Below are 288,358 nucleotides of genomic sequence, written 5' to 3'. Positions count from 1 at the left end.
TTATCCTCACCCGATGACATTTTCCATTTTTTGTTCAGGTAGAGTGGGAGGGAGGGAGAGAGAAAAACATCGACGTGAAAGGGACACATTGAGTGGCTACCACCCTCACGACCAACCAGGGCCGGGGACAAACTGCAACCGAGGTACGTGCCCTTAGCGGGAACCAAACCTGGGTCTCTCTGGACCACAGGCCGACGCTCTAACTGCTGAACCAAACTGGCCAGGGCTACATTTATTTCTTTGATAAAACTGTTTTCAGAGTATTCTTCCACTCTCCCATATGTACCCCTTTTCCCATATCTCTGTATATCAAAATATTATTCATCCTTTAACTTTCAGCTCAAACGTTATAGCCTCATGAACTATTACTTCTTCAGTCACTATAAATCTCATTTGTATACTCAAGCATCATGTCTCTTTTATCATACATACCTCTATGTTTTAAACCATATGCTATTGGGTATATATTTTTAAGATAAAAACATACCTGCTCATGGTTATATTTCATCCTTTAAGACTCAGCTTCTTCATGAATATTTCTTTATCCTTTCAGGTTGGTTGGGTGACTGTGGTTTTTCCCACAGTATTTTACACATACCATTTTCCTAGTCTTTTCTCTACGGTGTTATGGCTGTCTGTTTTCTGTTTGTAGATAAAAGCTAGAGGAACTTTCTTTTAGTGCTGAATAGAACATGAACTCAAAAAGTGTATCTTGAATGAGTGGGTAAATAAAAAGAATTTGTAAAGTATAAGGGAAATGACAATTTATTTCATTGATTCTGTTGTTTTCACATTGTTTGAAACCAGAAATGATAGGCAAAAGCTACAGTTAGGTAGCTCAAATGAAACCTCAAATAAGTTACATTTTTTCTACTTACTGTTCCAATTGCTACCAACCTCTTACAATATTCATAAACTCAATAAACGTAGGGATTATGTCTGTTTTGCTGACAATTTTATTCATGGCACTTAGGAGATTTATGGACAAAGTTAGTGCTCAATAATTATAGGTTCGATAATATGTCAGTCTCTAACTGACAAATTTATCCCCAAACACTTAATTTATATAATTGTACTTTGCATTTCTTGGTCTATCTCCCATGACTTCATTATTTTGGAATATAAGAGGAATATTTCCATTCCCAAACAAATGTCCAAGCATTACTCTTCTATAACTTTTATTGTATTTTCTCCTGTCAAACTAGAGATACTAACTAGGCTTCAGTTGTGTTTCAGCTCTAGATCCAGAAAAGCAGAAGTACCCACCAACCACACCCTTGCTAAACCAGATAGAACAATACCATGGCTGACATCAGGACCAGATGCAATGATCAACTACCCCCAACCCTGGCACTCACCAATCAGTAGAGAACACAGCTTTAGCCATTATCCTAACTCCCTTAGTCCCCTATATAACCCTTCCCCTAGAAGCCATCAGAGAGCCAGGTTTTATTTATTTATTTTTTATTTTTTTTATCCTCTCCCGAGGACATTTTTCCATTTATCTTCAGATAGAGTGGGAGGGAGAGAGGAAGAAAGAGAAAGAGAAACATCGATGTGAGAGAAACATACCGAGTGGTTGTCACCCACAGGACCCCAACCGGGGCAGGGAACAAACTGCAACCAAGGTACGTGCCTGTAGCGGGAACCGAACCTGGGACTCTTTGGTCTGCAGTCCAATGCTCTAACCACTGAGCAAAACCAGCCAGGACAGGGGAGCCAGGTTTTAGAGCACCAGTTTACCTGTGACTCTGGGCTGGGCACCATTTCCTTAAATAAACCTTTACTTTGCTACAAACTCCTGCTCACATCTTATTGGTCTTTGATGGACACAGGAAAACATACCCCTTCAGTTCGGTAACAATAATTGAGACACCCCATCTGAGAAGGTAACATTTAAACTAACCTCTGAAGGACAAGTAGCACCAAAACTGGAGAGTAAGAGTATTGCAAGCTTCAATTAACATCACAGTCTCCCTAACAAATTTATTTGCCTTATAATTTACCTCTTCAATTCACCCTCACAAAGCAGTCAGAGAATATCACTGGAATTTTAATCTAAAAGTATTATTACCCCTATTCTAAATCCTTCAATAACAACTTTTAGCTTGGCATATATATATATATATATATATATATACATATATATTTGATCTGTACTTAACTCACCAATCTGGACACTTACCACTCCTCTCTTCGTAACTCTATTTCAACCATATTAAAGTACTTGCAATTGCCCCCAAATGCTCTGATCATTCTTACTCACAGTACTTCTTGGGTCTTTTTAAATGTTACTCCCATACTCCCATTAGCTGGATCATTATTCTATCCCTTACTCTCCCCCACAGCCAATAGTCTTCAAATCAATGTGTTTAAAGTCTTGTTGAGTATTTCTTTCTATTTGAAAATGTGGGGTAAATGATTTCTCTAAAGGTCCAGTTGAAGTGGACTAAAATAGAGTGTCAGACTAGAATTCATTCAGAAAAAAACAAGAAATAATATGCACAGTGATAGTTGAGAAAAGGGCCAATGGGAAAGTAAACTTGATCGACACTTGTAAAAATGATTAGAACTTGATTGAATACTGCCTAGAAAAGTGTTTCAGAGAGTGAGAAGTACACAGAACCAATGATAACACAGGTGACTAAAGGAATATATGAATGAAACCAGTGGTGTATAGTACAACCTCATACCAAGTGGGTAAAATAGGTCATGTTTTGGAGGGTCTTAAAAGTTAAATACCTCAAGGAATTAAATGTGAACAATTGTATCTTTAGAAAAAGTGACTGATAATGATAGCATAATTATACTGTTAGAAATTATATTAAAATTTAATGTTATTGGTAATTATAATGTGTTGAGTACTCTGCTTAGCACTGTACAAGGGGAAAAAAATCACTTAATAGCCATAAAAACATATGGGTTACATAGTATTACTATTCCTATTTTACAAATGAAAAACAAACAAACTGGCTTAGAGACACAAAGTCATTAACGAGTAAGGCAAACAATTAAAATGAACTAAATAAATGTATTGGATGTAAGTTAAAAAATTTAAGTGGTAGTTACATCATTGTCATAAATTGGTTGTGTAAGTTTATGCAACTCAGTTATTCTAAATGTGCCTTGATTAGTTTAGCTCACATCACTATACAATGTTTTAAGCCCAAATCAACCTCATCAAATTATTCTGTCTTATTTTTGGTCTATTATTATCACATTTATGTGCAAAGTATGTCCTGAATAACATTTCCATCTTTCGAGAGTACACAGTAAAATTAGATCAGAGTTGATTATAAAATTCTTATGGACAATCATAAAAATGGAACATAATCCATAATCAAACCGATCTTAATTAATTACTAACCCAGAGTATCATTAGTTTGAAGTTTAATTCCATGATAAATTCTTGATTAGTGTCACTCCTCCCCTTGCTTCTCTGATACTTGATACCTATGCAATAACCAGTGGGAGATGGAAAGTCAAGGGTAGGTATAGGAAATTTACTGTTAGAATAGCAATCATTATATATATATATAATCTGTCAAGTATAAATATTATGTTAAATGTTATACCTAGTATCTCATTTAACAATCAGAATAGCCCTGCAAGGTCATTATTAACAACTTCATTTTACACATAAGGGAAAAAAGACTTACAGGTGAATTATTTGCCTAGAGTTATTGTTTGAACAGAACTGTGCCTCCTTAAAATTCATCTGTTGAAGTGCTAACCCCTAATGTGATTATTTTTGGAGGTAGGGCCTTAAAGGAAGTAATTAACACTAAATGAACTCATAGGGTGGAGTTCTAATCCAGTAGCACTGCTGTCCTCATAAGAAGAAGACACCAGAGATGAGCATGCACAGAGAAAAGGTCATGTGAAGACATAGCAAGAGGTTGGCCATCATCAAGTCAAGAAGAAAGGCCTCAGGAGAAACCAGCCTTTCCCAACTTTGATCTTGAACTTCCAGCCTCCAAAACTATGAGAAATATCTATAGTTTAAGCCTCCCAGTCTATGTTATTTTTTTATGGCAGCCCTAGTAGACTAATAGTCACACAAGTAATAAACACTGGAAACACTCACTGAAGTTAAATTGAACTCAGGCCCATTTGACCTTCCTGCTCCGAGGTCATGACAATAATTTAACTTTCAGTGTAATAATTATCTGTGCTGACTTTATAAAGTATTCAAAATGTCTGTGATTCAAATAGGCAAGAGTGTCCTCTTCTGTCACTCCAAAGGTAGCAATAGAGTAAAAATCTAATTTTTTTTAGAGATGTATAGTGCTGTAAGATTCTTTTTTAATATGTTTTTATTGATTTAGAAAGAGAGAGATGAAGACAGAGAAACATTGATGTGAGAGAGAAACATCGATTGCTTGCCTTGCATACCACCCTTACTGGGGATAGAGCCCACAACCTGGACATGTGCCCTGACTGGGAATTGAACTAGAGACCTTTCAGTGCATGGGATGATGCCCAACCAACTGAGCCATACCAGCCAGGGTAAAATCTAAATATTTTTAAATTAACCAAAATTTCAGTGTGATTTTATATTTATTAGTCTAGTGACTAAATATTATAAATATGTATGTATTTAATGATTAAAATGGCAGCATAAGGGAACACAATAACATTTAGGAATGGTTGAATATATATAAAATGGAGAAAAGAATACATGGTGGGTTTGATTTTCATTTCCTTTTACATATGAAAATATATATTTTATATATATATTTGAATGTATATATATATACACATACATGCACGTACACATGTATACCCTACTGGTTCTGTTTCTCTAGATAAACCCCAACTAATACAGACCTCAAACTTCTGCTGCCCTCAGGGTTCTCTGACCCAGAGAGTTATCATCTTACTGCTGAGCAACATCACCTAGACACTGAGGTCTATCTCCTTTTCCCCTCTACCCTGGGAATTATATGGACCTCTTCCCTTTCTAGGTGATGGCCTTGGGGCACTGTCTCTGGAAGACATACATTTTAAATATATAGAGAGATTTAATATCTGTAAAATATGTAAAATGATATTTTATTTTAAAAAAATACACACACACACACACACATATATATATAAAGAGATTCATTATAAGAAATTGGCTCACACAACTTGGAGGCTGGCAAGTCCAAATCTTAATACGGGCTGGCTGGCTCAAGACCCAAGAGAGTCAGTGGTGGAGTTCCAGTCTGAAGGTATCTACTGGAGTTTTTTCTCTTCATTATTGTAGATGTTGGTCTTTTTTGGTTCTATTCAAGATTTCAACATGATTAATGAGGCCAACACATATTAGGGAGAGCAGCCTGCTTTACTCTACCAATTAAAATGTTACCTTATCCAAAATACACCCAGAAGCAGTAAGGATAATGTTTGAGGAAGTATCTTGGCACCCTATGGAGCAGTAAATTAGACATACAAAAGTAACCCCTATAGGATTTGCTTTGTTTTGGGTGGGGGAGATTTAGTGATTGTTGCTTGTTCTTTATTTTCCACTTGGAACAGGTACACAGTTATGGGTGTCAAGAAGGCACATGGATGGCCGCCTCTCAATTTCCTTTTTTGGTGTTTTTCTCTGTAGGTATAAAAGAACCCAATGGCTTCTGCTTGCAGCAGCCTGCCTAGATTACTAGATTACGGGGTGAGGTGGGGAGTATGGGAGGGTGGGGAAGAGGACAGCTGGGAGGGGCTACAATGTTTGTTGTATCTCTAGTTAGCAGAGGTTGGGTACACTTCTATGAGATATGTAAAACAGGCTATACATAACTTAAAATGTGCTATTTGAACTATATCTAAAGCAATTCTTTTTTAAAATCCTCACCCAAGGATATTTTCCCATCGATTTTCAGACAGAGTGGGAGGGAGAGAAAGAGAGAGAAACATCAATGTGAGAGAGAAGAGAGACACATGGATTGGTTGCCTCCCTCACAACCCCCTACCAGGGCCAGGGACTGAACCACAATCGAGGTACGTGCCCTTGACCAGAATCAAACCCACGACTCTTCAGTGAGTGGCAGACGCTCTAACGGCTGAGCCAAACTGGCCAGGGTTATCTTATATAACACCCTGAAACTACCCTGTTTTCAGCTTTTCAGACAATTTTCACCCTGTTAATGAGGTAGCATTGATCACAAATGCTACTCAACCATATATTGATAATCAAAGTATTAGACGGACCTTTCATTCTCCTTGCGTTTCACAGACATTTGGTATTGTTGAGTATTGGAACAACTTGCTTTGAAAGTCAGCTCAAAAAGGATTACCTTCTTAACCTCTTCTTGGTCCTTGCAACTTAGTGAGGCAGTTTGGTCACTAAATATGGCTTTTTCAAGAAAAAATGGTCTCCTCTCCCTGGATTTTGATCTGGTGAAAGAGGTAGTGGATCATAAAGATCTATCTTGAAAATTAAACTTCTTACCCTAATGATTCCTGACATGATGCTTTTTTCTTTCTCTTAATAGCAACCTTAGGCCAAAATTAGGCTTGAAGGCTTCAAGCTTAATGTTGGTTCAGCAACCTGGATTCTCTTGTTGGATTGACTTGGCCCTTGAGTACAAGGATAATAACCACTTAGCAGACTACACTTCTTGTTGAGTTCCTGCTCCAGTTCATTGATTTATGGATGTTGAACGATCCTAGCCATTTGACATTTGTTTTTATATTTGTCTTAGACATTTGCTTATTTACCTTTATTTATAGTTCTAATTGCTATGCTACATTTTGTTAATGTGCATGTTCTTAGGAAAATGACATGAATTTATATGATTCATCAAATAAAATGTAGCAATTTCCAATGGGAGGGGGAGAAAAGGTGATGTCCAATAGGTTCTACAGGACAATTTGAACAATATTTTGTATGTGCTGATGTTTCATTCATATTATATATTTCTGATTCTAATACTTCTTGTGTGTTTTGTGCTCTTTACATGTAGAATTTTGTGATTAAAACATAAAAATGTATTAAAAGGTATTTTTATGATGTGGATAAGGGGGAGAGACAAATAATAATGTCCTGATACATTCTTGCTCTATTAAACAGTGTTTCACACAAATGGTTATTATAGATTTCATTCACTTTTGTAATTAAAAGGCGAAAACAAAGGTGTTGAAAATGTGAAAAAACTTGAAGATAAAAAAACAATTGAATGGTTTCATACGATCAATTGTAATAGCAATAAAAACAAAACAACTATTAATTTTCTCTGTCACACTACGCTTCTGTCAATGTGCAACGTGAATCTGTTTATACCTTGGCAGATGGTTCCTCAGGCAGTAAACATGAGGAAAATGAATTTATAAAGGAGTTTGCAAAACAAAACAAAAATATATCAAGAGCGGAATTTTATGATTTCTCCTAATGCAATTGTAGCTCATGCCAGTAAATATCAAGAGGAGCTCTGGTTAGAAGCAGATATACGGTGACGGAAGTTGATTTGACTCTGGTTGGTGGACACACAAGGCAATATACAGACCATGTATCATACAGAGATCTACATTTGTAACCTATATAATCTTGTTAATGAATGTCACCCCCATTCTCGGAATTAAAAGTAAATTAAAGAGAATCTATAAGAACTTAAAATTAAATGAACGGAAAACCCAATCTGAAGTCGAAAAATTTACTGGTATAAATAAATCTCTCTGAAGGCTTCTGACTGATATTTTATTTGTTAGATTAAAACACAAGCCCTATTCTCTGTGGTTATCCTTAATTTTAAAATATCCGGCTTTAATCAAGTGCCAGCGTAATCCTGCTGCTTCACCTGCCAAGGGCAGGGGGTCCTGACTGAGCCGGTGTAAATTCCAGGGAGAAGAAAGGACTGAGTACGGAAAATAGGCCACATGTCTTTCTTGCTGTTGCTTGCAGCTCCCTTCCAGGCACTGCTGCGTTTGCCTTGAATGGGCATCCAGAACTCTCCTCCTCCCTTGGTGTCCTTCCCTTCTCCTCTTTCATGCTTGTACCCTGCTGCTGCGTGGCCTCTTTCTTTTATCGGTGCCCGAAAATCCTCTTTCGCCTGAATCTTCACATTCTTCAGTGTGGAGCACACACAGGTTTTCTCTATTACAGGGTCGCATCTCCCCCAGAGCCATACTTCGAAGGGCCCCTCCCCCTGCGTTGCGGGGTGAGGGCTGAAAGGGACAGGGGAATGAAAGGACCCGAGAAGGGAGGAGTCCACACCGGGATGGAGTGTTGGAGACAATGCCAACCTGTCCTACTAGCTCTAAGTTAAACTTTTCTGTATGTGTATACTTTAGGGAGGTTAAAGCTTAGAAAATAGGAGCTAACAGCCAAATAAGCTGAGGGAGCCAAGGTCCCAGATTTTGAGATCCTCTCCTGTGATTCACAACACATCTTGATTTTACAGGAAGCTGAAAAATCCCAAAGCCAGTACATAATTTAAAAAAAAAAAAATTTGACTCCTAACAAATTCTTTAAATAGATAGATAAAACATTCATAGGGTTCAAGATTCAAAAGGTACAAAATAATAAAAAATGAAAATTCTTTTTCTCGATTAATTCCTTTTTGGAGGCAGTCAGTATTAACAGTTTCCAAACATTTTTAAAGGTAGAGCAAAGGCTTGATTTTTGAAGTTCTAGCATGTGGGTCTGTTATGGGGGAAATGGAGGTATCCCTTTCCCTGCTAAATGCTGGGGGTGAAGTCCTTATGATGCCTTGTGGAAAATAATTTTCTGAGATTCGAATGGGAAGATGAATGATTTTTATTTCCGTGTAATTATATCCCTGGGTTTCCAAAATCCCGTTTCCCTTAGTGCAGTCCTGGAAGAAGTGTAGCTGGGGATTCAGTAGAGCTAAAAACACAGCCAGTGTCCAGAGTTTCTGTTCCTTGTTGCAGCCAGGTCTAGTTCAGCCTCAGGCCAGTTGCAGTTCATTAGTCCATTGTGTGTGGGGTCCATGTGGCTACAGGCCATATGGGCAAATGCAAGAGAGTCAAGAGAGTGTACCCCCTGCAACAAGAGTTTCAAGAGAGCCAAGATCACCAAGAGAGACCAAGAACATAAGAGAGCGTGTTTCTTTGTTCAGGGAATTAAATATCCCAAACCTTCCTGCACTTGCAGTGCCCATGCCTATTCTGGCCAATGACCTGTTTCCGGATGTGGCTGACAGGCTAGTTCTCCCTCAGCTTTACTGGGCATGTGTCTATCTTCCCTCTGCAGGACCCTTGGGGAATGTAAAGTTGTAACTTCTGGCTAAGCTGCCCAAGTGACATGCCCATGATATCTGGCCTCCCCATTTGCTCCTTTTCTGTTATTAATAACTAGATTAATGGCAATGGTATTAGGTCCATAAAAGTAAATTGTATGCTGATGTGATAATAGGTACTGATTTTTATCACTTCAGCCAGGAGTCTTCCTTGCATCAGGGTGGATTTCTATGGAAGCATTTTATTCCGGAAAGCTTGTCAGGGTATCCTCCGGCCAGCCTATATGCTGCTCCTGGCCCCGCGTCCCTCCCACTCCTTCCCCCTTGTGTGCTCTCTGAACGGAGGACTCGCTTCACCGAGGAACAGTATGAGAGTCACGAGGTTCAACCTAGACTGTCACTATGATGACAGATAAATCATTTTATCATGTTGTCTTCATTTTTCCCTTTGTAATACGAAAAAATATAGCTGTTTTTATTTCATAGGCAATCATGGAGATGAAGGTGATAAAGATCGGAGATAAACTCTCTTGAGTTTCAGAGAAGAAAGACATTACATAAACACCTAGTGCTATATAATTATGTTTACAACCAGTACAGAAGTCAGATGGAAATCTTGGATAGCACTCATATGTCATAGCTTTCGTACTTTAGGAGGAATGAGAGCTCTTCTGTGAAGGGTGATTAAGGGTGTGTAACTGATATCAGGTATCCAACCTCAGAGGCGGAAACTTCTGAAGAATGCAACATGTCTTACAGCTCTTTTTTCCCAACATCTCAGTAAATTTCTGTTACACACTTCATCTCCAGAAGAATCATGGGTTCTGCAAAAGTAGACAAAATAAAGACATTAGAAACTGTAATAGAGATAAAGGAGAAAATAAAAAATAGGAATCTAAGTTAATAATTAGATTATTGCCCTGGCCAGTTTGGCTCAGAGGTTAGAGCATTGGCCCACGGACCAGAGAATTCCCGGGGTTCGATTCCCACTAAGGGCACGTACCTCAGTTGCAGTTTGTCCCCAGCCCCGGTTGGGGTTGTGTGGGTGGCAACCACTCAATGTGTCTTTCTCACATCGATGTTTCTCTCTCTCTCTTCCTCTTTCTCTCTCTCCCACTCTATCTGAAGATAAATGCAAAAATGTCCTCGGGTGAGGATAAAAATAATAATAATTAGATTATCGACTTAGATTAATCATTTCTTCAATCCCAAAGACAGGGATAGGTATCATTTCACAAACTGTGCAGGGAGGAGCGATAGTAACTTGTTATTAGGAATTCAATTTTAGACAACATAAGTAAATGAAGAAGCTCGCCCCTCAAAATAATACATGTTTAGTAATTTAGTTGTCTTTCCAATATTTCTACCTTACAAGTGATTCTTGTAACATCAATATACCTGTGATAGTTTTTGTCAACCTAGAAATTACATTTTTGAATTAACTGACAGAACAATGAAAACATCACTGTGTCAAGCATCTCCATAAAGGAAAATTATTATTCCTTCTAGCCAAAAATAAGTGACATTATAGTGGTAATAGAGTTCAGAATCCATTGTCTTGTCACCTGTATTTAAAAAATGATGCCAAAAGCCCCAGCACAATTTAAATAAGTAAATAAGTAAGAAGTAATTTACATGATCATGTAGTCTCTGTGGTATTCTTAAGGGAATACGTGTGTATGTGTGCACACATGCATGCGTGTGAGTGTGTGTGTGTATCACTCACTTCTAAACAATTATCAACACGAAGACATATAAACTATTTGTTTCTATACTAGGCACTCTCATTATAAGAACAGATTAGTCTTAACCATGTCGGTGTTGCCCAAGCTGCATTTTCTCAGTGGAAAGCATGCCATATTTTTCATTTGCCTCTCCAGAGCACTTCAGAGAATAAGGATAACCAGCGAGGCAGTTAGGATGACTAAGTAATTAATAAGGAATAGATCTGCCATTCTCTGAAACAGCTGTGCAGGATTGTTTCACATTGTTCCAGCAAATAGACTAATACAGATGGAGACACTTGCTCTTCCCAGGGGCACTGCTTTTGACACACTGATTGAACCCTTAGCTGCCAGATATGTTCACATTGATGATCATTTTGAATAGTTAAATATATATATATCTCCAAGAAAAGAAGTCCAGCCAGACTATCATCCAGAATGCTTTGTTACCTGCTTTCCGAGGATGCTGTGACTGTCTCCCTGCCAAAGCCTTCTTTTGCTTCCTAGAGGAAGAAATCACAGTAACGAACTTGGCTGTGCCAACTCTGAAAGCAGTCGAGTGCTCTGATAAAAGATGAAGGAGTTCACGTTTTGGAGCATGTTTGTTCTCCCATCATCTCAGTTCCCTTGTTGTCATGGTCACCTCTCAACATAGCAGGGCTCCTGCGAGCACCACCTTGCATTCCTCCTCCCTGTCCCTGCCCCTGTCCCTGTCTAGGCTTCTTGTGCCTCCCACTTTCCCTAACTAGTACCACTTCTCTCCACTTTTGATACAGGGTGACCAAGACAAAGACATTGGCGATGCCAATGAGTTGTTTTGAAACTGCAGGCATGAAACTAAGAGTGCTGTTTTTATATGCATTTTGGTCTTGTGTTATGTAGCAACAAAGGGAACACGCACAAGATTCTGTCTAGCGTCTGTGCTACTCTGTAGGGCTGCTCATTCACTGCAGAGACTGGGCCCTACCATTATAACTCTAGTCATTTCATTATAACTCTAGTTTGGATTATAAAGAGAAATTGAATCCAGTGGTAATCTTATACTGGTTTATACAAGCAGCTGTTTCTGAATATATCCTTCAGGAAAAGAGGGAAGAGATGTGGCTAAGGATAAACCAGGGTTCCAAATATACCCAGTGCCTTATGTCTTCAGATTTCTATGTTCTTCCAGGCAGACAGACACGCAAACTTCTTAGAGAATTTAGAACACTTGAAATTAAATGTCATATAGGAGGTTATTTAGGATGGCTGTAGAGTCAGAAATAACCCAGGAGAAAGTATTAAAGACAATATGTGGCTAAGTTCTTAAAATAGTTCTGTTTCTTGCTGGTCTGATATCACATGGTCTCTTAAAGTGCTATTTGTCCAACTAAGCAAATTTTGCTATTGTTATTTCATCAGCATGTCCTCCTGGGCTGGTAAAGTGATAATTGTTATTTTATGCTGTATTATTGGGCTTGCTAGGGTTTGATTTTTGCTGCTGTGCTTCTTTTAAACAAACTGTCTATTTTGAACTACTGCTAGTTCATTGGACTTGTGCCTGGAGGGTATTTTTACAAAAAAGCATAGAGAACCCAAAAATAAATGAGACTTGCATATTTTTAATGTCTTTGAAGTGAGAGGTTGTAAAGATTAGAGTGCTTTTTTCCCCCTACATTTATAAGAGTCTACAAGTAAGAAGCATGTCTTCTAATAACCTGATTTTTTTTAATTATAAAAAATAAGCTTGTAAGTATATCTTGTCTTACGTTTAGAGCAAAGTAAGGAGACAGCTTATTTTAAAAGGTAAAGTCAGGTTTATCTGTTTATATAAATATTTCTGAAGATTTTTGACTCAAAAGACCAAGGGGGAAGAGATTTTCAAACCATTTGATTTGGCATATTTCTATTCAAGAAATAATAAATACAGCTTTAGACAAATCACTCTCAATAGAGATTACAAAGTTTCTTAAAATCATGATCCTTTGGACAGCAGTACTTTATGAACTAAAGAAAAATGCCATTAAAGTTGTTTTAAATCAATTTTGTCTTCTACATCTTTAGAGAGCTGAGCATTTTGATTCTATTTTCTCTTTCTACTTGTCATTTCTCTTAAAGCAAGAGCTAGGCACCCAGGTACCCTTTAGATCTTCAGTGGAAGTAGAGTTAACATCATCAATGCCCGGCTGGTGTGGCTCAGTGGTTGAGCATCGACCCATGCACCATGAGGTCGCTGGTTCGATTCCCAGTCATGGCACATGCCCAGGTTGTGGGCCTGATTCCTAGTGGTGGGCATGCAGGAGGCAGCCAATCCATGTTCTCTCTCATTGATGTTTCTATCTTACTCTCCCTCTCCCTTCTTCTCTTTAAAAATCAATAAAGGAAAATTTTTTTTTTAAAAATGCTCAACTTTCTTCTAACCTGTAGTCTAGACACTGAAAGTATCACAGACTCACAGAACAATAATCTACATTCATTTCCCCTTGTAATGTAGCCTGGGAATATATCCTCTAATTTTCAATAATAAAATATATTTGCATCTGTGTATAGCTTTATAATAGTTTAAATAACGCCATGTCTGCATGCCTACTGTGCAATAGATTTGCATAATAAATTGACTAAATCTAGGAAAAAGTTATGATGGCTGCTTGAATAAACATACTGATTAGTTGAGGAAAATAGAGTGATATGACGTCTTGCATTAAGGAGAGCAGGTATATATTTTGATTCCCTGATGTCTTTGTTCCCCAATGGAATAGATTTTTCACAATTAAGATTACTCCTTTCTTCTTCAACTCCACACCCTCTTTCAGTTCTACTGTTTCTTTACAATCTGGTCTCATTCACTTGATAGCATTGTGGCTCACAGTACATTACAAAATATTCTTTTCTTACTTTCTTGCCTCCTTAATGCTCTTTGCTATAGCTTTTAATATGCATCACCTGACACCAATTTGTTTTTCAATTCTTCTTTTGAATATAGTCTATTTCTATTTTTTAAAATTTATTTATTTTTAGAGAGAGAGGAAGGAAGAGGGAGAGATATATAGAAACATTGGTGAGAGAGAACATTGGTTGGCTGCCTCTTGCATGCCCCACACTTGGGATCAGGCCCACAACCTGGGCATGTGCCCTGACCAGGAATCGAACCGTCAACTTCTTAGTGCATGGAATGATGCTCAACCACTGAGCCACACTGGCCGGGCTAGTCTATTTCTTAAAAGCACATCATCATAGTTTCCTTCCAAGTGATAAAATCATAGGAAAATTACTACAGCCATGTACACTAGAAAACGTGTCATGTTCTCAAATCTGTTTTGTGCAGTACGTTTCTTTACAAGAGTTTGTATTGGCATAAAAATTTATACTTTATTCTATTATCTTTCTTTAGCGTATGAAAGATTGATTTATAAATGAGCAGGGTGATTCAAATGCAATCACATTTTGTGTATGAAATTGAGCTGATTATTTTTTTTTCTTTAAAATCAGAAATTTGACTTTCAGATCTTCATTCCTTTGTGTACTTCTAGTCTTGGGTAATAATGGAAAGGTGCCACATTCTTTAAAAGATCACTCATGCAAGTTTTCAAAAGTGTTTTCCAATTGCACCTACATATAGAAAGTCAGCCACAAACATATTGGTCTGTTTAGCTTCTATAATTCCTTTTGAAAAGAGTTGGCAGACATATAAGTTTAAGGAATCCGATTTAACTTATTTCTGACTCCATTGATGTTTTTAGGAAAAGGAATATTTCATGGTTTGTCTCTGGATGTCTTGTCTCCAGTTCATGATATGTATTTTTGAATTACATTGAAAATTAATTTTAAATTATTTCTCAAATCTTCAAAATAATATTTCTTATACATACTTTAGCAATGCTGCAAAAATGGAATCAGATAGAAATTCCAATTAGTCCTTAATATCCAAAAAGCAAATCTTACCTATTTGAAACATAACATTTTAAGTTATACCTAAAGACAGACATTACATGGTATATTTCTTCTACAAAAAGAAGTGATTGTAATTTTCCCAAATACAATATTTACACTAAACTTAATTGTTGCCAGCCACAGCACACTATTATCTCATAGGTTTTATTCACATGTTTGTAGTTGTACTTATGGGTGGGCATTTTCACACATGCATGTATGGGACTTTAAAAATATGAATTTATTTTATTGGACTAAACTGCTTTGTAACCTGCAGGAAGTCTAATAGTTTACTTGCAATATTACATTATTGCCATAATAGTGCAGGGGATATTTTGATGTTTCATACAGTTGATATTGCTTTGCTTTAGAGCATCAGACTACAGTACACCTTTTATTTACAGAAGTCCTTTAAAATAATGACTAGACGTGCTTCCTTCTCCCCTCCCCCACAACAAGTAAGGAGCCACTAGCTTTTGAATGATATAAGGAACACAACACACAATAATTTAAGGTATCTAAAAATGTTTATGTTTATTTATCCTGAAACACACCTCTTAGACTGAAGAATTCAGGCTGGTTTTCTCCATTGTCTCACATTCATTTGCCTACTCTTTTTCACCTCTTGCCTCTTCAAATGCTTGTTGTCTCTGTAAGTACTAACTAAAATCCTCCAATCTTCCTAGAGTAGTTCTGCCAAGGTTTTTCCACCACATGTGAACTCTAACACAAATGATATACATTGGACACTTGTCAGCTCTTATAGTTAATACATTTTTATAAATTTATCCTATCTTCTCAACTAAATTATACTGTTCTTTAAGGATTTAGGACCTTTCGTCTTTTACACATAGTGTGATTTGAAAAGATATTTAACGTTTTACTGATTGATCAGATTAAAAAGTCATCCCAATTTATTTCTTTTTAATTTTATTTGTTTACAACTCATAGTTTTTAATATAAATATTAAAATAATAGGCATTATAATTTATTGTTAAACAACATTTAATAAGATACAATTTATACTCTTTATTTTGATAGTAGACGTTGATGTCATAGACATAGTTGTGCAGTACTTTTTAATAATGACATAGAGTGCTTAATTTAACATGTAGTGTATTGGCCTTGAGACTTTTCAGTGCACCAGGAAGAACTCAGGATAGAGACTTAGGAGAAACCCTGAACATTGCTTGGCAGTGTGTAGGAAGGGAAATCCTCTCCATATGCATGTTGGAAATTGGTCTCAGAACACAGTTTAAACAAAAATTATCAAAATTTGTAATTAGAAAATCTTCATGCAAAATTAACTGCATGCATTATAAAGGAAACAGATTTACCTCGTGAGTCTCCCCCATCCTTTCTTGCTCTGCCTTTACTTGGGAGGCATCTCTTAGCCTAATGAAAATGTCAGTTATGTGTGCGTGGTGCTGACACCTACTGGCAGAGCCGGTCGGGAACAGAGTGTGATGGCCAGGCTCCCCCGTAGAGGCCCTCGTGGAGTACCTGGAGGAGGAGGAGTCTTTAAGATTTATTTGTATTTCCATGATTTCTAACATCCTGTAAAGAAGTGTGTCAGATGTGAAGTAAATGGCATTTCAGGATCTGGTCTCTCAATGAACAGAATGTCCACAGGCACATCATTTAACCACGCTTGGTCTAGATGTCTTGTACGACCTTTCCAGCTCTAACATTTACCTGGTTTTTGATAGATTGTTATGGTCTTCATTGTGAGTTTAAAATAATTTACAAATTTACTGGAAAAAGTAATTTTTAAGTCATTAAAATAGACCAAGAACCAAATGGATTAAATTAAATCTTAATTGGTATCAGACTTTCACCTATCAAAGAAAAAGAATTCTTCTAAATTAAAAAAAAAGATTTAGTCAATCATGTACTTCTGAGCTTCAAAAGAAGATGAAGTCTTATTTTGAAAACATACAAATGATAACACTGAAAGAGTGGACTTTTGTTCTGGGGCAAGGCACTTAGCTTCTCTGGGCTTCATACCTAAACATGGAGACAACTTACTTCATAGTACAATCATAGAGATTAAATGATATAAGTATGTGATGATGATTAGTAAATTATAAAGACCCTTACAAATGTAAGAAAATATTATGCTTTAAACTACATTATATATCCATTTTGTACATCTTTATATAACAATAACACCAGATAATTTCATCCTGACTAAAATTGTGTCTCAAAATTTATAAAACAAAATTTAATATTAATAATCTAGTCAATGTAAAAGACCCAGATGTTTTGAAAAGCTCACATGGGCCTAACTTCCTATCCCAAGTTTGACAATATACTAGATGCTAACAATGTGGATTTGCAAATAATCATGTATTTCAAAGCAGTTAGTTTATATAATAAAAACTAATCTCTTCCAATTTTTTTCTATTTTATTTTATTACTATATTTTTACTACTTGGTTGTTATTGAACCTATATATTATACAACTATTATAAACAAGGTATTGAGCTAGAAGCTAAGATCATAGTGAGGGAAGAGAAAATTAAAAGATAAAGATATTGACAACACAATCATGGGTCTCCATGGACGGACCTTCCATGGGAAAAATAGATATTCCAAATGAAACAAATGAAATAAAGGGACTGGGGAGAAATCTTGAGACAATCAGAATACAGGACGAGCCAAACTCAACAGTCTTAAATCAGGAAATGCTATCTTGTTGCCTCATTTAGACTCAGGCCACAGTAGCAAGATTCAGGATAGGAAATCCCTCCTGGAGGTTTGGGCACAGGATGAACAAAAGCAATTATGCCGGGACTTGGCCAGCAGGGAGATAAGGCGAAACAGAAAGGAGAGCTATGGAATACTGAACAGTGAGGAGAGGAACCGCAGACTACTAAAAGGGGCACTAACAATCGGAGACACACAGTTCAGGTAGGAAACAGGCAGGTGAGCGAGTGAATCCGGAACAATTACAAGGTAATGGAGCAAAGTGGCAGAAACTCTGCAGATTGTTGGAATTCAAGTAAAACAACAACAACAACAAAAAGTCCAAAGGTTTTTGGTTTAAAAATAAAAAGTTTGGCCCTGGCCGGTTTGGCTCAGCGGTTAGGGCGTCGGCCTGCGGTCGGAGAGACCGGAGAGACCGGGGTTCGGTTCCCGCTAAGGGCGTGTACCTCAGTTGCAGTTTGTTCCCGGCCCTGTTTGGGTCATGTGGGTGGCAACCACTGATGTGTTTCACGTCGATGTTTCTCTCTCTCTCTCCCTCTCCCTCCCTCCCACTCTATCTGAACAAAATATTGAAAAAATAAATAAATAAATAAAATAAAAGGTTTGAATACATTAATTAATTGATTCTTTATTCATTAAATGTTCATTGAGAATTCTAATCACCAGAACTTGGGGAAACAAGGATGAATGTGAAACAGATCTTGCTACTGAAGAATTTATTCTACAAATGTTTACTGCCCTCTAATTTATACCAGGGGTTGTGGTGGGCACAAGCTCAAATAAATGACAGACATTATTTTTACTTGTGAGGTTTACATCTAGATTACTGCAAACAAATAATTAAATGGAAGTAAGTGTTGATAAAAGCCTATATGAACTGCCATGAGAAGCCCACACATTTAGTAATCTTTTCTTAAAAATTTTTTCCTTTATTGCTTTTAGAGAGAGAAAAAAAGAGAGGAAGAGAGAGAGAGAGAAACATAGATGAGTGAGAACATCAATTGGCCGCCTCCTGCACGCTCCCCACTGGGAATTAAGCCCACAACCTGGGCATGTGCCCTGACCAGGAATCACACTGGCAACCTCTTGGTGCATGGGTTGACGCTCAACCACTGAGCCACACCAGCTGGGCACATTCAGCAATCTTAAAAAATAAAATAAAATGAAGGAGTATGTCAGGTACATGTGTCCTCCTATAGTCTCCAAAAGATACTTCTTGCCTGACACATATTGATGTTTTGCTTTAAAATGTGATCATTTTAAGCATGTAGAAAAGAAAAGTTATGCGAGATGCCAAGCCAACTGGCTCCTGAGGCAGAATGCTCCTGACGCAGGGTTCATTTGGTCTGAGAGAGAAGCTGGTGTGAGCCCGCAGGTGGAGGAGACAGGTAGAAACACCCGGGGGCCCAGAGGGTCAGCAGGCAGGGGGACATATTTGGTGAGGACACAATTTGAGATTCATGACCAGTTTGTCAGCTACCGGATTCCCCCCGCTTTCATTTTCTTCCCCTATGATTACAGTTTAAACACTTTCTTATTGTAAATCACAAGTAGGCTGTTTGGGAGTTTAAACATGTAACTACTGCAAAAATGATTTTTCGATTCTCTTTGCCATCCAATGCATAAAATAATGACTCAGAAAAATGTGCTTAGTACCATCAGTAACATTCATCAAGAAGAGCCCAAGGCTCTCTACCCAGAATTCTTCACAATTTCTTGCACCATTTGTTCAAAGTTTAATTAGATTAGCAAGCAAATTATTGTCAATTACACAGTTTCTGACAAAAGTAATCGCATAAACAGACACTATCTTGAGATGAGTTCTTTATGCAATAGATGATTTTTATTCGTCCACAACTCACTGCTACAATATTTGCAAACTTAAAGTGCCGCACACTAAGCTGAATCACAGTAATGCATCAAGTGTCATTTGCTGTTTCTTCTCACATTTAACTTAATTTTTAATGTCCACAATAGAAATTACTATATACCTTTGGAATAATATTATAGAAATTAATGTATTTGCCTGAGTCCATGATATAAAGTAGAGGGAAGAGGAATCTTAAACAATATTTGATTAAAATATTAGAGAATTTGATCTTCTGAGGCTGAGGTTGAGGCTGAATAATCCCAGATATAAAAATTAAGAATCTGTCATCACAATGGAAGTCCACTTTGGTTTATCTTAATATTTCAAAAATGCTAACATTTTCAGCAGTTAAAACAGGAAGACTAGCCATGATAAACTTGAAAAAATATATACTTAATAGTGTTAGGTGTTTTGGAATTTTATTTATTCTTAGACCAAATCAGCAATTAGAATCACTCACAGAACTAAGAATTTATAAAAATGTTCTCATAATGTTCTAAAGCCATGGTAATAAAGAAACATTAGAACTGGTGTTAAATCTTTCTAATTAATCAATGACTACCCACTTCTGTTAGCATGCCCCTGAAAATCAACCATCAGTGACGCATTTTCTGCAGATGACATTATTCCTCTGAATAATTACTTTGTATTTACAATAGGGACTAATTTTCCAGAGGTTTTTGTTTGTTTGTTTGTCTTTTATCTTTATTGTATTTATCAATGTCTGTTCCACGGTGACCTCTAGGTCTTTTCTTTGTACTACATGTCAGAGATGGTCTGTCTCTAGCAAAATTTCTCTTCTATTTTAAGACTTTATTTTTCTAGAGAAATTTTAAGCTCACAGCAAAACTGAGAGGACTGTACAGAGATTTCCCACATACACGTATGCATCACCTCCTCCATTATCAATATCACTTACCAGAAAGGCACTGTTTCCAAGGATGAATTTACATTGAAACATTAAAATCACCCAAAATCCAGAGTTTACCTTAGGATTCACTCTTGATGTTGTACATTTTATGGGCTTAGACAAGCCTATATGGATCATTATACTATCATACAGAGTATTTCCACTGCCCTAAAAATCGTCCGTACTTTGCCTATTTATCCCTCCTTCCATTTCTGAATGGTTCGTTTTCTTTTATGCCTATCGTCCTGGAAGGCTGCGATAGGGGTATTCTGTGTTCTAATAAAACCTCCATTTTAGGCAAATACCATATCTAAGTTCATCTTCCCTCAGGGAGAGTTTTTCCCTCTTTTTCCTCAGCTGCAAGGGATTTCCAACAGTGCCCTAATAGCAAGTGTTTATTGTCCTCTCAGCAAATTACTGCTCAATAAGGGAGATGGTGTGAGTAGCTCAGCAGTGTTCTCCCCATACCCCCCACTGGCAACCACTGACAGCTGCTGTTGCCCCCTCTTTCTGTTCTGCACCATCGGAGAGAGACTTCCTGAGAAGTCTGTGTGTGCGCGTGTGGATGTGTGTGTGTGCGCGCACATGTGTGTGTGTGAGCATGTGCGAGCACTGGAGTTTGTGGACAAGAATCCTGAAAGAAAGAGAGGGCACCTCTTGGATTTATAGCCTCCAAGGGTTCACCTCTCTCACCAGCGCCCTAGCTGACCCCCTCCTGAGTGTCTGGCTGTGTCTTGCCGGTGAAAGCCACCGCCCCGTCTTTTCTATCCTGCCTGCCTCCTCAGATTTAGGGCCAGCTGGTTGCTGTGCAACGTCAGCACTCAGTTGATTCAAGAAAAATTACGAATTTGATATTTGTTTGACTTTTTTCCACTGCAAGATTGGGAACATCACTCTCTGCAGCTCCCTAACTCTAAATGAAAACAAAATAAATCTTTGTTCTTTGAGTTAAAAAAAAAAAAAATTGTTAGTTTCTTTTAAAACTGCTGCTGTTGACTTGCTATAAATATATAGTCAGACAAATAATATATTTCAGTTAGGATGCTCCAAAAAAAAAAGCAGAGAAAGGTAAATATATTTGAAACACTGAAATAATCATTATTAAGCAAAATTTCATCTTCCCTTTTTCTTTACATTCTAAAGTTACTAAATCATCCACAGACACACTTCTGCACATCAAGAGTGATGTGTAGTCATTTGCCTAAGGGAAATATGTGAACAAACAAATGTTGTTTTACCTACTACTAATTTTTTTTTTTTTTTTTTTTTACATGCCCCTAGTGGGAACCGAACCCGGGACTCTCTGGTCCGAAGGCCGATGCTCCAACCGCTGAGCCAAACTGGCCAGGGCTACCTACTACTAATTTAATAAAGTTTTCCCCCAGAGGAGCAGAAGTCACTTTAAGGTTTTCTAATTTGTTTTTAAGTAGCTTTTAAGAGAGGCAATGATGGTCTTTATCATCTGAGCATCTGAGCGTACACTTAAAGAAGTTGAAAGGAGTTCCTTGCCCCAGGCCAAAGGTAATCAGTAAGGCATTGAAGAGTCGAATTCCTGGTTTGGTGAATTGCTCCTTTCAGCTCCCTCTCTTCAAGTAAGTCTTTAAGATTCTTGAATTTTATCCCGCAGCATGGCTCAGTGGTTGAACATTGACCCATGGACCAAGAAGTCACCCATTAACCATTTCCGGTGGTCAGGGCACATGCTCAGGTTGTGGGCCAGATCCTCAGTGGGGAACATGCAGGAGGTGACCAGTCTATGTTCTCTCTCATCGATGTTTCTCTCTCTCTCTCCCTCTCCCTTTCTCTCTCTCCAAAATCAATAAAGAAAAATTTTTTAAATAAAGATTCTTAAATTTTTTCATTGTGCCTATATATGCAAATATTACACCATTTTTTTCTGTATTTCCATTTCAGTTTTTATAGGTTCAATATTCTGTGCTAAAAGTTTTCTCCAAAGATGTGTCTTCTATAGACACCAAAGCTTAACACTTAGGAGTCATACCTGTGGAGAGGTTGATTTGACATTGCTGGAGGCTAGTTCATCCTAACTTGGTGAGTGATTGTTACCCTGGTTGTGCAGCAAAGTCTTCTATAAACTATGCTTCTCAGACTTCATGTGCATATTAACAACCAAGCTCTTGTCAAAATGCAGATTCCAATTCAGCACATGTGGCAAAGCCCAAGGTTCTGCATTTCTAAGAAGCATTCGGAGATATTGGTCTGCAAAGCACATGTTGAAAGCATTTTTAAATACAGCTGACCTCACTTTTAGTGATTCTCATACTGGAGGTCTGTGAAAGCAGGTTATGATTTGTGGTTCTTAAAAGCTCCGAATGCTATAGTTGATATACAATATATTAGTTTCAGGTGTACAACTAGTGGTTAGACATTTTTATAACTTATGAAGTAATTACCACAATAAATCAATGTCAACTATAATTGAAATTTTTTTTTAAAGAATAAAAAAAACCTGGTTAATGTTTTTACATTGATTACATATTAAAATGATAATATTTTAGATATATTGAGTAAAATATAATTAATGAAAAATAAACAAACAGATAAATAAATAAATAAATAAATAAATACATAAATAAATAAAAGCTCCAAATTTGATTCTGTTGCACAGCTAAGGATAAAAATCATTTTGAAAGTGTTCACAAAGGCTCTTGCAGAGCTCAGTTTTGATACCTAAATTGGATAAAATATATTTTTATTTAGTAAATTCCATGTTAAATTATTGAATTAATAAAGGTCCTTTTTGGAATATGATAAAACATAATAAAATAATATATTATTTTAAATTCAGATGTTCACATATGGCTTTTAACCAGAAATTTGTTTTAGAATTTTTTTCATTGAAATGAATATCATTTTAAATGTCCCTCTTTTGTTTGTGAGGAAAAAACTGGTCTTTGAGATGAGACATTATAAAGTTCTGGTAGCTTAAAAGGCTTTGAGGGTAAATTCTAAACCATAAACACAAAATCTCTGACTTCACGAGGTTCCTACCATCAGGATTTAAGAGAGTTTCCATGAAGCATCCCATCAAAGAGAGATTCTTTTGTTATTAAAAGTTCTGCTCTATCATTAGCCTCTAACCAAGAGGGCCTAATGTTTCCCTCAGCTTACTCAAATTTTTAGACTGGGAAGAGATAAACCACAGAACTTACATGCATGTATGCATGACCAATGAACATAGACAAAAATGCTGAGGATGGGGTGGGGGAAGGGGAGGAGGGTGTCAATGGGGGAAAAATGAGAAACATCTGTAACAAAAACAAACAAACAAACAAACAAATAAATAAATAACATTTTTAAACTGTCTTCTCTCTTCTCCAGGCCCCTGACCTCCCTTATTTTTGAGCATACACTTTAGAAAACCTGTGATTGCAAATTCTTTCTTAACTCTTTTTAGACACACATCTTTTAAAAGACCTCTTGCCATTTTTATAACCCAGGACTATCTTTCTAAAGGAGATCGAGCCCATACTTTTCCAATCTAATCATCAAACTTCCTCCTCCTACTTTCTGGAAGGGTAGGAGCCTAACCTCAGTGAGCACCTGGCCCCAGGTTATGAAACTACCTCCTGTTATGCAGATTTGAGAGCATTTGTTTTTGCTTTGAGTAAGGCTAATTAGGAAATGAGATGTCCTTTGATCCCTCACCTCCTTTCTTAAAATCTCTCCCTCCCTTGTTCCAGCAGAGTTGAGCTCAGGTTGAGCTCTGGCCTCCCTACCTTATTGCAATAGTCTTGAATAATGTCTTCCTTGACTGTTTTACTTTGTCCAGTATAATTTCTATTTTGATACCACCTTGACATTAAACTTCCAAACTAAATTTAGGAATCTATTTCTTTTGGTCTCATGTTTTTCTCCTCACTCTCCCTAATACCCTTGAGAATCTTTCTTGCCCAATTGAACAACTGGTAGGTCTCACCAAAATGCAGGTTCATAGCGCCTACATATGAAAACTGGTTGGGTGTTCTCTACCTTAGTTGACTGGAGCTATACCATAGCACTTACTTAAATGAGCACTAAACTACAGACTCTATAGACTAAGTTCAGACCTCTGAGTAAGCTTTCTAATCATAAATTCCTTTCTGGAACATGATTGATCAAATCCTTTGTGTCAGATTTTCAGATGGGTTTGAATATGTTTTACCCATAAAGATCCTCAATGGGGCTTTGATCTCTCCAACTGATAAGAGGGAAAAGAAAAAAACAGTGGTCTGGCTAAGATAGGTTAGCCACACATTTTTATCCTCCAGTTTTGTGAAGTTTTTTTTTTATACTTATTTTACCTATTAGGCTATAAGTCCCTAAGGGTAAAGACCATCTATTTTGTTCACCATTTTTAAACAACATCTAGTACAGACAGTGCTAAATGTATACAAACAAAACTAAGGTATAGTGGAAACATGTAAAATCAACATTAGAAGTAGCCCCCAAAAATTTTTAATCAAATTTTAATGGCAATATAAATTTTGTAGTGTCTTAAATATGACCCTGTAATGAGAGTACTATGAATTGGTGAGAATGTTTCATGGGAGGTCAGTTCCCCAAAGATATGGAATGTTCGCTGCTTTACGTACTAGAGGCCGACTTCCCCAAACAATCTCAGTTCTAGTCTGCTTTCTAATCTTCTGCCAATAATGTCACTGATCTTTATAGTGCTCTAAAAATTCAAGTGAAATAAAAAGGTCTGGGGAATAAATTCTGCCCCTAGAATTTATATGACCACTGAATAGAGAATCCTGATTTCTATCAATTTTCCTTTGCTTTATTGACTGTTAGAACATTCTATCCCTGGCTCTCCACAAGATTCCACTACTGGCATGTTAAATAATAATGTAACAGTTATTGAAAGTGACTATATTTTAGGCACTATTTTAGTCACATTACATGTGTCAACTAATTCAGTCTCAGTAATAATACTGTGAGGTAAATACTGAGTTTAACACCATTTTACAGATTAGAAAACTGGGCTCAGAAATGTCAAATACCATTTCAGAGGTACACAACTTCGAAATGACAGAGCCATAATTCACAATTTAAACCACTGATGCTTTTTATCCTTTACTACATCATGACTTAGGATATGATTTTTAATCATCTTGTGGAAAAATTATTAATTTATGTAATCAGAGTCAAAATTAAAGTTTTATAAAACAGACTAATTGAGAATAAAACAGGTATAGCTATTTTTATTGATCATTCTAAATACCATTTTCTAGACTTTTAAAAATATTATCTCAAGATTACCATCTAAAATTTCAATAATACAGTTATTGCTGGGAAATATTTGAATATAACTTACTATGATTATTTGTTATAAAATCTAGGCTCTTTGCTCATTATTTATCCTCCTTTATCTAACTACTGTTTAAGAAACATTTGACCAGCAAATTCTTTGACACAGCTGAAAACGCTATTAAGCATTCAAACATTAAACAGAAAGTAGATAATATTCCAGGACAATTTATCTATCAACTTTCTTAGATTCATTTAGTACCAGAAGAACAGTTCAATTAATGTGTTGATCTTGCTTTTTCTCTGCATTGTTACACATTCAAAGATATCTTTTACTTCCAGCTTCTTAAACACACACACAATCTGTCTGTAATTTTGGGATGCCAGGAAGTTGTACTATACCTAATATGTTTATAGATTTCATAGAAAATATACAAGTATCATTAATTAAATTTTTGAGAACTTCATTAAAATTGACTTCCATGTCTAGGACTATGTCTAGTCACCTGTTTTCCAATTCTTTGGTGTCATTCCCTCAGTCATCCTTCATACTCCTGACACAGCAGTCAGCCTACAATGTTCTCTCATCAGCTACTACAATGCAGCTCAAGGCTGGCTGCATAGTGGAATCATCTGGGAAATGTTTGAGATGTACTGATGCCCGGGCTCCACCGCCAGAAGGTCTGTTCTCATGGTGGGCGTAGGCATTTAACAACTTTCCAGATAGACCTAATGTTGTAAACTTAGAACTTGATCAGGTCATTCATATATCAAAAAAACTACGGTTTTTTCAACTGTAGTCACTCTTGTTTTCTCTGAGCACACACCAAGGCAAACTACTTTTAAACATTAAGCCAACCTATCTGCTTTCATGTCCGCCTTCTTCCCCAGCCATCTTCACAAGTGGGCATTGCTCTATTCTGCCTTCTGTCCATAAGGTTAGATTCACAGATATCTATTTTCTTACTTCTAAATTTTCCTCATGCCAATTATTATGCAAAGCCACTTAATGCTGCCTCAGCTTCTACCTTCAAACTTATTTGCCAAAGCCCAAGACAGTGCTCAGCAAACAAGGGCTTGCTGCTACCAGGAATCTTCTCTTACAATTCATTGGCGGTTGTAAACGAAATTTTCCCCCTGTTACACATGTACCACGAGTGAATGGATATGATGGTTCATGCCTATGTTACTACCTACTTAAGTGGCAGAAACTGTAAGATTGCTGAGCTCAAGGGTTTTGTCCTGCAGTGTGCTCATACTAAATTTAGCAACATTATGCCGTACTACCATAGTCTTCTCATTCAGCTGGGGGAAAACTGCTAAAAATAATGCTTCAACTCAGCCATGACAACCTTAATGCACTATTTTTAAAAATCCACTTGTTAAAAAATAATAGTTTATTTAGAATTTACATGTTAAATTACATTTTCATTTTATAACATTTTGAGAATTTATATGCTACCAATTTATAATATTATCACTGAATTATATATATTATTTAATTTATATTGTAATTTATGTTTTGTAATATATAATTATGATTTTCTGTACTTGATCTATACTGTATTTTATATGCATGTATTTGTGTATCAGATATTATATAATCATATTTATATTTGATTTATAATATATTAAATATAGGTTTTGAAATTATATTATGTTTAATTCTGCTGATTTTTATTTGTATATTATGGGTTCTTTAAAATCAAACACTAATATTAATATTGTATTTTGGTGTTATAAAAATGAATACACACACACACGCACACACGCACGCAAAAATACCCCCTTGTCATTCTGTGACAGTATTACAGTTCGCCTGAGGAGTAAATCTGCCAGAATGGAAATAGAACAAAGCTCACATGCAGGTTAAAACACACGTTTAAGAATGACCATTGGAAAAATGAGTATTTTAATATGATTTTCTCTTCTTGGTGCCTTCAGATGTCTCCTTAGATCATATATAGATAAGTCCACAATTTCCACAAGGACCTAATAATTCCTACAAACTACACATATCACTCACTGCCAGGTTTAATCCACCTTTTTGCAACTAAGGTATTATTCATTTACTAAGAGAACAATGAAAAGATTGCAGCTCAAATTGCACTTATATATGTTGTCAACAAAAATATTTGAAAAGATCTTTAAGGAAAAGAGCTGTATTTGGATACTAGTAGAACTATCAAGCAGTAACATTCAAGCCTGTCAGAATGATCTATTTCATTTATCAGAAACAATAAAGCATTAGTCTTTCTAAGAAAGAGAGAATTGACTGAGATAGGAGAAAGATAATATGATAAAAAAAGGGGGGGAGTTCATAAATTGATTGAACTTAGGTTTGCTGACATTTTTATTTTACTTTAACTATGGGCTCTATTACCCCAGCATGTATGTATGTGTGTGTGTGTGTGTGTGTGTGTGTGTGTGTATATATATATATATATATATATATATATCACAATAGCTTTATTTTGTACTACTACATTGTTAATATTAGTAATGACTGCCCTCATTTTACAAGGTATGTTTTAGAACACAGAAGATAACATTATTCCTAAAAAAAAAAAAAGGTTAAAATGAAAAATTGAGAGTGTGATCTTTGTCATTTATCATTTTATGTTACAGTGTGTGTTTCCAGCATTTAAACTGACAAACATAATAGTTTAGGAAATAAATGGGTAATTAATCAATTAATTATAATAAATAAATAATAAACAATGATATTAATGCCTGACATTTATTGAATGCTTAGTATATGTCAGCACAATGCTATGCATTTTTTCATGTATTATTTCATCAAATTGTCTGAACCTAAAGTACTATTATTATCATCATAGAATAGATGAAGAGAGATGCAAAGATATTTGAAATATTTAAATATTTTTTAAACCTTTGTTTAATAGCTTACCATAACTGTGAATAACTGAATCAAAGTGAATATGACCACATTTTTAAATCAATCATGCTTCCTCAAAAAAAAATAATAAAATAACCCAGAACTCAGACACTGTTCATGAAGTTTTGAACAAGAAACATATAAGATGTCACCAAAAAGAGGGAGAGAGAGAAAGAGAGAGAAAGAGAGAAGAAAAAGAAATAAATATTCATTCACTTTGTTAAGGTGTGGTGCCTATATTGATCAAGGGCTCAAAGTCACCCTAACTCTCCACTGTAATATGTAATGCTACTGTCAGCATCGTTTTCTTGATACAGCTTTGTGCACAAGGCTGAGAGCCAAGCACCTGGAGATAACTGCTCAAATCCTTATACCTCTGTGACTGGAGTTGTGATTGTCAATGTAAGGTCACGGGGGGTATGCATGTGGAGTATTTCTTACATTATGGGTTTTTGTTGTGAGGAATCTCAATTTCTTCAAAGAATTTGTTTCCATTCCCTGCCTGAGTAGCCAGGCTGACAGTACTCTGATTTCTAGGCAGGAATATGAGAACCTAATCCTTCTCTGCACAGACATGTGACTAATGTTCTGGTTTTTCAGCCCCTTGTCTATCACCCGAGTTTGGTGTGTCAGGGAGAGTTTCAGGAATGAATCAAACATTTAAAATATACCAAAATAAGGAAAAATCCACTAGAATTGTATTTAGATGTAACAAATGTTATTATTGCTTGGTTATAATTTTAGATCTTTTAAAAAAGTTTTTATTTGTAAATAATTTTAGAGATACCAGAAAAGTTGCAAAAACAATGCATAATGCTCCTATATAGTTTTCTCCCAGCTTCCCCAAAAGTTAACATATTACACTATTATAATACAATTAGAAAAACAGGAAATAACATTAATATAATACCATTTACTATTTGTATTGGTCTGCTGAGCCTGTCAAAACAAAATACCACAGGCTAGATGGCTTAAACACAGACATTTATTTTCTGGTGGTTCTGGAGTTGGGGAAGTCCATGATCACAGTGCCAGTTAGTTGTGTTGGTATCTGGGAGGGCTCTCCCCTCTGGTTTAAGATATCTGGCTTCTCTCTGTGTGCTCACCTGCTTTGTCCCAGGTACAAGTGTGCTTAAGGGTGGAGGAGGAGGGGTCAGAGGGGGAGAACTCCCTGGCTTCTCTTATTTTATATTCACTAGTCTTTTGGGGTCAGGCCCCCCTTCTTATAACTTCATTTTATTAATCACGTCCTTATTCCAAATTTAGTCACTCTGGAAGTAAGGCTTCAACATGTGAAATTTAGGGGGCATATATATTCTGTCTGTAGCACCATTAATCTATAGAATTTATTCAAATTTATTCAAATGACCAATCCATAGTAGCAAATTGCATTCAGTTGATATGTCTCTTTAATGCCCTCAAAGCAAAGCAATTCCCCATTCTTTGCCTTTTATGACCTTGACATTTTTGAAGAATACTGACATGTTATTTTATAGAACATCCCCAAATTTGGGTTTGTCTGATATTTTTTCACAATTAGATTTTGGTTATGAACTTTTGGCACCAATACCACCAAATTAACAGCATGTCCTTCTCAGAGTAAGATGCCTGGAGGTAGATGATATCAACATGTGTTAGTACTGGTGACATTAACTTTGATCATTTGATTAAGATGATGTGCGCCAGGTTTTTATACTATCTCCTTGTGGAAAAATACACTGAGACTATGCAAAATGTCTTCTTTCTCTTTATATTTTCATCTATTATTTCAGCATCCATCTATGCTTCTTGCCTGCAGCAATTATTGCTATGGTGATTGCCCAATAGTAATTTTTATTGCTATCACTCCAAGTAAGAATTTTACTGTAAAGAAGAACTGCCCCTTGTCCTAGTATTCATTTATTCAATTGCTCATTTATATCAATATATGTTTATGGATAGTCATTCTGTTTTGTGAGTTATGATGAACTACCACCATTATTGTCATTCAAATTGTCCAAATTTGACCATTGGACGTCCCTTCAAGCTGACTTCCTATGTCCTTACAACATACTCTCATAATTTAAAAAAAATAGACTTTTGATTTTAGAACAGTTTTATATTTGCATAAAAACTGAGGTAGCATGTTACCACATTAACACCTTATGTTAGTATAGTGCATGTATTGCAATTAATGAACCAATATTGATACATTATTATTAACTTAAGTGTATAGCTTACTCAGATTTCCTTTGGTTTTATCTAATGTCCCCTTTCTGTTTCATGATCCCATATAGAATGTCACTTTACACTTAATTACTATGTCTCCTTAGGCCATTTCAGTTGACAGAGCAGAAAAAACAAGTGTGCATACTAATTAGTTTAGAGACATATATCAATATGCAATAATCTGTATTAATATTCAGCTAAACATGAGTTCACACTGATGTCTCCGACACTAATTCATTACCAAATGGATCTCCTTGCTTATCTATCACCGACCGCTCTAATAGTGAGAAATCTGGCTCCCAATATTGCCACCCATTTATGTAATTGTTGAATTCCAGTATCCAGTATTTATAAAGCAGTATTAGAACTGTGAACCCACACTACTGTGTGAAACAACTTAACCAACAAGACTATAGTGCTGGTAGGTCTGCCTTCACCCTTACAGACCACTCGTTACCAAAGTGCCTTAGGTCATATCTTTCTCTATTTCCCCTTCTTTGAGTTACTTAATAAATTTATAATACAGTCTTAGAGGAACTCTTAATACTGGGTGGAGCTGAAGTTATGTAAGAAGCTACAGCCCAGGCTGTTTTTCATGGGAATGAATGAGATTTCTTATGGTCTTGAGGAGGGGAACTAGTTAAATGCCAAGTTTCTGATGTGTCTTACTTTTGGAGAGCCCAGAATATTCATAGGACACACATTATTATCAGCATTGAAACCACCATCACCAAATTTGGAGAACAGGCAAAGGCTCCAGCAAAAGGATATTCCCAAACCAGTATTCAGCATTGCCTAAGGTGATAGCACTAAATAGTGTCTGAGGAAGGGAGTTTGACATGAGTTTCAACCTCAGTAGGTTCCAGAGTCTAGGTAGTCTCCAGACTCCACTCATTAATATATTCAATTCCAAGGGGAGAAATGCCACCAGTGGCTTATTTACTCTATCTGCAAGGAAAATCAACCTGTGCTTTGTGTCTCTGGTAATTGAGGTACATTATTACTATCTGCAATGTCTAGAACTTTATATTATTGGCATTTCCCATCACCAGGCTTTACTTGGCCTATCTTCCTTTCCCATTCACCATATTCAAAATTCTTGCTGACTTGAGTGTGCCATCTAGCTAGTAACATAGGTCTTCTCATTCCTCTTCTGATAATGCCTCTTGCCGTCGCTTCCTCCTAGAAATGGTTTTTCTCTCATCCCCACATGTTTCAGCAGGATCATCACTTTTAGCAGATTTCTGACAGAAAATAGCATTGATGCTTCTGAAGCCAGTGCCCCAGAAGCACAGGAAGCACATAGGAGTGCAAAGCTGTGAACTTCTGACACATTGCCTTTCCTTGGCTTTGCACCCGAGCTTTGCCTTTCTGCCCTATCTTGTTCTGTGGTATTGAGATATACCTCTGATGAAAGTTAACTAATGTTCTCCCGTTGTAACCTGCTTCTCAAATGTCCCTTCATCTAATACTGGAAGGGCGAGTGCTACTTGCTGAATACGAGCTCTTTCCACTTTCACCCTTTGCTGTCTTACCTAGATGTTTACTTTTAAATTTATTTCTAGATTTTGTCTCATTGGTCCCCTAAGAGTGAGCTCTAGGAAGTCATTGAGTCCAGGGAGAGACAAAAACTAAGAAATATCATCCATCTACACTTTACTAAGCTTAATAATGAATAAATACATGTAATAGATGTGCTCTCATCAAACCAACATTTCACCTAGCTTGGTCTTGCCTTATTATTGTACTTCAGGTTACCTTTTTTTTTTTTCTTTAAATTCTCACCTGAAGCTATTTTTTCATTTATCTTCAGATAGAGTGGAAGGGAAGGAGAGAGAGGAACAGAGAGAGATAGGAACAAAGAGAGAGAGAAACATCGATGTGAGAGGGACACATTGACAGGTTGCCTCCCGCACGATCCTGACCAGGGCCGGAGAGGAACCGCAACGAAGGTACATGCCCTTGATCGTAATCGAACTCGAGACTCTCTAACCACAGGCCGACTCTCTAACCACTGAGCCAAACAGGCCAGGGCCAGGTTACCTCTTAATGTGATTTATTTTTTGCTCTATCTTCTTTCAGAGTCCAAATATCAAAGATGATAATTTTTTTTTAGCATAGGCCCAAATAATAGTTTTACTCTCAAGATATCTGTGACACTTTGAAATTCTTCCAGTATGTTACTCTGATCTTCCTCAACTTTCCTTAAATCCGCTCAAATGGTATGTAACCATGTCACTTATCTGTCCTAATGTTGAAGTAATCGTTTCTACATTGCTGTCATAGTTGTGTAAAGGAGTCATCCCAATTCCCTCTCTGAAAGTACACCTTTTTCTCCTTCAGATTTCACTGGACACCAAGCATGACTTCTGAACTAATAACAGCCAAACCACTATCAATAAAATCTACACTTCTTTTATGAGTAAAGCTATAGATTGGATTTCTGAAGTGCTCAGAGCTTTCATAATTTAACAAATTCAAAACCAACTTGATGTCTTGTGGTGGCAAGTGACACTTGAAACTGTGGACAAAATACATGAATCAGACCCTGAAGACAGGTCAGTCGAATACGGGAAAGATTTTGGACAGCTAATCTATAATGCCTCGTGACATCTGACACTAATAAATTTCTTGCAGACTTGACTAAGTCATATAGTAACACAGAAAAGAATTTTCACTGGAGACTTTTTTTTTTAAAATCTCAATGTAAGCTTTTACTAAGTCTAAAATATGATGTTTTCTTTTACACTGTAGTGGTCAGTACAGCTGTCTCTGCTTGAGGAAAAGTTGTGCCCAATGTCGAGCTGCAGCTACCTATGCCCTGATGGCTGCGCACAGCTAAACAGCCAGCACTTTGTTGGAGCTGGTGCCTTTGTTGAGGGCTACAGGTATACAAACCCAAACGGGGACAGACTGCCATGTACTGCAGTCTTAGGATTGACTTCCATTTGTCCTCCCTTTAGAAAGGTATCACCAAAGCCTAAAGGCTCCTGCCCTGGCCAAGCCAGAAGCTTCAGTTTCTATATATTTTTATGAACTCCCAATTACACACCGTGTCTGTGTCTCAACTATTCAGCATATACACCATATTTAGAAGTTCAAAACCACCAATACAGGGGTGGAAAAGAGTAGGTTTATAGTTGTTTGCCTGGAAAAGGACATAAAATATAAATAAAGAGTACAATGATGAATAAACAAATAATAGCACAAGAATAAATTGTTTCACATACTCACATCTGCAAGCCTCCATCTGCCCCATCCCTGTACATGTTAGTTCTCTTCTATACCCGAGTTCTGAACAAATGGATACATCAAATGAATGGAGAAACGGAAAATCAAAATATCATGTTTATTTTACTGATAAAATTTAAATAAAAAGCTGTAGTTTATAACCGCAGGTATCCGAGTTCCTAATTCTAACTGTTCAAGTTAATTAGTTATCTGCCAGCCCAGGGGGTGAGGGAAAGTAGCCCTCTTCTTCATGAGCATGTTCCTTTTCCATCATAGCAGGAAGCTGCAGCAGACACTTACAGAACTATATTTGTTTGGTTTATTAGAAAAAGAAGGGATGAGAAAATAGGATATGTAATTCCTTATGGTAACTTTCCATCTGTCATAAACTTCAGTGACCCAGGGTAAAAAATCCCTTAAGACCCATGGCTAATGTTAAATCTACCCACACACGTAGTAAAGCAGTTACACTCAACAACATGGGCTGCAACAAACTGACCAGGTCCAAAGGCTTCTGCTAGACCAGTGTCCCCAGTGCGTGAAGCCCCATGTTCTGACTGCCATGAACCTCATCTCTCCGTGTTGTCTTTCCTCTGCAAAACCCCATGTCCTGCTCTCTCCTCAAGCACCAGATAGTTATATTAGAGGGCAATATAACATTGCTCCTTCCCACCTCACTCCCTCATGTTCTTACGAAATTAAAAGATAAAATGAGCCCAGCTGGTGTAGCTCAGTGGTTGAGCATTGACCGTGCACTAAGAGGTTGCTGGTTCAATTCCCGATCAGGGCATATGCCCAAGTTGTGGGCCTGATCCCCAAATGGGGTCATGCAGGAGGCGGCAAATCGATGTTCTCTCTCATCAGTGTTTCTATCTCTCTCTCCCTCTCCCTTCCACTCTATAAAATCAATAAAGAAAAAATAAAAGAGATAAATGCAGATGGAAATCTGACTATCACCTTTATTGCTACTGATGAAACTGCCTTTGATGATTAAGCTAAAGCAGTGAACTAACAATGGGTTTACTAATTTTGAAATTCAGAATGAGGTCATTGTATCCACTCAGGCTGACTCTGCTGAAGCGGGTAGATCAACAGGAGGGGCACATGCACACTTAGCAGTCCAGGTTTAAAGAGAAAGTGGGAGGAACTGAGTTGACTGTATGATTTACTCTGAACAAATTTATAGATCAAATCATCTATGAAGAGGAAAGGGAAAAAACAGAAGTGTTTAGAAAAACCTCTCCTCATGAAAGTCATAATTAGGCAAGATGTATTTAGAAGCCAAGAGTCCCTTTTATTCAAATTCATTGACATGAATCATTTTATACTATTGTCATATAAAAGTTTCTGGAAACAAATGCTGTTTATTTAGTGATGAAGGGCAACACAGCGGTTAAGCCAAAGGGACCTAGGAACACACTGCCTGAAGTCAACTCCTGGCTCACTGTGCAGTCATGGCCAACCCTGTCACCTTGGCAACTATAAACTGACATTAGTAACACTTTTTACTTTGTTAATTTGAGCAAATTAAATGCATTGATACTTGTGAAATGCAAGTTGTTATTGTTATCTGTACATTTTCTCATATTCACTTCTGTTTTGCTCAATTTGCCAAAAGTTTTAATGTTTTTCAAAGAAGTCTGCTACTTTTGTTTTATTAAAATTTTATTAATTCTCTTATCATTATTTACTTCTACTTTTATGTTTTATTTTGTGTTTATCTTTCTTAATTTTATGTGTTGAATAATCATGTCAATATAATTTTCCACCTTTCAAATTAAAATAAAAAATTTGAATAGCGTCATTTAAGATGATTAATTTTCCTCCTAACTACTATTTAGATTAATCCTGAAAATTTTAATATATTATATTTTATTGCTGTTTAGTTTTAAGTATGTCCTAATTTCAACTTCACTTTTTTTAATCCCTGCAAGTCTTATAAATATGATTTTACATTTCTAAATACATGGAGTCATTTTACTTTTTGTTTTCACTCTATTTAGCTTATTTCAAAGTTTACTACTGAATTCAGAAATGGAGGTACCCTTCACATTATAGTCCATGTAATACAGTCAGTAAAAGCAAATAGTTATTTTGTTAAAGTGTTATTTTTTTCTGTTGTAGGTATTTTTATCTATTAATAGAGTTATCACCAATCAGGAGATTTATGAATAAATATATAAATGCATAGAGTTTGTATTCTTATAGTCTTAAATATGAGTGCATCAAATCTATGTTGTTTATATTGCATATTTTTTATCCAAAATAACTAGATTTGAAGACAAAGCCATATGGTTTAAAAAATGTAAAATAGCCTATAAGTGTATTTCAAAACAGATCTTACATTGAATTTCCTAGCATCTGTTTTAAAGTGAAAACAAAATAAAACATTTACAATGAACAGATAATAGGGCTAGTTCAAATTTTTATTTGTATATTTCATTTTATTTCCTCAAATCTCCATATTGAATTGCTTAATAAAAATGCATCTTTAATAAATGTTAAGTATAAAGAAATCTAAATATATTTTTATTTTTTAAATGTGCCACCAATGAGTATATAAAAAAGTAAACTTAATTTTAGATTCTTATGAGAAATTTAAATATAATATACAAATGGAAAATTTAGAATTTTCATGTTGATAATTTTCTCCTTATAGAAGTAGACTAAAAGTCTAAAATTTTTAGCACTTTAATCTTTATAAAATCGGATTAAATTTACCTTCATCAAAGTAGATATAGAAATAAAAATACATACATTTAAAAAAAAATCACTAATGAAGAATGCTGCTAAAATGTAAACCTAATGAGTTTTAATAATTTATGTTTTTAATTCACACTTCTTGCCAAAGAGGATATAATATGATTTCACAAAATCATAGTAGAAAATACACATTTCCCCATGTCTTTAGACCATTTCAAGCATGTTCTTTTTTTGGATTTATTTCATCATTAAAGTAGTACATGATACCTGGCAGAGCACTTTCTCCTGCACACCCCGGGCTCCCTAGCACTCCATTGTGCCTGTCGAGTTTTGTAAATATATCTATTGTCCCTTTTATCGGTGCCTCAGTTGAACTTTTCTATCACATTTGCCCACTGTGTTTCCCAACACGGTGTAGATACCTGGTTGCTTAGCTTGTACTCTGTTTTCTTCTTAACTTCCAGAAAATCCCCTGAAGCACCATTTGTTTCCAAGCCCTCTTGGATATGATTTGTGATTCTTGGCAGTTGTCATCCTTTCTAAATTATCCTTACTGATGTCTTGTTTTGAGCAAGAAATAATTTGTGATCACATTCCATATTTCATGAGCCACTCTGCTTACATAGATCTTGAAAACAGCCCACCTTTATCATCTGTTTCCATAATGCTATCTGATGCCATTTGTCTAGGGGTAAATGCATAGCTGGGGTGCTCAGAGGACAGTGGTTAAGGACAGGCACTCTTCTACTTTTCAGGAAACAGATCTCCTCTGTAGAAAGCTGCGGAAACTAAAGATATTAAATGATTATGAATATTGACTTCATAGTCCAACCTTATCTTTGTCTCTGCTCTGAAACTTTCAGTGTCTCCAAATCTGCGTTTGCAAAACGGAGATAATACACTGTTGCATTAGAGCAGCATTTGGTTGCGAAAACAGTAAGCACTCTAGCTATTTCAAACAGGGTGGGCATTCAGTTAGTAAATTATATGCTTAAAAAAACGATGAATGGCTAGTTCCCAGGTACACTACTAGCTTTCAGAGAATTCTAATGTTACTACTGCCATTGAGGTCAGGAACTGCCAAAAAACAAACAAAAAAACACAACTGATCAGTCACAGGTGTTGAAAGTACCAAACGCGGCTAAGTCTTAGAAAAAGCCCTGTGGGCCCATGTGTCTTCCCACATCTGATGACAGAGAATGATGACTTTTCTTATTTTCTCTCTCCCATTCATTTGTTGAAGAGTATTTGGGTTGTTTTCAGATTTTTGGCAATATAAATCAAGCTGCTATAATCATTCATGTCTAGGTTTTGTGTGAACGTAAGTTTTTATTACCCCAAATACTCAGAGGTAGATTGCTCTGTCTTAAAGTAAGTGCATACTTAACTTTATAAAGAACATGGAAATTCATTTCCAAGTGGTTATATATACCCTTTTGCATCCCACTAGCAATGTATGAGAGTACCAAGTGTTCCATATGTTCATCAGTATATTGGTATTGACAATACAGGGGTGAGCAAAAGTAGGTATACAATTGTGATTATATGAAACAGAATTTATTCTTGTATTACTATTTCTTAATTATTGTATTATTTATTTGTGACAACTGTAAACCTACTTTTGTCAAAATACACACACACATATATATATGTATATATGTATTCTCTTCAACATTAAATTAGTGTGTTACTAAGATAGTTTTTTTTTAATATAGTTTTTCATGATGATCCATAAATCTAAATACGTCAATCAAATTAAATCCTATTTTTGCAGTTGAAGGGAAAAGATACCTTAAGGACACTAGGTATCTCATAGTATGGAAATGACTTTATCAAACTTTAGAAAATAACCAGAATTTACTTGTACAAGATCTTGGGGAATCATATTCACTTTGAGATTTACCATAAATGACACATTACCTCTTAGCAAAAACAAGCTAACAAACACCAAATATCTTGCAAGTTTTCAGTGAAATGTCACCATGAACTTAGATTCAAAGCAAAGAAATTTAAATATTCAAAATCATAACAAGTTAATTTTTCTTAATGTTTTTATCCAGATATATAAGTTCTGCAGAAAAAAAACCTTACAGATGAGTGTGTAATTTAAGGAAAGTCAATAGTTCTAGAGTCTATCTTTTTCTTTGCTTCCAAAAGCACTTTTAAAAAGAATGATTCAGAAACAAAAAGATAAACTAAATGAAAATTAGGTGATAGGTGCATTGAGAAAGTCATAGAATTTACAAACTTTATAAAATATAATAAGATTCATAGATTCTGCAAAGGAGTCGGATGGATTAGAAACACGGATTGGTTGCAAACAGGGACTGATGCTAAATGTTGGTAAAGCCTCACATGTGTAAAAAGATAAGTCTGTGATGTGAAAAGCAAAGGATGAAGGGCAATCAATACTCATTTTGTTGTGGATTTTGAGAGAAATCCAGAAGTAATTGAGCAATATAAAATCCTCAACTGTTTTTTTGTTTTGTTTTGTTTTGTTAATAAAAATAGTCAAATTAATTTGGCCAGAGATCCAGTCAGGATGCCTTAATACGTTTATTAAGAGGAAATATAAATAAATTCAGAGATATGTAGACCTATTTTATGTGTTAAGGAAGCTAGTATTAAAGGGATTACTACTGGAGGGATTCTGGGCTCTCTGGAGATAAGAAAAGTAATTTTAAATATCACGAAGCTAGTTACTGAATTTAAAAAAAAACACCCTCTGTCTATTTAAAGGCTTTTCCAAAACCTTTACAAACTCAGTTTTTCCCTTTAGATGCCAACAAAAATAAATTCAGAAAAAAACTGAGGCAATGAGTGTCCTGCATTGGATTATGATTATTAGGAAAACGTTTTATGACAGTGCAGTGTAAGTGGGGAGTGGAGGGGGAGGGAGAAAGGGAGGGAACAGTGCCCATGATAGTTAAACACAAAGTTTTTAGATTCAGACACGTAGACCAGAATGTTGGTTTCAGTACTCACTACATGCGTGACCCAGTACAGACCATGTAACATTACACAGCAGAAAATCTCAGGTTTTTCATGTGACATGAAAGTACCTAAATTATAGAATGAAGCTAAAGATAAAATGAGGTTTTATATGAATTTCTTAGTGTATAGTAAGTGCTCAAGCAACATTAGCAGTTTCTTTTTTTTTCCTTTTTTTTCTTTTTTTGGTAGGTGGCCCTAGCCACTAGGGCCTAGCAGAAACTGAACCCGGGACTCTCTGGTCCGCAGGCTGACTCTCCAACCGCTGAGCCAAACCGGCCAGGGCAACATTAGCAGTTTCCATGTTGACATTTATTATTCCTACAGATTGAGATAATCTGCCAGATTGGATATTGATTAGTTTCTTATTGACAGGATTACTGCAGGAGTCAAAAAATAAAATAAAATATATACCACGTAACTTGGTAAGCATATTTTACGACAGCACACCTATGCACAGTATACCAACCTGGTACAAAGTGAGAGGCACCAAGATGATCAAGATAAGCTAAAATATGTAACGTCTGTCACCTGAATGTTTTGTTTGACTTTGGCAAACTCATTACACTTGAACCTAAAATTCTGGAGGTTTGAGATTAGCTTTTGTCTTCCACATTGTGCAGTGTTTCAAGTTAATTTTTCTTTAATTTTCTTTCTCTTTAAGAATCTGTTCATCAAATATCAACTTTCCAAGTGTCCTCTGATGTCAGCACCTGGTTTAGGGGCACATATGATATTATTTTTCCCATAAAGTCAACACTTTTGTAATATACCTAAAAGTGTCCTATTTTATATAGGAAATGGGCATTCAACAGGTAGAGAGAAATGTAATGTGAAGATATCTTTACAATAGCCATGTATCAGACTTTGTTGACTCATATTAAAGACCTTTCTATAATACAACAATCCACATTCTTGCATTGGCGAGAGCAGTTTGATGGCAGAAAGATATTTCAGTGGCCAAGGTTCATCTCCAAATAGATAAATTACAGGAAGGTAGATTAAACTACAAGGACCCAAGGGGCATGATGTTTAATCTATTTCTGTTTAAAATAAATTGCCATGCCCTGGCCGGTTTGGCTCGGCGTTTGGAGCATCAGCCTGTGGACCAGAGAGTCCCGGGTTCGGTTCCTGCTAGGGGCACATACCAAAAATAAAATAAAATAATATAAAATAAATTGCTGTTAATACACTTAACTAACTTGCTTATTATCACTAAAACTAATCATATTTTAGGAGCTTTATGCAATGTTTACATTTTGTTAAAATACATTTAACAACAATACAACTTGTTCTTTTTAGGAAGTTATTGTGTTTTTTTTTTTGGTTTTTTTTTTTTAATCCTCACCCGAGGACATTTCTCCATTTTTTGTACAGATAGAGTGGGAGGGAGAGAGAGGAACAGAGAGAGAGAAACATCGATGTGAAGGGACACATCGAGTGGCTGCCACCCGCACGACCAACCAGGGCCGGGGACAAACTGCAACCGAAGTACGTGCCCTTAGCGGTAACCGAACCTGGGTCTCTCCAGACCGCAGGCTGACGCTCTAACCGCTGAGCCAAACCGGCCAGGGCGGAAGTTATTGTTTTAAGATGGCTTAGTCACCACATAGTTCATAATTCTTTCAAATCTCAATTTTCTCTTCAGAGTTCTAGAGCATCTGAAATCAGATTCCTTTGCTTCATTTATATTATAATTCCCTTCTCCTTACAGAATGCTTGACTTGTACTTCAAATTGACATGCTTTCTCACTGGTTGCTACATGTAAGCAATTAAAGGAGATATTTTTTAAGGTAAAGGATGGCTTTATGGCCCCAAACTAAGTAATGCTTGAATCTTAGCCAGTCATCTTTAACCCTCATCCTACCTCCCCTCCAGACCCCATTCCAACGCAAAGATCTAAGAAAGATATTTACAGAAAAAAGCTGCTGAAAAGGAATCAAAATATCACATTTAAAAAGCTACTCAGTAAGGTTCAGACTGACAAACCTCAAAGGAGGGGGTTAGGGGGAATGGATGAGATAAACCAAAGAACTTATATGCATGCATACATAAAAAATGAATAAAGACAACAATGCTGGGAGGATGGGGGGGTGGGATGGGGAAGAGGGTGTCTGGGGGGGGAGAAACATCTGTAACAAACATAAATTCATAAAAGTTGCAAAAATAAGATAAAATTAAAAGCTACTCAAACTCTTCCAGTGTGGCTCAGTGGTTGAGTGTTGACCCATGCACCAAGAGGTCGCTGGTTCAATTCCCAGTCAGGGCACATGCCCAGGGTGTGGGCCCAATCCCCAGTGGGGAGCATGCAGGAGGTGGCCAATGTTCTCTCTCATCGATGTTTCTATCTCCCTCCCCCCTTCTTGTCTCTCTAAAATCAATCAATAATAAAATCAATCAATAATAAAATAAATAAAATAAAAAGCTACTCAGATTTTGGAAACTTTAATGCATACTTCTACCCTAAAACCAAGTTGGGGGTGTAGGTGGCTCAGGGATAAGGGTCAAGTAAGATTTTCTATTTACATTTTACTTACACAAGGTGGGCAAAATGTAGGTTTACAGTTGTGAGCATGTGCAACACAGAGTTTATTATTGTATTATTATCTACTAATTATTGTATTATTTTCCATACAAACAATTGTAAACCTACTTTTGCCCCTCCTTGTATTTAAATCTTAGACCTGTCAGACTCAGGCTTACTTTTGGGGAAAAGAAATAAAGATGACTAATATGCATAGACATGTTCTAAAAAACTACCTCCCTGAAAGAGGGTGGGATGGAAGTGTAACAGCAGGCGCAGGCTAGGTTTATGGTGCCTGCTGGTGGCAGACCTTATGAACAATGAGCGACAGAAGTTGCACTTGGCACTGTACTTTGAGCACAATGATGCCAGCCACCTTAGTTCCAACAGTGTTTGGCATTCTGACCAAACTGGGGATGTATCTTCCTGCAAGTGATTTAAGGAGGAAAACTTGTAAATTTCCTGGAGACACAAAGGCAGATTGGCTGTTTCTTCTTTGTGAATTGTATCAGGACTATTGTCATTGTTTCCAAGTCAAGAATAATTCCTTCCTTAACTTTGTATTTTTAAATTAATTTGAAAGAAGCCAGTTTTTGCTTTTTTTTTTCCTCAAGAGAAATTAAACAACTAATTACATTTTGGAAACTCTGAACCATCCTGCAGGGCAAAAGACGTCAGGGAGATACAAGCCTTTGCTGTTACAGGAGCTCTGTGGTCAACTTGCATGTTACCTGTTAAAAAATAACTCTTATCATAACAGAATAGTAAAATAGTGCTGAGATTTCTAATATGATCATATATGACTCAGGTTAATTTAGTCTCAAACTCCTCAGATATAATGTGCCATCAACATTCAAATATTCCCATCAATCTAAGAATTTTCACATTCCCTACAGAAGGCTCAGGTTTGAATATCTAGTTGTCCAGCTGAGAAAGGTGCTAAAAGGACTCTCATTCCCGGATCTTACAAGGCAACGCAGCTAAAATCCAATTCACTTCGTAAGGTTTTGTTCGTGCAGTAGAGAGATATTCTGCCATTTGACTCATCAGTTAATCATAAGCCAAAACTTAAAATGTCCTAGAGTGAGCTCTGGCCAGTTTGGCTCAGCAGTTAGAAGATTGGCCTGCAGACCGAGTTGTGGGTTCGATTCCGGTCAAAGGCACATACCTTGATTGCGATTCATCCCGGCCCTGGTCGGGGTCATACAGGAGGCAACCAGTCGATGTGTCTCTCTCATATCAATGTTTCTCTCTCTTCCCTCCCTCCCACTCTATCTGAACAAAAAATGGAAAAATATCCTCATGTGAGGATAAATAAAAAATTGTCCTAGAGTGAATGAAAGACTTAGAAGACCAAAAAGAAAGTCTTTGAAAACCCTGAAAAGAGGGGAATACAATTATTTCCTGCTGAACAAAGTATTAGAGAAGGAAAGCAACCATATGGTAGCTACAAGTAAGAAGAATTAAGGTCCTTTACCTTTGATAATTGGAAAACGATCTAAGGATGTATAGACAAAACTTGAGAACAAACTAAACAGTAGTGGCTGGTCTAGATGTGGGAAATGGTAGAAACTGCCAAGTGTAAGTCACAGCAATAGGACGGGGGCAGAGCAGAGGAGAGAAAGCCTGTTGGGTGTGGTGAAACCGAAGGAACTTTCTCATCTAGTCCCACGGGTTGGTGGTGCTGAACATGAGAGATAGGAGTGATCTATTCAGGTAGTGCAAACCAACAGGCTGTGTCTTTGAAGGTGTAGAAGTTCATGATGCACCAAAATTTAAGGAATATCAGAACAGAGAAACAAGTATAGTGTGTTCCTCAATGCAAAAATTCATCATGTAACAGTTTGTCAATGGTGAAGGATGAGGTTAGCGTGTTTTAAAGATTGAGGTCACTCAGAAATTCTAGAAATCTATAGGCCATGCTTATAACTATAATGATTGACATACCATATTTCTTTCCATTAAGATTCTTAATATAACTCTGGTATAAGCAAACTAGCAAGCAACCAATCAATAGTAGAGAAAGAAGTTTAGATAAGCTGTTTTTTATATCCGAGATCCTAAAGATTCAAAAAATGTTGATAGTGTAAAAGGAAGTTTCATTTTATCATTAAAAATAGATTTAGTAATAATTACTGATGTAGGTAATGGATTTTTCTTTGACCCCATTTACTCTGACAATTGCTTGAAGGATACTAATGACTATTCGTGTATTGATATACGATGCATGTGACTTAGAATAAAAACTCACCTTGGAAAAAAAATAATAAAATATACAACAAATTCAGGTTAATAGTTTTATGGAAAAAATTATACTGTAAGTGTTTTAAAGATAGATATAATAAATATAATCTTGCAGATTGGATTCCTTCATCTGAGGCCAAATTATTGATAGTTATTTAAATTTGAAACTTTAATGCTAATAAAATGCTTATAGTTCATACTGTTCAAGAGGCCATATGGCACTAATAAGAGCAAAATTGATCTACAGTTACGCTACTATACTGAATTTAGTGTATGACTACAAATATTTTTTTTTCTTTTCCATTTTTAATATGTTTTATGAAGAATAAGAAAAATCAAATGCCTTAATAAAGGAGGTAAAATAATCTTGTTCTCCCAATATTGCTCTTTTAATTGTTTAAGAGTGACTTGAATCACTCTTGATTAAATCTCTAATATTAAAAAGTCTTATAATCTTCTTGAAACACAAATCATAAATTACAATTTTTTTACAGGAATTAAAGATTCCTTTAATAGTTTTCTCCCAAGCTTTCAATGTCATAATTCTGGCTACTAAAAATATAAAATCTACAATGTATTTAATAGTTTATATTTTTGATAGGTTCCTAATGTATAGCTCAGCACATTTCTTTATGCAGAAATATCATTCATGAAGACAATTTTTGAAAAATAACTTCACTTACTGTGAATCCAGCGTAATGAATTTTATGAATTCAGGATAAAATGCAAATAAATTTTATTGTTTATTTTAATGTCAGGATAATGTCTTTGGTCTGTGCAATATACATTATGAGGTCTACACATATTCCATGGAAATTGTGTTTAGTCCTGGTCATCAGCCTACTCTCTGACTCACAGTAGGCAAATGACCAGGCACCGCCTCCTCTGATTCTCAGACTTAGAAATATTCAGTGATGAGTATGTGAGAAAATCAGAGCCCTCTGGTTATAATACCACTACATGAAAAAAGAACTAATAAGAGATGGAAAGAGAGAGACAGAGAGACTGATGATATTATTCTTTACATTCATTTTAGAAAGAGACAGAGGAAGGGAGAGAGTAAAAACATTGGTTTGTTGCCCTGGCTGGGTGACTCAGCTGGTGGGAGTGTCATTTCATATACCAACAAATGGCTGCAGTTCCCCAGTCAGGGCACATACCTGGATTGCTGGTTTGGTCCCAGGTCATGGTGTGTAAGGGAAGCAGCCCATCAGTGTTTCTCTCTCTCCTTTCCTCTCTCTAAGCATCAATAAAAATATATCCTCAGGTGAGGATTTAAAAAAAAACAAAATACAAAAACACACTGATTTGTTGTTCCATTCACTTTTGCATTCATTGGTTGTTTCTTGTATGTGCCCTGATTGGGGATTGAACACCTAGTAGAAACATGCTCTAACCAACTGAGCTACCCCACCAGGACCTGATGATATCATTTGAGAAGCCAGATTGAGTTTCGTCTGAAGCTAACGCTGCTCCTAGAATGCTCAGTTATGAAAGCCAATGAGTTTTCCTTTTTGCTTAAGTCAGGGTGAGTTCTTTTTTCAATGACTTGCATGCAAGACATAATGAATCTACTTAAAATTTGTTAAGCCTTTTACATGGCAAGCCCTTTATGAGGCATTGAGACTCAAGTAGGAATGATGGAGAATCAGTTCTCTAGAATAATCGTTCATTCTTAACAATATCATCTCAAGAGCCCAGGTATTTTTTGATAAAAAAAATATATGTTGGAAATAATTTATTAGTAAGAGGAGTTACATTTATTTGTGCAAAAATTTTAATAATTTAGTGTTAATTTAAGGACATTCCTTTATATCAGTATTCTCTCTTTCCTTGTAAGAAAAGTGGCTCAAATTAAAAATTGTAAAATAGTATACCTCTGCGTCATATGCACACATCCTTCAGAATACCAGTACTCTCAGAATTCTCCCAGTAGTTCTGGGAGTTCCCAGGTTAGGCTATCGCATAATATTCAGGAAGCAGTATTACATGTTCTGAAACTCAAGACTCCTTGCTGGGCCATGGAAACTACGTACTGGTGCCTACGTCATGACAATGGGACCTAGAAACCACAAATCACTGCACCACATACCCAGTACTGCTAATAGTCATGATAGATGTGTGTTGAGAGGTTCTTGGGTCTGCCATTACCTGAACCATCACACTATGGTATAAACTCCTCAATTTCCTCCCCATTCTCTGTTTTCTGCTGCTTAGGATGATCTAGAATGCTGTGCCACTCCCAGGATTACATATCAGGACTTCTTTGTGCTTATAAGGTATTACAGAGAAATAGCCTATTCAATATTTATTAAGCCAGGCTTAAAGCCTATTTTTGATTTCATGTTAAAACTAGAATAGAGTTTTCATTTGGTTATTCTTATTCTGCATAACATGACCCCTGGATGCATCACTTTTTTTTTATTAAGATATAATTGACATATAATGATTTATTAGTTTCAGGGGTACAACATAACACCCATCACCACACATAGGTATATATTTTTTTCTCTTGTGATGAGGACTTTTAAGGTTCTCAACTTGCACATAAAAAACACAGTATTATTGACTATATCAAACTGGGCCTCACACTACTCTGACCCTTGATGATGATGTTCCAGGCACATTGGCCTTCCAAAGACTAACTACCTCATTCATGCCCACTTTAGACCCTTTGCTCAAGCTGTTCTCATTATTTATAATACTCTTTTCTCTACTCATTTCTTGGCCATTCTTTACTTTTAAGTCAAGTCCCAATTTAATATCACATCACATATTCATGGAAGCATTACTTTGATCCAGTTTTCATATTATACATGTTTCTGATAGCTGTTATTTTACCAAATATGTAGTTTATTATTTGTAATTCTTTATTTATTAGTATAATTATTTCCTTTTTTTGATATTTTCCGATTGATTTTTAGATAGAGTAGTAGGGAAGGAGGGAGAGAGAGAGAGAGAAACATTGATGTGAGAGAGACACTTCGATTGGCTGCCTCCTGCACAACCCTGACCGGGGCTAGGGATCAAACCTGCAACCCAGGTATGTGCCCTTGACTGGGAATCAAACCCAAGACCCTTCTGTCCACAGGCCAATGCTCTAACCGCTGAGCCAAACCATAATCATTTCTTAAATGCTTGTCTGCCTCATTAGAATGGGAATAGCATTAAAGTAAACACTGTATCTATTTGTGTACCACTGTATTACCTGTGCTAAATACAATGCTAGGAAAATACTAAGTATTTCACTTGCATTTACTGGAGAACTAAATGAATGAGACTACAGGGAAATCTAAGTGTCAGAAAGTGTGTTACGTTTAACACTGACCCTCATTGTATTACTTTTGCAACAGAAATTATTCTGGATTTCTTAAGTACAAGAAAACCCAAAACACAAACAATTTCTTATCATAATGAGTATTACAGATTCTAGAGGCAAGGTCTTAGTCCCGCTGGGATTCCTGCTCTAATCCTAGCCTTTGCTCTACTCTGCTGACCCTCATTTCTTCTCTCCACGATGCTACCTCCAGACCAGCTTTGGTTAATATATTGGGAAATGTAGTCATTGGCATCACGTGAAACCTTTGATATGGCAAATGGTGTCTGCTTCTTAGGTCAGAGAGCATTCCCAGAAAAGGCCAAGTGATCAGCGCCTAGATACTTACCTTGCATATACTGGCACTTTAACCTATGGGTTAGATCATTAGAAATAATGTGTGTGACTTGCTAATATCTATTTAAGAGTGATTTCTTTCCCAAGAGGCAGCCCAGGCCCAATGCAGTGTTCAGTGTTCTTCTGAGACAGTGTGCCAAGCTCAGGACACATACACATCATAAGGTTGTAACAGAATCTCAGCAACCAGAGGGATTATGTGTCTTTGAAGATTTGTACCAAGACAAATTTTTAAATATTCCAAGTTTGCTTATATTGTCCCCCTTCCTCTTCCTAAGGCCACAGAGAGTCACATGATCCCACCTCAAAACAGTGTGCCTTGTATGACTTCAGCTGTATGAAAGTTCACCCTGAATAATGAGGCATATAATATGTGTTTAATGGAAATATCTGGATACATCACAATGATCAAATGTTACTTTTAGGCTATGGGTTGGTGAAGGTCAGGGGAACAGATACACGGTCATTTCTTGAATTGCATACTTTATTTTTTTTTAACTTTGTGACAGTTTTTTTGATTTCACATTCATCTTTATTGAGCTGAACATATTTGATATTTGGTCTGGTTCATTATAAATTATAAATCTTTCCTGAATTAATTTGTTTCTCATTCATTTTTGTGCTATTCAATTTCTAGTCATAGTTCTACAAAGTTAAATTAATATTAAGGGTGATATACTAACCTCCAAAGTAAAGAGATTATGATTCAAGGATGATTCATTTTTAATAGAGAACAAACTTGTCACAGTAATACATTAATTTCCTAGAGCGTAAGGTGCCTTTTACTCTAGTACCAACATATATCCATCACTAGTGAGATAAAATAGTCCTTGATGAGCACAAAAGAACACTGTTATGAACTATCACAATTCTACACAACATTAAATGAACTGAAAATAGAAAATCATCCTGTAAATATGAATTTTGTACTCTCCTTATTAAGGTTAAAAAGGTCATGTACTTGAGAACTCATCATGGTTTTCAATGATCCATGTATACTAGGTACTAATCCATTGGAGCCTTCTGAATCTTATTTTATAGAAGTTTATCAAGCAACTGTTCCTTCAGCACGAGACAATCCTAAAATCTTAAAGGCTTAGAACACCATTGGTCCTCACTCATGTTACACAAATGCTGAAGGGTTGCTTCAGTTTAGCTGGGCTTTACTGGGTTTGTTGGTCACACTAGGTCTTACTGTGCTTGGTTCTGCTCCTTGTGTTTTTCTTCTAGGAGCCAGGCGGAAAGGTCAACCACTACTACAACATACTGTTGTAATGGCAGAAGGCAGAAGTTCAAGGTGACTGATGGAAACCTGCAATACTTTTAACAGCTTCTGATAAGATGTGGCATCTATTACATCTGCTCACATTCCATTTCCTTAAACAAGTCACATGGCAAAGCCTCACATCATTGGGGCATGGAATTATATTTCCCCCCATGAGTGGGGGCAGGTGTGAGTTGGTGGTGAATATTTGGTGATTAATTATTTATCACAAGAGATAACCAAGGAGCTGACTTATTTTTGCTATGCTTGGAGGAAAGACAACAATTTGTTCACCTATTAATACACAATCGTTTGAATGTCCACTGTAGGTCATGTCCTTATTAAGTTCTCCCTTGTGACACAAATTGATAACACTCTAAATAAATACAGAAACATAGAAAAATGGTCCTTATTAAAGTGTTTCCATTTTCTTAGGCCAGGGGTTGGCAAATGCTTTCTGTAAAGGGCCCAATATCAAATACGGTCTCTGTGGTGGCTTCTTCTTTCTCTACCTCCTCCTTTTCTCTCTTTTCATTTCTCTTCTAACAATTCTTCAAATATAGAAAAAACTCTTAGCTCTCAGACTGCATAAAATCGGACCACTTGCCAGACCTTGCCCATGTGCTATAGCTTACCATTCCCCGCTTGAAGGAAAGACGACAGGCAACCACTTATATTAAACAAAATGTTATCATTTCAAAAAATTGTGCATACTCCAATTTGATTAACTGTAAGTTTATAAGTCCATTCTCTTTGTTTACTAAATCCCAGTAGTGGAGAAAAATATATAGAACCTCTATATCAAAAAATACTCATAACAGAGCCTATGTGACTATGACAAATATATTGTCCTTAGTTGCTCAGCATATAGCTTAAACATTAACTTAATGCTCAACTTTTCACACTGAATCTGCACTTTTGAGATGGTTTCATTAGAACTGGAAATGTTCAAAATAATTGATTTAGTATGTAAGGGCATGAACTGAGTTCAGGCTCATTTATTAGCTGGATGGAGCATGTCTCTAATGGCAAATGTATGACTTCTGAAAACCCCAATATCTGAGTCATCTAACCATATATTTTCCTCTATGTATGAATTTCCCTGGTTCTTTATAGACAAATTTGGAATTAAATTGTGGACATTTTTATTATTATGTTATGAGACTCTGAGTCTTGTTTAAATCCTAAGTAAAATATTAATTTTTATTTTATTTTTTTTACTAGGCAATTGAACAGGTTCGGCTCAGGCCACTGGTTTCAACTTGCTTTCTGTGGATTCTCATTGCAACATCTGTCAGTTTTCAAAGCATGTGCAGAACTATCTGGATCAACCCCTTTGTGTCACCCAGTGGCCAGTCCTGGAATAAGTAAATATTTACCGTTAGCTCAGTTCTCAAAACCTTCGGTATGCTGCTTCAGGTGAGAACTCTGCACGTGCAGTTTGAAGGTGAGCCCAGCAGTTGATGCCTAATTTGTGGGATTGTTGGGATTTCCTCCTCTCTGTGATCCTCGCTCACCAATACTTGCTACCTCCCTGGGACTTCCCTTTCCTGTTCTCTGGTCAAAAACCTAATTCTCTGCTCTTCTGGGCACTTCCAGAAACTGTGTGTGCCTTCAGGACCAAATGGTGGAGGAAAGAAAGCAATGGGAATTTGCTTCATGCTCATAAAACAATAGTGCCTTTTATCAGAGAGGGTTTCCGTCTCTGATTGCAGAACCCAGCCCGGCTGCCACTGTCATCACTGTGTAGCTGCCACCCCACCATCCAGTACTGCGAGGGCTGGAGCAAGAGAAAATGAAAAGAAGGAAATAAAGGCTATTGCTCCTGCTTTTTCTAAACCTTAGGTGTTCTCAGATCGAGAAGAGTGTTTCTCCTGGAGCTCTTTCTGTCGGAGGGTATGCGTTTACAGGTATGGGATTGCTTTTAGTCCAGGTCTGGTGACACATGACAAAAAGGAATTCAGTGACTGCTGTGTCCCTACTAAGTTGGAAAAACAGAACTTGGAAACCTAAAAGAGTACATCCCGGAACATAAGCTGGCAATGGGTCTAGTACAATCAGCATATCTCCTAGTAAAATCTTCAGGCTCTTAAGACAGTCTGTTGCTGCCCATCAGACTTGATGTAGCGTCAAAAAGAGTGGTAGAGTATTTCGGTCATATACTCTTAACTCTATTGGTGTTCCTTATTACAAATAAAATAACAAACATGCTGTGAGTTACGGGGGTGGCGGGGAAACAGAACAGCAACTTTTAAAAGGACAAGTCAACTAACATGAAGAGAGTAAATGTTAAAATGATCAACAAGTAAGCAATAGCAATGATCAAAATATAAAATTTGGCTGTTATAAATCTGACAATATTCTTTCACAAACATTATCTGGTAATGTCAAGGCATCTTGTTTGAAAGTGCTTCCCTTTCAGTTTAAAAAAATCTTAATAACTAGCACCTTGAAGAATAAGATCTCTATTTCAACATATGTCTATGTCAGAGTCTTTGTGGTTCTTGACCTTCTCTTGGTTACTCTAACTGAGCTGGGGTTCATATGCTATCTATGTCACTTTCAATATTCTGGTATGAAAACAGCTATGGTAATTTTCCCATACAAAACGATTTTCTTCTTGCATGCCCATGCAAATTAAGTGTGAAACTCACCAACAGGACGAGACCTCCAAGGACCCACAAAGAAGCTATCAGAGCCTTAGTCTGCATAGACTGTTTTGTTTTTTGAACATTTTTTTTTTCTTGAGAGAGAGAAACATCGACATGAAACATGAGAAAGACACATCTACTGGTGCCTTCTGCACAACCCCGACCAGGACAGGGGCCAAACCACAACTGAGGGAGGTGCCCTTAACTGGAATCAAACCTGTGACTCAATGGTCTGTGGGCCGATGCTCTAACCTCTGAGCCAAACTGGCCAAGGCTACATAGACTCTTAAAATCCCAATTCTTTATATATCTATGAAAAATTGCTAGTATTTTAACTAAATATTCAATGCAAATTGGTTTGCCTTATCCTATGATACTGTGAAAAACTTTGCATAGTTCTAATTGTTATACTTTTTGTTTACATTTAAACACTGAAGGAATTTACTTCCTTGAATCTAATTTGGTAGTTAAGGTTTCATCAACGCTACTAACACATTGTAAGAACAATTGCAGATTGGTCTCAAAATAATAAAAAGTAAGTGGTTTCTAAAAGAGGATTTGAATGGACAGAAACTTCTGAAGTTTTACCTGGATACCTACTAGATTATGGGGACATTTTTAGAGAATTATCGTCACAGAAATTTCATTTAGACTTACCTTAACCTATCTGCAAAAGTTGTGTGATGTTGCACATGTCAATCGATGCATTTAAAACACTGTTTATGTGAGTGCCCTAAAATAGGACAGCAACAGCCACTTGCCACCTTTATATAACATAAGAGTAATGAACAAATCCATTTATTTGTCTGCATTTCACCTTCAAGTTCTTGCCCTTTCATCATACAGACATAATTTTAAGACTCTAAATTTTAAGACTTCGTCTTCCAGCTACTGGCCAGGAATGGCATTTCCTATTGTCTGTCTTTTTATTCTTCTCTCAAAGATACTCCAAGTATAAAAAATCTGCCAGATGTCACAAATTGCAAGCCCAATAAACACAGTCCAGTCTGAAAAGCAGCTGGAGGTGTCTGAGGCCCGCAGCACTCCGCGGTTCTGCTTTTCTCTGCGTGATTCACACGAGGTGATTATCCGGAGCCCAGATGCCAGTTCTGCAGCTGCCGCCCAGAGCTGCACCTTCCCGCTGCATCCTCTACTTTGTGCGATGAGTGTGAAAACATTTGGGCCCTGCTGAGCATAGTTTTTCTTTCTTCCTTCCTTTTTTTTTTTTATGGGTAGTCAATAGAGAAATGAAATGGGCTCTGAAGATAATGAATCAAATTTAACAGGGATGCAAAGACAATTTTTTTTTTCCTGAGGCCATGTTAGCATTTTGTCTGAGTACCAACAGGAGAGTTTGGTGACTAATTGGGATTCAAATTGAGTCAAAATTTAAGAGATTGAACAGACTTTATTGATGATGGCATTCTAAGAGGTAAACCTTAAAACATAGATCCTCTTGAGAGCAAGAATTGTAGGTACGTCTAGTCCATGTTTTGGAGCCCGATGATTTACACATGAGAACGAAGGGGAAAATGAGTGAAAGGGTTAGTAATGTTTTAAAGGGTAAAGGTGAAAGCTTGCAAAAGGCAGAAAATGTGAAAAATGTGTTGCTTGCATGGCTTTTGCTCAGCCTTCTGTTGAGTATGGATAAGAATTATCTGGATTATTCGCAAGGCAATGCGGCAGATGCAGGACGAGATACCAGACCGGTCCAACTGCAAAGTGGATAATGGGCCAAACAAAGTACATCAGCAGGAACTGCCAGAAACTAAAAGTAGAGTATATAACCTACACCCCAACTGTCATTCGAAGCCGAGCCTTTTTCAGCTCAGCCCACTTGCACCCAGGCACATGCAATAAAGCCATTTTGCTCTACGTTTCCCTTGCGTTATAGATGTGATCTTCCACCGGCTCAGACCTTTTGATGAGTAAATTAAACAGTGCTAAACCAGAGATCCCAGCAGCCAACCAATATCCTAACTGGAGGAATCAAGAAAAGATATGTATTGACCAGGAATGTACCTGGGACGAGACAGTTTATTGAGTTTTCAATATTACAACTTGTTTCAAGCATATAAATTTAACAAATTCTAGGTAGATACATGTCCAGGGGCAGTTTGAGGTTGAAAACAAGCTGTAATTTAGTAGATTTATTTCTCTACACATACTTCCCAGGACACATGTAATATGACACTAATAAGGGAGTGAATTAGATTTGCTAAGCAATCAGCAATTATTTGCTAATTATATCTACTTTAAAAAAGTAGATGACAGATTGGGGGATTAGAGTAAAAGGTAGAAAACCTGCTGACAATCTCAAAGTAACTAACTGTCAATCGAAAGCAAGTATTTCAGACCCAATTACAATGTTTCTTATTAAGGGCAAGGTTCGTGTCTTTCTTGTGGGTATTATGGCTCCACTGCTAATCCTTATTAGGTGACTAATAAATAAATATGTGCTGAATAAGGTGAAACACTAAATAGGCTGAATAAAGTAAAATTATTTTTTTACCAGTACTTCAAGGAGTATTGGGTATGATTTGGCAGAAAAGAATGGCAAAAAAATCTATGTGAGAAAAAGTTAGAAAATTAGATGCAAATTATGTATAGCCTTTAAATTGGCATGTAAAAAATATAGACTAAAGCACTGACTTCGGATTCAAGACCACGAGCAAAGTGAGGTACCATAATTTCTTTAAGTGACTACAGAAGTATAAATGCTATCTAAGAAAAAGCATTCTTGGAGCCACATGTAACCTGAGTTGTAACAGGAATGACTGAAGGTAGAAAAGCTACATGAAAACTGTTGGCATTAGTTGAAGAAGAACTAGTGTAGATTGTGAGAAAGGAATACAATGATCAAACATAGTCTAAGAGAACTGATTTACATGTGAAAACTGAGCAACACTAGACTAGAAATCCCAAGCAGTCAATCAACGTCATACTTGGAGAAAACAAGGAAAGATGTACTGTTGATGGGGAGAGAGTTGGAACAAGACAGCACACTGAATGTTTAATATTACAACTTGTTTCAAGCATACGGATTTAACAAATGCTATAACTTTGCCATATGTGCTTATAGACTTCTCTTTTAAAGAAATAAAACAATACAGATGTCTTTGAATCCCCTTCATTCCATTCATTTCTCCCCACAATCAATGGCAGGTACTAAAGTTGGTTCTTGTTAACAGTCTATGTTTGTATACTTTTATTGAAACTGTGTGATTCTATAAAATATTGATTACGGTCTTTAAAATTTATCTAAATGTTTTATTTTGCTTTTTTAAACTCAGCGTTTTTGGTTACCCATGTAAGTATTTGTGATACAAGTTTTGTTAATTCACTCGTGATTGATTCATTGATGTTGTTTATAGTATCTTTGGTCATACAGACGTTTTCAATTTTACTGTCTAATTTATCCATCTGTTCTTGTAGGGTTTGTACTTTGTGAGTCTTGTCTAAGAGATTCTTCCTTGCCATGAAGTAATCATGTTTCTGGTGTTGGTTTATTTTTTGTTTTAAATTTACTTCTAAAATTGAAGATCTATTTATAGCATGGTGTATGAGTTAGGGGTATAATTTTGTGGTTTTCAATGTGGATAACCAATTATTCATTTATTAAACAGTCGATATTCTCTCCACTTACTTTAAAAAAATATGCTTTTATTGATTTTTAGAGAGAGAGGAAGGGAGAGAAACATCAATGTAAGAGAGAAGCATCAATCAGCTACCTCCTGCACCCCCCCCACCACCACCACACTGGGGAATCAAGCCTGCAACAGGGGCATGTGCCCTGACCAGGAATCGAACTGGGACCTTTCAGTCATGGGCAAATGCTCAAGTCACTGAGCCACACTGGCCAGGCTCTCCACTTACTTTAATGTCACCTCTATCATGTAGAAAGTTTTCTTTTATCTGTGGATGATTTTTTTCCCCCTCACTGATGTATTTTTTATCCTTGCACTAACATGACAATATTTTGATTTGTCTAACATAATAGTAAGTACTGGTAAGATTATTACTTGTTAATATTTACCAAAACTTTCTGGAACTTTGATTTAGTTATGTTGAATTCATAGACTGATTTTGGGGATGTGACATATTTATGGTATTAATTTCCTATTCATGAAAGAATGAATGAATATATTTCACCATTTATTGAGTCCTAATATCATATTCGTTTTTTATTTTATTTTTTTATCAATTTATTTTTGTTACTGATGTTTCTCCTTTTTTTCTCCACTGACACCCTCCTCCCCATCCCTCCCACCCCGTCCCGGCTTTGTTGTCCAAGTCCATCGGTTATGCATACATGCATATAAGTTCTGTGGTTTATCTCTTCCCTCCCCCTCCTCTTCTGAGGGTTGTCAGTCTGTACCCTACTTCCACATCTCCGGGTCTACCCTGTTCTTCAGACTGTTATGTTCATTATATTCCACAAATAAGTGAGATCATGTGATATTTGTCTTTCTCTGCTTGGCTTGTTTCACTTAGGATAATATTCTGAGGGCCCTCCATGTCGTCTCAAAGGATAAGAGATCTTTCTTTCTTACAGCTGCATAGTACTCCATTGTATATGTACCACCACTTTTTTATTCATTCATCTATTGATGGACATTTGGTAAAATTGGACAGCTATTAGATATTGTTTTCAGATCTTAGATATTGTAAATAATGCTGCTATGAACATGGGGTAGATATATTTTTTCTGATTGGTGTTTCAAGCTTAGGGTATATTACTAGAAGTGGGATCACTGGGTCAAATGGCAATTCAATTTTTAATTTTTTGAGGTAACACCATATTGTTTTCCATAGTGGCTGCACCAGTCTGCATTCCCACCAGCACTGTATTAGAGTCCCCTTTTCTCCACATCCTCACCAACACTTGTTTGATGATTTGTTGATGGTGGCCATTCTGACAGGTGTGAGGCGATACCTCACTGTTGTTTTAATTTGCATCTCTCGGGTGATTAGTGATGTTGAGCATTTCTTCATATGTCTCTTAGCCATTTGTATGCCCTGTTTGGAGAGGTGTCTATTTAGTTCCTCTGCCTTAATTGGGTTCTTTGTTTTCCTTTTGTTGAGTTGTATGAGCATTCTATATATTTTGAAAATTAATTCCTTATCTGATGTATCATTGGCAATTGTGCTCTCCCATACAGTGAGTTCCCTTTCCATTTTGATGGTTGTTTCTTTTGCTGTGCAGAAGCTTTTTAGTTTGATGTAGTCCCAGGTGTTCATGTTTCTGTTGCCTTAGGTGATGTATCAGTGAAAATTCTGCTGTGTATGATGTCCGAAATTTTGTTGCCTACATTTTTTTTGTAGGATTTTTATGGATTCATGAGTCACATTTATGTCTTTTATCCATTTTGAGTTTATTCTTGTGTATGGTGTCAGTGGATGGTCTAGTTTCATTTCTTTGCAAGTAGCTGTCCAATTCTCCCAACACCATTTATTAAAGAGGCTGTCTTTACTCTATTGTATGCTCTTGCCACCTTTGTCAAATATTAATTGAGCATAATGTCTTGGGTCCATTTCTGGATTCTCTGTTCTGTTTCACTGGTCTATATGCCTGTTCTTGTGCCAGTACCAGGCTGTTTTGATTACAGTCGCTTTGTAGTATAACCTGAAATCTGGTAATGTGATCCCTACAACTTTGTCCTTCTTTTTCAAGATTGCTGTGGCTATTTGGGGTCTTTTTTGTTTCCATATAAACTTTTGAATTATTTGTTCTAGTTCTGTGAAATATGTTATTGGTATTTTAACGGGGATTGCATTGAATCTATAGATTGCTTTGGGTAATATGAACATTTTAACGATGTTAATTCTTCCAATCCATGAATAATGTATGTGCTTCCACTTTTTTATATCTTCCTCTATTTCTTTTTTCAATGTCTTGTAGATTTCTGCAAATAGGTCCTTTACTTCTTCGGTTAAGGTTTATTCCTAGGTATCTTAATTTTTTTGCTGTGATGGTAAATGGGATTGTTTTTTAGTTTCTCTTTCTGTGAGTTCATCATTGGTGTATAAGAATGCTGTCAATTTCTTGATGTTAATTTTGTATCCTGCTACTTTGCCAAATTCATTTATTAAGTCTAGTAGATTTTTGATGGTGTCTTTAGAGTCGTTTATGTATAATATCATGTCATCTGCAAATAATGACAATTTTACTTTCTCCTTTCCAATTTGAATTCCTTTTATTTTTTCTTCCTGTCTGATTGCTGTGGCTAAGACTTCCAGTACTATGTTAAATAAGAGTGGTGAAAGTGGGCATCCCTGTCTTGTTCCTGTTCATAAGGGAAATGCTTTTAGTTTTTGCCCATTGAGTATGATGTTGGCTGTAGGTCTTTCATATATGGCCTTTATTATGTCGAGTTCTAATATCATATTCTTTAAAAACTTTTTACAATATTCTACATAAAAGATTCCTATTATATTTAGCTAAGGTTATATAGATTATAATTTTTGTTGCTTGTTATTAGATTTTAAATTTTTTTTATTTTCTCTGTGTTTTTTACTGGTTAATAGAAACACTATTGATTTTTTGAATATTTTGAATTGTATTTTATACATATCAAATTGTAAAACTCCCTCAGGTATTGTAAATGTTTGCATTTTGTCTATTTTGATTGCCCATGTAAACAATCCTATTGTTATGAAAATCTGCTATTTTATGAAAAGTATGACTTTGACTCATTTTTATTTACTTATTACTTCAGCTAAAATTGCACTGTATACTATTTTAGGCACCAGCAATGTATGGTCATTTAAATATTTTAGTTAAATTGAAATAAAATTAGTTACTAGGTTTTGCAAATGCTGTAGGGACATTTTAAGTGTTCCATCCCCAGATATGGCTACTGGCCACAGAATAGAACATTTCCACCACCACAGGAAGTTCAGTCAGAGAGTCCCAGGCAACAACCTCCATTAAAGCAAGAAATAGATTATGTTAGGACAGCAGATATACTTTAAAAATATCTGGCTATATTAGTTAGGTATTGCTGTATAACTAATTATCTCAAACTCTGTGGTTTATACCTGCACAACTTTATTATCTCACAGTTTCTGCAGGTCTGATGTTTGAGCACACTGTGAATTCTCTGCTCAGGGTCTTACTAGGTTGACATAAGTTGTGGGCCAGGTGTGCCGATCGCACCAAGAGATTGACATCTTCCAAACTGACTGGTTCATTCATTCCTTTACTATTGTAGGAATGAGGTCTCCAGTTTCCTACCAGCTCTTTTCTGGGACTCTCCTCAGCTTTTAGACATCACCTGCAGTTACTTGCCATGTGACCACCATTGGCAGTTTACAACATGGATGTTTGATTTCTTTAAGGCCCACCAGGTTACATTACTTGTATCAGCTTCTGTAACTAGTAGGTGAAAATTCTGGTTTTTAAAGGAGCCTCATGGCTAGGTCAGGCCTACCAAATTGCTAAACAAGTTAACATAATCATGGAAGTGAAATCTTGTCATTGTCATGCGTTTCACCACAATCAAAGGAGAGAAGATTATATAAGATTGAGGGTCACTATGAGTCATTTTAGAATCCCATCTCCCATACTGACTCTCATATGTTATTCAATGAAATGCATCAGTGATTTGCATCTAGTATTCTAACAATCAAGGTAAAATTTCCTGTAGGCTTGGAGTAATTACCTTAAGGTGGCAAAAGAAATTCTCACACAGTCCTAGTTAACTAAAATTTTCCACAATGAACAACTATTGCATTTTACCAAATAATATTCCTTCTTCTTTGTACTCGATCACATTTGTTTCTGCTTATTTATTCTATTAACATTATAAATCATATCCAAGATTTTCTAATGTAAAACATTATCCCTGGGGCCAATCCTATACCTGGTCACATAGTTATAGATAATAACAACTGAGCTAGTGAGGATCACAAGCCATTTCAGGGTGCATAAATCCCCATTGAGGTTCATGTTTCATTTCCTGCTTTGAGTTCAATCTGACGAGCAGGAGCAGGAGGTGCATGGCTGAGGGAGAGCAGACTCAGGTAGCAGCAGTGTCATCTTTATGCCTGGTCTTGATTAATGTTTGTTTTGGGGAAGTGAGCCTGAAACTTTGGCCCTGAGCTAAGATCCTGAAAAGGGAGTAAAGTCACACCTGACAAAAGTGAGTCTTATAAACCACCAGAGGGAAATATTCTTCTGAGGTGAATTGTCTTCTATCTAAGCACATTAATCTCCAACAGATTAAAATCAAGAAAAAAGCTAATAATTAAACAGACTAAGCACATGATAGAACAAGTTGCTATGACCAAAGGTCATAATAGAAAAGATTAACTGATAACAGAATTAGACATACAAAGATTAAAGAATTTTAAATACAGACTATAGAGCATCTATGTGTAAATTTTTAAAGAAATAAAGAATACATTCATAAGCAATAAATGGGAATATATTTACAAAAATAAAACATCCATGAGAAACATAATTATTGCATTTTTTAAAAACCTAAAGATAGATTAAACAGAGGGCTAGACATGGTTAAATAGAAAATAATAAACTAGAAAGTTAATCTGAAGGAGAAGAATGCAGTACAAGGAAATGAGGTGGAAAAGGTTAGGCATTAAATTATTGGAATAATAGAATGAAAAGATTGAAAACATCATTAAAATTCATCACTGCAGTATTAATAATATTAAATAACTATGATTGGAATATGTATTAATTACCATGCAATTAATTACCACCCTAAACTTAGTGGCTTAAGGTAAGAGAAATTTATTCCCTCACAATTCTGAAAGCTAGAAGTCCAAACCCAGGGTGTCAGCAAGGCCACTCTCCCTCCAAGGCTCTAGGACAGGATCCTTCCTTGCTCTTCTACCTTATGGTTTCTCCCAGTGTTTACTGGCCTGTGACAGCATAACTCCAATTTCTGCCTCTGTCTTCACTTGGCCTACTTTTCTGTCTGTGTCTGTGTGTCCCCTCCCCTTCATACAAGGACACCAGTAATTGAGGACTTACCTAAATTCAGGATTGTTTTCATCTCAAGTCCTTAACTAATTATATTTGCAAAGACCCTATTTCTAATGTTCCTCACACTCTGAGGTTCCAAGCAGACACGGATTTCGGAGGGATATAGTTCAACCCATACAGAATATTTTTAGAGTTCATGAAACATAGAAAACCAAAAGGCCTAGTAAAGCTTCCTGAGTATGTGAAATCATAGCATATAAGAACTAACAAAATTAGAATGTTAAGTATAAATAAATTTTAAACTATTTAAAAAATTATAGTCAACTTACAGAAAACCAAAAACAATGAGATGATCCTGAAAACAGCAATAGGAAAAGTGCTGTATCACAAGTGAGGATTATTAAAATGGCAACAGAGTTTTCATTAGTAATAATAAAATGCAGAATCCAGTGCGTGATTATTATTTCCAGTGAGATAATTATGGTGCAGTTTGAAAGAAAAATAACTGTCAATCAGAATGTATAGAAATAAATGCACAACTACATGTATATTAACAAAATGCAGCACAACAAAGAAAAAGAGATCTTAAGAGGTAATCAACAAAGACATTTTACATAAGAACAGATATATTCATGGCAATAGTCAATAAATAAAAAATTTTAAATGATAAAATAGCTGTCATACTAGAATTGTGTTCAGATAAATTATTAGTAAAATTTTACCGTTGCTTGAGGCATCTTGTGCTGCCTAAATCTGAGGATTTCAAATAATAAATTCAGAATGATCACTTGTGAAATGTTCGCAGCCAATCTTTCTTCGGTTGTGACATCTCCCATACCATTACTATTCTCTCTTCTGAAAGTTCCAGTGATGTAGATGGAGCATTCTTATTTTATTCTACATGTCTTCTAATTTTTCTTTTAGATTGCTTTTGGTGTGATTTTTTTTCTGATTTATATCCCAATTTCCTAGTTTATTCTTCAGATATATCTTATCTTCTAGTTAATCCATTTTTTAAAGTTGTTTTTACTTTATTTTTTATTTCTAAGTATTACATTTGGGTCTTTTCCTAATTAGGCTCATCATATTTGTTGTATCGTATTGATTCTTATGTTTTCAATTCCTTTATTATATTTCTGATTATTTTAACTGTTTTTCCTAGACAAGTTTATTAATACCACAGAGGAAAACAGTCATGGCAGCAGAATGAAAGGCTCTGATTTTAGACATAGATCCTGCTTAAGTTTCAATCCCCTAACCCTGGATTTTACTTTTGACGTTTGAAATATTTTCCTAATTCTTGATAATGTAGGAATACATGAATCAGTATTTATACCCTTTATGTTCCCTGAATGATGGCATTGTGTAGATATAAATTATAATGTATATCTTGTCATTAAAATGTGTTTTCAGTTTGTAGGGTAGAGTCATTGCTATAAAATGTATGCAAATATTCAAGAAGAAACAGTAACAAGATATTTATTTTCTCAAGTTTCTTTTTGGAACCTTTAAAAACACCTGCAGAGTGCATTTTTCTAGGATTATTTTTTCATGTTCACCCATATGAGTTACCATGTAAAAATGAAAGGATACTGGTATTTTCTATTGTAACAGTCTAAAATGCACTCTAATAAATTCTTCTGTGCCTAGGAGCCTTGAATAATTTAGTGTCAGGTAGGAAGATGAATTTCAATTAGAAAAGAGTTCTACTTTTAAAACACCCTCCCAGCAAAGTGGCTTAGGATACATATTTACACAGCCAGGATAACCAACAGCTCTTGTATTACACTTCTATCAATGGCTCTCCAAAGCATTCTGCCTTTGAAATAAAAATGAAACATTTTCCTTTTATGGACTATATTGTCAAAGAAAGAGCTCAGATATCTAATAAAATTTTTCTTTTATAAGCTATAACCAAACTGATAATTCTTTTGTAGGTTGACTTAATAATAACTAGGATGGCCAACAATATTTATTTCTCTAAGTTATGTTAGGTAGAGCATAAATGCATGTGGTATAAATGACACATGTATGTAATATAATACATGATATATGGATGATGTTTTCACAGTTATACTATGCATGCTATAATGTACATACATGCACCAGTTTGCTTAGAGATCAACTCTAGTGTAGTTTTATTTAGGTATAATCAGAGAATATAGAATTTACATTCTATTAATTTTTTTTTGCCTTAAATCTTATTTTTGACTAATATTAATATTACTATATTAATTTTCTTTTTGTCAGCACTTACTTGGTATTTCACTTTTCATCCCTTTACTTTCAATCTTATAAGCAACAGCTGGAATTTATTGTTGTTGTTTGTCTGACAGGGTCTTAGAAAGGATTTTATTCAAGTGTATTATAATTACGTTTCTCATCTTATTTTTTGTTTTTTATTTACCATGACTTTTTTGTTGTGTTTTTTTTTTTCTTTTTGTATTGATAAAAACATTTCTTTAAATTCTCTTTTAATTTACCTCTCTTGGTTGAGGAATAAATATACTTCTCTTAAAGTTATTAATAAATTGTTAACATACATCCATAATTTTATTCCCTTGCAATAAAATCTGAAGTTATTCAGCATGTTTTTCTACTTTCCAGAAAAGATTAGAAAAACAGAATTCCCCTATCTTTATTGTTGTCTAGAAGTAAGTTTCAGATTTTCTTCATACAAATTTAATTATTTTAAAAATTGTTATGAAACATTTAAGATGAAAAAAAGATTTTAAAAATACTTGATGAACATTTGAATACCTACTGCCCATATTAATAAAATGATAAAAATAAAACTGAATCTCACTTTTCACCCTTTCTCTTTCACAATTAAAATGATCACAGCCCTAAATGTTCATCCATCTGGTGTTTGCCATTCCCAGGAGAACATTAGCTCTACATGAACACGGATTTAGTCTTATTAGTGCACTGCTTAAACACCTAGAATTATGTCTGGCACAACAAATATTTTCAGAATTAATGATTTTATTTACATATTTAACATACGTTTTCATCTCTACTAATATATATGTTTGTTATGGAAGATTTTAAGTTTATATAAAGACATTTTAATATGTGTCCTGTGACTTTCTTTCAGTCATTATTGTCTTTGTGAGATTCATCTATTTTTTGCATATATTACTCCAGATCATTGATTTTCATTGCTGTGTGCTATTCTATTATATAAATATACAATAAATTACCCATTATTACATTGATAGACAATTAATTCTTTCACACTTTGGTGTTATAAATAATGTGATTGTATTAAATTAGATTTACCAGTAAACATTATTGATTGTTGTTGTTAAGCATTGCTATTTTAAAATCTATTCTCTCTGGATTAACAGAAACCCGTAAAAGGTAAACTTTTAACTTTTGTATGTTTGAAAATATCTCTTGTTTTATTCTCACTGTTGAATAATAAGATAGTATTGAATTCTTGGTTGATAGTTTTTAAGACATTAATCTAATATTATCTGTTACCTATTATTGTTAAATGTTGCTCTCAAGATACATCTCTTTTTTATATGATAATCTTCAATTTCACACCACTGGTTTAGGTATGGGGTTTTTTTTTTCCCCCTCACCAGAGGACATTTTTCAATTTTTTTGTTCAGATAGAGTGGGAGGGAGAAGAGGAAGAGAGAGAAACATTGACATGAAAGGGACACATCAAGTGGCTGCCACCTGCATGACCCAACCAGGGCCAGGGACAAACTGCAACTGAGGTACATGCCCTTAGCAGAAACTGAACCCGGGTCTCTCCGGACCTCAGGCCAAAGCTCTAACTGCTGAGCCAAACTGGCCAGGGCTGGATTATTTATTTATTTATTTATTTATTTACTTATTTATTTATCCTTCTTTGCCTACTGGCACACTCTTTGGGGACTCATAGCTTTCTGCAGAACTGGAATCTTTTTATATGTTTATTTTTGAATATTGGTTGGCTCAATTTTCTCATTTTCTACTTCTGGAAATCCCGATTATCCCTTCATTCTAGTCTCCATATCTTTTATGGTTTGTATATTTTTTAAATCTATTTTGGGGGCTATATTCTGGGTCAGTTCTATATTATAATATTTCAGTTCACTAAATCCTTTTTATTTATTTATTTATTTACAGATAGAGTGGGAGGGAGAAGAGGAAAAGAGAGAGAGGGAAACATCGATATGAAAGGGACACATCGAGTGGCTGCCACCCGCACGACCAACCAGGGACAAACTGCAACCAAGGTACATGCCCTTAGCGGGAACCGAACCCTGGTCTCTCCGGACTGCAGGCGAACGCTCTAACCGCTGAGCCAAACCGGCCAGGGCGCTAAATCCTTTTGAATTGGTCAGGTCTAGACTTTATTGCATTAGCTCTGTCAAGAGCTGTTGTTTGTTTTAACATTCAGTTAGTCTTTTGGGGGAGGTTTCCAAGATTTCAAATTTGTTCTATTATATATTTTCATTTTCTTGCGTCTTATCTGCCTAATGTGTTTCCTAATTTCTTTTTATTGCTCTATGAATACTGTCTCCTTTTTTATCTAACTCTTTTATTCTCACAGAACTTTATTAAAGTACAATTTACATAAGTAAAACAGACAAAACTTAAGTGCATAGCTCATAAATGTTGACAAATGTATCCATGTGCCACCATCAGACCACTCAGGATGACAATTCCATCACACCTGTAAGTTTCACCGTGTCCCTGCCTAGAAATCCTTTTTCCTTCACATCCAAGTCAGAGACTATCACTGATTTAATTTATGCCATCATAGATCACTCTTGTCTGTTCTTGGCAAATTTGTGGAATCATACAGTATGCACTTTTTTTGTTTCTGGCTTCTTTTGCTCAACAAGCTATTTTGACATCAATCTGAGTTGTATGTCTCAGTAGTTTGCTCTATTTTGCTGAACAGTAGCATGAGTTACCCACAGTGTGTTTGTGCCTCCTCCTGTATGAGCTGTTTCCAGTTTGGGACTATTATAAACAGATCTGCGAACATTCTTATAAAAGTCTTTGGAACATGTATTTTTCTTTATCTTGGATAAATATGTAGGAATTAAATTTCTGGGTCACAGGGGTATGGATGCTCGACTTCTTTAAGCTTATAAACAATCAGTTTTTCAAGATAATTGTACCATTTTACATCCTCATCAGGATTGTATAAAGAAATATTCATTTTTAAATCCTTTGAGAGTGCTCTATTATTTGTATTGCTTCCCCCAAAAAATGTTTTCTAATTAGGAAGCTGTGGCAATAGCTTAGTCAAGAGACAATGAGGGACTTTCTAAGAAAGTCAGTGAGTGTAGATAATAGCAGCAGACTTTAGAAGGCTTTTCTGGGAGAATTTTCAGCATGTCAGTGTGTGGGATTAAGAGAACTCATAATGATAAATATCTAGTTGCTATAGATATTTTAGATAGAAGAGATATCTAGTTAACGTAGCCATTGAATATTTAGTGACACCAATAATAAATTTCTCCAGAGTGTAAATTGTAAATGTTCTAAGTTCCTAGAATATATGTCTTGGTTGAATTGAAACTGAATTTCAAGAAATAAAGAATAAGAAGATGGATGGGTTTTGACAATAGTTATATAGAATGTTTGAAGTCTAGATATAGTCTAAATATAAGAATTGTGGAGGAAACATACACAGTATCTAAATAACTCAAACCAATAGAATAACTAGTCTTTAGTTAACTATGCTTTAAGATGACTAGTGTTCTAACTTTAAATTTAAATATTTTACTGTGCTAAAATGAATATATTCTTTGTTTTTATTAGATAGGATATAAATTGCTCACTACTTATATGTGTAAATAATAAAGCTTATTGCATTACCTTTATACTTTCCTTTTTCCAATCAAATAAGGTTCTATTGTTAGAAAAATTGTTCTCAGAAATAATAATTTGAACACAGAACTGATTATCACCACTATCTTATTTTACTCTATTGAGCTCCTAAATGATAAAGCCAATGTGTCTGTTATATATAAATGCAATAAGTTTCTGTAAATTATTTTAAAATGAACAAAATTGAATACTAAAGTCACAAAAATAAATTTTAATGGTACCACAAAATAATGCAACAATGAATTAAATATTTAAAGCCACATTGTGCCAAAACAACTTTTTTTATTTCTCACCCAAGGACATTTTTATTGATTTTTAGAGAGAGAGAGATCGGCTGCTTCTAGCATGCACCCCAAACATGGCCAGGAATTGAACCTGTGACCTTTTGGTGTATGGGATGATAACACTTCTACCAATTGAGCCATGCTGGCCAGGGCTAAAATAAAATTTAAAAAATAAAAAGAATCTTTTCATTTAAGTATCTGGAAAGTATAAAAATACAGTCATGAAAACATATTGGACTTTGCAGATATATGACAATAACTTTTAGAAATAAATTCCCCACTTAAAAAAAAAATGACATTGCTAAAAACAGTTGTAAAATTCTAGTGGTAAATTTTCTACTACATAACCCCTTGACAGTTTCCTTCTAATTCTGCTTCTGAGAGTGTGGTTTTTAAAGCGAATCTGACTTTATCTTAGCAGGAGATATTAGTTGAATCACACATACATTTTCATCTGAAATACCTATCTAACTTCAAGTCCCGTGTGGTTCAAAGGGAGTGTTTGAAAGAACAGTGTTGAAAACTCACCTCAAGAGAGCAGATCTGCCAAGAGGGCAGCGATGGAATCGGACACTCAAGTCCCTTGCCTGTTCTACCTCTTCTGGTTGCATGGCCTTGAGAATTTGACTCTCGGTGCCTCATTTGTAGAATGGGCCTGTTTCAAGTCATTCACAGCAGTGTTGTACATATCAATGGTGTAAAAGAAGTATATATTAGTTTAATACCTGGTATACAGTAGGTAGTAGGTGTTCATTAATCATAGTAATGTTATTTGTAATGTTATTTTTTTGAAATAGCAAAGAGAGTGGAGGAAACACAAAGGTAGAAATGATCATAAAAATAGTGTTCAGGAAAGATAGATCACCCATAAAGTAGTTAATTATATTGATAACAGACTTGTAAAAAGCAACAATGGAAGGCAGAAAATAATAAAATATTTTTTGAGCTACTGTGAGATATTAAGTGTCTACCTAAAATTTATGTGTTCAGTAAAAATATCTATCAAGGACAAGGATGAAATAAAGAAATTTTAGATGAATAAATATTGAGTGTTTATCTTCATGTTTTTTTCAAGATATTTTAATAAAGAAAATTTTATAGACTGCCATTTAGAAAGAAAGAAAATGATCCCAGACAGAAGACTGAGATTGTTAAACATGAAAACAAACAAAAAAAAATATTAATTGTGTAGGTAAATCTCTACAAAAAGTCTACATACACATGATGATGATGATGATAACAATGTCTAAATTTGTGGTGTCAAATATAAGAAAAAGATATTCATTATAAATTAATGTAAGTCTAGTTGCATATAGTGTTTATATGCCTGACAATGAATGGATCCTTTATTAGATTTCTTTCTATCTCTCTTATTTTCTACTACCTTACTTTTGCTACTATCACGTACCAAATAAAATACCTTTATTCAAAATTCAACATCATTAGTAACTAGAACGTCTTAAATCAAAATCACAATGAAATATTAATGAATATAATTTAAAAGACAGATAATATCAGGTGTTCAGAATGAGTAAAAATAAATGATATATCCATAAAGTAAAGAAATTTAAAGAAAAATTAGTCATTAAATATCTACTGATATCTGTCCAAAAAAATACCTTATTAAAGTCCATGACTTTCCTTCCAAGAATTTGAGCATATTTCCCACAAGTATGTGGGGTCTATGATAGTATAAATATAAATGAAAATTTAAAAGTGAGTTTGAAATAGTCAAATAAATTAATTAAAATTTTAAAACAGTGAATAGTGAGCCAGTGTCTGAGTTGTAGCTAAAATTATATCACTATCTAATAATGGCATCTTGAAATTTTTGGTTAATCTATATGATCGATTAGAATGAAAGATATCTAAAGTTGCTTCCAGTTTTAATTTCAGAGTTTTTGAAATTGTGTCACATATTCAAATTGCTGCTTTCCACAGTATTAAAATCTATACCATTGGACATAATTGCATGACTGCCTTCTGTTTTAAACCTATTATTTGGAGCTCTATAGACAAAATTTCAACCATCAAGAAGACTAGATTATCCTTAGTTCCCAAGCAATAAAAGATGCTTCTTTGCATAGAATGCATTATTTCTATACTTCAAAATCATATTTATGGTTGACTGCCCACTAAAACAACACATTCACTATGGATAATTTAGTTTTTATTCCCATTCTTTTCAATCTTCCTGACCTAGTCCTTTGGTCTAATGATGGACCAATCAATAAACTAATGTTAAGATTGCCTTGTGGGGCAGACCTGGAGTTTTATAAAATAAACTTGTTATATATTTATTTTTTACTATATTTATCTCTAGCTATAGGTTGGGAATGAAATGCATTGAGCTCAGTAATATATTTAACATGATGTATATATAGACTATGTAGTTACGTTAAGTGTTTAGTCTGTAATAATAGACAAACCTCAGGACTGGAGTGAGAGTTTCTTCATTTTATAGTCTCTAGCATCTAGTACCAGGCAAAAAAACATGACAGATTCTCTAATAGATGTGTGTGGAAACTAAATTTAACTGAAGGGAATAAGGAAAAGATACAGAAATTCAAATTAATTGGGCCAGTCACTTTGTGAGTACTTTACAAAAGTTGTCCCCAAAGCTTACCAACTTCATGCAGATATTTTTAATAAACACACTGCACAGACAAAATGAACCACTAGCTCATGGATTTCATTAATAAAAAATAACCAAGTTGCTAAACTCTGGCTTGGTAAACCACATTCCCCTCAGGTTCAAGGTTTGTTCTTCAGTTCAATGTACCTCATACTTTTCCTGTAAGTCTACCTTTTTCTGTAAGTACTTTATATTTCATTAGAAGGTAGAAAAATAAAATGTTAGGTTAATATAATGAATGTAGTTGTGGATTTTGTTAAAAATTATTTGCAAAGTTGTGGAATTCCCAATTTATAAAAACTTGATTTTGCCTTCTTTAAGTGGTAGTTGTTAAAAAAAAATTTTTTTTTAAAGAAATCAAAGAATAGATAGTGAAAAATGACTGAGTCAATTCAATCCTAGCAGCATTTTAAACACTGGATAAACATACAGTCATGAAAGACTTATAGATTTAGGTTAAAAATATGCAAATGAGAGTTTTATAATATTCTTTTTTAGCTACAAATATATTCTCTTATGACTTAAAATTTATAGAATTATTCATGGAACATTTGCTACTGTTGAAGCATGATTTAATTCCACAGTAACTTTCTATACAAAGGGCACTCTTGAGCATCTATAATTAATTCATGGAATCAACAAATATTTATGGTTTGTGCTAAAAATGACCATCTGAAGTTGATTATATTTAGTTCTCATTATAGGTTTAATTATCCATATAATTCCATTTGTGCCTACAAAAATTCTCAGGTTACAAGCCTCTCTACTGTCTTCATTTTTAAAAAAATAAAAATACTCGGTAATGATGAACTCTATAAACCTTACTTTTGAAGTCAACCTATAAGAAGGCAGTATTAAATTCTTTAATTACTACTGGGTATAAAGAATATATAGTAAACAACAACAAAAAATTATTCTCCATTTCTTCCTCCAAAGACTGTAGATAATTTTTAACCATTTTGCCTGCTTCTTGTTTCAAAATTGGCAGTTATAGTTTTAATTTTTGCATATTTATGTGCTCAAAGTACAATCACTGAGAGCTGGTTTTGGTCAAAAAGCTTGGCAAATTGGCTGAATCTATGTTCTCTTAGTGGTGGTATTTCAGGGCAATCAGCATTTTTCTTCATGTTGCATATGTTTAATCCACACATGGTTCAGCAATAAGATCCAGCACATGGTGTGGTGTAGTGCTAAATAATAAGTGGGTTTGAATTAGACAGGAAGTAATAGGAATCGATTCTCATGAGCTCAATCAAGATCAGTAATTCTGTATTATCCGTATCACTATCCTCTTTGGGATAAAAATTTCTGGGTTAATTGTTTTAGGATTTGTAATTTGTGCAACTCCCAGGAAAGCGTCACTCTCTGTGTCTTGAATGATGGGATGGGATGAGTGGTGGGCAGGGGTGCAGCCAGATCCACATTATAATGTTGCCTTACTGTGTATGAAACATGGACTTTGATTCTTCTTTCAGAGCTTTCAATTTCCTCATCTGTAAAATGAAGCTAAGAATGATTTGTCCAATACCTAGCACAGATTTAGTGCTTGGTAATTGTTACCTGTGTGCTTAACAAATTGCCTTACAGAGTAGCTGCTTAAATTCTTATTTTGAAGTTTAGTTGACCAAGAGAATTCTTAGTCTAGACTATTGCAGTGTACTTAGTTAGTAACAGATTAATGATTTCTGTTAATAAAATAGAAATAAAAATTCAAATACGTGTGTTTATATAGACATATACAAATATATGAAATATATATATACTTAAATATGTATATTTTACATTGACAACACTGGTGATGGGGTTGACAATCTACAAAACAACAGAAACTTTTATTTTGTTTAGAAAATTTCTCTATTATATAGAAAATTCTTTTGTTTTCTCTCTCTGATTTAGATCATTGTTATTTGAAAATAATTACTAACTTAGAATTTTAGGTGTTTCTGTATTCTCTATTATCATAACTATCTTTTTTATGAAAAGATAAAACAGGACTTCAGAATTTTTCACATTGTTCTGGAAAAGAACTATGCCTATTAAATACTAAATAAGAGAGTTCTATCTTAGTTTGAATCATACATTTCATGAAGACTACCAAAGTGAACAAAATTCTATTAATCAAAAAGTTTTCAAGAAAAAGAAAAAATACATTATTAAAGATATAAACATTAAATGTTGAAAGAGTGAACAATAAGCTCTTGATTTTTATTTATTTCAGACTTTGTTCCTTAGAGAACTGGACAAGCATTAATCTGTCTCAAGTTTGTGTTGGTTCACAAACTCAGGAGTCTTGGGGGGTGAAATCTGAAACTGGCCACCATATATGGTGGTCAAAGAGAGACCAAAGGAAACAGCAGAACACTCTAGATTAGCAGGGGGCAGTTTTAATTAGCAAGGGAACTTACATGAGGCTTGTCTTGAGTTACCACAAGATAAGTAGATCTCCACACACACACACCAGAATCTTAAACATTTAAATAGAGGGTTTACCAGGGTTTGGTCACATGTACCATCCAGATAGTCTCAACAACACATTGCTCTCTTCAGGCTGTGTCCTTGAAAACATTTCCAGCTATGGGAACAGTGAGCCAAATGTGTATTCTAAGGACAGAGGAAGGAGTGAGGAGCCTCTGGTTGCCCAAATCTAGCTCTCAGGTCAACTGGTAATTACATCCTCTCGATGACCTTTGCCAACAGTTTGATTAGTTATTATTTCTACAACTGAGGCATGTACTTAACATGCCAAGAGACTTTCGGAAGTCAATTAAGACATTTTACCCATTAATGAACATTTTTTCTGATTTTTATGTTAATACGGGAAACTAACAACCATATGTGATAAGAGTTACAGAGCAGAAGACAATGAGCCATTATGTAGCTAGGTGATTACTATATAGCAGACATTATATTAAGTCCTTTAAATATACAGACTTATTTAATCCTCACAATCATTCTGAATAGGTACATTTATTCATTTGGAAAATAAAGATTAGAGAGATCAAGCATCTTGACCAAGATCTATAGCTGATATGTGACAGGGTCAGAATTCAAACTGTGTCTGTCTCTAAAGTAAAAACTCTTAGCCACTATCTGTGTTGCTTCCATGGTCATAGAATGAGAAGAAACATGATAGAAAAACAGGATGGAAAGTCATTAAAATCCCACGGTGGCTTTGCTAAATAAAGCATTGATAACAATTGATTCAAAATTAGCCATACTTTAAGATGATGGCAGTTTTTCAAGTAAAATTTAATGTAAACTACTTTTGCACTGATAATATCAAGTTGCCCCCCCCCCCCGACACCTCCCTTGGGAAGGTCTAAATACCTAATACACCCTTGTCCTATAAAGACTGAGAGTACCTCTGGGTAGAATTTATGAATACGTCAATATAGTGTCAAAATATAAAGATTAATCAGTCAGATATTGTCCACAAAAATACCAAATGACTTACTTATTGCTGTTGTTTAATTATCTGTTTGGTCCCACTAGTTTAACAAAATTGGCCTTTTATTTTGACATAAGGTAAATAAGTATTAATCAGTAAATTATGCGAAATTGGAGCCTCTAAGGCATATTTTAGAAACACAGATTATTTTTGCTCATTTATCACCATCTGCAGTGGAACAAATCCAGCAAGTGAGAGGCCATTGCCTACAAGTAGATTCATTACTTTAAATATAATACTTTTATGTACCATTGGAAATGTTGCCTGAATAAATCACTTTCAGTGTTGGTTAGAAAATGGGTGGCCTGAAATAGCTAACATCCCAACATTTTCAGGGACACACTTCATTTCCTTACTTGTCGCTGTTATTGCCGAATTCACTGACCACAGCTATAATCCAATGACAGAAAAAAATATGCTGTTAGCACCAGGAATAGCATTGTGTTCACCTGTATGGTGAACGCTAAATATATATATGGTATGACTGTTAGAACCAGAGCTCACAAATGTATATAAAAGTCTCAGTCCCTCCTTTAACAAGCTCCCACAGAGTATGACCTGGTTACCTCTAAAGAAGCCATAGAACATAATGATAGATTAAAAAATAAGTAATCAAAATAAAAATCTCCAATATTGGCACAAAACAGTATGTGCTTCTTGGTATAATGCAGTGAGGATTCAACATTAGGTTAATGGTATTCTTGTTAAAAATTTATAACCTGAATCAAATGAGAAAGAAACATCAGACAAATTCAAAGTGAAAGAGATTCTACAAAATAATTGTCCTGTGCATTTAAAAAATGTGAAGGTCAATAAGTACAAAGGAAAGCTGGAAAGTTTTTCCTGAATAAATGAGACTAAAGAAACATGGTTAGTCAATGCAATGGGTAATCTTGGATTGAGTCCTAAACCATGAAAAAATGGCTATAATGGACATTTCAAGAGAAATAGATGGGATTTAAATAGAGTGTGGATTAAATATAAAATGATATAAGATATAAGATGAGGTAAGAACATGTCTTTGTTTGATAGAAGTCAACTATTTATATAAAAGTACTAAGGGCAAAGGAGTCTAGTATCTTCAACTTACTCTGAAATGCTGCAAAACTGTGCTTATGTTTTTATTTTATATAAATATACATACTTTTATTTTTACAAAAATGGGATTAAATTCACTGCTCTGCAACTGGGCTTTTTCATTTAATAATATATCTTGAATATTTTTCCATGTAATAATATATATATTATTATCCCATTCCTTTTAATAGTGTCATAGTGTTTTATTGGCATTAATGGGTATTTAAGTAGTTTTGATTTTTTAATATTGTGAACAATACATTATTAACATTTCTTATCCTTGTATCTAATAAGTCTGTCCTAGTATTTCTTTTTTTTTTTTTTTTTTTTATACTCACCCGAGGACATTTTTCCACTTTTTGTACAGACAGAGTGGGAGGGAGAGAGAGGAAGAGAGAAAGAGAGGGAAACATCGACGTGAAAGGGACACATCGAGTGGCTGCCACCCGCACGACCAACCAGGGCCGGGGACAAACTGCAACCAAGGTACATGCCCTTAGTGGGAACCGAACCCAGGTCTCTCCGGACCGCAGGCGGACGCTCTAACCGCTGAGCCAAACCGGCCAGGGCTGTCCTAGTATTTCTATAGAAACAGTTCCTAAAGTAAAATTATTGGATCAAAAATACAAGTAATTTAAATACTGGTAGATGCCACCAAATCACCCTCCAAAAATCTGAATAATTTACCATCCCTTTCAACAATGTATGAGTGTCCATAGATGCCTCACCACTGAATATTAACTTTTAAAATGACATCATCCATCTTATGTTTATTATTATTTTAATTTGGGCTTTAGGGATTACTGGAGATGTTGAACTTTTAAAAAATATATTCATTAGTTATTTGTACTTCCTTTAAAATATCTATGCTTATCACTTGCCCTTGTTTTTCCTTTTGCAATTTTCTTATTGAATCATAAAAGCTTTCTGTGGATTATGGTTATTACTCTCTTGTTGCATCTAAACTGAAAAAAAAAAAAAAAAAAGCTTTTTCTCATCCTGTGCTTGTCCTTTAGCTTTATGATGTCCATTAATATTTTCAAGTTGTTTGTAGTGAATTCTTTCAAACTTTATGTATTCAGGGTTTTACATCTTGTTTAAAAAAGATTTTCTTAGCCCTAAATATTCTTCTTATTTTCCTCTTTATTTTTAGAATATTTAGATCTCAATCTACTAGTAAGTTTATATAGAATAAGGTAGCTATTGAAATCAAAATGTTTCCAAATAAATGTCCATCCCTATTCCATTAGTGTTTGATTTTACTTTCTCTACTAATTTGAAATTTAATCTTTCATACTATATTCCCACATAGATGTCACCTGTTTCTGTTCTTCCTATTTGTGTCATTGCTATATTTCTGAAGCAATCCTGTGCTATTTTAGCTCTAGGATATATTACAGTATATGTCAGGATGATGCTCTCCCTCCACTCCTTGCCTTGTGCATGTGGTATAATAGTTAAAAATCCAGAATCCAGAGCCAGCCCTGGCCATAGGACTTTATGCCCACTATCATGTCATTTGAACTTACTTCACATTTTTATCTGCAAAATTTGCAAGAGTATAGAATTACCATCATCATTACAGGATTGCTAGGATTATATATAGTATTAGTGTGGCTATAAATAAATGACTTATGGTATGTGGAAAATTGTTAGGTCAGCATTTATCATATAATAAATATCCTATAAGTGCTGCCTGTGACTATTACTCCCTTACATTTATTTTTTAAAAATATGGTCATTTTTTGGGTAATTTTCCCTTCATATATACTTTTGTATCAGTTTTCCAATTTCCATACTTTTTTAGGGCAATGGGCACTAAATTAATTATACCTGAAATACTTTTATGTAGCTTGGTACTGTTGAGCAATGGGAGTCCTGTCTTCATATGAAAGTTATAACAGAATCCAATGCTATATTAATTCCATTTGTCTGGACCTGCTGCAGTTAAAAATGCCCACTCTGATCACTGACATACAGCTATCAGGATTCGGAAGAGGATAGTCTGAAAATCTCTGCTCTAGAATAATTTTTCTCTTATTACACAATCTTTCAACACATGTAGATTTGGTTCAGTAAACTGTGACTGGATTATTGAGCTTAATTATCTGAAAGAAGGTTGCCATTTGGTTTACTTCATAAGGAAAGCATCCCTAGACAATATCCCAGAATTTGGAATTTCAGGAAAGGAAACAATAAATGACCACTATCCCCATCTGTTTCAAGAATGCATTTTATTAAAGAGACATAATGGATTCATGTGTATCATATGAAAGAAATTTTGTTCAACTAAATTCAGTAAAACCTATTTGTATGGATTCACACTGTAACATATGGTTAGGTGAGATGATATAATTATATCTACACCACCATGTAGGTATGCTCACCACATTAATCTTTTGTATAAAATATACTACTGTAGTTTGTGGTCTAGTAGTGCCATTACTAGTTGTCTTCTTGATTTAATATAAACAACTTCCTGAACTGTAAGTAATCTAATCAGCCTTCCGTGTTTTCCATTTATATTATCACTTCTGTTACTAAAAATGCAATCCACTAGTTCTCATAAACGTAGTCTGCTGACTACAAGCAGTTATAATAGGCTGTATTTGTTCTATTGTTATACTTTGTTCAACCAGTGACAGCATGAACTTGCATCTAAAATAGTTATTGTACACTGCAGGCCAAAAGCACAGGCTGGTTCTGGAGCATGAGCTAATAGTGCAGACACGGGATAACAGTGAATGGCTCTCTGGGTTCCAATGAGTAAGACAACTTTCAAGTTCATCTGCGAGAAGTACAGTCCAACATTATCACAGCAATGTATCCATCTGTGAGTCTGAGTAGCTCTGAATGAGCACATTGCAGAGATCCTGGCTCGTTGGCCAGTTTTGGAATGTTGCACACTGCTTTGCCTGTGTCAAAACAAAAGAGACCACAGATGGGGCTATTGTTTTAAGAGGGATACCGGTATCCTGATGCACTGTGACGTCAAAGTATACAATGTCACAGAAAAGAATAGATGTCTTTCAACAAAGGACTATTGTGTTGAGGCATGCTAGGTACTTTGAGCCATTTGAGAAGAAAAGAGTGAATTTGAATTGTCCTCTAAGGATAGTCTCCTATATACCTTGTAGTTATTGTCTAGATCATTATATATGTGACTGACATAACATGAAATTTACTATGTAGAGATTAAAATCAATAATTATTTTTGTTGAACAATAAACAATAACTATAAAACTTGAAATTTAGAGTCTTTAGAATTCACTTAAATCTTTAAGCATTTTCTTTGCTTCCACCTAAATAACACCCCTCCCCCCAACACACACACACACACACACACATTCACAATATGACTATATCTCCATTTGACATGCAGGTTAAATGAGTTTTAGCAGTAAAATAATATAAAAAGTTGGCTAATATCACAACTACAACTTTGGAGATTAATTCAAATCAATTTAATTTCACAGCCTCTAGCCTAACTTGAAATCTCTCTTGTTTCATTATGAATCCAATTTTTTCCCATTCCAATCCTTCTCAATTTCTTCACTTGTTTTGAATATCTCTCAAAATATATATAGCAACCCTCAAATGTAAACCTCCAAGATATAACAAAGTTAACACCTTGGCATATTTGCTCCTTTTTTTTTTTTAAGTATAAAAGAAGCAAACTAGACAGGTAATGTTGAATTCCCGTGTTCTGATTCTCAGTCACATACTATGTCCTCTCCAGAGACAACCACTATCATGAATTTGGAGTGTATTCTGTCAAACAGTGTTTTTAATTCTTATAGTACATATGTATTATTTATAAGCCGTCAACATTAGTTAATTATGTGTTTATCTACATAAATGGTATCACGTGAACTGGGCAAATGTTTCTACAACTTTCTTTTTGCAACTTGACATGTAATCTAATTTATTTAACACTTGCATAACAACATATCTATGTTTTATTTATTCATTCCCAATTGATGAATATTTAAAAATCAAACTTTACTATTTCAAAAAATAGCAGTAAACAGCCTTTTGCATATTTTCTTGTGCACATATGTGAAGCTTGTGTAAAGTATACACCTAAAAGTATGTTCAATAGCCAGTGCCTACACTGTACAGTTATTTTAAATACAACCCCTTTGTAGACCGTACCTTTGTCCAGTGTTATACCAATATAATATTCCATGAGATGTGCACAAATAGGCCTTTTTCTCCATATTTTACAATATTAAATTCTTTTTTTTTTTTTTTATCCTCACCCGAGGATATTTTTTCTATTTTTTGTTCAGATAGAGTGTGGGAGGGAGAGAGAGAGAGAGAAACATCGACGTGAAAGGGACACATCGAGTGGCTGCCACCCACATGACCCAACCAGGGCCGGGGACAAACTGCAACCGAGGTACATGCCCTTAGCGGGAACCGAACCCGGGTCTCTCAGGACCGCAGGCCGATGTTCTAACCGCTGAGCCAAACCGGCCAGGGCCAATATTAAATTCTTTTGAATAACTTTTTTATTGTTTAATTTATCATTGTTATGAACTGAATGTGTCCCCCTAAAACTCATATGTTGAAATACTGACACTCAATGTGATGGTATAAGGAGATGGGGCCTTTGAGAGGTGACTAGGTCATGAACTGGAACCTTCATGAATAAGACAGTGGGCCTATAGAAGAGGCCCCAGAGAGCACTTTTTCTCTCTGCCGTATCAGATATAATGAGAAATCAGCCCTCTGAATCAGAAAGCGAGCCCCCACCAGACACTGAATCTGCTGGCATCTTGATCTTGAATTTTCTAGCTTCTAGAACTGTGAGAAATGTTTGTTTTTCAAGTCAGCTCATTCATGGTACTTTTGTTTCAGCTGTTTGAACAGACTAAAACACACACACATATTTTGTATATGTGTATATATATATATATATATATATATATATATATATACACACACACACACACACACACACATTTAACGAATAATAAATTACTATCACAGTACTTACCACTAAGGTTTAAAAAAAGAACATAATTGGTCCCTTCAAGTTCTGTGTCTACCAAATCACATTACTTTCATTTTCCAGAATGACTTTTGTGTTCATCACTTTCTTTGTCCATATTTTATCTGGGTGTGAATAATCAAGGTTTGAACACTTAAGAAAAAGTGGTATTGTCATTAAAAGAGAAAGGCTTTAAGGAGAAGCTCTGCTGATGAGGTTTTGGAGTCTCTGAGAGCATATAAGAGGAAGTTAGTGGGCGAGGCCATAAGAGTCATGGAAAAATATAGGGCTCATTTAACTAGGGCCACCTAGCTAGGAGAAAGTAAGTAGCACTTACTGGCTGGGGTTGTCCAAAAGAAATATGGTCAGAAGGAGTGGGCACGCACTCTATATCCCAACTTTAGCTTCATGAATTGGAAAATGCAGAAGAATTGTGGGAACAAATGAGTGTCTTCAGTTGGTCTAGCATATGAAGCATGAGAAGAGCAAGAACTTTATCAGCACATGATTAATTCAGCTAAGTACAGTTTTTTGCCCTCTGGTTCATGACAGCAGAGTGCCAGTGGAAAGGTGGTAGAAGGCAAACTTCAACATGTTTACCTCCCGAGTTACTCTTCTTTAATTGAAGTTGTTATCCTGGGATCTTTCATCTTCTTACTGAGAATTCTCTTTACTTGTTTCTGGTGTTAAATCTCCTCTTTGGTATATGCCATTTTAACCTCTTTCATGGTGTGTGTGTGTGTGTGTGTGTGTATGTTATTAAGAAATAATTGACATAAATCACTGGATAAGTTTAAGGTGTACAGCATGATGGTTTCACTTACATATGTTGTGAAATGGTTACCACAGTAGATTCAGCTAACACCCATTTTCTCATAGAGATACAATCAAAAGAAAAAAGAAAAAGAATGGAGGAATGAGAATGCTTAGGATTTACTCTTAACTTTCCTATATATTATGCAACAGTGTTAATTATAGTCATCATGTTGTACATTACATCCCTAGTACTTATTTATCTTATAACTGGAAATTTGCACCTTTTGACCACCTTCCTCCGCTTTTCTCTCCCCAACCCTCAACCTCTGGTTACCAAAAGTCTGATCTTTTTTTCTATCAGTGTGCTTTTTGTCATTGTGTGTGTGTTTGTTTTTAGATTCCACATATAAGTGAGATCATATTTGTCTTTGTATTTGTCTTTCTTTGTGTGACTTATTTCACTTAGCATAATGCTTTCAAGGTCCATCCATGTTGTGCAAATACTAGGATTTTTAAATTATTTTATGGCTGAATAATATTCTGTTGCATTATGTACCACTACTTCTTTATCCATTCATCCATCAATGGACACAGGTTGTTTCCGTGTCTTGGCTATTTTAAATAATGCTGCTTTGAATATAGGGGATTGTAGATATCTTTTCAGTTAGTGTATTTGTTGTCTTGGTTTATTTTGAGCTTCACAAGGATAAGACAGTTTGATTTATCAACATAGAGAGAATCTTTGATAACAGAATTTCAAGCTTATCCTCAGGTATTGGTCAGGTCCCCAATAGGGACCTCCAATCTCTTACTTGGAATGGAAGGTAGGATCTGAGAGCACAGTAGTGAAGAAGGATTGGGAATCTCTAAATTCAGCGATGAGTAATCTTCATTTAATTCCCCACATTTTTAGGGTAGGGATAACTCTCTATGCTTGTTTTTACCAATTTGATTTATTTTTCTTAATTCACAGAATAAGCTTTTAGATTTCTGTTTGGTTGAAAAAGAGGCAATTTTCAAAACAAAAATTTTTTAAGGAATCTAGGGATACCAATGCATGGCTTTTACCCAGTCTTCCTCATGTTAGATTTCCCCTTCACTTCTGATTGCATGTCCTTGATGTTTCTGGTAATTTTTGAGAATCATTCAGTAAACATTGTATAGTCTTAAGCTTTTCTCATGTCAGGATTGGAATCTGACTTTCTCGTGACTGATAAGCCAATAAGTTACCTCGTTTCCATCTGCTGCTTTTCAGCCTGCTTACAAAATTCTGTTGTTCTTGCCTTTATTGTGTGTTTCTTATTCTTGTAGTCATTAAAGTAAGCATTGTAAAGGTGGAAGTCAAATCTGAAGTGAAAACCCTTGATTTTGCAGACCTCAATTTAACAGACTTAGATTTTATAGACAGAATTTCAGGTCTGTATGTCATATATGAGAATAAACACCCTGGTAATTTTTAAATGCTTGTAGCCAAGATTTGCTTATAATTAAAATAAGGTTATTTTTTTTGTTATCATTTCACTGTTATTTTTAACAAATTGTAATGAATAGGCCATATGTTGGAAAAAACACTGTAGTAATTTTGCCGACATAAATAAATATGACATATCTACAGCTATAGTCTACATATTAAAATCCAAGAGTCACGACTCCTAAAAAATGTTAGTGAATGATTAGCACGTGATCACCCTGCATCTCGCCAGTAATTGGTTCTGTTGTCATGTGGTGTGACTTTCTAGTTGTTTTAACATGTGCTGGCCCATGTTCCCCTGTGCACTAAACCACACCCCAGATGTGTGCATTTGCTCACTGGCGGTGACTGGTGCATGCACGCATTTACTAGACCCATCCAATATAAATTTAAAATTACAGTAACACATAGAGAAAACTTTTCTGTGAAATTAAACTTTTCATACACACTTAATTTTAATTACACAAACATGTCTATATAAGTAAAAACAGGTAAACTAATTTGTCCATTTTTTTAACATATGCATTCAGAAAACCTACTTTATTATTTAATAAACTTTTGGTTTTCACGGACACCTCATCACTCGAATTTGTCTACTATATTGAAGTTTTACTGTAGTGGATTTTTGGTGAAAATGTAGGCAAGCCAGCAAACTCTTACCTGAGTACTCTTTATTCTTTTATTAACCATTTCTCTTAAATCTTTTATAACAAAATATCATGTATGAGATTCTATGCATCCAAAATGAAATCTTGACAATAGTCTTTGAAATGCTACACACTTTTTCACATGAAACGAAGTAATTAGAAGTATGGGTATAATGTGTAAGAATCTAAAATGTGAATCAGAGGCGAAAAGTCACATAGCTGAAACGGGATTCTTTCCGCACAGCATCAAATGCTGGAGCAAAACAGTATGTGAAACACTGGTTGAAAATATTCTCTAGCAGAAGCTTCAGAATATGTGATGAGTTGAAAGAAAAAGATGTAAGAAATAATAACAAATGATATAGATAAGGCTTTCAAAAATAAATGACTAACTCAAATGTTAGCACCTTCTAAGAATATCCAATGTGCTAGGGATTGAGAAATCTAAAGGGAAAATATATTGTCCCTATCCCTCAGAAATTCATAGTCATATGGAGGAAGCAGACTGTCAAATTACAACAGAACTGAAAGTTAATGTCCATGATCTCCCCTGTCTCCTTAGAACATTCTTTTTCTTTTCTACTCGGTTTGGCTGGCTTCTTATCGTTTAGGTGTTCATTAAAATGCCACTGTTCCTGACCACCCTCTCCAAAGCAGATCTCCTGTCTGCACATTCAGTCATTGTTCCTCTCAGTGTCCCCCTTGTTTCCTTTCAAGTAGTAATCAAAATGTGATGATTTTATTTCTATTTGTTCCTTCCTTCTGTTTCCCACCGCTGGAGAAGGACCATGTCTATTTTGTTTCCCACTTTATCCTCAGTGGCTGCAGCAGCTCTTGCTACACAGCATATTGGGGGAATTTAGTGGTATTTCCCATCTAAACTTCCTATCAGCACACGCGCTAAGCCGTGAAAGATTGGTAGGAGACAGTTAGTGGTGGGATGCTTGGGGGAGGTCTTTTCAGTTGAGCATACATCAGTTATGTGAGAAAATATAAATTATTTAATATAGTCAAAGTGAATACTTTGGTGATGAGGATGAAAAAGAAAACAAAACAAAGCAAAAACCAGAAAAATAACATTAAAAAGGAAAGCTGTGCAAATGCAGAAATTATTACCTCATCACAACGTCTTGAGCATCACTGCAGTATTTTAAGTAGGGGTAACATAGGAACAACTTATTTTAGAAAGATAAATCGGAAAAAAGTGAGCAGGATGAATTTTATTAGGGCAAAGCTACAGTTATAACTATTGATATAGTAGTTATCCTCTAGAAAAATAAGAACTTGAACTTTATATAAGTTCATATAGAGGAGAAAGATGAAGAGCTGTTGAAAACAACAGTATTTAGTGATCTACTCGACATAGTGAGTAAAGGAGATAGGCAAATCAAAGGTCTGCTTCAAATCTCTGGTATGGACTGTTAGGTAGACAATGATGTTATATACTCAAAGGAGGAAAATAAGAGGAATATTTTGGGGTAGGTAGGGAGGGAGGATAAGGAGTTATGTCATCTTTAGATTGGGCATTTGCATGCATATAAGATGTAATTGCAAAATTGTTAATACTTTGTCATTTTTTAAGATGTTTTTCTTTGCTTTGTTTTTAAAATTATTTCCCCTTCATTTTATTTTATATTTTTCCCATCACCATTTATCCTCCCTATACCCTCCTCCACTGGGACCCTTTATGTGACAGTTCCTAAATAAGTTAAACACACAGCTCTCTTTCTGATATGCTCCTTTGACACTTTACAATGAATAATTGTCCAGACATTTAGAGACTGAAATACAAAAATGTCATAAGAATACAGGAATCCACACTTATAACTCTCTTAATTCTTTAAATATCAGGTTACTGACTTAAAGAGGAAAAGTAATGTCATTTAAATAATTATTTTGAAAAGTACATTTTTGTTATGACCAAAGGAAGAACAATAGCTTTATTATAAGCCTTTTATTTCACATTAGCTGAATGCAAATAATGACTAATTCCTATAACACGTTTTGATTTTGTAAAAAACAAAACAAAATCAGAAGCTAAATTAGTGTCACTCATTTTTGTGTAGGCAAATATGGCAAAAATAATACATTAATGCAACCTGAATGTAATAGCTCATGTATAAAGAAAATGTACATATCATTAAAGTGATTAGATTTGATGGTATTTACATACGACAGAGGAGAACTTTAAAAAAGGAATGCATTTTTCATATTCAAGAAGAGCTTTTTCAATACATAAATAATTAAACAAAGCATTTTAATATTTTTGTTTTAAAATTTCCCAAACTTTTTGTTTCTTGTTTATGGATTTTGTTAATTTATTTTTGTTAAAGATGTTTCTCCATTTTTCCCCATTGACACCCTCCTCTCCATCTCCCCTCCCCCGTCCCCAGCTTTGTTGTCTACTTATTAATAAGTTGGATCCTATATTTTAAAAAAGACAAGGTATAATATTATCAAAAATAATGTCAGCTAATTTTTTGGTTCATTTTAGTTCCTCAAAATACAAGACGGGAAGTAAATATAAGGACAGTCAGACAAATAATTAAAAATAAATATAGGCTGTTTATATGTACATCCTTATTCTTATTCTGCCACAATGCCTACTGATGCAAAACCTTACCACTAGATTTACTCTGTGTAATCTTTGACTTTTCATCTTTAACATCTGGATGTTTGACAACATGAAGTTCACATTTTAGTTAAAAGTCAGACATTTTACTTAACAGATTAAAATTTTGGTCATATGTTCTGTTTATGACTATGTTTCAGAATGCTGAATGATACAAGAATTCTCTCTACCCAAATCAATCTGTATATGTATATAATCTGTATATATATATAATCTTGTTATGTTGGAAATAAATATATGTCTTGGGAAGAAAAGGTAAAACAAAGTCAAGTAAGTAAAATGTAGAGCAATGTCTAGTTTCTGGTCTAGGGCAGAAAGGGTACTATTTGAGGCTGAGACATCTTGTAGCAGAATTCAAGGTGCCTTCAAAATTAATGAGGTAACATTAAAACAACAAATAAATTTAAGAATTCCTCACTGACCAAAGTTAAACAAAATAATAATAATAATCGCAGAGGAATAAAAAAAAAATATTTGAAAGCCCAAGAATTAGTATTCAAAACTATAAAGCCAGAAAAAATGTGGAGGTCAACATTTGATAAAGGATTCCTTGCTGGGAAATGGATAACTAAAGTAAAAGATGTAAATGCATCATCCTTTCCACTAGGAATTCTATTTCAGAGTAAATAAACAGCTCCAGTATGTGGGGAAAAGTTCTACATTATAAAATAATATTGACTAATATTATAAAAAAAAAAAATGATAGAGTAAAACATTATTGTTTTAAATGTGTACTCTCCAGGTAGTATAGACTTAAAATATATAAGTAAAATTTACAGAACTACAAAGAAAATCATTACAAATCTGAAATCAAACAGAAGATTGTAACACTTCTTTCTCAACAATAAATGAATTGAGTAATGGAAACATTTAGTACCTTACAAGCAGTTTAAACAACTAACACACTTAAGGCAATGGAAATATACAGAACTCTGTACCATACAATTGCTGAATACACATTTTTTAGCATATATACATGTCACTCACAAAACTGTATTTAAATTCCAAACAATAAATTGACAATGAATATCAGAGAATCATAATTACATACTGTTTTCTGTTGACAATGCAATTAAAATATATATAGTATTAGTTACAAAAGCACCTATTAACTACCAGAAATATTTTGAAATTTTTACAAAAAGTATTGCGAAAAACGTAATTTCTAATATATGTGTAACTGGAGACTCAGAAAGAGAGGAAAAGCAAATGGGTTAGTAACAATGTTTAAAAATACAATAGCTGAGAATTTTCCAAAACTAACAAAGAAATTTAGCCCACCATTTTAAAAGCTCTACAAACCAAGTAAGATAAATACAAACATCATACTTAGGCACACTATAGTGAAACTACTGAAAATCAAAGCAAAAAGAAAATCTTAATAGCAGACAGAGAAAAAGAAAATGTACTATATTTAAAGTAAAATTAACAAAACAGGCTTCTCAACAGAAAGAGGGGGAGCTTTTTTTTTTTTTAAATGACATCATTATAACACTGAAAAAAAAAGGTCTACTTTGATTCTTTATCTAGCTAACATATCCTTCAAAGTCAAAATGAAATAAAAATGTTCTCAGGCAAAATCAAAAACTCTATTCCTAGTGTTCAATACTAAAACAAAACAAAACACTAAGGAAATAATTGAAGCAGAAGAAAATTTATTTCAAATGGAAACATAGAGATGCAAGAAAACATACCAAGAAATAAAAAGGATTAGTATTGGGTGGACATAAATGAGTATTAACCATAAAAGCTATACTAGCATGTAAGCAATTTAGAAATGTGGCTCCATCTTAACAAGAACTAAAAAGATGAGCAAACTGAAAAATCAACGTTTCTTAGATCCATCAGAGAAGCAAGGTCACAAAGCAAACTGCTGCCCTGAAAAGTATAGACAGACAGGTAAATGCAAAGAATCACAGCTTATTGTAGTAGGATTCCAACCAGCAGAAACCTCTGCCACAGCTAGTGGTGGGGCAGGAAAATCTGAACTGTAGTTGACAAATTGCTGGAGGCTCAGTGTGCACAAACGTGAGAGTTAGAAACTGTAGGGAGACTCCGTTATAGAGAGCCCTCAAGTTCTTGTGAGTTTTATCTCCATGACCTTGACAACTGCAACAAATACATGCCATGGTGCAGGATGTTCGTGGTGGAGAAGATGGTTTGTAGTGGGGAGATTGTGGATCTATGGAGTTCTCTCTATAGTATGCTCAATTTTACTGTGAACTTAAAGCTGCCTAAAATTTAAATCGTAGTAATTAATTCACACTGTACTAGTAAAGTTTTTGTTGGCTTCTATGGGCTTACAGTGTTCTATTTTGGACTTTGGTAGTGGTTCATGGGTACTAACTATATAAATTAAACCTGTATATTTTCATAAACCTGTATGTGTTTTATGTGCTATGTGTATTTCACAGTAAAATAGTAATTATAGTTGACCCTTGAACAAAATGAGTTTCAACTGTATGGGTCTACTTATATATGGATCTTTTTCAATAAATACTATAAATTATTTTCTTTCCCTTGATGATTTTTGTAACATTTTCTGTTCTCTATCTTATTTTAGTTTAAGAACACAATAAGTGTATAATACATATAATATATAAAATATGTGTTAACTGTTTACATTATCAGTAAGGTTTTGGTCAACAGTGAGCTATTAGAAGTTAAGTTTTTGGGTTGTCAAAAGTTACATTAATTTTTTACTGTGGGGGGTGGTGGATAGACTTTTTCTAATACACTGTGTTGTTCAAGGGTCAACTGTAGTCTTTGTTTAAAGAATTTTAAATAATATTTTAAATTTAAAAGGCTAATGGAAGGCAAAAAAATTTCAGACTGTAAATAAAGATATTTTTTCTCCAAAAAGTTTTATTGTAAGCTGAACCCAAAAATGGGAACTTGGTATGAAAGAGGATAAAGATACGAATGGAGTTTAAAACAAATACAGGAGATATAAAAAATATTTATATATATATAGTTGAAAATAATCCTTTGAACAGGACATTATGATGAAGAAAATAGAAATAGAAGCTGCAAAAAAAGAAAAAAATCCCTGTAAATGAAGAAGAGTAGGGAATCAGAGTTAAAAGAAAGTTTTAACCTTTACTGAAAGTAAATATGGCTCTCGTGGTTAAAACTGAGGAGACAAGGGTATAGGTCCCAACGCCAGTGTGCTTTGTAAGAAAATCAGAAAGTGACTGCTTTCACAATGATCTCTCCTGAGAGGCAGAGACAGATCGAGGATCCTTTTCAGAAATGAGAGGATAATATTTTTGTCTGAGAAAACATTCATAGATACACCTGTTTGTCAGTGCTGCAGTTAAAATGTTCATGACTTGGGAGTTCATTTGGCAAAAGACAAAACTAAGCTGACTTTTTTTCTCATTTGGTAGTGAATGAGAAATAGAACAGTCAGGTTGCATGAATATTTATTTTGCATAATTGGGACACACACACACACACACACACACACACACGGAAAGACAATCTTCTTTAAGAGCATGATGATGAGTGAATGGACTGCTGAGAAAATAAAGGCATAAATTTTGGCAAAACCATCAAAAATTTGATTATAAAGGGATAGAAGCATAAATTGGCAACTAAAACAGTAAGTCTGATGAAAGAATATTTTAAAGTTTAATTTAGTTGTGTTTTATGAAGATGGTTTTGTGGGTTGAACTATGTCACTCCCCAAAAAAGATACGTTAGAATTTCTAACCCCAGTACTTCAAAATATGTCCTTCTTTGAAATAAGGTCATAGTAGATGTAACCAGTTCAGACGAAAACATACTACAATAGGGTAGGCTTCTAATCCAATATCGGGCAAATGTGATGTGACAATGAAGGTAGATATTGATTGGACTTGTGCAGCTGCAAGCCAAGGAGCTCCCAAACCACCAGCAAACCGCTAGACGCTAGGGAGAAGGCAAGAAGGGGTTTCACTGTAGCTACCAGAAGAAGCCTGGCTCTGTGAGCGCCTTGATCCAGGAGTTCTGGCCTCCAGAACTGTGAGACAGTACATTTCTGTTGTTTCAGCCACTCCACTTGTGGTAGGGTAGTTCTAGGAAACGAACATAGATGAGAAGATCCAAGCGTGTTTACATGTGGGACATGGGTCACCAGGAAGTGAAACCGTGGAACAGACAGGAAAGGAGCTACTGATGGAGCACGTTCCTGGAGGACAAGTGGGGAAAGGCTAACTCAGAGAATGACCTCAGGAGAAAAGACACTTTGTGAATTTGGTGAGAGGAAAGAGGGAAGTGTGGTAGTTTCTATATATGATTCTCATTTTCTCTAACATTTATGAGGTAAATTCACATCTGATCATGAGCAGGGTCCTGATTTCATAGGAGACTTGAGAGAAGAAAGTTTGAAATAACTTCTAGGGAGAAAGAGAGAGAAAGTTCACTGAGGCCACAAGATTATAAGTGTCTCCATTTACAGTAGAGTGTATTTGCAGTGTGGTTTTGTTTCCAGCCAATTCAAATTTGTACTTTTATTTTATCTGTCCTACTTTAAAAGAACAATTTGGTAATAGACACTTTATTTATTAAATGTTAAACCAATAATATATATTTATGTGTTTTCTCTCTCACGTTATCTAGGAAAACTGTTAATTCCAAGGATTGTATTTACACTGTTGATGTTCTTGATTTGTGTATCATCAGTAGAAAATGTGAATTAGAGCTGGTGGATGCTACCTACACAGAAAAGGTGGAATTCCCATCACATCTATAAAATTGCCCAGCCCTTGAGTTTGTTTTAATATATGAGGCCATTCATTAAGTAAATGACATACTAACATTTTATGGTTTAGTATGTGTGTAGAAACAGAGTTGTTTATTAGCATATTTAAGGTTTATTAATATAGTTAAAAACATCCAGTTAACACAAATATGTAATGATAAGCCAATATGGAATTTTGAGAGGCTTTTTATTGGTTTCTTGAGACATAGGTGTAGGATTATATTTAATTTCCATCACCCTGATCCACGTCAATAAATAAATGTTTAATTAGTTGTATGTCTGGGAAATATAAAAAAGGGTTTCCATCCATAAGGAGATAAAACAGAGTTCAGCATAATAGAAAATATGAACATTTAAAATGAAAGGGGTAACTAACCACTAGGAAAAAGCATATGATAATAATCAATAAATTATTCCAAATTAAACCCACATTATTTTTGATGGAGCTACTAGTTCATTGGTTGAAAGTAATAGATAGTTGTAATAAAGACACAATCAAGTTGATTAGTAATTAAAATGATGAATTAGAACGGTGCTGTGTTGGCACTGCAAACGTACAAAATGCTGCAGAAAACAATACCCAAATCTTCATTTTCTAAAGGTAAGCCTATTCGCATTCATATCATCAAATTCTCTTCTCAAAGCTGTTCCTCTCCTGAGTAATGAGGTTATATAACTTCAAGGCACAGGCTATTCAACTCTCAACCTCGTCTGGAATCCCGCTCTACCGGTCACTAGCTATGTTACCTTGGGCAAGTTACTTTTCCTCCATCTCTTAAATTTTCCTTATTTGAAAAATGGAAATATTATTACCTTGTCACATCATTGTGAGTATTAACTAAATTAACACATAAAAAGCCTTTAGAGCACAGCCTGGAACAAATTAAGACCTAGAAAAATATTTTAAATAATTGCATTATATCTCTTGTCTCAGTTAACAGCATCAGGTGTAATCAGTTGCACAAACTAGAAATCTGAGAGTCAGCTTTAAATCCCACCTTCTCATCACATGTATGTCTTAAATAATTAGTGAACATATTCCTCAGTCTACTCTTTAATGTTCTAGCTCTCAACTGTCTTCAATCTCAAACCTGGACAGTCTGACTGAGACTCTAACTCAAACTTGCCCACACTCAGATATATTTCCACATCTCTTGTTATACCTTCTCCCCTTTGCCCTACCAAAGCTCCCCCATATCCAAATCTAACCATGTTACTTTTCTTAAAAGCCAAATTTGTCAGCATTTCACATCAATTACAGAAAGAAAGGTCACTGTTCTCTGAACCTGCTGTTATTTCACACCTCACTGTTATGAACGGTTCTTCCTTCATCCTCCACTTGGGGTTCCTTTCCCTTTCTTCTCTACTTAATCAGGATCTCCTTCCCTCACCACTGTGCAGAAGTCACTCCTTCTCTTTGACCTTTTAGCACAATCAGTCTTTAGGAATAAGAGCAGCAATAACAATACCTATAATTAATGTATAACTGTGTGTCTTTCACTGTTACAGAGACAGGTGTTACCTCATTTACTCCTCAGAACCATCCCATTATGCAGGTACTGTTATCAGCCTCATTTAATGATGAAAAACTGTGCTGGAAAGTTAGGTGCTTGTCCAAGGCCACTTAGCTGGTGATATATGGAGCACACTTTGAATTTATACAGAATTATTTGAGAGCCAAAGCTACTAAGAATACTGCGTCTTGATTACAGTTCCCAAACATAACATGTTGTATTAGCATAAAAATCTACATTTTTCTCTTCAAAAATACAGTGACTTCTTTATCTTGGAACCTCCAGTGTCCAATTCTGTCCCAGTAACACAAAAGGCACAATAATTAATAAAAGAACAATGAATAGAATCAGTGAATGATGAGAACAGAAGAACTGAATAGCTAGTTTTCAATAGATTGTCTTTTCTACCCTGTGGATATATTATACAAACAGTACTACTTTATTTATTAATAGTTATGTTGAGGTATATTTGTTATACAAAAAGTACACATATTTAATGCATATAATTTGATGGGCTTGAACATATGCACACACCTGTGAAACTATCACCCAATCAAGATAATAATTTCAACCACAGAGGAGAAAAAGCATAAGGAAAATAAAATAAAAATTGAAGTTTCTGCTATAGCTGAATTACTATTTGTCCAGGTCTATAAAAATCGCAAGTAAATCAAATTGTAAAAGAACTTGCCTTGATTTACCAGGTTTTCAGGTTCTCAAAGCGCTAGCTTTAGTGTTGATGTGAACTTCTAAAATAGCCTTTCATCAAATTGGGCCTTTTGAATCCTAAAAGTCTAATCTCCTTTTCCAAGGTTATTAGATATAGCCACTATAGTTTTTAAAATCAGTGTCAGTATAATTGGTTTAATATTCCGAAGTCAAGAATGTACTCACAAAACATGTATATATTTTGTTCTGTCAATAGAGTATAGCTTCAGTACAATTTCCAAATCATAGGGACAGCACACAGGGGCCCCATTCTGCTGAGATACATGATTTGATTTCTGCCTAGATTTCTGGAATATATTTCTCCAAGGTCAATGAAACCAGTTATATTAGTTGTTGTCCAAAAATGAGATGTAGTGTTGCAATATGCATCTTTCTTTACTGAGCCTCTGACTTTCCTGGGGTTTCCAAACTTATATTTATATACATTGTTGCTTTTTTGCTTAATGAGGACATGAAATTGAAATCATAACATGAGCTTTTATTCGTTTATTTATTCATTTATTTTCTAACTTTATTCCTAGAAAGAAAAGCTATAAAGTCTTCTATAGGTTTTATGTTTTAGTGTGAACTGAGGTACATGGTTTCATGCTGGAGTACAAGAGCTCTGATTTTCTCTTGTATGCACCATACAAATATCTCTGTAAGCAAACTGGGAAAGCAAAATATTTAGACCCAATTATAATTCCCCATTATCAAATTTCTGCTTAAAATTAATTTTAAAAATACAAGGGTCACAAGTATGTATGTTTATTTAGAGAGGATCTAAATGAGCATGTATTATTTAATATTATTTTGGTAAAATAGTCAATCCAATAGGCAAATAAATGTAAAAAGATATAGATATTAGAAAGGAAGAGTAAATATCATTATTGCAGATGTAATTGTCTATCTGTAAAGCATATAGAAGTAAACTGAAAAATTCTTGAAACTTATAATAGATTTCAGTAGATGGCTAGCTACATATACAATAAAATAACTGTTTAAATAACTAGTAAGAAACAAACATCAAAATCAGGAATTCCAGTACTCTCAATGAGTCTCTGAGCTATCTGATATTTTAAAATAAATTGATTTTCACTTAAAATAATAATATTTGACTCCATTTATGCTAACTAAAATCTTTGACAAACTTAAGGGAGCAATATTACTTAAATAGGTAGATCTAAAAGTATATCAATATAAATGTATAAATAACAACAGTGAGTGCACTCTGAATTATGACATTTGGAGTGATTTTCACCTCAAGAAAAATAATCTACCCAAAGATTTTCTTTAGTATGGCCATAATTAAATAGCAAATAGTGCCAAAAGTAGAATAATCTGTGGCAAATAGCTAGCTGTCCACCTACAAATGCACACACACAAAATATATATATCGGTTGCTTTTTCTGGGGATACAGCTAGACTGCAGTTCTGAGTCTCCCCTGCAATTGGATGTGGACATGTGATCTCTTTAATAAATGGTCTATCAGGAGAAGTGGTGTACATCACTTCCAAGACTGGCCCATCTAAACCTCCCATGAGTAATCCTCCATGTTTTTCATCCCCCCTTCTGGCTGATGGCCATGCCTCCATTGACCTTGGAAACTACATTATAAGATGGCAAGTGGCCATCAGTCTTCCCTGGATGTCTGCATAGAGAAAGGTCAGCTATCAACCTGAATAACAGCCTAGCACTATTAGATGAGAAAGAAGAAAGTCTTTTTTTTAAGGCACTGAAATTTTGGTGTCTGTTAGGTTAGCCTACTCAGCTAATAAAGTCCCCACGGCTCCTATCATCATCCTTACCCTCCAGCCGTCATCTTTTCAAACTAGGATTACTTGTGGTGCTACTCTGGGCCTTTTTTGTCTTCCAATAACTTTCTGCCTTTAATACCGGGAGCTATATTTCTAAAAAGTCTCATAATATAGATAACAGATATTGTTCCAAGTTTAGAGTAATGTTCACACTTTCTCAGCTTCAAAACTAATAAATTATTTTTATATTATTATTTTTTGTGGACATTCCTATTGTTTATTGAAAGAAGACTGAATGCCTATTTTCATATCGACATATTTTACTAAAACTTCAATTTGGAATTGTTTCTTCTTCTTTTTTCTATTGGTATTCTTGATTTTTCAATGACAAATGTGAATTGCTTAGTAATTTTGTTGAAAAAGTCAGAGGGGAAGCTTGTTAAAGTAGATATTTATCCCACCATTCAGTCACAATTATTACTTCAATTAAACTCAAGATCAGGTAGAGGCAAACATTTCTGTCATTCCCAAAATGGACTTAATTTTTCAGAAAAATCATGTACACCAACCTGTCATAGCCACAGACTTTGGAGAGACAACAGGCATCCAGAGGATGCTCTCCCTTTCTGGTTTTCACCTTCAATTCTCTGGCATCTTCCAGGTTGGGAGCTGAAAAGCTGTTTCCTAGTTCAAAGCCTTCTCTATATATAACTACTGAAGCAGTCTTCCTGCCAAACTTCTCACTCTGATTTTCAAAACTCTCTAGAGCATTCATTGTCTCTCCAACACAACTATCTCCTGCTCTGGGAATAGTCCATGGTTCCTCAAACAGATACACTCTGTATCTCCATTCACCCAATTCTATCTGGTGCTTTCCAGAAGGAGTTTTATCACAGCAATCTTGATCTCTCTGTGCTCTTTACTACAAGTTCTCTGAGGTCAGGGACTATGTCTCATTTGTCTTTGTATCCTAGACCCCTTTTAGCACAATAGAATACTGCAGATATAAATCATTTATTTGCATTAAATTGAGCAAATATCCAACTTTAGTCAGTATTTCTACTTCTAACCTGTCACTGAAATCCTATTTTCATCACAATTCCAGGTGATAAGACCACTGCCCTCCAAGAAGATATGAATACCAGTGGCTAGAATACTGGAGTTATGGACTAAATGGGAAGAAAGTTGGTTTTAAAATCACTAAGAGTAATATATTTAGAAAAAAAGAAACTTGAACAGCAGTTTTGGTGACACAAGTCGGGAGTTTTTAGCTGTATATTGATTAGTGGATTCCTAAGAGGACTAACTAGTTTTTCAAATATTAGGTCATTGGGAAATACATTCCAAGCTTCAACCACCTGGCTGAAACTGTATTTTTGGAATAAAACACATTCTTAGTAACAAACTTATAATAATAATAAAAACTGATGCTGTCAACAGCACAACCCACAATCAATCCTAGAAGTGTACTATTTTCAATTCTTGGTTTAGTTGATACACTGAGCTATATACAATAATAGATCTTTTTCAAATTTTATGATCCATCTTGAGTAGGTTTTGTAGTGTTGTCAGGTATAAGAGTAATGTATGCTCCACAAATATTTGTCATATCATAGAAAGCATCAACTTAGGGAGGAGGTATATAACTTTCTTTGTTCTATGTAATCTCACTGAATTGTTATGTTTCATGTTTCAAGAGCAACCATAACTGAAAAGGAAGAGCAACATGAAAATAAAGTGAAAATCCAGAAATGGTATTTCATAACCTGGACCTTGTTAGTCTATAATTTCCACTTTAAGCTTAAAAAAAGGAGAGAAAAACATTTTCAATACATTTTTAATATTTATCACTAACTTTTATTCTATCAGAAAAATTTCTCCATTGCACAAATCTAGAAGGATTTTTTAAAAATTGCAATTAAATGTGTTATACACATATAATAAAACATTCATCCATTAAAAGGATGAAGCTCTGATATATGATACAACATGGATGAAAATTAAAAACAGTACGTTGAATGAAACAGACCAGACCAAAAAAAGGACAAATATTGTGTGATTCCACTTACCTGAAATATCTAGGAAAGGCAACTTAATAAAAAAGAAAAAAGGCTAGAGGTGACCAGAAACTGTGGAAAGGAGGGTATGGGAGTTAGTTACTGCATAATTATTAGATATCATCTTGTTACAGTTTAAATAGGTTAGTCTACTTATTTGTTCCTTTATATGATTTTCTTTGAATCTTTATTGTTATTCAATCAGTGTTTTTGTAACTTATCTTCTTTTGCCCTTCTCATCAAAATGATTTTTAAATGTATAATTTTATATTCTGAGGGTCTATGAGATTTATATCTTATTATTTTGCTCTAATTCTCATAACCTCACATTTCAGATGAACAATTATATACATTCAATGTTAACATTCAGTCCTTGATCCAGTATATCTCCTGAAAAGCTCAATCCATTCTCTATACTGGTGATTTCCTAGAGATGGGTTCGTGAGAATAATATTCCATTAGTTTTCACATGCTCAAAACTGTTTGTTTATACTTGATAAACTTGAAAGACTGTTTGGTTAAATAGAAAAAAGCAACCCTTACCTTTCACTTTATTTTCTTTTGCGTCATTTGGGCTATCCTCTGCTGATATTAAGTGACAATTCTACAGTGAAAGTTGTATTAAAGAATTCTGAGGCCAATCTCAGTGTTCCCCTTTATAATTTACTGATTGTTTTTGCCTGTGTACCTCCAAATCCTTTATTATATTTAAATTATATTTACTGTACTAAGATACATCTTGGTGCTAATGATTACTAGGACAAATCTTGGTGGTAATGATTCTGTGGCAAATTCCCCTAAAAATCAGTATGTCCTTTAAAAATAAAATTTAAAGTTTTTTCAAATATGTTTCTTTTGAAATATTAAATGTTTAAATATTTATTATTTTCCATATTTTTCTTCTTCAGTTTCTCTATGTATGTTAGATTAACTTTGCCAATCTTTTCCATGTTTTATGTTCTGTCTAATCCTGTTTAACTCGTTATTTCTATTTCATTTTGCTAGCCTTTCTCATCTCTTTTGTCCTTACTGTATTTACCTGAGTATGTACCTTACCTTGTAACTCTTCCATATTCATTATTAATTTAGGATGATTAAAATTTTCTTCCACTTCTTTCTTGAGTTTTGCCAGCTTTGGGTCATCAGCTTCTACTGTTTTATCAACCACCCTGAAGTTCTTGCATTTGTGCCTTGTAGTTCTCATGCAGAGGCAATTCCTACAATGTGTCCTTATGGAAATTCATAGCAGAATGCTAGTACAAACTTTTCAACTTCTCCATGGCAACATTGTCAACATTGTTATGGTGTGTGTTCTTTAACAATTGGTACATTTTGTGGCTCTTCTCTCTTTTTCTGTATTATTTTTGTATTGATACTGTGGCTAATCTTTTTTATTATTCATAATCAACAGCTTTAGATTTTTCTCATCTAGGTTCCTGGGGAAAGGAGAGGGAAAAATAGCCCTCTGAGATTTATGAAGCTTTGGTCTTCTCTGCTACTTCAGAGATAGACAGCTTTTTGCAAATATCACTCCTTACTTTAATCTTTGTTTAGCCCACTATTACTTCAGGTAGGATGTGTCCAAGAAGACTTCTATCACCAGTTCTACTCACTTCAGTTCCCACATTGATTGCTGAATAATATAAGACATATATGATTTGCAAATCAGGATGAGTAATTCAACTGTAGGAAGCATTTGAGGGAGGGGGAGGGTTGTGAGATTAGCCACAACTAGAGTTCTCTTTACACCATCCAGGCTTCTTCCTTTCTTCCTTTTGCTATAGCCCAGTTTCAGTTCCTGAATCCATTGTTGTAGAGAAGGGAAAGAGCCTTTGCATTTCACGGTGAAACTCTCACTTTCAACAATTATATTTGTATCAATGCTTTTGAAGATTACATATCATTAGACCCACTATCTGCTCCTCTTCTCCCCAATTCCTCTTCTGTGACTTCTGACTGAGCTCAGCAGTTTTGGAATCCTGTACACATGTTTTGAAAACTGCAAGTTATCTACCTCCTGATTTTACTGAAAATATAACTTGCAGGTTTTGTTGTTTTGTTGTTGTTTTGTTGTTGTTTTTTTGCCTTTTAAAAAAAATTCTCCTTGTTGGTTGGTATATTCTTCAGGAGAAAGGAAAAGTTGTTAATTTTTGTCATCATCTTCATCCAGACTTTGTTCATGTAGTCAGCAGTACTGATCATATGTAGTATATACTACATATATAATTTTTAGCAGTTTCTACAACCTGAAAGACATTTATTATCCTCTGTTTTTTCCCACTAATACAAGCAAATGTATTTTTAAAGGTGAAGGCTTGCCCAGCCGGTATGGCTCAGTGGTTGAGCATCGACCCATGCACCAACAGGTCACTGGTTCGATTCCAGGTGAGGGCATATGCCCAGGTTGTGGGCCAGATCCCCAGTTGAGGGCATGCAGTAGGCGGCCAATCGATGTTCTCTCTTACCGGTGTTTCTATCGCTCTTCCTCTCCCTTCCTCTCTCTCTAACACGAATAAAGAAAAAAAAAAATGTGAAGGCTCATCAAATGGTTCACTGGCCTAAAAAATGTCTATTGTTTCTTTTTACAACAAATGCTACTCTCTCCCCTCTTTTCCTCAAGAACTCATAGAAGAACTGGTTATAAGCATAACCTAATCACCTGTATTCGCTTTCTCATAATCTTGTTAAAGTCTTTAATTTAGTTAATAAATATTTCTTCTTTGGGCTTCAAACTTATCATCATCATAATATCTCTTTTATTGAAAAAAACACTGTTATCGGTTCATTAGACTCTAAGTTTCAGAAGGGCACGGTTACCAATTTTCTTCACTTTGATATCCCCCAGGCCTAAGATTGCCCTCAAAGGGTGCTTAGTAAATGTGTCCAATAAACAGAAGAATATTTTCTTTGCTAACTAGCTCTGGCACCTGTGTAGTATTTGTTTAAAGATATAGTTTTCAGTCTTTCTGATTTCAGAAAATTTCAGTGTGAGAACTTGTTTTCAACTAAGTACATTCAAAGGGTCAGTGTTTAAAATGAAGCCTTTTATTTTGTTTATTTGGCTTCCCATGTTGCAATACTTTACACAGTATGACACTAATGGAGATGTAGAGGAAAGAATATGAAAGGGAGAAAATGCTGTGGTACAGGTGACAGAAAAGTTTTCACCCAGCCTGTGAATCTAAATTGAAATCCAATTTGTTCAGCAGGAGAACTTGAAGCCCCTTCCATCCTTTATCACCCCACTGTTTCTTGTCTCTGGTGGGCCAAGTGGTTGGGGAGTAGAAGTTACTACTCACCTTTCAGTACTCGAAATGCCACCCCTTCTCTTTGCTTTAAGACATTTGAGTTAGCATTTTTTTCTCTACCTTTTTACATCTGTAAAATTAGACTATAGAAATATTGCTATTACAGTGTCATAACCAAACATAGGAGGAAAACAGCACACATTCTCATAGGCAAATAACCTTCGCAAAGAAGGAACGAGAAAATGAAGATTTAATTCTTAGCAACCACTCCTTGCCCGAGGAACCACTAGTATTAGAAAAATTTACTGCTTCCTGCTATAATATAGTCACAGCTGGGAAGACTTAAGAGTCTTCACCAACCACTTTCCCTCTATGGTCTTCTTTGAAAAAATAGCATATGGTGAAGAATTTGCACGGTGCAATGCTCAACATCTAGAGAGAGTAGCACATGCCTTTTAAAGCTGAGGTGTATGATATCTGTTCTCTTAATGAGGTGTTTCTGTCATTCAGATTATCAGGTAGATGTGAAACCAAATATTTCCATTGGCAGATATACTCCACAGGAAAGATTCTAGCAAGTTGAAAATACATAGACAATTAAGTAATACTTTATCACCAACATTTTTTTTTCCTCATGTGAATGTATATTGGAAGAGCTAGAGGCTTTTCATCAATATTTGAGTATGATTTATTACATTACAAATATTTCACCCTGGCCGGTTTGGCTCAGCAATAGAGCGTCAGTCCGTGGACCAATGAGTCCTGGGTTCGATTCTGACCAAGGGCACGTACCTCGGTTGTGATTGGTCCTCAGGCCTGGCCAGGGTCATGCAGGAGGCAACCAGTCAATGTGTCCCTCTTACTTCGACATTTCTCTCTCTCTCCTTTTGTTTCCCTCCCACTCTATCTGAAGAGAAATAGAAAAAATAGCCTCGAGTGAGGATTAAAAAAAATTTCTCCATACTGCACCATTCTCAATAGTGCACCTATTTTTTTAAGTACATTTGTTATATAAGACATACTTAGTTAAAATAAAATGCCTAATTTATTTATTCTAAAGGTCAAGATCTTTTTGATTTTTAAAGATGACAAGTAACTGAAGGACTACTAAAATAAAAGCACACAGAAAACAAAATCAGAAACTCTTTCCCTCTAGGGTGCTCACAGAGAGTTATTGGATCACTTTATATTATGTTATTTAAGGAGAGTTTACTGCTTCTCCCCCCCAATCATATCTTTTACACAAATAACCTACTTGCTCCCTGCCTACCCTCAACTACCAAGTGAAGACTATGAAACAAAAATATGGTTCGGGGAAATCAGTCACTAATGCCCATTGTTTTTATATTTACTGAAAGTGTGGATTCACCCTCTCTATCTTGTGAGTGTATAAGTGCTAAATAGAGTATCAATTTTCATGGGAGTCTGTAGTTTGCGAATAAACAGAACTAATTCCTAGTCTAATAGAGCCAAGAAAATCCACAATAGAAACACAAGGCCAACCCTAGAAGAACTGGCATGAAAGCTAAGCTCTGCAATAAAAAGATTGAGAAAGATTTCTATTAAACGTGTTAAGTCCTGTCCTGGTTTTCTAGGATGTTGGGATAAAGGAAGAGGAGAACCAAAACATAAGGTAACAGACTGCCCCTGTGCCATGTTCCTAGGCAATGGGGTCATAGGATCCCCCCCTCTTTTTTTCTTTTTTTTCGTTTTTACCACGTTAGATGGTCAAGCCGGCGGCAAACAAACACCACCACCTCTGACCAGGCAGCTCCAATGGGGGCAGGCGATGGTGGCCTGCATTGAGCTCCCTGCTGGCTCCTTCTGGCCGGACACTTTGTGCCAAAGAGAGCCCAGGGAAACAGACAGCAAAAGAGGGACGACGCAGATGTCATACACGTACAATCTTGATCATAATCTAACCAGAAAGGGGAGAGAAGGGGAGCAACGGCCCGCAGATCCCTGCCTGGGAGCCGCCGCAATGGAGCGGTCCACGGCGTGTGCGCGCACAGGTGCTTTAGGCCGGTGGCGCCGAGAGCTGTCGCGGCTGCCTCCCGGGTTCAGCAACCTTTCCAGCGCGCAGAAGCCCGGGCTGCTGCCGAGTCTGGGTAACACCCCCAGCCTGAGCCTTGAGAGGAAGATCCCAAGGAAAGGGCGCGAAGGGAGAACTAGGGGAGGGGAGGGAAGATGGGGGAGGGGAAGAGACCCATCTCGTCTTGAATTTCTCCTTCCAGAGCTCTTCTGGTGGGAACCTTTGATGGGTCCGTGCGCGCCTCCTACCCTCCACTCGGGGTGATCATCTCCCCTTCTCTCCAAGCTCTCCCCCACCCTCCCTTTTCTCCCCTCCCTCCTAGCCGCGTGCCTCCTCCCCTCCCCCTCGCCTCCTCCCCCTACAGCGGCAGTAGCAGTAGCCGCTTTAGCGGAGTCGGTGATGGGCAGAGAGCGCGCGCCGCGCAGCAGCTCGGGATCCACCGCCTTCCCCGCCCGCGGCTCCCTGCGCCCCCGCCGCCGCTATCTCCACCTCGGTGTCCCCCGGCTCCAGTCCCGAGCCTAGGACAGCGCCGCCGCCGCCCGGCCCTGCCTGCCGCCTGCGCCGCGCAACCCTCGCGTGCGCCCGGATGGCGCTTTTCTTCCAGGACCGGTGAGTAGCCTGGAGGGCGCAGGGGGTCGGGCGCCGAGGCTAAGCGCGGAGAGGTCTTTGCTTCAGGCTGTACCCCAAACCACCTGCTGTGATTCCTCAACCTCCAGGCAGGAGGTCTCGGGAGGGCTGCTCCGTGGTCCCTGAGGGGCTGTTTGATTTCAACTCCACCTGCTGGCAACCTGAACCCCCTCCCTCCCGGGCAGCTCGCGGTCTCGCCTCACTTCCAGCTCCTACACTGGCAGCAGCGGCGGATGGTCCCGACCCTCCCATTACCCCAAACAGGGTCCTCTCTGTCCTCACCGCCTCCGCGTTTCCCCCTTCTGATTTCCCGCTTCTGCCAGCACGCAAACGCCACCATCTGCCACTCTTCACCCGGTCTCGCACTGACAAAGCCTTCTCCACGAAGTCCGCTCGTGACCCACCTTCCCTTTTTCCAAAGCCTGGCCCGAGAGCCCCCACTGTCCCGCCGTATTCCTTCGCAAAGCAGTTGGTCCTCCCAGTGAATTCTGACCCCAATCCCTCGGCACCACGGTACCTCTGAAGCTTTTCTGACATTCGTCTCAGGAAATTGACACAGACACGCGGTGATCGGGCTTGTGTATAGTTACTTTGTGTGCCTCTCAGCACCTGGGCTGTTTAGGGTATAAGAAGGCATGAAAGAAGACAAAAACAAACCATTTGCGACTAAACTTTTTGTTATAGTTATTTTAAAGAGCACAGCCATTGACGTCTTTCATATTCGTTGTATTCATTCAGAGGCATTTTAGCTAGTAACAAGGAACGCCCCTATTTACCTGCAATTCCGGAATCGGTCTCAGTTCCAGGTTGAGAACCATGAACCTGACCGGGTGATGAATCTCCTTTAGCAACAACACGATCAAAAGCTCAACAACTCTTAAAAAGCTTTTTCTTGAAAGTGAATAGAGTAGCACCAAACTTATTCTTCGAAATCTTCTTTAAATTTGCAGTAAGCCAAAGCCCCTATTTTTCTTTAGGTTTAGTGGCTAAACGGAAGCATACAGTAGGATCAAAGACGCACTAAAAAGCTCCTGCACTGTCGTGGTGCTTCGGGTGTTGTGTAGCGTCTTAGCATCCAGTCTTTCTGTAGAAGTTTTCTTCCAGCAGCAGACCTTTCTTTTGAAACCATGTTTAACGTTTGGGTATTTCTAATTGGCTTGAGAGAAAAAGAGTTGTGTTCAGTGAATGAATATGATTACGGGAAATGAAGGAGTGAGCACAGGGGGAGACCATTTAAATACTAAAATGTGTACTCCTGATTCCCCATGTACTGAAATCTTAGAAACAAAACTACCCCCGCACAGTTTAATTAGTTTTTAAAATAATTGATTAAATTGTTAATTTCAGCACATTTTACTCTATAGAACCCTTGGTCAGAGAGCCTGTGTTCTAAGCACTGCAGATAACATATGCAGAAATATATGTCAGAAACTTTAAAAGGTGCCCTCATTTGAGTATGTGGTGTGTAAATAAAAATATCCTGCTAAATAATAATATTTTTGTTTTAAAGAATTTTAAGGAAGTAGGGATTAGATTGTCATTTTTGCTCTCACGGTTGACGGAGAGAGATGTATGTTTCCTCACCTTAAACGAGCAAGTTTCTGCCTATACAAGAAATAGAGAAGGAAAGTTGAGCTATTATCTAGAGAATTTGTCTAGTGAGGATTGCCTTAAAATTGTGCCTTCTACAATGTCAAGATTTTTAAAAAATTTTGTTTTAACTGCAACTATTTGAGTCTTGTTTCCCTTCTTTGTAGACATAGGCAAAAATGCAGTGACCAAGTCACTGACAAGGATTAGTTTGTAAATGTGGAGAACTGCATCCAAAGTCAGGAGGGGTTTAGGAGTGATAACTTTACTGTTGGTTTTCTGCATTCAGAAATTTTAGTTGGTAAATTTTAGTGCTTCATTAAGAAGAATATTCAAAACTTAGCATTTAACCTTACAATTACTGGAAATGGTCACACTGGTCATGCCAGGTGGATAGGTAATAGATAAGTTATGAGCTGAATGAAAAGATCATTTATTTTTTCTCTAAATGCTTCTATCATTTGGACAATAGTGGGAGTGCTTACTATATGCAATATGTCCAATTGTAATGAATCTGTATTGGAAAAATACATCCCGATTGAACAAAAAGGAAAGCAAGGAGCAATGCTGACTTTGATCAATTATTGCCCATAATTGTGAAAATAATGACTTCAAGACAACATATGCTCATAGAATGTTAATTAATGTCAAATTCTAAACAATGTCAGAAATTTCTCATTTCTTCTGTAAGAATGTATGCTTGGGTACATGCAATATTAAAATAGTCTCAGAATTGTCTGTCAGAATGGAAATAATCTGCAATAAATTATGGCAGAAATTTTTGTTAAGAACGTTTGGTGAGCCGGAACCCAAATTCTGCCTAAATTTAATGTCATTGTCATTATTAAGGCTCTGCAAAACAGCTAAATATAACACTTGGGAAACAAGTCATACCAATATGTCAATGGTATATCTTTGAATATCAGTAAGTTGTATCTTATAATGTGTATAATTATATGCCACCTAGAGGATGATATAGGTCTAAATTAAATGTTTGCAGTGGAAAGAGTAATATTTTTTTACTCTTTATCATTTTTATTTGACTTAATTGATCAATACAAGAGATCAGCCGTGAAGCCACTGGCAAGACGGTAAATTCTAAAGTACTTATTTCAACTTCACTTATTATATTTCTTGGAACAGGAATATATACACTTGTCACCAAAAAATGCTTAATTCTTTAAATTTACAATTACCCTATTTGCAGAAACTTGAGAATCATTCCAATTAAATGAAAAAAAAATGTTTTTAGTCTTACAATATAAAATCTTACAATACAATACAAAATAACATTTTTATAGCAACCAAAACCTTTAACCAAAAATTCAGAACTATAGTCTCATATGCTTAACAAAATGGTCACTTTTTAACTTAATTATCATGATTATTAACACTGGAAAATACAAACAGTGGGTCCTAAAACTAAGAAGACTAGCACTGGTACGGTTTTTCCCTTCTAGGTACTCATCGCTTTTATCTTGACTATTATTTTTATTTCTTCTATTCAAACACAGACAACTGCCCCAACATTAAAGAAAGTTAAAATGAACTTTGGGCATCTATATCGGTGATACTTGCTAAGATTTAAGAACTCGAACAATGAGAATCAGAAGATGACCTTGGTAAAGAGTAGTTTAAAATTGTGGAAATGATATAGTTATTTCACCAACAGACTGCTATTAGTTGACTGTTCCATGTGTAACCATTTCTTGACTTGTGTGTGGTGAAGGGGGTGGGCTGAGGAAGGGAAACCGGGCAAGGGAGAACCAGAAAGAATAAAAACCTGCGAATAATTGCTTAAATTCTTTACTCAAGTAAAAGTAACTAAATACAAGTTCCATTATTTTGGAATTTGGGATAACAACTATTTTCCAACTTGAATTAAAAAAAGAAAGTCTTATTTGCCGCAATAAAAATACAATTTTAAAAATGAAGTGATGCATTTGTTTCATTTAGTAAAATCCAGACATTATAGGCAAACTATCTTATGTAAACTAATAGACATAAATAAAATTCTAGACAAATTAAAAACAAAATCTTGAAAGAAGGAAAACAAACATACATACATACGCCTAAAATTACAGTATTAGGTAAAGAGCTAAGTGATTTATTATCTTATGAAGGCAAGAAGATTCAGTGGAGCGCTCATTAATATTTTCATAGCTTAAGCTATATCTCATATTTTCCTATTTATATTTGTTGATGTATTATTCAATTTTTAATTGATTATTGCATTTTTATTTACAAATTTAGAAGAGTTTGTATATTCTAAAATGCTTTGACTTTTATGAATTCAAAATAATCTGGAAATTATACTTGTAAGTATAGTATTACATAAATGTTTACAGATGGTTTTGTTTTCTATTACTATTGTGTAGTGGAAGTAATATTACCAAAAAAATTCTCAAAGAGCAAACAAACAATGATTATTTGAAAAGTAGCATGATGATTCAACCAAAGTTTTACAACAATGCTATCACTCTCATAAGATTATATCTCATGTAAAATTAAAATTTCCATTGGAAAGAAACATTTAAATTCTATGATTTTTACATGGATAGTTATGAAAATCATTTTTATTTCTTTATCTGCAAATAAAATGCTTTGCATTCTTAATAAAAGAAATTACAGAATTTAGACATTGATTAGAAGATGTAGAGGGTGTTCCATGTATATCATTTTGCTAATAACTTAGTTTCTTAAGTAGTTACTAGAAACAGAATTAGAATTCAGGTCTCTTGACTTCATACTGTATGTCTTTCTATGAAATGGTATCAACCTTGGCCAGTTTGGCTCAGCAGTTAGAGCGTCGGCCTACGGACCAGAGAGTCCTGGGTTTGTTTTCACTGAGGGCACATACCTCTGTTGCAGTTTGTCCCTGACCCCAGTTGGGGTCATGTGGGTGGCAACCACTCGATGTGTCTCTCTCACGTTGATGTTTCTCTCTCACTCTTCCTCCCTCTCTCCCTTCTGCTCTATCTGAAAATAAATGCAAAAAAAAAAAAAAAAATATATATATATATATATATATATATATATATATATCAGTTTTACCCTTCATTTTATTTTAAGAAGGTTTTAAGGGAAAAATCAATCTGTATTAAAGATAAATGAAAATAAAATAAAATAAATATTGGTTCCTTCCTCAGGGAATGCCTATTCCTATCACCATATAGTGAAAGTAATCTTTTTATTATTTATTTATTTATTTATTTATTTATTTATTTATTTATTGTTGACAGTATTACAGATGTCCCCCATCCCCCATCCCTCTTTTCTCCCCTCCACCCAACCCCTGCCCACCCCAGGTCTTCCCCACACTTGTTTGTGTCCATGGGCTATTGTATATATGCATATATGTTCTTTGTTCAATCTATTCCCATCCCCACCCACTCACCTCTTTTCTGAGATCTATCAGTCTGTTCTATGCATCCATGCCTCAGGACCTATTTTGTTCATTAGTTCCACATATATGTGAGATCATGTGATATTTGTCTTTCTCTGACTGGCTTATGTCGATTAACAATAATCTCCAGGTCCATTCATGCTGTCACAAAGAATAAGAGTTCCTTCTTTTTCGGAGCTGCATAGTATTCTATCATGTAATCTTTTTTTTTTTTTTTTTTAATCCTCACCCGAGTTTTTCCATTTTTTACTCAGATAGAGCGGGAAGGAGAGAGAGGAAGAGAGAGAAACATCGATGTGAAAGGGACACATCGAGTGGCCGCCACCCACACGACCCAACCAGGGCCGGAGACAAACTGCAGCCAAGGTACATGCCCTTAGCGGGAACCGAACCCGGGTCTCTCGGGACCGCAGGCTGACGTTCTAACCGCTAAGCCAAACCGGCCAGGGCTATCATGTAATCTTTTTATGCTCATTCTTTCTCACCTTCAGGTTAAAGCTTGGGAAATATTTTACAAATTTAACTGTCATTTATTCATTTAAAAAGCCTTACATATTTTTGCTTAATATTTATTATAAATTCTTCACCAACCATACAGTGTTAGTTTCTTTCATGATAATTGTATGGCATAGACACTTCCATTTTAACTTTTAATAGACAGTTGATTGAGAAATAGTCCTAAAAACAGATTTTGGTTTCCGTAAGCAAAACAGTGGAAATAAACTTATAGTTTCTTATAGTTTCATCTCTATGCAAATTTATTTTTTTTGTCACCAAAAAAGAAAGTTTGTGTATCCATGTGTTTTGTTTTTTGTTTTTATCACCATAGTCCGTGTATAGATCAGGTCGTCAGGGAAGATAAATTTGTTTCACAAATTTCCAAGGTCATAATTAAAAATCCTGGCACTTTTAGCTTTCGCTTCACTGATGCCCAGACAGATCAGTGAAAGCGAATGACTAAATCAGTGGGGAACCGTCATCGTTAATGGGTAAAAAATAAACTTTCAAGTGTATTCTTGGTGATATGGCTCCTCAGTGTCGTCCAAGAAGAGTAACATGGTAAAATAGATTGATGTCTACACTGAATACTACATTGTTTAAGTGATCTGTGTTGATGGAAGTTAGGGGGCTCTGTGATCTTGGACTGTGGTGTGGCTGCTTCAGAAGCAGAAGAGGACACTTTGTCTTAGGAAGTGACCTTCTTTAAACCAGTTAGGATGTAGATTTAACTGAAAGGAGGACTACATCTCTAAGGCTCCCATAACCTAATTTCTTTGGAGTGTAATTCAGCTTCCACTTATTGAGGGCCTCCTACCTGGCAAGATCTGAAGTGGTGACTATACACACCAGGATGAATATAGTACAGGTTGGGACCTCCAGCAGCTTACAGTATAACTGGAGAGACAGATAAGAGCACACAGAAAGGAGTGATGGGACACCAGCTGGCATTAATCTAGGGCAGCCATCATGTTACTGAACAAGGTGTCCAGAGAAAAACAAAAAAGACTACAACTTACTCTTCATATGCCTTGCCAAATGGATGGCGGTATGCCATGACTAAGTGTTGGCACAAAAATAACCTATTTTTTTAAAATAGCATATGTTTACAATGCCTTCCATATTAATTTTAGCTCTGACAGAATGTTCTTTTGACAGTGCAGGGACCTATTATTGTGAATGGATATAGAATGTCCCACACTAAGGAAACCAGCAGCTATTCAGTTGTAGTTCATAGGGTTTTTATCTTATTATTATTTAACAAATGTTTTTTCTTTATTGATTCTAGAGAGACAGGAAGGGAGAGGGAGAGAAAGATAGAAACATTGATGAGAGAAAACATCAGTTGGCTGCCTCCTGCATGCCCCAAACTGGGGATCAGTCCCACAAACCAGGCATGTGCCCTGACCAGGAATTGAACCGGCGACCTCTTGGTGCATGGGTCGATGCTCAACCATGGAGCCACACAGGCTGGGTTCATAGGGTCATTTTAAAAGAAAATATAACTAATTTTACATTTTTTAACACAGGTTTGAAATATCAATTTTGTCTTTTAAGAAACCTAAATCTTTAAGGTATGTTAAAAAGAATAGAGAAGAGGGAATAAATAGAGGCAGCAAACAATATTTGTAGTATTTATTTAACAATGACAAGTTCATAGACTGCTTTAACAAAATATATTTTGATTTGAACAGGTTATTGTAAATGTCTGTATATTCCATTTATGCTGATAATGAATATTTATTAAGTAGGTATGACTATATGATACAGAGGGCCATAGAGCTGTTAATGACAGTGATAATGATAATAGTGATTTCACTGCCTTGACCTGTAGGAAACAAGTATTTCAATAGCTAATCCCTGCTGACTTACAAGGCCCAGGAAAGGTCTTAAATAATTGATTTATTATTTAAGACCTCTAAGTTAAGCATGAATAATTGATTCTAGTCCTTGTATTGAAGGGCCTGCATGAAGGCTGTCAATCTAACTTGTCTTATTTGTCTATGTCAACAGCCTGGTGGCATTTGTCTGTCCCACTGAATGGTAAGCATTGGTTTCAGAAATGGGAGGGGGGAAAGCAGGCAGAGGTGTTGATAGGTACTTCACATGGAAAATTCAGAAACTGGGGACATCCCCTGCTGTTTCTGATACATTGCTTGTTTCGATTAAGGGGAATATAGATCAAACCGTGGTCAGAGCTGTCCGGAGGGAAATGGCAGATTCATGAGGGAATTAAATTTAGGACACTTGCAACAATTTGGAAGAACTATTTTTTCATGTAAATCGGAGATGCCACAGGAGCCAGGCAAGCTGACGGCTTGAATATACAATTTCCGTTTGATAAGTGTGTTTATAGGACCCTGTCTCATATTGTTAGACATTGAGTCTGAGTTGACTCACCTCAAAGTTAACATGGTAGGCCAGACAATCATAAAGTGCCCATGGGTATGGAGTTCAATTTTGACAAGAGGTTAGTAGCAAACTAATAGCTGTTCCTCAGAAGATGTGTACCTCATAGGGGTGTACCCCTATGTTAGGGAAATAACCAGTCCAAAGCCTCAAAGGGTGAAGGCTGTCTCCCTTTTTCAGAGTTTAGTCACAGAAACTTGTGTCTCACAGGTTTATTAGGGATATGGGGTCCCAGATGTAGAGAGTGTGCTACAGCTTACTGGACAGCTTCAAAACAGTGTGTATTGGTTTGGGCGTCAAAGGATGCTAATTTTTGGATTAGCTGAAATGAAGGTGTAAATGTCCAAGTAAGGCACATATTGTCTTTAGTACCAAAAGATTCCTGTGAGGTGTTGAGCATCTTTTTTGTTGGTTGGAGTCGAATAGAAGGCAGTTTTTCTTTTACTGCCACAGGGCTTGAACATTTCAAATCTCGATAAATGTATTTGACAAGCAAAACCCTGATTTGTCCAGGTTTATCAGCCACCCCAGCTAGTAGACACATAACACCACAGTCAAGGCATTGCTAAGGGAAACTTCTGACTTTGTCATCAACAGAAAATCATGAGGTAGTTAAAGCTTTGCACAGTAGAGGGTAGAGGCATGCATACTACACACCTGACTGATGGCAACTGGCAGAGGAATTTAGGTACCTCTGGAGATAACCTTTAGTAATTTTGGGAGTTACTACACATGTCTATTGGTGACCATGAAACGTGAGTTGACATTTATCCTCAGGAGCCAATAGTAGAAAAGAAGACATTGACACGTCTTAGATAGTATACCAAATGTTGAGTCTGGCAATGGATTCAGTTATAAAAACTGTTGATGATAATCCATCCTTAGCTTCTAGTCCTCAGTATTTTTCACAGGTCCCACTGGGCTGTTATATTAAAATACAGCATCTCTTGTTACCTGTGTTGTCTTCAAGCCTGTAATTGGGGCTGTGGTTTACTTTTCTCCTCCCAGGATTTTATACTGTTTCTGTTGGACCGTCTGGGAAGAAACAGAGAGAAGACTAGAAAGTGATTTACATGTTCCATTAGCATTTCCCTACATGTTGCCTTTCCCAGTTGGGATTATCTTCTCAGGCACTTAATGAGTGATAAAATATAAGCATATAACACATTAATTCCTACTACATAATCAGATGTAGAAACAACAAAAATAGTACACTAAATTGTCCTAAAGTTGTCCATCTATAAGATCATGTTAACTTGCCTTTCCCACTGTGAATTCTGCCTACACCCTGCTAGCTGAACCTGAGTGTCCTATAATTCCAGATAAGAGAACAACTTGGGCATCCACATTCAACATGTCCATAAAAGTTAGATTCCTTCTCCTCCCTGAAATTCTCCAGCATACTTAGGTGGGTGCTTACGACCTTTGATCCCTATTGAAGATAGGGATACCTTGTCTTCTAATCATGTTTCTCTTTAAATTATAGGTCAAGGTGAAGGGGCAGAGAGGAATCAGAGAGCAAGAAAAGAGAGGCTTCATATGTATTTTCAGTTTCAAGCAATGTGGCAATGGCTTATGGGATAACCAAATGATCTTTGAGTATTTTTGGCTCACTCAATACTCTGTATGGAGGAGCAAGGTCCTCCTGACTGACACCAACTATGTCAGCCTCGGGAATCCCTGGACTTCAGAACTATAGCCCCATTGCTTTTTTGCCTGGACCATGGAACATGTGACTTTTGACTGATTTCATTTTGGCTCACACAGTGGTGACCTTCAAGGCATTCACCTTACTTTGCGGCATTTGCTTTTCCATTGTCTAGATAACATCTTTTAAGTTCTTGATAGTTTGAACATCAGGGCTGGGGGAGTTTTCTTGCCCAATGGTGATGACCTTAAGAATTTATCTAGCCCTTCAGTGTGGTTCCATGGATTGAGCATCATCCCCATGGAGTGAGAGGTCCCAGTTCGATTCCCGGACAGGATACATGCCTGGGTTTCAGGTTCGATGCCCAGTAGGGGGCGTGTAGGAGGCAGCTGATCGATGTATTTCTACCACATAGATGTTTCTAGCTCTCTCTAAAAATATGTTTTTCATGTAGGTTTCTTGGGGTCTCTTTCTCATTCTTTAGTCAGTCAACTTCAACAGAATTCTAAACTCGGTCCAGGTCAGTAAGAGCTCAGATGCTAACCAAGGCCTCATCTACGTTTTCCACAGGAAGTTTTTTGACTCAGGATAATCTCCCCAGAGAGCCAATGCTCCCTTAGAGCAGCGGGAATTCACTGTAAACAACTCAGAGATTTTACTGGCATGACACAGTGAAGGAGAGGTTTAGCCATTAGACATACTTATTATTGGCCATTATTTCTTAACAAATAATATGCTCCATACCTACTCCTTTCCCATGTGAACCAGTCCAACTTTTTTTTTTTTTTATCCTCACCTGAGGACATTTTTGCATTTATCTTCAGATAGAGTGGGGGGGGGGTGTGTGTGTGAGAGAGAGAAACATCGATATGAGAGAGACACATCAACTGGTTGCCACCCACACAGCTCCAACAAGGGCTGGGAACAAACTGCAACCGAGGTACGTGCCCTTAGCGGGACCGAACCTGGGACTCTCTGGTCTGCGGGCCAACGCTCTAACTGCTGAGCCAAACAAACCAGCCAGGGTAACCAGTACAACTTTTAATGATTCACCTGGTCTATGGTCATGGAGTGCCCCCTTTCACACTGTGTGTATGTGCACATCTCTAACAGTTGTCTGGAATGGAGAGCACCCTTCTGCCTACCCAGCATTGCAGATCTTAGTACTGAGTTGTAACTAGTGCTGAAGATCAGAGGCTGGTCATCAGATTGGCAAGGAAGTTCTTCCACCCAGAAGAGAATGAGCAACAGAACAGCATTTTGCATTTGTATTCTATCTATTTCTTGTTACTTATCCTGCACTGACCTCCTCAATTTCTCTTTATTAAAAAGCAAAAGACATGGAGGCCCATTTATTTATTGCCCAGTGGACTGTATAATTTTCTACTGACTCCCATAGACATCCCTCAGATTGCACTGATGGACCTGTGTGGCCCTCATTCTTCCTTCTCCAGGAAGAAAGCAATGTCTTCAGCATCCCATCGTCCTCACCAACATTACCAGAACTGCTGAAGTGTCTGAGATGTTACTCTGCTTTTAAACTGACACGAAAGCCTGCCACAGATTCTCGGGTGCTGGTAGAAGACATTAGACTCCTGGATCAGAGGTGAAGGACAATTTGTTATTCACAAAAATGGCAGTGGGAACAGTATCTGGTGTTTGCACTGGTTCTCAATTTCCACAAGGCAACATGAAGCAGACCAGATCATATCTACACATTGTAAGAAAGGGAATCTAAATTCAAAAAATGCCAGTCTTTTTTAATGGATGGTAAGCATGCTTCCCTTTGCGCTGGAAAGAGATGCTGTTTCTATCTTCCAAGGCTCTTTGCTTTATAAACATCTTTTTAAAAATAGTTTAGAACAAAAGTAGCCAGTGCTTCTTTTATAAGATGTGCAGAAATGTGAGAGACTCCTGGGAAATTGGTTTCCAACAATGACAAAGGACTTCAATAAATGCTTGTTTTGGTAGGTTCCTTATCCATGATATGATACATGTTCATCCTTGCTGCTTCCTGATAATGGAATGCTTTAACCACGTGAGAACTGAGATTGATGAATCTCTCACTAAGAAAGAAACCAAGAAGGAAACTTTTAAAGTGAATATTTTGTATTTAAAGTGTATCATTAGATTCTTAATTAGTCACTCCCAACCTTATAAGTTACAGTGTAAGGCAGATTAAAGAATTGAGAATTTTCATGCCAGGAAGTTAACATTTGAGCCTAAACCACAGGATATAAGAAATGTCTATTTGGTGTAATTATAGAAGATTGTCAATAAAAGTAAATAAACAAAAATCAGATGGATATATATTCATGTTTCCCCTTGGCCTTAATATTTCTCCAATACTTTACAGTTTGAAAGGTACTTGAACTTGTTCCAATAATCAAAGGAAAAAAGTTCATCACTATTTTATTTTGCTTTCTTGTATACTTTTTCTTCAAGACTGAGCAGCACAGCTGTTATCTTCTCTAATAGAATATCCCCTACACGCAGGCTGGGACACATGCCCTTTCTCTGTATTGGTGTAATATGCAAGCTTATTTGTACCAGATTATGACCTTACAACATCACACTGGTTTGATATTTTTATATGTGTTTCCCCCACTGCATTACTCTGAAACTGGTTGCTTATGCGTCTTCACATTCCTAGTGCCCACCTCCCCAACTAATGCATGAAGGATACTCAATAAATACTTGTAAAGGTGAACTTAAAGTAACAATGTTGAACTCACCATAATATGGTTTAGAAAATTATGCCCCCAAAATAATAACTGAATGGAAGATGTGTAAGATATGTGAGCTAGAATAATCTTTAGGCATTCTCAATGACCTTTGTTTAGTTACAGCCATGTAAATATCCAAATTCTGATGCCCCTTGCTAGTTTTGTGAAATCTTGAAGCATTTAACAAGACTTCATGTTTATAGTGAAACCTCAAAATATTATATTGCTTATATACTCTTAGAAACGGAGGATTGGGTGACAAAATGAAATGCAAGGCTTTCTTTAATTTTCAGGGTCTAGGAGTCACATATTTATATCATCCAGAGTGGACTTCTCTTCCAACTCTAGGTCAGAAATGTCGGAGCCTCTGATGTCGCTCCTTTACCAAAGAGGTAGACTGAAGGTACAAATGCTTCTATTTCACCTTTTGCCCTTAGGCACAGAAGTTCTTACTGCATTTCTTTGTCATACTGTTTTTCTTCCTTCTGATGTTCAATGACTGCTGCTTGTGCTGCCTGTCTTGGCAGTTTCAGTCACCACCGTGCCTGACTGTTATTGCTGTTACAACCAAGACTGCCAACCCCAGTCCGGTGCACTACTCCCTCTCTTTTTCTTTTCTCTAATTCTCCACTTTCTTCTTCATTCTATTGCTACTTGTGTTCTAAAAACAACAGAAACCGTAAGCAGCACGTCTTTCTGTAAGGGAGAGCTCCCTTTCTGTGCAGGGAACTCGAAGGGTGGGGTGAAATAAGGGGCTCTGTGTCTGCGGGTTGTTCATGGGCTGGCTGCGTCTTCGGTTCGAGGCCTGTGTTCTCCTGGGTTTAGCAAGAGACATTTTGGAAATTTGAGAATTCTGAATTCTTGAATTTGGACTAACTGAATTTTCACTATTTCTCTCATAGGCAGGTCTTTGGTAACCATTGTGTCCCTATGTTGCCTTGTTGTTTTAATAGCAACATTTAAAAAGGAATAGTGTAGAATGAACAAAATACATGTGTCATTTAGGAGAATGAAAAGGTTGGAGTGAAGCAGATACAAGACAAATAAGGTTTCATGGGAGGCATGGGAGGCATGGAAGGTCAGGAAATGACTTTGGCTTGTTAGGAGCATGAAAATGGCAAGCTTCACAAGAAAGGAAAAGATGAAGCTATTGAACGGTGGAACCTAAAAATAATGTAAAGGGAAGAAGGGATAAAACAACAAGTTATAGACTGATAAAGACAACTGTTTACTTATGTCAGCTATTTTCAACCACTGTGCCCCAAGAGGCACACCGGTGTGCTGCAAGAAATTTTAAAATATGCAATTCCTGACTATTTCGTCAGGGGCACTGACCTCTTTTCCCTTAGACTGTCAAATTAGAAAAATGACAACAGCCAACACAACAACAGCAGTCTGTTGTGAATGAATCAAAATTATACTTTTTTTTTTTGCCAGATCAACAAAAAAATATGTCTTTTAGTGTGCCACAGAATTTTAGAAATTAGTTTATGTGTGCCATGAGATGAAAAAGATTAAAAATCACTGACCTATGTCATAGCCGGGCTCCATGGAAACACTGCATTATTTTTATAGAAGAAAAGTGTAGATCTGTGATTAGACATAACTGGGTTAATATTCCCACCAGACTATGAACTAGCTGAGAGACTAAAGTAAAATATCTTTAAGACTCTTTTTTCCATTATGTAAAAACTTTGCATGACTGTTGCGAATGTGGAATTAGATAATATATAGAAATCCCTAAAATACTGAATGGCACTGTAAATTCTCATTCGGTAAATATGTTTTCTCCATACTTCATGATTTGAAAAGACATAATCATTTCGTCTTGTAACAGTAAAATGAGTGTATTTTCCAATTATATATTTAGCAGGTGACATTCACTCTTTGTGCCATCTGGGAAATTTTGGACTTTTCAGAATATCACATGGCAATGCAGGAAGTAATATATAACAAGCACAAAAGAATTAATAGTAATCATACTTTCCATAAAAAAATTAAGCAAAAAGGGAAAATAAATTTTATACTTCAATCATTATTAGGTTAGTGTCGTATAAAATTTTCCTCCAAGAATTAAAACTCATGAACTGAAGGATGAACAAAGCTGGAAAGAATGTATATCCCACCCTAACAATAAGAAAACCAGGTGAACTACAAAATCATAATTTTTCTTGAACCATCAGAAAACTGAGTTCCTAGGGCAAGCACATATCCAGAACTGGTAATTCACGGGTAAATCCCGTGAATCTAGACTGAGAAATGGGTCATGGGGTTGTGTCATATGTGGCAGAGAACAAAAGAACACCTGGCCACTACAAGTGGCTAAAAAGTAAATCACCTAAAATTTTAACAAATTGCTGAAGGCTGAATGTAAGCGGAAATAATAGTATAGAATCTCTAGTGACCCCCTGACACAAGGGGAGTTTGACCTCAGTCACCAGTGCTTTTATGTGGATCCACATTAGGTACTTATGAGAAATATTGGAAGCAGGGTGAGAGACAAAGGCCAGCTTCCCTCGGTACTGTAGGTGCAGAGTAGAGGATTGGCCACCATAGTAGGCAAAGCACACAATCCCAGTCTTTTTATACCCCAGGCCACATTCTAAGCACAAAGCAATTCTATAAGAATATGAAGTCTTTGGTGCACTGAAGCTCTACTTCTAACTAAAATAACTCAATGTCCCAAACTAATGGTCTTGAAGTAGACAAAGCATGTCCTATTTTCCAGACATAAATAATTTTCACCAGTCTCAATTGTTTTACACTTTTTGTTTGGCATTTAGTAAAAAAAATAAGCTATACAAAAATGTGATGAAAAAACTATCCATTGTCAAGAGTCAAAACAATGGAGAAAACCAAACTTAGAGATGACCCAGGGTTGAAATGATCAGACAGGGACTTTAATAAAACTATTTATCATTAATATGTTAAAGGACCTAATGGAAAAGGTGAACAATATACATGAACAGATGGAGAATATCAGCATAAAAATAAAAATTATAGGAAAGATTCAAATAGAGATTCTAGGAATAAAATGAAATGTTAAAACAAATTCCTTCAATTTTCTTATTAGTAGACTCAGTATTGCTGGGAAAAAAATCTGTAAACCTGAAGACAGGTCATTAGGTATTAGCCAAAGCTGGAGGGAAAAAAAAGACTTATAAAAGGAAAACAAAAAGAAATCACTCTAGAGCATCCACATGTCCTGGGACAATATGAAATTGTCTGTAATAGTTGTAATTAGAATTCTAGAAGAGAGAGAGAACAAAGCAGAAGAAATATTTGAAGAGATAAGAGAAAGTTTCCTACAAAAACAGTCAGTGGGCCCGGCCGGTGTGGCTCAGGGGTTGAGCATCGACCCATGCACCAAGAGGTTGCTGGTTCAATTCCCAGTCAGGGCACATGCCCCGGTTATGGGCCAAATCCCCAGTAGGGGGACATGCAGGAGGCAGCCAATCGATGGTCTTTTTCATCGATATTTCTATGTCTCTTCCTCTCCCTTCCTCTCTCTCTAAAATCAATAAAGGAAAAAAAAAATTAAAAACAATGGAAAAATATCCTCAGGTGAGGATTAACAAAAAAAGATTATCGGTCACCATCAACTGCACACTACTTTAAAAAATATTTGTACCATAGTAACTTACAAGAAAGTATAACTTTGACTCCAGTATATGTAGTATACATTAAAAGCTTAGTTATGTGACTTAAATTTTGGGGGGAAATTGAATGTTGCTCTAGGGTAGCTGGTTAAAAATTTAGCTAGTTCCAGGTACCAAGTGTGCAAGGTAAATGGGTGAAGTGGGTCAGAGCTAAGACAACAGGTCGTGGTGGGAAGTGGAGTAATGGAGGTGATTGGTCTCATCGAGACAATGGTGATACTCAGATCAGTTTTTCAGGCCCAAGTTTTTTTGCAAAGTGTTTCTTACAGGACAGTGATGGATGTACAAATGGAGAGGAAAGTATTTGGGAAATTTTACAGGAAGTTGAAAGTAATTTGTCTCAAATCTAATCATAGAAAACATAGGTTTATATTTTTGTCTTTCTTATTCCTTTTTGCCTAATTTATTTGTAATTACATTTTAGAAAACTATTGATTCATGAAGAATAGAACATTTAAAAATAAAATTAGTGCTTCACTGCAACTCGTTTGAAAAGCACTGGTCCCTAGGCATTCAAACTAACTAAATAAAAATAAGACAAGTACAATAGATCTGTGACCAAACTTGGCCTTGGCTTTCCAATTTCCAAGCTTGCCTTTAGATACTCTAAAATTGAGACCTGTGCACCAGGAATACATAGTTCTCACTTCGTTTTCAGTCTACATTGAACCCTATGGAATTTAAAATAAGAATATTATGGAAAATCCAGTTCATGACATTATGCAGGGTCCTTTTATAATGATCTGCAGAAGAAATGTTTCTCACACTTTATTTTTCAGAGGAGTCATACTGATCTTATTACTGATCCTATTGAATTTATAATTCTCTCTTTAATGGTTGCTAAGGGGCTTGGAGCCAAAATTCTATCCATAATAATTATCAAAAGGCTTGTGGTATATTATTTAAATTATGTGATTTAATTTATGAAGGATTTTGCTTAATCTCATGTCTCCTACCTATTTGGCCAGCAAATTATTCTTTTCTCATAATACACTTAAATTTGTAGCAAAGTAAGGAAAAACTAGAGAGATAATATGTAGTAGGGAGGGAAGGAAGGATGGCAGGAAGGCATATACTCAAATATGCTTCTATATTGCTTGTTAAATATCTGAATAAATCTGAAGTACATTACCTCTTTATTATACTCTCATTGATACCTAGTGACAAAGATTCTGTGAAAAATATGCTAGAAAGGTCAATGTTAAAATGAATGTATTAGGGGGAAATTTACTATAATTTTCTATACATGAAAGTGGCAGTACAATTTCTTTCCTTCATTCAGAACTAGCTGTTCTTAACCAGGTGTGAATCTGAGAGTGACTTCATTATTGTTTCCATGTTCCTGCGTTTTCACAGTGTTTCAGTTTCCTGAATTAAGCCAGGCCCTCTGTAACCTCACAGATAACAGCATCCCACTGAGATAATATGCTTTCATTCCTAATGGCAACCTGAGGAGAAGATGAACAGCACGTATTATTACAGCAGTTGTATGGAAACTTCAGGCCAGATTCACATCCAGTAAAACTTGGTGCAACGGTTTTATGATTCCCAGAAAGAAGTTTATATGCTACTAACCAGGAAAACAATCCAACCTATTAAGAAAAATTATGTGTGGTTTTCAGCTTTCTACAATGGGAGTTGAAATTTTGTATAATTGATTGTACCTTATGTGGATAAAAAGAAAAGTTTAAAAGCAAACTACTCTGCTGGTAAAAGGAAGAAAAATATTGAAAGCCCATTTATCATCAGTAGTTTCATAACCATTGCTAAGCTTCATTTTAAGATTTTGAATGTATTGGGTTGAATTTCATGGAAAAAAGTAATTGTATCTCATCTCTAAAACTCACCAAGAACTTCTAGATTTCTAATTAAAGCTGCTAAGTATTTAGCGAACTTCTATTGAACAGGAGTATTTTCCTTGCTAGTGAGACAGAGCCATGTAAAATGGGGTATAGCAATCCACAGATAGAATAAAAATTGCTTATAAAAGAAAATGAATCCTCGTTCAATTGAAACAGCAGGGTCCAGAAAACATACAAGTCGCAACTAATTGCCTAGCCTGAAAATCGACTAAATCCCTGGGAACTATCCAAGGTCAATTTCCCTTCATCCTAAAACTATTCTCCTGAAGCACACAAAAAGTTTATTGACATAGACCGGAATATAAATAGACCAGAATAAATTAGAAAGTTTATTTTCAAACCCAAAAAGTATGGAGATGAGCTATTTTCTCAAATTTGTCTTTCTGATATACCAAGATATTAACACATATGCACACTCAAATACACACACACACACACACACACAGACATACGTACTTATGTATATACAAACACAAACTGAAAATATATAAATACACATACAAATAGACTCTCATTCAAATGTGGTAGTACACATATTTATACTTGTAAATATATTTACACATAACACATCCATAAATATGTGCACAAACTCATAGAGACACACTCACATATGCATGTAAATATGCCAAATTCAGAAAATGTCAATACCTAAATTTGCTATAAAGACCAACACAAAGACTTCCAACTTGGAAGGGAAACCACAGGACAGACATAACAGGAAAGATGAACCCAATCCAGAGCTAGCTGAGCAGGTGAATCTGACCTCCCTCTGTGGTATTTGTCCCCTACTGGCTTATTTCCATCTTAGCTCTGGATCACTGTGGATGCCTCCTGTCCCTCAGCCCCTTCCTGGAGCACATCAGCCCTCAGCCTGACGTAGGCCCCGGAGCAGAGGCAATCTCTGCATCTACTTAGGAAGAGGTGGACATACATCATCATTAAAACTGTTAAAAGCAGTATATCATCATTAAAAGGTAACTGATAGTGACTTTATGGTTAGGAGCTATCAAACCCTATTATCCGCTGGGACAGTCCCTGCTTCACCTAAGAAATGATATCACACTATAAAATCAAATCTGCAGAGCAAACAAAAATATATAAATAATAAATCAATACCTAAATGGATTGTAAAGTACAAATCACATAGAAACAAAAACAGCTCATGTTCTTACATCATTGGCTTGAATTATTGTCTTTACTCAACAAACATCTATTAAGCCAATATGTAAAAGTTTAAGATAAATGCTCTAGATTAGCCGATGGATAAACTGGCATGAATCAATTTGAGCTGCAGCGGAGGAGAACGGTTATTTTTAGACACTTACTACTCATACAGGCACTTTAGTTCTGCAGTTAGGAAGTCATCATCTGCACCCTGTCCCTCTTGCTCCCTGGACACAAACCTTGTCCTTGCCTTGGATGCAGGCAGTGTCCTTGTTTAATCAGTGCAGAGAAAGTTACCAAAACTCTTAACTGGAGGTGAAGAAAGAGAAATTAACCTTATGTTCTTGCATTTCAGCTTTTAAGTTTAATAAAGATTAGTTTGGGCAGCAACTGCCCATTATTCACAAAACAGAAGTATGTGATAGCTGGACTGGAAAACTAGAAGGCACTAGTGGCATAGACAAGCGGAGATAAGCACATGACTTAAGTGGGCATAGGCAAATGAGCTACAGTTTTCTAAAAGCTCTTATCAGAGAGGGATGAGTAACCATCAACTCAGTGAACTCCCATGAGGTCATAGAGTTACTAAACATAAAATCTTTATTGGAAAGAGAATGACGTAGCCATTTTCCCTAAATACCTTTCTAGAATACCAAGAAGAACTACCACTACAACAAAAGCAGAGGTAGGGAGTGAAGGAGGGAGGGAAGATAGAGATTAATTTAATTTTATTGTGAAGCATTACTATTATTGGTATGACAAAAGGTGCATGAATACTTAAAAAATATCTTACATCTTCTCATTTCTTTTCTTGGTTCAGTAAATGTCACTGTAAATTTATTCATGAAGATTCATACTCTGTTCATTTCATCTCTACCTCCTTTGCCACCCTTAACCTATGTCCTCTTTATCTTATTTGGTTTTCTCTTATCCTTTGATCTGTACATCTTCCATGCTTCTAATACATTTAGTGCCTTCCATTTTAAGAAGTCGTTTTGAAATATAGGAGTTCACTGTTTGGTAGACTAATGTGGCATCTACCCAGGAAAATTTCGAAAATTACCTTAATTTTAGGCAGATATGATAAGAAAATGCAAGTCCAACTCCTGCAAGTGAATCCATATGGTTTTAAATCTTTTATGTTTTGAACAAAAATGTTTACACTTCAAAATGGAGATCCATATAAATACTAATTAGCTTAATATAATAAACATTTTGATCTTCAGTGTGTCTTTTAACTAACGTTTGCCTGAATTTGGAAAGGTCCTGAACAGATTTTTATGCTGCAAGAATAACAAATTATGAAGACTAAATATATCTTTGAGATTTGCTACTATAATTAAAACCCACAGCACTATTAATAAGATACATTGAGTCTGTCCGTGGATTGCATAATCATTATTGTCCTGTATGGTTATTAGGCATAAATATTGAGTGGTTCATATAAGCAACTGTCAAAATTACTTTTACATAACCAAACTAACATTTTGGTTTTTCTTTTTCCATTTTGTGAGTGGGGCCATTACTGGTGATAACTTCCCCAAATAACATGTGTATTTGATCAGGATTATCTTTAACACAAACATCATTACATAATATAAATAAATGCTTCTTCTTTGATTAAAAAAAATGCAGAATCTTAAGTTTCTTTCATTGGATGGCCCTTCAGTTTATCCATGGTCCCAAGTCCCAGATTAAGAGTCCCTGCTGTGGTTTGTCTGTATTTGGGACATCATGGAGAAAGAGAATGGAATAATCATCATTATCTTCCTTTCTGCTTTTACATGAAATATATTTAAACCAAACCTGATCGCTGTGCTTCTCAAACTTTAATATTTGTATGAGTTATCTGAAGATATTATTAAAATGGAGATTCTTACTCAAGCAGTTTGGGCCAGGACCTGGGATACCTTACAAACTCAGAAGTGAACTGTTCCATAGCAAAGCTCTATGGAACACTAAAGGTAGAAGCCATTTAGTAAAATGGTTCATAATCAGGAGCCTATGAATCTCCTAAGCATTTATACACAGCTTTTAAGTTTCCATGAGCTCCAATAAATCAGTATAAAATTGTATATGTGGATGTGAACGTTTTTTCATTTCTGAAGAGCAAGTTCATAGTTATCAGATTCTACAAGAGGCCTATGACTTAATTAAGGTAAATAGCTACAGATTTAATTCATTCAATTTCTAGTAAGTAAACTAAGTTTAAGAAAGCTAAATTATCTGGTTCACACAATTTGTTATAAAGCCAAGACTTGCATCCAGGTCTCTGGTGCCTAACCCACAGGCTTTTAATGGTACTAGATTGTCTTTCAAGCTTTGATTAGAGAGAGAGAAAGTTTAAGAATTCAACAAATGAATGAAATAATGAAATAACCAATAAATGAAAAGAATCCATTCAGCAAATGAGTTTCTTTTAATTTATTTTTTTCTTCTAGGGAAAAGCATACTTGGCCTTGGCCTAGATTGGAGGAGAAAACTGATAGTGTCAATGATATTTAATGGCTTTGATATGGAAGAAGGGAAACAGCAAACACTGGACAAAGGAGAGTAGAGACAACAAACTCATACTTTAAAGATTAACCCCTCAATTTCTCTTTATCTCTGTCTGAATAAAATTCTGCAAATGCTCAAACATTCGTTAGTCTTAGTGTGAAAATAACCAATTATTAAATATTGACAAAATAAAAATCTTTGAATTCTCTTTCTAGAGAAATGTACAAATTATATTATATTTTCATTAGCCACTTTATTAAAAATACAGAATGGCAGAGGTACAGGTTCTTAAAAGAATTACCCCAGTGACAGGTGAGATGAATAAGACAGTAGTTTTATGTGTTTTCTAAAAATATTTTTATTGATTGATTGATTTTTAGAGAGAGAGAAGGCAGAGAGTGAAAAAGAAATATTGATTTGTTGTTTTGCTTATTTATATACCCATTGGTTGCTTCTTGCGTCCTGGTCGGAGATCAAATCAGTGGCCTTGGGGGGACCATGCTCTATCTAACTGAGCTACCCAGCCAGGGATGGCACAGTAGTTTCATAATGGGTTTAAGTCAATATTGGCCAAGACTTTAAGCTGGGCTATGATTCTGAAGGTATTAGGAGTTTCCAGACAAGAGAGCCAATTAGGGTCTAATATGGACACTCGAACACAGGCACCTGAGACCTCCATCTTCACCAGAGGTGTGTGCTGCCTTGAACTAAGAGCAGAGGTTTGGTAACTTGCCCAAAGGTCAATGGACTGTAAGTAAGATGTATAAGATGACACACAAAGAAAAAAAAATGCAACATGTATAATCATAGGATTTTTTTTAAAAGTATGGCTTTCCATTTAACTTCCAGTTATGAAATCAAGTAAAGATTTTCAGAGGAAAGATGCAAAACGGTTGCAAATATTCACCAGAGAGGATCCCCATCATATCTAGGTCAAGCAAATTCACTGCTATCTTGGAATCTAAGACATGACTAATATTAAAATCTAACGATGGCTCAGGCTTCTGTCAGCAGAATGCCTCGCTAATAAGGCAAATCACAAATACGGTTTTTATTCTCCCTCTTTGCCATCATGTACCTAAACCATAAAGTTAACTTATAACTTTATAAATTTTATATATATATTATATAATATAAATGTATAAATAAAATAAAAACGTTGGAGACAATAAAGACCATATTAGGTAACTCTCTTTACAACTGTTCTATCATGGTCAAAAGTGTTTAAAGAATTCAGAAGAGGTTTGGCATTTCTGGGGAAGCAGTTTTCTTCCAGGGTAGTAGCTGGGGGAAAAAATATGTCCGAGATGTTCCCTACCTGCAGCCAGAGATCTATTTAAATTTCAAAAGTCATCAGGTTCATTCCACTCTCCAACATCCATCCATGGTTTTCATTGACCTCAGGATAGTGTTCGAACACTTAAAACCGCCTTGACACCTTTCCTGATCTGTTTCTTATGTCCCAAATCTCCTTTCCCATAGGTCCTCAGTTCATATTTTAAACTTTAGTAATACAGACTTGAAAGACCTTCTTTGCACCCACCTATATGAAAATGTGTTTCTTCTTTAGCTTTTACTTTCTTTGTACATGGACCAACCTTTCTAGCCTGGTTAATGAACTCAAAACTGAAGCGTTACCTCTTCCAAGAAATCTTCTCCAAACCATTGTCTGGAATAATTGATCCTCATCCCAATCTTTCAATATATTTGCCTTAACACTTAATGTATTATTCTACTAACTAAGCAATAGACACATGGTAGGTACTCAGGAAATGTTTGTTTTTACCACTATTTTTGTGGTATGATTGACAAAAAAAGACATTTAAAGTGTACACTGTGACCCAGCTGGTATGGCTCAGTGGTTGGGCATTGACCCATGCACCAAGAGGTCACCAGTTTGATTCCCAGTCAGGGCACAAGCCCAGGTTGTGGGCCTGATCCCCAATGGGGGCATGCAGGGGGTGGCCAATCGATGTTCTCTCTTATCAATGTTTCTTTCTTTCTTCTTTCTTTTTTTTTTTTTGATATTTTGTTCAGATAGAGTGGGAGGGAGAGAGAGAGAGAGAGAAACATCGCCGTGAAAGGGACACATTGAGTGGTCACCACCAACACGACCCAACCAAGGCCGGGGACAAACTGCAACTGAGGTACATGCCCTTAGCAGGAACCGAACCCAGGTCTCTCCAGACCGCAGGCCAGTGCTCTAACCGCTGAGCCAAACCGGCCAGGGCTCATCAATGTTTCTATCTCTCCCTCGCCCTTCCTCTCTCTCAGAAATCAATAAAGGAAAAAAAAATTAAAAGAAAATAAAGTTACATTGTGGTGATTTTATATAAATTATGAAAGCATATTCAAACCATATAGTTAATGAACATATCCATTTCCTTATTTATTTGGTGAAAATATTTAAATTCTAGTGTCTTAGTACATTTCCATTATATAATACAATGTTATCAACTATAGTCACCATGTTGTACATTAGATTCTCAGACCTTATTCATCTTATAACCGAAAATGTGTATGCTTTTACCAACTTGGAGATATTTTTCCATCCACCAACCCTTAGCAACCATTTTCTACTCTCTGTTTTTATAAGTTTTATTTTTATTTGTTTAAGATTCCATGTATAAGTGATACCAGGCAGTAATTGTTTTTCTCTGTCTGGCTTATTTCACATAAATGCTCACAAGTTCCATCCATGTCATAAATGGTAGAATTTTCTTCTTCTTAATGGCTGAATAATATTCCTGTGTGGTTATGAGTTTGTGTGTCTGCGTGTATCACATCTTTATTTATTCATTTGTTGATGGATATTGATTGTTTCCATATTTTGGCTATTGTGAATAGTGCTGGAAATGAACATGGGAGTGCAGATATCTCTTCAATGTCATGTTTTCATTTCTTTTAAATATACACCCAGAAGTGGAATTGCTGGATCTTATGGAGTTATATTTTAAACTAGTTGAGGAACCTCAGTGCTGTTTTCATAGTGTAGACCTAATGGAACAGATAATGTATTTTCTTTATGTATTGAATTTTCTTATAAATATTATCTACATAGGGGTTTCTTGTATTCAAAATATGTGAGAAGATGACTTTTACATCCAAACTATTTCGCTCTTTTCTGTTCTTGCTTGCTTGCTTGCTTGCTTGTTTTTCTGCCTTTTTCTTTTTCTTTCAAATATTTATCAGGTTTCTATTACATGCCTGCCTGGTACCAATACCTAATACAGCATACTATGTACTATGACCCTAAATAAAATATTTTTAACTTCTAACTTTTTCTGAATATTGTATGCTACTTTGTTAGACAGAGATTATAAGTGATTTGGCCTTGTTATTCAAGTGTCTAACATAGTGCTAATACATAGTTGTTTAAATGGTCCATCTATCTAAGGTCCATTTAGAAGGACAAAACACATACTATTTGAGACTGAAAAATTCCAAGAAGGACAACAATAAATTCATTTATTTATCCATCAACTCACTAGTGCAGTCATGTGGTCTAAACAGAGCATTGCCCAGCAGCTGGTATTGCACAAGTGAAAAGGCCCGGCAGTGTGAAACCAGGGCATGTTCCTGGAGCTACACGTATTCATTATTCAAGTATTCAGTAGTATTACTGGAACTTTAATGATGCGATGTGAAGGCTGAAGGGCAAGGAACAATATAAACCAGAGAATCATGAACTCCTAGGTTTGGACTTGGTGGTGACATTCATAGACACTGAAAGGGGGTCAGGTTTGTTGGGGTTGATGTCACAGCAGTTTCTCTGTACTTGAAACTTATCATTTTGTTTGTTCTTGATAATGCATAAGAAGTGAGATGGGAGAGTTGGGAAGGAAGAGAAATTGATCCACCAGAATTCTCAGGTACTGAACGGGAGGGAGTGTTTGTTTTTGTTTGCCTCCCACTCACTGCTCACACCCTCACCATCAGTGGCCCAGTCTCTTCATCTTTCTGCTCCGTTCTCACATGTGGCCAGTATGCCTCCTAATGTATGCCTATGCCTCTCCCGTTTCCACTTCCCTGATCAATCTTGCAAAACACAACCTTACAAATGCTAGTCATATACCAGTATCTTCCTCATTTAATAAACTGTCTGCCAACTTCTTAAGCGCAGGGTTTATGTCGACCATGAAGCAGCCACCAAAGTGTCTGACATAAAAGAAGTATATGATGTATTGACATCTTAGTGTTCTCAAACCATGAAAACCAAGGTGAAGGATTCTCCATCACTCTTAGTTTCTCTTTATTGTGCTTAGCGGAATATTTGATTTTTAATCTGTATGTAAATTGCAAATGAAGATACATGATTTTTCATATGACTTTCCTTCTAAAATCATATTTCTGCATAGCAAAATAAGAGAAACTCTGCAGAGGTATTGGCAGTGTGGGTGGGAGAAGTACTAAACCAGGTGACTCTGCCACTTACCTGGCCCTGGGATGGGCTTGATAGGTGCATCTTTTAACCAAAAACCTTAGCAGTGTCCTGGTTGAAATTATAAAAAGAGAAAAATGACATCTCATAAAAATATTTTACAGTTCCACAGAGTCATTAGGAGTCCAATACATAAATATACATGTATACGTGTGTATACATATCTCTCTGTGTATATATATACACACACATACAATCTTTAAAACAGAGTCTGTCACACATAAAATATGTATTTAAATTAAATTTGTTTTAAACAGGAATAACACTGTCCCATACCAGGTGTTTTGTGACAAGTTATGCAGTCAACACATTTTTATTGTCTTTCACGCTTTTGCAATTAATGCACTATTTCTCCAGGACATTATCATCAATTGCACCAATGCTATTTTTCCAGAACTTGACTCCAAACTGCACACTGACTTATAACCCGCAGTTATTCTCAGACCCCTCTCGTGCTCACCCCCCATACCTCCAGGTTCGGCCTGGTCAAGTGAGTCAGAACTAGATGCTAAATTGTGCCTACAGGCACCAGGGCCTCCCACAGCTTCTGATACATGGTTAAAGTGAGAGTCAGGGCAAATATGGTTGTACCTATACAGGCACCATTGCAACTAGTAATTTTCAACCTGGAGGCAAAGTAGCAGGAATCCTGCCCTTAACGTATATATTACTATGAAACTGCCAAATAGACGTTAGGAAACATGTCTGCATCTGGAAGCTTCTTGTTTTAACTAATAAGAGCTAAACTTTTTAAGATTGATTTTGCACCCTTTAACTTTTTTTATTTTATTATGAAAATGTAAAACACAATTTAAAAGAATATTAGATATACCCCCTACCTAAATCCTACAACTAGCGTTATATTACGTTTGCTTTGTGCTTGGATATCTATCTATTTATCCCTCTGTCAATTCTTATATTTTTTGACTCAAAGTAAATTGCAGACATCAGTACCCTTCTCCTATACACTTTAGTGTGCATATCATAAACTAGAGTTTGATATCTGTTTATGATTTTTTTTCTTTTGGGTTATTTTATGAGGGTTTGAGAGATGTACATTATAGAGGTGAATCAAATCTAAGATATAATGAGCCCCTTAACCTTACTTTGACATTAAGAATGATAGCTAACATTTATTGAGCACTTACTCTGTGGGACAGATGTTAGGTATGTTAACCCTTTGAATTCTCATTACATCTCAATGAGGTAGGCCCTATCATTATGCCCATTTTATACATATGGAAATTAGAGCCTAGCACAGGTAATTAAGCTTACTCTATTAAGCTTCCTTTATGCAAATAAAATTTGCAGTCAGCACTTTAGAAGCCTTCATAATAATGGTTATCAGACGTCAGTCTGGACCATTGTGGTTCTTGACTTAATTTTTATGGCTATGACAATAAAAAATATATTTTTAACATAGTGAGTTTTCATAAACCTAATTGTGATCAATTCATAGAATTGTAAGATTATAACTCATAATTGTTTGATGTCAAATGACATTGCTTTTTAAAATTATAATAACAATAAACAGGTTTATTTTTTACAGTTAGTTGTTTTGTTTTATTGCTCTTACTAGAAAGAAAATATAAATATGATTTTATTTGAACATTTTCTGGTCCATAAAAATCCCCAAATTTGGGAACCCCTTGCTTGTTAGTACAGCTAAATAATTAAAGAAATCTCATACATTTAATCATTTTATTTTTAAAATTAAGATTCTGATTATTAGCTATTAAAGAACAGAGTTGCTATGAATGATTAATCTTGCTTGAATAGCATATTCTTTCTGAAGAGTGGGAAAGAGTGGTCCCACCATGTCCTTTTATAATCTTGCAGGACTCAAATCAAATGGTTTCCAAGTTTCTTGTTCTGGCAGTTGACCCTTATATCCAAGGGATGTTTCTTACTTTCTTTTTTGAGCATAAGCTAGAGAAGCTGCAAACACATTTTTAAATGACAAAGATAGTAAGGTTATCCGAATCATTTTATTTTATTTTATTTATTTCATTTTATTTTTTTTTATTGATTAATTTTTGTTACAGATGTTTCTCCTTTTTCCCCCACTGATTCCCCCCTCCCCCTTCCTCCCTGCCCTTTCCACAGACTGTTGTCCATGTCCACTGTTCATGCATACATGCATATAAGTTCTGTGGTTCATCCCTCCCCCATCTCCCCCCTCTTTAGGGGATTGTTAGTCTGTACCCCGCTTCCGCGTCTCTGGGACTACCCCATTCCTCAAACTGTTATGTTCATTATATTCCACAAATAAGTGAGATCATATGATACTTGTCTTTCTCTGTTTGGCTTGTTTCACTTAGGATGATACTTTCAAGGTCCCTCCATGTAGTCTCAAAGGATAAGAGATCTTTCTTTCTTACCACTGCATAGTACTCCATTGTGTATATGTACCACACTTTTTGATCCATTCGTCTACTGATGGACACTTGAGCTGTTTCCAGATCTTAGCAATTGTAAATAGTGCTGCTACAAACATGGGGGTACATATATTCTTTCTGATTGGTGTTTTATGCTTCTTAGGGTATAATCCTAGAAGTGGGATCACTGGGTCAAATGGAAGATCAATTTTTAATTTTTTGAGGTGACACCATATTGTTTTCCATAGTGGCTGCACCGGTCTGCATTCCCACCAGCAGTGCACTAGCGTCCCCTTTTCTCCACACCCTCACCATCACTCGTTGTTTGATGATTTGTTGATGGCGGCCATTCTGACAGGTGTGAGGTGATACCTCATTGTTGTTTTGATTTGCATCTCTCTGATGATTAGTGATGATGAGCATTTCTTCATATGTTTCTTAGCCATTTGTATGTCCTGTTTAGAGAGGTGTCTATTTAGTTCCTCTGCCCATTTTTTAATTGGATTCTTTGTCTTCCTTTTGTGGAGTTGTATGAGCACTCTATATGTATTGGAAATTAACCCCTTATCTGATATATCATTGGCAATTATGCTCTCCCATACAGTGGGTAGCCTTTCCGTTTTGATGGTTGTATCTTTCGCTGTGCAGAAGCTTTGGAGTTTGATGTAGTCCCATGTGTTCATTTTCTCCTTTGTTTCTGTTGCCTTAGGTGATGTGTCAGTAAAAATTCTGCTGCGTATGATGTCTGAAATTCTGTTGCCCACAGTCTCTTCTAGGATTTTTATGGATTCATGAATTACATTTAAGTCTTTTATCCATTTTGAGTTTATTCTGGTGTAGGGTGTAAGCTGATGGTCTAGTTTCATTTTTCTGCAAGTAGCTGTCCAATTTTTCCAGCACCATTTATGAAAGAGGCTGTCCTTACTCCACCGTATGCTCTTGCCACCTTTGTCAAATATTAATTGAGCATATTGCCTTGGGTCCATTTCTGGGTTCTCTGTTCTGTTCCACTGGTCTATATACCTGTTCTTGTGCCAGTACCAGGCTGTTTTGAGTATAGTGGCTTTGTAGTATAACTGAAATCTGGTATTCTGATCCCTCCAACTTTGTTCTTCCTTTTCAAGATTCCTTTGGCTATTCAAGGCCTTTTTTGGTTCCATATGAACTTTTGAAGTAATTGTTCTAATTCTGTGAAGTATGCCGTTGGTATTTTGATAGGGATTGCGTTGAATCTATAGATTGTTTTGGGTAATATGGACATTTTAATTATGTTAATTCTCCCAATCCATGAACAGGGTATGTGCTTCCACTTTTTTATATTTTGCTCTATTTCTTTTTTCAATGACCTGTAGTTTTCTGCGAATAGGTCCTTCATTTCTTTGGTTAAGTTTATTCCTAGGTATCTTAATTTTTTTGCCACAATGGTAAATGGGATTGTTTTCTTAATTTCTCTTTCTGTGAGTTCATCATTGGTGTATAAGAATGCCATCTATCTGAATCATTTTTTAAAAAATTAAAGAAAAACAGAATTCCTTCTGCTATCTGTAAATCTGATCAATAGTTACCAGTCTATACAGGATCATGTTTCAACCACCTTAAAATAAATCTTGTTGTCTTTGGCTCAGTCAGAGTTTGTCTGCTTTAATATCACTTTAACTTAAACTTGTACCATTCAAAAGTAATGTTCAATTGAAAATATCATCCTAAGTGAAACAAGCCAAACAGAGAAAGACAAGTTTCATATGATCTCACTTATTTGTGGAATATAATGAACACAACAGTCTGAGGAATGGGGTAGTCCCAGAGACGTGGAAGTGGGGTACAAACTGACAATCTCCAGAAGAGGGGGGTGGTGGGGGAGAGATAAACCACAGAACTTATATGCATGTATGCATGAACAGTGGACGTGGACAACTAACTGGGGAAAGGGCAGGGAGGGAGGGGGAGGAGGGAATCAGTGGGGGGAAAAGGAGAAACATCTGTAACAAAAATTAATTAATTTAAAAAAAAGCAACTATGACAATAATTCTGTTCATATGTCCCTGTGGGTCGGTGGGGAAGAGGGACGACAAAAGTATCAGTGACATTATAACTTACATAATTTTTGTACATGTCTACATTCAAAAGAAAATGAATGTATCTCTGTACAAATGAAAGCCGTTATTCTAGGCTATTTTTTCATTATCTACAATTGGCCTCTAAATGAAGAAATGATTCCATGAGCAAAGACCAAGTTAAGGCAGCATGACCCAAATAATTGTCCTTAAACCTGACTGATTCCTCATTGAATTTTCTGAATTTAGTCATTTAGCTTTTTTGTGTATGATTTTTTGGCACAGACAGAAAGACCTTATTTAACAGGCCCATTTGCATTTACAGTTACTCAGATTTGAATGGAGATATTCCAAAAATCATTATCTCTTAGAACACTCAATCGTACTTGATAAACTAAAGTAAAAACCAAACATACAAGTAAACTTTATTTTCTAGTAGTGCTGCTGAATCAAATGGTTTCTTCTCATATTTCTTGATATTTGCATTGACACAGAATCTCTCAACTAGCACACAAGTGTTACATAACTGCAACTCTTGGATTAGGTACTGGAATTTTGGTCAGTAGTTTTTTATTTTCTCGTTTCTTTTGCTGACTTAAACACATCTAAAATCACATTTTTAGAACCACAGTCTCTGCTAAATCTTCCCGACAAAAGTTTTATTTAGAAATACTTTTTTAAAATTCTCTAATTACTGTATTAATGAGTCATAGGAATTTAAATGAATACTTTTCTTATTTTTAATATAAAAACAGTGTATAAATTCATCATTTTAATTAAATAATGACAATCTTAGCATAAGTAAATTTACTCTATTTTAACATTGACTGCTGATATTGTACAGTGTTATAGGTCTACTCGTCATAGGACTATTTCAAAATGCTTGATATGCCAGATGACTAATGTCATTTGATAAGTGAAGGCTCACTATAAAAAGTCAAGCTAATGTGGGTGATAAGAAAGAAATGAAATGGGCCAGGCTCATTGGAGGGGAGATGTCGGGACTCAGGGAGGTAGACATATGGCAGATGGATCCTTCAGCAGGATGAGATTGGCCAAATTGGTTGATCAACCATCATAGTCAGGGGGCAAATGAAGAAGTGAAAATTGGAGAGTAAAGGAGAAATATGGTGGAACAAAGTGACCAGTGGAAATGTCAGAGCAGGCTCAGCAGCCACCAACAGTCACACTGGAAGAATGAATAGTGGTTAGTGGGGAAAAGGAAGAGAAGAGATCAAGAAGAAGAGTAAGCTGAAGCTAGCGGGTCTAAGAGGAGCTTGCAGAGTGCCAGCAAGAACCTGGCCTGACTTTCAGATGCTGTTCCAGCTGTCTTTTAGGTTGTTCCAGGTGCAGCTTACAGGTGCAAGTTTCTGACAACACCATTTAAAAGGTTCACTTTGATGATTCTTCGATCACTCACTACATTGTTTGGCATCATTTTAAATCAGACAACTGTACTGATAGTGCTTACAAATCCCAAGGACAAACAAGTAAACGTTTACCATCCAAGGTAGGAAATACTGTTGGAATTTGACTGGTGAGGCACAGAGCAGAGGAGATTCCGGAGATGCCCAGGGATGCTGCATGGGGTTGTGTATTTCCTGTAGGGAAAAGGGTACTCGACTATGGGAAAAGTGGGGGCTGCAACCCTGCCTGAAAAACCACTCTCCAAACTGTACAACTGGTCACCCTGGTGAGGTTAGTCATGCCTGAGCTCAGAGGAGGTATCTTCTGTTGTAATCTGTCCTTTCTAAGGGGACATCTTTTTTGTAATTTGCCTAAGGCAACTTAATGAAGGATGGGTGCCTCCAGGAGGATGGTTAATTGAACCTTTAAGAGGCCACCAAGCTATAAAATGCACCATGATATGGGGTCTAATTTTTCAGCTTTCCAAATACTTAACTCTGATCTTACTAAAGAAATAAGAGTGGCTCAATAGAATCAACTTTTGAGCAGCTCACATTCTTTCTTTATATGTACAGATATGGCTTAAAACATTCAATCCGTGTCTTATTACAAGGGGAATAGTATTCAGATCCCAGATCCCTTGATAAGCTCTTCAATAGTGTCTGTCAAAGGTTTACTGGGACTCATTGGCAGAAACATATATTTTATTTAATGATTCATATCTGCATACACACACTTGTGTATGCACACACACACATATAAAGCAATCATTTTATGAAAACTGTATTCTTAATATATGCAATGCACTCTGACTTTTATATTTTATTCTTTTCTGATTATAAAGTATGGCGGGAGCATACTTTTTCAAGAATCTCAACAAAAAAAATGTTGCAACTCACTAAATTGATTTCAAGACCACAAATTGGTTACAAACCACATTAGAAAACATTGATCTATAAGTCCCTGTAACTTGATTCTAAGGCTGCCCCCCTCCACCTTTTGCCTCTGGATCTCCTCATCCAGAGATCTCTGCAGAAATAGCTCCTTCTTTTCTTTCAAATTTCTACTCAAATGTCACTACTTCACAGAAGACTTTCTTTGTCATCCAATCTAAAGTAGATTTTCACCCTAGTTCTATGGACATCAATCTCATTCATTTATTTAACTGTTTATTGTATGTCCCTCCCCCAGAATGAATATACAACCTCTATGAGAGAGGAAAGTCTGTTTTCTCCACTGCTACATCCCCACGCATCCTGCCATGGTGGCAAATGATTCATGAATATAAATGCTTCATTGATCATATATGTGCATCTGTTCTGAAATTCACAAAGATTATTCTACAGTGAGAAATACCAGTTAGTGTTAACCTGGAAAGCATTATGAGCAGATGATTGTGCCCTTCCTTTAAGGGCATGTTCCATAAAACTCTAAGTTATCAAAATGAGGGAGAATTTAGTCATGTATTTTGAGTGACATTAAAATAAATCTCCTTAGTAGTACTTTTCTTCCACTAATGACCAGAAAACCTTGTCCCTGAAACAGCAACACTTGCTTCTCTGTAGTGTGCTTTAGTGGCAACTCCAAACTCAACGAGGTCTTCACTGTGCTCTAAGTGAAGAAGTGTCCACATTTTGCATGGCCTGCAGCTTACACAGTTTGGGGAACCGCTTTAAGAATAGAAAATTACAAATACAAGCTGTCTTTCCAATGCCACTGAACAGAAAGTGTAATGTGAAGGAGAAATGGTAAGAATAGTAGTCCTAACGGACTGCAGTGGAAATATCTCACTTACATAAATTTTACTGTGATGTTCAAGCCTCTCAGGCTGCTCTGGGGACTTTGGAGGGGCGTGGAAATGAGGCCAGCAATGCTGAGCTCCACTCACTCCACACGCTCTGCCTCTGCTTCTGGGGGCCCATGGAGTTGCAAATCTTTTTTTCTATAATAAAATAATAGTAGTACAACTTTTATTTACTGAATTGCAATCATATCTTTTTGTCTTCCTGCTTGAGACTGCTAATAGGAATCTTTGTTGAGAATTGTAGGTATTTCCCAAATCACTCATTATACTCTTAAATCCCCAAATTTTGTCCATTCCCTGAGATAGCTAATTAAATTCATGGTGTGTGGGTTTTATGATTTTAATATTAGAAAGGAAATGTATTTCTCACTTACAGGTGGGCAGGAGCTCTTTCTGCCACCCCCACACCAGTATGCAATTAGAACAAGAACTATGATAAGAAACCCCACCATAGGAGGTATATGAGAAAATACAAGGGGACCCAAGCCAGACATCAAGCATTAAAAATGAAATCCCAGCATCTCTAAGGAATTGCTAGGTGATATGTAAAGGACATATTAGTTTTCCATTGCTGCTCTAAGAATATACCAGAAATGTAATGGCTTAAAACAATGACATTTGGCTATCTTACAGTTCTGTCAGGCAGAAGTCCTGGACAGATTTCAGTGAGCTAAAATCAAGGGAACATCAGAGCTATGATCCCCTCTGAGTCCCCAGTGGAGTCTGTCTCCTTGCCTTTTCCATTTTCCAGAGGCTGCCTCATTCCTTCATTCCTGGCTTCTTTCCTGCTTCCTCAAAATCAACAATGTTGCATGTCTCTATTTTTTTTTATAGTGATGTCTTCTTCTAACCACAACCAAGAAAGTTTCTCCATTTTCAGAGAACCGGTTGCATACACCAGGCTCACCAGAAAATTAGGATATCACTCCATCTTAAGGTCCTTAACTTAGTTGTGATCTGCAGAGTTTCTTGTGCCTACGAGGTAACATATTCACTAGTTTCAGGAATTGGCATGTAGATGTCATTGTGGGGAGGCATTATTACTTCTTCCACAGAATGATCAGAGTTTAAGAAGGGTAAATCTGGCAAAAATGTGACAGTAAGCTTGGAAGCTATTAAATGGCTGCCACCACTACTCAAGAAAGAAAAAGTCTTCAGTGGAAATGTTGGTAGTTTGAGAAGAAAACTTTGCTGTGTAACATATTTAAGAAGGGCTGGCAAAGAGGAACGAGAGATAGGAAGAAGAGGAAAAAAGCTGTTCCAAGGTTTACAATTTGGACAGAGTATTCAATGGTAGTTCCATTCAGGAAGATGGAGGTTAGAAGAGAGGATAATGGATAGTGAGCTTATATCTTTATAATGATGTAGAGTTCCTGTGATAGTTGTGCTACACTCAGGTGAACAAGTACAGATTCCCATGGAACTGAAGCTCAAATAAAAAGATCTGCACTGACCCCTGGCCAGTTTGGCTCAGTGGTTAGAGTGTCTACCCTCGGATCAAAGGATCATGGCCTAAATTCCTGGTCAAGGGCATGTACCTGGATTGCAAGTTCCATCCCGGCCCCTGGTCGGGGTTGTGCAGGAGACAACCAATCAATGTCTCTTTCTCTGTCTCTCTCTCCCTGTCCCCCTTTCTCTTCCCCCCTCCCACTCTATCTAAAAATCAATGGGAAATATCCTCAGGTAAGGATTAAAAAAAAAAAGATCTGCACTGAAGATTCTGATTTGCACATTTTCACTCATGTAGCAAATATTTCTGAACACCTGCTACGTGCCTAGGTATGGGAAATGGGAAAGATAAATTGAGTAAGTACAATTGGAGCTGATATAGGGTCTGGTTTTTTGGTGAGTGTGGTGCAGTAAAGCCAAGTGAAGAAGAGCAGGGACCCTGGAGTCAAATTGCTTGTGATTTTTTTTTTTTTTTTTTTTGGTACATGCCCCTAGTGGGAACCAAACCCGGGACTCTCTGGTCTGCAGGCCAACGCTCTAATCGCTGAGCCAAACCGGGCTGACTTGCTTGTGATCGAATTCTAATTCTGCTATCTCCTACAAAGGTCACCTTCAGCAAATTGTTTAATCTATTGTGTTTTAGTTTCTTTTCTTCTAAGATGGACATAATAATAAAAGTATCTTCTTCATGAGTAAAGTTCTTAGAACAGGACCTGGCACATATTAGCTTTTAAATAAATACTAATTATAACTATGAAAAGGCAAGGAGGCAGTTATAAAAGGGTATTCTTAAAGTAAGCGTTTGGTTGGTCTAAGCTGGAGAGTAATGGATAGAAAGTAGAGAGGGACATAAAGACTCATAAAATAATCTCTTCTTCACAAGGGTGTGGCCTTCTCAGAGCTATCCCCTGGAATTCCTAGCTCCTAGACTGCTTTTCTATAGCATTTTTCTAAGAATTATACAGCTAGTAACATTCAGTTTCTGGAATGACGATCATTAATACGAAAATACATGCTATTTACTAATAACATTCAGTATTTAAATTGCATAATAAAGCACATTTATTCACAATTTATGTATCTAGGTCTAATAGAAGAATTATTTTTTCAGTCCTAACATTAAGTTAGTGAAAAACTCCTTACATTTATGTGTCATATAAGGCTATTCTGTTTCAAAATCAGTATCCAAGAGACTTCTCTAATTCAGAGATAAATCTGAAGAAGGGATGATATTAATACTTGTCCATTTGTAAGATAGTAGATATAAATGGGTTGTCTACCAGACTACTGGCCCCAACTTTTCCAAGTTTTTGAGCAAGAAACACAAATGGAAAAACAGTTTTGACTTAATTTTCTATAACCAGTTACATATATATAATTTTACTTGAGTTATGAATTCTTGGAACATCTCTTTATTTTTATTTACAGAAAAGAGAGACCCAGAGACTTGGATTATAGTAAAATCTTGGTAAAGAGGTGAAATTCTCAACATATTGGCATAGTTATCATGGACTGAAGAGTTATGTGTTAGGCACTGTATGAAAATGCTATAATTCATTTATTCCTTAAAACAATTCTACAAGGCAGATGTGATCTTCATTTTTAAAAAGAGGAAATTGAGAAATAAAGTAGTCTGACTAATAGGAGCAGCTAAGATATGAATCTAACTATACTTGAAACACTTTTTATTTTGGTTTATGATTGTTTTATTAGTTCGTTTTTGCCATGTTTATTGAGCATATAATATATGCTGGGCCATTATGAGTAATAATTTCTAATCCTATAAAATTTTCTGTGTTTTCTTTTTGTTACTCCATGATGAACAATAAGATCTCCCAACATTTCTAGAAAAGGATTCATGGTGCAAAACTAATTATATTACTCCCATAGCACAGCCTCTCCATATATCCTTGATGGATTTGGAAATAGTCCAAAATTAAGTGCAGTAATAAAATTAAGTGTGCACTAGATGCTTGGCACATGCTAGAAGATTTAATCTTTATAACAAACACTAAGTTAGGCATTCTATTGCAGGAGAAATTGACATTCAGAGGAGCTAATGGATCTAATGACTGGGGGAGCCAGATTTCCCAATGTGTCCAAAGGAAGGTGTTTCTCTCTGGAAGTACTGAAAAAATAGCTCTAGGCTCAAATAAGTGAGGCTGTGCAGCATTCTCCATGCCTTCCCTAATTCCTCATAGTGTGCATTGACCTGTAAAAAGTTTTTAGAAACTCTTCTGATAAGGAAACCTCTTTAGTTTTGTTGAAGTTACCATTTCTAAATTTATGTGACCATATAGGCTGGGTAATAACAAATGGCACCATTTAATCCATGTATCACTCATTCTGTTTAACCAGGGTCAGCTACATAATTTGTGGGACCCAGTACAGAATGAAAGAGTAGAGATTCTGTCAAAAGAAGGAAAAAAAGTGTTTCTTTAAAGTTATTAAATATAAAATCTTTTCCTTTCTTTTGCAGTCTCTCTCGACATGTCATTGTGTTTATTATTTGCTATTCATTGTTGTTTTAAGTAAAAAAAAAAATTAAATTATTAGCATGAGGTTTATTATTCATCTTTATATTGTGTAATGACCGTCTTAACTGCAAATATTCGAACATTTAATGCATGTGCAAAATCACATAAAATTATAATTCACATTTCATAGCTTATACATAAATGTGTATTCCATTCTTACTACAACAATGGAAACTCTTCACAAAACTGTCTTGAGTTTTTATTTCATTTCTTGATATTTATATATTCTACCAACACTCTACTTTCAGGTTACTCATGAATAAGAACTGAAAAGGAAAGGAACCATGGGTTGCCCTATCTTGACCTTTTATTCTGTATCATCATTTTTAGTGTAAATAGTTGGCTAACACAGAGAAATGACAGGAATAAGGACTAGGTTAGGATTCCTTGGTTGTTTGTGTTTCTTAAATAGCACTGCTTCTGTCTGCATTCAAAGCGAGTTCTGGTTCAAATGGAAAACATGACCTCTTCGTGTAGTCAGCACCACCCCTCTCCTTACTCCTTCATAGATGGGAAGGCTTTTACCTTGAACTCACTTTCTCTGTGTTGGGTTGAACGCCCATGCATTGTGCCTCCACCAGAACTCTGCTGGTGGACCATCAGGAGGAATATATTATGCACACAGGACAGCAAGGAATGGTGGCCATGCATATTGGATATGTGTCCAGTGCTCATACACATGCTCCCTTGTCACCTTGGATTTCACTTACAGAGCAGAAGTTCAGAGATAAAGTTATTAAGAATTTTAAGGCAGCAAGAGCAGAGCATTAAAGCAAGAATGTGTCCTCCACAGCAGGGCCCTGTGTGACTGCATAGAGCACATCCATGGAGCTGTCCCAGTGATTAACCCAACTTCATTTGAGATAAAATTTAATGCTTTTAAATTATCAAAACACCGCTTTTTATTTCTAACAGAAACAGTGGCCTATTTACCACCATTTCTCTCATTTAAAAATGCAATCCAGCCTGTCCATCATGGCTCAGTGGATTGAGTGCCATCCCATGGACTGAGAAATCAGTCCCCCTTCAAATTCCCAGCCAGGGCACATGCCCGAATTTCAGCTTGATCCCCAATAGGGGGTGTACAGGATGCAACTGATCGGTGTTTCTCTCACATCAATGTTTCTATCTCTCTCTCCCTTTCTCTCTAAAAAAAAAAAAAAAACAATTAAAAAATAACATTTAAAAATGCAACCCATGTTCACACGTGTGGTTTAGTGTTCTAGCAGTGAGCAACTGCGCTCTACATTATCTAACCCAGTGCTTTTCAAGATGCCTTAGTGGGAAGAGTTTTACCTTCCGATCCATCACCAACTGATAATTTTGTAAAACTGAAAAGCACACACCTGAATATCCTTGTCATGTTAAATTGCTGTAAAAGTATTTACATGCTTATTTCCTCTGTCTCAGTTTATCTAGATGGTGTTCAGGAACAAATTATCTGCAAACCATACCGCACTTTGAGTAGCACTGATCTCGGGGATACCCCATAATTGCATTTTAATTGTATAGATGATTGTTTTATGTTAGTCCCTAGAAATGAACTGATTAGAAATATTATCTGTCTTTTAATTCACAGACGGATGATAAAGGAATACATAGCTGTCATGTCTCTTACATTTCTATCTGATGAAGTAGTATTAAAGGATTTCTTAAAAAATTAATTCTTGATAATCCAGAAACTGTTACCTGACTTACTTGAAATTCTCTTTTATAAACAATAAAATAAAGTAAACTTATTAATTAAAATTTACAAATCAGTATTATATATTAAATACACAATTTTTAAAATTTTCTTGGAATTTTCATGGGAAAAAGCAAACATCCAGACCCACTGAATGTGTCTGGAAAAATGCTGGTGGTTTCCCAGGACCCCTTGGATATGTAGCCCTCTGTCCTTTCTCCCAGTGACAGTTAATCTCTACAGAGTCTCTGCTGGTTATTCCTTTACTCTTTCACTCCTGAGCTTTTTTGGAAAACGTATCACAATTTTTCAAGTTTTTGGCAGTTATTGCTATTAAGCACAATTCAATTTCCTCAACTTCCAGCTGGTTAAGTCAAGACAAGCAACATGAAAGCTGGATGACCAAATCCCATGTGCTCTTTAACATGGCCAGGTTGCCACAGGAAAGAAATAGGAGCAGGAATGACACCATCGGAAGATTTTCCCAGTGGAGCCAATTTGACTATACTATGGTCACTCAGATGCCAAGTGTCTGAAAGATGTTGGGAAGGCGATTGCTTCCTGTCTCTAACAGTATTTAAAATGAGAGGTTTTCTCCTTTTAAATTTATTATTATTATTATTATTATTATTATTATTGATATTAGAGGGAGAGGGAAGGAGAGGGAGAAACAGAAACATTGATGCGAGAGAACATCGATTGGCCGCCTCCTGCATGCTCCCTATGGGGGATTGAGCCTGCAACCTGGGCATGTGCCCTGACCAGGAATGGAACTGAGGACCTCTTGGTGCATGGGTCGATGCTCAACCACTGAGCCACACCAGTCAGTTGAGGTTTTTGCTTTTTTAATATTTAAGGTACTTCTTGAAACATCAAGAAAGACTCTCTGAAAAGGAAAATAACTTGTCAACTTTTCTCTATTAAGGTGGTGTGGAGAGAGGGATATGGGGGGAAATTAGAGAACAAGTTAATATTTAATAAAATTAAAACTATCAAAATAAAGTCTTGAAAATCATCTTTGTCTTTACTCAGTTACCACCCCACCAAGCACACCTTAAAGCCCAAACGTCACTGAAAATTTATCAAGAGTGAAGCAATTTTAAATTCTTTTGAAACCAAGTTCCAAATTAGGTTAATTAGCAAGGCCTATTCTCAGTCCATGAAACAATAATTTCTACATGGATCTAAGAGACATCAAAATGACTCAAGAAATTTATATTTACATAAAATTAATTTGCTTATATTCGGTCTTCAGGATTATCCTAGCTTTTAGAGATTTTTACATGACTAGGAAGTATTAAAGCAATACACTTTTTACCAAACCACTTATTAATTTCAGTTACTTTGTAGTCTAGAAACTTCAAAATCATTATATCCAAAATACTACTCAAGCTATGACTACATTAAATAGAAAAAGAAAACTTTCTATTCTCTAATTTAAAAAGAGAAAGAACTTCTGAACCATTTAAGTTGAAGAAAATAAATTTTAACAGACACATTTACATAAATAATCACTCCAATGCTACCCAAAATATCATGTCGCATATTTACTATCAATTTTACAAGGTTCTGTTGGAAAGCTATTTAATATTTGATTGGATACACCAGAAGCATCGATTATATGTATTTATTTATCTCTAATATTAAATTATGGTTCTAGGGAAAGTGTGAAACTGTATTTGTGAACGTAATATGATATGATTTATAGAATTAATAAATCAGACCAACCAGGTTTAGTTCTAATTTTTAGACATATTTAATAGTGCAACATAAAACATAAAGTAGCATAAGGTGTCAATATATTGTCGCTGTGGAGAATGGGGTAGCTAGAAGACTAACTCTGACTGTTTCACCAAGTGATCACAGCTGTCAAGGCCTTTTTGGCCTAAAGGTCTTGTTATTTGGGAGGATGAATGGAAAAACTCATCCACTCCCTCAGTCAATCAACTCTTCTTTACTAACCCTTACTCTTGATTGGATATTGTGCTCAGTACTGGTGTTATAACAAATGTGAGCTAGATCTGGATCTTGGCTTCTATGGACCATGCCGTCTAGCACTAGTTACAGTTTACCAGATACTATAACCCAAGCCCAAATCCACATGCTGTGATACAATATGAGACCTGTGCCCTGGAGAACTCATTCATTCCCTCATTCGTGTCTTCAGTCAACAAGTTTTCAGTACCTGTTATGATCCAAGCATGCTTCTGGAGTATCCAAGCACTCTCCTGGGTCTTTCCACAGCAAAGATTTAAAAAAGTTTCTTCTGCTCTAGCAGGATTTATAATCTAATAAAAAAATAATAATTATAAGAGCCCCATCTATCAGCTTTTTAAACAAAAGATATATAATGTAATACAGTGAATAATACAAGAAAATGTCTAAAAACCTAACTCGCACAATTAACCATCTAATACAATAATCACATAGTTACAATATACATACTTCTTCATTGTGTGTGGTAATAATGATGAAAGAGAGCTTGAGTAGATGAAAATTGCTGCAGTTCAATTTTTAATATTAATCTGTTCTTTTTCTAATGTCTTAAGAGTTAGAAAAATGGTAAGCCTTTAGTTTGTGTCCACTTCTTTTATTTTATATCTAACATTAGGAAGTGCTAAAGAGCTCATCCACACACATTCCCTGAATCATACAGAAACAGAAAGAAAAAGAAAAAGAAAAACTGAATTGCTAAAGAAGTTATAGTGCTACTCACAGATAATAGATTCAATATTATCATCAGTAACAATGGGCACAATTTACATTCGTAGATTTTACAAACTTTTACTTGAAAATCACTGAATTGTTCTCTCTCAACCCATAAGCCTGGGTTAAAACCTCTTGCTTTCAAATGCTAAATTGGAAGAATTCTTTGCTACTGTTTTTTTGTTTTGTTTTGTTCTGCTACAGACAATTAATGTAAGCATTGGATAAAAAGCAATATAACATGGGAAGCAGCTGTTGGAGAAAACTGAGTAAGGGACATCCAGAAAGGCAACAACACTGGGAAGTCATCCAGGGAGGACTCCTTGCAAAACCTACCTTCCTGACATTCCATGCTGTTGTAATTAGAGTGTATGCATTGCACTTTAAAAGAGAAAGGTTTAGGAGAGAGGGAGAAAAAACAAACTGCTATAAGTACAGATAGCTAAACGTAAGAAAAAGTATGGGGAATATCTCAAGTGGAACTTTCACCTTCTCTTTCTATGAATGTACTTCAGGAGGCCATATATGAGATATTCCTCTTTTCAAGGAATAGAACTGGCTAAAAACCAGTTTCTTTTGGTTTATGTTTATAGAAACATGCACTAGAGTCTGTTCAAGACATGTCCAAGAAATTTGATATGTTTATGCTCTAAATAGAAAAGAGCCTGACAAGTCTAAGTCCTGACTTTACCACTCACAACAGTGGGGTCCTGACCAGTCAGTCCAGAAGGAACCTAAGGTCTCCATTCATTCTAAAACCTCCTGTGTGTCATCTCTCTGTACGTCTCCCCTCCTGTCCTACTTGCATTCCTTCAATTCTCCTCCCTCTGTACTTCAGTGTAAGGTCTCTGTAGCTACCACTGAAACCCACACAGTGAAAGTATCCCAAACCTATCAACTTCTCCATGCCCTGCTTCCTCTTTCTCACCAAGAGCATTAAGAGTAGGATCAACAAATCGAAATACTTTCTCATCTAAACACAAACAAGTAGCCATGATGGCTCAATTTTCAAACTAGAAAAATAAAGCAAAACATATTAAAATGTTTCTAATAGGTTTAAGTGCTTTGCAGAATGAGAGAGATTAATAAAATACTGGGAGTGCTGGACACAGACAATATTCACAAGGTTCACATTCCTTTCAGAGGCTCTTGAAAGTCTTGAGACCTAACTGATAGAATGTACACCTAAATTTTGAAGGAACTGTTAAACCTATTCATATAAACTAGACAATTTTCTCAAGATTTATTCTTTTTGTCTCAGACTCACTAGACCCCTATCATCAAGTGTTAATTCACCCATGTGGAGAAGCCTACTACCTCTCCAAACATTTGGAAAATACGTAAATTCAAGACATTTTCAAAGAATTCACATCATCTCATTCACAGGCTGCTTGACCTTGTTTGACATTCTTCAGCATTCTTTTCATGAGGAGTCCATGGCGGAGGGGCTGTAACTGATCTGTTCACTTCAGCACTGGAAACGTGAGGCACTTTGCTTTAGGTTCAGTTCTGCTCGGTTATGCTACCCCTGTTTGTCAGTAGGTAAAAACTTTCCCCATTCCCCACAAGGCAGTACCTTCCATGAATAGTTGCTTTAGACAAGCATTCATTGTTCCAAGGGTTTGATTCCTCACTGAGCAAAAGCGACAGCATTATAAAGATGCCAGTTTAAATTTTTTTTTTTTAGGCTCGAATTTTTTAAAGCTAGAAAGAAACCCTCACTGCTGAGGCAGTCATGAAAGAAAACCTCTTTTCACAACCCCTGGAACAAGTGGATGAAGAGAGTAAGAGCGAAAGTGCAGAGACTGGGAACCTGGCTTTTTTCCAAGGAACAGAAAAAGCCACAGTTAGAAGAAGTAATTGAACACTTTGGAAATCTCTTTGAAGACCTAATGCAGTGGAACTTTTAAAAATGAATTAAAAGCTAAATGCATAATAATTCCATGTAAGAAAATATAAATGAATGTTTGAAGTATTAAGTAATGAATTTATAAATGTTTAATGTAGTGAGACCTAGTAGTAGCACCCTTTGGTAATGTGTGTTTAGCATCGGCAATGTCGTTACTTGGAGGAGACAAATGAAAAGCCTGGCAAAGTTTTAACTCTTATTATTGTATGTCTCGAATGCTTTGCTGGGTTCATGGTTGTGATATTAGCTCTTATTGATCACCTTTACTCAGTAGAATATTGTACACTTTCAAACGGAATGTTGAACATAGGCAAAAAATAAAAAAGTAAAATAAGCAGACAACTACAAAAAGTATTCACTCGTTCATATTGTGGCTAATGATACATTTAACAATCTTGTATTTCATTTATAGTAACGGGAGGGGCAGTGTGTTTACATGAAAAATGTTGGAATAGATGTTAGCTCTGTTAAGAGCACACACAATATGAGATTTAAAACATATATTGTTACATGTGGTATTTTTAAATTAAAATTACATGAAAATCATTGATGCTTGAAGAACTTGGATATTAAATCAGATGTGTGTAGTGGACAGTGGAGGCTGAGACCTAAAAAGAAAAAGGCCTCAGAAGTTTTATCTCTCTGAAGGAGAATGTGTTGTCTGCTAAATGTGGTATAAGATGTTTTGTATTTAGTAGATAGGATCAAGTTCCGGCAATCCTCCCTAAAGATCCCAATGGTTTCTTTGTGCTAGATTTCCCTAGATTCATTTTTCCTTACTCATCTGAAGTGACTCCATCCACAGGAAGCCAGAGAACAAGGTTGGGCCCACCAGCTGTTTTGCGGAAGGAAGTAGGATCCTTCCATATGCCAGGAAATGCATTTCAGGGATACATGCACAGGAGGATTGGAGGTAAAGTGGCAAAATGTACTGAATCGAAAACAAAAGACTGCACCCACTATGCCGTGCCCAATGTCTCATCCATGACCAGGTGGCTCAGCTTCCGCTCCCTGTGGAAGAATTTCAGCCTTGGGCCCACCCAGCTTTAGCGGGTCATCCGAGGCTGCAGTCGTCTAGTTTAGTGCGCTCCCTGTGGCCTAGGATTGGTGTCCTGCTTAGGGGGTCCTGGAGGCTGAAGAGAGAGCGCACCAGCGCCTCAGGCTTGTTAAACTTCGATTGTATTTCTTTGAGCTTGGGTGAGAGCAGGCATTTTCTCAAACTCTCCAATCCCTTTCCTGGATCTTCCTGGGTTATGCTGAGCCCTCCCCATATCCAGTTCCTTTACTGGACCTTCCAGGGTTTCATACCCTTATCCTATCCGGTTTCCCCCAATTTTTCGCAGGCTGGACTCCTTCCTTTCATGTTTGCCACATTGGCTCTCAGTGCGCATGACTCATCCTCTGGCTTCTACTGCACATGCGCTAATAAAGCCAGGAGCTGTGATGGCTCAAATAAAGCAAAACATTTTACGTTTTTTCTAATTGGTTTGTGTGCTTTGTAGAATGAGAGAAGCTAAAAATAATAATAATAATAATAATAATGAGAGTGCTTGACACAGACAATATTCACAAGGTTCACATTCCTTTCAGTGGCTTTTAAAAGTCTTGAAACCTAAATGTTATAACGTAAAACTAAATTTTGAAGTAACTGTTAAACCTATTTATGCAAACTAGCTTAGTCTGTTTTATCCCTTCCTCTTCGTTAATAACTACCTACTGTAACACCTACACATTTGCATGCATGCACACATGCACACTTATACACACATACACTTGCACATGTACATACCAGCAGGCTAATGTCATTCTACTTTGGAGCAATTATTTTCCACTAGACCGTATAGATGCTGCAGAGGAGTAATAGTCACCTAGCACACAGGTGTTTAAAGATGAGAAATAACTCTGATATAGTAAAATGTGACAGCATCCTGAATCAGAAAAAATCAAATAAAAATAACCGAATCTTTGGGTTGGAAAGGATTTAAAAAATTATCTGAGGCTATTTCTGACTGCCATTACCATGGAAGACCACTAATTTCTAGTTTTTGTTTTGAATTTAGTTTGTGAAATGACTTTCCAGCTTGCCCTACAATATGTTCCCTGTATGGAAAAATATTACCACATTTTTTTTTTAATGTGAAGATAAAACAATGAAACTGATTTTCTTTTTGAGTCATCTTCAGTCTCTAAAAACAATTCCTAAAATAGAACTGCTAAAATATTCTACAGCATGGAGCATGGTTGGAATAGGCTAATTGAGGTGAATATTCGGAATAGTATCTTAGTACTGATTTTATAGTCTGTATCTCTATATGCACAAGCTGAATTTTAATACTAAACTTTAGTAAGTTTAATACTAAAATTGACACATAAAAACACATTGTATCTATTGTTGGCATTGAGCAATAGCATGATTTCTTTTTTAGTATATCTCCCTTTGTGAAAGCACAGTCTGACAAAATTTCATCATTTAATCTTGCTCTCACTCAATTATCTAAACACAAGAAATGTTCTGATCTGAATTAAAAATCTGTTTAGTATCAAATTGAGCAGATACAAACTCACTTATGAAAAGCTTTCCCTTGGGATAAACTCTTAAATTCAATAACTATCTAATTAGAATATTCCAAAGAATATGAGCACCTAGTTTAATTTATTTCAAGCACCAAAGAATATTTCAGCAATAACACTTAAACACTAATTTGACCTGGATGGTATGGCTCAATGGTTGAGCATCAACCCATATACCAAGCGGTCGCTGGTTCAATGCCCAGTCAGGGCACATGCCCAGGTTGTGGGCTTGATCCCCATGCAGGAGGTGGCCAATTGATGTTCTCTCTCATTGATGTCTTTATCTTTCTCCTTCTCCCTTCTTCCCTCTCTAAAATCAATTAAGAAAAATTATGGAAAACAAACATTGATATATTAATTTAAATTTAATTATACAACATAAAATGAAATCATTAAGTATACAAAGATTATGTTGAATCATTAAGTGTTTTTAACATCGTTCACATATTATAATATTTAAAATAATGAATTAAATCTGCAAACTTAATCATTCTAATCCTATTAAAGGTTGTATGGAACTTGGAACACTCTTGGTATCTACAGAGACATTACTAGCTGGATATTTATTGCACCTAAATCATGGAATTCAGTGAATAAAAAGGACTTTTTATTAAGACAGTTTAAAAAGTAAATGTGTTGCCCTGGACAGTTTTGCTTAGTGGTTAGAGTGTCAGCCTGCGGACCAGAGTCCCGGATTCGGTTTCCGCTAGGGGCATGTGCCTCGGTTATGGTTTGTCCCTGGCACTGGTTGGGGTCGTGCGAGTGGCAATCAGTTGATGTGTACACCCAGTCAATGTATAGACACATCGATGTTTCTCTCTTTCTCTTCCTTCCTCTTTCCCTTCTGCTCTGTCTTAAGATAAATGCAAAAATGTCCTAGGATGAGGATAAAAAAAAAAAAAAGTAAATGTGTTATTGTGTTTTGTTTTCATTTGTTTTTGCAAGTGTTCTAAAAAGCCACAAAATAGGGATGTGAGTACACATTACAATGTATTTTATATCTAATATATCTAATGAGCATTAACCTTTAAGTTCACTAGTAATCCCATGGGATGTTACCATGGCATTACAGAAACAGGAGAGGACATAACAGCTTTCTCCGTTTCATTTTAGAATTTACCTATTACAGTACATAAATATTAACCTACTTTATAATAGTGTTGTTGAAGCAGATTCTACATATGTTACTACATCATTCTAGTATTTAACCACATTTTCTGTTAATTAATCATCTATTGATCTTTAAAGGTCTCACAGCACTTCTCAAACTCTATTCTCATTGGAGGTTGGTAAAATCTAATAACCATACAGTATATTATTATCTTAGAAATCATTATTTTTTTCTTATTTAAATATGTTTAACATCTTAGTTTCTCATGGATCTGGTTTTACAAATTATGTCACTCTTTGCACTACTCTTCATTTTTTATTTGCGTTGACCAAAGAAGCATCTGCATCTTACCTGCTTAGAGTTACCTGTTTCTTATCATCTTAAAATTATGCCAGGTCTCATGGAACATTCAATGCTTTTATGTATTATTAGTTTTTCCTCACTGTATTTTGTGAAAGTGGCTTGCACAGTTATTCTGAGATCTTTTTCTCTCAGGCTATGCAGCTACTTACCTATGCTTTGTGTTCTTGTTCTTCATTCTAATGATGTCTACATGGTTAGTGTTATTTATATTATAATCATCTCCTCCCAGATGCTGATGGTCTAATTATATTTAATCACCATCAAACTCAGAAAGCTCTTGGTCTCCTCTGTTTTATTTGAAGCACTCTTTAAAAATATGTAGTTTTTTTCAGGACACTAAAAACAAAAAGTGAATCAATGCCCCTTTTGAGTTACATAAAAAATAAGCAATATGGATTATCCAGTAGCCAGAGATATTATTCTGTCTTATGTGATCTATACCCTGGATGTCAAGTTGATCTTTATCATTCCCTTGGAATGTCTGAGTTAATTTAATAATTTTAACTTACAAATGTGCTACAGTTATAATAGTGTTATGGTGGTGTTCAAAGTGACTTCAGTTAAATTATCGTTTTTAATACTGGAAGGTAGGAGATAAAGCAGCTGGCTTATAAACCATTCACTATTATTGTGAAGGAGGAGAAATAAGGATGCTATTGGGAGGGACAGGGAGTAGGTAATTCAATATAATCTTCTTGGGAAAAGCTGAAAACTGGACCTCTTTGCCATGACCTGCAAGCCTGGTCAAATCAGACCTGAGGAGGAGCGACGGGAGACCAAGCAAAACACAGAGACTAAGAAAGACACAGAGACATTCTAGAGAGAAAAGCTGGGGCCAGGTGGGACACTGCTCTCTGGTGGAGACACAGTGACCCTGAACTAGCTCAGCTAGTTTATTATATAGCCAATTGAAGGGGGGGTGGCTCAAAAACTTCATTGTTCTCAAACACCAAATGTGTCCATCGGCCTCTGAGCTCAAGTTCCAGACTGTCGATACATTCTTGCCCACGACTCGGGACGCTCCTGTGTGGGCCTTGCCAGCACAAAGGATCACAGGTGGCCTTGGGACTAAAGGCTCCTGGGTGAGACCATGCAAACTTCCCTGGTAGAGGAAGCTCCTGGGCGAGTTGGTGCAAACACCACAGGAACAAGAGAACTTGGCTCCCCTCCACACTTCTTGGTAATGAACTGATACTATTTGTGAGAAAAAGAAACCTTATCTATGGAATGTTCTTAGCAGGGTGTTCCTTGTTTAGGATTGCTTATGGTAAATAAACCTATAATATGTGGCTTTATAGAGTCTGAGAAACATGGAAGTTTGATGACCATCTGAGGTATGCAGTAGAGGTTCCATGATCTGAATGCCCCACTGCTGACACTGCTGAGTGAGACAAGTGAAGGCAATGAAGCGTCCATCACAGGGTTGTGGATCCAGTGGGTATACACAGTGGGAAGCAATCAGTTTTCCCCTTGGAGAGAGAATTTGGAGAAGGATCCTGCAGTTGTCATCAATACTCTGTGCACAATGCAGATGCACCAAAGTACTCCGGCCACTGTCATGGAGAGTAGTGTACAAAAACGGTAAATGCACATTTAGGCTGGCAAGTAACTCACAGGGGGGAAAAATCTAGATAATTAAACCAAAAATTAAGTAATTTTTTTCTGTTTCTTAAACTCAGTGGAAAAGCCTCAAAATGAGACAGTGATATGACTTGATTGCTTGAACCAGCAAACTCTTTGTTACATTATCAGGGTTGCCACATTTACAACTTAAAATGAAACAATTCAGCAAAGTGCACAGGAGATATGAGGTGAGAGATCCAGAAGTACTGGCATCGAAGTGGAACAATTACCTCCTATTTTCATTAGTTCAGGTTAACGACTAATGGAGAAGCTGCGTGTCCATTCTGGCTGTCTATGATAGGGAACTCATCCTACACCTCACTGTTAGTGTGATTGTGATGGCAGTTTAACTTGGGGAACAGGTTCTCTATGAACTGGCTTCTGCAGCATGGCCTGTCTGCTGGATGAAAGCTGAATGGAGGTCACAGAGAGCATAGTACAGGGTCATGTTGAATGTGATGTTGAGGATCAGCACACCACATTGGCGGTGCCCCACGATGATAGAACTGACGTGCAAATGCATGGCAATGAGAGCAGGGGAAATGTTCGAGGGCTGACAGCATCGTTAGAACAAGGAGCTCTTAAATGTGATTCATGAATTCATAAAAATCCTAGAAGAAAATGTAGGCAACAAAATTTCAGACATCATACCCAGCAGAATTTTCACTGACACATCACCTAAGGCAACAGAAACAAAGAAGAAAATGAACACATGGGACTACATCAAACTCAAAAGCTTCTGCGCAGCAAAAGATACAATCATCAAAACAGAAAGACTACCCACTGTATGGGAGAGCATAATTGCCAGTGATATATCAGATAAGGGGTTAATTTCCAATATATATAGAGTGCTCATACCATTCAACAAAAGGAAGAAAAAGAACCCAATTGAAAAATGGTCAGAGGAACTAAATAGACACCTCTATAAACAGGACATAGAAACGACCAAGAGACATATGAAGAAATGCTCATCATCACTAATCATCAGAGAGATGCAAATTAAAACAACAATGAGGTATCACCTCACACCTGTCAGAATGGCTGCCATCAACAAATCATCAAACAACAGGTGTTGGCGAGGGTGTGGAGAAAAGGGGACTCTAGTACACTGCTGGTGCAGCCACTATGGAAAACAATATGATGTTACCTCAAAAAATTAAAAATTGAATTGCCATTTGACCCAGTTATCCCACTTCTAGGAATATACCCTAAGAAGCCTGAAACACCAATCAGAAAAAAATATATGTACCCCCATGTTTGTAGCAGCACTATTTACAATAGCTAAGATCTGGAAACAGCCCAAGTGTCCATCAGTAGATGAATGGATAAAAAAGCAGTGGTACATATACACAATGGAGTACTATGCAGCTGTAAGAACGAAAGATCTCTTATCCTTTGAGAAGACATGGTGGGACCTGGAAAGTGTCATCCTAAATGAAACAAGCCAAACAGAGAAAGACAAGTATCATATGATCTCACTTATTTGTGGACTATAATGAACATAACAGTCTGAGGAAAGGAGTAGTCCCAGAGACGTGGAAGTGGGGTACAGACTGACTATCTCCAGAAGAGGGGGTGGGCGGGAGAGATAAACCACAGAACTTATATGCATGTATGCATGAACAATGGACAGAGACAACAAAGCTGGGGAGAGGGTGGAAAGGGGGGAGGGAGGAATCAGTAGGGGCAAAAGGAGAAACATCTGTAACAAAAATAAATTAATTAATTAAGAAAAATAAATAAATAAATAACGATTTCTATTATTGCAGAAAAAAAAAAAAAAAGAACAAAGAGCTCTCTGCAGAGTCTTCTCATTTCCTATGGTAGAAGGCTTCCACTTGGAAGTAAGTTGTTTTTTTTTTGGTTCTCAGTACATACATCTACATTCCCCAAAATTCATATGTAAAAGTAGTTCTAATATATAAAAATGGCTGGCTCTTGAATCAATTTTATTTATTATCTATGATGTTCTTTGCTTGTTTATGATGAAGGTCCTGCCCAAACCATTCTTCATCTTTATCTTTCACTGTAACACACACACACACACACACACACACACACACACACACACACAGACCACTCCAAAGCTGAATGACTAGGTAATCTCACTATTAAGAAATCTAATGTGTAGCCAAAGCAATGATGTATGAAGAAATGTGGTATAGAACAGTATTTCTCAAACTATATTCTTAGTTTGACTCCATCAGCATCCCCTAGACATCAGAATCTCCTAGACTGTAAAAATGTAGATTGTTTGGCCTCAACACAGATTTGGAGCAGGGAATCAAAAAAACTTTGTTTAGCATGTGTTCCTTGTGACTTGTAAGAATGATGATTATTACAACACTGGATAAGGTGTTTCTGGAAAAGTTGTTAGTGTCATATGAATGTTTTCTTTTCTTTCTAAGTACTCTTGGGTGAGTTATAAAAATCTTCCGAGCTTTAGTTTCTTTATCTGTAAAACAGAGCAATTAAATGGGATGGTCATGGAGGGCTAGTCCAGGTCTTATTAATACAATTCATTGTCTAGAGACTCAGTTTAAGTGTTTTAAAATTAACTATTCAAACAAACGTTGCTCTCTTAGAGGATTTTTCCCTGGGCTTGTCATTTTTAGTATGCTCTGGGGAGACTTCCATAGCCACAAGAGCAGCCACACTTTGGGAAGAAAAAAAGTATGCTTAGTGAGGGAAATGCCAATGGTTACAAATTCCTGGCAACTTGCTCCATTCTCTAAGGAGTTGGCAATGTAGCTGCTCCATCTAATACAATGGGATGGGATCAGTATGTTAATTAACAAGTTTTTTTTTTGTCTCTCTGAGTTGCAAGTCTATGAATTTCCTCAGGAATTTATATGCAGTACAGGTCTATTATTTTTACATCTTAGTTATAAGCCATATACCTAAAATACTTCAGTTGAAAGTTTAGCCTTCTGTCTCATAAATAACAAAACTGATAGAAAATCTTCAGTGAGAAGACTTAACAATTATGAGCTGCAAGATAACAGAAAGATAGATTGTTGTCATAAGATAATGGCCAGACTGTAAGATAAATATCAAGGCAAAGTCATGGCAAAGTCTGGTCATTTATCAAATGTAAACATTGAAGAAAAGTAGGATACATTTATCAAGCAACTGCACTAGTCCAAAAATTGTGTTTCTCTCATCCTGGCTGATCTATGATTTAGATGCTGTCATTCCACCTGCCAGATGTGTGTGCAGCTAAATGACTTGGGTGACTACTGCATTATTTAGGGTTATATTACCTTGATTTTTGAATGATGATTTTATTTCGACCAAGAAATACCTTATAGTAAGAAAAGAATTAAGAAAATAATTGATTTGGCTTATTTTTAGTTTTTTTTTTTTTCTTTCCGTTTAGAATGTTTTATGCCCTCATATATTTCCTGAATGGGATTGGGTATGGTTCACATCAAAATGCATATTCAACACATTAGTAATATAGAAATTCAAATGAAAGCTAAAACCTGGGAGAATTATGTTAAAATTGTTTTAATATAGGCATAACAATTCTAACAAGTATACTGAGTGCTTCTACACCTCTTACTCCCTGACATGTGTGTCCTACTGACCCACAAGTCTGATACATCATTCCGATACTTGACAGCTGTAATGTCATCCATAGTCATTTATACCTATTACCACTATTAAATTACTTCAAAAAGAGGCCACGATTCTCCACATTTAACCTGTTATACATTCCAACCATGATGATGAATTTGAAATCCATTTAACTTCTTAAAAGAATGATGTCTATAGGCCAGCTTCCTCGAATGGAGAGCAGCAAGCCCCCAGTAATCAGTAAGCTGAGACATTATAAGAAAATCTTTGTATCACTGATACAGGTATAAGTATATAAACTTTATTTTCAGATGTACTTGAGAATGGAATTGCTTATAGACATTGTAAAGATTTTCTTTCCATTTTACTCCCTAAACATTCAAGGCACTTGAGTATGGTGTATTCCTTCCAGAATCTTGCCTGGTCCCTGCACTTACACACTGTTCCTCTCTCAGTGTGAAAGATACAAAACCAAATTAATGAAAATCATGAGCCATAAAATATGGTTACCTAAAGCTTTTCATTTTTTTCTTTCTGCACTTCTTCCTTCATTCATTTATGTGTTCAACCAAAATCGATTAAATAGCTGCTATGTGTGGGGTATTGTCTATATTGTTAAAGTTAAACAAAAAGAAGAGAGATGAATAAGACACAATCTCTTCATTGAGGAATTCCTATTCCAATGGAGAGAATAATAACTATATTATATATATATCACCACAGCCATATGTATGTATGTATGTGTGTGTGTGTGTGTGTGTGTGTGTGTGTGTATATATATATATATATATATATATATATACATGTATATATATGTTTACGTGAAGACAATAGTTTAGTATGACTGAGAGAAATTTGGTGTAGAGTTAAGGAGTCAGTGTGAAATGTACAGAAACATAAGACAATTTTAGAATATAAAGGATCTTGTGTACTTTGTTGAGGAGTTTGAATTTTATCCTGTAGGAAACGAAAAGTCATAGGATTTTTTCAATATAAGAAAAAGGGAATTGTGTCTGACTATATTGATGGCATTGTGAAATAAATAAATATTGGAGATGGCAAGTCTTTGCCACACTTTGTATGAAAAAAACAAATGGGGAGTAGAGGTGATGGGAAGGGCATTGACTAAGGATGTGAGATACCAAATTGACAGGCCTAGATAAATTATTTACGAATATGACAGGAAGGAATGACTCAGGGATGACTCTGTTTTTAGTTTGAAAGTATAAAATTGCTGTTTAAATTTAAAAAAAACACACACACACACACCAAAAAAACAAACTTTGTGATAAAATTACAAAACTATTTTCACCACTTTTTATTTTATCAGTGTGACCTTGGATTTACTAAAACTCTTTATGCCCACATTTTCTTACTTGTCAACAGGTATAATAATTACTTTTGCCTCATAGGATTGTTATGCGGATTAATTAATTAATTAATACATTCAGTGATATTAACATGGTGCCTGGAGTATAGTAAGTGTTGAACAAATGTTCTTTATTATTATTGTATCTCTTTTATTATCATAGAACATTATTATTATCAACTGATGTCATGATCCAAAATAAAGAATTCCAAGAAAGATGATGTTAAGGAAAACATAACATCTCATTTTGGACTACTCAAACATTTTAGTCAAACATCTAGGTAGAAGAGACAAGTAGAGAGTTAGAAATGCAGTTCTGGAAAGAGATGATAGCTAACATATAAACTTGGCAGTCAGCTGTATACAGGTCACAGTTGAGGCTATGAAATAGTTTGGATTGCCTAAGAAAAAGTCCGAGAAAAGAAAGGAAGGAAGGAATAATGACAAATCAGCTTTCGTGGAAATACCAATACATATTTAAGCAATGGGTAGAAGGTGAGCCTTGCTAGTAGCCTGAAGATCAGTGAGAGATGTAATGAAAGGATGTGGAAAAATGGGTCAAATAACCAGAGATATAATCCAATAAGACTAAGATGAAGAAAACGGAATTGTCAAATTCTAAAAATAGGATATAGCCTGAAGAGTACTCATTAGAATTCAACAAATGATTAATGTGAGTGAAGTAATTAACTAATATGAAAATTGAGAAATCGCTGGTGACAGAAAGTTATTTTCATACTGTTTCTATCACATTGATTAGCATGTAAATGCACTGAAAATAAATATTAGACTAAAGAAAGCAGTTTAAGCAATGTTAGATAGGCAGTTCAGATTTCAGTGGGTTAAGTTATAACAAGGAAACGAGGAAAGCTATGATTTGGTAAAAGTGTAACTGTAGACATATTTTCTGTTAAAGTGAGTTATATGCCCTTTGCTCACATACTGTTATTCACACCATTGTAGGGGTAGGTGAGTCAGCAAATTTTATCCACAGGTTTAGGAACAAAAAGTCTAATTATGAAGAACCCAAGAAGATTAACTGGAGGGAAAAAAGAAGTAAACATTTTGAGTCAGATAAACTGGATACAAATTAAATGCCAAAGAGTTCTATGTATAAATAATAATCAATTAGAAATTTTAGTGGTAAAATGATTCTATTTACAGAAACAAATGTGAAATATGATAGCTAAGATTCACCTTAACAGGAAATGAATTAGACTTATAATATTTGTGTGCCATAATGGAATGAATACAACAATTTCTGAATGGGAAGATGGGAAAAATTATTTACTTTCATATTTGTTTATATATTTAATTTAATTTTAATCAAAATTCCAATAAGATACCTTTGGAAAATTTAAAAATCAATTCTAAAATTTATCTAATTAGACAACTTTTGGTAACATAACTTAGAGAAAGATGAGTAAATAATAGAACAAACTTGTAAAGCCCATTTAAACAATAATTAAAACTTTAAAATCAATTAAAAGACAATAAAAATATCTCAATGGACATGGTTCATGAATAGATTATGAGCTATTCATTAAGTTAAAAGCATAATTACTAACGAAATAAAGACTAACTTTATTAATGATTAAATGCATGCAAATTAAAAACACAATAAGAAATACTCTTTTTTTCTTTTGAATCCTCACTCAAGGATATTTTTCATTGAGTTTTAGACAGAGTAGGAGGAGGGAACAAAGAAAGAGAGAAAAACATCAATGTGAGAGAGAAACATCGATTGGCTGCCTCCCGTATGACTCCTACAGGGCCAGGGATTGAACCCACAATCAAGATATGTACCCTTGACAGGAAACTGAACCCAAGTCCCTTCGGTCCATGGGGCCAGTTCCCTAACCACTGAGCCAAACTGGCCAGGGTATGAGAAATATTCTTTTATTTAATTTTTTTTTTCTGATTAGCTGATACTTGAGGGGCACTTATTATATTTAACACAAATAATAGTATGCTTTAGATGTTTATAGTCTTTGTCCTATAAGTACATTTCTATGAAGCTATTTTAAAGAAATGAAAATATACAAAGTATTTTATTTAAATATGTTTATTAAAACACTATTCATAAAATAGGAAAATATTGGAAGCAACCTAAATGTCACACAAAATAATAAATGTTAATTATGACAGTTCATACTATATAATATGTCAGCATTAAAATTATAATTAGATGGCAAATAGTTATTACAAACGTTTGAGTAAAAGGCTAGATGCAGAAATATATGCAATTAGATTTAAACCAGAATATATCCCCGATATTTAAATTATTTTTCTCTAGGGCTCTGAATGATTCATTGCTTGGCTAAGGATACAGTAATCTAAATAGAATAATTGAACTGTGTGCAATTAGAGGCATATCAGACAGCTGTTATTCTATTCACTTAAATTCAGTACATACATTTACTGTTACTACCCAGACTAAAATAAATATGAGCACTTTTCAAAATTAATTGATCAAAGATAATATTAGAAAAATGTTGGTCAATTAAAGTAGCTAATGTATAGGATAAAAATTTATTGAAATCTAATTTTGCATTTTATGAACAAATGGAAAATAAATAAGAAATGTAAAAGGTAGTAGAGTAGTTTCTAGAAGCACAACAAGTGGCCCAAATCTGACAGCTGATGTGTCTACAGTTGGAAACCAGTTAGAGGGATTAGTCTTGAGGAGCAGGCATTAGAACCACATCCTTAAGAGAGGATTTGTGTGGACACATCTCTGGGAGCAAATTACCCCAGATAGGATTGCTCTATGTGTCTGGCAAGAGAGAGTGTGTTCTAAAAGGTGGATATTATAAGGATGATGAGGATGAAAACTATGACATGAAATTAAAATTTAAAACAATTTTTAGATTTCTGCCCACATATCATGATTATTAATTTTCTGACATTTCATTAAAATAAACGATCCAAAGAAAGTAATTCTGAGAGTAAAAATTGGTATAGGTTACAGCAGATCAATTTTGTAGAAAATAAAGTTTAATTGTAATTTTAGTGAAGAGTATAAAGAGCACTAGGGCGCAACTCCAGACACCCGGAGGCTGTCCCAGTTAAACCATTGCCACATAAACAAAGTTGAGCAAGATTCATAGTTGTTCTAAACTTCAGTTTTCTCAACTGTAAAATAAAAGATTTGTTTTTAAATTATCACTAAAGTCCCTTCTAGTCTTAAATTCTCATGACCCGTAATTTGAATAACAGCCACTCTACAATTAAAGCAATAATAATAACTTCATTTATTGTTATTATTTAACTAAGTGTGGGACAGGGTATTTCCTATATATTATTCTGTTTAATCATTGTAATGACTTCAGAAAATAGGTTCTATTATTCTATTTTTTAAAATTTTTATATGTTTTTACTGATTTTAGTTTGTTTGTTTTTGTTAGAGAGAGATGAAGGGAGAGGGAGAGAGATAGAAACATTGATGAGAGAGAAACATCAATTGACTGCCTCCTGCTCACCCGCTGCTGAGGATTGTGCCCAAAACTCAGGTATGTGCTCTGACTGGGAATCAAACCAGAGACCTCTTGGTGCATGGGACAATGCTCAACCAACTAAGCCATACTGACTGGGCTATTAGTTTCACTTTTAATAAGAAACTAGGAATTTAGAGAGGTTAATTAACTTGCCCAAGGTCATATAAATGCAATTGGCAACATAAGGATTCAATTACCAAATACCAAACTCACAACCATTATACAATACTTCCTCTCCATTTCTACCAAATACCAAACTCACAACCATTATACAATACTTCCTCTCCATTTCTACCAGTATCTTATTTAAGCACTCAGAGTATATTAACATCTGGTTGCAAGTATGTAAGAAGTTCATTAAATTTACTTGATGTAAAAAAAATTGTATCTTACTCTTGTTATTTTCTGTAGCATCTAGTAGATTGTCTTACAGATATATCTTTGCTGAATATGCTGAAACAGCAACTGTTTCTCCTTATACACAATTGTTGAGATATGTTTAAAAAAATGGGAAGAGCATGTTGAAAATTAGTCCATAATTGTTTGATCTATGCAGTTTGCTGTAAACTTGGCACATCACTTCAACATTGTATTAACATGGTTTCAATATTGTATTAACATAGTTATTTTTATAGTGTCTTTGCCACAATTTTTTATAAAAAGACTACATTTGTCTCTCTAATGAAATTCACTGGTTAACTTATTAGTGAAAGACAAGATTTTCGAAAGCCATCATTTTGCTCCATATATTATAATTAAAATATTTTGATGTAGCTCAGCCAGTTTGGCTCAGAGGATGAGCATCAACCCATGCACCAGGAGGTCGCCAGTTTGATTCCCAGTCAGGGCACATGCCCAGGTTGTGGACCCTATCCCCAGTGGGGTACATGCAGGAGGCAGCCAGTCGATGTTCTCTCTCATTGATGTTTCTTTCTCTCTATCCCTCTCATTCCCTCTCTCTCTAAAGTCAATAAAGGAAAAAAATATGTTTTGATGTAAGACATGCACAAATGTAGCTAAGTAAAGTTTATGTTTAATCTAAATAATGAGATAAAACTGGATAACAGATACTTTGAGTATTTTGAACTAATCGAATTATACACCACCAATAAAACTTTATTTTGTAGGCACTTTGAGAACAGCACTATCTAGGCACTAGAGTTGCAAAGAGGAACCAAGCCCTCTTCCTACCCTTAGGATTCTTTCAGTTCAGTGGAGAGATACACATGAAAAATCAGTCAAAAAAAGAAGATAAATGCTTTATAATTTGTAACATAAGCACAGGGAACAACACATTACGTTTACCTGGACATGGTGAGAGGATGGAAATTAGGACACATTTCCCAGAAGATGAGATTTGCTTTGTTCCCTGAATAAACATTGAAAAGAGAGAGGATGGTATTACTATTAAACATACAGGTCAAGTAAAGGCCTAAAGGTCTATGAGTTTGGAGTATTTAATAGGAAATACAGGTTTGAATATCATAAGTGAGTTGGGTTAGAGTAATGAATTGAGCATCATCAATATCCAGGTATTAAAATCTGTACTGCATCCAGCCGGTGAGGCTCAGTGGTTGAGCATTGACCCATGCACCAAGAGGTCGCTGGTTCGATTCCCGGTCAGGACGCATGCCCAGTGTGTGGGCCTGATCCCCAGTGGGGGGTATGCAGGAGGCGACCAGTCGATGTTCTCTCTCATCGATGTTTCTCTCTCTCTCTCCCTCTCGCTTCCTCTCTCTCTAAAATCAATAAAGAAAAAAAAATGAAAAAAATAAAAATAAAATCTGTACTGCATGGGAAGCAGAGCTAGAAAAATTGAAGTGGGAGAGGACAATGGAAACCACAAGCATTAAAGGTGGCATGCTGAGGAAGAAGTGCTCATGAGGAGCCAGAGGTGGTGTTTTCTCAAATCTATCCCCCTTTATATTGGTTCTGTCTCTAGCGCTACCTCTCCTAGGCTGTGCAACCTCAAACCTCACACATATCCTAACACAGCTCCTGTCACCTGGAGACTGAGGGAATGACATTCATTCATTCCCTACCTGGGCCCCCAAAGACAGTGAGAGAGTTCTTCAAATTATATTTGAAACTCCCTATGATTTTCAGTGTTACAAAACTACAGTACACATTGCAGCTTGTCCACTGATTTTAAATCCTTCAAAATTTAGGCTTTGTAGTTAAAATAAGGAAAGAATCTTTACTGGTTAAATTATTGCAAGCAACTTGCCCAGATGGTTATTAGAGTTCCTTTTAATTCTGAAAACTTATTATCTCAGAGAATATTTGCAGTGGCTGGTTTTTCACATAAAATTTATACTGTATCAAGTAATATTTACACGGTCCTCGCCCTAAGAATGTAGCCCGCCTGGCAGCTGCACATGGACCGTTAGCTCTGCAGTCTACATAAAATGCAATGATATCTGTTTTCTTTGGTTTGTTAAAATCCAAAGCATAGCATTTAAAAATCAGTCATTTGCCCTGTCCGGTTTGGCTCAGCGGTTAGAGCGTTGGCCTGCGGACCAGAGAGCCCTGGGTTTGGTTCCCGCTAAGGGCATGTACCTTGGTTGCAGTTTGTCCCCGGCTCTGCGTGGGTTTGTGTGGGTGTGATGTGTCTCTCTCACATTGATGTTTCTCTCTCTCTCTTCCCCCTCTCTCCCTCCGGCTTTGTCTGAAGATAAATGCAAAAAAATGTCCTCAAGTGAGGATATGAAATAAATAAATAAATAAATAAATAAATAAATAAATAAATAAATAAATAAATATCAGTCATTTCCTGGAAGGAAGGCAAAGGCTTAAATGAAAGAAAGAGTTGTTAACTGAATTTCCCAAAAAAGTCTAGTTTATTGACATCTAGTTAGGAGTCATATTTTCATCTATTTAGAAGGTCATGGAGGAAATTAAAAGTAGCCTTTTGCGTATTGCTTGTCTTCTTTGCAAAAGGGATAGGATCATAATTGCTCTCACCTAGTACTTTACAGATATCGCCTAAAGAACATTTCAGAAAGAGCCTCTGTGTTCTTTTGAACAATGGAAGTCAAAAACAAGGTCATTTAAAAACAATGTAGTCACTGACATAACTATATATATTTTTTAATAATAAAAGTAATTTCATTACTAAATATTTGCTTTTGAAATTATATCAAATATTTTAACTGTATAAAATAAAACCAATAAATAGATTTCAGTTTTTAGACAGTGCATTTATGTATACACACACATAAACCTGACTTATAAAGAACACTCAGCTACTAGCAGAAAGTTCTTACATCACATACATAAAAGACAAACGAAAAGTTGGTTGTGTCAGGAACCAAGTTTGAAGCTAATGATGATGAAAATTCTAAGCAGTGAAAAACGATCAGGGTCGCCTGTTCTTCTTGGATACACCAGTAACGGAGTCATTGCCCAGGATGTGATGCAAAGAAAAACTGAGAAAGCACAGAATCCCCAAATATTAACTTTACCATTTCATGTTGAGCATCAAGAGGGAAATGATAGAAATTCTGTGTTTCAGAAATGAATTCCACTTTTCAGAAAAGCAAATATATGAGTTTTCTTTCTTGCAGAAACAGGCTCAGCAAATATGAAAACTCAAGTCATGTATAATTTTTATGTTTTTAACTTTTGTAATTCATTTATTGTATTATATTTTGAAAGGAGAATTAATGAGTGAAATATAAGGACTTGGATATTTCTGCAATATGAGTGTGTAAGTGAATTTGATGGAAACTAACTCATTTCAAACCTTTAGACTTTGCAAACTGCCAATCTTACTCCATTGATTGTTTCATCAGTTGAATGTTAATATCAGTTAGGTGATTCCTTGAATTTCATTTCAACTTAAGTCCACTGACTGATTTGACCATAGTAAAAAGAAAGAGCCTTATAGGATTCTAAAGTTTAATATGTACATTTAAGTTAATTAAGAGAAAGACATTTCTTTTCTCCTCCTATATGTTTCGCAGTGGGTATTAACAAATATTTATAGCCCCAAATAGCCTGTTATTAGAGCATCCTTTGTTCTTCTACCTCTCAAAACGTACCAGAAAAGGAAACTTACTCAAGCTATGCTATTCACACTGTGTCACCAGCCTATGGTTTTCTATAAATAACGAAATGACTGGGTAGTGGTCTAAAGTGAACTGTGACGCAGGGCAGCCAGTCTGCTGGTGGATAACACTTCCATGGGATTCAGAAATAGCTCAGATTTTCAGTAACTTTCATTAAGAGCAGGTACCAAACAAAGAACATTTGCATTTTCTACACCAAATGGTATTTTTTTTAATTGATGTTGAGATTTCAGGAAATATAGAAATACTATTTTCTTTGGAGGTGGGGTATGAAGAAGGAAAAATTATTAGGGATTATTAAGCTATCTGCAAAATGTCAAGGATGGAAGGTTCACTTAAAACATAGTCTTACTGGTAATCTGGAAATAACCAGAGTTAAGAATGGCTGCTGAATTAATTTATTCTACCCTATGAATATAAATTATAGCCTTCCTTCCTCCAAGTAAACATACTTTTTGAGTTTTAACCTAATTTTTTTTTATTTAGGCCCATTAGAAGGTTCATATATTTATCATTTCACTCTGTGGGATAAAATTGGAAAAATTAAGTTTTTTTTTTCATTTGAAAATTGAACTACCGAGACTGACGTATATGCTTGGCTCTGGCTTCATAAGTATAAAATAAATTGTTGACAATGTGTTGTACTGTTTATATAAACACAGAAAGAATGAAATCTTGTCATTTGCAACAACATAGATGAATCTAGAGGGTATACTATGCTAAGTGAAAAAGTCAGACAGAAAGAAATACCATACTTACATGTTGAATATAAAAAAACCAAACAACTGAATAAACAAAACAGAAACAGACCCATAGATATAGAGAATAAGGTGATGGCTGCCAAAGGGAAGGAAGGTAGAGGACAGAAAAAAATATATAAACGCTTAACTCCAAATAAAATGAAATTTTAGAATAAGCATGTTATAACATTGTTTTATGTTTGTGGTATTATTTTCTCCAGTGCAGCTGAAGTGCTTTTAATGGTAGTTATTTTATCTTCAGATTTACCACATGAAGTGCTCTGCAGCAAATGTTGTTCACCTTACTTCACAATTTGGAACAAGTAGTCAGGTTTATATTCATATAAACAAATAGACCATAATAAGGAAACCTTGATTGTTAGTTCACTGATGACTCTCTTCATTCTCTATTTTATTAATTTATAAAATTTTAATTCAACAGAATGTTAACATAGCTTAAAAACATTAAATAGTATAAAAAGTCTAGTAAAGAATAATTTCAGTTCCTTCCCCAAGCCTTTTCTTCCCTGACATTAGCACCCTGGAGACATAATATTCCCAAATATACAATAGCAGACATAGTTCTCGTAAAATTTTATATTGCTATGAATTAACATAATCACTGTTTATGTTAATTTTTGACTTTGAGTTATAGTGAGACTAAGATTCTTACAACTTCCACATACACAGGTACATACACAAATTCCTTTTATACAATCTGCTAAACTACAAATATTACAAACTTTAATTAGTTGTTAGTTTTTGTATTATTATCATTATGTAGATATTCATGATCTAAATTACCCACTATAATTTTTGTACAATCTTTTTTTAAAAAATATGTTTTCATTGATTTTTGGGGGCAGAGAGAGACAGAAACATCGATGTGTGAGAGAAACATTGATCAGCTGCCTCTTGTGCACTCCCTACTAGGGATCGAACCCGCAACCCGGGCATGTGCCCTGATGGTGAATTGAGCCAGAACCTTTCAGTCCATGGGATGACACTCAATCCACTGAGCCAGACCAGCCAGGCATGTACAACTTTTTATTATTATTGGAGTTAATAATTTTTTTATCAATATGTATGGTTTTCTATGTAACTATACTTTTCCAGATAATCAAACCTATCAAAGCCTTTTTAAATAATTTTTGAAAATTGAAAATTATCATATAATCTATCAGCTCCACCTCCCGCACACACCCCTTGTATATTTCCTACTGGAGCACTCTTTTCTTGTTTCTTCTCTCACACTCAACTAATAATTTGATTTGTTGTAGAATTCCCTGTTGACAATAATTATCCCTCAGATTTTAGTGTCTATTGATAGCCAGTGTTTTCTCCTTAGAATTCAGAAGCTGTTACTTTTTCTGTTCCCTTTTATGTGCTCTGACTTCACACTTCCTTTGTACTCTCGATTATCTACTTATCCCTGGAGTTTTGACATTTCTAGATGATGCACATTGGTGTGAATTTCTTTTAAAAAGTATTGTTTTAGGTATTCAATGAACCTTTGCAATCACACCCTTAGTTATTTTCTTGTGTTAAAAATAATTTTTTAACTTTTTAAAATTATGTTTCTTGAATGCTTGTGAATGAGGTGTTAGACCTTTAAAATTGACTCTTGTCTCATTTTTTTATCTTTATTATTGTGAATATTATAGATGTCCCCCCAATGCCCTCCTCCTTCCAGTTCCCACCCTGCTGATTCGAACATTTTTCCCTTTCTTTGTCATTATTATTCTGAAAGATTTCTGCAACTTTGCTTTCCAAATTTTCTGTTGGAAATGTAAGTTTGGTAATACTTGGTCTTCAGCTGCTTTAGCTTCAGAGAATTCTACTTTTGTTTCACAGATATATCTTTTACAACTCTGAGATATTCACTAGACTCTTTCTCTCATAATCCTTTTTCCAATATGCTTGCTTAGATCTCTCTTTTACATACATACACACACACACATATACATATATATGTATATGTGTGTGTCTATATATATATACACATATATGCATGTGTGTGTGTGTGTGTGTGTATATATATATATATATATATATATATAGAGAGAGAGAGAGAGAGAGAGAGAGAACTAACCAAATGTCCTATGATCCTTAGTTATACATTCAGATTTGAAGATAACAACCAACCAAAGAATACTGAAGCTCTTAGTACATGAATAGAGTTTGTTTGACTTGCTTTATTTAGTTTTTTCATTGGGCGACATCAATATTTAGATTACTACTCTCCATTCTCCCTCATGCAGTTTCTGATAAGAAGACTCCTCGATCTCCTTCCTGGGAGGTATATCCCTGTGGCTGAAGATTTGGAATCAAAGGGTCCAACCACTGTGTTTTCAGACTCTCATCACATCCTGTATTTATCCCTGATCTTCACCTCATTTCTTCATTCTTTCCTGTGTCCCTATATTAAGAACCATTGTGGTTTAATTTCTCCTAAAATAGACACTTGGTTTGTTTTCCCTTGTTTTTAAAGGTGGGCAAGAAGGAAGCAGAAAAAGACAAATACCACATGATCTCACTTATATACGGAATATAATGAACATAACAGTCTGAGGAATACAGTAGACCCAGACACATGGAAGTAGGGCACAGACTGACATCCCTCAGAAGAGGGGATGGGGGGTGGGGGGGGTGGGAAGAGATAAACCACAGAACTTATATGCATGTATGCATGACCAATGGACATGGACAACTAAGCCGGGGACAGGGTGGAGGGGGGGGTGGGGTGGGGGGTGCCAATGGGGTAAAAAGGTAAAATGTCTGTAACAAAAAAATAAATAAAAATTCATAAAAAAAATAATAATAAAGGTGGGCAAGAAGGACTAGAAAACAACAGATTTATATGCATTCTTTCAACCCTCCCTCCTTTTAAGTAACTTCAAACAATACTTGGTGTCTCAACACTGAGCTTCCAGGATGCCCTGGCTATATCGTCAACTTCTTATTGTTCTCCTTCTGCCCAGGTGTTTAGAAGGAAGCTTCCTCCATAAAGTTAATTTAGTTGCTACTCTTTCATTTCCCCTTTTTTCCTCTTGAAATTGTTCCTCCTGAATCACAGCTGCTGATATTCCTCAATTGTCTGTTCTCTTAGAACGCTTAAAAACTTTTTATTCCTTTGCAGTTACTTTGGTGAGGTTATTGGCAAGTAGAGAAAATAAATGCATGAGAGCAACCCACCCTTTCTAATGGTATATTCTTTATTAATTTTCCAGGTATTAGAACCATCAATTTGCCTCTTTTACATACAGACAAATGTTACTGAGGACATTTAAGATGATAAATTCCATCATTCTAGAGTCTATTTTTAGTGTAAAAGTATGACCTTAGTTTGAAAAAGGAAAATAAGCAGACCTGAAGTTTTAGTCCATAACGTGCGTGAAAAGAATAAGAACTGTTCTACAATAAGAAATTACCATGGACGTCCTTTCACATAAAGAGGATGGCAAGGATGTATTTGAATAATTTAGGGAACACTAGTTGCTAAATTAATGAACTCTGAGAAAATGAAATATCGTTGTGGCAAAATAAAAATATATCCAGTTTATCTAAAAATGGAGAAGCAATGATGAGGCTCACCAAAGAGAAAACCCTCACCTTTCCAACAGTGTATCTGTCCATGTTAAACCCAGGCCATTAAAAATAAAAAGAAACACAAATTAGAATGTATTCATGTCCTTGAATTGTTTTCAGAATTGTATTTAAAAGAACCATGGTGAATAAAATATTCATCAAATAAATGTTTAACATTTTATTTTTTATAATGGATGTTGTGATCTAATTCTCAGTAATTCTCACAAATAAAGCTCAGTTGTGCTTCTGAAACATCAGCCAGAAAGAATGACATCACAGTTTTTTAAACATGATTACTTGTATGAGGATTTATAAGTGTAGCTATGGGTAACCTTTTTAATACACATCTAGAATCTAAGACTCATTTTAGTAGACTTTACATAAGAGCAGTGAGAAGATCAATAAAATTAAATTTTAAGGTGCATTTTTTCTATTCCTACGGCAATTTAGTGAAAGAATAAAGAACAGAAATAAAGCAAAAACAAAACACCGATCTGCCTATTTATTAAATGCATGTATATTTTGCCTATACCAAAAACTAATTTAAATTACTGCAAGAAATACTATATTGAGAAACTTATGATTCACCAAAATAAGGTACTTAAGTGTGCCAATGAATATTAAAGTGAACATATTTCTTATATTTAACCTTTAGTAGCCGGAAAGCCACATTTGACCTCTTTTCTTTAAAATCCCCAGTATTCCTTGAAGTGATCACATCCAGTTCCATGGTTTGATATAAATGCCATTTATATGCCTTTTACTCTTAACTGTGTACCACCAGGCTGAGTATATCCCCTTATCTCAAAACTTATATATCTAACTTAGTATTTTCTTGGGTATGTCTATTACACATCTCAAAGTGGCATGTCCAAGTCAGAAACAGTTTTGTCATTCGGGTAATATGTACCCTATTTTATCCAAGCCCAAAACCTGGGATTCATTCTTGATACTACTTTTTAATTCATGTTGACATACAGCCCATCAAAAAGTCTTATCAGCAAAACATTGATCAAATCTGTCTATTCTCTTCATCCTCATTGGCAAAATTCTAATCGAATTATAGTCATCTATATTTATTTTATTTTGATATCTGTGGAATATTTTATAATAGAAGTATATAAAATGTCTATGTGAAGTTTAGGAATATTTTTTAATTAACCTTTATTTTCAGAAACAGAACAATATCAACTGAATATCTTGAATGTCCCCACTGATCAAGTTGCCCTCCATTTTTTCCAGCAGTAAACAGTATCCTAGATCATATACTAATAATTTTTTGTTCTTTAAAACATTTTCCTTTTTAGCTCTGGCCTGTTTGCTCAGTGGTTAGAGCGTCAGCCCTCAGACCAATGAGTCGCAGGTTCGATTCCCGTCAAGGGCAAATACCTCGGTGGTGGTTCAATCCCGGCCATAGTCAGGTCGTGGGGGGAGGCAACCAATGTGGCTCTACCATGTCGATGTTTCTCTCTGTCTCTCCCTCTCTCTCTCCTTCCCTTTCACTCTATCTGATGATAAATAGAAAATTATCCTCAGGTGAAGAATAATTTTTTTTTCCTTTTTATATATGTATCCTAGATAATATAGTTTTGACTGCTTTTTAATTTTTCATAAATGGAGTCGTATGGTATTTTTTCCCTCCAGTTTGCTTCTTTCTCTCAAAGTCTTGTTTGTGACATTTGTCTGTGTTGCTGTGTGAATTAATATTTTATTCACTTTCACTGTATTATGCTAGGTGATTGTTTCATTATCTTACAGTTTACATACTGATTATAATTTGTGTGAAGATTTGGACAGTTTTCAGTATTTTTTGATATTTCATTGTTGTAGTAGATTAAAAACAATACTGTTACAAAAATTTTTATGATAAATCTATATGAATTTTTGTTAGAGGGTTTCCAAAGTACATATTTGGAGTATAACAACTACATTCTGAGTTTTTTACATATTTGAATACAATAGATTATGTCAAACCATTAAGTGTTTATGCTGATATATACTCCCATTAACAGCGCATGAGAATTACTGTTGCTCCACTACCTCATCAATATTCAATATTAGTTCTAATTTTAAAAATTTTGTCCATCTGAAGAGTATAAGGAGGCATCTCTTTGTGATTTAAAATTTGCATTTTCTAAATTACTAAGCTGGTTGAGCATTTTTTTCCTATATGTAAGGCTATTACTAGTCCCTCCTCTCTGAAATTCATATTCGGTCATGTAGACAATTTTTTTTATTGATTGTCTTTTATTTATTGATTTCAAGAATGTTATATTTTTGCCCGTCTGGTGTAGCTCACTGGTTGATTGTGGACCCATGCACCAAAAGGTTGCTGGTTCAATTCCCAGTCAGGGCACATGCCCAGGTTGTGGGCCAAATCCCTATTGGGGGACATGGAGGAGGCAGCCAGGCGCTCTTCTCTCTCATTGATGTTTCTATCTCTCACTTTCTCCCTTCCTCTCTCTCTAAAATCAATAAAAAAATTTTCTTAAAAGAACTGTTATATTTTCAACACTATAATCTTTTGTCCAATATAATTGTGTAAATATTTCATTTCAGTTTAGGTCTCATTCTTTGACTATTTTTATCTTTGAATAATAAAAACGTGATTTAATTGAGTCAAATTTAGCAAGATTTTTCCTTAAGAGTTTGAAAATTTTGAGTCTTCTTGAAAATAACCTTTCCAAACCTTGAATCATAAGGATATTCTCCTAAATTATCTTCTAAAGCTTTTAAAGTTTTGCCTTTCACATTTATGCATTTAAAATCCCTTAAAACAAGTTTTATGAATGGGACCTGCAGGGATTTAATTTCTATTTACTTTTGAACACATATCCGGCTTTCAGAACCGTTTCCTTAAGTGGTCTCCTCTGCCCCAGTTACTGGTAGTATAACAAATCCGGTGTCCATACACAAATATGTGGATCTATTTTTAGTTTATTTTCTTCCATTGGCTATTTCTTATCCCAAACACCACACTGCCTTAACTATATAACTGTAGCTTTATAATAATAGGTCCTAAGAGTATTGGCTATTACTGTCTTTTTATTCTTCTATATAAATTTTAATTGGCTTGAGTTTTCAATTTTCTTAAAAATCCTTTGTGGCTTTGTTTGTTTTAATTTTATTGAATCTATAAGCCAGTTTTGGGAAAATTGGAGCTTTCATATGCTCAGCCTTCCAATTCATAAATGTAATCCTCTCCACTTGTTTAGGATTTCTCTCAGGCTTTATATCTTTTTTTTCCAAAAGGGCTTCTACTACTTTATTTACCTACTTACTTTTTTTTTTTTTTTTTGTATCTCTGTACTTTATGTTTTTGGTTGCTTTAATTAGTTTTTGTCTGGTTATCTGGTCTGTCCAAGTGGTAGAAATAAGAGTTCTGGAAGGTTCAATAGCTGCTAAACTGGTTTCTTTGCGTCCACTTTTGTCTCCTTGCAGTACATTCTCCTCACTTAGTACATTCTGAAATTTTCCATGTCTTTATTATTCGATGTGTTTGTTAACTGTTTTCTCTCACCAGAACTCAGCTCCCCGAGAGTAGAAACTTTGTCTTTTCTATTCAATACTGTCAACAGTGTCTCAAATAAAGTGGTGTCTTAAAAAAATATTTGAATAACTAAATAGGTGAGTCACATACACTGTTAATATTTCAGAATGCATAAGTCCACATAAAGGTTTGCTTTTCTCATGAATAAATAGACATCTTGGCTATTTATTAACGAGCATAAACCAAAATCATGGAATTGCAAACCTAAGGATAAAACGCATGAGTAGCAGGCAATATAAAATAAACTGATGACCATTTGCTTATCCTATTCTGTTTTCTGGAAGCAGTCACTTACAATTTGTCTTTGAACATCGGGTAGACTAACACTGTCCTCTACTCTACCTGTCATCCAGGTTTCTAGCAACTCTACTGCATCTTTGTTGTGTGGCCACCTGACTTCCCCTTGAATTCCTTCAGTAACAGGCAGCATCTTCTTTCTTCAAGTTTCCATTTCATTTTCATGTAGCTCTAGTTACGTCAGAGTTCTTCACGCTGAATAAAATTCTGCTTCTCTTGCATCACTATCATTGATCTGACCTCTGACTGCCCGATCCACAGAACACAAATTTAGCCTCTTTGAGCATGATAGCACTTCAAATATTTTAAGTAACCTTATTAGCCTAAACATCTCTTTACATTCATACATGTATTCTCTCAGCTACTATTTTTTTGAATCTCTATCACATGCTAAGCATAGCAGATATGAGCAGTAGTCATAGAACACATTTTTCCTCACATGTCATTATATAACTCTCAAACGAAGCTTTAACCTTTCAGGATGTATTGTCAAATGAATTGATAATTAGTTGGACTTATGGTATCTTCTTAATTTTAGTTACAAAGATGGGATTCTTTCTATAAAAAAGTGCATAGCAACCTTGAAAAAAATTTAAAAAGAGACTTTTTTTAAAAAAGTGTTTAATCACACCAAACATTAGATTGTATAGGTTATATATTTCAATTTTCTTTCAACATTTAAATTAATTTTGGATTGATTCACCAAAGAATTTGGTAAAAAAAATTCTAAATTTCTAGGAAGAATCATTTGGTGTATTTCATAAGCGTTATATATTTTTAAAGCTATAGACTTAGCCATCTAGGAAGATAAAATGAACAAATTTTGAGATAAAGAACTAAAATAAATATATTGTACCACATTTCAGCCTTTAAATTTGCCCCCAATCATTCTTATCATTTGCAATTACTTATCTAAATTACCCCAAGTTCATCACTAAACTTAATCAAAGCATGACCTTACCTGAATTCAAAGTTGAATAATTAATATTTCAAGTGCACAGTTAATTTTATCACACACCCATTTGGGAGTCATTGCTCTCATACTCATCTATTAGCAAATTAGACTTAACAGATGCAAACACAGGTCCCATAGAGACTGAACTGAGCTGACTAGCAATATAAGAGTCTAAAAATTTGTAATCATACACCCAGTGGAGACAACTTGAACCTGTAAACCATATACATTACCTTGAAGCTCCAGTACTGAGAGTTGCTTTAATCAGACTTGCTAACTCATTATGGTCTCTATCTCTGCAAAGTTCTGGTCACTGATTCCCATTTGTTTCTTCCCATTCCTTATAGACATTCACTTTAATGTTTATATATTCTACATGTCCCTGGTTATATATGTATCCTTGTAGAAGTTAGAGTTTTGTGTTATGCATATTTTTATTAATTTACATAGAGGGTATTATGATGTATAGCATGGTATCTTGTTCAGTTTCTTGTTTTACTAAACAAGATCTATCTAGGTAGCTAAATCTATGCAAAGATTTTCCAGGCTGGGCAATTTGAAAGGACTGGCCAGACTCAACAGAGAATACTCATCTAAGGCTTTTATTTAAATGAAAAATATACTGGTATAACAAAAGACTGTTCAAGCATGCATTGGAGGTTAAAGATATATCCCATGTTCAAGGTACCATCATTGAAAAAACTCAAAGAAGAACCCAGAGAAGCCATTTTATGTTCCTTTAGCCTCTTAAAAAAATCCTGGCTTATCAGACCTCAGTAGAGCAGTAGCAAACATCAGTAAAGACCTTGCCCTGAGGGTCCCCAACATGTCACAAATTCCACTGCTGTTATCTTGACCAATGGTGAAAACCAGACATGCAGGTGTCCATGAAATAACAGTAGTTTCCAAGTATAGCTATAGATTCAGTCTACCTCCGCTTGTATCTAGTTTATTGTTTCTAACTGTTTGATACTATTTCATGTCTTTTATTCTTTGCGTGTTATTTAGTCATTTCCCTAGAGATGGACATCCAGGTTTCTCCAGTTTCCAACTACCATTAATAACACTGTGATGGATATATTCACAAATATCCTTTTAAAGACCCATGTGAGAAACTAAGGTGGAGAATTTCTGGGTCATCACTGGGGCAATCATTTAACTTACCATCCACACTGAAATCATTTTGAGAATGGAAGAGAGCATTATTAATAATTATACTGGAGCAACAACAGACCAGAAACTGGGCAGACCAAGGCGTACAGTCCTCTGAATCATGGGTTACATGCACACACTTAATATACTAGCCTATTCTCCAGATAACAAGGTACCGATAACACTTAGTATTTTCAAATTTCTAATTTTGCAGTTTGATATGTTGCTTTCATTTGCATTTATCACCACATATTTTCTAGTTACAGTCTTTTTTATCTTTTAATTTCAAATTTACAGTTAAAAATTTTTGCTACTATAAATATGCAGTTGGGCCCGGCCGGTATAGCTCAGTGGCTGAGCATAGAACCCTGCACTGAGAGGTCACTGGTTCGATTCCCAGTCCGGGCAAATGCCCGGCTTGTGGGCTCGATCCCCAGTAGAGGGTGTGCAGGAGGCAGCTGATTAATGTTTCTCTCTCATTGATGCTTTCATCTATCTCTCCCTCTTCCTTCCTCTCTTTCTAAAAACCAATAAAAACATTTTTTTGAAAAAGCAAATTGAATAAAATACTTTATATAAAAAGAATATATACATGCAGTTGGGTTTTCATAGCTAGATCAGGGGCAGGGCAAATCTTCTGAGTTTTACTCCACCCCCTCTCCATTTATGTTAAGGCTGTCTCCACATAAAAAATTCCACCTTTACAAAAAAAAAAGTCCTCATCTTTCTTTAAAAAAATTGAATGTCCTGCACACCAATACAAAAAAATGCAGTTGGTGTCAAATTTAGACTTAGATATTATTTGCCCTCAATTTGTCACCTATCCATTAACTTTGTCTTTGAATAGAAATCCTTAATTCGATAGAATGAATCAATTAGCTTTTTACCTTTTTTCAGGTAAAAATACACAATTTAAGTTGTGTTATATATAATTTTTTAAAGTATGCTTTTATTGATTTTTTAGGTGATAGAGGAAGGGAGAGAGAGATAGAAACATTGATGTGAGAGAGAAACGTCGATCAGCCACCTCCTATGCACCCCTTAATGGGGAACGAGCCTGCAACCCAGGCATGTGCTGCCCTAGAGTCGAACTGGGACCTCTCAGTCTATGGGATGACACTTAGTCCCCTGAGCCACACCAGCTGGGCTGTGCTATATATAATTTGTTTAAAAAATATTTTACCATCTTAAGGTCACAAAAATATGTACCTATATTTTCTTCCATTGGCTGTATTGTTTGGCCTTTTGTCATTAGGAATATAATCCATCTGGACTTTAACTTATAATTAGCATACAATAGGGTCTCAATGTTTTATCTATATGAAATGCCCAGTTTTGATCACAGGGTTTTTACTTTGTTTCAAGACCTTGATTTCAACTAAGAAATATTTATCTATCAAACATTCTTGTATTTTCTCAGGTAGTTAATATTTTCCTCTGCTTGGCCTCTTGTGTTAGCCTTCAACCTAAAAGAAACTTTCTGCACTCAGGTCTTGAAAGATATGTGGTGGCAGCAGGATTCAGCTCTCACAGAGTACAGGTTCCTGCGATTCAGGATGGGCAGCCTGCCAATTTCTGGTTAGTACCTCAAATACTATTGGCGGAGGGACAAATGACATTTTAAGACATTGGGATCAGAAAGGAGCCAAAAAATTATTTATGTAGGTGAAGGTCAATGCTTAGCTTTATTTCTTCCTATAATACCAATTTTGAAAACTTAGCTCTCATCCTTAGATGAAGAGAAGTGTCATGTTCATAGATGCAGAAAGTAAAGTTGAAAGTTTGCCTTCTTTTAAATTATTTGAATAATTTTGTCACCTATTTTATCTTGGCTTATCAGCTAAAAATTTTAGTTGCCTCAGGATTTATAGTATATACAGTTTAACTTGTCACAGGCTGTCTTCAAGTAATGTTACACCACTTACATATAGTGCGAGAACATTCCCATAGAAGACATCTATTTTCCCTTCAAATGCGTGTGCTGTTGTTGTCTCCTAGCTCCGTGAGCTCCAGCCTTACCTGGCTTCTCCACACTGGGATGTGCAATGCTGCAGCTCACCACGGGTCTTTGCACATGTCATTTCCTCGTGGAGCAGTCCATCTTCACTCCTCCTCCTCCTCCTACATAATTCCATTTCTCTTGTAGCTACCATCTCATTCCTCAGTGACACAAAAGACACAGGTTCAATTTCCCCATTTTACTCTTACAACATTCCATACTGCTCCTTCTCTCTGGCGTTCCATACCTGTTGTTATTTACCATTATTTACGAAGTTGTATAATTAATGAAATCAAAGGCCGTGTCTTTTAGTTAGCCAGTGTGTCTCTAGCACTTAATACAGTTTTGCACATTAAATGTGCTTATCAAATATTTAGTAATTTGATGAATGAATCGGCAGTCACTTTGTTTCATAAGTTTTGTCTATTTTTATTTTAATCCCTTGAAAATGTTTTGTTATGGATTATTCTGTGCTCTCATTTATTTTCCCGTGTGACTAGTGCATTTGGGTGAGGTTTGGGCATCTCTGGATGAGAGGATGGATACTATGTTTGACAACACCATCCCATGATGGAATGGCACATTTCCCCGACAAATGGAAAGGATATGCTAATCTTGGCTTTATATACATGAAGAAATTGCATAGACAAGCTAATACATTAAGTTGTATTATGAATTAGGATATATCACAGAAAAGCTCTCTATAACAAAAACAGGAATTGGAATATGCCTTTCCGCATGCCTATATTATATGAACATATAATCATAACACCTCCTGAGATAAAATTAAAAATTATTCAAAGATGATAATTACATAAGGCTCCACAAAATAGTGACTTTTTAAAATATTATTTTTGCCGCTATTAAATGGGGAGTGAATAAAATATTAATGGAAGTTTCTTTCAGCATTTTTATCCTTTCAGCCCAACAACCATTTATATTTATTGGGCATTAAGTATGGGCAGACATGAAGCATGTGGCGTGAAGCACGTGATAAATAAGCAACTGTCTCTGCCTTCCGAGCGCTTTCCATGAGGAGGAAGGAGCTTGGCCACACAGCTGCAGTGCACGGCAGAGGCTAGGAACAGCGCTGACTTCCATGGCTTCGACCTGTTCAGTTGCACCAGGAACTCTACCCACTTTATCTTACTGTGTTCAACAGTCCTTCAGAGAAGGTACACGCTGACATTCTAGCATTTACAAAGGAATAAAGTAAGGGGCAGAGGAATTAAGAAATTTCCCTATGGTTACTCAACGGCCGAGCCAGAATTAAATCCAGACCTGATGACTCCTACGCCTTAGTGTATAAAAGTTCTGGTGATGCTAATAAGCCTGGAAGAGTGCCTGTCTTCCTGCTTTAAGTCAGTGTCTCACCACATGTGATGCTGTGCTGTGAAAGACCCCGAGGTCAATCAAGCTTTGGAAATGCTGTCTGTCACATACTCAGAAATCTCTGGAAAGGTTTTTAGTGAAAAAACAGCTTTTTCATTGCTCAACTCAAAACTTCCTAAAAAATCTCGAACAGGGAATTTGTTTTTTATGTGGCGCATTCTGGGAAATGTTCCCAGTCAAGAAAGAGCTATAAAATCTTTTGTTGTTGGTTTAGGCACCCTGCCCCCCAATGCAGATCTGTGTTTTAGGAAGACACTTTGATAGTGCCCCATGTCATTTCTCACTCCACGCTTCTGCTCAAGCTGTTCTTTTTTGCTGAAACACCCATGATCCTGTTGTGAGATGCAGTGAATTCTTGTGTACATATTAGTTCAAAAGTCAGGTCATCTGTAGCTCTGTTCACCCTTCACCAATATAGAGGCATGTGTGCACACACACACAGAATAAGCACTTAAAAGTTACAAAGTAATAAAATAGTACAGTTCTTCTTATCTGCAATGTTGCTTTCCACAGTTTTGATTACCTGTGGTCAATTCTGGTCTAATAAAAAGGTTAAATGGAAAAATTCCAGAGATAAGCAATGTATAAGTTTTAAATTGTATGATGTTCTGAGTACCTCATCTGATCACATCATGTATCATCTCACATCATCACAAGAAGATGAAATGTGAGTATGGTAAAATAAAATGTTGAGGGGGGGAGAGGGAGACCACATATACATCACTTTGATTACAGTGTATTATAATTGTTCTATTTTATTTTTACTTGTTGTTGTTAATCACTAGCTGTGCCTAACATATACATTAAACTTTATCATAAGCATATATGTATAGAAAAAACACACAGCATATATGAGTTTGATACTATCTGCAGTTTCAGGCATCCAGTGGGGGTCTTGGAACATACTCCCAAAGATAAGGGGGGACGACTGGATTAACAACCACTCACCTTGAATGACCATTTGCTATGTTTAGAACTGTCTCAGCATGTCACAAATCTTATTTAATGCTCACAGTGACTATTTTCCCTTCTCCCTCTCTTCAGCTCACATATCATTTCTCAGATCCTCCTTGAAGAAAACTCCTCTGAGGAGGCATCTGCATTGCCCGAGTCGGGTTTCTCTCCTTTCTTTCTCCCTTGACCATAGCCCCGCCAGACCTGTCCTACCATGTGCTGTAGTTTTTGTCTAGTGTTCCAAGAACTGCTACATTGATGAATCCAGACAGAGCCTCAGGCCTCACTTTCTTGCATTGTCAGCAGCATTTGACATAGTTGATCTTTCTTTTCAAATTCAAATTCAAACCTTTCTTCTCTTGCCTTCCAGAACACTATACATTTCTGTTTTTTTTCTTGTACAACACTGGGAACTCCTTCATGGTTTACTTTGCTGGTTTTCCTTATCTCCATAGACTCTAAATGTTGGCCTGCCTTGACATTTTGCAGTCAACCCACTGATAGTTTCATCAAGTTTCACACTGAGCATTGTGGCTGAGAGCACAGACCTTTGGGCTCGGCAGTCTGACTTGGAATTTCAGCTTAACTACTTTGTTAGATGTGTAACAGGCTAATGATCTATCCTAGCTCATCTGTAAACCTTGCAGTCATAACAGTACCTGTGCCATAGCATTGTTGGAGCGTTAAATGAGTTAGTGTCTGTACAAATGCTTAGAATAATGCCTGGCACTATATATGTTTGCTGATATTATTATCTATACCCTAATGATTTCTTATTTGTACATATGTTTGTGTGTATTGTTTTATTAAAAGAACTTCAAGAATATTTTTTAAAGGAAAACACTATATTGTTAGTGTCCATGGGCTATGTATGTATGTATATATGTTCTATGGTTAATCTCTTCTTGTGCTCCCCCCCCCCATCTCTCCCCTCTGAGATCTGTCAGTCTAGTTTCATGTATCTATGCCTCTGGACCTATTTTGTTTGTCAGTTTATTTTGTTCATTAGATTTCACATATAAGTGGCATCATGTGATATCTGTATTTAAACAACTTTGTAATATAGATGTATCAATCCCAACAGAGTGGTTGGGATCAGAGCATTCCTAGTTACTGGTTTCTGTCCAAGCTCCCAGCACCTCACTTTTGGCAAACCCAAGGCTGGGGGTCCACATCTGTACCTACTCACCAGAGTGGACCAGACAAAATGAAGAAAACTTAGGTTGCTTATCTTATTTATCTTTCCTTTAGTAGATAAATATTTAAAAATTATATGAATAATGGCCTTATATTTCATTTTAATTTTCCAGTGTTCATGTGGATTTAAATCTGCACATTTCCCATACATGGCCCATGAATGAAAGACATATATGAAAAATATGAGGGACGTGCATACAAAATTTTGGGAACAGAAACCTACACAAATGTAAATGGTTTTCATAGGCATGGATTTCTTCCAAAACACTTATTAAGTGTGAATAAAGAGGGGGAAAAAAAGAAACAAATTTAAAGAGTCTTTGTAAAGTTTAAGTTTGGGTTCTTCTGTGCTTGCTTAGTAGAGTCAACATCTAGTCATTATCTTGGAGCCCTCATCTCTGATAGGGTAAGGACAGAAGAATGTGCTACCTTTATTTAGGCCATTAAAATCCTGAAATACAAGTTTTCAAATGATTCAAAAGGAGATGAATGCATTTTAAAACAAAATGCTTTTTCTTGCATGCAATAAATCAGAGTACAGATTTGCTGTAAAATTAACCTACATTCTGAATTATATAATGTATTTTATTTTTTAAATAACTCAGTTTATTCACAGCACAAACGATTATATTTAATGCATCAATTGCAGCTAAAATTGTATTAGATTATTTTTCTTTCCCAGGACATTATTTATTTGAGGATGAGCATTTAATAAGAAACTCTGATCTTAAAAAATCTTTCATCAGATTTAAAAGAGGAAATACATAATTTTATTTTTATTTTTTAAAATGTTTTATTTATTAATTTGTTTTTGTTACAAATGTTTCTCATTTTTCCCCCATCAACATCCTACTCCGCTCCTCTGAGGTTTGTCAGTCTGTTCCCCACCTCTATGTCTCTGGGTTAATTTTGTTCAGCAGTTTGTTTAGTTCCTAATATTCCACAAATAAATGAGATCATGTGATATTTGTCTTTCTCTGCTTGGCTTGTTTTGCTGAGCAGAATACTCTCCAGGTCCTTCCATGCCAAATCAAAGGATAAGAGATCTTTTTTGTTGTTGTTGTTTACAGCTGCATAGTATTCCTTTGTGTACATGTACCACAGCTTTTTCATCCACTCATCTACTGATGGACACTTGGGTTATTTCCAGATCTTAGCTATTGTAAATAGTGCTGCTATGAACATGGGGGTACATATATTCTTTCTGATTGGTGTTTCAGGTTTCTTTGGGTATATTCCTAGAAGTAGGATCACTGGGTCATATGGCAGTTCAATTTTTAACTTTTTGAGGTAACACCATAGCGTGTTCCACAATGGCCACAATAGTCTGCATTCCCACCAGCAGTGTACCAGAGTCCTCTTTTCTCCACACTGTCGCCAACACTTGTTTGATGATTTGTTGATGGCGGCCATTCTGACAGGTGTGAGGTGATACCTCATAGTTGTTTTAATTTGCATCTCTCTGATGATTACTGATGTTGAGCATTTCTTCATATGTCTCTTGGCCATTTGTATGTCCTTTTTGGAGAGTTGTAAGAGAGGAAATACATAATTTTAAATTAAGTTGTCATGGTATAAAATCTTAGTTTATATTTTTGGTTAGTATTTCTTCTTTGTTGATTATAAAAATCATATGCTAAATTTTATTATTTTGATCATTAATTTCGAAGAGGTCTTGGTCTAAATTATAAAGCTATAGCTTAAGTTTTAGAATTAAAATTTATAGCAAAACATTTATTTTTATGCAGTTAATTTACACTCAAAAATATTTTAATAGTTATTTAAATAATCATATGAGTTTCTAATATCCCTTTTGTTCAACTGTTTTGAAAATTATGGAACTTGCCCAGTTGTGATATTTTACAAGATTGTCTCAAACACCTGCAAAAAATTCCACTGGGAGAAAAAGAGAGTTTATTATAAATGGAAATTCTGGACCCTACCCCACACTTATCAGCGCTTCTTAGAAATATAGTTCATGAATCTGTTTATAAATAAGTGTCCATTTTTTAGTTGTTATTGTCATAGACAAAAAAGTAATAGCGTCACCAACCATCTGTTCCTGGCCTGTTTCCCAACTTGGTTCCCAGTTAGACATCTTACTCTGAATGAGCGTGACTGAGGATGGATGGATGGAAGTATCATATAATCTTTATCTTGACGTTACTTTTCTGTCTCCCACTTTCAGATCCTTCATCCAGGGAGGGTTTAACAAGTAGGATCAGAAATTAAAGCATCATCAGAACAAGCAAGAAGTGCACTTGCTTCTTGGGAACATCCACTGGACCTCAGCCCAATGCTCATCCTGTCACTAGAAACCCCTGGGCTACTGAGTGGCCTGTCTCTCACAAGCCAGGGAATTATTGTTCATTGCATTAATGGCACCAACACCTCCTCAAAGCTGGAGAAATGAGGGGATGGAGTGCTTAAATTTATTGATTCAATTTAAAGAAAATTTAAAAAAAAATATTTTAAATGCATATTTCATTGAAATAATACAAAAATATTTATATCATTTAAACCAGAAAGTGACAAACTGTGGTCCGTGGGCTAAATCTGACCTACTGTTAGGTTTTGTAAGTAAGAGTTTGTTTTTGTTTACGTCTGCAGTACACTACAATAGCAGAGTTGAGGCATTGTGACAGAAATTATAGAATAGATGAGTAGCTATAGAGCATCTTTGACTTTACCTCTTGACCAGCAATGCTTAAAATATTTACCATCTGTCTCTTTAATGCATTTTATTAATCCCATGTCTAAACCAAAATAGTCATGATGTATTTTCTCCTGCTTCTGAAAGCAAATTCTTATCATTGGAATTTTATAAAAAGATTTTCCATAGAAATAAAAATGTGAATAAACCAATTACTCGTAAGGAGATTGAATCAGTAATCTAAAAATTCTCTCAATGAAGAAAAGCCAGGACCAGATGGCTTTACTACTGAATTTTACTAAACACTTAAAGAAGAATTAAAACCAATTATTCTCAAATTCTTCCAAAAAAAACTCAGAAATAAGAGACACTCCCAAACTCATTTCCTGATACCAGAACCAGAAAAGGACACTACTGGAAAAGAATACAATAGGCCAATATCTCTGATGAATATAAATGTAAAAATTCTCAATAAAACACTGAATTCAGCAATGCATTAAAAGGATTTTTAATTATGATCAAGTGGGATTTATCCCTTGGATGAAAGGCTGGTTCAACATATGCAAATCAATCAATGTGATGTACCACATTAACAAAAAATGAAAGAAAATCATATGATCATCTTAATATATGCAGAAAAAAACATTTCATAAAATTCAACATCCATCATGACAAAATCTTTTAAAAATTAGGTATGGAAAGTAAATATTCCAATATAATAAAGATCATATATGATGTGCCAAGAGCAAACATCATACTCAGTGTTGAATGGTTGAAAGCTTTTCCTCCAAGATCAGGAACAAGACAAGGGTGCCTACTCTTACCACTTCAATTCAACATTGTACTGGAAGTTTTACCAAAAAAGAAAGAAAGAAAAGCTACCAGAATTGGAAAGAAAGAAGTAAAATGGTCTCTATATGTAGATGACATGATTTGATATAAAGAAAAACCTAAAGCCACAGCAAAAAAAAAATTGTTAGATCTAATCAATGAATTCAGTAAGATAGCAGGATACAAAATTAACATGCATAAAGCAGTAACCTTTCTATACATTAACAACACATTTTCTGAAAAAGAAATTAAGAAATTGAGATATCCATATATACCCTGTTCATAGCAGCTTTATTTATAAAAACCAAGACATGGAAGAAACATTTAAGGTTCATCCATTATGCTAAGTAAAGTATCTCAGACTGAGAAAGACAAATACTGTGCGATTTCATTTATAGGTGGAATCTAAAAAAAAAAAAAAACTCAGAAAAAGAGGTCAGACTTATGGTTACCAGAGGTGGAGGGTGGGGGAGGGAGAATAGGGGAATGTGGTTGAAAGGTACAAACTTCCAGTTATAAGATAAATAAGTACTAGGGGTGTAATGTACATGATGACTATAGCTAACACTGCTGTATGATATATATGAACATTCTTAAGAGAGTAAATCCTGAGAGTTCTCATTACAAGGAGATGTTTTTTCTTTTTATTGTATCTATATGAGATGATGGATGTTAGTAAACAAACCTATTGCATTATTCATTTCATTATATGTAAATCAAATCATCATATTGTATGTCTTAAACTTGTACAGTGAGTATGTCAATTATTTTCTAATAAAACTGGAAAAAAGATTCCCCATACACATGTTAAAACATACTATGTTCCTTTCTCACTAACCAGAACAAGATAACCTTAAATATGTAAGAATAACTGCTTTAAGATCAATAACCAGAATAGCACCTATCATAGTAGGGAGTCAAAATATTTGGTTAAATAAATAAATCTTTAAAAATGTGCCCTGTGCAGTTTGGCTCAGTGGTTAGAGTGTCAACCCGCAGACCAATGAGTCTCAGTTCAATTCCGGTCAAAGGCACATACCTCTGTTGCAGTTTGATGATCAGCTCAGGTTGGGGTCATGCAGGAGGCAACCTGCATGTCTCTCTCACATCAATGTGTCTCTCTCTCTCTCTCTCTCTCTCTCTCTCTCTCTCTCTCTCTCTCTCTCTCTCTTAACCCCACCCCCGGGAATCAATGGAAAACTATCCTCAGGTGAGGATTTAAAAATTAAAAAAAATGTATGTATGGCCCAGTGTGGCTCAGTTGATTGAGCAACATCTCATGTACTGGTTGGGAGGTCCCAGTTCCATTTCTGGTCAGGACACATGCCCAGATTGCCAGCTTGATCCCCAGTAGGGGCTGTGCAGAAGGCATCCTATCTATGTTTCTCTCTCTAAAAAAAAAATCAATAAAAATATATTTTAAAAATAAAAATAAAAATGTATGTACATTCTGCAAGTTATTTATAATATCTATCTATTTTAGAATAAATATATTTTGCCCAAATCTTTGAGTGGAAGGGATGCTTCAGGAAGAGTGCACAAGGAGGGTTTCAGAATTGCTTCAAGCCCCAGGTGACAGAAGCTCAATAATTTGCCCTGAAGGGTTCTTCAGAATTTAAGAGAATAAACCAGTCCTTCCTCTCTCTAAAAGTGTATGTTGAAGAGTATTTCTAGGGATAAAATATTTGTATAACTACAGACACATCAATTTTAAATGTCTTCTATTATAACAATAACCTGTTCACCAAGCACATTTTAAAGTCTTCAAGATATTGATGTTTGTTAATGGTCCTAAGCACTACTAATCCATCTTCTGCAGCAACTCAGCAAGTACAAGAGTCTGCATCAGTCAGAATAAGTCGCTCCATCAGCCCCAGCACTGTTCTCTGAGTTGACAAAGATCGGTGTTATATATGCGTGAGGAATAAGGGTCAGGACAGATCATCCAAGCCAGTTGTATGAGAAGGGAGGGAAGAGAGACCAACCCAGATGATGAAAATAATCAAGGAACCATAGAAACAACCACCATTTCCACATTTCTTTCATAGCCACTCTTTTATCCCAGTTTCTGCAGAGATATGGACCGAGGAAGATGACCATTAAACCATCCAGACTAGAATGCGTCCCACAGTAAAATGCACTAGAAACACTCCCTTCCTCTCCCCTTTCTTCCTCATTTGGCTTTGTGTTTTTAGGTATAAGAGTCTTATCCCTGTTTTTACTTAAAATAAAGAGCAAATCAACATTTTGTACTGTGAGAAAAAAATCACTTATTTTTCATGTACATGACTGAAAAGGAATCCCTTACATCTCGATCATCCTGTGTTGATCACAGGAGGCAGACCTCTGGGACCAAGATGAAGCTCTAGAATCAGTCTGAGTTTCACCTTGGTTGCACCATTTACAAGCTGGCTGACCTAGGACAAACTGCTTAAGCTGTTCGTGCTTCCTACTCCTCTAAAACAATATCTTATAGATTTGTTGATAGGTTTAAATGAGAACATGTAGGTTGAACTCTGAAAACTGTGGCTGATATATAGTGAGCACTTTTATTATTAGGTGGCATTTTTATTAGTGTTAATGATGTTTGAGCTCTCAGCATGACCAAATGGCCCTCCAATGACCCGCCTCTCTTACCTTGGCTGCTTGCTGCATAGACTTCATCACACTGCCTCACTTTGCTCCACGAAAGCCAGGTTATCTTTTAGTCCCAAACCATTTTATCTCTATCCTCCGTATCTTTGTTCACACTGCACTGCCTAGTTGTAATTCAACATTCCCTTTACACAACCTATTTCCTATTAAGCTTCAACCACGTAAAATTGAATGGTGCTATATTTGTGCCCCTGGCCAGACATTTTGTACAAATTTCTTCATTCCCCTTCTCTCCTCCTCTGGACTATGAACCCTTCAAGAGCAGAAGAGTGTTTCTGTCACCCTTTTAGCCATTCCACTTAGCAACTGCTGTATAAAACACATTTAGGAAAATGTATGTTGAATTAAAGAAAAAGGCCCAGTGTAGTAATTCTGAAGTCATAAAATTCTGTTTAAAGTATAGCCAAGGGAATTGGCTTGGTGATCTCTTCTGGCAGCAAATACCATTTATTATTATAAACTGCATAAAGTAATTGTCTTTATTTGTTCAAAATTAGATGTCCTTTAATCACATCTGGTGAATTGAATTAAGGAACTTACTCTTATTAATGGAATTTAGCTTTTAATATATCTGAGATATTTCTAATAACATTGTTCAGAGTCCTGTAAAGTTTTCTTCCTGATACATAATGCTACATTTTTCTATTTTCCTATTCTTTTATTTATAAATATCATATAATGTTTTTGAAATCATCTATACTACCTTTAATCAGTTGGTTCAACAATAATTAAAAACCATTTTTAAATGTGCTTCCATATTTTTCCCCTTTGGTGAATTTTACCCAAATCAACTAAAATATTTTATATAAATAACTATGTAATTCATATTTTTTCAAATGGACTCTCTGCTAGAGAAAAACAATAACCTATCTTATACGATGGCTCAAAAATACATTTGTGAAATTAATGAATAGTATTTAACTTGATTCATATATCACAAACCCAAGCATTTATGTCCATCATCATTGCCACCAAACTTACACCCACCGTCATCTCCCAGCTCAACTACTGCAGTAGTTTTTACACCGACTTCCACTTCCAGGTTTGCATCTCTACTATCCACAGAACATTTGAAATGATCTTTTAAAGTTTTAATCAGTTACCCAGTCAAAATTCTCCTATCACCGTTGTATAACGAATCAAGCCTGGCCTCCTTACAATGGCCTATGAAGCCCAATATGAGCTGATCATTGTCTGCCTGTCTGCCTCCCTCTCCACCTCATTGGGTCAGGATGCATTCTGGGTTTCTTCCCCCCTTGAACATGCCATTCTTGTTCCTGTCCTGGGCTTTTGTATCTAATATCCCCTCTCCTTGCAAAGCTTGATCCTGAAGAGAAGGCTGAGTGGTTATCCTCAGATCAAACATGGCTTCCTTGGTGAGGCCGACCTTCCCCGACTGCCTCCACTCCAGGAGGCTGTCCAGTCCTACTGTGGGCAGCTCTGCCGTTCTCAGCACTGTCTCTGCCTAATGGTCCAGCTTGTTCAGTCTGTCCTGGATCTTGGCATTTAGGTCCACTACCTTCCTCTTCTGACACCTAGTTAAAGCTGAAAACCTCACAAATCTCGTAGCTCAGCCATTTTGCTTCTGGTTGGCTAGTTTTTCTCAGCATGTTATTCATGCCACTCCATAACCAGGGGAGACCTGGGATTGCAAACTGGGTTTACTTGTACCATGGGACCCTTGTGACACTACTGAGTCACCAGGCGTTGGTGTGGGATTACTCAGCACAGTAATCCCTTCCCAAAATCACAGGCAAAACCCTGAGAATTTCTCTACTAAGAATTTCTAAAGCTACCCCCACCAGATGTTTGACCTCAAGAAGCTGAGAGGAGAAAACGAGAGCAGTGGCAGCCACTTTCCTCTCCTGATAGGATCTTTCTCTTCACTTTGGTTATATCTACAAATAATACATAAAAGGGGCTCTCTTCCTATTGCTTTCTGCATGCTTAGAAACTCCTTTATATAAAATTCCATGAAAACTTAGTCATTTGTGCTTACTGAATAACATCAAGATGACAAGTAAAATTAGTGAATCATCTTAGTGTTTTATGCTTACATTACTAAGCACTGGATCTTGGCAAAACATCCAAGTAATAAACGAATCCACCAATTCTAGATTTTATATGTAAGAAGGGACTAAAGGAATTTTGAAATCCTCTTTTCTCCAGACCAACTGACTTTAAACCATCTATCAAAGTGGGAGATAGAAATTGAGTGTCTTGTGCCCATCTCTTCCCCATGTTGGACAAATGCCTTGACTGCTCTAGGAGAAAAGGCAAGCATTTTAGGAAATTAGAAGAGAAAAATGTATTCTAATCATTTGATGAGTTAGACACAAATGTACAGAATGGAAAAGAATGATTGTGTCCCTACACAAAATACAAAAAGCAAGATAGAAATGATAATTATAGTCAAACCTTTATAAAAAAATAATTATACAAGAGTAACTTCATAGCTTGAGTGTTATTTATTCTGCATGCTGAGCCATTAAATCATAGCCATGACTTAAGAAATGCACGTGTGTGTGCGCGTGCATACACACACACACACACACACACACACACACAAATCTGAGTTGCCAAATATATAACAGGACTCAGGACACTTGCTGGCCCTAATTATTTGCTCTCATTCTAGATAGGATTCTAAATGTTTGAGTTTCTGACTTTCCAGCAAAAAAAAATAAAAAAAAAATGAAAGCATCATGGTAAAAATAGAGCAAGAACAGCATTTGATGCTGAGACAAAATATTATTGTTACAAAACTATCATTTGCTCAAATATAATCATCTGTAACCAGTTGAGATAGGTGTGGATGCCCTTTTTCTATTTTTTTTAATCTTTATTGTTGAAAGTATTACAGATGTTTTCCCCTTTTCCTCCACAGATCCCCTTTCCCGCTCCCACCCCTTTTCTATGTTCATTATATTAAATATATTGATCTTTTATGTCAAAATATACAACCAGTATATATATGTTATATGCAATAATTTTACTTTTGGTCATTTAAAAACTTCAAGCACAAGATATATACAGTTTCAGCAGAGAAACTTTATCTACCTTATAAAACATTATTTTTTTCAAATTGGGGCTCAAATAGTATTGAAAGTAGATATGCAGGCAGGATTATTTTATAAACAGTGTCCAGGGCCTGTGCTACTGAAGACTTGTCTGAGTAGACACTTGGACTTACTTCTGGATTTACCCTAGTTCCCTAGCTACAACTTCTAGCTTCTTAAACCGACTAGATGTTTGAACAATCCGAACTCTGAAAAATGGGGATAATAAAACCCACCTTACATAATTGCTATGATGATTAAATGACAACTACACACACCAGAAAACATTCAAGAGTTGATATAAAATATAGACATGTTATTCGATAATTGTTGATGGCAGGCATTCTGGCAGGTGTAAGGTGATACCTCATAGTTGTTTTAATTTGCATCTGTCTGATGATTAGGGACGTATGTCTCTTGGCCATTTGTATGTCCTTTTTGGAGAAGTGTCTATTTAGGTCCTCTGCCCATTTTTTAATTGGGTTCTTTGTCTTCCTTTTTATTGGGTTGTATGAGCACTTTATATATTTTGGAAATTAACCATTTATCTGATGTATCATTAGCAATTATGCTTTCCCATACAGTGAGTTCCCTTTCCATTTTTATGGTTGTTTCTTTTGCTGTGCAGAAGCTTTTTAGTTTGATGTAGAAAAGGATACTCTAGTACACTGCTGGTGGGAATGCAGACTGGTGCAGCCACTATGGAAAACAGTAAGGTGTTTCCTCAAAAAATTAAAAATTGATCTGCCATTTGACCCAGTGATCCCACTTCTAAGAATATATCCTAAGAAGCCTGAAACACCAATCAGAAAGAATATATGTACCCCTATGTTCATAGTAGCACTATTTACAATCTCTAAGATCTGGAAACAGTCCAAGTGTCCATCAATAATGTGCAGATAAAAAAACTGTGGTACATATATACAATGGAATACTAAGCAGCTGTAAGAAAGAAAGATCCCTTATCCTTTGAGATGACATGGAGGGACCTAGAGAGTATTATGCTAAGTAACATAAGCCAACCAGAGAAAGACAAATACCACATGATCTCACTTATTTGCAGAATGTAATGAACAAGGTGGGCTGATGAACAAAATAGACCCAGAGACATAGAAAGGATAATAGTTCAGACTGACAAACCTCAGAATAGGGGGTGGGGAGGATGGATGAGATGAACCAAAGAATTTATATACCCAGCACATTTAACTAACAATTTTTTTTCTTTCCCAACAGGTTAAGGATGTACTAATTTAAGAATTTTAAAATACAGTGGAATAGCATTACAACGGTCTATGTGCTTCCCATGATATGTTCTCTATATTGTAAGTATACATATTTACATTTCCAAGCTAGCGTGATTGTGAGAGAAATGTGTTCAATTAGACTTTTGGATAACTTAGATTGTTTCAGAAAAGTGTAAGCTACAACTCATCCAAAATATAGAATAGTTCTGGATGGTTATCTTATATGAGGAGGTATTCTACAATTTTAGATTTAACATTGTTTCAAAATTAAAGTTTAATATAATTATCATGGTAGAATAATATATCCATTTTATTAGATTTTTTATAAATATTATATTTAATACTTAAGATTTTTATACTACTTAGTTTTCTAGAATTTTTTCAAAAATATTGGGCATGTAGAATTTCATGGTAAAGTATTAAAATTTATTGAAGTATCTTAAAAATATATTTACTATTTCAACGTCAGATCAATTTTTACTATATTAATTATCTTTTTGAAAATTTTTTTAGTTCTGGCAAGATAATACATATAGCACTAAATCATTTGTGTATATGAGTGTGTATATATATATATACACACACACACAATTTATTTAATAAACTAAATAAAAAGTTTTCTTTGTTCAGTAAGAAAAACTTTTACTATTAATTGTACATTGTTTAAAAGCAAGGAGAAGAGAAAGACTGCACAACTATGCTTTGTTTTTGAGTTAAGAAGGACTAAGCACTAAGTACTAACTCACAGCAGCAGGAAGACAAGGAGGCAGTCCAATATCGTCTTCCTCCAAGTGAATGATAACTAGAGCCCTTCGTATTCAATTGTGGGACAAATTTATGGCACATTTAGGGCATCAGAAGTTGCTGTTCTAGCACAACACCTGATTCTTCCAAACCTGCAGAACCCATCTCAAGCATCACTCTCTAAACTCTCAGCCTTTTTGTTGTTGGAAACCTTGTCTGAGGATAAAAATTATATCACAAGGGATTTGAAATTTGGTGATCCTTGATCTTTCTCTACAAAGGCAGGAGAATGAGGTGTGCCTAGTTAGGCTGCAGGGGTTGGAAGTCGTGGTGGATAGAAAGATCATTACCAGGCCATTTTAGAACACTGAATTAGTGCCTTTGACACAACATATAATTTAATACACTATATATGTTTCTAAAGCAGTGCTATCTAATAGAAATATAATGTGAGCCACACATGTAATTTAAACTTTTCTTATGATCACATCAAAAAAGGTAAAAAAAAAAAAAAAAAAAGCAAGTATAGTGGGTTTTAATAATAAATTTTATTTAACCTTATAAAATCTATATAATCCTTTTAGCATGTGATCAATGTAAAAACTATTAATGAACCATTTAACATTTTTTATGCCATATCTTCGAAATCCAGTGTGTACTTATATCACATCTCGATTTGGATACTAAATTTTTATTGGATGTACTGGATCCATATTCAGATTTCATAAAATTTATAGTTGAAAAGAGTAGATTCCCAAGGCCAAGTTGTTCCACACATACTGAAAGTTTTTCAGTAACTAAATTGAGTATCAGTTTTTAAATTCAGGTTCATTAAAATTAAGTGTTATTTAATGTATACTGGACACATTTCAAGTACTCGACAGTCCCATGTGTCTAGGAGCTATTATATTGGACAACTATTGTCCAGAGGACTGTTGATCTAATGCTACAGTTCTGCTACCTAATAACTTTTGTAGGCTGATATCAGAGTACACCAATGAAGCAGATAAGTTTAAAATTTCACTGAGGAAAAAAATGTCAAATCCTATACCTCTGACTAAAATGGTATTTTATAGAACATGTTTTTGGAGAAATTGTGGATAAAATATACAAGGTCTAAATCTCCAAGCTGTGAGACACACTGAAATTTTTTTGTAATTTGATTCATTGTACATGTTCTGTTGTACTCTGTGGGAAGGAACAGAGTACAGCCATCCCCATTACAAAGAGTGAATGAAAGCAATAAATGAATAGATAATAATTTTTTATGGTTCTGTGAAAGACACTATTAAAAGAATGAAAATATAAGCTTCAGACTTGTAAGTCATATAACTGATAAAGGAATGTATGGCCAATAAGCATATGGGAGAATTTTCAACATCCTTAGTTAAGAGAGATGCAAAATTAAAATCACAATGAGATACCATTAGACACCTATTAAAATTAGTATTTTTTTTAAAGTCTAACACTATCAATTGCCGACGAGCATTCGGAGTCACAGAGACTCTCCTTCATTGTTGATGGAAATTAAAAATGATATTGCAACTTTGGAAAACTTTGTGCCAATTTTTTAAATAAAATTAAGCATACACTTACCATATAATCCAACAATCCCTTTCTTAGGTTTTTACCAAAGTGAATCTAAAACTTGTTTTTACACAAAAACCTATATGTGAATATTTATAGCATTTTTATCTATGATTACCAAAATGTTCTCAAATGGTGAATGGATGAACATACTGTAGCATATCTATACAATTAAACTAGTACTTAACTATAGAAAGGAAACGATTATTGATTCATGCAATACCATGAATTCATCTTAAATGCATTTTGCTAAGTGAAAGAAGCAGACCCAAATGACTGAATATTGTGTGATTCCATATATGTGACATTTTAGAAAAGACAAAACATACAGACAGGAAACATCAGTGGTTGCAGGGTTTAGATATGGGAGACTTGACTGCAGAGTGATAACATGAGGAATTTTGGGTGATGGAACTATCCTGTATGGTAACGTGCTGGACAAATGCCTGTGCACTCATCAAAACTTAGAGGACTATGCAACACAAAGAGTGAGGTAGATAGTATGCAATTTAAAATAAATAAATAAATAAAATAGGATGTTGGACTATTCCAGGATGAAATAGAAATCTTGACAAATGAATCTAACCAGATTACCAGTGTAAGACATACACTCACTGAAGGCCCAGGGGGAAAAGGACCTAGTCTAGTAACTTTGAGAAACAGTTTTGATAGGACAAAGACTAAGAACAATAATGTTAAAGAGAAAAATAACTGTACATAGACATTTTACTCTATTTGATACTTTTTTTATTTTCTTTTTTTATTGAATTTATTGGGGTGACATTGGTTCACAAAACCATACAGGTTTCAAGTGTACAATTCAAGAAAACATCCTCTGCACACTGTATTGTGTACCCATAGCCCTAAGCAAAGTCTCTTTCATTCCCCATTTTCTCTCCCTCTGCCCACCTCCACATACACCCACCCACTTTTCCTCTGGCTATCACCACACTATTGTCTGTGTCTATGTGTTTTAAATATATGATTTTTTTTTCATGTTCACCTTCTTTCATCTAGCCCACCAGCACCCCCTTCCTGTCTGACAGCTGTCAGTCTGTTCCATGTATCCATGCCTCTGTTTCTATTTTGTTCGTCAGTGTATTTTGTTCATCAGATTCTACATATAAGTGAAATCATATGGTGCTTGTCTTTCTCTGACTAGCTTATTTCACTTAGCATAATAATCTCTGGGTCCATTTATGCTATCACAAAAGGTAAGATTTCCTTCTTTTTTACTGCTGAGTAGTATTCCATTGTGTAAATGCACCACAGCTTTTTTATCCACTCATTCACTAATGGACACGTGGGCTGTTTCCAGATCTTAGCTACTGTAAATAATGCTGCTATGAACATAGGGGTGCATATATTCTTTCAAATTAGTGTTTCAGGTTTTCTTGCATATATTCCAGTAATTGGAATCACTTGGGTGTGGGGGGGGGGTGGCTCAAAAGATAGTTCTATTTTTTTAATGTTTTATTGATGATAGCCTTTCTGACAGGTGTGAGGTGATATCTCTTTGTAGTTTTAATTTTTATCTCTGATGATTAGTGATGTTGAGCAGTTTTTTATATGTCTAGTGGCCATCTGTAGGCCCTTTGGAGAAGTATCTTTTCAGATCCTTTGCCCGTTTTTAAATTTGCTTAATTGTCTTATTGGTGTTGAGTAGCATAAGTTATTTATATATTTTGGAAAGTAACCCCTTATCAGATGTATCATTGGCAAATATGTTCTATTCAGTGGGTTCCCTTTTCATTTTGTTGATGGTTTCTCTTGCTGTGCAAATCCTTTTTAGTTTGATGTAGGTCTATTTGAAAATTTTTTTCAGAGGTGTACAAGTTAATAATTATCAAATTATTTTGCATGTATACTAGGGTGAAACACATAAATAAATAAATTGTTAGTGAAAGTTACAAATAAGCACAATGACATAGGTAAAATTAACCTTGTGTGCTAGATAAGAGATGAAGACATCAGTATAACTCATTTTTATGTTAGTGGACATGCAGATAGATACACAATAAAGCTAGATCTGTATGCATAGACGGGTCTACATATGTAACATATTAGCTCTACTTCTGGAAAGGTCCTAAAAGCAGTAACACCACTCACTGTAGCAATGAACATACTTCGTGTACAGACTTATTTTCTAAATATTCTCCAATAAAAAAAAAAATGTAACCAGGGCACGCAGGAAAAATGGCCAATTCTAGATCTAGGCCGAGAAAAATACAATATGAACCTGAAACATCTTATAGTGCCAGAAAATGAAATAGTGGCAAAAAAAGAAATTACTGGGACATATCGAAAGAACACAGTAGAAAACCAGAAAGAATTCTGAATCACCAAAGCTGAAATGCTTTGAGCAACAAAATACTGAGCCTGATTTTATCAGATTATAACCTCATGAATAAAATACACATTAATGAATCCACACTGATAAAAATAAATGATTGAATAGATAGATAAATGACAGAAAAGGGAACATCTTTGCAGAAAAATTACAAATAATGTACGTAGACACTTTACCCACTTCCCAGGAGGTTAATCTCAATCCCTGTTCTCTTGAGTGTGGGCTAGTCTTTGTGACTCAGAGAGTATAGAAATGAGGAGAAACAAAGCAGACACTGCCTTCACAGAGTGACCGAGGCTAATATCTCCAAAAGAAGTCATGTCGACCACAGGTACCTGGCAGGATGTGGTGAGGGCACTTCACTTCTATGATATTCTCTCCCAAAACTCTTATCCTCATTCTAATCTTGAGGAAAACACGAGTTTCTTTTATAGTCATTATGGCATTTCAGTGTTACACTGAGCATGTAAAGTAGGAAATCAAATAACATTCCTTATTTATAAATAAGGAAAAAGTCTTCAAGAGGTTAAGTGACTCACACAGAGGCAGGCAGCTGGTGTCGAACACCTACACAAAACACACCTTGCTTCCCCTAACCCCTTTTGTACCACATCATAAAGTCCACACTGTATGGAAATATGATTCTTAGAATATGTTCTTTTTCTTTTCTTAACTTCCAGAGATGCCCAAGCTCTTCTCAATTTAAATAAAATTGTAACAAATTGTATATCATCTCTTAAAATGCATTATTCACATTTAAAGCCAAAAATCTCTGTTTTCTGAAATGTCTGAAATATTTGGGATTTTGTTGAACTCCAAAATCCAACCAAGGCTACTAGATTAGAAATCACTGTTGCTAATATATTTATGTTATATCAGACACAAGAATAGTTTTACTTCAAGGAAACATTGTAGGAGAATCCCCAAAAATCACAAAATTTATTAAATGAGAAGTTATTTTCAGTCTGAGGAATGGGGTAGCCCAGAGATGTGGAAGTGGGGTACAGACTGACAATCCCCAGAAGAGAGGGTGGGAGGAAAGATAAACCACAGAACTTATATGCATGTATGCATGAAAAACGGACAACAAAGCTGGGGAGAGGGCGGGGAGGGAGGGGAAGGGGGAATCAGTTGGGGGGGAGGAGAAACATCTGTAACAAAAATAAATTAATTTAAATTCTAAAAAAATGAGAAGTTATTTTTTGTTGTTGTTTTGTTTTGTTTTGTTCTGTTTTTTGGTACGTGCCCCTAGCGGGAACCAAACCCAGGACTCTATGGTCTGCAGGCCGAGGTTCCAACCGCTGAGCCAAACCGGCCAGGGCAAGAAGTTTTTTTTGTTTGTTTATTTTTTTATTAAGGAATGATTATTTGTCTCACAAGAGTATTTATAATGTCTTTTCTCAACAATCTTCCCTGGTGCCATTTCACTGGATTTATATATCAGTATTTCAGATAGATTCATTTTACAAAGTAAAACCTACCTACCTTTGGACATCGTGTTCCTTTCCTTTAGCACTTACGTCACTATTCCTATCTGAAACAATTTCTCTGCGTTGGAGTGATCTCACAACCCATAGGCACTTCTACTATGGAGAGAATGCATAGCATACTTTCACTTATTAGTAAATCAAGCTTTCTCCTTATTGCTTTTTAATCACAATGCTGACTTTTAAGGGACTTTATTTTATTAGGTAATTTTAAAATACTTGAATAGGCTATTTAAAAAGCTTCTTGAAAAAAAATAAAAAGCTTCTTCAATATAAGAGAGTGATAAACAATAAAAGACACACCAATAGAAAAACATATTCTATACCTCCAAATAATAATATAGTAGGAGACAAATGCAAAATGAATCTGGTATATCCCATGTTTAAATCTTATTTTTTATCTGTCATAACAAATAAACCTTCATTGAAAAGAAGACACCCAAGTCTACCTCTCTGCTATATTTGAATAAAGAGAGCTCTCATTATTTTCTTATTTCCAAACAAAACCCTTTCCACCATTATTAACACCTATTTCATTTTGGTTTGGGTTTTTGTTGTTGTTCAAGGGGTTATTCAGGAGAGCTATTTTTCACAAGACCTGTCTCTTTTACAATAAGCCTTCTTCCTGTACTGCCTGGTGCATGGTAGATAACTAAAAATATTTTCAGTATTAAATTTCTAAATAAAATACCATTGAGAACATTTTCAGTTAAGGAAAGTGGTCTTAAGAGAATAAGTTATTTCAGGAGTAATTGGGGTAGCATGGGTGGGACCTACTCCAGAGTCCTGGTACTTGTGACGATCATTCTATATATGTAGAAAGTGATTCTAGATGTCTCAGATTCTATCCCTTCCCCAAGGAGATGTAGGCAAAATATAGATGGGTAGCTGGATGCATGCATGAGTAAATGGAAGAGGGTAGATGAATGGAAAGAAAGATAACTTATTGCTCTGTTATTGCTCCCTAATATCTTTCATTGCATCACTAATATTTTATCCAAACATGGAACACTAGTTTAAGAAATTTGGGGATGAGGACTGGCTTAAGCTCAGAGGTTCTTTAGAGTCAAACAAGTTTGCTTCTTAACCACTCTTGCTTGTGAGGATGGTTTGAGACCCAAGGATTCCCTTCAGTCCTTTACAAAGAAAAAAAAGAAACCAAAGAATATAGTTGGTGATAGAGAATTCTATGAAGCTTGGGTAATTATGAAGAAAGTTGTGGATACAGTGCTTTTACCATCTGTGCCCAGGAGAACTTTATTTTGGTTGCCTAATAAATATCAGTTTATCTTTACCTTGACAGTAGAGTCAAAATCAATGCCAATGGAAGTCTCTATCTATAATGATGACTACTCTATATTCTTTTCTCTTCTTATTCCTTTAATGATATATCTTTATTTTGAATATGCAGATATAAGCAATTCTAAGTCTATGCTTCAAATTATATGCTCTGGTGAAAGAATTAGTAGACAAAGATATCTTGAAAATCTCAACTTATTATGTTCAAGTTGGTCTTAAATTTTACTTCTAGAGACTATAATTTTACTGTGGTTACACTATAAAAAGAAATGAAAACACTTAAAGTGAATCAATTCCAGCAAGAAAAACAATATAGTGTGAATATTTATGTTAGTTAAGTTCTTAGAATAAGTAGAAGCAAATAAACATACCTAAACTTTTATTTTAAATTATGCATATTATTTTTGTAGGATTTCTAGCTATCCTTATTAAATGATCATTCCACATATTTTGAACTTTAATTTTAATTATTTTCAACTATCTCTATTTTGGTTTTCTTTCATTTTAAATTTATCTTCCTAGTGAAAAAATGAATCTTCCCTTTTATTTTTTTATGTCCTACAATTTAAAAAATTATATTAATATTTGTACTTAAAAAGATTATGTTAATTTAAAATTTATAACTTAATGTCATTTAAATGTAAAAATAAATATAACAATTTCTCTATTCTTATTTTGGGGATACTATAATCTATCTCCAGTAAATCTCTATGATACTAAAGAAAGAAATCTGGCTTATGCTCTCTTGGTTTTATAGACATACAATATCAAATTTTCATTGTGCTCAAAACAGAGGTAGAAGATAGAAAGCTGCCTTACCTGACAACGTCAAGGGACTTTACCAGTAAATCTTCAAGGAGGAGAAAATGTGCAATGGGCTGGAGAGCCAAGACAGTTATAGGAAAGTGTGGTTTGTGGTCAATATTAATTTGTGTGCTCTATTGTGATACAACACTTCTTCATCTAAAACTTCAGAAATATGTGTTAACTGTGCCTTCTGCGAAAGGTGCAGGGGAAAGAAAGAGATTGAGTTCCACATCCAGGTCAAAGCAATCAGAGGAAAGGGAACATTTATGGTATAAGACATGAATGGAATTTGAAATCTCCAGGGTAGGAATTCAGAGCACTAAATAATCAGGAGTTCAAAAGATTTTTGGAATTATCGGGAATCTTTTGGGACATTGTAATTTGCATAGAATATGGATGGTTGGCTAGGAACCTAAAATACAGAGACCATAATTTATATCTAGATTACTTTGTTATTACATAAATCTTAAAGCAGTATTTTTAAAAACTCAATAATAATGTATTGCACTTAGAATTCCACAACCCCAAAAATTTAGTTATTTGTCCATGTTTCCTTTTATTTTAATTTGTATGTACACATAATTTCACATGATATAATAGTTATTTTATATTTTGATTATGTGCTCAATCCCAAATCATTAACATGTTAACATATACATTATTTTACAGGTATCTATATAATGACTGTTTACTTAATTTTTTTCTAATCTTGTATTAAACACTTATCAAGTGTTTTTGTCCTTATTTTTGGATCATTTTCTTTTGCAGATGAATAGAATTATGGCTTAAGAGTGAGTCTTTAGATTTTCACAATGAACTAGGTATGTGACTAGCCCAAGAGTTTTAAACTTCCTATTCCTTGTGATCTAATGCAAAATGAAAATAATAATAGGACTTATACTGTAGAATTGTTGAAAGGATTAAATGCAAAATGCATAACAAAGACATCAGGGGTCCTAAGGAGAGGGTGCCATTGATTAACTGACTTTCAGAAGTGTGTTCTTTGGAGTGAGTCTTTTCTAATCAACTGACTTTCAGAAGTTAGGATTGTTACTAATTGGTTAATTTGCAAATGTGTGTTCACCAACTTATGCTACCATTAGTTGATCAAATTTGTGTGAAATCAGTTTTTATGATTTTTAGAACTGACATTGCTTAAGTGAGCAGGTTTAAAATTAGTTCTGGTGACTACTACCACAGATACAGAAACAAACAACAACAAAAAAAGTTATTTCCTACAAGTATAGGAACATTTTATTATCAAGCTGTATTTGCAACAACCATATGATAAAATTTTTTCATGAGGAAAATGATGGAGGATACCAAGAAGAGCTCTCTGTACGAAAGACTAGGAAATAACTAGAAGTTTGACTTTAATGCAGTCTTCTGATTGACAAGTACTATATAAGAATCAAGCAGTGAAATAAACATGGAAAGTAAGTGCCCACTGGAAAGAAGAGTGACACTTGGATGGAGGGGTAAGTACATTTTAAGTTAATAAAGTTGGCAATGGAAACTTACTTCCTACTTCACTATCAAAAATATAAAATTTTACATTTTGGTGTGATTATACATGTATAAATGTTATCTTTTCATTAAACTTTTTAGTTCACAGAACTACTTTTCTCTAAATTTACATTTATCTAGAGTATCTGATGATTTTTTGGGTTTCTGGTTTTGATTTTTGGATCCTTCCTATCTCCCTCTTTTTAATATAAATCGTGCTTTTACCTATTTGTATTTCATTCTAGAATGGTTTACAACTTCGTCCCAGGAAGTTGTCCCTGACAGTTCAACATCCTTTTTTTGGTTCTCATCCTCTTAAATTTTGTTTTCCTCCTTAGTCAGCAACTGGGAACACTTTTTTTTCTTTGTTTTAAATGACAGTCATTTTGGGGAATATTGGATTCTCTTGTTTCTATGCACACCCTTTCTGTTTTCTACCACCCAAAACCAACTTCTCTTGGCTACATCTTTCCAAAGGAGGTATTATTTTTTTCTTTTTCTTTTTTTTGTTTTTGAAAAATATTAGTAAGATAAGTCTAGGTTAACTCGATGTGGATGATGCCTGTGTCTTCCATGCTGTCACTTCTGCAACCCATTTTAGAGCCAGATTTTACTTTCGTTACTTGCGGTTCAGCTGCTGTGTGGCTGCTCACACGAACCAATAGAGCTATGCAGATCACAAGTGTAGTGATGTCGTCCTCCCTTAAACATACACACACTACACACCCACACATGCAAGCCCTTGTTTCAGATCATTGTTGACCTTTGTCATAATTTTTTAACTAAAAGGAGCAATCAGGCATTTGCTTCCAAGTTTCATCCCTGAGGAGACAACTATGTCAAACAATGTATTTCTTCTTCTACTGCTTCTTGGCCTTCAAGAGCTTGTGGCTGTTCAGTAACCTCAGGATGTTTCAGGAAGTCCCAGCTTCCACACTTTGACTCCCTGAGTCCTCTGGGAGTCACCCCCACAAGTCCCCCAAAGACAGAGATTACTTTGCCAATATTATAGACACCCAAAGAGGCCATCTTTCTCCTCCAACTTCACACAGAAAACTTCTCACCTGTTCTCAACAAGGAAACCACTTTTCTAATATTGTGGAGAGGAGTTAGGGAAGGGGCTCCACCTACAATCTACTAATTATTTAAAACATGTCAGTGAATTACAAGAATTATTTTTGACAATCACCGTAGTCCTACAAAGAAGGCACTGTAGTCTCCATTTGTTATCTGAATAAGCCTCTCAGGGAGGTGAGAGATTTGCCTAAGTTCCAAGATGAAATGGAGCAGAGGCGAACGGTGCCATTTACCAATGAATTGTATTTCTCTCTTGCGTGCCTACAAAGTCGCCAAGTTCCCCACATTATAGTGTATTATTCTACTTTAACATTTGCATCACTTGATGTCGGAACAAATATAAAAGTCTTGTTTTCTGCGTACTGTGTTAAATTTTTGTACACAAATAAATAATAAATTATTTGGGATAGGAATTTTGTTCCTCTTGATTAAACTTATTATTATTATTATTTTTATCCTCACCTGAGGACATTTTTCCACTTTTTATTCAGGTAGAGTGGGAAGGAGAGAGAGGAAGAGAGAGAGAGAGAGAGAGAGAGAGAGAGAGAGAGAGAGAGAGAGAAAAACATTGACGTGAAAGGGACATATCAAGTGGCTGCCACCCGCACGACCAACCAGGGCCGGGGACAAACTGCAACTGAGGTATGTGCCCTTAGCGGGAACTGAACCCGGGTATCTGTGGACTCCAGACCAACGCTCTAACCATTGAGCCAAACAGGCCAGGGCTGATTAAACTTATTTTGTAATACTCAATGTCATTTAGGACAATTGAGCAAAAAAACAAAGATTATAAGAATTTACATATCTCTGCTCCCTTCCTAACAAGCATTTATAAGCTGCTTCTGAAAATGAGCAAAATGTTAGTTCTTCTGCCCCAAATGGAATATGTCCTTCTCTGGCTTTGGCTGCATGTTACAGTCTGGTTACTGCCTGTAGGTAGGTGTGCACTCGACAGCAGAACTATGGTTCAAATAATGGAGAGATATAAACTAGACTATATAAAATATATAATGTGGAGGCATATCTTAATATCTCTACAAAAAAAAAAATACCTGAAAATTATCCTTGGACTAGTACTGCAGTGGTGGGAGACTATTTGGGAGCATGTCAACACTCTGCTTGACACTTTTATCAGCCATGCATGCCTACACAGCTATTTTGTTAATGTTCTGCTCCTGGTGATTTACACTGATTTTTGATGTGAGGAATACTTTATAAGGTGTTGTAAAATATTTTAATAGAATTTGTGCTAAGCTCAAACAAGTACGTATCAGTTCCTATAAGCTCCTTTAAAAACTTTATGAAATATAATCACCATGAACAAAGACCTACTCTAAAAATGCTAGGCAAAAATGCATAAACCATATTATTCTGTTTAGTTCAGTGTACTTTTTAATTAATATTTTTGTCTAGTATTTTTAGAATATTAATATTTGTGGATAGTATGGTTTATTTATGTTTGTATGTTGTGTGTGTGTGTGTGTATGTATGTATTCTGGATAATGATATCAAATGTGGTTTTTTTTATGGGTCATAGTTTAAAACTTTAAATGCCACTGTCAAAAAAAAGAAATGCACTAGAGAGGTAGAACTCTTAAGAAGCTTTGAAACTGAGGAACAAAATTAAGACAAAGGTATGGATACCTGGAGTAGACTGATAGGTATCAGAGGGAGAGGGGAGGGGAGACTGGATGAAAGAAGATGAAGGGATTAGCCAAAGAACATAGTATGTGTATAGCTCATAGTCTTAGACAACAGCTTGGTGATGGCAGGGGGTTGGGGGGGGGGCAGGGACAAAGAGGGGAAAGAAATGGGGACATATGTAATAGTGTCAAAAAAATAAAAATAAAAACAAATTCAGTTAAATAAAATGAAACTTTTTTTTAATATCCAGAAGCCAATCTTTTGCTTTAAATATTATCTTTATGTCTGTGGTTCTGTTCTTAAATAACTTTTTATGATTTTCAAATAGAGAAACCCATAAAATATGAGACTGATAAGTTTAAAAATACTAGACACATGAGTTTTAGAGAGAATTGAATGTGAAAATATAAAGAGATGTGAACAGAGAGAAAGAAAAATGTACTTTTAAAATAAAATACTGTCTGGCTGTGTGGCTCAGTAGATTGAGCATCACCCTGTGGACTGAGAGGTCCTGGTTTGATTCCCAGTCAGGGCACATGCCAAAGTTGTGGGTTTGATCCCCATAGGGGGCATGCAGGAGGCAACCGATTAATGTTTCTATCTCTCCCTTCCTCTCTCTCTCTATAATTAAATAAATAAGGTATATTTCTGATTATAAAATTAACATATGTCATTGTAAAAATACAGTTAATAGTAAGAGATAAAAGGAACAATGTTAATATTTTGGTGTATATGTTTTAAAGGCATTTTCTATGCATATATAAGGCCAATAGATTTCTTTAAAAGGCTCACGCCATACATAGAGTTTTGTAGATTTACTTTGTCTTCTTACTACATTTCGGATGTTTTTTATATCAACCCATATAAGCCGATACTGCTGTTTTAAGAACTGGATAGTATTTTATTCTTTGTTTGGACCATAATTCTAAACCAATTACTTATTTAAGAACATTTACCTTATATTTAATGTTTAGAGATTGCAAACAATGCTTCTATTTCTTTACAAAACTTTCAGTGTCCTTCCCCATCTATTTCTTCTCCACTTCCAAAAAAGCTACCAATTATTGAATGCCAACTATGTGATAATCAGTGTTATGAGCATTTTATATGTATTGTACAGTTATGACCAGCACCAGCATTCAGTCTATTTAACCAAATTGGCAACCAAGAATTAATACAGTTGAATAATTTGACAAAAGTCCACAGAAAGCTAGAATTATACCCAGTACAAATGATTCCACATTCCATGTGTGTAACCATTACACATATTATTTCCATCTGCAGTGTGTACATCTTAATTTTTTATTAGTATTAGTTAATTTGTTTCCAGAAATTTTAATGGATAATCTAAATTCCATTTGTAGGACAACTACAATTCATTTGTCCCTAATCTCCAGTGCATTGTCTTTGATGGAACCTTGTCAAATAGCTGCCTGACATTCAAATTTCATGGCATTTTCAAAAAAAGACAAATTCCACAATTGCTGAGGATTTTATGAAATCGGTTGCAAAGTAAAGAACTAATAAGTTGTCATTTATCAAATGACTCTATTAATATGAAATAATATCAATGATAGACAATGTCAAAGAGAAACGACTCTTGTCTTAGCATTCTGGCTGGTAATTACACAAATGCTCAGATGTGTACAGTATAATCAAGTGTTAACATATGTATGATTCATATACATAAGGGACATTTTGTTCACTGAAAATATATGCTAGAAGAGAAGAAATATTTATTTAGTTAATTCTTATTATTCTTTAGAAAAATATTCTAGCCTCAGCCAATATTCTACTGAAATTAGAAGTAAATTAGCACCAGTTATTTTACCCCAAGGAAGGGTATGTCAGTGGTTTCACCTCAGTGCCAGTATTTAAACTATTAGGCCAAAGATCATTTGGCAGCCAATCTAATTAATCCAGACCATGGTTTAACATCAAAAAAGATAATAATGAGCATTGGGAATATAAAGATTATAGACATTAAGTACACTGTGTAAAGATATGCACATCAAATGTAAAACTACTCTTTTCTTCTAGAGTAATACTGATTGTTGAAAGGAAAGGCACTTTTGAAATGAGGGGGAGGAAACAAATATTTCTTCTCAAAACCAATACTGCCATGTCGTGAATTCATGTGTCTCCCTCATGTAGCATATCTCAGAGATTTTTCAATATCAAACACAGCCCAAACCAATTACTCATTGCCAGGAAAATTATTTTTCCTAAATAAAGATAATAGCATCCTTTAACAAGAACAAAACATAATCATGCAAAAGATCTACTCACTTATAGGTAGACTTTTTCCAATATTTGATGATTTCCTTTATCTCCTAGTTGCTTTAGAAATATATTGATGGGATATCATCAAGCATATCTAAAAATCACATCCATATGCTGCATTAGATCATGAAGACATTATTTCGGAGTGAAATATCACTGAAGAGTAAATTAGAAAGCCATTTAACCTTTTAGCTTTGACATGATATGTTGACTTAATATTTGATGAAGCACCAGAAGCTGGATCTCCTTATTCAAAACTATGGAACAGAGCCTTTGTATGCTTGCGGTAAATCTTAAATCTTTTTAGATATAATAAAAAGCTTAGATTTAATTTTACAAGAAACGAAATGCATTAGGACCTATTTATCCTAGAGTCAGATATAAACAGTGTCATCTTTATGAAATAATTGTATTATATTTTATTATACTTTAATCTTTGTATTTCAATTGTGATAAACATTTTACTATAGCTAAAATTAGCATGCTAAGTATCCATTAAGAGGTCTGCAGATGCTGACAGATTGATGCCATGCTTAGGGATACCTTCTTCACTTGCATGTTATTTCAATGCTTTTTACATCCAGAATAGAGCAAATTTTATTCCAAATAAAATAAAGAATCACTGAAGTATGGTAAAGTCATGTGAATAAGAGCTTGGGGACATGTGGGCATATTAAAATAAAAGAAAAAGGTAATTCTGGTGCTACTCTCAAACCAAAAGCTATTCTCATGTTTCACAAACAATCAACTTAATATGACTTTAATATGACTTTTGAATCAGACTTCTTCTTTACAGCATATAAACTACATACTTTAAAAAGTAGAATAGGGTATGGGCACACGGAAACTTAAGACAGAGTTTATAAATCTTTGACATTTAAAACATTTTTTTTCTTTATTCATTTTTTAGAGAGAGAGGAATGGAGAGGGTTCTTGTTTTCCACATGCATCAATTCAAAAGTTAGATTCTTGATGACCCTAGATTGATCAGCAAATATTTATGAAGAACTTATTAATTAGAGGCATATTGCGAGGCATTGTAGGAATGAAAACCATGAGATGTGACTTCTTCCCTCAAAGATCTGGTAATTCTATTTCCTCTTTCCCATCTCTTAAATTCTTTTACGTATATTTCAATTGAAAGAATTCAGCGACTTAACATAGTCCATTCCATGGTAGTTGTCAAACAGACCATTTGTCAAGGGACATGGGTAGTTTTTGCCAATTCTATTCCTTAAAAAAAAAAATTATTCCTTTACATTGCTTTAAATCCAATCAATACCTGTTTCATTCAAAATGTAAAGATATTTTAATATTATTCTCCAATAAGAGGAAACAGGGCTCTTTGGAGGAATGGCTGATTCCAGGGCTGAGAAATACATAAGATAAAGCCTGAGGGTCTCATTTGCCAGAAAACAAGGAAGTGTTGGGAAAAAATGGGGATATGTCAATGGAACAAAGGAGCCAACTCAAGGATCTTCCAAAGGCCAATTATGAGTAGCTTATAATGGAAAATTTTATCAACAAAATAAATACTTTAGTGTCACAATATAACTCAGTATATTAAATGAATATCAATGAATGCATACTTGTATGAATAAGTGATTAAATAAATAAATGGGGGGAGGGATACAGATCTGTACAGAAGAATTCCAAATAACTTATGTAAATAATCTATCCTCAAGGAGAGGGAGCATAACTCCCAGATCCTTAAGTGTGAGCTACTATTTGGTACTTCCTCCCAAATAGTACAATATTGATAACTAAGTGTAATATGGTATCCTGGATGGGATCTTGGAACAGAAAAAGTGCACTAGATAAAAACTAAGGAAGTATTAATAAGGAATGAAGTTTAGTGAATAATAGTGCATCTGTATTGGTCAATAGTCATAATAAACCATAGTAACGTAAGACATTAACAATAGGGAAAACTGTGTTTGGATGCAAAAATTCTCTGTACTATATTTGCAACATTTTTGTAAATACATAACTATCCTGAAACTATAATTTTATTTAAAAGGTTATATGTAAAGGGCTACCTGGAGCTATAATCAAAGAAGACCCTTGATTGCAGAACATTGTCAGTATACTAAATGCCACTGTACACTTTAAAATGATAAAATTAAATTTTACATTAAAAAAATAGAACACCCATAAAGCATCCCAGGGACAACTAAAAGAAAAGATTGTGTCTCTGTGACTGCTCACCTGTTAAACTGCCATTCTCTGTTTCTCCTGTTGATGGGCACTACATATGTCGCCATTCTTACTGTTCCATTTAATGATAAGCTACTGACTGTATCAGTTTTAATTAGTCCTGACCTCTCTTGATTAAAAAATAGGACAACAGTAGTTTTTCAGCCTATACAGAAATGGGCATTACTATATCTTTGGGGAGAATTATTTTGTAAAGAAGGAAAGAGGTACTTAAAGTCGTAGATAAAGAAAGCAGGATAATCTTAGCAAAGGAGAGTTTCATTTGATTTTTTTATTCTATACTCTTTCTTTTATGCACTTCTATTTTTTCCCTTTATTGCCTTATAAAAATAGATCTCAATGCTGACAATGAAAAATAATAGCTTCCAAAGAAAGACATGTGAAGAAATAGTCTCGGGTAACAGAGCCCAAGCACCTCTGTGTCTTGTTTTTATTTTATTTTTTAAAACACTTTACTTTTACAAGAAAAGGGAAATTTGAAAATAGCACTTCCTGATGCAAAAACTATTAGCACAGATGGTTAGCAACAAGGCTGAGGACACAATTAACAGGCCAAAACGATATCGGTGTGAAGTCTCTCAGCGATGCAGAGCTGTGGCTGGAGCAGTCAGGACTGAGTCGGCTTCATTAACAGGCATCCTTTCATTTCCTTCCTGTCTACCTCTTACGTCATTTGTCACTGTAACACAGACACATTTTTAAGAGTCTACAAATGAATTCTACTAATCGAGAATCCTTTGTGCAGCATGTGTTATTTCTTTTAAAGTAGAAGTTTCTCTTTCAGGAATACTTAACCTTAGTTTGAAGTGTTCAGGTAAAAGTTCACAGAAAAAGTGTCACAATAATTAGACACAATTAAAACAGAGGATATCCTTTCAGAAAAATTCATCAGTTATTAATTGCCTTCAGAGTGGAAAATGCAAATCTCAATTTAATATCCATATTTAAAAAAAAATTGTCCAGTTGTTAGAAACCAACATGTTTTGTGCTAGAAACAAGACTGTTGCCTTGTAAGTTGTTGTCACCAATGAGAATATTCATATTCTTCCATTTTAGTGTTCAAATAGCTAAGATAGGCCATGCGTTATATAACTCAAATCTTGACAGAAATGTTTTATGTCCTCATTTTCCCCAAAATTAGAAAATACTAGTTATAAGAATTAAAAAAGAAAAATTATTCTGTGAAAAAGAAAAAGTTTTCTGCCCTGGCTGGTTTGGCTCAGCAGCTGGAGCATCGGCCCGCAGACCAGAGTACCAGGTTCCAATGCTGCTAAGGGCATGTACCTCGGTTGCAATTTGTCCCCAGCCCCGGTTGGGTGGCAACCACTCGATGTGTCTTATGTTGATGTTTCTCTCTCTCTTCCTCCCTCTCTCTCCCTCCTGCTCTATCTGAAGATAAATGAAAAAGAAAAAAAAAAAATGTCCTCAGGTGAGGATAAAAAAAAAAGAAAAAGCCCTGGCTGATTTGGTTCAGCGGTTAGAGCGTCGGCCTGCGGTCCAGAGAGACCCGGGGTCGGTTCCTGCTAAGGGCACGTACCTTGGTTGCAGTTTGTCCCCGGCCCTGGTTGGGTCGTGTGGGTGGCAACCACTCGATGTGTCGCTTTCACATTGATGTTTCTCTCTCTCTCTCCCACTCTATCTGAACAAAATATCGAAAAATGTCCTCGGGTGAGGATAAAAAAATAAAATAAAATAAAATAAAATAAAATAAAATAAAATAAAATAAAATAAAATAAACTATTAAAAAAAAAGAAAGAAAGAAAAAGAAAAAGTTTTTCATGAGTAAATACGTTTCAGAAATGTTGCTTACCAGCCTCTTCTAAATTTCTTCCCATCAGTATATGAAAGGTTTTGGTAAATCCTCTAGTGTCAAAAATATCTTGAGAGCAGTAGAAGTAAGGCTGTGAGAGCAAATAGTATCCAAATAATGAAGGGTTTCCTATGTTTTGCTGAAAAGTTTGGAACTTTTCTAAATTTTTCTTTTAAAATGTCCACGATGGTAGCAATGTGAAGGATGGATTAGAGGCCTATTTAGGGAACTTTTTCAGTAATCAGAACAACAACAACAAAAAACTTAGCAAAAGTAGTTATAATCATACTGGAAAGAAATAAAAAGATTAAAAGTATATTAGAGATGAATGACAGGATTTGAAGATTGGCAGAATGTTGGGAATATAATTCAAGAGTGAATCGAGTTTATGGCTTTGTTGCTTTGTGGATGTTGGAATCTACTTACTGAGGACAAGGCACGTAAAAGGGAGCGTCAGAAATTAGGCAGGGTGAAATGGAGACTCTGTCTTTAAGTGTCTTGTGTTTGAAGTACCTGTAGAATATCATGGAAGAGATTCTCAGTGTATAGTTGGATAAAGAGTCATGGAATTCCAGAAAACAAACAAATAAAACCCATCTCAAGACAGATACTAGCAAAACTAGCAAATAGGTGGTAAAGTCGTGGGACTGGATGGAGGTGCTCAGAGACAATAGGCAGAATGTGAAATATAGAGCCCAACAGGAACAAGCAGGAGGTATTCAACTAAGGACAATGGAAAGACAAAAGTGAGCAGGGTCACAGAACCTACATGTAGCGTAAGCATCAAGAAAGAGGGAGTAATGATCAATACAACAAAATCAAGTGGGATACATAGAAAACAATGTGCATTGGATTTAGCAATAAATCAATTGTTACTGATGATAGCCTGCACGGTTTCAGTGAAACAGCAAGGTAAAAACTGGATAAGAGATTTGGTGGGAGGTGTGGAGCAGAGAGAGCAAATGTAAGCAATTATTTACTTTGATAGGAAAGAGAATGACAAGATCGTGGATAAGAAAGATGTAAGTAAAGAGAATTATTTTATTCTTCCTTTTTTTGTATATTTAAGGTGGGAGAGGTCCGGTAAAGAGGAAAAACGCTGAATATATAGGCAAAGGGATCACTGGTTAATTTAGATTTTTGAAGAAGTAGGTAAGGATAGGATATAGAGGAATTCATCTTTCTCAGTGACTGAAGGAAAATGATAAACATACATGCAGATAACATGGTAAGTTTAAATGAGGAATATTGAGGAATTTTTCCTCTGCTGGATTTTATATTCTTTTTAAAGGAGAAGGCTTTCTTTTTTTTTTTTTTTTTCTGTTGAGAGTGAAAACATGTTTAAATCATAGTGGCTTCAGGAAGTGCTGAGAGTTATGAAAGAGGCATTCTGGGGAACGGAGGAGTGGTAGGGACTTTTGTCAGGCTGTCAGAGAAAAACTGAGTCAGACGTCAAAGAATTCAGGTGTCATTGGAAACACATAGGAAAAAAAAAAAAATATATATATATATTCTACCTAAATGGCCAGATCATCAAAGATAAAAGAAGAGTCTACCTAAAGGTAGAGTATGAAAAGTAAAGGAGTATTGAGGAGAAAGGACTCCAAGGCTGGCGAAGTGTAGAAAAATGAAGAGCCTCGGGCGAGAGGCAGGAAATTAAGGCAGGAAAGCAGAGGTTCCAGACAACACAGGAGAAGCAGGGGTTTGTGTCAAAAGGGAAGAAGGTGAGAAGCAGAGCCATGAGGCGTAAAGGGAAGGAGAGGGCGGGCTTTCACGGGGGCTTGAACTTTATGTAGATGGATCTAGGATAGCAGAGATAGGAAGCTGCATGAATTAATTCCCTCCCTAGTTCTCAGAGAGCTCAAGAATTAATGTTACAAGCCGAGAACCCAGGAAATCTGGGAAGTTAGACTGGGAGGCAGACCAGTCCTTGCTGAGACCTGACCAGCTGATGTGCTACTACTTCTCAGATTCTGGTTGTTTTCTCCGAAATTTGGCTGGCTGTGAGGTGGCTGCTTTTCTTTATTGTGATCCACCCCCTTTTTCTCCCTGTCTGCTGGATATGCCTCTCCAAATTCAGTTCTTATCCCTCTTCCATTTACTGCCCCAGGCCCTGTAGGGATGGATGAGTCCAAGAACATCGGAACAATATGTGGACATCTGTGAAAGGATATTCTAATAGCACTGTCTGGTGTAAGGCCAACCACATAGATACATGAATATTCTGCCTATAAACTTGCCTTAGCTGTAAAATGCTTTTAAAAATGAGTAAAGTTCAGAGATGAAGTAGGTTGTAGGAAGATGGCAAAAAAATATATATATATATCAATTCCATTAACATTTTCTAGTCCTGGAGCGAGTTTCTAGTTCCTAGGTTCATCTGCACAGCACCCTTTCATATTAACAAGTGATAATAAAAGCAAGATTAATATGTGCTTGTAAAAGCGCTCAAATTATCTCGGAAGAAAATGAGACATGTTCAAGTTATACGTAAGAGAAATGACCAGAGAAGAGCTGGGCGGTCAGGGTCCGATCTAAAGCCTTGGTCTGTGGGGGAAAGCTGGCTGCATTTTGCCAGAAGTGAACAAAAGACCAAATCCCAGAAGATCTACAAGGAGGCAATGATCAGAATCGAGACAGGTGTGGATTAGCAGCTACTTCGAGGTTCCTCATTAATGAATCTGATTTTATGTCAGAGGCTGTTTGTCTTTGTACTCTCCTTTGTGTTTGTCTCCCCCAACCCCCACCCCGGCCCCCAAGTAGTTCACTTTCTCTGTATCCGGACCTATTATAGGATAAGTTTTGCAGGTTATTCAGAAATCTTTACAGAAAAGAATAGCCACCAGAAGGACTGTGATACATTATTTTGTTTATGCATCCTCAAAAAATCTCATAAAAATACACATACTATGTGTGGGAAATAATATTTACTTATTAACACTCTTCATCTCTGTAATTGTGCTAGTGTGGGTTCCTCATTATTATTACTTTCTTCTTAACGTTATTTTTACCTAAGAAAGAGCATAGCTATAGGGGAGAATATATAAGATTATCAGGTTTTTATCATCATAATAAACCTAAAATTATAGCAACATGTGAGTTTTAAAAAATATTTTCTCACCCTGGCCCGTTTGGCTCAGCGGTTAGAGCGTCGGCCTGAGGTCTGGAGAGACCTGGGTTCGGTTCCCGCTAAGGGCACGTACTTCGGTTGCAGTGTGTCCCCGGCCCTGGTTGGTCGTGGGGGTGGCAGCCACTCGATGTGTCCCTTCACGTCGATGGTTCTCTCTCTCTCTCCCTTCCTCTCTCTCCCTCCCACTCTATCTGTACAAAAAATGGAAAAATATCCTCGGGTGAGGATAAAAATATATATATATATGTATTTTCTCATAGCTTATATCATGCGACCCTCATAAAAGCCTTTTGATATTGACAAAGCAGATATGTTGCCTGCATTTCCGTGAGAAAGAGATGCAATCTTAGTGAAACTTAGGTTCTTTCCACAAATGGCATATTTAGTCAATGACACAGGTAGAAATGACACCAAGACCATTTTAACTCTCAAAACTGTGTTCTTGCTCACTACATTGCCTCCTGACCTAATTCTCTGTTTGTTGTAGTTGAATGACTTTGGACGTTACTCAATCTTCTTAAAACAGTGTCCACTGGAAAATGCAGACATCAATGCCATTTACCTGACAAGTTTGTTATGAGGATGAAATGATATACTGAGTGCAACTTCTCAGCTCAGTGTCGAGGAGTACACCTGCTACCTATGCTAAAATGTCACCTATAAAATAGGAAAATGTAGAGAAGTTGAGGATTCCTTCACAAACATTCATTTAATAAGCATTCACTGAGCATTTATTATATGCCAGGCAAGAACATAAAGTTTTAGCACCTTGCCTGGAGTAGTTTCTTGCCCAAAGAAGGAAAGTACTCATGCAAACTAATACTTGCCAAATGCATTTCAATCATTAAGGTGGAGAGAGTGGAGAAGGAGGTGTTGTAGGCATCCGGCACAGAGTGGTCAGGAAGGGCCTGGAAGTGTAGGAACCGTTTCCTAAAATGTGGCATTTCAGGCAGAGAGAAGGCAATGAGCAGAGGCGGTGAAACAGGAAGCTTCAGTGTGCTTGCAAAGTAAGTGTGGCCAAGTTTAAAGGTGATGAGGGTCCCACTGCAACAAAAGCCAATGCTTAGACAAGGCAATGATTCTTAAAAACAGGTAAGTCATATTGTTCTCCCTCTCCTGCCTTCCTTCCTTCCTTCCTTTTTTCTTCCTTTTTTTCCTTCTTTCCTTCCCTTCCCCCTCCCTTCTCCCTCCTGTTCTTCCTTTCTTTTTTCTTGCTGTTGTGGTATGCCCATTCCCACGCTTCAACTTCCAGTCGTCAGGGGCACCATATCCTTAATACATGTCTGTGCTGAGCACAGGGCTATTAGCAACAGTGGACCAGTAGTATGTGTACAACAAGATCATTTAAAACTGTAAATATATGAAGCTGATGAGTTGATTAGCATTTTACTGGATAGCCAAGTTGTGTATCTTTTTGCACAAAGAAGATAAGTGGGAACAATATGATTGTCCTGTTAAAAGCCAGAAAGGGGCCATATGACAGAGGATAGTGAAAAGACATCTTTGAAATAATATAAGCATATTCCCCTCCCCATCCCTCTTCAACCCGATCTGCTTTTCTTTTGTCACTCCCACAGCAAACTCTGGTTGTGCACCTGTCTCCAGACGCCCTGCGTTAGGAGTGAAAGGCGAGGCTTCCCAGATAAGCAGTGACCGGGACCTCTCAGTCCATGTGCGCATCCTCTCCAAGTCAGGTCTCCTGTTTACTCCTCCCTCCTTCAGCACTCACCTGGTTGTATGTTCACAGCATCGGGCCTTCAGCTGCACACACACACACACACACACACACACACACTACTGGGAACCTGTTCATTACATCATCTGTGACTCTTGTGGAAGTTAGTTTCTAAATCCTCTCTCTTCTTTAGTGACTTTTTCAATAAATTTGTTGAACAAATGATGGGATTTGTTTGCAGCTCCCAGTGCAGTTATTCATTTAGGAAAATTGCTTGATCAATACTAGGCAGGGCTAGTATATCTTTTTCTGCTGAGAGGAGAAAAGAGTGATATGTCAGATGAAAAGAACTGGAAAAACAGATTGCTGAATTAGAACTGCAGGTATCATTAGGTGCACACTCCAATAATTGGTTAGAATTGGAAACATTTTAGTCTGTGCATAATCAAATATTGCCTGGAAATGTTACAGCATCCTTATTTTATGCTAAATAGATTTTTATGGAAGGGCAATAAAGGAGGAAATCTGCTTTCTAATTTGATTAAAAACACGATGGATCTCTGTTATTTCAGCTATTAACACTCCAAGTAGGAGGAGGCTGATTAGAAAAGAAAAAGAAGAAATTAATTTCGTATTTGAGATCTATTATCAAACATTGCATATTTTAAAGTGGAATTATTCATAACAATTGAAGATGCATTTTTATAATTACTCTCAGAAAAGAATAGATATATTTCTAGGTTCTCTTCAAAATGGAAAGCAATCTAAAGAAATAACAGCACTCTATCATCAGCAATATTGGGAAAGAGACGGTAGTTTATTAACCACATAAACCCATTCACAGAAAATACAAAAGAGATTGAAAGAATTTCACTTCTTAATGGCCATTCCAAAGCACAGATCTGTAGAGTTCCATAACTTAAGGGCTATACCCATTCTCTGCTAATACGATTTATATATTTTTTTAGTATGTCATAACTATTAGTGATCACATTCTGTGCCTTATTATCCATTCAACCATTAAACAGATATTTACTGAACACTGATTTTGTCACAGGCAGTGTTTCAGGCACCAGGGACACAGTAAAGAATTTATAAAACAAAATATCCTACCATAAAATATCTTATAATCTATTTGAAAATGGACAATGTAAGAAAATAAATAACTATAACATACAGTATGTTGGATAATAATAAATGCTAGGGAAGATAAATATGTAGGAAACTATGAAGTGTGAAGATGAGTTTTAATTTTAGACATAGTGGTCAAAAAAAGACATCACTGGGGAAATTTTTGAGGGTATTTAAATGTAAAAGAGCTGCTCTTGTGAATATAGGAAGAAAGCCTTCAGGCATATGTGCAAAGGCCCTGACGCAGGCAAGTGCCTGGCTTCTTGGAGCAACAGTGAGAAAGCTTGTCTTGAAAGCACATCAGAGAGATGGCAGGGATGAGATGCTGGGGGACTGTCCTCTTAAGCTTTGTAGATTTCAAGGTCACAGTAAGATTGGACTTTTAAGCAAAGTAAGATGGGAGACAGGCTGATTTTGCACAGAAGGGAAATGATCTGCCTCATTGCATTAGATAAGAGCTTCTAAATGGCAGGGGATGCTATAGACCATGCAGTTTTGCACCCTTCTCTAAGTGGCCTAATGTGGTACTTCTTACCTAGGTTCAGAATGTATTTTAAATACATCATAGCTTCACAGACAATTTTAATTTCTCTTTTCAGTTGCCATCCTATCTACTGGTTTACAGAAATCTCAATATCCTCTTTATTACTTTATTATTTAGTATGTAATCAACATTGGAAATGATTTATTGATGCTGGTTACCCTTTGACATACCAAATCTAAAATAATGCCCTGGCTGGTTTGGCTCAGCGGTTAGCGCATCGGCCTGCGGTCCAGAGAGACCAGGGTTCGGTTCCTGCTAAGGGCACGTACCTTGGTTGCAGTTTGTCCCCGGCCCTGGTTGGATCGTGCAGGTGGCAGCCACTCGATGTGTCCCTTTCATGTCGATGTTTCTCTCTTCCTCTCTCTCCCTCCCCCTCTATCTGAACAAAAAATGGAAGAAAAAAAAAATGTCCTTGGGTGAGGATCAAAAAATAAAATAATATAAAATAAAATAAAATGTGGTTCTAACTTAAACACAAAAAGACAAATTTTTAAACTGCAAATGAAAACACGAGGGTGTTACCAGTGGGGTGTCCTCTGTGCTCGCACCTGTTGCCAGTGGACATGAGCTTCTTGGGGGTGCTGCAAGAATAAGAATTTCCTGAGATACGATAGGAAGGTGAGGTATTGCAGAAGGCTTTATTGATGAGGTAACATTAAAGGTGTTCAGGGTCTCATCTCCCTTCATTCTGCCATGGAAAATGTCCCATTTTGTCTTCCAGCAGAGCTAGGATTAAAGCCAGAGCTTCTGTTCTGTGTTGAAGCACAGTCCAGTCCAGCATCTGGCTCGTGTAGCTTCTGTTCCCAGCTGCAGTCCGTTGTGTGTAGGGTCCTCATGGCCATGGGCCATGCGGCTTCCAGGGCCACATGGTGGGCTAGTGTGGGTCACGAGAGAGTGTGAGGAAGCAGGAGGAACAAGAGAGAGCAACTTCTTTGTTTGGGGATTTTAACTAAGAGCTTATCCAATGATTCTGTGTGCTTGCAGTGGCTTCAACCCTCTGGGCAGTTATTTTCTCAGGTTAGACTGACAGGCAAGCACCTTCCCTATGTCACCCCGACTTCACTGTACGTGCACCCATCTTCCTCTTTGTAGGACCGCTTCCCCCAGTGATTTACAGGAAATAGACTGATGGTTCCCTGGGGAGAGTGAAACTGCAGCTTTCTGGGGAAGCTGCCCAGATGACCTCGCTTATTATAGTGTCTGGCATCCCCTTTGCTCTCTTCCTGCTTTAATATTAGCTAGCTAGTTATAACAGTAACAAAGGGTCATATCTTTTTTTTTTTTTTTTTTTATCCTCATCCGAGGACATTTTTCCATTTTTTGTACAGACAGAGTGGGAGGGAGAGAGAGGAAGAGAGAGAGAGGGAAACATCGATGTGAAAGGGACACATCGAGTGGCTGCCACCCGCACGGCCAACCAGGGCTGAGGACAAACTGCAACCGAGGTACGTGCCCTTAGCGGGAACCGAACCCGGGTCTCTCCGGACCACAGGCGGACGCTCTAACCGCTGAGCCAAACTGGCCAGGGCGAAAGGTTCATATCTTTACAATCCAGTCTAAATGCCTATACTTAATTGCTAAGAGATAGCTAATCATAAGGCAAATGAAACACTAAAAGAGAATTCACCCCAACAAAATATATACACAAACACCTATACAGTACTTCCTAAGAATAGACAAATTTGATCAGAGTTAAAAAAAAAATCCTCTTGATGCATTGTGCATGTGATAATATTCCTTGCTTTGTCTCCTCTGAAAGTACATATTTAAAGATGAATAAATTAATTATGGAGTGCCACGTCATCACAGAAAGAAGCCAAAGGAGTATCTCTAAATATCTGTGGTTTCCATGTTACTATAAAACGACATTACTACTTGGTGAAAGTTTTGTTTCATTACATAAAATGGTAAAATGAATTTTAAATTTATTTCAAAGCATGCCTTCAGAAGCCAGCTAAATATACTCACGGGTCTGCTCCATCCATGGTTTTATTGCTGTTCATTGACAAGCCCTATTGTACTATACTAAATTTGGAACAGAAAATTCTTTATCTTTGGATAGCTGTAATTTAATCAAGCTTCCTTTAGCTCTCTTATTATTTCATAATGAAATATAAAATACCATACAAGCAAATGTCTCTCTTCCAGAAATGAAATAGAAAGCAAAGAATTCACAGGCCAAAGAGCAACAATCAGTACAAATACAATTACCTTCTCACATACAAGATAAAGCAACTCCCCTTTTTTCATTTCTTATCTAATATTAAAGTAGCACAATCTTTTCTCCCAGCTTGTATAAGAACCTATTATCCTCATCTATATACTAAAACAAAATAAATTGATAAGTTACTGTTGGATATATAAATACCAAAGGTATTGGTGTATTTTCTGGGAAAAAAATAAATTTCGGGAAACATATAATTGTGGATCTTAAACCTAAAGACAGAACTAAGTCTTCCTTATAATATCTAAAAGCTTGTTAATCTTGTGAAGATTTCATCCTCTATCTTTCCTTTTGTAGTGAAATGATGAAGAGCCCAGGGGGTGGTCAAACAATCATTTCACACAAATGCTAAAGCATTATTTGCTTGCTAGTCATGATGGATCAGGCTTGCATTACTAATCTACAGGAATTCTTTGAAGATGTCACAACCATGCTAGATAAAAGGTATTCATGGGTTGAAATATCGTTAATATTTTAGGGGGAGAAGTACATTTGATATGGTTTCACATCAGAGATAAAGGTAAAAGAACCAGTGAACATTGGATAAAGAGCACCGAAGGGAAAATTAGTTTTAGAGACAACTACAAAGAGAGGCCTTCAAAAGAAACATTTAAGTTAGGAAAAAGGTGTTGAAGCAGGACATTACATGTGCGATTAATTAAAGGCCAGTCCTTCAATAAAAAATATTTTTAACTCATCACAAACCTCACAAAGCTGATAGCAAGCTAGCTGCTTATCATTACAGACTAATCAATCACTAAGCTAAAAATGTGAAAATTTAGGTTATAGTGATAGTAAATTATTAAATGACCTTGAGCAATTAAGTGCACCACTCTAGGTCTCAGATTCTTACCTAGAGAATGAGAAACTAGGTAGATGGATCACTAAGTCTCTCCTGTCTCCAAAATGATTACATTTTAAGAGTTCCATAGAGCTCTGGAGAGTTTGAGGTATAGAAACCAGTCAACAACCACCATCAAAAATAAAAAAATCAAAACATCAATAAAAGTTCAACAAACAAGTCCCATTACTGAGGTGGATAATGTATGAATGCTCAGTACATCAAAAAACAGACTCTCCCTACTGGCTTTTTAAAATTTTACAGTTTTGCTTTTAATAAAAATTATATGGCATAATCTGTTGAGCTATGGACATGTGCTATGAAGGTTCTTGTTCCTGGGTTCTTGAAAATGTCATTGATCCTATGGGGACAGCGAAATATTTCAAAGCCTGGAGTGACCTTGGGGAAGTTCAGGTTGAAAAAATTTTGTATTGCCCAAGATCCATATTGCATGGAAATCCTGACAAATGTTCTCCAATGGCTGTTATATGACTGCCTTAAAACTTAGGCTGTTTGATTTTGATCTACATAAGAAAATCGACCAGTTTCATTATTTAATTTGCTATCATCATCTTACACTAAATGCATTTTTGCTAAATTGAATTTAATTCTTCTACCACCACCAGAGTTCATTTGTTTTTATGAAGAATCTGATTACCAATTTAGATGACTTGCAACCAAGTTTAAGATAGGCAAAAAGTCTCTATTGGAAACCAAAATGAAACACTTTAGGGATAAAGTAGAAATATTGACTTAAAATTTACCATCCCCTATGTCTTATAACTCAAAATGGGCAAATATTTTAAAGCTAAGAAAGAAAAAGTTTTCTCAGTATCATCTTTCTTGAAAATGTATACTCATTTCACTAAGTAGCAGAAATTTAGTTGTCTCAGATGAGATTCATATCATCAACATCAAGCAAAATTCAATTATTCACACTCATCAGCAGAGCCAGGAATAAAGCTTATTGAAATATGGACATTGCTGAAACAAAAACAGAAACCAGCTGTGAGTTCATCAAAAGTAATCCTTTCTTTGCCAGAATTTTAAATAATTATACTTCTAGAGCAAAAGATGATCTCTGTCCATCTGGACCTTGGTTCTTCTAAGTAAGACATAGCCAATAATAACCACAATATAGGAGAAACATGGTGTAAACTCAAGACTTTCAGATAAAGCACCATGAGAGTTCAAGAGAAGAAGCAATCAGGGATCAAAAACTCATTGAGAAGACAGGGGCATTTTGGATCGGCCTGGGCTGTCAAAGTGTGGGAGTTGGGCTGGGAGGTTTGGGCTCAGCATTTCCAGTATAGAGAACAATGTGTAGAAAAGCAGAAAAGCCTTTTGAGAGAGCTATGAGGCACATACTGTAAAGTGTCCTTTCTCGCACCCCAGCCCCTACAGTGTGTGAAAGAGAATGGTGGGCAATTAGGCACTAGATTGTGGAGTGCTTTGGATGCCTGACACGGACTATAATCATCAGACTTGGAAGAAGCAAGGAAGATTTTGAGAAGGGGAAAGACAGAACAGGAGCTATGCTTTAGGAGATTGATTCTAGCAACAGGGTGTAGGAGGGATGAAGGAGGTGATGCCAGATCAATAGCTCAGCAGTAGAACCTAATCCATGTGCCATCAAAAGTCAACCTGCATTCCACCTGCAGCACACAACAGGGAGACTTGTCTGCCTCTTTCCATAATACCCCGGGTCTGTGGGCAGTTAAAACCTTTCTATAGCTGAGCTTTTAGGGCTGGCCTGGTACAATAATGATAACGAAAGGCACATGTAATTCCCTGGGTTTGAGGGTAAGAGGCAAGATAATATTTGAACAACTCCCACTTTGTTCCACTTTTAGATGTTGAAGTTTTATAATAGCAAGATACAGAATTCATCTTGAGATTTGAGCTATGCCACTGATATCAGCTTTCTTGCTATCTTTATCAACATGCTACACAAAGGAAGAGTGTGATTCCATAATTTAGATTTGTAGATAGCAAATAGAAAGCTGACTGATATTTTGGGTATGTGCTTTCCGAAGACAGCAGATGTGGTAACAGAAAGAAAATGTTTTAACCTAAAGTCATTTGAAGGCTAAAATAGATGTTAAATTTAGATTTCCAAAGAAAGTGAGAAGAGCTCTGCTTCCTTGAGGCTTAAATGCTTTGAAAAAACTTGATAGTGAATTATCCTTAAGGTAGCTTCTACTTCGAGATAAGCTTCAATCCGTGGGTCATGCCATTGTAGAGCATATGTAATAGAAATTGAGACTTTTCCCCCAAAATATATTACAATGTCTAAAGAAGAAAACCTCAATTTAACAGAGAAAAGAAAATCTATCAAAGAGGACAGGAGAAATTATACCTTCCTTTCTTGTCTCTGCTGCCTAAAATGAAGTGAAATTGGCTGTTATCAGATCACATGCTTGATAAAGACATCAGTCTTGCTTTCCTTCTTGATTCAGGGCACTGCAAATGGCCTCAGAGCACATCCATATGCTGGCTCACTTGCCAAAGTTATGCAAAATAAACTCCCTTAGATTCTCAAAAGACCTGTTACACAAAGCTATAAGCAGAATTTTGTTACGTACAGATTCACTGTCCTCATCTTGTTACCAGAAAGGGGACCTTGCCCTGAGCGGGTTTGCCTAGGGCCAGCTGGTAGTGTGTGGACTCTTGACATCGTGTAGGAAATATTTCTACATAGTCTAGGTGACTACAAGGGTACATTTATTAAAGTCGGGGACAGTGAAACAAAGAAGGGCTTAGCATAGAAGAAGCAACAGGAGAGCTTAGGCTGGGCTGCTTTGGCTCACTGGAAAGTCAGAGAAAAGGAGGCCTTGAGGACAGGTTCAGAGGTTAGCCCAGGATGAGCTGCCACTGTTCATTGCTCCTCTGGTTGCAAGGGGTCCCTTAGAGTATAGGAGATGTGTGCGTGGGTGTGCTCCCAAGAGGGAGAGAGCAGGCTGGTTCCTTGGTCTTGAGAGTTTTTCTCTCTCTCTTGAAGGCAGGAATCTTAGGGGGAGGTGTCAGGAGAGGGTTTGGGCAGAATATTCATTAATTTTCCAGGTGTGCTCTTTCAGGGTGTGGTCTCTATTGAATGGCCAGTGCCAGGGCAGGAAGTCCTTAGCCATTGCATCTGCCCTGGCATCACCCACCTAGTTTTGCTGGAATGCAGCTGAGGCCTACATGTTATCTCTAGGGAAGTGACCTTCTGTATCTGCTGTAAATTGCTTGGCCAGTTTGTTCAGCTGTCTGTCTCAGTTCCCTGTTCCTCTTGTCCTGACTCACTGGTCTGCCTCAATTTCCCCTTAGGTTTGAGCTCCAACGAGACTATTTTGGACCTAAGGAAGACTTATCCTTTTTCTTTCTCCCAGAGCAACCATCCATTGTAAAAGGAGTTACATAAAGGAGACATAACTATGAGCATTGAAGCTGTTTTTAATCATTAGAACCTGCTTCTTATCACAAAACATCTCTCAAGCTAAATAATTTGAGGTAGAAAACAATGACAGTCTTCAAGAAATATAAGCAATGAATTAGAGAGATGAAACTGAGAAACATTCAGAAAGTCATTCACAGGTTCATTTAATGCCAGGGCCTGGCAAAAAAAAAAAAAAAAAGTTTAGAGAGATATTTAGTGCCATTGACACTGTTCCCATCTTTACATAGGGTGAGATCAGTATTATGTTTTGAAAAACCATAGGAAAGGAACCTATATTTTTAAAATCTGGTGCTACCCAGGATTCTGCCCTTTAGACACTAGCCCTTCTATGGGTCATCTCTTTCACTGTCGTGGTTCTAACTGTTAAACACTGTACATGCCAGTGACATCTATATCTATAAATTGCACCCAGATCTGATCCCTGAAGTTAAGATTTAAATAGTGACCTTGATTTACACATGGATCTCCTTTGCAGAGGCACATGGTGTCCAGTTTGTCTTCTACAGCGCTCTGTCACCGCTGTGAACTCGAAGTGCTTGTTTTACTGCCTGTCTCCCTCACTGGACCCAAAGCCTTGGGACGGCTGGGCTGTGTCTGTTTTGTTCATCTTTGGAGATGTTGGGGCTAACAAACAAAATAGTAATTTTTTTCCCAGCTTCTAAATTCTTCAGGCTGGACTAAAAACAAATTAACAGACAGATTAACAGGAGAAAATCAAAATTTAATACATGTGCATGGGGAATTCACATGAGCATGCACATTTCAAAGACGGTGAGGTAAAATTGGGTTATATACACCATTTTGGACAAAGGAGAAAAGGGAATTTTGAGGGAAGTAGACAATTTAGAGATGATTGAGGGACAGCTGAACATACTTGGCAGGTAAAAGTTGGCTAGGCAACCAGAAACGATGAGATGGGGAGGGGGCAGGGTAGGCGTCCAGTCAGCAGGCTCCTGCTGGAAGCCTTCTCAGTCACCATACTCACTGCAGATTAGGATGCCAAGGGGAATGTCCTAAGGTTTCCTTTATGGAGTAGGCCTTTCCCTGAATCCCTTAGGAAAGGGAGAATCAGAGGTTCTTTCTCAGTCCTGCTCTTTAATAACCAGCTTAAAATCGATCTCGAAAGACAAAACTTTTGATTCCCGTCAGAGGCCTAGCTCCTGGTACATAGCAGCTGTTAGTAAGTATTTCTGAAATCAATCAATAAATGGAGCAGAGCTGAATAATCTGGATAATTATAGTTTCATTAAATGTCCTGATACAATGTCATTTCTGGCCATTGTCATTTTAGATGAAAGGATTCTATTTGGACTCGTCCTTGTGCCTTTCTACTTAGGGACATAGCACCTGAGTCACCAGGTATTGTTCTTTGCCACTATGATTTCCTGCATGACTTTGCCTATGAATATTCTGCAAAGTATAAATAATTTAATATTACTGTCCATTCAATTGATAGAGTTACAAATAGAGAATTATTGCCTTTTAGAAGAAGGCTGCTAAAAATGCATTCAGAGCAATACCTGAAGAGCGTAATGTGAAAAGTGTTTAGAAGAATGTATTCCCACATGCTCTGTTCAGTGCAAGCTAAGCCTTGTCTCACAGAGGACAGGCAAACGGCATCTGGGAACCTTCTGGGAAAACTGCCGGAGTCTGGATAGGAACAGCTCTAAACGGACACAGAAATTTTAGATATGATAGAGAAGACATCAATTCTTCTCGTTAATAAAGAATGAGCACCTTAAATAAAGCCCATCATTTTTTCCCAATCTATTAAGTGGGTATCAACCTAGGGTACGTACATTTAACTATATTGTATATTTGAAAGTTACTAAAAGTAGATCTTTCAAGTTCTCACTACAAAATATACTGTAACTATGTGGAGCTATTGACGTGTTAACTAAACATTTTAGTAATCATTTCTCAATATATATATATACATATCAAATTATTTTGTACACCTAAAACTCACACAGTGGTATATGTCAATTATATCTCAATAAATTGGGAGAAGGGAGTATTAACTGTTATAGGTCATTGGTAGAAAAATAATCCAAATTCTGAAAATACATGTAAAATTGTTTTGAAAAACAGTGAATGAGACCATCTGAGACTTGAGTCTTCACGACTAATCCCGGCCGCACTTTGTGCAGAGCACACAGCTTCGTGGACATTAGCCACTGATTGATTAATCTATATTCTGAGGATACTAGGAAAACTGATCCAGTATCGCTTTTTTATAAGCTTGTAGAATTCCCTATAAGTAGATAATGTGAGAAAGGGATGAATACTTCCAAATTTCTACCTAGGTATGAAATGGAAGAATATCCTAAAAAGTCAGAGAAATCAGACTGAAGGAAGCTAGGACAATATAAAGGTATATGTTTCTACTGGGAAGCTGTCTGTATCCTGATAATGACCATCATGTCTTAGATCTCTGCGAAGGTCTTCACTCAGACAAAACAGAAATAATAACTTGTTAAATGTGGGAAATACTGCCTCTGGAGGCCTCTCATTTGTCATCATGTCTCAGATCTCACTTTTTCAGAGATTCTTAAGAGTTTTATATTATGAATGCTAGAATCCTACTATGATTTTTTTTTAAAGTCTTTATTTCTATGTTTTATAGATTTAATTTTCTGCCCCTTTCAGAAACATTTCTTTTGCTATTAATGGCCAGCAGCTGTCTCAATCTGAAAACCAAAATGATTGCATTCTTAATTTTCCTGGAGGGGGAGCTACTACATTTATCTTTTGTCTCTGGATTTAATTATCAAACTGTATGTTTCTACCTCATTAACCTTATTTCATGACCAGTGTTCAGTGTGAGTAATGGGAGACTGTGGCATGGATGCTTTCTCCCGCCCCTCTGTCCGTCTTGCTGGTTAAATAATTCAAACAACGTACAGCAGATTAAGAGAGGGAAAAAAACAACAACAAATTTTAATATGTGCATACAAGGAATTCACATAAGCATAAAAATTCCAAAGAGGTGAGGGAAAATTGGATATATGTGTCATTTTGGACAAGAGCAGAAAGATGAAATTTTAGTGGGAGCAGGGAGTGTGTGAGTATCTAGCTGACATGACTCTCCTTGGATCCTTCCTGTGTAATGCTAAGGGGAACATGCTTAAGATGATTCTGCTAAAGTACGTTCCTAAAGCAGGTTTTTCTCTCTGAATCTCTCTCTCTCTTTTTTTTTTTTATTGATTGATTTTAGAGAGAGAGGAAGGGAGAGGGAGAAAGAGATAGAAACCTCAGTGAGAGAGAACATCGACTGGCTGCCTCTTGCATGCCCCTCGCTAGGGATCAGGCCCACAATCTAGGCATGTGCCCTGACCAGGAATCAAACCAGCGACCTCTTGGTACATGGGTTGACACTCAACCACTGAGCCACATCGGCCAGGCATGAATCCCTTTAAGAAGAAAAGGGAAGGTGTAAAAAAAAAAAAAAAATGGACAAACAAAAAATACCTTCCTGAGTTTGTTGGGCTTTGTCTGCATGCCTAGGTTGCACATTCTGGGAACACTCACCTGCGACCCCTAGATTTTCAATCCAGTGGTTAATCTTGTTTCACACAGTATTTGCTTCCATCTACTAATGATGTACTTTATATTACTCTGGAAATCAGAGCTCAAAATACTTTATAGTTATCAATTTACTAATATTCATCATGCTTCTTGGAGTTGGATATTAGCCAAATAGAAAGAAATATAAAGGCACAGAGTAGTGAAACCATTTTCCCGGAAGGTGACCCCACTCTTAATTACAAGTTTTCAATTCTGGTTCCCTTAATTGTCTATATAGCCACAATTATCTGGCAGAGTTTTATTTTTAAAAAGTATAAGGATTTTGTTTTATTACAACAGCAGTAAAAAGGCAAACAAAATAATATTTAGGTTGTTAGTTGGAATTTATAAAGTAGATTGGTAAAGATAGTTTTGGTTATAAATCACAATGAACATCTTAAGCTCTCTTTAAACGTAAAAGAAATGTATTCATTTACGTAATTTAAGAATCAAGACGTAGGGACTTTGGGTACAGTCTGATCAAGTCCAACTCAATTTCTTTATAATTCTATTAGCTATTTATTCTTCCATTAAAAGCTTCATTCTTAGAGTTATATTCATGGTTGCAAAACATCTAGTGCAATTGCAGGTATTACTTCCATGTACCATACTATCCGGATAGAAAGAACAGTTCTCTTTTCTCAGTAGTAAAACTTCTGGGAGCACCCTTCTAGTTGCTGGATGGGATGCTGCCCGATTCATGAACCACTTAATAAAGCCACTAGATCTTTAAAAAAAAGTCTAGGCTTAATTTTTCTTAGACCAAATTATAATATGTCCACTTCTGAAACAGTCACTATAACTGGACACAAATCCTGTGTATGCAGATTGGAGGACAGGGGTCAACACTGGATTGGACCTCATAGAAATTCCTTCCTGGGTGGGATCAGTCCTCCAAAGTGCTTGCCTGCTGTGCAATACAGCTTGGTACTGTGCATGCCGAGGAGACAATGATGGTTTTAGTACTTACTCACACTTCCTTAACATTTCTATGGGCTTTTCTTTAAATCACAAAATAATTCTCCTCATTGCATAGAAAATGGCCCCCAATCACCAGGGCAAAATATGTCTCACATCTACAGCTGTTTAGGTTCCCTTTCTTATAGCACCTACCTTCTTGGAATGCTCTTAGAAAGCCTGTAAAGATTTTTAAAGTCTTATTTCTAGACATCTTTAAAATTTACGGTGTTACTAACTGGGCATTAGAAATGAAAAGAAAGACGGTGTCAGATGATTCACTGTAAAAGGTCCGACTTGTCCTTTGGGGGTAGAAGGTGCTATGAGCTGAATTGTGTCCTTTATAATTTTATATATTAAAGTCCCAACCCCCCAGTACCTCAGATACAATATAATTTTGAAATAAGGTATTTAAAAGAGGTTATTAATTTAATATGAAGCCATTAAGGTGCAAGCCTAAGCAGATATGACTGGTATCCTTGTAAGAAGAGGGAGAGACACCAGGAGCACTCACAGAGGAATGACCATGCGAAGAAGCAGCTAGAGGCTGGCCATCTACAAGCCAAAGAGAGAGGCCTTGGAAGAATCCAGTCCTCCAAGCACCTTGATCTTGGGCTTCCAGCTTGTAGAACTGTGAGAAAATAAACTTCTGTTGTTTAAGCCACTAAGTCTCTGGCATTTTGTTTTGCAGTCCTCGCAAACTTACACAGAAAGATTGTTTTTCATGTACCTTAAATATCTGATGCTTAAAGCAACTGATTTCCAGTTTTGTCCTTAACGTGCCTTTTGTTAGGTGCATCCTGTTTCTGGTCTAGGACTCTCCCCTGTAGCTAGTTACATTTTTATATATAGCTGTATCCCTTTGGAAACTATAAAACCAAGCTGTCTCTTTCAGCTTTTTTAATTTAAGATTTTGTGGTTTCCATAAGGAGAGCTGATTTCAAGGAGGGAAATAATTACCTTGCTGCTGTTCCAAGAATACTTCTCATACTTGGTGAGACTGATATATTTCTCTTCACAAATGGAATAGCTATTGCTATTGGCCAGTTTTTAAAGTTTTACGCTGGTCTAGGACTGGTAATTAATTGTGCTTTAGACCTCCAAATACTTTGAGGAGCAGGTCTGTGAGCCAACACACCTATCACTTCTGTTGTTAGCTCATTGTTTTCCTGTGGGGCCTTGGGAACATTGGTTTTTGTTTGTTTGTCTTTTTTTTTAAGTACTTTATCTCTTTATTTCATCTCGTCATAAGCCTAGTTCTCATGAAATACAAATGAACTATATCCCCTTTTTACTGTGCACTGAGATTTGGATCTTGAATGTGTAAATCATGACTGCTTATTTCTAAAAAACTAAAGTGTGTTGCTATTAAATAAAACTCTATGAGCAGTAAATATTCATTCAAAATGTTCTCTTTTTTTTCCCCTTCAGTTCTCACTAAAATGAGGTTGGTTTACTGTTAGAGAAAAAGAAAGACAAATCTTCTGCCTAAACCATATCCCCAAAGTAACTGAGTTAACTTACACCTAGTCCTAGATAAAGATGTTATGAAATCATGACTAGCTAGGAAGACTAAAGATCTGGTTACTCCTATTTGCTACTAACTTCTGATCCTATATAATATCATCAATACCTTCTCTATGTTTTCATGTTATTGTGAAATGGGTGTAAAAATTTCTCTATCTCTAGTGCCTCAGAAGTCTGTTACCAAAATCACTGAAAAGATCACAGAGGAATGCCTTCAACTCCTTGAAATGTTATTTAAATAAATGTTAATTAAGTAAGGTAAAATGTAAGACGCTTGGGCCTTTACATAATCTTTCCATTATTCTGATGATTTTTTTTTTTTGGAGTTTTTCTCTTGTAAGAGATTATGTAATAAAACTACTTGGATACTGTACACTGAATCATGTTGAACCATATTCCTAAGCTTGGTCTTGTTTATGTTAGTGTGTAGAAGGAAGAAACTTTCCTCTACCTATGTTATTCCAGCTGGTCTGATAATCAAATAGGCATGACACAGAGTCACAAGAGAAAAATGACCAAATATAATTGCATATGTATGTACGGGAATCCCACATATATGAGCTAGTCAGAGACCCCATATACATGAGAGGTTCAGAGATGGAAAGGTAGAATGAGATATACAAGATATCCTGAGTTAAGGAATGAGGTAAGATGCCTTGAGGCTTCAGAGGGGTGAAGGGTAATTGTTAGAAAGATAAGAAGAGCAAATGTACAGTAAGTAGAAGTTTGCTGGGCCCTATAAATAGGTCATAAAAAGTTATTTTTTGTAATAACTCTTGCTATGGACAAGTCCCCTAACGTAAATTCTTTAAGGGAGAGGTAAGTTTTTCACAGGTCTCTAGGGTCCTTATTGCTGTTAATTCCAAACAATTTACATGCAAAGCAGCACATCTCGGGGTGGGGGGGTGGCTATCTGAATTCCTTTTGCCTAGAAGGAAAGTTTTATTTTAGAATTTATTCTAAACATATAATGACACTTAAAAATCAACCAAGATTTAAATAACTCTTTAATTGAAGCAAAAACTAAGTAGAATTTAAAAGTTCAACTTCAGAAATGCCAATGAGGACTGTAAAGAGAGTTTAATGATTTCAAACTACTATAAAAAATGTTGGTATTTTGATAATTCTCACCTGAGGATATTTTTTTCCATTAATTTTTAGAGAGAGTGGAAGGGAGGGAATGGGGGAGAGAGAAAGAGAAACATCGATGTGAGAGAGACACATTGATTGTTTGCCTCCTGCATGACCCTGACCAGGGCCAGTGATGGAGCATGGAACACAACCCACAACTCTTTGGTGCACAGGCTGATGCTCTAACCACTGAGCACAATAGTCAGGGGTAAAATATTATAAAATGTATTTTAAACACATAATTTCCAAAACAGGAAATGGATCCACTTCTTAGTGAGAATCACTTAGTCTTGCAATGATAATGTATACCAATAACGTATAATATAGACTAACACACTGCATTGCATTTTTTTCTCTTTTGATAATCCAAAGATCACTTGTCTCCACATTTAATATTGTCTTCTTTATAAAGAAAAACTTGTTAAAGAAATATAATTTGCACATAATATGATGCAAATGAAAGTAAGGTATTTATAGTAAATATGATTTCCACTCTATTAATTTTTCTCTTTCTGTCAGAAAATTTATTTATATTAATTACATAATCTAGTCTTTAAGTATCACTAATATAACAAATATTATTGGAAAACATAGTTATACATGCTCTCAACAATGATGACTTTTAAATAGTACTTTTGCAATCAGCTCTTCAGGAAAAAATATGATTAGTGTTTACCATAATTTTCACAATGGTATTTGCCCTAATTTTATATTTCATGTGTCATATTTCAAAATAAAGAAGGGAAGGAAGGAAGGGAGGGAGGGAGGGAGGAAGGGAGGGAGGGAGGGAGGGAGGGAGGGAGGGAGGAAGGGAGGGAGGGAGGGAGGGAGGGAAGGGGAGGGAGGGGGAGGGAGGGGGAAGGGAGGAATAGAAAGGACACTTTTGCTAACTTCATTTCTAAAATGTATTTTCAAACAAGGTGAAAACTTAATGGCCTTTAGTCATCCTCATATCATCCTGGACTTGCTGGAGAAAAGGATTTTCTTCACTACATAGGTACATGATATTGAACTAATAAACACTATGATGTAAGTTAAATTTCTATGCCATAGATATTAAATATGAATCTACTTGAATTCATAACCTGGCTAAGGAAGTTATTAACTCCTCATGTGGAAACTATTTCCAACAGGGCAAAAGAGATTGGTCTCTAATTCTTTAATCACTCCTTTGTGATGCTAGGACTAGATAGTCATTAACCAGCCCTCACACATGGAACTTGCTTTTTTTTTATGATTAGCTATTCTGGGGAAACATAAAGAAAAATTAATGACCATCTCTGCTGCCGGCTGATCACCCTACCTTTCCATGACTTCATTCTGTACTATTAAAGACTAAAATTCAAGTTCTTCTCCCCTTTATTCTGTATCAACCAAGTAGGTTTGAATCCTCAGAACATTAGCATCATTTGTTAAATTTACTGTTAAGCACTTGCTCACTGAATATCTGCTGTGTCCTTGACTTTAAACTCGAAAGGATGATGTACTAACCATTATGCTGACCCAAAGGGTAAAAGATAATTAAAAGTAACTCTTCTCTAGAACTCCCTTCCAAATATCACAGACTGGAATAATAGGATACAAAAAGTTAGAATGTATGTTATTAAGATGGGTTCTAAGAGACCAAATGCATAGGTAGACCTATATGTCTGTAAAACGATTAAAAAATGTGGAAGATTTAGAAATGTCTCCCAAAACAGGCTTTCAGACCCAAGCTAATTACACAGAGTAAATCTTTCTGACTCATTGTCTTTTACTCATATGTAGTCTACTTATCCTATTTCAAATTATCCTTTGTGCTTTAAACTGTCTTCTGCTGTAGCCAAGAACCAGGCTCCATTAATCTTCTGTCACCTCAATCCCTAGCGAGTACTTTAATGTAGGATGTAATAAGAGGCCAGTATTTGTTGAATGAATGAATGGTTGAATCAAACATGACAGCTTCATATGAGTCTTATATCAATAAAATTTCAAACACATTTATTATTTTGGCTTTAGAACTAATTAACTGTCTTGGTGAATAGAACTACTATTCACACTTTCTTAGCGATAAAGTTAAACATATTTTCTTTTTGTTATTACCTCCTTTACATTTTATTGTTCTACTTTATATTAATTGATTGTTCCTTGGATATATTTTTACACTGGTTTAAATTTATAATATTTTAAGAAGGTAAAATAAATTAGGCTGAACATCTGGTAAAATTAGAAAAGGGTAGAAGAATCTTTAGGATAATTCTTAGTTACATAGAAATAAAATATTTAGTTCTTTGTTCATATAGGCTTTCTGACTGATCTTTAAAAATATTGCACTATCATGTTTCCAATTTAAAATAGGGCTTAAAAGGTGTGGAAACCACTAGTTTAGTTTTGGGGATGCAGAACTAAAGATGGGGATTCAAAAATGTGTGCCAATGATGGGATTGTGTCTATGTGAAGAGTTGTGGGTAGAAGTGGGAAAGGAACTTTGAATAAAATTCTGGATTGCCTAATCCTTGCAGCAACTAATTATTTGGGCTGATAAAAGACTTGCAGTTATGCTGTCTTCGTTTGCAGAATAAATAGCTTTAATTTTCATCACTATTTGTAGTTAAATAACAAAGGCTTTGTTTACCTGGTTTGGTTAACAGTCACTCAGATCAGCCCACTGGAATAATTGGTAACTGGAGTTGGAACAATATATATGAAAGCTTTCAAAAGCCATACAATATCATAAACTTTCAAGGTATTATTTATTAGATTGTTTATATGAAGTGATACAAATTTGTCCAACTTAGTGACTCACTGAATTGTCCCAAATCAGTCAGAAATATGAGAAAGACAACCTAATAATCTATGCAGATGATTTTTAATAATTTCACCATCCTAGATAGTTTGCTCTTAATTATTTATGGAAATAGGCTTTGGTGATAGCATGAAAGTGAAAATGTGTAGAAATTAGACAAAGGCATTTGCATTACAAATATCCTTTCCATGGCAAATAATTATCACATTTGGATTTTTTCTAAATTTTTTTTTTTCTTCATTGATTTTAGAGAGAGAGGAAGGGGGAGAGAGAGAAATTTCAATGAGAAAGAACCTCAGTTGGCCACCTTCTGCATGCTCCCCCCATGGGAGATTTGGCCCACAGCTTGGGCATGTACTCTGACTGGGAATTGAACCGGTGACCTCCTGGTGCATGGGTCGACTTTCAACCACCGAGCCACACCCGGCTGGGCACATTTGGGTTTTTCTACTATTATTTACTTAATGTGGTAGAAATAATCATGATGATGAAGTGATGATGATCATGAGCATTTCTCTGTGTGTGTGTCTGTGTGTGTCCATGTGTATGAGAGAAAAACACAGAAAAAGGAGAAAAGAAAGAATATTGTTCCTAAATTATAATTGTGTAAAGACAAATTGTAATCACTGAATAACTTCCATCTACTTCTATAATGTAAATCATTTAAATTGAATGAGTTTTATTTTATAACACCAGAGTAGAAATAATGATTGTCACAAGAAAGACCAAGCTCAAGGAATAGGCTTTATAGCTAAAGCTATTGAGATAGATATAGGTATGAGTATGAGTATATATAAATAGATATAGACATAGACAGATTGGATTTAACTTATTTGGAAGGAATAAGTATTGGAGGTTACTGCCTGAATGTAGATATAAATACTCAAGGACTACACAAATATTTATTATCTAGAGACAACTTCACACATTTAGCTGTATGCTTTACTATGAATTCACATTTTCTGTAAAATAAAAACCATATTGTATAGACCTAAAAAAATAAGGAGTACCTATAACTTCTCTATTACTAATAAAATAAGTGTTAGATATCGCTAAAAAAAAGCGCAGTCACTCTGACTTTTGTGATGGGACACGAAGGAGAGGCGTTCACCACTCCAAGTTTGTGGATTTTTTTAGTTTCTAACTCCAAACACTGCTCCAAATACAGTGTACCCTTAAACACAGCAAATGAGTTCCAATTTCAGATGGTATATTTTCAGTTCTCAAATGTCTGGTTCTTTTTTATACATTCCAATTGTGGAAATGCTGTATCTTTTAATCCAGAGAGAGAGAAACATCGATGTCAGAAAGATACATCCATCGGCTGCCTCCTGCAGCCCCCTACCTGGGATCAAGCCCACAACCTAAGCACAAGTGCCCTGACCAGGAATTGAACCAAGACCTTTCAGTCCATGGGACAACACTCAATTCACTGAGCCACACCATCCAGGCTCCAGTTTGTCAACTTTTAATTCATAAAAGTGATATGCAAGATCACTAAATTCTCCAAGCTTTCCTTAATACTTAATATCAAGCCGTATCTGAATATTGTAGCATTAGTGTGTTCTATGGTGTCTGCAGAACATATTACATTTCTCATTAACTCTCTTCTGTAATAACACTGTGTGCAGTAACATTCCAATCCACAGGCTGAACAATGAGGTCATACAGCAACACAGTGAAGCTGCACAGGTACCAGCACTGGTTCTTCCCTCAGGGCAAGTTCACTAGTTGATGCAGCAGAGCAGTGACCTGGCCAGTTTGAAGTAAGAGCATTCTACTGACTGAATCTTTTCTTTGGGGTACAGATGACTGGCAATTCCAGTTAGAAAACTATGTCTTTATCTTTCAAAGCATTTGCTTCTATCCTCTACAGTTCAGCTAAAATGTGGCAAAAATCCAGGATGAACAGGATGAAATGTTTTCAGTCAGTAAACTTTTTTTTTTTTTTTAAGGCAGAATGCTATTTGCTTGTTAAAATCAACCAGTCCTTCTGTTGCTTAAATTTACAAGTTGATTCACGAACCTTTGCAAGGGTAGACTATTTAAAGATGTATTTCCCAGACTGGATTATTTGGCATCATTCTATTATTCAGAGGCACTATGTTTAGAAACAAGTTCTGTCGAAGAAGGCCTAATATCATTCAATAGCATCATGATTTGCTGATGGTTTCTTAGCCAGGTACACCCAACAGTCTAAAGAAAATCGTCATATAAAATGCAAAAGCCATTGAGACCCATCAGAATAGGCTCATGGTTATTTGCTTATTAAAATCTTTAGAAAAAATTGGGACAGTACACAAGGAATTGGGTGCCTTTAGATCCGTCACTGAGGAGAAAATCAGAAACCTGTTGCATCTACAGAGAGTCGACTGGGCTTTGCTACATGTGCAGGCCCTGGGGCAACAGGAGAACAACTTCTTTTTAATTTTCAGTGGTTGTCCTAGATTTTGCAACTTATATTATTGTCTTTGCAATTATTATTTCTCTTTGTAGTTAGCCTGAGAAGTTTCTACTAACAAATTTTCAAACTCACTGATTTTTTTCCTTGATCATGTTCACCAAAGGCACAGATAACAAAGTGAGGGAAACAAGATTAGATAGAGGAAGAAAGTGTCCACCATGAAGCTACTCCAGGGCTCTAGATGTTCATAAGGAACTCTGGCTAAGGGATGGCCCCTCAAAGAGGGTCTGCACTGAGGCAAGAGGGCCAGGCCTTAGTACTCTCACCATGACAAAACAGTAAATCTAGGGACACATTAGGGAGAAGCACTCAACTACAGAGGGACTCAACTATGGAGGGACTTAACTGTGACCTGCCAGTAGCCAACAGGCCCAGCAACTGGGGGAATGAGTGAGAGCCGAGGTCCCGAAGGAGGGAGAAGAGGGGTGCTCCACCGTGTCCACTACAGTGACCCACCAAGAGGAATAACTATGATGCGCAACCCAGTACTGCCCAGGAAAATTTTAATGAATATGTAGCAAATATGATCATGTCAATTCTAACTTCAAATTTAGCTGTGCTGATCATTTTAGTTGTGTTTTAAATTCACCTACACTTAAGTATAGTAAAATAACATCATTATCCTAGAGGAGAGAGTTGTTTGAGAACTCAATGAAATAGTGTTAAAAAAAATTACTCAGCATAGTATTGGCACATACTAAGTACCTGATCAATGCCACCAAAGTTAAATAAATGAAAAAAAGTATAGTTCTTAGAAAGCCATAGTTTCTTTTTTATTATCTATCAGAGGTATGTGTCATGGGGTGGGGGTGTCTGGTTTGGGTTTGTTGTTGCTTGTGTTTTGTTGTCTTGTTTTTCTATTCGAGGTCAGAATTAAACTTTCATCTCTCAGGAAGAAGTTTTATTTTATTGTAGAAGTGCACAATACTTTTAAAATTAGATAGTTTTATATATTTTTCATTGAAGAACTATTCTAAAATGAGTGGGCATTTTAAACAAAACTTTTCTTTCCTCTCATGTTCAAATATTTTTTAATACTTTTAAAACTATTGCTACTTTTTGTTTTATATTTCACTTATGAGAGAAATCCAATAAAATTGTGTCCTTTTTCATCTGACTTATTTCACTCAGCACAATATCCTCAATATGTATTCATGTTGTCACAAATGGCAATATTTCATATTTTTTATGTCTCAGTAAGATGTGATATATTTATATAGGGTGGGACAAAAGTAGGTTTGCAGTTGTTCATATAAAAAATAATACAATAATTAATAAATAATAATATGAGAAAAGCTATGTTTTGTATACTCACAACTGTAACCCCACTTTCTTACCCTGTACAATGGAATACCACTCAGATTTCCTTTTTAATGCTGTGTTTACCATTTTTTTTCTCCTTTGCTCTTTAAAATTGATTTTGACTTATTTGGAGAAATTCAAATCAACATTTTTTATTGTGTTAGCTAAGAGAATTTCTTCTGGTGATGATGAGTGAGAGATTACTTTTTTTCTGTCAGCCAAATAAATTTGGAATGAAGTTGAGTGAGGGATTTTTTTCATTAGCCTCTGAGAAGGCTATTTATTTCCACATGTAATTAGAAAACAAGTAATTCTAACTTAATGAAATAGAACCGACCTCGAAAACAAATAGGACTCATTTGCAGTTCCAGCTATATTAGATACTGAAAAATGCTTGCATTCTGATGTGTTTTGAAATGTCTAATGAAATTACAGACATAATATTTCAAAGAACAAGGATAAAGGCTTTGATCATAGAAGGAAATATATGTAAATGGATAACATCTCAAGAACCTCAAACTCACTTTGCCATTTTAAAGTTTCTCTTCTTTATAAATCAATGATGTAAATAATACAAGAAAATTGAGTTCCACCCAAATCTCATGAAAATGCTAAATTTCATGAGAATTGAGTATAATTAGTTTACAATTTGCACAGTAGGTCGAATTGATACTGTGATTCATGAGAGTTAAATGTTTTACTTGATAGATGTAGAAAACCAAGATTGCCTCTGGCAGGAGTTTACAATAAGTTATAAATAAGATTAAATGTTAACAGCAAGGATTTATACTAACCATGTACAGAAAACAACCTACATTAATACATTAGAGTCATGAACTACATTATATCAAAATTAAACTGTCTTTTTTTTAAAAAAAATGGGCAGTTAAAACTAGTTAAACTAGAATAAAATCTATTTCTTTCACACACACCCATACTGTTGAATAGGAATAAAATAAGAAAATACTATTACTGTCACATAGAATCATTGCCTTATCGGTTGAAGATAATGGTTTTCCTATGGTTTCTGGTGTAAGTTAATAGAAGTCCATAAAGTATGTAATAATGACAAATAGCTACTGTCCTGGGATTCGAAGGAAATCTATTTTTCTCGCTCTCCATTCAGACAACACATTTGAAACCCCAGAGAATGAGGCATTTAAGGATTGTGCTCTGAGTCAAGTAAAAACAAAACCAAAAAAAGTCCCACTTTTTTATAAAACTCACTTTCTCTAAGTTACTCATAACCTTGATTTAGGACCCTTATAAATCTATTAACAGTCTACTGTTTGGGGGACAATATGTGAGTTTATTCTTCCTGCCTTTTTTATCTTCTTCTCCTAAATCCCTACTCCTGTAGTTTCAATCCTGGAAGCAGAGCCTGAAACAAAGACTTGATGGCCAGTAATTCTGAGGAGCACCCACCTGATTTTAAGGAACAAGAGCACAGAACAGGACAAGTGTGAAAGGAAAGATAAACAAGCTTAGTCCAGGATTCATCACCGAGTTGGCCCCCAAACAGGTGCCCGGCACTCAAGCTCATGGCATATTCCGAGGAGCCCACGAAATGTGTCAGAGCTGTTTGCCTGGGGGATGAAAGACAAAAGCATTTTTCTGTCAGTTCTCACCCCCATTTGGACAAGGTTGACTCCTTAGATGTGAACTGTCCAGCACTTCTGAATGCTTTGCAGGGTCCCAAGAATGCCCTACATTCGGTCTCAAGGCAGTAAGTGGTTGGTTCATGACCCAAGGAAAGGCACTGTCGAATTGCACCTGCCAGAGCTGGTAGAGGGCTGGTGGAATGGTCACCTCACTGCAGCAGAAGGCAGAGTGCCAGGTTGGGCTCGGAGCAGGATGAGGGGGGCACAAGAGTTGTCTGAGATGCTTATCTTCTCCCTTATACAGTCTAGATGCTCTTAAGCTCCTTATTTAGGATTCCCAAACACCTCATTCTTGTTGCCATTCTCTAAATCCCAAGATGATTTTGTCTCTGATATATGACCCTTCTTTTTCTGGATTGAGTTAAAAACAAAATAAAGATGTTTTTAATCTTAATTATTTTTTAAAAAAATTAAATAGCTTTAAAGATGGCTCATGCAGCAAAATTCTGAATCCCTCTACCTTATTCAAGGGCTCCCATCAACTCAAGCAATGACCATTTTTGGTTTTTCCTCTTTTATCCCAAACCTAAAATTAGGGAAGTGGCCTGAAACACCATCCTGAGATTCTATCCTGAGACACCTAACAGAATAAATTGTCTAATAACATCTAATAACATTGCAGACATTTTTGGTTGAGTGTCATTGAAGGCAGAAAATTCTAAAGGTAGAAAATATGTCCTCGAATCATCAGTGTGAACTAACTAGAACAAAAGATGTCCTTCAACATTTTTCTTGGGGATACTGCCATTTACCATCATATGCACTTTTGTATGTATTTTCTTTCCACCAAAATGCTTGTTTGTGATTGTTTATGAGTCTGAATACCTGTTTAAGTGATTGTTTTTCCCTGTATTTGGAAAACATGACATCACTAGATATATTAAGCTTATTAACTACATAACCACTATAATCTTTTGCCCCTTTCTTAAAAATAATAGTCTGAAGAGTGTGGGTTTCTGAACAATCACTACCAGTGTTTAGAGATTGCTGCCAAAAGTCAAGACAAGAGAGAAGAAGCTTGTTACTGAAAAATAAAAAGGAAAACTATTGAAATTTATGTCTGAGAACTGAGTTAGCAACTAAGACGCATGTTTAAATCCTTATACCGAGGATTACGTTTCAGGGGTCCATTGGTAACTGTGCCCAATCTGAGCAGCTTCACCTGCTTTGCTTTGATTTAACATACTTTTTTCATGTCACTATTATGCAAGGTGCTATGGTTATTACCCTCAGGAGACATTCCTCTTTTCTTTTTACAAAAACTGTTTTAGAGGTAGAAAATTTAGTAAGTCCTAATTCAAGGGTCAAATGTCAAGTGCTGGTAAATCTTCAACAAATTTCAAATTTCTTATTTTGTCAATACCATTTTGTCCAAAAGGAATGTCACTGTTAAGGACAAAATAAATATAGAGACATAATTCTCATTCTTGAAGAATAACTATATACACTCAAGACATAAGAGCTATGTACAAACATAACATATAATTTACATGACATATAATTAGGTGTGAAGTTTTCCCAGTATCCTTGAAATATTAAAAACACTATTAATGGAAAATATTTCAAAGGGCTAGGGTTAAAATAGATGGTTTTATGGATTTGGGAGGAGACATAGCAAATTGGAGGTATGCATTCCTCGCGAAGAGTAATATACAAACTGTTTCTCAAAGTGCAGAGCATTCTGTTCAGTCACATTGCATTTTCCTATTTTCTTCTGTTCCTAGTTTTTTTGTTTTGTTTTGTTTTGTTTTTCCAGATCACTGAGGGGCTGGCTCCCATGTGTCATTTAAGTCTCCCTTTAAATATCCCTCTATCATCTAATTTACCTAGACACCAGTCACTCTATAGCACTATATTTTTTTCTTCAAACAATTTGCCTTAAATGATATTATATTGTTTACTTGTCTGTATTTATTATCTGCCATTCCCCAGTAATATCTTAGCTGTATGAGAGAAGAGAACTAGTCTGTTTTCTTTACCTGCTATATTAAGAGAAACTTGAATAGTGCTCACCATGAAGCTGATAACTAAGCATATTTATTGAATGAACTCATGAGTCTACCATGTATAATACCATGACTTTACCTCTTTCCTGGTGAGAAGTGGGACTTAGCAGGTCTTTTTCTCAGTCTGTGTTCACTTGTGGTTTCTTTTATTATGATTTTGCTTCATTTAAAATCTATTCAATAAAAACAAAAAAAAAATGATGAATATTTTATGGTATAAAGTATTCTTGCATCTGTCTTGTTAAGGTATGAATTTGGCAAGATGGAACACCTGGTCTTTTATATTGACAATATGATAATTTAACATGTACTATGACATTTTAAAATGTCCTACAAATTTTCTTTTGTTTTCTCTGATACTGTCTATTTCATGACATCTAGTATCATTTTAGAGCATTGCTAAGAGTTTTGCATTTTTAAATAAATGTGATTGCCACATTGTTGTCATTAAAATTTCATTTAAGAAACCATTTGCATAACAAAGTAGTTAATTATTTGATTTGTGTTGATTGTTGTTTAGTTTTTCTAAGAGGGATCTGAAATTTTATTCTGTGAATCAAGACTAGAAGAAACACAAGTGTTTATCCGGACTTATAAAATGAGGAATTTTCTTCACAAGTTGAGACAAGAAATATGAAATCCTATGGCCCAGTAATTCTCTCACTTGCTTTTGAAATCACAGACCACTACTCCGAGCCCAACCCCCCTTCAAAGATGCACAAGCAACACTTTAAGGATTGAAGTAAAAGATATCTGAGTGGATAAAGGCAAACTTTTCACTACTCTATGAAACAACTCAAATTAATGTCTTAACAGTTACAAGTTTGTGTTTAAAGAGCAGCACAGAGTTATGAAAAGATGTTAAAGAAACATATTACTATTTATGTTTCTTTTTTTATTATTAATTTATTTTTGTTACAGATGTTTCTCCTCTTTTTCCCCATTGACACCCTCCTCCCCATCTCCCCACCCCGTTCCCACCTTTGTTGTCCGTGTCCATCGGTTATGCGTACATGCATATAAGTTCTATAGTTTATTTCTTCCCTTCCCACCCCACCACCTCTTCTGTGGGTTGTCAGTCTGTACCCTATTTCCACGTCTCTGGGTCTACCCTGTTCCTCAGACTGTTATGTTCATTATATTCCACAAATAAGTGAGATCATGTGATACTTGTCTTTCTCTGTTTGGCTTGTTTCGCTTAGGATAATACTCTCCTGGTCCCTCCATGTAGTCTCAAAGGATAAGAGATCTTTCTTTCTGACAGCTGCATAGTACTCCATTGTGTATATGTACCACTGCTTTTTTATCCATTCTTCTACTGATGGACAGTTGGGCTGTTTCCAGATCTTAGCTATTGTAAACAGTGCTGCTATGAACACAGGGGTACATATATTCTTTCTGACTGATGTTTCAGATTTCTTAGGGTATAGTCCTAGAAGTGGGATCACTGGGTTAAATGGCAATTCAATTTTTAATTTTCTGAGGTAACACCACAGTGTTTTCCATAGTGGATGCATCAGTCCGCATTGCCACCAGAAGGGTACTAGAGTCCCCTTTCCTCCACACCCTTCTAGGATTTTTATGGATTCATGGGTCACATTTAAGTCTTTTATCCATTTTAAGTTTATTCTTGTGGATGGTGTAAATTGATGGTCTAGTTTTATTTTTTTGCATGTAGCTGTCTAATTTTTCCAGCACCATTTATTAAAGAGGCTGTCTTTACTTCATTGTATCCTCTTGCCACCTTTGTCAAATATTAATTGAGCATAATGCCTTGGGTCCATTTCTGGGTTCTCTGTTCTGTTACACTGGTCTATAGGCCTGTTCTTGTGCCAGTACCGGGTTGCTTTGATTACGGTAGCTTTGGAGTATAACTTGATATCTGGTATTGTTTTGTCCTTCTTGTTCAAGATTGCTTTGGGTAATATGGACATTTTAATGATGTTAATTCTTCCAATCCATGAACAAGGTGTGTGCTTCCACTTTTTTATATCTTCTTCTATTTCTTTTTTCAATGTGGTGTAGTTTTCTGCAAATAGGTCCTTTACTTCTTTGGTTAAGTTTATTCCTAGCTATCTTAATTTTTTGCTGCAATAGTAAATGGGATTTTTTTTTCAGTTTCGCTTTCTGTGAGTTCATCATTGGTGTTATAAGAATGCCGTCGATTTCCTGACGTTAATTTTGTATCCTGGTACTTTGCCAAATTCATGTATTAAGTCTAATAGATTTTTGATGGAGTCTTTAGGGTTTTCTATGTAAAGTATCATGTCATCTGAGAATAATGACAGTTTCACTTCCTCCTTTCCAATTTAGATCCCTTTTATTTTTTCTTCCTGTCTGATTGCTGTGGTTAAGACTTCCACTACTATGTTAAATAAGAGTGGCATCCCTGTCTTGTTCCTGTTATTAAGGGAAATGCTTTTAGTTTTTGCCCATTGAGTATGATGTTGGCTGTAGGTCTTTCATATATGGCCTTTATTATGTCGAGATATGATCTCTCTATTCCCACATTGCTGAGCGTTTTTATCAGAAATGGGTGCTGGATTTTGTCCAATGCTTTTTCAGCATCTATTGATATGATCATGTGGTTTTTACCTTTCATTTTGTTTATGTGGTATATCACATTTATTGATTTGCAAATATTGTACCAGCCTTGCATCCCTGGGATGAATCCCACTTGGTCATGGTGAATAATTTTTTTTGATGTATTGCTGGATCCAATTTGCTAGTATTTTGTTAAGGATTTTGGCATCTATGTTCATCAGGGATATTGGCCTGTAGTTTTCTTTCTTTGTAGTGTCTTTATCTGGTTTTGGAATTATAATTATGCTGGCCTCATAAAACAAGTTTGGAAGTCTTCCTTCTTGAATTTTTTGAAATAGTTTGAGGAGAATGGGTGTTAGTTCTTCTTTGAATGTTTGGTAAAACTGCCCCGTGAAGCCATCTGGGCTTGGGCTTTTGTTTGCTGGGAGAGTCTTGATTACCTCTTTAATTTCCTTAGTAGTTATTGGTCTGTTCAAGTTTTCTATCTGTTCCCGAACCAGTTTTGGGAGATTGTGTTTTGAGAAATTTGTCCATTTTGCTTAGATTGTCGAATTTGTTGCCATATAATTGTTCATAGTAGTTTTTCACGATGCTTTGTATTTCTGTGGTGTCAGTTGTTACTTCTCCTCTTTCATTTCTGATTTTGTGTACTTCGGTTCTCTCTCTTTGTTTCTTGGTGAGTCTAGCTAAGGGTCCATCAATCTTGTTTATCTTTTCGAAAAACCAGCTCTTTGTTTCATTGATCCTTTGAATTGTTTTTTTGGTCTCTGTCATTTATTTCTGCTCTGATTTTTACTGTTTCCTTCCTTCTTCTTGCTCTGGGATTTTCTTTTTGCTTGTTTTCTACTTCTTTAAGTTGTGTGGTTAGATAGTCTATTAGAGATTTTTCTTGTTTCTCGAGGTAGGCCTGTAGTGCTATGAACTTCCCTCTCAGAACTGCTTTTGCTGCCTCCCATAGATTTTGTGTTGTGTGTTCATTTTCATTGGTTTCCAGGAAGTTTTTAATTTCTTCCTTGATCTCCTCAGTAACCCATTCATTGTTTAATAACATGCTGTTTAGCCTACATGTGTTCAAATGTCTTTGCATGTTCTTGTTGCAATTGATTTCCAGTTTCATGCCATTGTGATCTGAGAAGATGCTTGATATGATTTCAATTTTCTTGAACTTGTAGAGACTTAGTTTGTATCCTAACATGTGGTCTACCTTTGAGAATGTCCCACGTGCACTTGAGAAGAATGCGAATTCTCTAGTTTTGGTGTGTAATTCTCTGTAGAAATCATTAAATCTATTTAGTCTAGTGCTTTGTTTAGAGTCTCTGTTTCCTTGTAAAGTTTTTTCTAGAGGATCTATCCAGTGATGTCTGTGCGGTGTTGAAGTCCTCCAGAATATTTTTAATATATTTTGGTGCTTCTACATTAGGTAAATATATGTTTACCAAGGTTATCTTTTCCTGTTAGATAGATCCTTTCACTATTATGTAGTGGCCTTCTTTGCCTCTAGTTATGGTCTTCATTTCGAAATCTATTTGATCAGATATGAGTATTATTACCCTAGCTTTTTCTTCCTTTTTGATTCCTTGGAAGATTTTTTTTTTTTTCTATCCCTTCACTTCCAACCTATGTAAGTATTTTGTTGTGAGGTGTGTCTCTTGTAAACAACATATATGTGAATCATGCCTTCTTATCCAATCAGCTACTCTGTGTCTTGTTATTGGAACATTCGATCCATTTACATTTAAGGTGATTATTGATATGTACTTATTTATTGCCATTTTTGTTTAGTGTGGTTCTATTTTTCTTCCTATTTCTTCTACTAATTACAGCAGTCCTCTTAACATTTCTTGCAGTGCTGGTTTGGCGGTAATGTATTCTCTTAGCCTTTTTTTTTTTTTTGGTCTGGGAAGGTCTTTTTTTTTAATCCTCACCCGAGGACATTTTTCCATTTTTTGTACAGATAGAGTGGGAGGGAGAGAGAGGAAGAGAGAGAGAGGAAAACATTGATGTGAAAGGGACACATCGAGTGGCTGCCACCCGCATGACCAACCAGGGCCGGGGACAAACTGCAACCGAGGTACGTGCCCTTAGCGGGAACCGAACCCAGGTCTCTCCAGACCGCAGGCGGACACTCCAACCGCTGAGCCAACCGGCCAGGGCTGGGAAGGTCTTTATTTGACCTTTTATTTTGGATGATAGCCTTGCTGGGTAGAGTAGTCTTGGATTCAGATCCTTGATTACTTCATGCCATTTCCTTCTGGCCTGTAGTGTTTCTGTTGAGAAGTCAGCTGAGAGCATTATGGGGGTTCCTATGTAGGTAACCTGTTGCTTATCTCTTACTGCCTTTAAGATTCTCTCTGTCTTTAATTTTAGGCATTTTAATTACTATGTGTCTTGGTGTGGGCCTGTTTTGGTTCTTCTTACTTGGGGCTCTCTGCGCTTCTTGAACTTGAATGCCTTCTTCTTTCACCAAATTAGGGAAGTTTTTTGTCACTATTTCTTCAAATCTATTCTCTAACCCTTGCTCATTTTCTTCTTCTTCGAGGACTCCTATGATGCAAATATTATTATGTTTCCAGTTGTTCCACAGTTCTCTTAAGCTGTCTTTCTGTTTTTAATTGTTTTTTTCCTTTTGGTTTTCTGATTGGTTGATTTTTTCTACCCTGTCTTCTTCACTGATCCAGTCCTCAGCTTCCTCTACTCTGCTGTTTAGTCCTTCCAATGTGTTCTTAATTTCTGCTATATCATTCTTTCTTTCCACTTGGTTGATTTTCAGTGTTTCTTTGTCATTACTCATGGTGTTAATGTCCTTACTCAGGCTGTTGAGCTTCCTCAAGATCATGGCTGTGAATACTAGCTCTGTTAACTTGCTTAACTGCATTTCATTTATCTCAACTTCAGTAGAGGTCTCTTGTTCTTTTATTTGGGATTTGTTTCTTTGTGTCACCATTTTGGCTATCTCAGTGGGTTTTGGACCCTGCCAAATTTTCCCTGTGGGTGTTGGTGTTCTGCTGTATGTGGCTCCCTCTACTGGGTGTCGATGAGCATGGGAGAACCCACATTAAACACTACTGTCAAGTCTTACTTTCCTGGGTAGAGTTGAAAGCCCAGGAATGGTTCAGTTATCCTCTAGCTTTTTGCCTGGAGGCTATTAGTCATGGTTACTTGAAGAGCCTTGGGTTCTCAGTTGAATGAAAAACTCCCCAGGTGTTTAGCTTAAGGGGATTTCCCAAGCGTGGGGCAGAAGAATATAAAAAGCTTTGTTAAAAGGTTGACCAGATGTTTTTCATCTACATGGAGATGGAAACATATTAAATGATGGCAAATTATAACAAGATGTAAATTACACCTTAAAAATAACCAAAAAGGCAATTGGAATAGAACAGTAATCATTCATCAGTTAAATATACTTACTCAGAAGCAAAGGTTAAACAATATAGTGTTGTTCAGGATTTTTCTCCTAGCAAGAAATAAGCAAAAGTGTCCCCAGATAAAAGAGGTTGACCACTACCACAATAACAAGATATACATGCTCATTATAATCCTATTTTCACCATGATGCTTTTATTTAGAACCCAGAAAAAAAAAAAAATAAGGTGAACACAGAAAGTGTGACTAGGTTAGAGAGACTGAAGAAGATGGAAATAAATGGAAAAGATAAGAAGAATTCACCAAAAGTGATCTGTGAATAATTGGAAACCAAAGGACTTCTATGTGGCCCAGGTCTAAAGTCCTCTACAAATTATCTAAAAAACATCCCAAACAAAATCTCCTTGAAATTAAATGTAAGCCATTTCATATACGTGTTTTTTGTTTTTCTTCTCTCTTTTCTTTCTTTTTTATTTATGATAAGGGTCCAAAGTGTTTATCTATTACACAGGAATATTTGACTCCACAGTGTTTCAGGCTCTGACTCTAAATGTTGCTGTGCTCTAATTGTGTTGCTATGGCAATCATGACTTTGCTTTAACAATTAGGAGTTAGCTAGATTGCAGGACATCTTTCCTGAAGCTGGACTGAAAATAATGTCTCAATAAGGAATCAAGTCTCTTGCAGGGAATATTTAAAGCTAAAGGAAAGCCCTTTTGTCTCCCACTTCCTTGAGGCTATAGTTTAGGAGATAAATCTTGGAGCTCATCAAAGAGAAAGAAACAGTGCCTCTTGGAGGCCATGGCCCCATCACCTTCCCAGCTAGCACACTTAGCTATTTATGGAGTAAGGCAAGGCACTAAATTTTATTTCCTCTCTGTCCCACTCCCACCTTCTCTCTCAACTAAGTATTTCAATGTAATATCTCAATGTCATACTACATTGTCTCCTAGGAAATATATATAAGAAATATGCACACTTCCAAAACAGCAGAGAAAAATTAGTATGAATTTGGTCATCAAATATGTACTTACTCTGTAGCTAGCAGTGATATTTATATAGCGATGTCACAGACACTTAATCTACTGTGGATTTAACTAGCAGTAAAGAGAAAAGGAAGAGTTTGTTGCTTAAAATTACTCTGGTTTTCCACCTGAGCCATCAAATAACAATAAAAATATATAAATAAATAAATGCACATTAGGTTTTAAAATAAGTTCAACCCAATGCTTTGAAGAGAGGTTGCAAACATTTTTTTTTTTTCTGTAAAGGGTAGATAATAAATATTTTGGCCTCTGTCGCAGCTACTAATGCTCTCACCGCAGCACAAAAGTGGCCACAGACAACATGCAATGGATGGTGTGGCTGTTGTCCAGTAAAATTTTATTCACAAAATCAGGCATTGGCTAGATTTGACCACCAGGCATACAGTTTGTTAGCCCTCGCTGGAAACTGACCCTTTCAGTCATTTTAAATGTTTTATTCTCTCAGATAGTCTCTCCTTTCACCTACTTTTCTCAACACCTCAGATAAAGCCCAAGAGAAGGAGAAGAAGCATCTTCCCGTCTGACATCTTCCAATCTCAAGGCCAGGCTTCTGTCTCCCTGCTTCTGTCTTGCCCTGCTGGTGTAAGTTTGAGGCCAGGATAACTATGATCTATGACTTCCCAGGAAGGACACTCAGTAGAGCTGCCCAGCTGCTATGGGTTCCCTTTGGTTTTTTGGTGCTATGACCTTTAAAGGGATTGGCCATGGGCATCATCACTCAGTCGCAGCCCAAACACAGTCAAATTTGCAGACCCACAGGCCTACATCATGCCATCCCACCCAAAACATGTGTGAACCCCAGGCAACCTGGGGAAGCTGTTCCTCAAGACCTCAGATGTCTGACTACAGCCACCAAGGTGACTTTGATGGCTTTTATGGTTTTTAAGGGTCCTCCTTGTTTCCCTCTCTTTTAAATAGTATCCTCAATTATCTGACACTCCTATGCAGGCCAAAACCCAGAGTTTCCCTCAGTCATAGACCTTCATAGATTAAAAAAGGAGTATGGGCACTTGAAAAATTCTCTCTCAAAACAATATGTGAGTTTGCATCTTGTACTACATGGCAGAAACTGAAAATTGCGTTTTTCTTTCACTTTTGTTCTTGAATCAATCCTAACTTATCTACCCCACTCTCCTGATAATTGAGGGAGACAGACCAGTTAGGATAAAGGTCATGCACTGAGAAAATTCAGAAAGGAGAATGTGTGCATAGTTCCAAAGTTTTACTCCGTTGTACGTTACCTTACATTCCTCCACAACCACCTTTTTAAGGTAAGTGGTGTTATTCCGGTTTAGAGGTCAAAAATTAAGGCATGGAGAGCATGCTAAAGCCTGTCCAGCTACCGTAGAAGGAAGAGGAGGTACACAAATGCAATTTTCAGTTTCTGCCATGTAGTACAAGACACAAGCTCACATGTTATTTTGAGAGAGGATTTTTCAAGTGCCTATTCTCCCTTTTTAATCCATCAAGGTCTAGGACTGAAGAAAACTCACTGGGTTCTGGCCTGCGCCGGGTTGTCATATAATTGAGGGTAATATTTAAAGCAGAGGGAAGCAAAGAGTCCTGTTACAAACCACCGGAGCTGTCAAAGCCAGCTCCCATTTCTCTTTTCACCACAGTTCCCGAAAGATGCAAGGAGCTAACTAGTGGTGAAGGGCATTGTTCTGCGTCCCGGCCCTGTAGCCACCAGGATTAGTGCTGACCACTTGACAGACTGATGAACTCCCAACTGTAGCACAGGATCATTGGGATTAAATGAGATATCAGTAATAACAGCTCTCTTTTACACAGAAAGATATGTCTGTGTGCCAGGCAGTTTCTAAAACACTTAGCTTTCGTTCATTTAATTCTTAAAACAATCCTATGACGTAAGGATTAAAAGTAGTCCAATCTATGGACCTTGTACGATACAATCCTCTGCATAGAATCTGCCACATAGTAAACGCTCAATAATACTAATTATCTATTTTATTGGTGCTCTTCTGTTAGAATCTTACCCACCAAAAACATTTCTACAAACATTTGTTTTCCCAAAGCAGAAACAAGTCTTGATTGGCAGGCTTTGTTTGTTTATGGTGTGGAGGTAAGTGACCTCCCTTTGTTTTTTTAAAATCCTCACCTGAGGATGTGTGTGTGTGTGTGTGTGTGTGTGTGTGTGTGTATAATTTTTTTTTTTTTTTTACTGAATTAGAGAGAGAAGAAGGGAGATCGAGAAACATCAACGTGCAAGAGAAACATGGATTGGTTGCCTCATGTACTCACCCTGAGCAGGGATAGGGTTGTACAGGATGATGCTTCAACCAACTGAGAGCCACCCGGCTGGAAGGAACCTACCATTTTTAAAGGGACTAAGAACAAAATTTGATGTTCACCTACACTGCCATTCTGCTCAGCTCACATTACTGGTGCCTTCTGTGGGTGCAGGGGTCAGGACACAGTGGCAATGTCACGAAGGAAAAGGAGAAAGTAAAAGGATGTACCAGAATGGACAAGACAAGCTACCAGGCCAATTCATTATTTAGGCAGGACTGTTCTCTTTTCCATTCAAGTTACTTTAATCCTAATCCACTTGGTGAGTAGGATTTTTTTTATTTTTAATTCTTAGTGTCACAACTGCATTTCCCTATGTCATGAGGAGAAGAAATATTGTACTATGAAAAGAGTCTTGGACTAGAAGCCAAAATATATGATTTGAAGTTCCTACTATATCACTAAATATGTGTATTAGTAATAATTTAACTTTACATACCGGTTTTATAATTCTATCATGCTATAAAATGAAACTGTCAGATTAGATGATCATAAAGATACCTTGCAGCTAAAAAATGCCTTGTTTTCTAGTATCATCAATGCAAATGCTAAAAATCTCTGTCTTTAGTCCATGTAAGACTTGCAAATATTGCCATTGTCAACCACCTGATAATCATTAATTAAAGGAACTCTAACTCCAGGCTTTGAATAATGCCATCACTTTTAGAAATAATTACTTATAAATTTCAATCCCTCATTTGAGTTATTATTTAACAAAGAAACATAAATGGAAGGAATGTGAATTATAATATCTAAGGATCCCCTAGCCCTATCAGTATGTTAACCATTTAATATAATAAACAGTAAAAAAAAAAAAAAGGCATCAATCTCCCTTCTCATCACTGCATGAGAGTTGGCTTTTGAACTTAATCTATTTTTGCTTCATATCAGCACCAACTGTTAGCAATTCATAAAATCATATGGTGAAAAAATGCCGTATTTCTTGCCTTAAGGATTTCATTTATGTTTGGTTTTCACAGGATTGTCATCTACAAACAAGCAAACAAAAAATACTGTGCACTTTCCCTAGCTGTGGGATTTCTACAGGATCTGAGTCTTCATACCACAAGGAGCAGAAACACTACTCTCTCAAAGCATTGACCTTATTGCTGGGAAATGTTCAGATATTGGGAATTTGGGTATTGTCATTCCATATTGCATATGGCCATAACAAAATTGTTTTTTTCACTTCATACAAAGAAAGAAAAAAAACTTTATAAAGTCAGAATGTTTGCTTGAACTTTTGTTCATTCATTCATTCACTCATTCATTCATTCATCTACTCAATTAGTAGATATTTGTGCCTCCAGTGCACCAAAAACTGTGCTAGGTAGCCACAATAGAATGTAAAAATAAATTTGGTTAATGCCTACCTGAAGCTTAGGGTGAAATAGGGAAGGAATACAGGCAAATTGACCATGGTCTGATTCTAATGCAAGTATGTCAGAAAGATGTATTGCATTTAGGGGAGCACAAAGAAGGAAAAACTTTTTTATAAAATATTTAAACGTATATATCATTCAATAGGATTTGTATCTTACTTTACCATTTTTTTTTCTTGTGAGTTCATTAAGGAAGCTTAATTGTATTTGTGGTGATGCCCATTTATGATATTGTGTCACATAAACACAGGAACTTAAAAATAGTTAATAAGCATTTGTTATAGGCAAAGCTTTCTATCAGTTAGTTTGCTAACCGTAAGAAAAAAAAAAGGGGATTTCAGTACACAGGTACAGTGAAAATTATGAAAGTAAAAATCACTTACTCCAAAAGAGAACATCTGAATTATATGTTTTCAGAAATTGAAGGTCAAAGAGGGGCAAAGCACATCAGAGAAAATGAGTTTCTTAATCTCATAGAGCCAGATTTGCCTAATGAGCATACAGCTTATGACAAAATAATTGTCCAGTAATTACTCTGAAAGATGGAACAAAATCAAAATTAAAATGGAGCAAATTGCCTTTTGCATTGTGGCCAATGACAAGCAGTGACACATTCATGCTGCAAAATACCACTTACTTTTTGACTGATTGCTGAGTGAAAAGGTTACCCCATGTAAAATCTCCTGCAACACTGTACCTCAAAGGAAGTATAAAGTTTGCTTTTGTTACTGTTATATCTAACGATATTATGATCAGTAATAAAAAAATGTCTTAAGCTATATACTTGCCTGTGTAGCAAATATCACAGTTCAGAATTACTGAGTACTTGCTTTGTGCCAGGGTCTGTGCTGAGTAATGTAACTGTATCAATTCATTTTACATGCACAAATCTAGCAGGTAGATTTTTTTTTTTCATTTTTTTATGTGAATAACTGACTAAATGTAGTAACTGACTAGATGCCGGGTTAAGGGAGTAAAAGGAACAGGAGCAGTGTTTGGGAGGGTGAAGGTTCTTTAACAGAAGATATGAGAGCTGTAATTATATTTAAATTCTAATGGAAAACAATAATTAGAGACATAGAAATGGAAGATTTAGGAAAAATCAGGGATAATAAGTGGAATGAGGTTACTTTACTTATTTAGATTCCAGAATTATGAGGAGGGAGCAGAATGAGAAGAGAAGACAGGTGTCTTTTTTTACTGTGGAAGAACACATTTTACAAATGTGTTCTTTTTTAATCTAGTTCTTTTGGTGGTCTCCATCTTCTCTACATGTTCGTCATACATGGCACTTTCTTTTGAGCATTCAACTACTTGGTAAACTAAATATTCAAAAAAGTATTTATGAGGAATGAAATCAGAATAAGAAAGTTAGATGACCCTCGAGGGTGGGTCATTTAGGCTGCAGAGGAAGATGCCAGTGGGGCCAGTTCAATTGTGTGATACAGAAGTCCTCCCTGCCTGGGACTGAAGTGTTTGTATCTCTAAAATTAAGGGTTTCTCACTGGAGATATTTTTACTTCTAAGTTCCTCCTTTCCACCTTTCTTCTAATATCATCTTCTCTTAAGTATGTTAATTAGTTCATGTTCAGATGATTCAGGTGCAAGTTGATTAAACGTGCTTCTTTCCTTTTAGCCACATCTTTTATCATATTGTCTCTTAGGCTGTTGACTTTGTGGCTCATCCTTTCTATTTTAGTTCTTACTGGCCTATTTTCTTATTGCAGATTTAACTTGAAGTTTCAGAAGCTCCTCATTAACTACAGTGATGTGTTTTTGCTTAATTCCTCCTAAAGCTGGTGCTAATTAGTTTCACATGAGTTCAAAAGATGGTTGGCCTGTAAAATTTGGTCTGATCCAGAAACTATTGTTGTGGCAATTCTCCATCTAATATCCAGTGTTCACTTCCATAGACAGATAGTCTTTCTTTCTTTCTTTCTTTTTTTTTTTTTAATCCTCACCCGAGGACATTTTTTCATTTTTTGTTTAGATAGAGTGGGCGGGAGAGAGAGGAAGAGAGAGAGAGAAAACATTGACGTGAAAGGGACACATCGAGTGGCTGCCTCCCACACGACCCCAACTGGGGCCGGGGACAAACTGCAACCGAGGTATGTGTCCTTAGCAGGAACCGAACCCGGGGTCTCTCTGGACCACAGACTGACGCTCTAACCGCTGAGCCAAACCAGCCAGGGCAGATAGTCTCTCTTTTATTCCTTCAACCTTCTTCTTAGCATCTGTTCATGTCCTTTAGCATGCATGGTGGTCTGTTTGCATTTTCATTTTGGTCTGCATAACTGTAGGAGCAAGAATGTTATGTTGAGGGGAGGTTGAAGAAAGAGCCAAGGAAGGTAAATTGGTTGGCAGATAGAGGACCAGAAATGAAGGGAAATGTTAGTGTCTCAGCACAGTCAAAGCTGCTGGAGAGAAAAAGATTGATTCAAACAGCCAGTTTTCCACTGCGGTGTGAACCCCAAAACTGGTATCCTGAGGGTTAAGGTCAGGGAAAGCTGGATTTGGGGCTCCCGGCCCACACATTGGGAGGGTAGAATCAGAGGTGAGGCTGCGTTGAGTGGTTCTCAGACTTGTGGTAGCCAAAGGACAAGAAGGACAAACAGAGTGGAAGGCGACTGCCGCTGCCAGACAGGTCTGGGGTCCAGGACAGACACAGCCGAGGGCACCTTGAAGAAGACAAGTTTCAGTGGTAAGACCAACGGAGATCAAACTATCACAATATCGTCATTAAATCATATGATGTGGTATAGTAGTCTGGTAAGATTCAAGGAATTTGGCGTATACCATATGTAGAGAAGGAATTATTTATTTTGTTTTAATTAATGGTTAAAATAAAAACTTGTAAATTCTTTAGAGATATTACCTGATGATGTCATGTGAACATACTCTATGATATAACTGAGATTTTAATTAAATTAGTCCTTTTCTCTGCCTTTATTGTTTTGGGGCAACTTGGCTCATTGAGGTAAGTTAGTTGTTAAAGCCGACTCAACACAGCGGCGTGTAAAGAATTCATCTGAAACAGAGTGTGGCTGGCAGGAACACAGCCACTCAAGATCTAAGAGACCTTGGGACAGCAAATGCTGAAGTGTCAATACCGGTATTCCTTGATTTGCATTATAAACACCTCAATAATAAAACAAAGCTAGACTTTTCCCTCTTCTCATTCATCCTCCCCACACTCTCTTGAGAACAGGAAGAGAATTATCTAAAACTTCTAGTATTCTGGACTCACTGTTCTTGGCCACTGGTTTCCAGAATAAGAGCAGGAAGGAAGAATTGGTTAATCCAGTTAGTTGTAATAAGGAATAACTCCAAAGTAATATATATTATAAAATAAATATTTATTCCAATAATTTATAGAATTATTTGCAATTGTAAGCTGGAATCTTAATTTTCAACATGTATTTTTAAAGCAACACATTTTGGAGTCTATCCACTAGTGTCCACATCTTGATTGACCTGAGATGAATTGATGCACATTGGTGTCCTCATTTATAAAAATAAATATAACTGTAGTATATATCTCAACTGCTAATTATGGCATCTAAAGGAATTTATATGTGCTAAGTACTTAGAACCATGTTTTGCCCATAGAATGTGATTTATACTTATGTGTTAAATGAACAAAAATAATTTTCCCTGAAGATTAAATGATAAAATATATATGAAAGCCTTAACCTGGAGCTTATTGAGCAAAGACTCAATAATTGTTAGCTACTGGGTCACTAAAGAGCATTTGTTTATTGCAAGGATATGCCAAGCCAGACTGGCATTAGGGATTAAATCCTGAGGAAGAATACCCAATGTCTACCATATGAGCCTAGTTACAGCCAAACAGAGGTGACGATATTAATCAAATAATCATGCAAATATAGGTAAACTTGCTACTGTGGTAAGTACTATGCAAAAATGACACATGTACTTGGGGCCTTCGATTTAGTAGGGGAGGAGTGTTGGGAAGTTGTCAGGAATCCCTAGCTAAGCAACTGTCAGTGGAGCTGAGAGCTAAAAAGTGGAAAGAAGCGAATCAACATGGAGAGGAGGGAAATTGTTCGAGGGAAGAGAGAGGCAGGACCTGGGGCAGTGAGCTGAGCCCACCCAGGACCAGGCATGCATGGCAATGCAGGGAATGCACAAGGCAGCTTGGAATGCACTCAGGGCGGGAACAGAGGCAGGGTCCCCAACACCCCGGGTTGGTAAAGCCACATTAAGATGTTCTGACATTATCTTAAAAGCAATTGGAATTCACTGAAGGGCCTTGGACAGAAGCACATCATGTAGCGTGTGGTTTGAAAACATGGCTCTACTACAGGGATTCTCGAACTTCAGTGCATGTAAGAATCACTTGAAGGACTCTTCACACTGGATTGCCTCATCCCAGAGCTTCTGATTCCTTTTGTCTGGGTTTGGGTGGGAGAATTTCATTCCTCAAAGATTTCCCTGTTGATGCTGATGCTGATGCTGTCAGTCTGGGTACCACACTTCGAGAACCACTGGACTACCGCACTGTGAATGAATTGCTAGCACCAAAAGTGAGTGCCAGGTGGACCACTTAAAAAGCAGTCAGCAGTCCATATGAGAGATGATAGATGTTTGACTGAGGGAAATGGAGAGAAGTCAACTAATCTAAGGAATGATTAGGAGGCAAAATTGGCAGTATTTGGTGCTGGATTCGGTGTAGATTTGAAGGACAGGGACCTATCAAGGAGAATCCACTGGGCTAATTGCTCTGTGTCATGTATTAAAGGAAGGAGATTTCATCTTCAGGGTCAAGAATACATAGTGAATATATCAGGCCAAAATGAGAGGGTTTTTTAAAAGGTTTTATTGATTTCCACTGGTTGGCTGCTATGGGCCAGAACAAGGGTATAATCATAGAAAGTACTGGTGCTGATGGACAAATTATGAAAGACTGTTAGCCTCCAGGAAAGCCAGAAAGCGTGTTCTCAGAAAACGCCAACAAAGCAGCCCCTAGCTCTGTTTGTGGTCTTGCCTGTGGCCAGTGGCACACGGGCCAAGTTCGTCTTGGGCTCAGTGTCAGATTCGATTCTTTTAGCCGCAGCTGAAGCCCATACATAGAGCTTCTGATTTGAATACACACAGCGATTAAGAAAGTAGTGATTATGAGAAGAGAGAGAAGAGAACAGATTAAAGATCAACCTAAAGGTTCGTCCCTGAATTGAAAAGACAATCTCAAAGGCCGTGGAATTAGAAACTGCCCCAGATGAAGAGGCTAGCAGATCAGGAAAGCAGGCGCTGGAGGCTTGCCCGCCCAAGGAAACACACAGAGACAAATATGAAAGGGAAAATAAACAAAGAGAGAGACATTTTGAGACATTTGGTGGTAATGTCCCTAAAGATGAAACCACTACAGAAATAGGTCAGGGAATTCTAGTATGTGCCAGAGCATGTTCTGAGGAATAATCAGAAAAAGGCTAGGACTAAAACCACATTGTCGCTGGCAGCTTCTCCAGTGTTTGGAGGAAGTAAAACAGAGGCTTAGCCTGCAAATACCAGACATTTACCAAAGGTCTTTGAGCAGGGTTCACAAACACAATTGACAGCATTCCCGAGATCAGCCAGTGTCTTCTTGCCAAAGAGTAAATGGCATCTCTCCCAAAGACAGGAGGCATCTGGCTCGGGACCTAATGGGAGAACTGTGGGAACTCAGAGCAGGAATGCCCCAGAGAAAGGCTCCGTGGAATATGAGGTTTCAAGGGAATCTTTGAAAGCGAAGCAATGAATATACAAAATTTTACAGTAGTTTGAGGCAGAATATATTTTGCTTACTTATTTATTTTTAATTTTATTTTTGTTACAGATGTTTCTCCTTTTTTACCCCATTCAACCCTCCTCCCCAACCCCCCCACCCCATCCCCAGCTTTGTTGTCCATGTCCATTGGTTATGCATACATGCGTATAAGTTCTGTGGTTTATCTCTTCCCTCCCCCCACCACCCCTTCAGAATATGTTTTGATATATAGTATAGAAAGAATAAGGGTTATATTTTTATTCTTGTAAAAGATCTTAGCATAAAATTTGTAGGGAGAAGTAAAAGCAAAACACAACGATAACAAAGGAAACAATGCCCCAAAATAAATAAAACTGGGCAATTTAAAGGATAGTATCCAGAAAACTTTTTCAAAAATCCATACTAATAGCGTGGTACTAAACACTATAATGATGATATAAGGAACAGACTGGTCTCTGAGCCTGCCTAAACAGAGTGCGAAGTGTTCAGTGAGACACCACCTACCACCAAATACCTACACTCTGGGTGGAGTCTCTGACTTAACATAAAGTGAAGAGAGTTTTTTGCTGTTTTGAGAATGTATATATGGTTTATTATTAATAAAAATATGGGCATATTTTAAAAGATTCAAATTATACATTTCATATCCTGCAGAAAGAAAAAAAGAGAGAAGAGATAATCAGGTTTTTTAATTAAAATTATTTTGCTTAATTAAGATGTTTCAAAAAATGTTTTTGTTTCAAGCATTAAAAACCATTGTAACTAATGTAAACAAACAGAAATAATTGTAAGCTTATGGAGTAGCTCTTGGAACTGAAGGAACACCTGAAAAACCAAGCCCAGGAAGACAGGATCCTGTGTAGTTTCTTGGACCCAGATAGCAGTTTACTAAATTGCCTTCTCAAGGAACCCCACTGTGATTAATTAGGTCCAACGTTTTCCCCTCTTAGCCTTTCCACTTCAAGTTCAAAGTCCCAGAGAGAGAGTTTGAATGACTTGTCTCCCCTGCTCAGCACCTGTAGGAAAAGGGCAGGTGGTGTTCTCTACAGTCCCAAAGATTGGGATAGGTGGTGTTCAAACAGGAAACTGGGGTGCTATTATCAGAAAAAGAGAGAGTGATTGTCAGGCAGTAAAAATCAGCAAATACCTGCTATGGAATCCTTTCAGTACGATGCACTTATGGAGTAACCTTGTATAAAAAGACTGATTCCATGAACAACTGAAAAACACTGATTCTTATATTCAGCAGAAGTTTTTATTATATATTTTATCCAGAGCTAATTAATAATGAGGTATGTTTTGAATGTAGAAGAGTTTGTGTGTATGTTGTTAGAACTGGTAATAATTTGCTTAGAAATTAAAAGGGATATATTATTTCAAGAGAACTTCAACTATGATAAGAGCTCTGATTCTTGACCAGTCAACAGGGAACAATAACATAATCCCAAACACTAACCTAGTGCATTCTGTGGTGCAGACACTATCAGAAGCATTTTACAAATTTAATTTTGTTTAACAGGGAAAAACTCACAATGTGACTATATGTGATAATTTTTTAAAACTCGTTCTAACTTTAGTCCACCTACCAATTTGACAGTGATTCACTTCTGGTCTTTGGGGTTTGTCTGAGTTGATCAGAAGATCTCCAAATGGATCCAGAGTTCTGTTCAAATGTTCTATGACCTTTACAGATTCATACCAAGAATAAACTGTCTCACCTTATCAGGAATAGTTTGATTGTGCACCCACATCACAAATAGAGAGTGTGTACCACACAATGATGTCAAGCATATTGATGCAAGAATTCCTCAGGGTGTAGGGAAAATCTCCTTCAACCTCACAGGCCTGCTGGCGTGAGACAGACAGGTGAGCTGAAGAGGTAGGTGGTGCCTGCAACCTATAAATAAAGTCTTAGGTGGCAAGTTGCAAAGCTCACTCTCCTGTTCTAGCTTACATTTTAAGTCAAGTATCGAATTCTGTTCAATAGTATACCCTGCCTTTTTAACTTTAAATAAGGACTCAAAACACACACACACACACAACTAAAAAAACCTTCAAGTAGAATTACCATTTCTCGAAGAAGCCTCCTGTTCTCGGTTTCCCATTTCTCTCCCTAATACCTTGAAGGCTGTTTATGGCTTGAGAAGCACAAGCTGAACCTTTTCTACGACAAGCTTTCTTCCACTCTTTACCACTCAGTAGGGCATTCTTAAAGTGTGACTGAAGGTCATCTCTTGATGATGACCTTCTCTTAAAACAGAATTGTATGCATACCTAGTCTTATCAAGTAGTACTTTTACCACAGATTCTGTTTGTTGTTGTTGTTGTTGTTGTTAATCCTCACCCAAGGATACTTTTCCATTGATTTTTTTAGCTAGAGTGGAAGGAAGGGAGAGAGAGAGAATAAAAACATCGATGTGAAAGAGACATGTTGACTGGCAGGACCCCAAACCGGGCTGAAACCCAGGTACGTGCCCTTGACCAGAATTGAACCCACAACCTTTCAGTCCTTGGACCAGTGCTCCAACCCCTGAGCCAAACTTTCCAGGGCCAGATTCTGTTAATCTTTAAATTATATTTTTCCCCAGAAATTGAAACTATTGAATGTAATTGAAAAAGTTTAATTATATGACTTACTGTTACAATTTGCTTTATGCTACATATTTATTGCTGTCTATAGTGACATGACTGCAGATGCTTTAAAAATAGGTTATATCATGAACAGTTCAAGACACGTTGCGTATCCAGCTGAATTTTGAGGAATAGGTGAAAGTTTCCTGTCAAGGGGATGCCAATTTGGCTTCTAAAGGCAAACATTGTTGACAGTTTCTGCACAAAGCAGAGGTTACTGAGTAACTGCCCTTACCGTTGAGTAATTGACCATGAACAGCAGTGCAAAGTTGAGAAGAGAGGGTGTGCAGAGAGTTAACAAGAAGAACCTCTAATAATAAAAAGTGTCCAGGAAGCAGGAAAACTGAAAGGCACACAGTGGGTAGAACATTGTTGCTGCCTAGTGGCCAATTCTTTCTCATTTGGCCAAGGAAACGGTCATGGGACTAAAATGTACCAGATAGATGCCAACTTTGAGACATGATGGAGAGGCAAAACTGGAAGATTTTGTTCATCTAGTGCTAGGAAACCTGTATGTCAAATCAATGTTTGGCACTAATAAGGACCATATAACAGTTGGGTATTTTGTTGTTGTTGTTGTTGTTAAGGGAAATGCATCTAAATGTAACACATGGGCAAATAGTTCTATATTGTAGAGAAAAGCGTACACACCAGGAAGATCAAGACAATGACAGTTGAGGGCCAAATGTACCTCAGTGGATTACTGGTGTTTGTATTACTTGTTTAAAGAAGGTTGAAGAAGGTAAGAGAGAGCCTCACCTAGTGGTTAAACTAGCGACTAATATCTCTGGCCCTCAATTTCCTCATCTGTGAATAAGAGGTGTTAAAACATTTCCTTGATAACGGTTCTAGGAGAAGTAAAGGAAATGATATGTGCAAAGTGCTTAGCACAGGCCTAGCTAAGAGTGGGCATTTGTTAAACGGCACCTATTCAAGTTGTAACCTGATTATATTAAATTGACATAATCTATTTAGATAGTTTCTGCCATTGCATTTCAATTCAAAAGGACTGAAGGAAACTTTCAGTGAGAGAACACGTCTAAAATCATTAAATATTGGTGTCCCAGGAAGAAACACAACACTGCAATGCTTGGTCAAATCATGTGTACTGAAGGTTAGTATTACCCCATTAGAAAGGAGATCCTCCCAGTAAATTTTCTCAGTCTGTAGATCCCAGGTTCTGGAAAAAAATCTGAGATATTCTCAGACTAGTTCAATGCATAAAGCAGGGTCAAATATAACTAGTCCCATCAATGTCATTTAGTTCTAAATAGCTGAGATCTCTTTTACATTCTTCTCTGACTTTCTCTGTCGTTCAAGGGTTAATTAATAGTTCCTGACATATTCTATATGCACTTTTTTGTTTTCCTTTGTTATTGACCTCACAGGTCTGAAGCTCCTTCTGACAGTAGGTCTCAGTCTGTGATTCCAGTCATTATCTTCAGCAATGTGGCCGGGATGCAATGTCCCGAATCTTTGGACAAACAAAATCAAGCTTCACTACATAGAAAATATCATAGGTTTTAAGAAAAACTATGTAACGGAAAATAGGATTTTTTAAAATGTTCACATAAATTTAGCTATTTAAATAAAGAACAGTTTCCCCCTTTTCTTTAAGAAGACATCTAATGTTTCTACACCAATTTTGATCAAGACTTTAAAGTAGTTTAATAAACTTGGAATTGAAAGCCGCATTATTTTGTTGAGAACAAAGAATTTCAGAGGATTTGCAAGAATTTGATTGAGACAGTTTTGCAAACATATTACATATTTTATCTTTGTGTTCATATTCATAAGGAGGCATATGGAAAAACCTTGACAATAGTCCTGTTACAAAAATTAAAAAGCCTTATATAAACAAACTGAACTACCAAGAAAAATAGAGACAGACCCATAGATAGAGAGCCACCTGACAGTTCTGGTGGAGAAGGGATGGTGTTGTTGGTTGGGGTGGGGTTGGGGATGGAGGTGGGGTTGAACAAAAAAAAAAGAGAGAGAGAGAGAGAACTCATGGACTTGGACAACAATGTGGTGATTGGAGGGAGTGGAGGTGGAAGAGGGCATAGAGGGGCTAAATCGTGAAGGAAAAAACAAAATAAAGAGAGGAAATAGAGCTCTGTGTGCTAGTTAAAAAAGTAAAAAGACTTGTCTCATCTTTTTAGCTGCAATCTGCTAAAATTCATAAAACCAGTAATGTTCTCCATAAAATTTAATTATTTTCTTTTGAGAATTTATTATTTTTTTATAATACTAATATTATTTTAATGCTAAGAAAAACTATTTTTAAAGGTCCAATATTACATAAGTGAGAATGTTGTTCTAATGTCAATAGGGCATTTGATTATCACATCCTAAGAGATATTGGGTATGGTACAAAATTATTAAAGGTAACAAAAAATGGTAAGAAAAAATGTCTTAAATTAAACAATGAGTGGTTTAAATTTATCCAGTTTTTGCATTAGTGCACTTACTAAAAAAAATCAAAACAAACAAAAACAAATGTCAAGAGTTGCTGTTTTCTACAGGATGACTATCTTTTTGCATTTTTTTTAAGCATGTTGTTTTATTTTTGTTTTTTATCTTCACCCAAGGACATTTTTCATTTTTTTGTTCAGATAGAGTGGGAGTGACAGAGAGAGAGAAAAATCGATGTGAAAGGGACACAGCGAGTGGTTGCCACCCGCACAACCCAGCCAGGGCCGGGGACAAATTGCAACTGAGGTACGTGCCCTTAGTGGGAACCAAACCCAGGTCTCTCTGGACCACAGGCCGACACTCTAACCTCTGAGCAAAACCGGCCAGGGCTCTTTTTGCATTTTAACAGTGAATATAAACTTACAGCAAAAAAAAAAAAAAGAAACATAACTTTTTTCTTCTTAGAAGTTGGTCTTCTAAGTGAATTTCATCTGAACTACTAAGTTATATTGCAATCTCAAAAAGTACCCCAGCAAATAAGTGATTATCAACTGGGAAATGTTCACAAGTGTGGTGTAGTTTCAAAATACTAAAACTTTTATCAAAGCTTTGCTGATGACAGCCTGTTGTGCCATTTTCACCAAGCAAATAAAATTATAACAGGTAAGGATGGCATTGAAGAGAAACAAGCTGTAACATAGACGGTACACATATAACAAATTCTGACTCATTTGTAGCACTTAGGGCAAACTTTCTTTTAAAAGCAGTTTCCTTGGCTAAAATTAAAGCTGTATTTCTCTCAGAGGTCTGGTAACACTAAAAAGGAAAATTCATTGATTTTATGAGTGGGTGTATTTTAGGATTACAACCTGTTTATCTCAAATTGTATTTATGATTAATCCTTCATCCCTACCCTTACCTATCCCTTTATCTCTCTCTCTCTCTCTCTCTCTGTTTCATAGAAAAAATTATGACATCAGCATCCAAAGGAATTCTTCGTCCATTTTTAGTTGTCTGCATTGTCCTGGGCTGCTTTATGGCCTGTCTCCTCATTTACATCAAGCCCACAAACAGCTGGATCTTCAGTCCCATGGAGTCAACCAGCTCTGTGCTGAAGATGAAAAATTTCTTCACCACCAAAACAGATTATTTTAATACAACTACCATTCTGATTTGGGTGTGGCCATTTGGGCAGACCTTTGACCTCACCTCCTGCCAAGCCATGTTCAACATCCAAGGATGCCACCTCACAACAGACCGGGCGCTTTACAACAAATCTCACGCCGTTCTGATCCATCACCGAGACATCAGTTGGGATCTGACTAATTTACCTCAGCAGGCGAGGCCACCGTTCCAGAAATGGATTTGGATGAATTTGGAATCACCAACTCACACCCCCCAAAAGAGTGGCATTGAGCACCTATTCAATCTCACCCTGACTTATCGCCGTGACTCAGATATCCAAGTGCCTTATGGCTTCTTGACGGTGAGCACAAACCCCTTCGTGTTTGAAGTGCCAAGCAAAGAGAAGTTAGTGTGCTGGGTTGTGAGTAACTGGAACCCTGAGCACGCCAGGGTCAAGTATTACAATGAGCTAAGCAAAAGTATTGAAATCCATACCTATGGGCAAGCATTTGGAGAGTACGTGAATGATAAAAATTTGATCCCTACCATATCTACTTGCAAATTTTACCTTTCCTTCGAAAACTCAATCCACAAAGATTACATCACAGAAAAGCTCTACAATGCTTTCCTGGCTGGCTCTGTGCCTGTTGTTCTGGGACCATCTAGGGAAAACTATGAAAATTATATCCCAGCAGATTCATTCATTCATGTGGAAGATTATAACTCTCCAAGTGAGCTAGCGAAGTATCTGAAGGAAGTCGACAAGAACAATAAGTTATACCTTAGCTACTTTAACTGGAGGAAAGATTTCACAGTAAATCTTCCACGATTTTGGGAGTCACATGCATGCTTGGCTTGTGATCACGTAAAAAGGCATCAGGAATATAAATCCGTTGGTAATTTAGAGAAGTGGTTTTGGAATTAGAGTTTTCCAACATTTGCACAACTGGCAAATTATTTTGATGAAATATCATTCAAGTTTGGAGGATGAAAAGAGAGACAACATTCTGCTTTTCTCTCACAATTCATTTTGATCACTCTCTCGGGTAATGTATATTTTGATGAAGATTTTTAAGAGCTCAGCATTAGCAATCACTCCATTTGGTTTTAAATTATCCTGTATATACCTAATTATGTGCACTGAAAAATAATTTATTCTTCACTGTCATTTGTAAACATTGTCTTTTTCATAGTTTTGTAGTTGTCTGTACTGTAAGTTTGTGATACAATTACCGTTTGTACATTGATCATCTGTTTAATCTATTTGGGAAATGAAGGTGCACATCTTAAAACATGAACTATTTTCACATGAACTATTATAAAGGTTATAATCTCTGGTTCCAAGTCTGCAAAATACAAATGAGAAGTATTTGTAATTGAATTCTAACCTCTTTGACTTCGAAGTTGAACAAACTGTGCAACTGTCTCTATTTGATCTATTTCTTACCTTTTTACCACGTTTGTGAAGGCAGAAGTATCTACATTGTGAATACGAAAGATAGTGAAGCAGAACTGTTCTAGTCAGGAAACTCTTAGACTTCCCATTTATTTTTATTAAGCTGACCTGCAGCTGCAGCCTCTGTTCTCATGATCTTAAGTTAAATGACTCAAGTATTTTTAAATATCTAATTTGTTGGGATTTTTAGTATCTAGGAAATAATCCTAATAACACAAAAATCTGAGGCAGTGCTTTTTTTGATCCTGATTATACATTATTATAAAAATAATTTTCTCATATAACAAAAAGATATGTATAGATTAAATCACATTTATAAATGGCACATAGACATACACTTTTTAATAACATATCAACTCAAAATGTTTTCTCCAGCCCCATTATTTAAAAGTTTTATTCTACCATATAGACAAATAAATAAACATAACATTTGAAAAATGTGCACTATCATTTAAAAGAACCTAAATAAGATGATCACCAAGGAGTTAAATATAAGATGTAATAAAATGAGGATTTATAAGATCTCAATGAGTATTTGTTGAATGAATGAATAATAAATGGCATAGAACACCATGGAAAAATTTTTGTTTGTTTCAATGAAGTGACAGTTCTAGCATAGAGGTACTCACTAGAGATGAAGTTTTCAATTCCTCATTAGTAATTATTTATATTATAGCACATATAACCATGGCCCTAAGGACTTTACAGAGCCAAACTAAATTCGTCATTATATCAAGCTTTTGGGGAAATCACCTGTGAACTTAGTTACTGTACAGCATTTCTCCTCCCTAAGGTTAAGTGCTGGATATAAGCATAGAACAGCAGGTGAGAATAGATGGGATGCTAAGGATTTTTTATTTATTTTTTTGGTACGTGCCCCTAGCGGGAACTGAACCCTGGACTCTCTAGTCTGCAGGCTGCCACTCCAACCACTGAGCCAAACCGGCCAAGGCAGGATGCTAAGGATTCTTTAAGAAATGAACCTGTAATGACTTTATTCCATTCAGGGTAAAAATTCTCAAAAAGAATTAAAATGTTCCGATGAGGTCTATTTGACTCTATCTGCCACTTATTCTAATAGTCCTATTACATGTCACATCAGCAGAACTCAAATCCACAATCTTCTACATCAATTTAGAGAGGGGTGCATTTCAATTCACTAAGAAGGAGGTCCCAGCTGTTTCTAATAGGACCACCGTGAGGGAATGAGCTTTCTAGAGCACTAGAAGAATCTGAACAAAGGAAGGTTCCTGTATTGGATGGAGGATTGTTCGATCCTCAGAATAATTTCTTTACCCATGGTTGAATAGGCATGTTGTGTCAGGCAATGCCCTCAGCAGGGACAAAGATGAACAAGAAACTATGACTGCCTTGAAGTAGCTTACAATTAAGTGGAGAGATCCAGAAAACCTTCCATTGAGTCTGTTTATTCATATCTTATTCTCAATGGAGTTTATGTGAGTCATTGCTAATTTAATGAAAATAAGAAAGCAAATTTGCCAAAATTTTGTTTATTCATTTGACCCAGTGTAAATTCCCTCCATCTTATCTCTTCTCACCACACTGACTCAAGAAATAGTGTGTCTGTTTGGATGCCCTCCTAAATAAGGAATGGTCACCACACACATTATTTTGTCATGTTAAAACCATCATATTCATTCATTTACATTTACTTTGTTATCTATTTGACCTATGAAAAGTATAGGGACAGAAAGGGGGTTTATTACAAACAAGTTTAGAAAACACCTGCTTTCTTCAAAAGCTGAAAAGTCATGACAAGCCACCTTTGCTGTGGTGGATGCTCGTGAGATTAATAAACTAGAAACCTGAGAGCATTGCCTCTGTTGTCAACTATGGATTTGGACTCATCCGTAGACTGTGGCTATAATCACATGCTGATAATATGACCTAAGCCAAGGCAATGATACTAAGTGATTAACTGGAACATCTATATATTGAAAACTCATTACCAAGTCCCAGAATAAGTTTTCTGAATTGGAAGTGCCAAAATAAATGAGACAATTGGACCCTTCAGTTCTGGATCCATTGGTCTGTGAGTTTTAGAGCTAGAAGGAATTATAGCAATGTTTACAAATCAATCTCTTTATTCTAGTTATTGAAGACATGCACACACACACACACACACACACTCACACTCACACACCCTAGAGCTAGTGACATAGCCAAGATTAAAATCCAAGGGCCTGTATGTCTTAATCCTATGTTCTTTTTCAGAGTATTTTCATTTTATCTTGGAGGTATGTCTCAATTCCTAGAAAATGTGAATGCCTAGATGGTATTATTAGGGTCTATAGAATGATACACTCTACACGGAAGCACTTTGACTCTTGAAAAAGTATATGTAAATACAGCATTGAACTTGTTAGCATTCTTTCTGGTTTAAAAATTTTAGGAATTGAGCTTCAGTAGAAGAAAATGGGCTTTCACTACATTTAAGTGAAATGCAACTCTCAAGATAGAGTATGATTCTCAGCCCCTCTTTCAATAAATCCTGTGGACTGCTAAAGTCTTTTTAAGGATATTTCATGGTGAATGATATTGATTATGATATTGATTTGACAAAATTGGCTTGCAGCTGATGATTATAATACCAATTATTCCAGGAGATAAATTGTGGCTAGAAAAATAGAATTGACCATTTAAAAAGTTTTATTTCAAAATATCAAAAATTGATTACCTTCAGTGTTCTGATTATTTAAATATCAATCATTGTAGGCTTTACTAGTAAGAACATATGTTAATTTTTATAAGCCTTATTAGTAAGAATATATACTGAATTCTTTATATCCAGCAGTATTAAACTCTGGAGAAAAAAATGACAATCATATTTTATGACAGCCATAAATTAAAAAATATGAAGCAGAAACTGGTAAAAACTACCTTAGTGGGAAATCAATAACAGTTTAAAATTTTTATATTTACTGAAGAGGTCCTGATAGTCCTAGAATGCCCAGAAATGTTTTCTGTTGTGAGGGCTTAGAAAGCTCAGAGTATTTGAGGTGTAAATGTGTAAACTTTTAAGAATTATTTGCTGAGCCTTTAAAGTTTCACCTCCAACTGGAGGTTAAATATGAAAAGAATAGAAAACAGTATTATTGAAATCTTTTTGCTGGCCTGTTTTCAAACTAAATTCCATGAGTCTTAAGGTAACCACCTAGAAAATTTCTTTGTATGAATTAATAGTATTAAAACAAGGTTTAGATCCTTACATTACAATTTTGTGCTTAAGTATGTCTTTGAATTCCTTTGAACACTGATCTCATTTAGAACTTCTTTAACAAATTAATTATAATCAAGTTGCTAAATATAACAAACTTCAGGATCTAAAAGATAAGCATAGCACCTAACTCAGAGGAGGATCTCAGCAAATATTGTTGAATGAATAAAAAACATTGCATTCATGCACAATATTTTTAAAAATGTGATAGCAGTTCCAGCTTATTGTTATCAGTTAGAGATGCTATTTTACACTATTTCATTGGTCAGTTTGCTGCCTGGATGCAAAGGAAGGCATTTTATGTCCTGCCAGTCTTACTAGATTCTAAGAACCCAAAAGAAGTAACATTTCAGAAAGATTATAAAGGATTTGAAACATGTAAACACTCTATTCAAATGTTAACATAACAACTGTTTTTTAATAGGAAAGGCAATTAGTATTTAAGGCGAACATAAAGTGCAAGCACTGTGAGGCCCATATTTATTACCAGACTGTGCATGGAGAGAAAATAGTTTATTTTCTCCCTAACTGCACTCTGTATTGCAAACATCGTCAATTAAGGTGGTATTTTTTTTTCTGGATATCTCTCATCTAGAGATTTTGTAGCATTTTGCAAATGGATAAACTCTACTACTATCTAAAGTGCTCTCCCTCTTAGTAATTCATATTGAATGCATCCATATTCATAAGCATTATGTGGAGCAGTTAACAGAACAAAAATGATAGCCCGATATTCGGATATATGAATAATGCTAGGCTGGATTATTGGTTTAACAAACTGTAATTTTGAGTACACCAATGAACCTCTCTGTACTTTGTTGTTTATAAGCTTTCCTCTAGTATTACTTCTCACATCTAAAATCTAAACTGATATATGCATGTATTTGCATGTGAAATTCCAATGACCATCTCAAAATAATTTTTTGGATGTAACTACTCCAAGCCGATTTCCCTTTTATTTCTCTGAACAGACGTTTAAAGTATGAAACTGGTTACTTAAACTAATATATGGAAAGAACCCAGTCCAGGGCTTAGAATATAGCAAGTGATTAATTAACTAACCTTCCTCCTTTAACTCCTTCCTCCCCTGCATTCTCTACCTAAGTCCTTTACAATTCATGTAGTCACTACTCACTGAGACCTTAATTGTCTGCAGAAAACCAACTGTATACTGGGCATTGTTTTAAAATATTTTAGATTTTTCTATGCCATCCATATTTTTATTACAATAATCTAAAATTTTTTATTGATGCAGAATGTTAGGGAGTCAATGAAGGCTCATAGTCAAACCCCAGATGGCAATAAAATGGGGAACATGCTTTAAACCAGATTGAGTACATCTAGGCAACTTAGTTGTTTTTAAACTTGTGGTTAGTACATATTTACTCATTTGACTTAGTTTGAAAGTACATATTTTTTAAAAGAAACTCTCAATGTCAGCTGCCTTTTGTTAGTGTTCTAAAACACCTGGTTCCTAGTTCACCTGAACCAGAATCGCCAGATGTGTTTTTGAACAATACTGATTTCTGAGCCTTGCTCATGCAATTGGAATATCGTCAAATAATTAAAATAAAATAAATTTTAAAAAGAAAACACAAAAAAACATGTTTTCAGTGCATTTTCTAAGTTTTTCTGTTCCGTGCTATAGGTTATGAGCCATCCTAAGCCAGCAGTTCTCAGTCACACACTGAGTCCTTGGGACTGCCAATATCAGCCGCACAAGAAACTTTCAAAAGTGTTACTAGTCCATAGCTTCTAATCCTCTGGGTCTGAGATCTGAGCTGGACTCTGTATTTTCCAAGTCTCCCCACGCAGTTCTGATGTGCTGTCAGGTTTGAGGTTTGCATCTTAGCTACCAGTTAAATGGAAAGTATTCTATTGCTCCATTGGTTTGAGCTACAGCCTTTCTTTAGTTCACATGGACTCCTTCTGATTATGTCACTAACATATTTCTCTACTTCAAGAGCCTAGACATTCTCTACGCCTAATAATTTTGTGCACAAGCATGGTACTGATTAATCCCTTGATGTGGATCCGTTTATTTATAGTCTCCAGATTGTTTAAAGTTGAATGGTGTATAGATAGCAGCATATCTCAAGCTCGGGTGCACATCTGAATCACCTAGTGAGGATTTAAAATTGTTGATGCCCAAACCCGCCCTTCAGAGATTTGACCCAAGTGGTTTGAGACAGGACCCTTAGCCTCAGATTTTGCATCTGTAAAATGGAGGCAGCATCTTCCTGGGGGTTTTTTTGTGTGAGGACAAATAAAATGATACTTAATTGATTAAATAATATGTTTAATTAGTATCATTTATTATATTAAAAAATCACTGTGAAGAATCCAAATCTATTTCCACAATTTTAGTGCTAAAACTCTGAAAACTTAAGCAGATAGCTTATAAGAATCATTGCAAATTTGAATAAGCCAAAGGAATGATCTTCAGAAGAGAAACAAAAAAACATAGTGTAGAAGTGTGCATTTGTCTTTTGTAATTACTAAGTAATGGAAGCGGGTGGGAGCTGGCAGTGCATAAGCATTACTAAACACATTGTTTCTTAAAATAATTGGAACCCAACACACCTAATTTTTCCTCATTGTTAAGAGCAATCAGTAATTAACAGTCAATGTAGCATATTATCAGTTGTATAGCTAAAGTCACAGAACGCAAGAGCAGGAAGATTCTCAGAGATCACTTTCCGGTAAGGAAAGAGGTTTAGAAATATTCAACAACTTGACTTAGTCCATCACTTTAACTGGTCCACTAGTTTAGCCCCAAACTAATTAACAATAAAGTTAGAAAAAGTATCAAGTCCTCATCTACTTTTCCTAAATTAAAAAAAATAATAATAATGCTAAAAGTTACTTTTAAATGATAGTGTATAAATTTAATAAACGGAAATATTTGTTTAGTCGTGTAGAAATAAAATAATTCTTTGCCAGACTGTGATTAAGACTACTTTAATTAATTGTATAATAAACAGAATTTTGACACAAATAATCTCAACTATTCATGTGCACAAGTTCTAAACTATACTGTAATAAAACAAAAGAAAGCAAACTTAAAAATATATTTATGCGTGAAAAAAATCAATAATATTCAAAGTAGTAATTTTTTTTTTTTGGTTAGTTCCTACTTGTTTTAAAGAATATTAGGAATGTAGAATGTTTGCTACAGATACAACATCAGAAAACTTCAAAATTTGAATTATTTTTCTGAGTTCTCTGGCAACCTAATTGTTGAATTAGTTGCATATATGTAAAGTATGTTAAGTTTACAGCTAGCTGAAATTTCATTATGAAAAACAAATTTAAGATTTATCTGAAAAATTTTAAGAATGACTTCTGCAAAGAGGTATGTTAACTACAGTGACTCTTTGTACACATGGCTGCATCCCATTTTTATTCATGAGGGTGTAGGAGATGGAAGAGCAGGCTTGGCAGAAATGGTACCCAAACGAAATGAACAACCCAGTACTACTCATTATGCAAGAAGCATGTGCCAGCAATCAGAATGCATCCCCAGATCTCAAATTGGCCTCATTAGCCACCTTCAGCCCTTGGGATGAGACGATCCTGAAGATGCCATCCTCATCTAAGGCGAGACTGCCAGGAGAGAACTCACGTCATCTAGGGCAGGATATGTGTCTCCAGAGGCTGCAATTAGATCAGGCTTCCACATACTGGCTTCATTCTTTAAGAGCCCTTGAACAAACTGAGCATATCCGATTGCTATGTAAAACTGGGAGCAGTTTACTTTTTTAGAACACAGATTATCTATCTCAAAAATCAAAGAACAAAGACTAACATAGTTGAACACAGGAATTTACTTTAAAAAAAAAAAAGGTTCAGCTATAGGTGTTCTACATTCAAATCAATGAGAGCTCTTGCCCTAAAGGTCTACAGGCTATGTGGCATTGGAAATGGAGACAGGAAAAAATGGGCAAAAATAATGGTACTCTTTTTACTCTTAAATAAAAAGTTAAATCTTTAGAGCTATCAGCATGATGTCAACCTTCAAAATCAGTATTTTTATTCATGTGGGGTTTTTTCTTTTTTTCTCTTTTTTTAATTGATTTTTAAAATGTATCTTTATTGCTGAAAATAGTTCAGATGTCCCTCCTTTTTTTCTCATTGACCTCCTCTTCCCTGCTCCCCATAACCACCACCACCCACTTCACCAAACTATTGTTTGTGTTCACTGGTTATGCACATATGCATATAAGTTCTTTGGTTTATCTCTTCTCACCCACCTTCCCTAAGTCATCCAAATAATTTTAACCAGTTGCATTTCCCCCAACAAATATTCCTTCTTACCTCTGTCTTATACTAGGAGTCAGGGTTAGTGAAGTAATTGTGACAATACAAAAATACCATTTTTATAAATCATGTATAAGACAAAGGTAAGAAGGAATGTTTGCTGCAGGAAATGCAACTGGTCAAAATCATTTGGATAAAATGATTGAGCTCAGTCACCTTCCCTGGAATAATATGGTTTATTCTGAAACCACACAGCACATATGTATCATAGAGGTTTTAAAGGACAAAAGTAAAGAGCTAAACCTCTAAAGGTAGGTTCAAGTACACGAAGCTGCAGGAAGGAAAAAATGGCGACAAGAAACAAGAAAGGGAACAATAGACTAAGGATCAGAACCAAGTTCTAGTTTGCACAAGCTATTGTATAAGTCACTAGCTCTTCTGAGCCTCAGATGTCTCATCTGTCGATGGGATGTTCACATTAGAATCTCCGAGAAGCTCTTAATAAGTGTTGATTGATGGGTTAGACATTCTGGTTTAATTAGCCTGGCACCAGGCATGGCTGCCATATATTCTAGAATGTTCCTTCTTTTCTTCCTTTTCTCTTCCATATGGCTGTCACTGCTCTGCGAGCCATCAGAAAGGAGGGAAAGAAGTTACCACACAATTTCTTTAGGAGCTCTAACTAAAGGGCTGCTAAGGCAGAAAGCTGCGATGCAGTTTAGCAAATGAAGAATGGGGACTTTACAGGCTTCCTCATATCTCATTCTTCAAGAACACACATAGAGATACACATATGCTTATACCTTTTTATGTAGCTTATGTATAACTTTGAATCAACCTACCTACTTAAGTAAGAAAGATCAAAATGATCATGACAAAACAAAACGTGCCAATTCTAGTGAATCTGAACTATAGGGGTCAGCAATCCACAAACTATGTGGATGGTAATTGTATGTTTTATTAATGTGATGTGATTTTGCACTACTGTATTGTTATATTTAAGCAGACTCTTAAAAACACCCTGAAACCTAAAAGCCAAATGTACAGTTTATAGATTCCTGTTATTTCTGATAAGGATTTAATTGCATTGTGCTAATAGTTGTTTAATGCTATTAACTTTCTGTATGTGTTATTACTGTGATGCAGACCCATGAGGTTGTTGTAAGCACACTAATTGGTCATTTGAATTTTTATAGATAAAATCATACATTGATCAGAAATCACTTTTCTACTTATTTTTTTGTAGAGTATTTTTCCACACTTGAAAAACATGATTATTTTATATCAAACATCAGCTTTTCTTTAAAATCTTATTTTAGTAGCCAGTGCATGTTTGAAATAAAATGTGTTAGAAATTATATGATATTAAGATTGTGCCATATTAGAGGGACAATGCATGCTGTTGGTGAATCATGCAAACTTGGGGGAATTTACACTGCCAAATCACACACAGGCACATCTCAATCCATGTGCATGGTTCATGTCCTTTCAAAAGTCTTTTTTTAAACTTTAGTAAAGTGAAAATGTTATTCTTAGTGCTAATGAGCCAATAGACAAAGCTGCTTTGCTTTTTTTCTAATATTGTAGCATATTGTGGTAAATTTGTCTTCCACCTCAATTTTCTTCTTGTTGGCAATAAAATACAACAAATAAAATCACTTGTTAGCAAATGATACAATTTACTGTGTAGCAATTTAGTATAATAAAGCATGAAGGTATGGGAAAAAAATCATGTTAATAGTTCAAAACTATGAACACAATATTCTGGCAGCTTTTTCTACAATCAAAAATGTTATGTCTTTTTTTTTTTTTTTTTTTTTTTTTTGTACACTACCAAAATCAGTACTACTGCTGGGGTGGGGGTAATTTGAGGCCAGGTCAACAGGACACTAAATTGAGTAAAAGCATAGAACATCCAGGTAGTATGGACAGCCAATCAGTGTAACTGGTGTCTGGGGGAGGGGGGGAGTAAATTCAATCTTTTTCTCTGTAACTTAGGTAGTTAAGAAAAAAAGTTGTTGCATAGAAAATATGAAATTTGGCTGCAGAGACCAAGCCTCTACATGCTGATAATTTGCAGTAGTCTTTAGGAACAGGAATTATTCAGTGAAGTTTCATTTCTGTGTTCGATTTGTGTTCTTTTTCAGAAAATATACTTGTGCTTTTGAAAGGGCTTAATTCCAAACAGATAATATTGTGGACCAATGACCACCACCCCAATGAAATAAATCATTCATCATATTATGTTAACGCTAGAACATAGCACATGGTGATTTAAAACACCAATATAAGCATTTACACTGTTGGAAGGTAATTTCATTGCTATGTTATTAAAAGAGTTGGGATCCTATTTATACATTTATTTATTTATTTATTTACAGAAGTTTGGTTCATTCCATTCATTTTAACAGCTTCAGTGAAGTTAATAAAATGATAATAAAAGTTGACTCTAGCTACTACTCCAAGTGAAAATCCTACAACAGGGCCTTGCTACATCCCAGAGTAAAGCATTAGTCCAAATGGTGAGTAGTCAGTCCAACTTCACCAACCAGGATGTTGTATGTATATCCCATTCAGCAAATAATGATCTGGGCTCTTAGTTTGCTATCATATTGTTGTCCCTTCATAGATTCAATCTGTAAATAACATAAAATGTTATGGCAGCTAAGTCAATATTTTAATAAGCCATGGAAGGCAAAATGCCATAGGGAATCTATAAATTCAGCTACTTGGAAAACGTGTGTGTTTTCCACAAATTATACTGCAAATGTTATTTGAAATTTCCTTCTCTTAAAAATACCATCACAATGTAGATTCCATCGATGTCTTTATGAGCTTATAAATATATGGTATGATTGTTATGATTAAAATTTTGTGAAATTTTGTTCAAAAATTAATAATGATTTCAGCAATCTGTGCTAAGATCCCAAGGCAGAAATAAATATGTAAAGGACTTGAGCCTATATGTGTAAGAAGAAATCTCTCCAATCATATTTCCTATATTTAGTGTAAGTACTTCACTGATTTACCACTGGAGTTATTCTTTGGATGTGTAAATAATGATGTTCTATTCAGGCTTAATGAATTCCTGTACTGTGAATATTTAAAATAAAAGAATTTAATTTCAATGTGCAAAACAGTGCTGGTTATTTATAATTCTTACATTAAAAATCATTCACTCAAGAAAGTCCATTTTCAGTTACATGCAAATCTAGATATCCTATGTATAGTGAAAATTTCAAAACCAAATAAACATTTTATAGATTATACATTTATTACAAATACCAAATCAAAGAATGATAGTGTACATATATAAACTATTCTAAACTATTCTATTCCTTAATCTTGAATTATTTTAATGGACTTGGGGCTACTTAGATCTATTAATGATTTTAATTGTGTGTGGGGGGATAGGAGAATATATCCAACTATCTTCATTCAGGTTTTATTTTTTCTTCATCCTCACCTGAGGACATTTTTCCATTTTTTTGTTCAGATAGAGTGGGAGGGAAAAAGAGGAAGAAGGAAGAGAGAGAGAGAGAAATATTGACGTGAAAGGGACACATCGAGTGGCTGCCTCCCGCACAACCCAACCAGGGTTGGGGACAAACTGCAACTGAGGTATGTGCCCTTAGTGGGAATCGAACTCAGGTCTCTCTGGACTGCAGGCCGACTCTCTAATCGCTGAGAAACCAGCCAGGGCTTCATTCAGCTTTGATCCAGCTTGAAAGATGCCTTGCCATTCATCCTCAATTTACTATTCTACATACTCCTAATTGTTTTTATTCGGAGCTATAGACTTGCCAATTCTCAATAGGCTAAGATTCCAAGTGTATGTATCTATTATAGATTTCTCTCTATAGACATAAGCTTCAAATTTCCAAGTGCCTACTGTCATCTAACTTCCTACAAATGCCTTGCCTTGGATAACCCACTATGAAAGGAGTTCAGCTTTTTAGGAGTTTCTACTTTTTTTATTTACTTACCTGTCACAAATTATGTTGCTTAAAAGCTTAGAAATCATTCTTTATTCTTTCTTTTCCTTTACTACACATCCACTTGACCATGAAATATCTCTTAAATATGTCCCCTTTCTTCCGTCTGCGGCCATTGCCCCTTTTAGTCAGCCGGGCCTCCACCATTTGTTACCCTGGAATAAGGCAGTAACTTCTTAAAGGTTATTTCCTCATTTGGTAGCAATCATATACATTTCTTTAAATCTGGCTTCTACTAGTGTTTTTCAGCTCTCATTTGCTCCCTTGTAATGTTTTGTCACATTTGCTCTCCCGCGATAGCTCCCAACCCATCCAGAACCCAGTGAACTTGCCCAGAGAACTTTTGGCATCCCTGAGATTACACTCAAGGGTCACCTCCACTAGAATACAAAACATATTCTATGTGTAAAACATATTTCAGAGGGTTCAAAGGAAGTCAAGACAGCAGATAAGGTGATCAGCATTTTCATGGAAGAAGTGAGTTCTGAATAGTCCTGGAAGAAAGAATTCAGTTAGGCAAGATGAGAGGATTGTGGATAGACCTTCCAATGAGGATGGGCACAGACTTAGAGGTAGGCTACATGGAATAACCGGGACGATTTTAGTAGTACGATCAAGAAGAATAGCATCAACTGAGGCATTAGGGTGTTGAAAATAAAAAAGATTAGAATATGGAGAACTTGACATTCAAATTGATAAATGTAGATTAGGCCAATTGATTTCAAATGGTTTATTTTGAAGCAGGATGAAGAGTCATTGAAAGTTTGTAAGCAGATGTACAGTGTGAGCAAAGCCATAAAATATATATTTCTAAAACTAAATCATCAACCAACGGAAACTAGCATTATGACACCTTATCCGTCCTCATGTCCAGTTCCAGGGTGCTTTAATGAACAGTATTTTACTGTAGCTGAAGAGGAGCGATGTATTTTTGTGGCCGAGTGTCGGTTCTGGAGAAACACTGCTCACATTCGCTCCCAGCTCTCTCCCTGCCTGCTCTGTGGCCCTGGGCAGGTTACTTCACCTTGTATTGCCTCAGTTTCATCCCGTGGAAGACAGGAATAATAACACCTTGCTTATGGGATTGTTGAGAAGATTAAATAAGTTAATATACATGACAGGTTTGTAGTAGTACTTAGAACAGGAAGCACTCAAAAACTCTTAGCTATTGTTTTAAAAGCAACACAAACATTTCCTAAACATCTTCTCTTCAGTTTCTCCAGTCTCTATTAAATTATCTTATCCTAAAAATATATTGCTTTTGTTAAAACCTTAGATCTCCAAATTACTTCTCCATAGTAACCATTTTTTATTTGTTTTTTGTTTTTATCACAGAGAAGAGTTAGAGAACATAATTGATATATATACCAGAGACAGGACAAATACTGGATTCTTGATACTTTTCTGTAAGCAGTCAGAGACTCTGAAACAACAACAAAAAAAAATCCATATAGACCAGACTCTGCTTTTGGAATTACTATATCTACAATAAACTGGTGATGTGGTAGCTCAGAAGACTTCTTAACATTCTTAGAATTCTATCTTTAACTTTATGTTGCCATAAGCCAGCAAAAAATAAACTCAGGGACATGAATCCCTATAAATACTATTAATGTAAAAAAGGGCAAATAGATTATTCTGGAAGGTTCAACTTTCCTCTGGGATTGACAGATTGTATCATGATATTAATATTGAGCACAAAAGCTATAGCCAGACCTAAACCTCAGTATTTTAATTATGCAAACCATAATTACTTTAGTAAAAATACTATTTTTAGATATTATGAGCTTCGAAGCAGAAGAAAACATTTGCATGACCTTTTGGCCACTCATTAAGATTGTTGACATATGTTATTTATTTTTGTAAATGACCATGTTTGCAAATGATCACTCTGCCTCTGAACACTGCATCAAAGGGGTCCCTTAAATCTTTGCCTCAAATTAGGCTAGAATCAAACACTCATTCTTTGTGATATTCATTGAATAAAAATCGGGTCAGTGGTCAAAAACATTTGAAAAATGCTTTACAAAATATTCCTTTTCAGAAATTCATACTGCACACTCTCATGTATTAAAGTCCCTGAGATATCCTTCAATAAAGGAGTGTGGTCACTTTTATTTAACTCAGCATTTCTCAAATACCTTTTATTGTAGAAACTTTGTTTCCCTGTAATGTTAAATCGCATTCATAAAAAGAGTAGTCCAAGTCACAGTCTGAAAACTACTGCTCAAAGGCCAGTTGTTTTTTGCTCTAATGCAACCTGGGCTCAGTTGAGTCTGAGCAGTCTTTGATACCTGCTTCTGTTACTGGATTGTAAGGCACAATTTTCTGGCCTGGATCCAACAACGCGAGTGGCTCCGTATTCACATTCCACGCCCATCCCGGAAATCAAAAGTCCTCTCTAGAAAAATTTCCAATAGTTCTATCAGTTATTTGCCAAAACACCTGAGCCCATCCCATTCCCTCATTAAACTACCTAATGAAACTATCCCTAGTACATTATGTGAAATGGCAAAAATAAATAAGTAAATAAAATTTCATCTTCTATCTTGAACTTCGTAAAGTTTGAGAGAAAAAATACACTAATCCTGAAACCAGTACAAAGCACACACTGACAATGAGTTAGATCAAGCCAAGCCTTTGGTCTTGTTCCCTGCCCCCCATTTTGATCACCTTCAGGCTCAAATATCTTCAGATATGGTCTTGTTAAGTGAGTGAGAAAGGGAAAACAGGGAGAACCTGAGACCTGGAAATGGTGTGCCAACTGACGCAGAGCAGGTACTAAGAGGTAAACCAAAGTTTTAGAGGATAAAGATAAGTTTATTCCAGTAAGTACAGCATTATGTGGTATCCACAGAGTAAGGCAACAGACATCAAATGATTGGAACAATAACAATGGATTAGAATAGGGCAGAGGGAGAAGCAACTACATGTCTACATGTAAAACAGAGCAGCCAAACCTGGAGCAGAAGGCAGGGGCATAGAAGGCTGGAAGGAGAGCGTGAGGGAAGGCTCATACAAAGCAGGCTCCGGTTCTTTGGAGATGAGGATTTACATGACATCAGGGATTCAAGAAGACACAGACCAAAGGAAAATTCAGAAGCTCAATAATCAGAATGGAAACCAAAGGTAAGACCACCTTAGACTACCTTAGAGTCTCTAGCAGAGATTTTTAAGTGATCTGGCCTTAATTTGGACAAGTCTCTGAGTTCACAGATGATGCTCTAGAAGTTAGTATACAAGAGGTCAGGAACTCAGAATTTTCTAACATCTCGTAGCTTAGTGATCTAGTCAAATAATTCATTTTTCTTGGCTATAGAGACAATTACAGTCCAGAAATTTACTCTAGCAAAGTTAGAGACAAACAATGGAATGGTTTTGAGAACTGTCATCAGCTCTCTTCAGATGACCCCTTCCTCAAAAAAATGTAGTGTTCATTTTTTTATTAATTTATTTCTTTTTGTTACAGATGTTTCTTTTTTTCCCCCACTGATTCCCCCTCTCCCTCTCACCCCACCCTGTCCCCAGCCTTGTTGTCCATGCCCATTGTTCATGCATACATGCATATAAGTTCTGTGGTTTATCTCTCCCCCACCAGCCCCTCTTCTGGGGATTGTGAGTCTGTACCCCACGTCTCTGGGACTACCCCATTCCTCAAACTATTATGTTCATTATATTCCACAAATAAGTGAGATCATATGATAATTGTCTTTCTCTGTTTTGCTTGTTTCACTTAGGATAATACTTTCCAGGTCCCTCCAAAGGATGAGATCGTTCTTTCTTACAGCTGCATAGTACTCCATTGTGTATATGTACCACAGCTTTGTTATCCATTTGTCTACTGATGGACATTTGGGCTGTTTCCAGATCTTAGCTATTGTAAACAGTGCTGCTATGAACATGGGGGTACATATATTCTTTCTGATTGGTGTTTCAGGCTCTTAGGGTATATTCCTAGAAGTGGGATGACTGGGTCAAATGGAAGTTCAATTTTTAATTTTTTGAGGTAGCACCATATTGTTTTCCATAGTGGCTGCACCAGTCTGCTTTCTCTCCATCAGTGCACTAGAGTCCCCTGTTCTCCACACTCTTGCCAACACTTGCTGTTTGATGATAGTAATGCAGTGTTCTTAACTGTTTACTCCTGGTGAAGAATTCACTCTACTGGAGATATATTTCTACCCAGATAATCATGTAATATATCTGCAGAAAATAATTGATTAAAAGCAAAATAATCTATACCATTTACAACATTTTTCTATTAAAAATGTAATAGAATTTTGCATTAAGTAAACTTTAAGATATCTATCTTTTAAAAACCTTTCTCTTCAAACTAAGCAAGAAGATAATATAACACCAGTGTCTTCCTTACTTCAGGAGTAGGAAAAAGTAAACAACACCAATATAATAATTATAACTTTAATGTAAAATCACTCTAAATTATGTTTCTCCTGTATGTATGTCCATGTGGCTGTGTGTACAAGGTAGTGTTCATTTCCTAATTCAGTCTTTAAAAAGCACTTACCAAGAAGACATTGTAGTGATGGTGTGAGTATGGGCTGCAGAGAGAGCTCATCCACCATTCAGTAGCAGAGCTCTCAACCCGGAGCAGTTTTGCTTCCAGGTAACATTTGGTAATATCTAAAGACATCTTTAGTTGTCACAATTATTAATTGTTATATTTAATACATTAATAACTAAAGGGTTTAAAGTTATACTACATTTAACATTTAAGACGGTAGCATGGCTGTAACACAGTGCTTATTGACATTTAAGGGGAAAAATTATCATGTCTTTCATTTCCGAAATCAGTGAACAAAATATTTCAGAAAAACTCTTCTGATGAGCATACCTAAGAAAAGATAAAGGAGATATAAAAATTATCTTTCAAAAGTCAACACATAACTGAGTAGTAAGAAATTAAAATGTCATGATGCTGAAAAAGATGTGAATCCAGAGATTTTAACATAGTGGTTGTGAACATTTTGCCTGAGACATTATCCAGACATACATTGATGACCACCAAAAGCTGAGCTACTTTTTATTTTATGCAGTTTATCCATCATCACAAGTCTTGGAAGACAGAAATCAGCCTCCAGGACCTATGCAGTGTGTAATCCTGCTAACCTTCATTGTCTGCTTTGGGTAGGGATCCAAAGAGCCACATCCCAAGATTAAAATGAAAGAAGGAACCACCCTTGCACAGACTACAGCCAGGTTATCTGGGTAGACCAGACAACTTCAAATCCAAATCTCAGTGTTAAGTTATGCAGACTAATAGTGACCCCAGAGACCCAGCAGAAGCAATGAAAACCATTTTAGAGGAAGATTAATTATCCTGAGTTGTCAATGATTTCTATAAATAATTTTCCTGATACAATGTTTATTACACAAAAATAAGCAAATGAACAGACTAATCATGGCTGGAAAGCAGGCAAAACCACTTCTGAAAATTCAACAAAAACAGATACAAAACTCACCTGAGTTGACACAGAGAGACAGAGTTGGTAGTCTGGAGAGGTAAGAGCAGCCGCATTGTACAGAGCACTGTACCACATAGGGGCAAAGGGAGAGGGAAAGAGAGCGAAGGAGTAAGGGAGAAGAAACAAATATCTGAAAGGGTCCTGGTCAGTATTTAGCTGAGTACAGATCAAAACATGTATGTGAAGGAATTACCTGAGCCCAGAGGATTAGAGGGATAAATCCTTGGAAATAATATAAGGTTGAGACTGGTTTGTGTTTACACCAAAGAGAAGAGAAAAATTTGATGTTCACAGAACTTCAAGTAAAATACTCACGGTGTAGGCTCAATAGGGGGAAAAATTAGTTCTAGATTAAAGGCTACTCTGATTCAGACTGACAGTGCTTAAAAACAACCTTGACAGAATCAAACTCCAAGTAAATGAACTGTGTCTAAAAGCAAAACTCAAGGAAACTGATAACAGTAAAAATACCTATTATCCTACATAATAAACTATATAATGTCTAACATCAAACAAAAGTCAAATCCAAATTAAGTAGAAGAAAGTAAATGATAAAAATAAGAGTAGAAATCAAAGAAATAGAAAACTAATAGAGAAAAAAATCAATAAAACCAAAACTAATTCTTAGAGATGTTTAATAAAATTGAAAAATCTCCAGCTAAATTATCACAGAAAAACAGAGAAAACATAAATTACCAATATCAGAAATGAGAGCGGTAACATGACTACAGATTCCACAGGTATTAAAGACTAATGAGGGAATACTATGAACAACTCTATGCCAATACATTTGACAATTTAGATAAAATGTACAAAATTTTCAGAAAGCACAAACTGCCAAAGTTTATTCAAAAAGAAAATAAATAAATTGAGGAATCCAATATCCATTTTCAGAAATTTCCGATTATTCCACAAATAATCTCTCAAACTTGATGGTATAATGGCAAATTTTACTAAACATTTAAGGAAGATATAATGCAATTCCACATACATTTTTTCAAAAATTGAACAGGATATATTATTTTTCTTATTGTGGTGATGGTGTATTCACATGTCAAAACTGTTAAAATTTTTCACTGTAAATATATGCAATTTATTATGTATCAATTACAACACAGATTTCTTTTTAAAAGGTTTAAAAATGTATGTCCCCCATAAATAGGCAATAGACAATTTACATAGAAAAATGCCCAGCCATTTAATAAGAAATGCAAATAAAGCAATATTGAAATGTTGTTTTATACTTCTCACCAATTTAAAAATAAAACAATCAAATGAATGTTGACAAAGTTGTGATACAAGTATATTTACATACTGGTGGAGTTCTAAAGTTTTCACCCATTGTAAAACAATATAAGATATATCAGCTGCCATAAATAGTTTAATATTCATTTATCCAATATATATTATTTTTATCATATGTTTTACAGATATTATTTAACAGCTGGGAGAGAGCCACCTGTACCAAGATGTTTTCTTCATTGTGTATAATAGAAAAAAGTAGAAATAATTCAAATAGGAAACTGTACAATGGGGTAGTCCCAGAGACATGGAGGTGGGGTACAGACTGACAATCCCCAGAAGAGGGGATGGTGGGGGAGAGATAAACCACAGAACTTATAAGCATGTATGCATGAACAGTGGACGTGGACAACAAACTGGGGACAGGGTGGGGAGGGGGGGAGGGGGGAATCAGTGAGGGAAAAGGGAGAAACATCTGTAACATAAATTAATTAATAAAAATAAAGAAAGAAAAAAAAAGCTTTAGAAATCATGTTGCTGATGCATGATGAAACTTGTAAGTAAAAAAGAAAGAAAAGGTGAATATTAGACGTGTAGAATTGCAACTATTTTCAAATGTATATTCATTAATGAAAGAAACAACAAAGCCTGGAATTAATATAAAAAAATAAAAATAGATTTGCAATGATAGGGGCAAATGCTCATAATTTAAAATATTTTAATGTTTCTGTTCCACTTGTTTTAATAGGAAAAGGGGCATCCACTTTATCTGTTTCTTACAATGTAGGCTTTCTGTCTTAAAAATTAATTCTCTGAAATAGCTTTCAGTTAGTGATAAATAATTTGCACTAATTTATCTATATGCTTTTTTCTCCTAATTTCATCAGGGATCAGACATACTACAGACTATATCCATAGAACAGTGTGAAGCCTTGAAGTAGAAGATAATCTAGTTAACATATTTATCACCTGAGCTAAGTGGTCATGAATATGAATGCAACAGAGACTGGCTAAGAAAATTTCTGCTGTGATGGTTGCATTTTTCACTGTGCACAAAAAGAATAAAAAAGCGTATATTGCCCTGGCCGGTTTGGCTCAGCGGTTAGAGCGTCGGCCTGCGGTCCGGAGAGACCCGGGTTCGGTTCCCGCTAAGGGCACGTACCTTGGTTGCAGTTTGTCCCCAGCCCTGGTTGGGTCGTGAGGGTGGCAACCATTCGATGTGTCGCTTTCATGTCGATGTTTCTCTCTCTCTCTCTCTCTCACTCTATCTGAACAAAATATCGAAAAATGTCCTCGGGTGAGGATTAAAAAAAAAAAAAAGCGTATATTAAAAGTAGCAAAAGCAATAATAATAAGGATTTGCACAGTTCGATATCCACAGAAGTTTTTGTCCACCATCTTGGTCAATTGATCTTGCTTAGAGATGTAGTTCTTTGGGTATACTTGCTTTCAACAGAATCTTGTTTGATTAAAAGTAAAACTGGATCTTAAGATGCTGCTTCTTTTTCATTTCTCCCTCAGTCTCTGTCTCTTTTTGTTTCACTGGACTTAAGGGAAATATCTTCACAGCTTCTTCACTCATTCACAGCCACTTCACCAAATAACTGTGTAGCTTCTGGAAACCACTAAATCGTTCACTGCCTCTGCATAGTGCTAAACTTTTCTCTGTAACTGCATGAATGCGTGTTTCTGCTTGCTTCAAACATGCTTATACACCAGGAAAAATCACTCAGGAACCAACTTCACTTGCCCGTTTTATATTGACATAATTTCCTTATTTGCCAATCTTCCATAGCCTAATTTACATTACAAAAACACATTCAAGCCCTGGCTGGTTTGGCTCAGGGGTTAGAGCATTGGCCTGCAGTCCAGAGAGGCCCGGGTTTGGTTCCTGTTAAGGGCATGTACCTTGGTTGCAGTTTGTCCCCGGCCCCAGTTGGGTCGTGTGGGTGGTAGCCACTCAATGTGTCCTTTCATGTTGATGTTTCTCTCTCACTCTCTCTCTTCCTCTCTCTCTCCCTCCCACTCTATCTGAACAACAACAACAACAAAAACCATTCAAATCACCTGAGCTACTCTAATAGGTTATCATCTCAACATGCAACACCACAATGCACTGTAAGTTCATGGATACTTTTGTTGACTTCATTCAAGATTCTTAAATCTACCCATTTTAAAATTTAGAAATGTTTATCACTTACCTGATAGGATTTCTATGAAACCTAAAGGATAATATGTGTTTATAGTATTTAGCATAGTAAAATATTTATTATCATTACCATTAATTTTTATAGAAGAAAGATGGATTTCTAGATAAACCAAATATGTTCAAGCTAACTAGGTCTTTTAAACACTACCATATTGAATATGGGTTGTTTTTACAGTGCATCATGAAATTTACATTTTGGTTATCAACATTATTAAATTTGCCTTTGTTGGAAATCTATAGTTAAACAATAAGAGTTGGTTCCAGTATTTGGAAAAAGTTGACTTTTGAGGGGAATGTATAGATTCTAAACTAATGTTACATTAATGCTTATTTACTAATGGGTGTTGCAAAGTCTTCATTCACAAATTATTATGAAACTGAACTGAGAACCTAACTGAAGACTACAAATAACTGAGCAAACATTGATCATTTGTAATTTAGAGTAAAAAATAAAATCTTTCCTGCAAATGGAATATAAGGAAAATCTTGACACATTTACGAATACTCTGACACCAAATATCTTCCACAAAGTAATCTCCTTCAAAGGTTATCAAAGAACAAGCATTCAAGTACAGAGAAAAATTAATAAATAACATAAAAGAGCAAATGGTCACATTAAAACAGAAACAGATACCACTTCATAAAGCCAGGAATAAGCCATTTAGTCCAATTCCTTCATTTTACAAATAAGAGTTCAGAGAAGTCAAATGACTTTCTCAAGGTTACACAGTCCATGGGTGATATAATAAGTACTGGTCTCTTAATTTCTAGTTTCATGCCTATTCATGTTTTCTACTATGCTTTTATATTACATCAAATAAGAGGAGGCACAACATGGAATATGCTATAACACACATACACCATGCTCAAGGGCAAATATTAGCTATAAGCCAAAAGGATTTTTTTTTCCATTAGTTAGGAAATCAGTTTTACTCTGAGGAAGTTAAAATACCTTATGTACCACATTTTTCCCATACTTTCATATATAATATAAATGTAAGACCTCATGCTGACTACTGAGCAAAGCGTGGAAGATGAATAAATTAATTAGCTGTTTGATTGAAATTGCAATCTTTTAAAAATAATCACTTAAGGTGTCATTCTTTAATTAGAAAATATTAATTTAATTCCTTACTACTAACATCTGTAGAGACTAAAAAATAAAGTACTAAATTCAGAACATTAATCCAAATATATATATTTTTAAAGCATGAAGAGACCTTGGGGATTGAGTTACATCATCTTAATTTATTAATGAACAAACTATGACCCAGAGATTATTCACAGTTGAGGGCTGGCTGGCTGTTATGGCAAGAACACAAACACAAATCTTAGGTCTTACTTATTCTTTCCAGAGATTGTTCAATATATTTATTTATATATATATATATATATATATAAATGTAGAGCCCTAGGATTCAGTTCTCAAGTTGGTAGCTATTCACCTTGAATGATTTTACTGAAGATGTTTTCAAAAGGAAAACACTTTAATCTAACTTTAGATTGAAAGAGAATAAAGGAGAATCTTAGACACTCGCAATGCAGCTCTTCTCCGCTTCCCACCTCAAGCTGCATTTCCCGAATCTGCTAACATGTGTCAAGGCCGGGTCCCGTCCCAGAAGAAAGAAATGATGATTGAAATAAAACAGGGAGTGAAAATAAAAATGGAGGATAAATGGAAATAATTCTTTAAAGGAGAAGCTTGATGTGTGAAAAAGAAAAGTGCCAGCTTTTTTGAAGGAATAAATATATTATGAAGGCAGGCGGTTACACTAGATTAAAGAGAAACTCAAGGAGCATAATTTACTAGAAACAAAAAGCTAAGAAAAAGTTAACCACAGAGAAGGAATCTTCTTTATTGTGTATAATTAGCCCCGAGGTTCTGGTGGGACAGAGAAATAGAGATAAAAAGACATCTTTAATAAAAGATAAGGAAAGTCACATTTTATCCAAACACCAGATGGCAAAAGCAGTGAGCTTGGAGTTTGCCTACACCTAGGATTCCCTGCATCACAGGCAGGGCAAGATAAGAGGGGAAAAAAATTCTACAAATGACTTGTAAACACACACACACACACACACACACACACGGGACAGAGGTAGATCAACAGATGTACATACAATCACTTTCCTAACCAGAGAAGGCAGTTGCCTAGAATGATCTCTTGTTGCTAGAGCTCCCAACAGTCACCTTCAAACCCAGGTCCCTCCTTCATTCCATTTCAATCTACCCTCACATGAACCAGTTTAAGATTCTAAAAATTAGCCTGTGTTTACAGAGATTAGTTCAAATCTATCAGTGTTACGAGTCTTTTCAAAATGAAGCAGTAAACTTTATTAATGAGTCAGAATGAAGGAAAATAGCAACACTGAGAGGTATCCATCTGTCTGCCTATCTTCTTTCTAAATTAAAAAAAAAAAAGTAATATCAGCCTGGCTGGTAGCTCAGTGGATTGAGTGTGGTCCCATGAACTGAGAAATCCCAGTTTGGTTCCTGGTAGGGGGTATGCAGGAGGCAGCCAATTGATGTTTCTCTCTCACATTGATGTTTATATCTCTCTCTCCCTTCCTCTCTCTCTAAAAAAAATAAATATATATATATATATATATATATATATATACATATATATACACACACACACACACACATAATTTTTTCTAATCCTCACCCGAGGATATTCTTCCATTTATCTTCAGACAGTGTGAGGGGGAGAGAAAGAGAAACATCAGTATGACAGAGAGACATCGACTGGTTGCCTCTCACATGACCCCAACCAGGACTGAGGACTGAACCACAACTGAGGTATGTGCCCTTGATAGGAATCAAACCTGCGACTCTTTGGTCCACAGGCTGATGCTCTAACCACTAAGTCAAATCAGCCAGGGCTAAACCACTTTTTTTTTTTAAGTAATATCATAATTCAAAGATTACTGAATTTGAAAAACCTGGAAAATAATTTGTTTTCAGATATATAGTGGGTTATTTTTTTTAACAAAGTTAACTTAATCATTAACCTATAATATATATATATACATAGAGAGAGAGAGAGAGAGAGAGAATATATATGTATATATATGTGTGTGTGTATATATATGTGTGTGTGCGTGTATATATATATATATTCATTCATATTATGGTAAATTAAAATTCATGTATTTACAGACTGTCTTTAAATGCAGGCAACAGGATAAACAACCCAGAGGCACAATTCTACAGTCGTGGATTTTTCTAGAATTTGGAAACTAAAACTTCTCCGGCTCAGGATGGCTTATGGTACACAACTTCATAAGAAGTTGTCATTGTCTCACTGGAAATGCAGAGCACTTCCCTATTTTATTCATTTTCATACAAACAACCCTGGATGGAAATCCGAACAACTCCTTTCAGATGAAGAACTGAGGCCATTAACAGGAGATGTGTGTGGACCTCACAAGACAGTAACAGAAAAGATTAACTATGCTACATTGTTTGACTCTTGACTATCCTACATTGCTTCTGAACTGGTGCACACCTCATTCCATGGCTCACATTATCCAGTATGTGGTTACATTTATCCATTCATTTTTCATCTAGTAACCTTGATATTTTATACCACTTAAGTTTTATTGCCTGGAAATTACATCTAATTTATCTCCACAAATACATCGGAATCAAACAAATGTAATGTAAATCAATACTTAGGTGGCTTTAAGACTGCCTTTTAATTAGACCTGTGGTCATTTGCCTAACAAATATATCACTGTGCAATCAAATTAACATATACAATAAATTGTCAAGTGGCTCCTCTGCCATGGGAAGACTGTAAGGCATGCTGCATACCAAGTTGTAAGGTTTTCTCTGTTCTGCAGATTTTCTGCAATGATTGATTTTTTCTCCTTAGTGAGTTAGGAACTAATTCAATTTACATGTGAGTTCTCCCTCTTCCATGGGAAACCCAAAGCCACTGCATGACCAAAGATTTCCCATGTGTACTTTGAGTCATGCCTTCTGCTAGGAACATTTTATCCAGCCTGCAAGCCTTTCTGTTATTAAACATTCTCATGGTCTTATTCATAAGCTGTCTCAAAAGGCTTCTTTGTCTTCTACAGCAGTCCACCTGACCGAGATAATGATAGAAGTTGGCAGAAGGAGAAAATCAATCAATGGCTCCTTCTTGTCCAAGAGCTTCCAATATAGAGACAAAAGTATCCCGTAAAGTAATCCTTTCTAAGCACATGAAGCTTCATAAACCTGCAAAAAAGCAGGGTCATATAGAGAATGGTTGCCTGTCTTCAGCTCAAATATGTTTGCAATCTGACTTCATTCCTCAGAGGTATCTTTAGTAAAATGGAGTTAATGCTCATGTCTTTCACCAAAAATTAATGACTCAGATCTGTTCTTCAAATACATTTTACCTCATAATATTTAAGATATCATACTCTGTCAGCTTCTAAAGCATTTTGACTGTTGGTTCTACTGGTAATTTTCTTCAAAGCATATTCCTGGGCTGCATTTTCTTGAATTAGTCAGATAAAAATATCATTATCCTATATGAAATTTTAGTAATTGTTAGTAGATTTCATTAATTTTAACATAGAATGGAGCTTTTATATTCAATTTTTAAAATATGGTATTGTTATTGCATGTATTTATTTAAAACTATTATTCATAGTGTGTATAGCATATGACACTCTATGCCAGGCCTTTCATTTACATTAATACAAAAACCTTCTATGGCCCTGGCCGGTTTGGCTCAGTGGTTAGAGCGTCGGCCTGTGATCCAGAGAGACGTGTTTGGTTCCCACTAAGGGCACATACCTCGGTTGCAGTTTGTCCCCGGCCCTGGTTGGGATCGTGCAGGTGGCAACTACTCGATGTGTCCCTTTCACATCGATGTTTCTCTCTCCCCCCCTTCCATTCTATCTGAACAAAAAATGGAAAAAATATCCTCAAGTAAGCATAATGAATATTTTTGCTTCATTTTTCAGACATAGAAACTGAGCTTGAAAGAGGTTAAATTGCCCTGGCCAGTTTTGCCCAGTGGTTAGAGCGTCAGCCTGCGGT

The 288,358-nt window shown here is 35.9% G+C and overlaps 1 protein-coding gene across 1 annotated transcript; it reads left to right on the top strand.

Annotated features, from left to right (window-relative positions):
- The first annotated feature begins 101,115 nt into the window (after window positions 1–101,115).
- Window positions 101,116–262,356, top strand: FUT9 (fucosyltransferase 9). The gene is made up of 3 exons (XM_036249310.1): window positions 101,116–101,356; window positions 189,643–189,731; window positions 261,269–262,356. Exon 3 carries the CDS (start codon window positions 261,277–261,279, stop codon window positions 262,354–262,356), a length of 1,080 nt encoding a protein of 359 aa, XP_036105203.1. The 5' UTR covers window positions 101,116–101,356; window positions 189,643–189,731; window positions 261,269–261,276.
- The last annotated feature ends 26,002 nt before the right edge of the window (window positions 262,357–288,358 follow it).

Source organism: Molossus molossus, unplaced genomic scaffold (assembly GCF_014108415.1).
Source record: "Molossus molossus isolate mMolMol1 unplaced genomic scaffold, mMolMol1.p scaffold_m16_p_8, whole genome shotgun sequence".
NCBI lineage: Eukaryota > Metazoa > Chordata > Mammalia > Chiroptera > Molossidae > Molossus > Molossus molossus.
The sequence above is the reverse complement of the archived record's forward strand: the minus strand, read 5'-3'. Positions and strand labels throughout refer to the sequence as shown.

Excerpts from the sequence above, each read along its gene's own strand:
- FUT9 (XM_036249310.1), top strand. The coding sequence starts at position 261,277 with ATGACATCAGCATCCAAAGGAATTCTTCGTCCATTTTTAGTTGTCTGC.